The sequence below is a fragment of the Bombina bombina genome, chromosome 6 (genome assembly GCF_027579735.1).
Source record: "Bombina bombina isolate aBomBom1 chromosome 6, aBomBom1.pri, whole genome shotgun sequence".
Classification (NCBI taxonomy): Eukaryota; Metazoa; Chordata; class Amphibia; order Anura; family Bombinatoridae; genus Bombina; species Bombina bombina.
The window spans coordinates 564,921,754-565,210,111 of NC_069504.1; positions in this window are offsets into that span (position 1 = coordinate 564,921,754).

Below are 288,358 nucleotides of genomic sequence, written 5' to 3' on the forward strand. Positions count from 1 at the left end.
ATTGCTATATATATAAATATAACATCATTTTTTTTAAAAAAACATTAAACTGTCACCTAGTTAGTGAAACATCCAAGTTTTAAAAACTATAAATTTGTTATTAAAAAAGTGCAATTTTATTATGCCTGGGACACACCCTAGAAAAACTTCTTGAATGTTATTTATCTTATTTCCGTTGCTATGGCAAATTAGGGACAAATATAAATACATATCAACAAATCACTGCACAGCATTTAGGAGTGTCTGTATGTGGTGTATTCCACAAAATTCACTAAAGTACAAACGCAACAAATATAAAATGTTTAATTACAGGAAAGTTGGCAAAATACATAATAAAATGGTATTAGAAAGTTTTACTGATTATTTGTACACAATTAAACATTTTGAGACGGATTACAAGTGGCACGCTAAATATTTTTTTCGCTCATGCACTAACACTGCTAAAAGTAAAAATTTAACACAGGCGGTTTAGTGTGCATATTACCAGTAGAAAGTAAAAAGTTAGTGCGCAAGCAAAATCCGATGCGCACTAACTTCAGATATCGCAATTGCGTTAACTTCTCCTTTCTATAGACTACGATGGAGCTCGGTTTAAAAAACACATTGCTCAAGGGCTAAGCCGACACCGAATAAATATTTCACATTCCAATGTTCTTTACATACAATAAAATGTTCTTTTTATTTTTAAATATTTATTTTTATCTCTCTCTCTTTATATATATATATATATATATATATATATATATATATATATATATACAAAATAAAGGATTGCACTCACAGGTCTTTCATTAAAATAAGTCAAAGAACTTTATTGTAACATTTTCGGGGATCTAGTCCCCTTCATTAGCATACAACAGTGAATAAACACAAATCATTTATAGTGATATCCAAGCAAACTTAGCTCTTACCAAACAGCGCCAAAATCTTTGTGAATGGAACACATCTTGCGTTCCACTGAACAAACAAAACCGGAAGTGTAGTTTCGTCACTTCCAACCATGTGTATCGTATTAATATTTAAATATCATAAAAAAATTGTTGTTACAACCTTTGTGCAAATTGTGAAACAATAAATGCAAATAAAACACATATGCAAATCAAACACATATACAAGTGAGACCATAATATTACCCATAGTGTAAAAGGAAAATAGCCAATAGCTTAGCAACCCACTATACAAGCGGTTGCTATGGATACGGCTAATACACAATATGTCACTGCCAATCTTCACATAAAAATGCCTGTAGTGATTCTGCGTGAATGTAACCTATATACGAGTGAGTTTCTATACTGACTTAATATAAAAAGAGAATAGCAACACCGGACAGACTCTAAATTACATGTAACGTCTTATTTGACATAAGAAATACATTATATATATTAGAATTTGGCCCTGTTCCAGTTGCCCTATATGTGTCTCTTTACTGAATACAATCACAAAAATAAAAGAACTTAAAAGAAATGAAGGCTATATCGTATTGATGTGGAACACAATTAGTGTCCTTCAATGCAAACATTTAGGTATAAACATAGGAATAGTATTGCCAAAATGAGGTGACCTAACTGGTCTGGCTAGATTACACAGAATATATTTGTAAAGTATCTCAGCTAGACCCTGTGATTTAGTACCCAAAAATAATCACAGTGACGTGTCACCAGTGTTATTGGTCAATACTATTTATCTCACCAGGATCTATTCCCACTATACAAGCATCATCAAACAATACTCTGTAAGTATACTATGAATCTTAATACCCTCAGGCAATGTTCCTAGAGGATATAGCATATAGCCACAAGTCAATGCAACTATATAGTGGATCACCACTAATGCAGTATAGTCCACCAATCTAGAACTACTGGTATCATAGATAGCAAACTCCAAGAACGTGTGTTAAATGGGTGTCCACCAATAAGTTGCAAGACTTCCACCCAGTAAGAGGGATACTGAATTCTCCCGCTACTGTGTGCTGTGGGCATAGAGTGAGCAGTGACACCAACAAGTGGGATCCATACAAACCCAGCACCTAAACAGAGTCACTGCAACCCAGGGATGCACCCCAAGTATGTGTCATGCAAATCGGAAATATAGGAATACCTTAAAGTCTAGTCGTATTCAATCCACCAGGATATATTGTACCCAACCGGTAAATCCATTGTGCCTCCCACATCAACAACATCTTGTTATGATCTCCCCCTCTCTCCAGGATGGGAACATGATCTATAAGGATGTATCTAATAGAGGAGATGGAGTGGCCTTTCCTGGCACAGTGCCTTGCTACAGGTTGATCCGAGTCCCCTCTTGTAGTGCTGTTTGAATGGCATGCCTGTGATTGGCCATACGATCCCTTAAAGTTCCAGATGTTTTTCCCACATAGAAACTGGAACATGGGCAAAACAATAAGTATACTAATACTATGTGAGTAGTAGTTCATGTAATAGAATGTCTGATGACAAAATTTTGGTTGGTAAGTGGGTGGTGGAAAGATTTGGTGTTAATTAGACCATTGCATGTGGTGCAACCTAGGCAGCGATATGATCCTTTAATATTGCTCCTTATACCAGTAATATAACTCCGTTTGGGGTCTGTCTTTACTAGTAAATATTTCAGGTTGGTACCTCTTTTGTAGCCGACCATTGGCTCAAGGTTAGTGGCAAAAGACGATCTTGGGTCTGAGGGCACAATGGGCCAATGAGACTGGAGTATCTGTCCTGTTTTCCTAGTGCCCGGTGTGAATGTAGTGGACATGATCAATTTGTCTGTGGATCCATTCTTGGGTTTACATTGGATTTGTTTTGAAAGCAGTTTTTATTTGCAGGTTGCAGGTACAGCAATGGGATTCTCCATGGCCCCCTCATGCGCCAATATTTTTATGTCACAATTTGAGAAATTATACCTATGGGGTAAGTGTGATGAATCCATCATTTGCTACCATAGATATATTGATGACATTTTCTTGGTGTGGCGGGGGGACCTGGAGGAACTCCATAGCTGGTTTCATCAATTTAACAGTACAGATACACCTGTTAGATTTAAGATGACCTTTCATGAGCACACTATAAACTTTTTAGACTTCAGCATCTATAAGGAGACATAACGGTTAGGCACAACCCTGTATAACAAACCTACTGACCGTAACTCAATCCTTAGGACAGACAGTTGCCATCCCCCCGCCTTACTAAAAGGCATCATAAAATCCCAATTGATTAGGACGATGCGTAATAACTCAGACACAGTGACAGGGGTTTCCCAGCTTTCCGGAGTGGGTGACAAATTCATAGAAAGAGGTTATAAACCAAGTCTGGTCAAAGAAATGATCAATGAAGTATAGTATACTGACACAGTCGGACTTAATCCAAAGTAGACCCAAGATTGTCTTTTGCCACTAACCTCGAGCCAATGGTCGGCTACAAAAGAGGTACCAACCTTAAAGATTTACTAGTAAAGACAGACCCCAAACTGAGTTATACTACTGGTATAAGGAGCAATATTAAAGGATCATATCGCTGCCTAGTTTGCACCACATACAATGGTCTAATTAACACCAAATCTTTCCATCACCCACATATCAACCGAAATGTTGTCATCAGACATTCTATAACATGTACTACTACTCACGTAGTATACTTATTGTTTTGCCCATGTTCCAGTTTCTATGTGGGAAAAACATCTGGAACTTTAAGGGATTGTATGGCCAATCACAGGCACGCCATTAGAACAGCACTACAACGAGGGGACTCAGATCAACCTGTAGCAAGGCACTGTGCCAGGAAAGGCTCCATCTCCTCTATTAGATGCATCCTTATAGATCATGTTCCCATCCTGGAGAGAGGGGGAGATCGAAACAAGATGTTGTCGATGTGGGAGGCACAATGGATTTACCGGTTGGGTACAATATATCCTGGTGGATTGAATACGACTCCAGACTTTAAGGTATTCCTATAGTTCCAATTTGCGTGACACATACTTGGGGTGCATCCCTGGGTTGCATTGACTCTGTTTAGGTGCTGGGTGTGTATGGATCCCACTTGTTGGTGTCACTGCTCACTCTATGCCCACAGCACACAGTAGTGGGAGCATTCAGTATCCCTCTTACTGGGTGGAAGTCTTGCAACTTATTGGTGGACACCCATTTAACACACGTTCTCTGAGTTTGCAATCTATGATACCAGAAGTTCTAGATTGGTGGACTATACCGCATTAGTGGCGATCCACTATATAGTTGCATTGACTTGTGGTTATATGCTATATACTCTAGGAACATTGCCTGGGGTATTAAGATGTGCATAGTATACTTACAGAGTATTGTTTGATGATGTTTGTATAGTGGGAATAGATCCTGGTGAGATAAATAGTTTTGACCAATAACACTGGTGACACGTCACTGTGATTATTTTTGGGTACATGTATTTCTTATGTCAAATAAGATGTTACATGTAATTTAGAGTCTGTCCGTTGTTGCTATTCTCTTTTTATACTAAGTCAGTATAGAAACTCACTCGTACATAGGTTACATTCACGCAGAATCAATACAGGCAATTTTTTGTGAAGATTGGCAGTGACATATTGTGTATTAACCTTATCCATAGCAACCGCTTGTATAGTGGGTAGCTAAGCTATCGACTATTTTCCTTTTACACTATGGTTAATATTATGGTCTCACTTGTATATGTGTTTCATTTGCATATGTGTATTATTTGCATTTATTGCTTCACAATTTGCACAAAGGTTGTAACAACAATTTTTTTCTGATATTTAAATATTAATACGATACACATGGCTGGAAGTGACGAAACTACACTTCCGGTTTTGTTTGTTCAGTGGAATGCAAGATGCATTCCATTCACCAAGTTTTTGGCGCCGTTTGGTAAGAGCTAAGTTTGCTTGGATATCACTATAAATGATTTGTGTTTATTCACTGTTGTATGCTGACGAAGGGGACTAGATCCCCGAAAATGTTACAATAAAGTTCTTTGACTTATTTTCATGAAAGACCTGTAAGTGCAATCCTATGCAGCTCTTCACTTGCTCATGCTGGCGTCCTCCACACTGTGTCTTGTTCAAAACATGTTTTGAACAAGACACAGTGTGGAGGACGCCAGCATGGTGGATTTGCTGTGAATCTGGCGATATCAAGTTCGAATATCTGAGCAAGTGAAGAGCTGCATAGGCGGAATACATGGCTGTAAGTCACACCACGGATGAGATCCTGTCAGGTAATACCGTAGAGTGTGTGAAGAGAGCGAAGGTAAGCCATGCAGTAATAAGTCTTGCACTCTGAAAGTTTGAAAGTTTGAAGTTTGATGTGTCACTTGCACATGGGATTAAGTTTTCAACAGTGAAATTACCACTCTTGGACTCTCATACTATTGTCTCAAATCCGGTACCGGATCAAACATACACCAATGAGATATCAAGGACGGTATTCTGTCTAAACTATAACCAGAGCGTGTTCTTAACACTCAAGTGCCCGGTATTAGGGATGGACTTTCTCATGAGTCGACATTAACCTTGCATATGCTAGCCCACAGATATCAGTAGTGCACTACACTTGTAACTTGTATTTTGTAATTTGATCATTGCCATTATTCTCAGCATGTACCTTTTTGGCTATGTTTTTATTAAAATGTATATGTTCAGCACACCTGTTTAGGATGTCATTTCCAAGTATACTGTAGGGTTGTTTTTGGTGCGGCCAGTAATCCGCTTTAGCTCTTTTAGAATTGTTAGAGCTCTTTTCTAACTGATTTGGTTATATACATTTAGGATTGCCAGCACAATACGCTTTACCCTTACAATATATCTGTGTGCACCCTATCCCCAGTAAAACTATATATATATCAAAAGTCTTAGGCCACCATTAGATTAGTTGATTTAGCAATGGTATAATTGCCTTATCTAATTATTTCTCAGTCTCTTTATAAGAATTCAATCAGAAATTATAGGGTATTTGTATGCAGTATAAAAAAAACAGAAACATCTGTAAAAAACAGCTTCTATAGGCTAAAGTGGCAAGTATTTAATGTGACCTCCCCTTACACTTGAGCAAAGCAGGAACCTATCTCTCGTAAACTTAAATGAAATGGAATCCTACTTTTTCATGTCGAAATGACTGCTGTGAAAAATGTCAATTCTAGTAGGTTTGTTCAAGACAAGCTTGATCATTACATACACATGTGGTATGAGTTTAATTAATTGGACGCTTGCAAATAAGACCAACTTTCAATGACATCATTCCATTCTAAATGCAAATGATTACAGAATTTGACAGACATAAAATCATACTTTTGCATCAGCAAGGCCACTCTCAAAGGGAAATCAGCGAACAAACTGGTTACTAAAGATGTTGTATTCAAGCTGTTATAAAGAAATTTGAAGAATCAGGAGAGGTCAAGGACAAAAAAAAGGACTGGGAGGCCTAGAAAACTTTCAAAATCTGATGAGAGGTTTCTCAGTTTCTTTATTGAGACCGGAGGAAGCCCAGCAAGGACTTGGCTCAACATCTAGCAGCTTCATCGGGATGCAAAGTTGACCCTTCTACAGTCCAAAGAAACTTGATCAGGAATGGTCTTTGTAGAAGGGTAGCAGCCAAGAAACCACTTTTTCGGAAGGGGAAAAGGGTGAAAAGGTTAAGATATACTAAAGCTCACAAAGATTGGAAAGAAGATAAGTGGAAAAGAGTATTATGGAGTGACAAATCCAAGTTTGATATTTTTGGGTCCAATTTTTAACAATATGTGAGAAGAAGAGTTGGAGAGAGATACAAGAATAAGTGCTTGCGGTCTTCAGTGAAACATGGTGGAGGGTCTGTCCTGGTTTGGGGCTAAATTTCTGCCAGTGGTGTTTATGATATTGTCCGAATTGATGGGCTCATAAATGCTGAAGAGTACAGACAGGTTTTAATTCATCATGCAATGCCTCCTAGAAAGTGCCTGATTGGGAATGGTTTTATTTTCAGCATGATAACAATACCAAGCACACTTCTAATGCAGTGAAATCCTATTTGGAGAGAAAAACAGCTGGTAAAACACTGACAGTCATGGACTGGCCTCCACGGAGTACAGACCTGAATATTATAGAGGCAGTATTGGATCACTTGGACGGAGAAATAAATAAAAGACAACTTAAAGAACTACTCTGGGAAGTGCTGATGGAAGCTAGGTATAATATACCAGAAGATTACTTCAGAAAACATCAAGGCAGTCTCTACAAAAGAGTTCAAGATGTGCTTAGTGCCAAGGGAAGTCACACTAAATACTGACTTTTGCCTGAAGATGCCATTTTGTTCTGAAAATTGTGTTTATTTATATTTTGTGTACATATTTCTTGTATTTTCTGTTTGTATCTTAATAAATTGACATAAAAGTAAATATGGATAGCCATTAAAACTTTGCTAAAATTACAAATCTGTATATATATATATATAATATATATATATATATATATATATATATATATGTAGCTCAAACTTTAAAGTCCAAGCTACTAGCCATGCCAAAATGTTAATCACCACATCTGATTACCACCCATCACCTGCCCACACCCACTACCCACTCACACCACACCCTCTACCCAACTCCTTCCTTAAATATGTTTAGCCATTGTTAAACAACTTATTGTACAGTTATTTTATTTTTTCTTTATTTTACACTATAACAAATTAAGTCCTTTTCATTCAATTATTCAAATATATGCATTTGCTGGACATTTGGCACAGTGTATAGACAGCATTGACCCCCCTCTCACATAATGCAAAGTTGTGAAGACCAGGGCAGGTTCAATCCAATATAAAAAAAAATACAGATACAATAAATAGACAATTAAATGGAAAAATGAATGAGGCAAAATAACTGTAAAACTGTAAAACTTCCCTTTCAGGTCACTGCTAGCCATGGTCTTCTCCGATAACCACTTTCTAACGTGTGATATATGGCGGCACATAGAGCTACGCATTGTTTTTAAACAGTTGTTTTAAAATTGTTTTATTAAAGCTGTTTTGCGGAGTCTTCAATATTCCAGTGAGTACATTCCTTTTTGGCTTTCTTCTGAGGTACACAAAGTACGTGATGCCCAGACCTACCTGCCGAGGCCCAGTGCCACCATATAACACTGGTTCAAACTAAGGCAGCAGGGACATGAAACAAAACTGTTTCCAATTTGCTTTTTTTAATTTTGCATGGGTAGTAACCTAGCCAACTAACCATTGGTGACCTTTAACTTACCAGTCATTGGAAATAGCTGATTTTGCCTGGAGAAACTGGCACCAATAATGATCTTGTCAAAGCTGCAGTATTTGTTATAGAAAGGCTATGTAATCAGAGCTAGTAGCAGTGGGAGCAGAAGAAAGAGCTCAGCCCATTAAAAAAGTGTCCCTGCAGTTATTTTGAATACAAAAAACTTATCACCTGCTTGCCTGAGTACCTTATCCCTTTCAGGCAGTTATTTGCTAAAAATATTCTGTTCTATGGGTACAGAGCAATTCTTATTTCCCCACAATATTATCGTATTATGAGTTAAAAGTAAAATGTTTGCGTGAAAAGAAAAACCCTGATGCCCGCAAAAAAGTATCGCAACCACATTAACTTCTTTTCCGATAGACTTCAATGAAGCATGCAAATTGTGAAAAAAAAGTGACACTGATACTTGTACACCAACCCGATTGAGTACCGTATATTCAAGAGCACTAAAACCGACAAGAAATATTAATATTTCATATTCCAATGTTCTTTCATAAATACATATTCCTATATATACCTGTATATACCTATATATATTTATTCCTATAAATATATGGGTATAGATATGTATTTTTCATGAACAGTATCAGATAAATATAGAAATATATATTTAATAATAAAAAGTATATTATTTTCTATGTGAATAACATATGAATGTAAAATGTGCGTGTTGTGTTATGTTTCTCAATTTAGATTTTAATGTGGTCAGGTTAGCACACAGGAAAACGTACGCCTAGATTTAGAGTTTGGCGTTAGCCGTCAAAAGCAGCGTTAAGGGGTCCTAACGCTGCTTTTTACCGCCCGCTGGTATTTAGAGTCAGGCAGGAAAAGGTCTACCGCTCACTTTCTTTCCGCGACTCGAGGCTACCGCAGATCCCCTTACGTCAATTGCGTATCTTTCTTTTCAATGGGATTTGACTAACGCTGGTATAAAGAGTCTTGGAAGAAGTGAGCGGTACAGCCTCTACCGACAAGACTCCAACCGCAAAAAAAAGTCAGTAGTTAAGAGCTTTATGGGCTAACGCGGGAACATAAAGCTCCTAACTACTGTGCTATAAAGTACACTAACACCCATAAACTACCTATGAACCCCTAAACTGAGGCCCCCCGACATTGCAAACCCTATAATAACATTGTTTAACCCCTAATCATCTGCTCCGGACACCGCCGCAACCTACATTATCCCTATGAACCCCTAATCTCCTGCCCCTAACATCGCCGACACTTATATTATATTTATTACCCCCTAATCTGCCCCCCCAACGTCGCCGCCACCTACCTACATGTATTAACCTCTAATCTGCCGACCGGACCTCGCCGCCACTATAATAAATGTATTAACCCCTAAACCGCCATATTCCCGCCTCGCAAACACTATAATAAATTGTATTAACCCCTAATCTGCCCTCCCTAACATCGTCACCACCTACCTACAATTATTAACCCCTAATCTGCTGCCCCAATGTCGCCGCTACGATAATAAAGTTATTAACCCCTAAATCTAAGTCTAACCCTAACCCTAACACCCCCCTAACTTAAATATATATTTAAATTAATCTAAATAAATTTACTATAATTAAATAAATTATTCCTATTTAAAACTAAATACTTACCTATAAAATAAACCCTAATATAGCTACCACATAACTAATAGTTACACTGTAGCTATTTTAGGATTTATATTTATTTTACAGGCAACTTTGTATTTATTTTTACTAGGTACAATAGCTATTAAATAGTTAATAACTATTTAATAGCTACCTAGTTAAAATAATTACAAAATTACCTGTAAAATAAATCCTAACCTAAGTTACAAAAACAGCTAACACTACACTATCAATAAATTAATTAAATAAATTAACTACAATTAGCTAAACTAAAATATAATTAAATAAACTAATCTATAATACAAACCCCCCCCCCCCCACTAAATTACAGAAAATATTTTTTTTTACAAGAAGTTTAAACTAATTACACCTAATCTAAGCCCCCTAATAAAATAAAAAAGCCCCCCCCAAATAATAAAATGCCCTACCCTATTCTAAATTACAAAAGTAATCAGCTCTTTTACCAGCCCTTAAAAGGGCTTTTTGCGGGGTATTGCCCCAAAGTAATCAGCTCTTTTACCTGTAAATAAAAATACAACCCCCCCAACATTAAAACCCACCACCCACATACCCCTACTCTAACCCACCCAAACCCCCCTTAAATAAACCTAACACTAACCCCCTGAAGATCTCCCTACCTTGAGTCGTCTTCACCCAGCCGAGCCGAATTCTTCATCCAAGCGGAGCAAGAAGATGTCCTCCATCCGGTAGAAGTCTTCATCCAAGCGGGGTCTTCTATCTTCATCCATCCGGAGTGGAGCCATCTTCCAGCCAGCCGATGCGGAGCCATCCTCTTCAACCGACAGACTAACGACGAATGACGGTTCCTTTAAGGGACGTCATCCAAGATGGCGTCCCTCGAATTACGATTGGCTGATTAAGGTAAGGTAAGAAAAATCTGATTGGCTGATTCAATCAGCCAATCAGATTGAAGTTCAATCCGATTGGCTGAACTGAGCCTGAAGGCCTCGAATTGTAGTCTTGTGGGAATCAAGAATTTGGTACAGAGCTGAGGGTGGTCATAAAAATCAGTGACTTGTGTAATCTGCAGGCCCTTCCATGATTCTGGGTGTGCATCTGGGAGTGCGTATAAGACTGCAGAGAGAGTAAGGCTAGGAGAGGGGTGGGGAGCAATAGCAATAGCAAAAAAGAAGGGCGTCATTAAAGAGAGGATGTAGATCTCTCAGACTTTGCCCATAATGTGAAGGTATCCATAGTAAGTCTGATAGTTCTAAGGAACGAGGGAGAAGAGAAGCTTCAATGTGATGCCATTGTGTGACTTGGGATTTATTGTTCCAAGCGAGAAGATGGGTAAGTCTGGCTGCATTATAATATGTAAAAATGTTGGGTAGTGCAAGTCCGCCCTGGTCTGTTGGTCTTTCTAGGGTATGTCTAGAGGTTCTGGGGCGTCTATCTCTCCAAACATATGTTGTGAGTAGACTTTGTAGTTTATTCAAAATTGGTCTAGGAATATTGTAGGGGATGCATCTAAATAGATATGTAATTTTTGGCAAGAAGGACATCTTTACCGCCGCTATTCTCCCTGACCAGGAGATCTCCCTAAACTCCCAAGAATTCAAGAGTCTACGGAGGTCTGGAAGCCTATCTGTGTAGTTTTTGGTTATAGTTAGTGTGATATCTAGGGCCAGATGTACCCCCAGGACTTTTATGGAAGAGGTGTTCCATTGGAAGAGATAGAGTCTCTGTAATGTTTCAAGTTCCCGAATGGGGATATTGGACGGAAGGGCTTCTGTTTTTGTTACATTAAGTTTGTAGAAGCTAATGACACCAAATATCTTGATAGTGCTAAATATTTCTTTAAGCGAGGCTGTTGGGGAAGTGAGGAAGAGGGTGATGTCATCCGCGTAAAGGGATACTTTATGTTCTGAACCAGCCGAAGGAATGCCTTTTATGGAGGGATTAGATCTTATGGCCTGGGCGAGGGGCTCGATTGCTAGAGCAAAAAGTAAGGGTGATAGGGGGCATCCTTGGCGGGTGCCATTGGTTATAGCAAAGGGCTCCGAGTGGAAGCCAACTCCCTTGATTCTGGCTGTGGGGGTAGAGTAAAGGGCCTGAGTAGCTTTTATAAAGGGGGCTGGGAAGCGAAAATTGTTCATGATTTCCCAAAGGTAGACCCATCTGACCCTATCAAAGGCCTTTTCTGCGTGCAGGGAGAGAGCCAAAAAGGGGTCTCCACACCTGGAGGCAAGACCAAAAACATCTAGGATGTGCCTAGTTGCATCAGGACCTTCACGGTGGGGAATAAAACCCACTTGATCAGTATGAATTACTTGGGTAATCACTTTTGAGAGTCTGTTGGCTAGAAGTTTAGCGTATAATTTAGTGTCAATGTTGAGGAGGGATATGGGCCTATAACTTCTGCATAATTCTGGGGATTTTCCTGGCTTTAAGATAGTGACTACCGTGATTTCCAGAAATTCAGGGCTAAAAGCTCCCCTCTGCGCAATTTCTTGGAACAATCTACATAAAGGTAGATAGGTGCGAGAATATCTTTATAGTTTTTGTAGAACCTGGGAGTGTAACCGTCTGGACCCGGTGATTTTCCTAGTTTAAGGGAGTTGATAACATTTAAGACCTCAGCTATAGTTATCGGAGCCATTAACGCTGTCATGGAGTCCGGACTAAGAGTAGGGAGTTGGAGTGAGGATAAAAAAGTAGATATCTCTATCTCATTAGGGGGAGTACTTTCTAGGTCCGTCTCTAAGTTATAAAGTTTAAGGTAATAGTCTCTAAAAGTAGACCCTATGTCCTTGGGAGAATGCACTAAGTCGCCTCCCTCCCTTCTGACAGAGAGTACTCTGGCTTGAGCTGTGCGTTGTCTAAGCTTCTGAGCTAATAGAGAGGACGGTTTGTTACTGAAATGGTAGTAGATTTTCTTAAACTTTTCTAGTATGGCCTGAGTTCTAAGAAGTTCTAAATCTTGTATTTTTTGGGATATAGCCAAGAGTTGATCATTAAGTGTGGCAGAATATGAGCTATGGAGTTGTTCTCTAATAATTCTAGACTGGACTGTCAGTGCAGAAAGAGTTGTGTCACTCTCCCTGCGCTTCGAATTGTCAATCTGAATAAGATGACCTCTAAGGAAGGCTTTAAGAGTGGCCCAAAGATTTTCAGTGGAAGTGAGCCTGTCGTCATTTAGGTCTAGGAAGCTGAGGATCGTCTCGTGTAATTTTAGTTTTGTCGAAGTGTCCTTCAGTATCCAGTCTTTGAGTCGCCAAGGAGGAGGGGGGGTATATGGAAGGTGGGTAGAGAGTGAGAGGTATAGAGCGTCATGATCAGACCATGATATAAGGGAGATCTTGACATGTAGGATCTTATCCAGGAACTTAGGTGGAGCAAAAAAGTAGTCAATTCTGGTGTGTGACTTGTGAACAGGAGAGTAAAAGGTATAGTCTCTCTCTTGTGGATGGCATGATCTCCAGACATCGTATAAGTTGTGCTGGCACATGAGTGTCTGAAAGGTCTTAGATAGTAAGTTTAGGGATCTGTTATGTATGGAGACCTTAGGTCCATTCCTATCTAATACAGGATTCCAGACGAGGCTGAAATCACCTGCAATTATAAGCTCACCTTGTGCTATCTCAAATATACGATGGAGGACTTTTCTTAGAAAGTGGATTTGCCTGGAGTTGGGGGCATATAGATTAGCAAGTGTGACTGTGTTTACAGACCAAAATGACGAACCGTGCTTGAGGGTCTATATCTAGGTATATGGCTTCATAAAGTACATTTTTGCTAATGAAGATGGCTACTCCTCTGGATTTCATATCAAATGAGGCCTCAAGTACTACGGGGAATCTCCTAGATGTGTGAGATAAGGTAGAAGTTTGCGTCCAATGGGTCTCCTGTATGCATCCAATATCAATTTTGTGTTTATGTAGGTGATTTAAAAGGAGACTACGCTTAGTTGGAGAGTTAAGCCCTTGTGTATTGAGGGATAGAAACCAAAGGTTCTCCATATCATAGACTAGATTAGGGGGGTGGATAGATGCTGGAGGAGAGGGCTATACGTGCTAAGGGGCCACGCAAGGCAAAAATTGAGTGGTTACGTGAGTCCCACCTCTGGGCACGGCAAGGGGCAAGCTGTTTGTGTTAATTTCGAGAGGCGGTCAAGAACTTGATATTAGTCTGGCGGTGTAAGTATTATGTGAAGGGGAAAGAGAAGATAAAGAGTTACAGCGGACAGGAGCCGCTTAGATTTGAAAAAAAAAGAAGAGGGCATGAGAGTTAGAAAATAAAGAAAGAGAGAGAGAGAGCTGAAGGCAGGCGGCCTTAGCAGAGAAGGGAGAGATTAGTAGAGAGAGGCTGGAAATGGGAGAGAGAAAAAAAAAGAAGGTGGGTGGCGGAGCCAAGGAAGAGAAGGAAGGAAAAGTTTCCTTAAGTTAGTGCTAACGACTTGGGGGTATGGGGAGAGTAATTGGGGGGTGTGCTGGTATGTCCAAGTGAGTTTAATAGGGGGTGAGCAAAGGAGGGTTCGGTTGGTGGGGTGAGAACGCCCCTCTAGATAGAAGTGACTTTTGTGACTGGTGGAAGTGAGTGGTTGAGAATAAGTTCAGAAGGGTAAAGCCTGTATGGGCTATGTAGGGTATCTTCAAAGCTATTGCTACAAAAGTATAGGGTATGCGCGGTTGTAGCGTGAGGTATGTTTAGGGGGGTATTTGAGAAGAATCATTGTCATATGAGGGAAACGTAGACTGATATGGGAATGTGTAGAATGTTGAATGAAGATGTCTACGCTCTGGGAGACAGGGGGGGGATCCTCGGTGTAAATCCCTATGTGAGACATGGGTTCTGTGAAGTAGGTTAGTAACAAGCATGGCATATATGATAATGAACTAAGAATAGTAACAAACTGATAAACAATCTTTAGCCTAAACACAGATATAATTTAGTATAATAGTAACTGCTTGAATGATTGCATCTCGCCAGTTACATAAACTACAACATTTCAAATACTATATAGTAGGGTAGAAAGGAAACATCCCGGACATGACAAAGTTGAGTCTTAAACATATATGAAATGGAGACAATTCAATTCAGTTGCATCACCTAGATGGGTAGGGAATGAAAAGAAATCACTCGTTGGTGGTGCTAGGTGTTGGGCTTTTATGGGGGTAAGAACTGTACCCGTACGTGAGCCCAGTAAAAGTCTAAGTCCAGGTGATCCTCCCATAAAAGAGGATTGGGGGGGGGGCAAACAACAAGTCCCCAGGCAAATGTGGACTATGTGACTATAGTTTCTGTGAATAAATTATAAACTTTAAAGTTACAGGCAATCCCCTATGCAGGTGGGAGTGTGGGTGACTATGAAACAGTAAAAACACAAATTCAGGTTTTACCTAATTGTCCAAGGCTTGTCTGTCTGGAGGAGGGGGTATTCTTGACTGACGAGGACCCCAATCGGGTGCTGAAGGATTCAAGTTGGCAACCTTTGTAGATGTCTTTCGCTGTGTGTCCTGGGTAGAGGACAGGCCTAGGGAGCTCAGGAGTTTCATGCCTTGTTCTGGAGAATTGATGACATGTGAGCATTCTTGATGCTGGAGGAATAATTTTACTGGAAATCCCCACCGGTATTTTATGTTGTTGTGTCGTAGGATTTGAGTGAATTGTTGAAATGTTCTCCTTCTCGCCAAGGTGTGCTGCGAGAGGTCTGGGAATATCTGGAGGATTTGATATGGTTCCTGTAGGGATTTATTGGAGAAAGAAGCTCTGAGGATTTTCTCTTTAGTGGAGTAGTAGTGGAGTCTTACAATAACATCCCTAGGGGTGTCAGCATTTGAATTACGGGGGCGTAGAGCTCTATGAGCTCTGTCGAGTAGAAGGTCTTGTGCCAGAGGTGACCCCAAAAGTTCTTTAAACAATCCATTTAAAAAGTCCGGTAGACTTGCTGTGGTTATGGATTCTGGGATTCCTCTACATCTCAAATTGTTCCTTCGGGATCTGTCCTCTTGGTCCGCTATCTTTCCCTCCAGCTCTGTAGTTATTTCTGCCAGTGTTTGGGCATAGGCAAGAAGGTTTGCATGATCTACTGCCAGATCTTCGTGTTTCTTTTCTAGCGTTTCTGTACGCTCACCTAAGGATGAAAGATCACGCCTCAATTCACCTACTGACTGCTTTAGTTCCTGACGTAGGGAGGTGTAGTGGGTATCCATCTTGTCCGATAAAGACTTAATTGTGTCCAAGAATGTGGATTGCGACAATGCTGATTGATCCCTACATGGGCCATCTGCTTTGTTGATTTTGCTGCTAAACGTAGGGGCATCTCTGGACTCATCTTCTAATGGTTCTTGGTCTGATACGTTTCTGCTATGGAAATGGTCTGTGAGAGTTCTCTTGGGGTTTTCTTGACGTTTCTGTTTCTTACCCATAGCTTGCGACATAGTGATAGAGGTAGATAAACACTTCTGAAAAAAGGCCCCCCCTATGCTGCAATTTGTGTTAGGATTATAAGAGAAGCAACCAATGGTTTCCACCTTAGAGAGGAGGGCTAGAGGGGGTTCCACCTACACCTTCGAAGCGGCCCTCAGCCTTGAATTGTTTCTTGTATGTGCAGGGATGTAACCTGAAGACTGGGTTTAGGGGGGTAGCTGGTGGAGGTCAGTAGAAAGGGAGGATCATGAGATCTTATAATAAGTATTGAAGAGTGATGCAAAATAACCTCTGTCAGGAAACTCTCTCCTGGGGTAGTGCCCCCACTTGGGCGAAGTGGGAGAAAGAAAGGTTGTTGTGACCTGCTGCCACCCTGTAGCCGCTGAAATGGGAGGAGAGGGTTCTAGAACTTGAAGCTGAGTTAACTATTACTGAAACCAAGTCAGAGTGTCCCAGGAAGGTTTTGAGTGTTCTAGGGGTTGTAACAACTTCTGCAGTTTACAGCAACAGGCCTTGTCAGTAGATACAGTTGAAAAGTTATATAAGATGTACAGCGATGCCTTTATAGTGCTTGTGCCTGTAGGAAGTGACAAGGTATCATGTGGTAAAAGCTGTGGGGTTTCTCTGTGGCCTTATAACTGTCAGCTTGCCTAAGTTCAGAATCAGAATAGTGGTCCCTGCGGACCGATGGTAGGAAGTATGTTAGGCAGAGTCCTGAACTTTACTGCAAATAATTAATCCCCTTGCGCAATTTCAACCCCTCAAATAAGAATGAGTGGAGTTATTACTTACACTGAGCCTTTGTGGGTTGTGGTGGGTGAAGACGCTTGCAGAGGGCCTGGTGAGTTGATGACCTGTGCAGTCTGAAGAGGCGTGCAGGGAATACCCGGGGCTGCACTGCTCTGCCCCACTCAAGATGGCCGCCAAGGGCGCGAAAGTAATTTGGCCTTCCCTCCGGCTACAACTGCCGACTGCTGCGAGGGTCAGTAGGTGTCAGGGCTCACCTATTCTGACATCAAGTGATGCGGTCCGAAGTGTGGAGGCTGAGGGGTCTGTGGGAGCCTTAAGAGGTAGCGCTCCTAGTGTGATGGATGGAAGACAGGTGAGGCTGCAAAGTCTCTGCGGGATAGTCCGGGGTTCTGTGTCCGCTTGCGGGTGAGGCAGGGAGCGTTGTAGTAGAGGATCAGGTGAGAACGCTGAATTAGATCACCGAATGCGGACTGACAGGTGTAGCTTATTATGCTCCGGGAGCAGGTATGCAGGCTGGCGGGTTGCGCTCCAGAGAGGCGTGTAGTTGATATGCGCCGTTCTTCGGTTAAAACTCTGGGTTTTTCGGCAAGAAACCTTTCATTTGTGCTTAGGTGTAGGGTGAGTATCAGCTTAGGGGGTATAAAACTTTTGGATAGGGGATACAACCGTTTTTACTCTTTGTTAGATGGGAGAGCTCCTGCTCAATGCGACTGGTAAGCACGGCTGCTGGCTCCGCCCCCCTCCACTTTATTTTTTTTTAACTCAATATTAAAAGTTAAGTTTTAAAACCTGCCATAATTTTTGGGCCTTCCATAACTAGTATATAGTGGCTCTTCCGTTTAGTATTGTAGAGTGCTATTGTTGCCTTTTTCTATTTGTAATTTAGTTTAGGGTAGGGAATTATATTTTTTTGGGGTTTTTTTTTTATTTTATTAGGGGGCTTATTATTTTCTGTAATTTAGATTTTTTTTGTACTTTAGTTAATTTTAGTTATTTTAATTTAATTGTAGGCAATTGTATTTAATTAATTTAATTTATTTGATGGTAGTATAGTGTTAGGTGTAATTGTAATTTGGGTTAGGGTTTATTTTACAGGTAATTTTGTACTTATTTTAGCTAGGTAGTTATTAAATAGTTAATAACTATTTAATAACTATTGTACCTAGTTAAAATAAATACAAAGTTGCCTGTAAAATAAAAATAAATCCTAAAATAGCTACAATGTAATTATTAATTATATTGTAGCTATCTTAGGCCTAGATTTGGAGTTTGGCGGTAGCCGTGAAAACCAACGTTAGAGGCTCCTAACGCTGGTTTTAGGCTACCACCGGTATTTGGAGTCATTCAAAAAAGGGTCTAACGCTCACTTTTCAGCCGCGACTTTTCCATAGCGCAGATCCCCTTACATCATTTGCGTATACTATCTTTTCAATGGGATCTTTCTAACTCCGGTATTTAGAGTCGTGTCTGAAGTGAGCGTTAGAAATCTAACGACAAAACTCCAGCCGCAGAAAAAAGTCAGTAGTTAATAGCTTTCTGGGCTAACGCCGGTTTATTAAGCTCTTAACTACTGTGCTCTAAAGTACACTAACACCCATAAACTACCTATGTACCCCTAAACTGAGGCCCCCCCACATCGCCGACACTCGATTAAAATTTTTTAACCCCTAATCTGCCGACCGCCACCTACGTTATACTTATGTACCCCTAATCTGCTGCCCCTAACACCGCCGACCCCTGTATTATATTTATTAACCCATAACCTGCCCCCCACAACGTCGCCGCCAGCTACCTACAATAATTAACCCCTAATCTGCCAACCGCAAAGAGCCGCCACCTACATTATAGCTATGTACCCCTAATCTGCTGCCCCTAACACCGCCGACCCCTATATTATATTTATTAACCCCTAATCTGCCCCCCTCAACGTCGCCTCCACCTGCCTACACTTATTAACCCCTAATCTGCCGAGCGGACCGCACCGCTACTATAATAAAGTTATTAACCCCTAATCCGCCTCACTAACCCTATAATAAATAGTATTAACCCCTAATCTGCCCTCCCTAACATCGCCGACACCTAACTTCAATTATTAACCCCTAATCTGCTGACTGGAGCTCACCGCTATTCTAATAAATGTATTAACCCCTAAAGCTAAGTCTAACCCTAACACTAACACCCCCCTAAATTAAATATAATTTTAATCTAACGAAATTAATTAACTCTTATTAAATAAATTATTCCTATTTAAAGCTAAATACTTACCTGTAAAATAAATCCTAATATAGCTACAATTTAAATTATAATGATATTATAGCTATTTTAGGATTAATATTTATTTTACAGGTAACTTTGTATTTATTTTAACCAGGTACAATAGCTATTAAATAGTTAAAAACTATTTAATAGCTAAAATAGTTAAAATAAATACAAATTTACCTGTAAAATAAATCCTAACCTAAGTTACAATTAAACCTAACACTACACTATCAATAAATAAATTAAATAAAATACCTATAATTATCTACAATTAAACCTAACACTACACTATCAATAAATAAATTAAATACAATTCCTACAAATAAATACAATGAAATAAACTAACTAAAGTACAAAAAATAAAAAAAAACTAAGTTACAAAAAATAAAAAAATATTTACAAACATTAGAAATATATTACAACAATTTAAAACTAATTACACCTACTCTAAGCCCCCTAATAAAATAACAAAGCCCCCAAAATAAAAAAATGCCCTACCCTACTCTAAATTACTAAAGTTCAAAGCTCTTTTACCTTACCAGCCCTGAACAGGGCCCTTTGCGGGGCATGCCCCAAGAAGTTCAGCTCTTTTGCCTGTAAAAAAAAACATACAATACCCCCCCCAACATTACAACCCACCACCCACATACCCCTAATCTAACCCAAACCCCCCTTAAATAAACCTAACACTAAGCCCCTGAAGATCTCCCTACCTTGAGTCGTCTTCACCCAGCCGAGCCAAATTCTTCATCCAAGCGGAGCAAGAAGAGGTCCTCCATCCGGTAGAAGTCTTCATCCAAGCGGGGCAGAAGAGGTCTTCCATCCGATTGAAGTCTTCATCCAAGCGGAATCTTCTATCGTCATCCATCCGGAGCGGAGCGGCGGCATCCTGAAGACCTCCGACGCGGAACATCCATCCTGGCCGACGACTGAACGACGAATGACGGTTCCTTTAAATGACGTCATCCAAGATGGCGTCCCTCAAATTCCGATTGGCTGATAGGATTCTATCAGCCAATCGGAATTAAGGTAGGAATATTCTGATTGGCTGATGGAATCAGCCAATCAGAATCAAGTTCAATCCGATTGGCTGATCCAATCAGCCAATCAGATTGAGCTCGCATTCTATTAGCTGTTCCGATCAGCCAATAGAATGCGAGCTCAATCTGATTGGGGTTAAAATAAATACAAAGTTACCTGTAAAATAAATATTAATCCTAAAATAGCTATAATATCATTATAATTTATATTGTAGCTATATTAGGATTTATTTTACAGGTAAGTATTTAGCTTTAAATAGGAATAATTTATTTAATAAGAGTTAATTAATTTCGTTAGATTAAAATTATATTTAATTTAGGGGGGTGTTAGTGTTAGGGTTAGACTTAGCTTTAGGGGTTAATACATTTATTAGAATAGCGGTGAGCTCCAGTCAGCAGATTAGGGGTTAATAATTGAAGTTAGGTGTCGGCGATGTTAGGGAGGGCAGATTAGGGGTTAATACTATTTATTATAGGGTTAGTGAGGTGGATTAGGGGTTAATAACTTTATAATAATAGCGGTGCGGTCCGCTCGACAGATTAGGGGTTAATAAGTGTAGGCAGGTGGAGGCGACGTTGAGGGGGGCAGATTAGGGGTTAATAAATATAATATAGGGGTCGGCGGTGTTAGGGGCAGCAGATTAGGGGTACATAGGGATAATGTAAGTAGCGGCGGTTTACGGAGCGGCAGATTAGGGGTTAAAAATAATATACAGGGGTCAGCGATAGCGGGGGCAGCAGAATAGGGGTTAATAAGTGTAAGGTTAGGGGTGTTTAGACTCGGGGTACATGTTAGAGTGTTAGGTGCAGATGTAGGAAGTGTTTCCCCATAGGAAACAATGGGGCTGCGTTAGGAGCTGAACGCGGCTTTTTTGCAGGTGTTAGGTTTTTTTTCAGCTCAAACAGCCCCATTGTTTCCTATGGGGGAATCGTGCACGAGCACGTTTTTGAGGCTGGCCGCGTCCGTAAGCAACTCTGGTATCGAGAGTTGAAGTTGCGTTAAATATGCTCTACGCTCCTTTTTTGGAGCCTAACGCAGCCATTCTGTGGACTCTCAATACCAGAGTTATTTTAAAGGTGCGGCCAGAAAAAAGCCAGCGTTAGATACGCGGATCGTTACCGAAAAAACTCTAAATCTAGCCAGTAGGGTTTATTTTATAGGTAAGTATTTAGTTTTAAATAGGAATAATTTATTTAATAATAGGAATAATTATTTAGATTAATTTAAATAATATTTAAGTTAGGGGGGTGTTAGACTTATGTTTAGGGGTTAATAGATATAATTTAGGTGGCAGCGGTGTAGGGGGGGCAGATTAGGGGTTAATAAATGTAATGTATGTGGCGGTGGGCTCCTGGAGCGACGGTTTAGGGGTTAAACATTTTATTTCGTTGCGGATAGGGGTTAATAGGTATAATGTAGGTGGCAGAAGATTAGGGGTTAATAGGTATAATGTAGGTGGCGGCGGGGTCCGGGAGCAGCGGTTTAGGGGTTCATATATTTATTATAGTGGCGGCGGGGTCCGGAGCGGCGGTTTAGGGGTTAATATATTTATTATAGTTGCGGCGGGGTCCGGGAGCGGCGGTTTAGGGGTTAATATCTTTATTTAGTTGCGAGGGGCTCCGGGAGTGGCGGTTTAGGGTGTAAAACTGTTTAGTATAGTGTGGGTGCTTAGTGACAGGGTAGCAAGAAAGATGTGAATAAGCCGATGAGCAGTGAGATCTATGACTGTCAGTTAACAGCAGTCCGATGCTCATTGCACCGTACTTGGTACACAGCTTTTTGACAGCTTTCTTGATAACTTTGGTGAAGGTATTCAGGTCTGCGGCGACAATGTTAGGCGAGCTTAGGCGACCGTATTGGGGCCGGCGAATGCAGGTAAATAGACACGTTGATAACTAGAGGCCTATATCTCTAGAGCAAAGTTTTTATGTTTATTGTTATTATATATACATCTGTCTGGTGGCATTATGAAGTGGCAGCCAGTGCAAGTTTGAAATATTATAACATTTTCTGTTATTTATAAATATTTCTTAAGCTATCCAAAGCACAAATACATTGCATAATTTAATGTAACCAGTTTAGTGGTCAATAATTATAAGCTGAGTGGTACGTTGAGCAACCAATCAATTCACCTGGCACAAAATAAAAAGTTTCAATTTCTGTATGGAAAAAAGAACCCTTCATACATTTCCTTTGAATTCTTGAAGAATGATGACCTACATCAAAATTATTATTTCAAATAATTGCAGAAAAGTACAAATATTTAGAGAAATGTTCATTTCTGTATATATAATTATAAAGTATCCTGTATATATATATATATATATATATATATATATATATATATATATATATATATATATATATATATATATACTGTATATATATACACACACTGTTATACTGTATGTATATATATATATATATATATACACTGTTATACTGTATGTGTATATATATATATATATATATATATACACTGTTATACTGTATGTATATATATATATATATATATATACACTGTTATACTGTATGTATGTATATATATATATATATATATATATATATATATATATATACACTGTTATACTGTATGTATATATATATATATATATATATATATATATATAATTTATCATTAATTTGTTTTGTACCCACTGGTGTTCTTATTTTGGTTCCTGTTTCAAGGATTTTCTTCATCTTGAAAGAATTGCAAGAATTAAATTCCTGATGCACAGAACATTTTGCCTGCTCTAAAAATGAAAATGAAAACACTATACCTAAGCCATTTAAAGGGACACTGTACTATAAAATGTTTCCCTTAATGTGTTAAAAATAACTTGTTATACCCACTGCAGAGCATAAAATGTATTGCAAATTGTTCCTTTGTGTTTATTTCGGTATAGGAAATAGCATTCTTTTCTCATTCAAATCATAGGACATGGTTATAACAATGGGCTGAGCCTGCAAGTATCTATCAGCTAGATTGCGAGTTTTGCGTTATGAGTGAAAAAGCATCATTATGCTTCATAATGATGCTTTTCCACTTACGCCGCAATTAAAAGTCTTGTCAGAATAGCTGCACCGCACACCTTTTTGGCCATCACGCAACGTCAGTACCGCACTTTAAGAAAAGTTCTTTTTCAATGGAACTTCCATAGCGTCGGTATTACTAGTTTTGCTGTGAGGCCAAAAAGTGAACGTACAGCCTAAAATGACAAGATCCGTATCGTCATCTAAAGTCAGTAGTTATGAGTTTTATGCTACAAAGCTGTAGCATAAAATAATTGTATTTTATTAATTTAATTTAATTTATTTTATTGTAATGTTAGGTTTTAGCGTAAGGCACGTTAGGTTTTATTTCACAGGTAAGTTTGTATTTATTTTACCTAGGTAGCTAGTAAATAGTTAATAACTATTTACTAACTAGTCTACCTAGTTAAAAAAATACAAACTTACTTGTGAAATAAAAATAAAACATATAATAGCTACAATATAACTATTAGTTATATTGTAGCTAGCTTAGGTTTTATTTCACAGGTAAGTATTTAGTTTTAAATAGGAATTAGTTAGGTAATAATTGTAAGGTTTATTTAGATTTATTTTAATTATTCAGAAATTGTGTTCATCCCACCAACCTCATACATCCCATTAAAATAGTAAGTAGCTATTGGTGTTCAACTTTTTTTTTAATTCTTGCACATACATACTGTTACTTGCAAATTTCATTATTATATAATTTATGTATGTGTCCATATCTCTTAAAACAAGTTAGTTTAACCTCCTTTTTGATAGTACAACTGAATTAATTACTGTGTCGCGAAATGATGTAGGTCTAAAAAGTGTGTCACCAACATGAAAAGTTTGGAAAGCTCTGCCTTAGGGTTATGCTTAGGGTTATGTTAGGGTTAGGTTTAGGGGTTAATATATTTATTTAGTGTTAGTGATGTTGTAGGCCAGAGGTTTAGGGTTTAATAACTTTAGTATAGTGGCAGCGACATTGGGGGCGGCAGATTAAGGGTTATTAACTGTAATGTAGGTGGTGGCGATGTTAGGGGCAGCAGATTAGGGGTTAATAACATTTTAGGTGGCGGCGATGTCGGGGGAGGCAGATTAGGGGTTTATAACTGTAATGTAGGTGGCGGCGATGTTAGGGGCATCAGATTAGAGGTGTTTAGACATGGTTTTTATGTTAGGTTTTAGGTTTAAACATAACTTTTTCTTTCCCCATAGACATCAATGGGGCTGCGTTACAAAGATTTTGTTTCCTTGATCGCAGGTGTTAGGCTTTTTTTTGCCGGCTCTCCCCATTGATGTCTATGGGGAAATCGTGCACAAGCACGTCAAAGCAGCAATTGTATTTGGGTGAAGCATGGAGCTCAGCGCCACCATATCGCCCGCGCAAACCTGCTTTTTTGTAAACTTGTAATAGCAGCGCTATAGGAAGGTTAAATACCGCCGCTTTTGTGGCGGTCGTTAATTTCCCTATAGTGCTCAAAACTCATAATCTGTCGGTATATTAGGTATTTAAATGCTAATTATGGCTGAGAGGTTGAATAAGAACAACCAGCTATTTCAGATACAAAATCTCTCTCTCCCTCATACACCCACTGGGAGATTAATCAGTGCTATTGTCTCCTAATTGCATAGCCTTTCTATAGGAAAAAAAGTTTGTTTCAATCAACAAATAAAGGTAAAGGAACTATTGGTGTGTGGGTGTGTGGGTGGGGGGGTCAAATACACTTCAGCATATAAAATGGACCATTATGAACACATTAAAGGAGAGAAAACGTAATAGTACTATGTCCTTTTTATTGGAAATGCAATCTAACGACTAAAACAGTATGCAATTTTAAAAAACTTTCTGACTTACTTCTATGATCAAATGTGCATTTTTCTCTTGGTTAAACAGCATACACTGCAATGCACTAGGAGCTAGCTGGTGATTGGTGGCTGCACATATATGCCTTCTATCATTGGCTCACCCAATGTGTGCAGCTATTTCCCAGCAGTGCATTGCTGCTCCTGAGCATGCTGCATATGAAACATGAAAGTTCAATTTTAATTTTACTGTCCCTGAAAAACCCCAGTATTTTTTCAGTCAAATAACAAAAAAAAGTGAAAGTGTGCTCACTTAAACTAAAATTCGTTTCCGTGTAGGCACGCTTCAAATATTGCCATGGGGATCTAAGTTTTACTACACCGACACTAACAAGCTCAGGCAATGTAGTCTCGACAGTTGATATCTAGTTATACAAACATGGCCACTACCCTCCTTGCAACCTGCACTTCGCTCTTGTGTCGATGGGTCTGAAGCAAAGTGCAGTCTACTCCCACTAGCAAGCCCCGCTAACTCCCTTTGAACGCCTATAACTATGTCACGCCCAACCTACACTATCCCTGATCTGCCTCGCTACCTCCAACCGACCACCTACACCCATTTCACAGCTAATCTACACTCCCCCAGCACCGCCCTGCTAACTCCCTCTGACTACCTACACCTACTTCACACCTGACCTAATCCCTCAGGAACACCCAGCTAAGTTCCTAATACTGCCTAGTGCCTACACTGACATAATGGGGCATATTTAACAATGTGCGAGCAGAAACGATACAAAATAACGTATCATGTCCTCTGCACATCCCTGCACATCGATAAATGCCAACAGCATACACTGTCTGCATTTATCATTCACAAGAACTGCTGGTGCAATGCCGCCCCCTTCAGATTTGCGGCAGGGGCTGTCAATCAACCCGATCATATTCGATTGGGTTGATTTCTGTCCGTCATCTCAGAGCAGGCAGACATGTTATGGAGCAGTGGTTCCGGCAAACTTCAGGCTCGCCAGAAACAAGGGGCCTCAAGCTCCATATGGAGCTTGATAAATATGCCCCAATATCTAAACTACACTCCCCTCAATGCCCCAGCATACTGCCTACTGTCAAAAAAAATAAAAATAAAAAATAGAAAACAAAAAACTATACTATAAATAATAAACATTCCCATTATAACTATGAAGCTATGTTGCTAAAGTTATAATCAATGTTTAAATAATGTGTTGTTCTTGAAACTTTTAGTATGTTGTTGGCAATTTGATGAGGCACCTAGGGATGCCCCTTGTTTGGGATTGCTACCTTCAAGGAATAATGGGGGACTGGATTTGAAGTGTCCCCTATTCCTCCCAGAAGGTAGCACCTCAAAACAAGTGGTATTCCCAAGGTGCCTCATCAAATTGCTGACAACATACTAAAATGGTGACTTGATCCCCTGCACCCTATTCGATGGACACACCTTTTAAGAAGCGGCATACTGGGGTTCAATTCCATTCCAGTGCTGAGTTCCAGGAGCCCGGATAGGCTGGCGAGGTTTTGCCGGCCCTCTGGCGTTAACCTCATCTCCTTGACCAAATATGGGTTGTCATGTTCACTGTAGATTATTTAAATTGTTGTAGATATATTAAAAATGGATTAATTGGTTGTTTGCTATTGTTTCAAACATAAATATATATTTGAAAATATATAAATATATGTTTATGCTTCAAATGATAGAAAGCAATATTAAGTGTCTTTAGTCTATAAATATATACAATGCTTTAAACAATATGCATTGTACATGACTATGCATATCATTTAAACATTGACCCCCTAATCTGCCATAACCTTAAACTAACCTTAGAAGTTAATGCCCTACACATAAATATTCAATATTTAAATTGATGCATTGCTATGTAGAATGCATAATGTTTAAATATTTGCATATCAATTAAAATGTAATTATTGTTGCTTTTTATGTTTATTATTTCTAAAGACAGTATAATTAACATTATAGTTCTACATAACTACATGCCTATAAAGTAAAAATATAATTTAATGCTACTGACTACTATAACATAAATATATATTAACAAATATATCTGTTATCACTAATAAACACAAGAAGTTAACAGAAATACATTTTAATCTGTATGCAATACATAAACGAAAATGCAATATACATGCATGAGTTTAAATATTGAATATCAATGCAAGGCCTGACTACATTATATCTAGAATCTTTGAAATAAAATGAATGGTCATGTATAATGAATATTAGTTTAAGTATTTGATATATAAATTAAAATGTAGATATTCTTGCTTGATGAATTAATTATTGTAAATATAAACATGTTTTTAAAATAGATATTTATGTTATAAAATACAGTTGCATTATAATTATAGTATTACATAACTGCATGCCTGTTATGTAATAAAACAATTGTAATACTAATGTCTTTTGTAACATGAATATACATTTTAATATATATATATATATATATATATACACAGCAGGTATTGGCAGGTGCACTCTCACTAACACTTTAGTTCCAAATGCCAGGGTGCTAGAATATGGGGTAGAATATGGAAATCAGGAGACAGCACTCACTGGTCTTGACAATACTGGATTTATTCAGAATAAATCCAGTATTGTCAAGACCAGTGAGTGCTGTCTCCTGATTTCCATATATATATATATATATATATATATATATATATATATACAACAAGAACAAGAACAAAATAATTACATATTAATTTATATACAATATTTTAAAATAATATGCATCATACATTAGAATGTATAATATTTTTAAAAAATGAAATAAGTGCACTATTAACCCTTAAGCTGTCCTAACCTAATCAACACCCAGAAAGGTATAGGGAGTGTTTAGGTGATTAAGGCATAATAAATGGTAACCATCAATAATCACCTATTCAAACCCATACAGGTATGGGGCTGGTTAGGAGATTAAGGTCTACTAATTAATAACTAACAATAATCACCTAATCAACCCCCATACATGTATGGAGGTAGTTAGGAGATTAAGGCCTTAAGCATCCCCTCCCAACACAAACTAGAACTACACTAACACCTAACTCTACACTAACCCCCCCTAAACTAAACCCCCCTCTAAACTAAACCCCCCTCTAAACTAACCCCACTAAATTCCACAAAATAAAAAAAATCTAAGTAACAAAAAAAAAAATACAGTGTCTTAAAAATAAAAAACCCACACCAAAAAATCCCTAACTAACCCCAAAAGTGTTACTCACTGTTTGGTAATCTGTCTCCTCTTGATCCGAAATTGGGGCCTTTTCATCCTGGTTCCTGGCACCCGGGGCCATCTTTGTGGTGGTGGAGGTTGAGTTCGGCAGCCTCTTCCACCACCTCTGCTCTGCAATCTTCTTCCACGCCCGGGCCCTCTTCATCCCTGCTTCAGGTGTCAGGGGCCCATATTTGCTTCCACTCCACAATCTTCGGTTCTTCAGCTCTCTTCCCTGAGCCTTGGTCTTCATGTGGTTGCCGCCAGGAAGCGTATAACCCAAATATATAGGTATACCACTTAATCCCGATTTAAACAGCCACTTTTTTAATTCTAATCACCCAATAGAAAAGGATAATTAGAATTTAAATTTAAAAATGTTCTTGAGAGACAGACAGAGAGAAGGACAGAGAGCAAGACAGATAGACTCAAGGGATTGATTTATAATAATTAATATAAAAATGAAAGGGGGCGGAGCCAGCTTCTGAAGCGGCAGGACTCGTCTCTGTGAAGCTCCTCTCTTCAGTTCATTCTTTTGGGCTAATTTTCAAATATATATCCCTGACATGATATAATTTATATATTCTGAAGCAAACTAACTTTGCACATACTGAACGAAATACACAGGAGCAGATATATTGACTGCATCCTGACCTATGCTCTTCAGAAGCATCTCATAATCCTGCCAGCATTTTGATCATGGAGGTTAATTCGTAATACACAACTTGGTCTGTTGCACACATCTTCCCTGGATTACTAGGCTACCAAATATTGAGTTGATCTTCTTTGTAATCTCCTAAATTTACAGCACTCTACTTGAAGAGATCAGACAACGCTGATTGAATTCCTAAAATGGCAGTGGTGGTAACTTGAGAGGAGAAAGTGAAACGCACGCTTGAATTGTGTTTCCAGAGATTCTAACTAACTCTAACAACTGAGATTACGTCTTTATTAACAGGGACTAAACAAAATGTGGATACTCCAGTGCTGATGGACTCAGTGCGTCAAATATCTAGCACTACTGTAACGGCCCCTGAGACGATGTCAAACCAGCTAACTTCACAGAGCCCTTATGCAGGGGATTTTCACACACCTTCATTAGCTCTTTATACTGGAGAAGGTGCTTGCTGTGGGAAGCATCCAGCTTGGAGTGATCTACCCAGTTTACAGGAGGATATTAGTGGGAAGCACCCATTGTATGACCATAAGACTGAAGTATTTTTTGATTAGTGGGAGAAAAACAATAACACCGGGAAGCTACTGAATCAATATGCTGCAGCTGGGCTAAAGCAAACCTTATGGGGTGCAAAGGACTCAATAATCCTTTATACTAGCATGCTGGTGCAGAGAAAAGAGGAGCCCATGTTCCTGGGATGAATGGAGACACATTGTGCACTACACATACCCCAAAAGACTCTTTATTGATTGAGATATTATGGACAAAATGTTAAAGGTTCCAGAAATCTGTGCAAAGACGAGCTGGTGTCAGCAATTTATGAAGTATCATAAAGAAGTGGGCTCACCACTTATCCTAGTTGCGGACTGTATCCTGTAGGGATTCTAGTTAAAGGGTACTTTATGTATATATATATTTATATATATATATATATATATATATATATATATATATATATATATACACATATACAGGGAGTGCAGAATTATTAGGCAAATGAGTATTTTGACCACATCATCCTCTTTATGCATGTTGTCTTACTCCAAGCTGTATAGGCTCGAAAGCCTACTACCAATTAAGCATATTAGGTGATGTGCATCTCTGTAATGAGAAGGGGTGTGGTCTAATGACATCAACACCCTATATCAGGTGTGCATAATTATTAGGCAACTTCCTTTCCTTTGGCAAAATGGGTCAAAAGAAGGACTTGACAGGCTCAGAAAAGTCAAAAATAGTGAGACATCTTGCAGAGGGATGCAGCACTCTTAAAATTGCAAAGCTTCTGAAGCGTGATCATCGAACAATCAAGCGTTTCATTCAAAATAGTCAACAGGGTCGCAAGAAGCGCGTGGAAAAAACCAAGGTGCAAAATAACTGCCCATGAACTGAGAAAAGTCAAGCGTGCAGCTGCCAAGATGCCACTTGCCACCAGTTTGGCCATATTTCAGAGCTGCAACATCACTGGAGTGCCCAAAAGCACAAGGTGTGCAATACTCAGAGACATGGCCAAGGTAAAAAAGGCTGAAAGACGACCACCACTGAACAAGACACACAAGCTGAAACGTCAAGACTGGGCCAAGAAATATCTCAAGACTGATTTTTCTAAGGTTTTATGGACTGATGAAATGAGAGTGAGTCTTGATGGGCCAGATGGATGGGCCCGTGGCTGGATTGGTAAAGGACAGAGAGCTCCAGTCCGACTCAGATGCCAGGAAGGTGGAGGTGGAGTACTGGTTTGGGCTGGTATCATCAAAGATGAGCTTGTGGGGCCTTTTCGGGTTGAGGATGGAGTCAAGCTCAACTCCCAGTCCTACTGCCAGTTTCTGGAAGACACCTTCTTCAAGCAGTGGTACAGGAAGAAGTCTGCATCCTTCAAGAAAAACATGATTTTCATGCAGGACAATGCTCCATCACACGCGTCCAAGTACTCCACAGCGTGGCTGGCAAGAAAGGGTATAAAAGAAGAAAATCTAATGACATGGCCTCCTTGTTCACCTGATCTGAACCCCATTGAGAACCTGTGGTCCATCATCAAATGTGAGATTTACAAGGAGGGAAAACAGTACACCTCTCTGAACAGTGTCTGGGAGGCTGTGGTTGCTGCTGCACGCAATGTTGATGGTGAACAGATCAAAACACTGACAGAATCCATGGATGGCAGGCTTTTGAGTGTCCTTGCAAAGAAAGGTGGCTATATTGGTCACTGATTTGTTTTTGTTTTGTTTTTGAATGTCAGAAATGTATATTTGTGAATGTTGAGATGTTATATTGGTTACACTGGTAAAAATACATAATTGAAATGGGTATATATTTGTTTTTTGTTAAGTTGCCTAATAATTATGCACAGTAATAGTCACCTGCACACACAGATATCCCCCTAAAATAGCTATAACTAAAAACAAACTAAAAACTACTTCCAAAACTATTCAACTTTGATATTAATGAGTTTTTGGGGTTCATTGAGAACATGGTTGTTGTTCAATAATAAAATTAATCCTCAAAAATACAACTTGCCTAATAATTCTGCACTCCCTGTATATATATATATATATATATATATATATATATATATCACTATTATATAGCTACAGACTATATCCTATAGTATATCTGGTTAAAGGTTAATTATATATATATATATATATATATATATATATATATATATATATATATATATATATATATATATATATTTCACTGCAATATGTTAGAAATAGTAGTATACAGTTTATGCAGTGTTTCACTCTGTTACCCTGTGACTATGAGACCACTAAGCTTAATGCAACTACAAATTTAAATGTGGAATATAGCCTTACTCATTTTCAAATATAGATGTTAGTTATACATTTTATGACAATGTTACATCTGCTAACTTATATTTGATGCAGAAGACTGTTTAATATGTTTTTTGAATATTTATTTGAACTTTTGCTTAATATTGTCCATTATCAGCAACTTTATTTTTCAGCATATATTTCTATGATACCAGGAGGCTGATATATTATTATTTTTTTCTAAATATTATGCTCCCTTAGTAATTAGCTATTTGTTACCCACCATGACTCCTTGATACTATAATGAATAAGTTAAGCAGATGATATATAACCAAAATGTATATACCGTCTAGGACAGGAAAATATTTACTTTTATAGGCTGGAAGGGTTACGCAGCTAGTGTGTACCGTATTTTGAGCTCCATAGGGCGCCATCTTACTTAAGCATGCCTTTCCATTAGATTGTGCCCCTACATAAAATCGAATGAGTAAATGAATGAGTAATGAATATATAATTTAGGTTAGGAGATTCAAATTTATAGGCTGCTATACTTGATATCACCATAATCACCCTTCACCTCCCTGATGGGAGGAAACACTATATCCTATTATTGACCTGGGAAGCTACTGTGTTGAAGCAGTAGGTTATGCTGCGCCGCTGTCAGCGGCCGAGACAGTGGCGTGGGTAGTTTTAGGTTTCGACACTCAGTTGAAGTATTATATTATTTGATGAGCTACTTTTCCTCTCTCCACGTTAATACTGTAAACTTTGTACAGTCTAACTAAAATATTAAGTTAGGATAAATCCTGCCCTTTACATGTACATATCTATTATAAGATATTTTATAGCTAATAAGAGACCCAGAAATGTCCTGTGCCTATATCTATGTTTCCAGGTTAAGCTCATGCTGTCTTCATATAAGAATTTGTTCATATTTAAACTATACTTAGAACCTTATGAATAATGGGTATACTGTTAGGCAGACCAGGGCCATCATCAGGGGGTGAATAGGGTGACTCCTGTCAGGGGCCCAGTGGGCCCCATGAGGCAGGCACAACTATTATTAAAAACAAATTACAAGGAGTAAAACATTAGAATTTGAGAAGATTTCTGAGTGTGCACTAAACCACTATGCACAGTGTGAGACAGACTTGACACTTCAGTTTGTACAGTGTGCGCAGAGTCAGGCGGCAGATCACATTCATTTGCGGAGTAGGTAGGACTTACTTAGTAAATTTTTATTTATTTGTGCAATTTCAGATTTTAACTTCAGTGTGGTAGTTGAGTGGTGGGGCCAGGGGTCCATAAAAACACATTTTTAGCAATATGCAGCAGTGTATTTATGATTATTTGACAATGCTATAGAAATTCTATATTTAAAACCATGCAGAAATGTTTCCTCCTCAATACACAAATGGTAGGTGCACTTTTGGCAGATATGATTTTCTTTATTTATATATATATTTTGTTATTACATTCCAATTTGCTGCCCCTTTATGCAAGGACTTTCCAGATGCCAGGTAGTGATGTTGCGAATAGTTCACCGGCGAATAGTTCCCGGCGAACATAGCTTGTAAGCGTTCACCACGGCAGGCGAACATATGCGATGTTCGATCCGCCCCCTATTCAGCATCATTGAGTAAACTTTGACCCTGTATCTCACAGTCTGCAGACACATTTAAGCCAATCAGCAGCAGACACTCCCTACCAGACCCTCCCAGCTCCTGGACAGCAGCCATTTTAGATTCATTCGGAAGCTGCATTGTTAGTGAGAGGAGGGACAGTGTAGCTGCTGGTGATTTTATAGGGAAATTGATAGCTAGGCTAGTGTTTTCAGTGTCCACTACAGTCCTGAAGGACTCATCTGATCTCTGCTGTAAGGACAGCACCCCAAAAAGCCCTTTTTAGGGCTAGAACATTATTATTTTTTTATTTATTTTTTCCTGTGTAATCTAATTGCAGTTGCTTGCCTGCCAAGCCACTTGCCCAGTGCCACCACTCATATCTGGTGTAACAGTAGTGTAAATTTAAAAAAAAAAAATAATTTAACTGTGAAACATCAGTCTCCTTGTGTAATCTAATTGCAGTTGCCTGCCTGCCAGCGTGTGTGCCAGGCGTACTTGCCCAGTGCCACCACTCATATCTGTTGTAACAGTAGTGTAAATTAAAAAAAAAAAACATTTTGACTGGGAAACATCAGTCTGCTTGTGTAATCTAATTGCAGTTGCCTGCCTGCCAGTGTGTGTGCCAGGCTCACAGTGTATACTGTGCCCACTTGCCCAGTGCCACCACTCATATCTGTTGTAACAGTAGTGTAAATTTAAAAAAAATACATCTTTTTTTATTGTGAAACATCAGTCTGCTAGTGTAATCTAATTGCAGTTGCCTGTCTGCCAGCGTGTGTGCCAGGCCCACTTTCCCAGTGCCACCACTCATATCTGGTGTAACAGTAGTGTAAATTAAAAAAAAAAATTTTGACTGTGAAACATCAGTCTGCTAGTGTAATCTAATTGCAGTTGCCTGCCTGCCTGCCAGCGTGTGTGACAGGCCCACTTGCCCAGTGCCACCACTCATATCTGTTGTAACAGTAGTGTAAATTTAAAAAAAAAACTTTTTTGACTGTGAAACATCAGTCTGCTTGTGTAATCTAATTGCAGTTGCCTGCCTGCCAGCGTGTGTGCCAGGCTCACAGCGTATACTGTGCCCACTTGCCCAGTGCCACCACTCATATCTGTTGTAACAGTAGTGTAAATTTAAAAAAAAAAAAACTTTTTTGACTGTGAAACATCAGTCTGCTATTGTAATCTAATTGCAGTTGCCTGTCTGCCAGCGTGTGTGCCAGGCCCACTTGCCCAGTGCCATCACTCATATCTGTTGTAACAGTAGTGTAAATTTAAAAAAAAAAACTTTTTTGACTGTGAAACATCAGTCTGCTAGTGTAATCTAATTGCAGTTGCCTGCCTGCCAGCGTATGTGCCAGGCCTACTTGCCCAGTGCCACCACTCATATCTGGTGTAACAGTAGTGTAAATTTAAAAAACAAAAACTTTTTTGACGGTGAAACATCAGTCTGCTAGTGTAATCTAATTGCAGTTGCCTGCCTGCCTGCCAGCGTGTGTGCCAGGCCCACTTGCCCAGTGCCACCACTCATATCTGTTGTAACAGTAGTGTAAATTTAAAAAAAAAACTTTTTTGACTGTAAAACATCAGTCTGCTTGTGTAATCTAATTGCAGTTGCCTGCCTGCCAGCGTGTGTGCCAGGCTCACAGCGTATACTGTGCCCACTTGCCCAGTGCCACCACTCATATCTGTTGTAACAGTAGTGTAAATTTAAAAAAAAAAAAACTTTTTTGACTGTGAAACATCAGTCTGCTAGTGTAATCTAATTGCAGTTGCCTGTCTGCCAGCGTGTGTGCCAGGCCCACTTGCCCAGTGCCATCACTCATATCTGTTGTAACAGTAGTGTAAATTTAAAAAAAAAAAACTTTTTTGACTGTGAAACATCAGTCTACTTGTGTAATCTAATTGCAGTTGCCTGCCTGCCAGCGTGTGTGCCAGGCCCACTTGCCCAGTGCCACCACTCATATCTGTTGTAACAGTAGTGTAAAGTTAAAAAAAAAAAACTTTTTTGACTGTGAAACATCAGTCTGCTAGTGTAATCTAATTGCAGTATCCTGCCTGCTGGCGTGTGTGCCAGGCTCACAGCGTATACTGTGCCGACTTGCCCAGTGCCAACACTCATATCTGTTGTAACAGTAGTGTAAATTTAAAAAAAAAAACTTTTTTGACTGTGAAACATCAGTCTGCTTGTGTAATCTAATTGCAGTTGCCTGCCTGCCTGCCAGCATGTGTGCCAGGACCACTTGCCCAGTGCCACCACTCATATCTGGTGTAACAGTAGCGTAAATTAAAAAAAACTAAACTTTTTTGACTGTGAAACATCAGTCTGCTTGTGTAATCTAATTGCAGTTGCCTGCCTGCCAGCGTGTTTGCCAGGCTCACAGCGTATACTGTGCCCACTTGCTCAGTGCCACCAGTCATATCTGGTGTAACAGTAGTGTAAATTTAAAAAAAAAAAACTTTTTGGACTGTGAAACATCAGTCTGCTTTTTTGTGTCAGGTTCACAGCGTATACTGTGCCCACTTGCCCAGTGCCACCACTCATATCTTGTTTAATAGTAGTGTAAGTGTACATTTAAAAACAAAAAAAACTTTTTGGACTGTGAAACATCAGTCTGCTTTTTTGCTTCAGGCTCACAGCTTATACTGGGCCCACTTGCCCAGTGCCACCACTCATATCTTGTTTAATAGTAGTGTAAGTGTACATTTAAAAACAAAAAAACTTTTTGGACTGTGAAACATCAGTCTGCTTTTTTGTGTCAGGCTCACAGCTTATACTGGGCCCACTTGCCCAGTGCCACCACTCATATCTTGTTTAATAGTAGTGTAAGTGTATATTTAAAAAAATAAAAACTTTTTGGACTGTGAAACATTAGTCTTCTTTTTTGTGTCAGGCTCACAGCGTATACTGTGCCCACTTGCCCAGTGCCACCACTCATATCTTGTTTAATAGTAGTGTAAGTGTACATTTAAACAAATAAAAACTTTTTGGACTGTGAAAAATCAGTCTGCTTTTTTGTGTCAGGCTCACAGCGTATACTGGGCCCACTTGCCCAGTGCCACCACTCATATCTTGTTTAATAGTATTGTAAGTGTACATTTAAAAACAAAAAAAAACTTTTTGGACTGTGAAACATTAGTCTGCTTTTTTGTGTCAGGCTCACAGCTTATACTGTGCCCACTTGCCCAGTGCCACCACTCATATCCTGTTTAATAGTAGTGTAAGTGTACATTGAAAACAAAAAAAACTTTTTGGACTGTGAAACATCAGTCTGCTTTTTTTTGTCAGGCTCACAGCGTATACTGTGCCCACTTGCCCAATGCCACCACTCATATCTTGTTTAATAGTAGTGTAAGTGTACATTTAAAAACAAAAAAAACTTTTTGGACTGTGAAACATCAGTCTGCTAGTGTAATCTAATTGCAGTTGCCTGTCTGCCAGCGTGTGTGCCAGGCCCACTTGCCCAGTGCCATCACTCATATCTGTTGTAACAGTAGTGTAAATTTAAAAAAAAACAACTTTTTTGACTGTGAAACATCAGTCTACTTGTGTAATCTAATTGCAGTTGCCTGCCTGCCAGCGTGTGTGCCAGGCCCACTTGCCCAGTGCCACCACTCATATCTGTTGTAACAGTAGTGTAAAGTTAAAAAAAAAAACTTTTTTGACTGTGAAACATCAGTCTGCTAGTGTAATCTAATTGCAGTGTCCTGCCTGCTGGCGTGTGTGCCAGGCTCACAGCGTATACTGTGCCGACTTGCCCAGTGCCAACACTCATATCTGTTGTAACAGTAGTGTAAATTTAAAAAAAAAAAACTTTTTTGACTGTGAAACATCAGTCTGCTTGTGTAATCTAATTGCAGTTGCCTGCCTGCCTGCCTGCCAGCATATGTGCCAGGACCACTTGCCCAGTGCCACCACTCATATCTGGTGTAACAGTAGCGTAAATTAAAAAAAACTAAACTTTTTTGACTGTGAAACATCAGTCTGCTTGTGTAATCTAATTGCAGTTGCCTGCCTGCCTGCCAGCGTGTTTGCCAGGCTCACAGCGTATACTGTGCCCACTTGCTCAGTGCCACCAGTCATATCTGGTGTAACAGTAGTGTAAATTTAAAAAAAAAAAACTTTTTGGACTGTGAAACATCAGTCTGCTTTTTTGTGTCAGGTTCACAGCGTATACTGTGCCCACTTGCCCAGTGCCACCACTCATATCTTGTTTAATAGTAGTGTAAGTGTACATTTAAAAACAAAAAAAACTTTTTGGACTGTGAAACATCAGTCTGCTTTTTTGCTTCAGGCTCACAGCTTATACTGGGCCCACTTGCCCAGTGCCACCACTCATATCTTGTTTAATAGTAGTGTAAGTGTACATTTAAAAACAAAAAAACTTTTTGGACTGTGAAACATCAGTCTGCTTTTTTGTGTCAGGCTCACAGCTTATACTGGGCCCAGTGCCACCACTCATATCTTGTTTAATAGTAGTGTAAGTGTATATTTAAAAAAATAAAAACTTTTTGGACTGTGAAACATTAGTCTTCTTTTTTGTGTCAGGCTCACAGCGTATACTGTGCCCACTTGCCCAGTGCCACCACTCATATCTTGTTTAATAGTAGTGTAAGTGTACATTTAAACAAATAAAAACTTTTTGGACTGTGAAAAATCAGTCTGCTTTTTTGTGTCAGGCTCACAGCGTATACTGTGCCCACTTGCCCAGTGCCACCACTCATATCTTGTTTAATAGTAGTGTAAGTGTACATTTAAAAAAAAAAAAACTTTTTGGACTGTGAAAAATCAGTCTGCTTTTTTGTGTCAGGCTCACAGCGTATACTGGGCCCACTTGCCCAGTGCCACCACTCATATCTTGTTTAATAGTATTGTAAGTGTACATTTAAAAACAAAAAAAACTTTTTGGACTGTGAAACATTAGTCTGCTTTTTTGTGTCAGGCTCACAGCGTATACTGGGCCCACTTGCCCAGTGCCACCACTCATATCTTGTTTAATAGTAGTGTAAGTGTACATTTAAAAAAAAAAAAACTTTTTGGACTGTGAAACATCAGTCTTCTTTTTTGTGTCAGGCTCACAGCTTATACTGTGCCCACTTGCCCAGTGCCACCACTCATATCCTGTTTAATAGTAGTGTAAGTGTACATTGAAAACAAAAAAAACTTTTTGGACTGTGAAACATCAGTCTGCTTTTTTTTGTCAGGCTCACAGCGTATACTGTGCCCACTTGCCCAATGCCACCACTCATATCTTGTTTAATAGTAGTGTAAGTGTACATTTAAAAAAAAAAAAAAACTTTTGGACTGTGAAACATTAGTCTGCTTTTTTGTGTCAGGCTCACAGCGTATACTGTGCCCACTTGCCCAGTGCCACCACTCATATCTTGTTTAATAGTAGTGTAAGTGTACATTTAAAAACAAATGACAGGCAGAGGCAGGCCACCTCGCAGTTGCCGTCGTGGTCATGGTGCTGTGATTCCCTTTGGCCCTAGAATAATGCCCAGTGTTCAGAGGCCACGTACCATGAACTAGAAAAGTTCTGAGGAGGACATAGTTGACTTTTTAACACAGGACACCCAATCTTCTATAGCTTCCGCTCCGAACCTTGACGCACCATCCTCCTCCAGCTTATCTTCTGGCACTTCTCAAGTTACCACTCGCCCGCTTGCCGCCACCACCAACACTAGCACCACACCCGCTTCACTTGATGTGTCAGAGGAGTTATTTACACATCAGTTGGAAGAAATGAGTGATGCGCAACCATCATTGACAGAGGATGTTGATAATAGTGATATGTCTCAGTCAGGCAGCATTACAGACATGGACATATGGTGTGATGATGATGATGTTGTACCCGCTGCTGCTTCCTTTGTTGATTTGTCAAATACAAGTGAAGCGGTTGATGATGACGATGCATCCGTGGATGTCACGTGGGTGCCCGCTAGAAGGGAAGAAGAACAGGGGGAAAGTTCAGATGGGGAGACAGAGAGGAGGAGACAAGTTGGAAGCAGGGGGAGGTCGTTGCAAGGAGCTAGTGGCACAGTCAGACAGCATGCATCAGCACCCGGGGTCAGCCAGACAGCACGCCAATCAACACATGCTGTTGCCACCAGCAGAATGCCGTCATCGCAGAGCTCAGCAGTGTGGCATTTTTTTGTGTGTCTGCCTCTGACAACAACGATGCCATTTGCAACCTGTGCCAAAAGAAACTGAGTCGTGGGAAGTCCAACACCCACCTAGGTACAACTGCTTTTCAAAGGCACATGATCGCACATCAGAAACGCCTATGGGATCAACACATGAGTAGAAGCAGCACACAAACTCAAAGCCGCCATCCTCCTCCTGGTCCAGCATCTTCAGCCACGTCAACCACTGCTGTCCTCCTTGCCCCCTCTCAACCATCCACCACTCCGTCTCTCTTCCGGAGCAGTTCCTGCTCATCTGCCCACAGTCAGGTGTCTGTCAAGGACATCTTTGAGTGTAAGAAGCCAATGTCACAAAGTCACCCCCTTGCCCGGCGTCTGACAGCTGGCTTGTCTGAACTCTTAGACCGCCAGCTTTTACCATACAAGCTGGTGGAGTCTGAGGCGTTCAAAAAAGCATGGTCAGGGCAGGTATATCACCTACACGGTGCATTGGGTAAACCTGCTGACGGCTGCCAAGCATGGAATGCGTGGCTCTGCAGAGGAGGAGTTGTTGACACTGCCACGACTTGCAGGCAGGCCTGCTGCCACCTCCTCTACTCCTCCTACTCCATCCTCTTCCATAACCTCCTCGGCTGAGTCCTCTTCTGCTGCTGTGTCTTGCTCCACATCAATGGCACCCCCCCAGCTCCCCAGGTACTATTTCACATCCCGGATATGGCAGTGTCACGCCGTCTTGGGGTTGACTTGCCTGAAAGCAGAGAGTCACACCGGACCTGCACTCCTGTCCGCCCTGAATGCACAGGTGGATCAGTGGCTGACTCTTCACCAACTGGAGATCGGCAAAGTGGTTTCTAACAATGGAAGTAATTTGGTGGCGGCATTGAAATTGGGCAAGTTGACACATGTGCCGTGCATGGCACATGTGTGTAATCTGATCGTACAATGCTTTGTGCATAAGTACCCAGGCTTACAGGACATCCTGAAGCAGGCCAGGAAGGTGTGTGGCCATTTCAGGCGTTCCTACACAGCCATGGTGCACTTTTCAGATATCCAGCAACAACACGCCAGTGAGGCGCTTGATTTGCGACAGCCCGACACGTTGGAATTCAACACTCCTAATGGGATATCCCTTTAAGGGTTATCCCCTCCCATTTCATGATCCTCCCTTTATTAGGCAAGCTCTATCAAACAGTCCTTGCCTGAAGATTGAAGCTTTACAGCTCCTTCTTGTTGCTCATACTTTTGTATCCTATCAGGTCATTTGTAACTCTCTTCTGAATTACCTAATACCAGAAACCCTTGGACTACTATCTCCCTGAGTTACCTGTCTTGACTCCAGATCAGATTCCTACGCATCCGGATCTATTTGCCTCCGCGTCCCGGAACTAAGCCACACACACACTCCCCGCTGATCGCTAACAGCGGTCACATCTCCAGGCTCTCCTCTCACAACTGGTTACCGGTATCGTATGCTCTTCTAACGCTCTGTGCTTATGTCTGAGATGTTACTCATGTACTACAAAACTGTAAGCTATCATTTATAACTGTTGCTTTACCGGAATAGCCTGTATCTTTTCTTATCCTAAAGATATTGATTGGGTTCACACTGTCTAAGTGGATTAACACACTTGCCACAAGAAACTTCTATCACAAGTTAACTCTGCATACTCTGCTCTATATTGCAAGATTGTTTGTTTGGTACTTGTATATATTTTAGTGTGATTGTGTGTGTGTGCGTGAAGACTGGAAGTTTACCACTCAGAACTCAAACTTGGAGATTCATTTGTTACTGAGAAAACTAACTGTCTTTGATCTGAATAAGTTACTAACTCCTTGCTAAAACAAGTCATTTTACTATTTACAAAGATTTCATAGTAAAAGTCTCCCTTTGTCTATTCAGGTAATTTAAGCTGTGATTATCTGTTTAGAACAAAAAAGAGCAACAAACCTTTTTTACAAAAGGAATAATTCTTTAACATATATCGATTTCTAACTGAGTCATAACATAATCTTCAGGCCTTATTGAGGGGAAATTTTATATACTGATTATAAGATGGATCCCCAAGAAATAAAAAATCAATTAACCAATGATTTTCAGAAACTGGATTATTTAAGCAAAGGTTTAACTGAGGTACAAGCAGAAATGGTTGCACTAAGATCCTTAGTTAAAGAATGTATTCCTACAAAAACTACTGACTGTCCTGAACCACATATACAATACCCTCAACCCTTCTCTGGCAAACGTAATGAGTTTAGGGATTTTAAAAATGCATGTCATCTAGTTTATTCCTTACGCCCACGTACTTATCATTCAGAAAGAATCAAAGTATGTACCACCATTTCTTTTCTACAAGGAGAACCTAGATCATGGGCCAATAGGTTTTTTGAAAACAATAATCCAATTTTAGACTCATTACAGGAATTTTTTCTCGCCATGGCAAACTTATATGAAGATGCTAACACCCAGATCACTGCAGAAACAAAACTATGCTCCTTAAAGCAGGGGAAACATACTGTCGAGGGATATACTACCGAATTCCAGATGTGGTCAAACGATTCTCAATGGAACGAAATTAGTTTAAAAAAACAATTTCGTTTAGGACTCTCCGAAAATTTAAAGGATGAACTCTCTCGTTTAGAAGTTCTTGAGACCCTCTCAGGACTAATCAAACTAAGCACTACCTTGGATCGCAGACTTCGCGAAAGAAAAGCAGAAAGAGCAGGTTATGATGCTATACCTAAACGTTACACCATGTACACTCCTACTCTGGAAAGATCTTCTGCTCCCAGTACACGTATGGAAATAGGGGTCAGCAAAGGTCCTCTCACCCCGGAGGAGAAAACCAGGAGACGCTTAGAGAAGTTATGTCTCTACTGCGCTCACAAAGAGCATGCTGTTGCTACATGTCCTCTACTCCTCAAACAAAAGAAGGGTAAGCTATCTCACAATACTCAGTTGTACCATATAAACTCTGACACCCAAATGACTTTATTTTTCTCCTTACAGTGGGATCAGAGAAACATCCAATCCAAAGCATTGATTGATTCAGGGGCATAAGGAAATTATATTGATAGTACCTTTGTTAAAAATAAAATTCCAATTGTGTGCAAAGCAAAACCTGTTTTTGTCAAATTGATAGATGGTTCTCTTACACAACAAGGACCCATTACTCACCACACTATACCCCTACTCATAACAACCAAAGACGGACATACTGAGTATCTCACATTTGATCTAATTCCAATCTCTCTGCACAGCTTCATTTTTGGGTATACATGGTTACAGAAACATAACCCTACACTGAATGACTTAAAACTAAATTCCCCATATTGTTTAAAGACTTGTTATCCTCACTGTACTATCGCTATATTAGAGAACGGGATACCCAGACCTTATCAGGATCTGGCAGAGGTCTTTGACATGAAAGAAGCAGAAAATCTGCCTCCTCATAGAGAATTTGATTGTCCCATTGATTTAATACCCGATACTCAAATTCCACACGGAAAGATATATCCGTTATCTCAAAATGAATTATCTTTTGTAAGGTCATACTTTTACTCCGTAAAGGATTTATTTCACACTCAATGTCTCCTGCAGCAGCAGGTTTGTTTCTAGTTAGAAACAAGGACGGAACCATACGTCCAATCATAGATTACAGAGTATTAAATAATATAACAATAAAAAACAGATACCCACTACCACTAATACCTGAGCTTCTTGAACGGTTACATGGCGCCACCATTTATTCCAAACTGGATTTAAAACGAGCCTATAATCTAATACGTATCAAACAGGGTGACGAATGGAAGACCGCTTTCAGGACACGTTATGGCTTGTACCAATATAACGTGATGCCATTTGGGTTAAGTAACGCACCCGCTACTTTCCAACATTTTATTAATTAAATCTTCCGTGACCAAATCGATGTATGTGTTATAATATACTTAGATGACATTCTGATTTATTCTAAAAATATACACAAACATGAAAAACACGTACGTTGGGTACTCACTAGGTTAAAGGAACACAAATTATACGCTAAACTAGAAAAATGTTCCTTTCATGTACAAGAGATTAAATTCTTAGGCTATATCATAACACCTAACAAAATACAAATGGACCCAGAAAAAGTAAATGCGATTTTAAATTGGCCAGTCCCAACAACTGTAAAAGCCTTACAAAGATTCATTGGTTTCGCAAATTTTTACCGTAAATTTATTGAAAATTTTTCAATGATTGTGAAACCGTTAACACATTTAACTAGTAAAAAACAGAAATATAAATGGACTGAAGAAGCACAATTATCCTTTAATACATTAAAAAGGCAGTTTACTACAGCACCTGTACTTGCATTACCAGACTTTAACTCTCAATTTATCCTTGAAGTTGACGCCTCCAATACGGGAATAGGAGCAATCCTTTCACAGAAGAATAAAGAAAAAACTGAGACACATCCTATAGCCTACTTCTCTAGAATGCTGACTTCCGCTGAAAGTAACTACAGCATAGGTGATAAAGAACTACTTGCTATAAAATGTTCCTTGGAACAATGGAGACACTTACTTGGAGGATCTAGTCTTCCATTCTTGATCTATACCGATCATAAAAATCTTGAATATTTGAAGTTGAGCAAAACCCTCACTTCACGACAAGTTCGTTGGTCTATATTCCTAGATCGATTTAACTTCCTTATTAGTTACAAACCGGGAAGTCTAAATATTAAGGCAGATGCCTTATCCAGAGTATACGAAAAGAATCTTTCAGAAAAGTTTGATTTTAGTTTTAACTACTGTAGAAAAAGAAATATTAGAAGTTCAACAGAATTATTCTAATAAACCTCCATCTTGTAAAGAAGATCCAAAAACAGGTCTCTATTACCACAACTCAAAATTATTCATTCCTGAATCCCTCAGAAAAACTATCCTTAAACAAACCCATGATGGTACTCTATCCGGATATCCTGGTATCAAAAAGACAATTGAACTAACTAGGAGACATTTCTGGTGGCCTAATATGAACCACACTATATACGATTACATTTCACATTGTGACGTATGCGCTAGAAATAAATTAGAACACAAAAGACCGATAGGTCTTTTAACACCTCTGCCAATCCCAGATAAGCCCTGGAGTATCATATCTATGGATTTTATTGTCGACCTCCCGATTTCTCAACAATATACAACAATTCTAGTAGTGATAGACCACTTGACTCGGTTAGCCCATTTTATACCACTAAAGGGGTTACCTTCAGCCTTAACAACAGCAACAGCATTTTTAGATTCTATAGTAAAACTACATGGGTTACCCACTACTATTATCACTGACAGAGGGACACAGTTCACCTCCTCTTTCTGGAGATCTTTATGTAAACTTATAAAAGTAGATTCAAGATATTCCACAGCATTTCACCCACAAACCAATTGGTTAATTGAGAGAGTAAACCAAACCTTAGAGCAATACCTAAGATGTTTTATTACTCACTTACAGGATGATTGGATAGTTTATCTTCCAATGGCAGAATTCTCGTACAACAATTCTCTATCAGCATCTATTAAAATGACACCTTTTTATGCCACTTATGGATATAACCCAAATACCATAACACTTTCTAAGACTGATGTTAGTTCACCTTGTGCTCAGGAATTCATGTCCACCCTGCAGGAAAGATTAGAGATCTTAAAGGTTCATCTGTCAAACGCAAAGGCATATCAAAAACAGTACTATGATCAACATCATAGGCCAAGTCCACACTACCAGATTGGTGATAAAGTTTTACTGTCTGTCAAAAACCTCAAGTTACAAGTTCCATGTAAGAAATTGGCCAATCAATTTCTTGGGCCTTTCGAGATTGACAAGATTATTAATCTTAATGCTGTTAGATTGATTCTGCCTGATTCCTGTAAATTACATCCCACGTTTCATACCTCACTACTCAAACTTTATATTGCTGATTCTACTGGTCCTGATCAACTCCGACCACCTCCCATTCTAGTTAACGACCAGGAGGAATTTGAAGTTCAGTCTATTCTTGATTCTAGAATATGACGGTGTAAACTGGAATATCTTGTACAATGGAAGGGTTATGGACCCGAGGAAAATTCCTGGCAACTCTTTTCGGATATTCATGCTCCCCGGTTGCTTAGAAATTTCCATCAACGGTATCCTTTGAAGCCTCATTTGAAATCCCCAGGGGTGATCCCTTGAAAGGGGGGAAATGTGATATCCCTTTAAGGGTTATCCCCTCCCATTTCATGATCCTCCCTTTATTAGGCAAGCTCTATCAAACAGTCCTTGCCTGAAGATTGAAGCTTTACAGCTACTTCTTGTTGCTCATACTTTTGTCTCCTATCAGGTCATTTGTAACTCTCTTCTGAATTACCTAATACCAGAAACCCTGAGTTACCTGTCTTGACTCCGGATCAGATTCCTACGCATCCGAATCTACTTGCCTCCGCGTCCCGGAACTAAGCCGCACACACACTCCCCGCTGATCGCAAACGGCGGTCACATCTCCAGGCTCTCCTCTCACAACTGGTTACCGGTATCGTATGCTCTTCTAACGCTCTGTGCTTATGTCTGAGATGTTACACATGTACTACAAAACTGTAAGCTATCATTTATAACTGTTGCTTTACCGGAACAGCCTGTATCTTTTCTTATCCTAAAGATATTGATTGGGTTCACACTGTCTAAGTGGATTAACACACTTGCCACAAGAAACTTCTATCACAAGTTAACTCTGCATACTCTGTTCTATATTGCAAGATTGGTTGTTTGGTACTTGTATATATTTTAGTGTGATTGTGTGTGTGTGCGTGAAGACTGGAAGTTTACCACCCAGAACTCAAACTTGGAGATTCATTTGTTACTGAGAAAACTAACTGTCTTTGATCTGAATAAGTTACTGACTCCTTGCTAAAACAAGTCATTTTACTTTTTACAAAGACTTCATAGTAAAAGTCTCCCCTTGTCTATTCAGGTAATTTAAGCTGTGATTATCTGCTTAGAACAAAAAAGAGCAACAAACCTTTTTTACAAAAGGAATATTTCTTTAACATATATCGATTTCTAACTGAGTCATAACACCTAATGTTCGACCGCCTGCTCCAACAAGAAAAAGCCGTTTACGAGTATTTGTATGACCGGGGTGCTAGGACAGTCTCTGCAGAGCTGGGAATTTTTTTGCCACGTTACTGGGCGCTCATGCGCAATGCCTCTAGGCTCATGCGTCCTTTTGAGGAGGTGACAAGCCTAGTCAGTCGCACCGAAGGCACCATCAGCGACATCATACCATTTGTTTTCTTCCTGGAGCGTGCCCTGCGAAGAGTGCTGGATCAGGCCGTAGATGAGTGTGAAGCGGAAGATGAGTGTGATGAGGAAGAGTTGTGGTCTCCATCACCACCAGAAACAGCCTTATCAGCATCGCTTGCTGGACCAGCGGCAACGCAGGAAGAGGATTGTGAGGAAGAGGAGTCAAAGGAGGAATGTGGCTTTGAGGAGGAGGAGGAAGACCAAGCACAACAGGCATCCCAGGGTGCTCGTTGTTGTCACCTATCTGATACCCGTGGTGTTGTACGTGGCTGGGGGGAAGAAGATACCTTCAGTGAGATCAGTGAGGACGAGGAACGGGACATGAGTAGCTCGGCATCCAACCTTGTGCAAAAGGGATCTTTCATGCTGTCGTGCCTGTTGAGGGACACTCGGATAAAAAAGCTGAAGGAGAATGACCTGTACTGGGTGTCCATGCTACTAGACCCCCTGGTATAAGCATAAAGTGACTGAAATGTTACCGAATTCCCGCAAGTTGGAAAGGATGGAGCAGTTCAAAAATAAATTAAAAAGTATGCTTTACACAGTGTATAAGGGTGATGTCACAGCACAACGGGAATCTAACAGGGGAAGAGATTAAAGTAATCCTCCTCCTCCCACGACTTCGCTGGCAAGGACAGGACGCTTTCCAGACGTGTTGTTGATGGAGGACATGCGGACCTTTTTAACTCCTATGCATCGCCACAGCCCTTCGGGATCCAGCCTCAGAGAAAGACTAAACCAACAGGTAGCAGACTACCTCACATTAACTGCTGATCTCGACACTCTGAGGAGCGATGGACCCCTTGACTACTGGGTCACACGCTGCTGTATTTTATCTTCGAATGTCGGATGACTTGCGTGACTTACCCGCCAACAACTAGGGTTCAAGCCGCAATGTTTTAGGGAACTTTCTAACTGTCAAACAAACATCAATTTTTCTGGCATTTTTACATGCCTAATTTTTCTGGCCTCTGGTGCTGCACTGTGGCTACAATACAAAACCCAAACCAAAAAAAGGCACATAACAGTGATTAAACTGTTAAGAATAGTACTACTTAACACACCACTCATATCTGGTAGCACAGTAGATTGCAGGCGCAGTGCCCCAAATTTGAAGTAGGAGGACCGACCAAGCATCTTTTTCCATCTCCCGGTTCCTAAAAATTATCTCCGGGTTCCTAAAATGAATGCCATACCTGTACTCAATAGTGCAAAAGGAAGTGATGGCATATGTGGTCTTTCATGCTGTTGTGCCTGTTGAGGGTCGGGGACCCTCATATAAAAAGGCTGAAGGAGAACGACCTGTACTGGGTGTCCAAGCATATTTTTCCATCTCCCTGTTCCTAAAAATTATCTCCAGGTTCCTAAAAAATATCCCTGGGTTCCTAAAATCGATGCCATACCTGTACTCGATTGTGCAAAAGTAAGTCATGGCAGATGGGGTATTTCATGTTGTCGTGCCTGTTTGGGGTCGGGGACCCTCGTATAAAAAGGCTGAAGGAGAACGACCTGTACTGGGTGTCCAAGCATCTTTTTCCATCTCCCGGTTCCTAAAAATGATCTCCGGGTTCCTAAAATCAATGCCATACCTGTACTCGATTGTGCAAAAGTAAGTCATGGCAGATGGGGTATTTCATGTTGTCATGCCTGTTTGGAGTCGGGGACCCTCATATAAAAAGGCTGAAGGAGAACTACCTGTACTGGGTGTCCAAGCATGTTTTTCCATCTCCCGGTTCCTAAAAATTATCTCCCGGTTCCTAAAAATTATCTCCGGGTTCCTAAAATCGATGCCATACCTGTACTCGATTGTGCAAAAGTAAGTCATGGCAGATGGGGTATTTCATGTTGTCATGCTTGTTTGGGGTCAGAGACCCTCGTATAAAAAGGCTGAAGGAGAACGACCTGTACTGGGTGTCCAAGCATCTTTTTCCATCTCCCGGTTCCTAAAAAATATCTCCGGGTTCTTAAAATCGATGCCATACCTGTACTCGATTGTGCAAAAGTAAGTCATGGCAGATGGGGTATTTCATGTTGTCGTGCCTGTTTGGGGTCGGGGACCCTCGTATAAAAAGGCTGAAGGAGAATGACCTGTACTGGGTGTCCAAGCATCTTTTTCCATCTCCCGGTTCCTAAAAATTATCTCCGGGTTCCTAAAATCGATGCCATACCTGTACTCGATTGTGCAAAAGTAAGTCATGGCAGATGGGGTATTTCATGTTGTCATGCCTGTTTGGGGTAGGGGACCCTCGTATAAAAAGGCTGAAGGAGAACGACCTGTACTGGGTGTCCAAGCATCTTTTTCCATCTCCCGGTTCCTAAAAATTATCTCCCGGTTCCTAAAAATTATCTCCGGGTTCCTAAAATCGATGCCATACCTGTACTCGCTTGTGCAAAAGTAAGTCATGGAAGATGGGGTATTTCATGTTGTCATGCCTGTTTGGGGTCGGAGACCCTCGTATAAAAAGGCTGAAGGAGAACGACCTGTACTGTGTGTCCAAGCATCTTTTTCCATCATACGGTTCCTAAAAATTATTTCTGGGTTCCTAAAATCGATGCCATACCTGTACTCGAATGTGCAAATGGAAGTCATGGCATATGGGGTCTTTCATGCTGTCGTGCCTGTTGAGGGTCGGGGACCCTCGTATGAAAAGGCTGAAGGAGAACCACCTGTACTGGGTGTCCAAGCATCTTTTTCCATCTCCCGGTTCCTAAAAATTTTCTCTGGGTTCCTAAAATCGATGCCATACCTGTACTCGATTGTGCAAAAGTAAGTCATGGCAGATGGGGTATTTCATGTTGTCGTGCCTGTTTGGGGTCGGGGACCCTCGTATAAAAAGGCTGAAGGAGAACGACCTGTACTGGGTGTCCAAGCATCTTTTTCCATCTCCTGGTTCCTAAAAATTATCTCCGGGTTCCTAAAATCAATGCCATACCTGTACTCGATTGTGTAAAAGTAAGTAATAGCAGATGGGGTATTTCATGTTGTCGTGCCTGTTTGGGGTCGGGGACCCTCATATAAAAAGGCTGAAGGAGAACGACCTGTACTGGGTGTCCAAGCATCTTTTTCCATCTCCCGGTTCCTAAAAATTATCTCCGGGTTCCTAAAATCGATGCCATGCCTATACTCGATTGTGCAAAAGTAAGTCATGGCAGATGGGGTATTTCATGTTGTCGTGCCTGTTTGGGGTCGGGGACCCTCGTATAAAAAGGCTGAAGGAGAACGACCTGTACTGGGTGTCCAAGCATCTTTTTCCATCTCCCGGTTCCTAAAAATTATCTCTGGGTTCCTAAAATCAATGCCATACCTGTACTCGATTGTGCAAAAGTAAGTAATAGCAGATGGGGTATTTCATGTTGTCGTGCCTGTTTGGGGTCGGGGACCCTCATATAAAAAGGCTGAAGGAGAACGACCTGTACTGGGTGTCCAAGCATCTTTTTCCATCTCCCGGTTCCTAAAAATTATCTCCGGGTTCCTAAAATCGATGCCATGCCTATACTCGATTGTGCAAATGGAAGTCATGGCATATGGGGTCTTTCAGGCTGTCGTGCCTGTTGAGTCGGGGACCCTCGTATAAAAAGGCTGAAGGAGAACCAGCTGTACTGGGTGTCCAAGCATCTTTTTCCATCTCCTGGTTCCTAAAAATTATTTCCGGGTTCCTAAAATTGATGCCATACCTGTAATCAATTGTGCAAATGGAAGTCATGGCATATGGGGTCTTTCATGCTGTCGTGCCTGTTGAGGGTCGGGGACCCTCGTATAAAAAGGCTGAAGGAGAACCACCTGTACTGGGTGTCCAAGCATCTTTTTCCATCTCCCGGTTCCTAAAAATAATCTCCGGGTTTCTAAAATCGATGCCATACCTGTACTCGATTGTGCAAAAGTAAGTCATGGCAGATGGGGTCTTTCATGCTGTCATGCCTGTTTGGGGTCGGGGACCCTCGCATAAAAAGGCTGAAGAAGAAAGACTTGTACTGGGTGTCCAAGCATCTTTTTCCATCTCCCGGTTCCTAAAAATTATCTCCGGGTTCCTAAAATTAATGCCATACCTGTACTCGATTGTGCAAAAGAAAGTGATGGCATATGTGGTCTTTCATGCTGTCATGCCTGTTGAGGGTCAGGGACCCTCGTATAAAAAGGCTGAAGGAGAAAGACCTGTACTGGGTGTCCAAGCATCTTTTTCCATCATACGGTTCCTAAAAATTATCTCCGGGTTCCTAAAATCGATGCCATACCTGTACTCAATTGTGCAAATGGAAGTCATGGCATATGGGGTCTTTCATGCTGTCGTGCCTGTTGAGGGTCGGGGACCCTCGTATAAAAAGGCTGAAGGAGAACCACCTGTACTGGGTGTCCAAGCATCTTTTTCCATCTCCCGGTTCCTAAAAATTATCTCCGGGTTCCTAAAATCGATGCCATACCTGTACTCGATTGTGCAAAAGTAAGTCATGGCAGATGGGGTATTTCATGTTGTCATGCCTGTTTGGGGTCGGGGACCCTCGTATAAAAAGGCTGAAGGAGAACGACCTGTACTGGGTGTCCAAGCATCTTTTTCCATCTCCCGGTTCCTAAAAAATATCTCCGGGTTCCTAAAATCGATGCCATACCTGTACTCGATTGTGCAAAAGTAAGTCATGCCAGATGGGGTATTTCATGTTGTCATGCCTGTTTGGGGTCGGAGACCCTCGTATAAAAAGGCTGAAGGAGAACGACCTGTACTGGGTGTCCAAGCATCTTTTTCCATCTCCCGGTTCCAAAAAAATATCTCCGGGTTCCTAAAATCGATGCCATACCTGTACTCGATTGTGCAAAAGTAAGTCATGGCAGATGGGGTATTTCATGTTGTCGTGCCTGTTTGGGGTCGGGGACCCTCGTATAAAAAGGCTGAAGGAGAACGACCTGTACTGGGTGTCCAAGCATCTTTTTCCATCTCCCGGTTCCTAAAAATTATCTCCGGGTTCCTAAAATCGATGCCATACCTGTACTCAATTGTGCAAAAGTAAGTCATGGCAGATGGGGTATTTCATGTTGTCACTCCTGTTTGGGGTAGGGGACCCTTGTATAAAAAGGCTGAAGGAGAACAACCTGTACTGGGTGTCCAAGCATCTTTTTCCATCTCCCGGTTCCTAAAAATTATCTCCCGGTTCCTAAAAATTATCTCCGGGTTCCTAAAATCGATGCCATACCTGTACTCGATTGTGCAAAAGTAAGTCATGGCAGATGGGGTATTTCATGTTGTCATGCCTGTTTGGGGTCGGAGACCCTCGTATAAAAAGGCTGAAGGAGAACGACCTGTACTGGGTGTCCAAGCATCTTTTTCCATCTCCCGGTTCCAAAAAAATATCTCCGGGTTCCTAAAATCGATGCCATACCTGTACTCGATTGTTCAAAAGTAAGTCATGGCAGATGGGGTATTTCATGTTGTCATGCCTGTTTGGGGTCGGAGACCCTCGTATAAAAAGGCTGAAGGAGAACGACCTGTACTGGGTGTCCAAGCATCTTTTTCCATCTCCCGGTTCCTAAAAATTATCTCCGGGTTCCTAAAATCGATGCCATACCTGTACTCGATAATGCAAAAGTAAGTCATGGCTGATGGGGTATTTCATGTTGTCGTGCCTGTTTGATGTCGGGAACCATCGTATAAAAAGGCTGGGGGGGACCAACTTTTACTGGGTGTCCAAGCATCTTTTTCCATCTCCCGGTTCCTAAAAATTATCTCCAGGTTCCTAAAATTAATGCCATACCTGTACTCGATTGTGCAAAAGGAAGTGATGGCATATGTGGTCTTTCATGCTGTCATGCCTGTTGAGGGTCGGGGACCCTCGTATAAAAAGGCTGAAGGAGAACGACCTGTACTGTGTGTCCAAGCATCTTTTTCCATCATACGGTTCCTAAAAATTATTTCTGGGTTCCTAAAATCGATGCCATACCTGTACTCGAATGTGCAAATGGAAGTCATGGCATATGGGGTCTTTCATGCTGTCGTGCCTGTTGAGGGTCGGGGACCCTCGTATGAAAAGGCTGAAGGAGAACCACCTGTACTGGGTGTCCAAGCATCTTTTTCCATCTCCCGGTTCCTAAAAATTATCTCCGGGTTCCTAAAATCGATGCCATACCTGTACTCGATTGTGCAAAAGTAAGTCATGGCAGATGGGGTATTTCATGTTGTCGTGCCTGTTTGGGGTCGGGGACCCTCGTATAAAAAGGCTGAAGGAGAACGACCTGTACTGGGTGTCCAAGCATCTTTTTCCATCTCCCGGTTCCTAAAAATTATCTCCGGGTTCCTAAAATCAATGCCATACCTGTACTCGATTGTGTAAAAGTAAGTAATAGCAGATGGGGTATTTCATGTTGTCGTGCCTGTTTGGGGTCGGGGACCCTCATATAAAAAGGCTGAAGGAGAACGACCTGTACTGGGTGTCCAAGCATCTTTTTCCATCTCCCGGTTCCTAAAAATTATCTCCGGGTTCCTAAAATCGATGCCATGCCTATACTCGATTGTGCAAAAGTAAGTCATGGCAGATGGGGTATTTCATGTTGTCGTGCCTGTTTGGGGTCGGGGACCCTCGTATAAAAAGGCTGAAGGAGAACGACCTGTACTGGGTGTCCAAGCATCTTTTTCCATCTCCCGGTTCCTAAAAATTATCTCTGGGTTCCTAAAATCAATGCCATACCTGTACTCGATTGTGCAAAAGTAAGTAATAGCAGATGGGGTATTTCATGTTGTCGTGCCTGTTTGGGGTTGGGGACCCTCATATAAAAAGGCTGAAGGAGAACGACCTGTACTGGGTGTCCAAGCATCTTTTTCCATCTCCCGGTTCCTAAAAATTATCTCCGGGTTCCTAAAATCGATGCCATGCCTATACTCGATTGTGCAAATGGAAGTCATGGCATATGGGGTCTTTCAGGCTGTCGTGCCTGTTGAGTCGGGGACCCTCGTATAAAAAGGCTGAAGGAGAACCAGCTGTACTGGGTGTCCAAGCATCTTTTTCCATCTCCTGGTTCCTAAAAATTATTTCCGGGTTCCTAAAATCGATGCCATATCTGTAATCAATTGTGCAAATGGAAGTCATGGCATATGGGGTCTTTCATGCTGTCGTGCCTGTTGAGGGTCGGGGACCCTCGTATAAAAAGGCTGAAGGAGAACCACCTGTACTGGGTGTCCAAGCATCTTTTTCCATCTCCCGGTTCCTAAAAATAATCTCCGGGTTTCTAAAATCGATGCCATACCTGTACTCGATTGTGCAAAAGTAAGTCATGGCAGATGGGGTCTTTCATGCTGTCATGCCTGTTTGGGGTCGGGGACCCTCGCGTAAAAAGGCTGAAGAAGAAAGACTTGTACTGGGTGTCCAAGCATCTTTTTTCATCTCCCAGTTCCTAAAAATTATCTCCGGGTTCCTAAAATCGATGCCATACCTGTACTCGATTGTGCAAAAGTAAGTCACGGCAGATAGGGTCTTTCATGCTGTCGTGCCTGTTTGGGGTCGGGGACCCTCATATAAAAAGGCTAAAGGAGATCGACCTGTACTGGGTGTCCAAGCATCTTTTTCTATCTCCCGGATGTAGCGGTACTCAACTAGGGGGTCTCCCTTCCTCTGTCCAAACCCAGGGGTGGCCACCGGATAGTGGGATATAGTTGTTGAGACCGGGGTCAAGCCAGCGGTTGTATCTCCCCCAGCTGGGCTGGTCTCAGTGGACTCACAGTCAGGTAGCGTCCTCTCTGCCCTGCAGCTCTTTCTTGGCAGATATCGTCCACTCTGCCTGTCTGCTTCTAGGAAGGAATAAATCCCCCTGCCAGGCTGCTACTTGGCAGGAATAGATCCCTCTGCCTCCAAATAATGGGACCAGGGCTATCGTTACTGAGACCGGGGTCAAGCCAGAGGCTGGATCTCACACAACTGGGCTGGTCTCAGTGGGCTCCCAGGCAGGTAGCGTCCCCTCTGCCTGTCTGCTTCTAGGCAGGAATAGATCCCTCTTCCTCACTGCACACCTCCAGCAGGTAGTGTGCCCTCTGGTTTCTTATAGGTAGGAATCGATCCCTCTGCCTTGCTGCTCCTTTCAGGCAGGCCAGCTCTTTGCATACAGGCCCACAGACTCTGTAACAGATCTCTCTTGCAGAGAGAGGTGCAGCCAGAATGCAGGGTCAGAACCTCTGCAACTGGTATACTCGATTGTGCAAAAGGAAGTAACTTTACCATGGGTCCCAGACCGCACGTCTTTGTAATTCTCTGTCTGGGAAATTATATATCTTTCAAATTAGCTATTTATCTATCAAATCTATCTAACTATAAATCGTATCTATCAAATGTATATTGCATCTATTGATCTATGCAATTCGTATCTATCAAATGTATATTGCATCTATTGATCTATGTAATTTGTATCTATCAAATGTATAATGCATCTTTTGATCTATGTAATTCGTATCTATCAAATGTAAATTGCATCTTTTGATCTATGTAATTCGTATCTATCAAATGTATATTGCATCTTTTGATCTATGTAATTCGTATCTATCAAATGTATATTGCATCTATTGATCTATGTAATCTATGGATCAAATCTATCGATCTCGTGGCCGGACTGTTTTGTGACAGCCACTTGTGTTTCGGCCAAATTTGAAGTAGGAGGACAGACCAAGCATCTTCTTCCATCTCCCTGTTCCGAAAATCAAGGCCATATAGACCTCCCCCGATAGGGGGAGTAACAGGTATTAAACTGCTAAGAATAGTACTACTTAGTACTTAACATCCCACGGGTCCCAGAACGCATGTCTTATTGTTTGTTATACTCTGTCAGGGAAATTATGTATCTATCAGATCTATCTATTTATGTATCGAATCTATATAACTATCAATCGTATCAATCAAATATATATTGCATCTATTGATCTCTGTAATTGGTATCTATCGAATGTATATTGCATCTTTTGATCTATGTAATTCGTATCTATCAAATGTATATTGCATCTTTTGATCTATGTAATTGGTATCTATCAAATGTATATTGCATCTATTGATCTATGCAATTCGTATCTATCAAATGTATATTGCATCTATTGATCTATGGAATTCGTATCTATCAAATGTATATTGCATCTATTGATCTATGTAATTCATATCTATCAAATGTATATTGCATCTTTTGATCTATGTAATTGGTATCTATCAAATGTATATTGCATCTATTGATGTAATTCGTATCTATCAAGGGGATATTGCATCTTTTGATCCATGTAATTTGTATCTATCAAATGTATATTGCATCTTTTGATCTATGTAATTCATATCTATCAAATGTAAATTGTATCTTTTGATATATGTAATTGGTATCTATCAAATGTATATTGCATCTTTTGATCAATGTAATTGGTATCTATCAAATGTATATTGCATCTATTGATCTATGTAATCTATGTATCTATCTATCTATCTATCAAATCTATCGATCTCGTGGTTGTGCAAATGGACTGTTTGCGGTTGTTTGCGGTGCGTTAAACAGGGATTTTGGTCTGTCACTGTGAAGCGGGCATAACCTACCTGATCGATACAACATCATACCTGATGTTTTAAAGCACGTTATTCCAAACAATTTAGGAATGTTAGGTGATTTATGTCCTTTATGGCTTAAAACCAGACTCTGCATCAACTATGTAATTTTCCATGGGAGTTTTGCCATGGATCCCCCTCCAGCATGCCACAGTCCAGGTGTTAGTCCCCTTGAAACAACTTTTCCATCACTATTGTGACCAGAAAGAGTCCCTGTGGGTTTTAAAATTCACCTGCCCATTGAAGTTAATGTTGGTTCGCCCGGTTCACCGGTACGCAAACATTTGCAGAAGTTCGCCGTTCGCGAACGCAAAATTTTAGGTTCGCGACATCACTAGTCAACAGCCTGTAGATCCTCTGTCTTCTGAGCTGGGCGACGAATACATTGCCCTCCAGAGGAGGCTCATAGCAAGCTGTTAGAGAAGACAGAGAGACCAACGCAGGTTTTACAGGAGCCAACAGACCTTACTCCAGCGTTCCATTGAGCTGTAATGGGACATGGCAGCATCTTTAAATGTATAGTCCAGAACCAATCTCAGATGATGAGAGTTATTTCGGATATGCAGATGCAGACTGACAACAGATGGCGGGAATAAAACCAACTGTTGGGTGTGTTGGTGGAGCATTTCACACACCAGCAGGACACTGCCTCCAGCCTCTCATCTGTGGCCAGCACTCCTGCAGAATCCTCTGAATCTACACAACCCAGGAGAACCAGGAGAGCCACTCCAGGCACCTCAGCCCCCTCATCTAAGAAGCCTAAAAAAAAAAAATATATATTGTTATATTTCAGCCTAAATCTTGTCCTCTGTTATTTACCATATAATTGTCATCCACATCCATGTGAGGGGTGTTTTAGTACACTAATATTTTTGAAACATATAATAAGGCCTGTGTGGAAATGCCCCAAAAAAGGTAATATCATCATGTTTATGACATATTCATGTTCTATAAACCACATCACATAGTTATTCTGAGAACTAGAAGGGTGCAACCACACTGCACAAATATTTGGGGGATGCCAGTAAAATGCCTACTGTCAGTAGACTTTATTTGTTGGCTGGAGTGCTTATGCGTAAGACAATGGTATTGAACACTATTAGTTAAAAAAAGGAATTTTAACTTGCTGCAGGATGCATTTTGATAGCACTTCCTTCTCCCCGGGGAGAAGAAAATGCTATAAAAATGCATCCTGCAGCAAGTTAAAATTCCTTTTTTTAACTAATAGTGTTCCACATCACATAGTTGTGTATGAAGGGTACATATAGTTATATTCACTTTTAAGATGTAATCAAGGTTTCTCACATCCAATAGAAATTGACACATGTGCAGGGATAGGCACGAGCCAAGGCTGTGGCGGACATTTTCTAAGGTAAAGACCTTTAGTGAAGGACACCTTGCCTATCCCTGCATATGGGTATATATATCTAAATAATAATGTTTTTACAGAAGGTGTGAACATAAGGTATAAACATCCATTTTCATTCCTCAAAATGATAGTCAATAAATCATAGTGGTCAAAACATGAATTAAACTAATGATATATTTTCAGTAATTAGGGTGTTTAAGGGAATGGGGGTGGGATGTAGTAGTTTCACTTACATGCAGTGGAAATCTGCAGTATGTAATTCGATGACCAGCTGCAGCAGGGGCAGCACCATGACCAGGGACCTCAGCAGCAACTATAGAATCAGCATGTGTAGACGGAACAACAGGGGATTGTAGGGCTTCCAGCACCCCTTGTGCCCCATGATGCACCCTTGTGCCCAATGATGCACCCCTTGTGCCCCATGATGCACCCTTGTGCCCAATGATGCACCCTTGTGCCCCATGATGCACCCCTTTGTGATTGGTTTGACACACTTGCAGGGCAGGAATAATAAATGCTTTGAAGAGGTTAACTATTTGTGATCAAGCTGCTGATATGTATGTTGTAAAGCATGCATTTGTTAGGCCTTCAGAGAGTTACGTTGGTTTCTAAATCAGTGCAAGGGTTGCTGCGCCTGCAATTTGTGGTGAGATGAGAATGGAGTAGATTTTCTGAAATCTGCGCACGTAAGTCCTTACGCCGTATATTGGATATCAAACTGCACGTGTTTTGTATGTCAGTCTATGGGCCAAAAAACGACGGGCGAAGGCAGAAATATATGCGCGTAACTTCTAAGTTACGCCGTATATAGGATACCAAACCCGCGCAAAATTTGGCATCGGCAGCTTTTGTGGGCGACGATTTATATTCGATCGCGGCCCAGGAATGCAAGCTTAGGAGCTGGCCTATTTTTGGTTCTAAATAGCCAAACTCCACCCACCACTTGCCTTATCAGGAGATGCCAATATGGCGTTTAGTCTGCAGACAATAAGGCTAGATACAGTCATAATGTTAGTTTAAAATGCATTGTTTTGCAGCTGCTATCAGTTAAAGCCAATTAGGGAAGATATATATTTATATATAAATATATATATATATACAGTAAGTATATATATATATATATATATATATATATATAGCAGGGTTAGCCTTGAGAAATCAGCATTGCATTGTGTGCATTTCAAGTGAAAAATCCTCAATTCTAAAAAGTTAAATGACATGAAAGCTGGCAAAATAAATAATGAAAGTTGTTTAACCCCTTTACCCAATCTGACGTACATATACATCTTGTGGTACATTGCTCATTGTACCGCAAGACATATACTGTATATATACGTCTGAGCTTCAGGAAACTCCGTCTCGGCTCTTAAATTCCTGAAGCTCCAGACATCTGCCGCATATGGAACCGGAGTGCGGTGCTCCGGTTCTATATGAGGGCAGATGCCGGTAACACTGTGTGCTGGGGCCGGCGGGATCATTGCTGGTGCTGGCGGGAGGGCGGCCCAGCAGTGGAGAGTGGGGAGGGAGTGGGAGGCCCCTATGCTACAGAAAAAATTAAAGGCACAGGGAGGGATGGGGCAGCTACACTACAGAAAAAGGGATGTTAGAATATTAATTTATGAATATGAAATTGTCAAATGCACATTATATTTTTAGTTATAGGCACACTAAACTCCTTGTAATTAAAAAAACATTTATGTTGTCTTGCTACAAACACTTTTAAAACAAATTAACATGTTTTTGCTGCAATTGTATTTTTTTTTTTCAATAGCCAAACCCAACACTGGCCTCATTTGGAAGGGCCAATCCAGGCTTGAGACTGCAGGTAACAAAGCAAACCATGGTTCATTATGTTAGAATGAAGTACATTTTGCAGTTATCACCTGCTGAAACCAATTAGGGAACAATAAACAGGAACATATATTCACTTAATACATTCAGAAGACTGCACCCTCCCCAATACTTTTCTAGGATATTACCTCAGGATATTATCAGGACACAAGATCAATGCAAGCAAAGTATAATTTAGTTGCAGATGTGGACTGAAATGAGTGGAGAAGTTAAGAAATGTAGCAGGAATTCAAATAGAAAATAATGATGAAGACTGGTGCTTGGTGAGCAGAATAGAGGTGAGTATCATTGACTAGAACACATATCAACAACCAGGAACACAGGTTGGGCTATGGGATTGGAACACTATTTAGCAAAAGTGGATAAACTTTAGCAATACTGAAACACTGGTTAAAAAAAGTAGATATTTAGATTGGGAGTCTAATTGGAATACAATTCAATATAATTCAGCAAAGCAGGGACACAGCTCAGCAAAACAGGGGCACTGGTGATTATCTGTGACCAGAACAACATGTAGGAACACAGGAAGGTCAATTGAGCTGCAGTTTACCAAATGTCAAGTACTGAAATGACCGCAAACCAGCTTCGACGTTCCTCCACATTGAATGCCGAAAACCGGTCTTCTGCACTTATTTAAAGAGGACATACCTAATTTAAGGAGCTCCCACCTAAATGGCCACAAGTGTGGGACTTCCTATATAAGGCCACTCAGCCCATCACTCTGGGCCGAGTAAAGAGTAGTTCACCTTGTACTAACCTACTCTCTGCTCTCCCTGTATCCTGTAACAAGCTTGCATTTACCTGGTTCCTGATACCATTTACCTCAATCCTACTGTGTCAGTTTCACTTTCCTGGTACCTGCTGGGTTTTATGTGCCTCCTAAGACTCCTATACTTGCTGTATCACTGGCACTTTACCTGAACCCTGCTGTACCAGCTGCCATTACCTAGTATCCCGTGACAGCTTTACCAGCTGTACCTGCTGGGTTTCCTGTGTCTGCTGAGCCTACTGTACCTGCTGTATGAGTGGCAGCCTACCTAATTCTTGCTGTACTAGCTGCCCGTACCTGGTATTCCATACCAGCTGCACCAACATTACCTGCTGGGTTTCCTGTGCCTGCTCAGCCTCATGTACTTACTGTACCAGTGATAGCTTACCTGAATCCTGCTGTACCAGCCTCACCACCTGTACCTGCTGGACTTTGCTCCTGCTTTACCTCTTGGTACCTAGTTGCTGGACTGATCTCACTGTACCTGACCTTTGGCCTGTCTTTGGACTCTGCTCTTATTTAGCCCTTGGTAACTTGTTGCTTGACTGTTATCCCGGTACCTGACTGTTGGCTAATTCTTAGTTTCAGTGTTTCTTGTTTTATTAAAGCCCTTAAATTGACTTTCTTTTTCCTGTATATGTATTCCTGCATTCCACTCACCTAAATCCTTACGCCAGAAAAAGAGCACAGGTTTTAAATGCAAATTGAACTGCAGCACAGGAAAGCTATAAACATAGGTTGGTTACGTGAACTTTAGTTGAGTATGACATGTTCTTTGATTGGAAACAGCAGCAAAGCAAGGTTAGAATACAGGTTTGCAACTTGTAATGTAAAGCAGGAACACATTATCAGAGCAATATAGACGTCCAGCACAGGACAGAGATTAGGAATCCCAATTGGGTTGGACTGAAGGTATATTGCTGGGTTTGAAAATTTGCCTCATGCCTGGTCTGGAGTCTGAGTCCATGTCAACATTCAAGACCAGTCCAAAGGTCAAGTATAGGCAACAACATTAAGAAGGTCAAATACTATACTGTATCAGAGGTTAGAAATTAGGTATTCACAAACATGGTAATCAGATCAGGGTCAACAACAGCTGAATAGCATTAATGCTAGGGCAGAGAAGCTGAGAACTGATAGAAGATTTAAAAAAAATGTAGACATTTGTCTGTCATACATGATAAAAACATATGAATCATGCAACAGGTTCTTCTACCAGGTAGGGTGAAAAGATCAGAAAAAGAATAACTGGGGACAAGAATAGTGTTGCTAGATGTCCTTTACAAAAATGGACAATCTTTGGGTGACTGGACACAATGGTGGGTGGGGTCACAAAATACTCGCTCAAAAGCTCTACCTTAGCCCCTACTCTTGATTCTACAATATATTTTTCACAACCAAGCAGTCGTTTACCCCTTTGCTGCCAATAGCATACAGAATAATAATTTTACCTCTTTGTCTGCATCTCACTTCTTTCTGCTCCATATTTGAAATGTATGGAAGCATATGATGCCATTTACATTTAGCTATCACTCAGAGAGTTAAAAAAAACTGGACATTAAAGTGCCCAGTATTTTTATGAAGATTTTAAAGGACAGTCTGTAAAATACTGGACCCCTGGCACCCCTAGACAAGAAAAGCAGTGGAGCTGCACTGGTACTGGATCAAAATTATAAGTAAACACTAGCAGAACATTGAAAGAGATTATGGATTAGTAAACCGAGCGCTAGTATGAAAAGCCTTAAGATCACTGACAGGAGCCCCCTAGTGGACTGGGAAAAATATAAAATGGTGTGTGAAAGTGAGCGCTAAAAGCTAAAAAAGCGAGGCAATAATCGTATTTAATACAGCATTTCCATAAAACACAATAATTAATTTTTTTAAAACACAATGGTAAAATTCCACTTATAAAATTTAAAACCTACATGGATCTATGATATGTGTATAAAATCACAATATACGTTCTGTACTGAGGTGACAATAAATGTTCAAGGTGAGATTGTAGCATAAAATAAACACAACAAATATCAAAAAATAACACAAAAATATAATAATGATACTCATGATAGAGTGATGAACAGAATTATGTCCTAATGTTGATAGTGTCCAGTGAGAAAAATACAGGTGTATACAAAAATTGACAAAAATAAAAAATGATGATAAATAAAGTATTGAAAATTAGAGTGGCCAAAGTTATGTAGTGTCCAAATAAAATTGGTGTCCAAAATGAAATTCGAAGGTGTCCAGTGCTTGTATGTAAAAATGAATTCATCTTTTAGTGTATCATAGCATTAGTGAAGGTTCAAAAGGTGCAAAAATTGCAAAAACCAAAATCCAATCTAGTGTAAAAACTAGCACATATAATAAATCCAAATTAGTGATCACAAACAAATGGAAAAATGTCCATTTATTGGCAAGATTTCAAGAGTGCTATACTCCAGGCCAGAACATATATCGGTCAATGCATCCTTGATCTTATATAAGGGACGTATTGTTTTTAAACAATACATTCCTTCTAAGAGAGATCACTATGGGATCAAGCTGTATAAGCTGTACGAGAGCTCTAGTGGATACATCTATCGTTTTAGGGTATACACTGGCAAGGATTATGTTCTATCACCCCCTGGCTGTACCTCCTCCCTTGCTGCAAGTGAAAAAATAATGTGGGACTTACTCCACCCAATATTTAATAAAGGTTACCATGTATATGTGGATACCTTTTACACTGGTGTGCCTGCGTGGGGAACAATCCGTGCCAATCGCAAAGGTTTTCTGACTCACATGTTCAGAAAGAAAAAGAGAGGAGAGACCTCAACTTGGCACTCTGATGAGCTGCTAGCGGTGAAATTCACAGACAAGAAGGATGTGCATCTTCTCCCAACTATACATGATGAGAGCACATCACCTGTTTATGTCAGAGGGCAGAGCACTCCAACTATATATCCATATGTATCCTGGATAACAATCAGCACATGGGAGGAGTAGATAAGACTGACCAGATGCTTGAACCATACTCTGCTTCTCGCAAAGCATATACATGGTACAAGAAACTGGCAGTCCACTTGATACATGTGACAGATACCCCGCTACCCTGACTGGGTAGCGACATCGACTGGTTACTTCCTCTGCCTGGAACAAGTGTCTATGTAGCCCAAGAAAGTGATTCTAGCAGGAGCCCACCCAAATAACTAGACAGACTAGCATTCAGGTGAAACAAGAACTGATTTTATTGAAAACACACACTCCTTTTATACAGATAGCTCATCTTGATAAGACCCTGGACAATCCCACTATTTTCCCACCATTCCCTCCCCTCCAGACAGCCCGGCACCTCCATAGGAGCCACAGTCCCACATAATCCCAATACCTAGGGGTGGCGGCTTCGGGGTGATTCCGGTGGAGCGGCAGCACTTCCAGGGTGTTATTTTAAAGATCTCAATCCCCAGATGCCACAGTCCAAAAATCAGCATGATTTATTATTGAGGACCGGAGTTACAGTCCTTTGAAGTTATGGGGTTTGGGGTGTCCAAAACCCCCGGTTCCCAAAGGATGGCCCCTCTGATAATTGCCACAGCTCTTGTCCTCCCTAGGGGCTACCAATCCCAGAGCAGAGCTCTGGGGCAAAGGGCTGCTGGAGCGACCAGGGGTAAATTTAGCGGGTGTCCTGCTGTCCTGTGGCCGACCGGGAGTTCCAGGAGCTCGGCCAGCCTTAGATGAGTTAGGCGGGTGTCGGTTGTGAGGCGGACGACTGGGAGTTCCAGGAGCCTGGGCAGCCTAGGAGGGTTTTCCTGGTCATACACCAGCTTTTCACAAAACAAGCAAACAAAAACTTCCAGAGATTGTGGTTGCTCTGAGGAGCCCAAAACCACTCAGAAACAACAGGGTTGAGGTTGTAGGGGGGTAGCCTTAGCTGTCTGGTATCCATGACATCTCCCCCCCTCCAGTATGGCAGACCCGGCTAGACCCTTAATGGGTCGGCCTGGGGATGTCCGAGGAGGATATGCCACTTCAGTCCGCCGGGAAAGTCCGTCAGCATTCCCATTGCTCTTTCCAGGTCAGTACTGGATGTCAAAGGTAAATGGCTGCAGGGCTAGGCTCCACCTCAACAGTTTCCCATTGTCCCTGGAAACCCAGTTGAACCATACTAGTGGGTTGTGGTCAGTAAGGACGGTGGAGGGTCTCCCATATAGGTAGGGCTGTAACTTCTTCAAAGCCCATACCAGCGCCAGACACTCCTTCTCAACCACTGCGTAGCCTACTTCTTGGGGTAGCAGTTTGAGACTAATGTAGGGAACGGGGTGGTCCTGTCCTTTCTCATCTTCCTGGCTTAGTATGGCCCCCAATCCGAACATGGAGGCATCTGTGTGGACAGAAAAACGTTTGGCTGGGTTAGGAGCGGCCAGTACTGGGGCAAAGATTAAGGCAGACTTAAGACTCTGGAAGGCTTTTTCACACTCAGGGGACCACAGGACCTATCGGGAAGTCGTTTACGGGTCAGGTCAGTCAGGGGTTTGGCGAGGGTGCTGTAATTGGGGACAAACCTCCAGTAGTAGCCTGCAATAACCAGAAAGGCAAGGACTTGGTTTTTTTTTCCTGGGGGTGGGCCAGTTAGCCACTGCCTAGACTTACTGCAGCCGACTCTGTGGCCTAAGTACTGAACTTCCAAACACCCAATGGTACACTTATCTGGCTTCAAGGTTAGGCCGATGGCTCAAAGACGATCTAAGACGACGCCTAGGTGGACCAGATGGTCCTCCCAGGTCTCGCTATAGATGGCGATGTCAACCAGGTATGCACAGGCATAGTCCTGGAGGCCATCCAACAGGCGGTCTACCATTCTTTGGAAAGTGGCTGCGGCGTTCTTCATTCCAAACAGCATGACCTTAAACTGGTATAAGCCGAAGGGAGTGATGAAGGCAGACTTGGGGACAGACTCAGGGTACAGGGGGATTTGCCAATAACCCTTGCATAGGTCGAGGCTGGTCAGGAAGGGGCCCTGGGCGATTCGATCTAACAGGTCATCTACTCGGGGCATGGGATAGGCGTCAGTGGTGGTTCTGTCATTGAGTCTATGGTAGGCAATGCAGAACCGGGTAGTTCCATCCTTCTTTGGTACTAACACTACCGGGGAGGCCCAGAGACTGTTGGACGGTTCAATGACACCAAGGTCCAACATTCCCCGGAGCTCCCGGTGCATACTGTCCCTGATGGCCTCTGGGATCCTGTAGACAGCCTGTCACAGGGGGGTCTGTCCCGGGGTCTCCACCCGGTGGATGGCTGAGGTGGTAAACCCAGGGACAGTAGAGAACATGTCACTTCTTTGTTCCAAGAGTTGCCGGACCTGCCTTTTCTGTCCGGGTTCTAACCTATCATCTAGGGATATGTCATCCACCCCCTGGGGGGTGTCAGTAGGTCCGGGAAGCTCCGGCATTGAAAGACTTTCAGAGTCCTCCACTGCCAGTGCACAGAAAGTGGCCACATCTCTGGATCTCTCTATGTATGCCTTTAACATGTTCACATGAAAGGTCCGACGGATTCTTTCATCTGAAAACTTCGCTACCAGGTATGTGGTGTTGTTCAGTTGTTTCACAACCCGGTAAGGTCCTTGCCATGAGGCCTGTAGCTTGTCGGTTTTGACAGGCTTCAGAGCAAGGACCTTCTGTCCCACGATCAGGGTTAGGGTACGGGCATTGCGATCGTACCATCGCTTCTGCCTGTGCTGAGAGGCTTGAAGGTTCTCGCGCACCTGGGCAGCCAGGTCCTTCAGCCAGTCTCTGAGCTGGAGTACATACTCCACAACAGAGTGCTCTTCCCCCCCGGTGTCTAGTGGACCCCTAACTTTTCGCCCATATAGAAGTTCAAAGGTGGAAAACCCGGTTGATTCCTGAGGCACCTCTCGATATACAAAGAGGAGGTGCGGCAGGAATCTCTCCCAGTCCTTGTGAGTGGCCGAGAACATCCAAAGCAGTTGCTTTAGGGTCCCGTTAAACCTCTCACACAGCCCATTCGTCTGGGGATGGTAATGGACGCTGTGTAGAGGTTTAATCCTGCTCAACTCCCAGAGTTGTTGAGTGATTTCCACAGTGAACTGCGTTCCCTGATCGGAAACCACTTCCCGAGGGAAGCCTACCCTGGTGAATATCTGGAGCATCGCATCCGCTATGGTCTCCGCCTTGATATAGGCCATGGGGATTGCCTCGGGGTATCAGGTGGATGGTAAGGATGTATTTCTTCCCTGAGGGGCTGAGGGGCTGGGCCGAGCTAATGGCACCACAATGTCTAATGCCACTCGGCTAAAGGGTTCTTCAATAATGGGCAGGGGATGGAGGGGAGCTTTCGTATGGTCACTCACCTGTCTTTCCTACCTTCTGGCAAACCTCAGGATTTACAGTATTCCTTAATATCGTCTGTAATGCCTGGCCAGAAGAAGGTTTGAGTCAAGCGTTGGTGAGTCCTTTGCTTTCCTAAGTGGCCAGCTAAGGGGATATCATACCCTATGTTCAGTAGGTTGGACCGAAACTTCTTCGGTACGACCAGCTGGCGTTTGGGCAACGGTCCTTTTCTCCTCTTGGAGATCCGGTACAGAAGCTCTCCCTCTCACTGGAACCTTTCGTCTCAGGGGCCCTGGGTGTCAGCACCTACTCGGTCTCGGTAAGGGGCTAGGTTCAGGTCGCTTTGGCGAAGTCAGAGGGGGCTTGCCCAGGAGGGGGTGTCAGTAAGTTTGGTGTTAGTGGGGACAGGCAGTTGGGGAAAGGTAGGAGTCGGGTGGTAGGTCTTACCTGGGTCCCCAGAGTTGGTGAGGTGGCTTGGCATCTGGCCTGCTGGTGGGTAGTCACTGGGCAGGTATCCGGACACAAGGTGGCCGAGGTTGTTTCCCAACAGGACCTCAGCAGGGATGTGGTGCATAACCCCCACTTCTACATTGCGTTGGTTTTCCAGTCCAAATGGACCCAGGCTGTAGGAATCCTGAAAACCTCACCTCCCACTACCCTCACAGCAAGGGTGCGCCCAGTGCAGCCTGAGGGGGGAACAAGGTGAGGTTGAATCAAAGAAACGGTGGCCCCCGTATCTCTCATTCCTTGAGCCACCTGCCCATTGACCCAGACAACTTGGGCAGCGGCCTGATAGGTGAAGGCTTGAGGAGACCCCCATGAGGTTGAAGCAGGGTTCCTTGGCAGCTGGGCTGAGGGGTTTTGTTGTCTGGCTGGGCAGTTCCATATAACATGTCCGGAGTGTCCACCCCCATAACACCCCCGGGGATTGCTGCTCCCAGCCAGGTAAACAGGGGGCAGCTGGGTTTGTGGATGCTGAAAGAACGTTGGGGTCGAGCTGGGGCTGGAGCGGAGCGAGTTGCTGGCCGGGGGTTGGTGGCTGCCTGGCGCCGGGCATCCACATACTGATCGGCCAGGGCGGTGGCTTGGTCAGCTGTTCTGGGTCCCTTGTCTTTTACTAGTCCCTTAACACAGCTGGGGTGCGGTAGTATAACTGCTCCAGGAGGATGAGTTGAACAGCTTCATCTAGGGTGGTGATGTGGCACTCAGTAACCCAGGAGTTCAAGAATCTAGTTTAGCGCTGGGCAAACTTGGTATACGGCTGCTCCTCTTGTCTTTGTAGTCCCCTGAATTTTAGCCGGTGAGCCTCCGGGGTGAGTCCATACAGAGCAAGGATGTGCACCTTCACCTGGTCATAGTTGCCTTGATCTTCAGAGGGTCAGTGTGGAAAGCCTCCAGGGCCCTACTGGATAGTTTCCCAATTAAGATAGTAACCCTATCGGCATTAGTGACCCCATGCATCCGGCACTGGGTCTCGAACAGCTGTAGGTAGCAGTCGATATCCTCGCTCCCATCATCCTGGAAGGTTCGGAAAGCCCCATGAGGTAGTTTCTTGGACCAGGAAGGGGGGTCCAGGGGATCCGGCATGACCCCCCATAGACTTCTGAAGCTCCAACATGTGTATCTTGTTGACGTCAGTCACTATCTGAGTAGAGATCTCCTCAGGGGTGTTAGGTCCATAGAGAGCCAGTTGCCACTGTACCTGCCGCTGTTTGTCGGATGTCATAGTCAATGGAGTGGAGGCTGTACTGGGCTGTCCTCCGCTTTGGTCGCTGTCTGACCCACCAGCCTGTTCGCTAGCCCGATCGTCCTGTATCAGTTCGGCTACGAGCACTGCCTTTGTCTTGTTGCCGGCGACTTTCCCTTCAGTCTACAGCAACATTCTCAATTCTTCCTTCCAGAGCCCATGATACTGCTCCAGTCACTATCTGAGTAGAGATCTCCTCAGGGGTGTTAGGTCCATAGAGAGCCAGTTGCCACTGTACCTGCCGCTGTTTGTCGGATGTCATAGTCAATGGAGTGGAGGCTGTACTGGGCTGTCCTCCGCTTTGGTCGCTGTCTGACCCACCAGCCTGTTCGCTAGCCCGATCGTCCTCTATCAGTTCGGCTACGAGCACTGCCTTTGTCTTGTTGCCGGCGACTTTCCCTTCAGTCTACAGCAACATTCTCAATTCTTCCTTCCAGAGCCCATGATACTGCTCCATCCGGCAAGATCTTCAGTTGGTGGTTTGGACGTTCCAGGTAGACGGAAGCATCCCACCACTGCCAACCAATGTGACGGATACCCCGCTACCCCGACTGGGTAGCGCCATCAACCGGGTCCTTCCTCTGCCTGGAACAAGTGGATATGTAGCCCAGGAAAGTGATTCTAGCAGGAGCCCACCCAAATAACTAGACAGACTAGCATTCAGGTGAAACAAGAACTGATTTTATTGAAAACACACACTCCTTTTATACAGACAGCTCATCTGGATAAGACCCTGGACAATCCCACTATTTTCCCACCATTCCCGTCCCTCTAGACAGTAGTGATGTCCCGAACTGTTCGCCCGCTAACGGTTCACAGCGAACATAGCTTGTTCGCGTTCGCGGGTGAACACATGGCGATGTTCAATCCGCCCCTATGTGTCATCATTGAGGAAACTTTGACCCTTTATGTCACAACCGCCTGACACATTAGAGCCAATCAACATCAGACACTCCCTCACAGACCCTCCCAGCTACTCGGAATCCGCCATTTTAGACTCATAACGACCTTGCTTTCTTAATGAGAGGACGTGTTGTGTTTTTGCTCCTGACATTAATAGGAAAAACATAGCTAGGCTAGAGTATTTTACAGTCCAGAAGGACTCCACTCATCTCTGCTGCAAGCACAGCACCCCAAAAAGCCCTTTTTAGGGCTATATTTCGTGTTTTTTTTTTTTTTCCTTTTTTTTTATTAGCATTTGCCTGGCTTTCAGGCTGTGTGTTTAAGGCTCACAGCATATCCTGTGATTACTGCCACCACTGATATCTCCCTAACAACATTAGTTAAAATTTAACTAACCAAAAAATTTAATTATTTTGCTAGTGTAATTTTTTTTCATTTTCTATCAGGCACACACAGCATCTACTCTGGTTCATTGCTCTGTGCCAGCCAGCATCCACCAGTGTTAATATCAGTTTATAACATTATTTTAAATTTAAAAAAAAAAAAAATATTTTGCTAGTGTAATCTAATTACATTTACTATCAGGCCTGTGTCTGTTAGGCTCACCCAGCATTAATATACCTCATTTTTTTTCAGTCTTTTGGTTAATTGGTCTGTGCCAGGCAGCCACCCAGCACTCATATCTATTCTTCTTCATCTTAATTTTAATATAAAAAAAAAGTTTAAATTTGTTTGATAGTGTAATCTAATATAATTTTCTATCCGGCCTGTGTGTTTTGCTGACATACAGAGCCTACTTGCTGCCCTCCCTAGTCTATGAGCCACGACTCATATGTGTTTAACCTTTTTTTAATTTCCCCCCCAAAAAAAACAATTTAAATCATTTTTCTAGTGTAATCTAATAGTATTTTCTATCAGGCGTGTGTGTATCTGACTTACAGAGCCTACTGTTTTTAATAGCTGCCCTTCCAAGGCTATCAGCCACGACTCATATGTATGTGCTTAACCTTTTTCTTTAAATTGCCAAAAAAAAGGTCTTTAAATCATTATGCTAGTGTAATCTAATTTTATTTTCTACCAGGCCTGTGTCTAACTGTCTATCTGACTTACACAGCATACTGTTGTTAATTGCTGCCCTACGTAGCAGCCAGCCAGTGCGACCACTCATAGAGTCATATGTGCATTGCACTTCTTAACATAATTTTAATATTAAAATCTAAAATTTTAAAATATTTCGCTAGTGTAATCTAACTTAATTTTCTATCAGGTCTGTGTTTTTGTCACTTACACAGCATACTGTGCCAATTAGTGGCACCAATCATAATTCTTGTAACAGTATATAAAAAAATAAAAATCATAATTTTTTGGACTGCAAATATTCAGTCTCCTAGTGCCATTGAATTGCATTTACCTCCTGCCTGCCACTGCTAGCCTTTTGTGCCAGGCCGTCTAGCCAACTATTTACACCAATCATAATTGTTGTCACAGACAGTATAGTTACTAATTAAAATTAAAAACATTTTGATTGTTGATCTTATTCCTCAGTTTGCTCGTGCCCTAGAATTGCACTTTTCTACTGCCTTCCAAGCCTGTGTGCCAGGCCTACTTGAAAAATATTTACACCAATCATATTTGTTGTCACAGTATTCTTAATAATTAAAAATTAACATTTTTGGTAATAGTTGTTGTGAATCCTCAGTTTGCTGGTGCCATTGAATTGCACTTTCCTCCTGCCTTGCAGCCTGCTGTGTGCTAGGCCCACCTAGCCAATTATTGCCAGCAATCATATTTCTTTTAACAGTATTGCAAAAATTGTCAATCATCACTGTTTTGACTGTCAGTAATCAGTCTCCTAGTGTCCTTGAATTGCATTTACCTCCTGCCTGCCAGCCTTTTGTGCCAGGCCATCTTGCTAACTATTTACACCAATCATAATTGTTGTCACAGTACAGTTACTAATTAAAATTAAAAAATTTTGATTGTTGATCTTAATCCTCAGTTTGCTCGTGCCCTAGAATTATACTTTTCTACTGCCTTCCAAGCCTGTGTGCCAGGCCTACTTGAAAAATATTTACACCAATCATATTTGTTGTCACAGTATTCCTAATAATTAAAAATTAAATTTTTTGGTAATAGTTGTTGTGAATCCTCAGTTTGCTGGTGCCATTGAATTGCACTTTCCTCCTGCCTTGCAGCCTGCTGTGTGCTAGGCCCACCTAACAAATTATTGTCAGCAATCATATTTCTTTTAATAGTATTGCAAAAATTGTCAATCATCACTGTTTTGACTGTCAGTAATCAGTCTCCTAGTGTCCTTGAATTGCATTTACCTCCTGCCTGCCAGCCTTTTGTGCCAGGCCATCTTGCCAACTATTTACACCAATCATAATTGTTGTCACAGTACAGTTACTAATTAAAATTAAAACATTTTTGATTGTTGATCTTAATCCTCAGTTTGCTCGTGCCCTAGAATTGCACTTTTCTACTGCCTTCCAAGCCTGTGTGCCAGGCCTACTTGAAAAATATTTACACCAATCATATTTGTTGTCACAGTATTCTTAATAATTAAAAAATTAAAATTTTGGTAATAGTTGTTGTGAATCCTCAGTTTGCTGGTGCCATTGAATTGCACTTTCCTCCTGCCTTTCAGCCTGCTGTGTGCTAGGCCCACCTAGCCAATTATTGCCAGCAATCATATTTCTTTTAACAGTATTGCAAAAATTGTCAATCATCACTGTTTTTACTGTCAGTAATCAGTCTCCTAGTGTCCTTGAATTGCATTTACCTCCTGCCTGCCAGCCTTTTGTGCCAGGCCATCTTGCCAACTATTTACACCAATCATAATTGTTGTCACAGTACAGTTACTAATTAAAATTAAAAAAATTTTGATTGTTGATCTTAATCCTCAGTTTGCTCATGCCCTAGAATTGCACTTTTCTACTGCCTTCCAAGCCTGTGTGCCAGGCCTACTTTAAAAATATTTACACCAATCATATTTGTTGTCACAGTATTCTTAATAATTAAAAATTAAAATTTTTGGTAATAGTTGTTGTGAATCATCAGTTTGCTGGTGCCATTGAATTGTACTTTCCTCCCGCCTTGCAGTCTGCTGTGTGCTAGGCCCACCTAGCCAATTATTGCCAGCAATCATATTTCTTTTAACAGTATTGCAAAAATTGTCAATCATCACTGTTTTGACTGTCAGTAATCAGTCTCCTAGTGTCCTTGAATTGCATTTACCTCCTGCCTGCCAGCCTTTTGTGCCAGGCCATCTTGCCAACTATTTACACCAATCATAATTGTTGTCACAGTACAGTTACTAATTAAAATTAAAAAAAATTTGATTGTTGATCTTAATCCTCAGTTTGCTCGTGCCCTAGAATTGCACTTTTCTACTGCCTTCCAAGCCTGTGTGCCAGGCCTACTTGAAAAATATTTACACCAATCATATTTGTTGTCACAGTATTCTTAATAATTAAAAATTAAAAATTTTGGTAATAGTTGTTGTGAATCCTCAGTTTGCTGGCGCCATTGAATTGCACTTTCCTCCTGCCTTGCAGCCTGCTGTGTGCTAGGCCCACCTAGCCAATTATTGCCAGCAATCATATTTCTTTTAACAGTATTGCAAAAATTGTCAATCATCACTGTTTGACTGTCAGTAATCAGTCTCCTAGTGTCCTTGAATTGCATTTACCTCCTGCCTGCCAGCCTTTTGTGCCAGGCCATCTTGCCAACTATTTACACCAATCATAATTGTTGTCACAGTACAGTTACTAATTAAAATTAAAACATTTTTGATTGTTGATCTTAATCCTCAGTTTGCTCTTGCCCTAGAATTGTACTTTTCTACTGCCTTCCAAGCCTGTGTGCCAGGATTACTTGAAAAATATTTACACCAATCATATTTGTTGGCACAGTATTCTTAATAATCAAAAATTAAAATTTTTGGTAATAGTTGTTGTGAATCCTCAGTTTGCTGGTGCCATTGAATTGCACTTTCCTCCTGCCTTCCAGCCTGCTGTGTGCTAGGCCCACCTAGCCAATTATTGCCAGCAATCATATTTCTTTTAACAGTACAGGTAGCCCTCAGTTTACGCCGGGGTTAGGTTCCAGAAGGAATGGTTGTAAATCGAAACTGTTGTAAATTGAAACCCAGTTTATAATGTAAGTCAATGGGAAGTGAGGGAGTTAGGTTCCAGGCCCCTCCCAAAATTGGCATAAGTAACACCTAATACATTATTTTTAAAGCTTTGAAATGAAGACTTTAAATGCTAAACAGCATTATAAACCTAATAAAATAATCACACAGCACAGAATATATAATTAAACTAAGTTAAATTAACAAAAACATTTGCTAAACAACATTATAAACCTAATAAAATAATCACACAACACAGACTTTACTTGCATTTTTCTGCAAACAGTTATTTCTATGCATTCCAATCTGGACTGATTTATAGACAGGACGATCTTGTTCTTTTACCAGCTGCTTGATAACTCAGGTCTGGTTAAACTGATTACTTTCAGCTTGCTTGGCTTGCATATCTTTGCTGCAACACAAGCGGACAGCTCCACCTACTGGCTATTTTAATCAATGCACTGCTTTTCAATGCTTTTCAATAGCAGTCACATGACTGAATAAAAAGGTTGTTATTCTGAAATGGTGCAAATTGAACCGTTGTAAACCGAGGGCCACCTGTATTGCAAAAATTGTCAATCATCACTGTTTTGACTGTCAGTAATCAGTCTCCTAGTGTCCTTGAATTGCATTTACCTCTTGCCTGCCAGCCTTTTGTGCCAGGCCATCTTGCCAACTATTTAAACCAATCATAATTGTTGTCACAGTACAGTTACTAATTAAAAAAATTGTGATTGTTGATCTTAATCCTCAGTTTGCTCGTGCCCTAGAATTGCACTTTTCTACTGCCTTCCAAACCTGTGTGCCAGGCCTACTTGAAAAATATTTACACCAATCATATTTGTTGTCACAGTATTCTTAATAATTAAAAATTAAAATTTTTGGTAATAGTTGTTGTGAATCCTCAGTTTGCTGGTGCCATTGAATAGCACTTTCCTCCTGCCTTGCAGCCTGTGTGCCAGGCCCACCTAGCCAATTATTGCCAGCAATCATATTTCTTTTAACAGTATTGCAAAAATTGTCAATCATCACTTTTTTTACTGTCAGTAATCAGTCTCCTAGTGTCCTTGAATTGCATCTACCTCCTGTCTGCCAGCCTTTTGTGCCAGGCCATCTTGCTAACTATTTACACCAATCATAATTGTTGTCACAGTATAGTTACTAATTAAAATTAAAAAAAAATTTGATTGTTGATCTTAATCCTCAGTTTGCTCGTGCCATTGAATTGCACTTTCTACTGCCTGCCAGCCTGTGTGCCAGGCCCAACTATCCAATTAGTGCCAGCAATCATATTTCTTTTAACAGTATTGCAAAATTTGTCAATCATCACTGTTTTGACTGTCAATCTGCAGTCTACTAGTGCCCTCCTTGAATTGCATTTTCCTCCTGCCTGCCTGCCTGTGTGCCAGTCCCAACTAGACAATTAGTGCCACCAATCATATTTATTGTAACAGGATTGGAATTTTTGTTAATCATAACTGTTTTGATTGTGAATCTTCAGTCTCCTAGTGCCATTGAATTGCAGTTTCTTTTCTCCCAGCGTGTGTGCCAGACAGGCCCATTTGCCAACTAGTGCCAAACAATCATATTTGTTGTCACAGTACTTGTAATATTTTAAAAAATTAACAATTTGTGATTTTTAAAACATCTGTCTTTGTTGTTGTTGTCAGTCTCACAGCGTATACTGTGCCCACTTTCACAGTGCCATCACTCAATTGGTGTAATAGTATTGTTAGTGTCCATTTTAAACAAAATGACAGGCAGAGGCAGGCCACCACGCAGGTTCCGTGGTCGTGGTGCTGTGATTCCTTTAGACCCTACAAATATGCACATTGTTCAGATGCCGGGTGCCAGGGGGGGACGCAAAAACTTCTGAGGAGGACCTAGTTGAATGGCTAACACAGGACACCTAATCTTCTTCAGCTTCCACTGCTAGTCCTCCTAACCTTGATGCACCATCTAAGTCCAGCTGTGCTTTGGGCAGGTCTCAAGTGACCAGTGCCACTCCCCCGCCTGTCGCCACCACCAACACTAGCACCACAGCCACTTCACTTGATCTGTCACAGGAGTTATTGACACATCATTTGGAAGAAATGAGTGATGCGCAACCATCATTGACAGAGGATGTAGATAATAGTGATCAGTCTCAGTCAGGCAGCATTACCGACATGGAGGTACGGTGTGATGATGATGATGATGATGATGATGTTGTACCCGCTGCTGCTTCCTTTCTTGATGTTTCAGATACAAGTGAAGCGGTTGATGATGATGTGTCGGTGGATGTCATGGGTGCCTGCTAGAAGAGAATAAGAAGAGGGGAAAAGTTCAGATGGGGAGACAGAGAGGAGGAGGAGACAATTTGGAAGCATGGGGAGGTCGTCTCAAGGAGCTAGTGGCACAGTCAGACAGCATGCATCGTCACCAGGGGTCAGCCAGACAGCACACCGACGCCCATCAACGCATTATGTTGCCACCACCAGAATGCCGTCATCGCAGAGCTCAGCATTGTGGCATTTTTTTTGTGTGTCTGCCTCTGACAACAGCGATGCCATTTGCAACCTGTGCCAAAAGAAACTGAGTCGTGGGAAGTCCAACAGCCACCTAGGTACAACTGCTTTGCGAAGGCACATGGTCTCCCATCACAAAGGCCGATGGGAAGAACACATGAGTAGAAGCAGCACACAAAGTGAAAGCTGCCCTCCTCCTCCTGCTCCAGCATCTTCAGCCACATCAACCAGTGCTGTCCTCCTTGCCCCCTCTCAACCATCCTCCACTCAGTCTCTCTTACGTAGCAGTTCCTGGTCATCTGCCCACAGTCAGGTGTCTGTCAAGGACATGTTTGAGCATAAGAAGCCAATTTCTCAAAGTCACCCCCTTGCCCGGCATCTGACAGCTGGCTTGTCTGAACTCTTAGCCCGCCAGCTTTTACCATACAAGCTGGTGGAGTCTGATGCTTTCAAAAAATTTGTATCTATTGAGACACCGCAGTGGAAGGCAATCCCAAACCTGTACTCTGTTGTGAGAAAGGAAGTTATGGCATGTCTGGCACACAGCGTTGGGGCAAGGGTCCATATGACCATGGATAGCTGGTCTGCAAAGCATGGTCAGGGCAGGTATATCACCTACACTGCGCATTGGGTAAACCTGCTGACTTCTTACAAGCATGGAATGCGTGGCTCTGCAGAAGAGTTGGTGACACCGCCACGACTTGCAGGAAGGCCTGCTGCTACCTCCTCTACTCCTCCTACTCCATCCTCTTCCATAACCTCTTCCTCGGCTGAGTCCTCTTCAACTTCTGCGTCTTGCTTCACATCTATGGCACCCCCCAGCTCCCCAGGTACTATGCTACATCCCGGGTACGGCAGTGTCACGCCGTCTTGGGGTTGACTTGCCTGAAAGCGAAGAGTCACACCGCACCAGCACTCCTGACCGCTCTGAACGCACAGGTGGATCAGTGGCTGACTCCGCACCAACTGGAGATTGGCAAGGTTGTTTCTGACAATGGAAGTAATTTGGTGGCGGCATTGAAATTGGGCAAGTTGACACATGTGCCGTGCATGGCACATGTGTGTAATCTAATTGTACAACGATTTGTCCATAAGTACCCAGGCTTATAGGACGTCCTGAAGCAGGCCAGGAAGGTGTGTGGCCATTTCAGGCGTTCCTACACGGCCATGGCGCACCTGCCAGTGAGGCGCTTGATTTGCGACAGCCCGACACGGTGGAATTCAACACTCCTAATGTTTGAGCGCCTGCTCCAACAAGAAAAAGCTGTTAATGAGTATTTGTATGACCGGGGTGCTAGGTCAGCCTCTGGGAAGCTGGGAATATTTTTTCCAAATTACTGGACGCTCATGCGCAATGCCTGTAGGCTCATGCGTCCTTTTGAGGAGGTGACAAACCTTGTCAGTCGCACCGAAGGCACCATCAGTGACATCATACCATTTGTTTTCTTCCTGGAGCGTGCCCTGCGAAGAGTGCTGGTTCAGGCATTCGATGAGCGTGAAGAGGAAGCGGGAGAGTTGTGGTGTCCATCACCCCCACAAACAGCCGAATCAGCATTGCTTGCTGGACCTGTGGCAACGCAGGAAGAGGATTGTGAGGAAGAGGAGTAGAGGAGGAATGTGGCTTTGAGGAGGAGGAGGAGGAAGACCGAGCACAACAGGCATCCCAGGGTGCTCGTTGTTGTCACCTCTCTGGTACCCGTGGTGTTGTACGTGGCTGGGGGGAAGAAGATACCATCAGTGAGATCAGTGAGGAGGAGGAACGGGACATGATTAGCTCGGCATCCAACCTTGTTCAAATGGGTTCTTTCATGCTGTCGTGCCTGTTGAGGGACCCTCGTATAAAAAAGCTGAAGGAGAGCGATCTGTACTGGGTGTCCACGCTCCTCGACCCCTAGTATAAGCATAAAGTGCCTGAAATGTTACCAAATTCCCACAAGTCAGAAAGGATGGAGCATTTTCATAATAAATTAAAAACTATGCTTTACACAGCGTATAAGGGTGATGTCACAGCACCACGGGAATGTAACAGGGGAAGAGATGAAATTAATCCTGCTCCTCCCACGACCACGGCGGCAAGGACCGGACACTTTCCTGACGTCTTGTTGATGGAGGACATGCGTACCTTTTTAACTCCCATGCACCATCAGAGCCTTTCGGGATCCAGCCTTAGAGAAAGACTCAACCGACAGGTAGCAGACACTCTCAGGAGCGATGGACCCCTTGACTACTGGGTGTGCAGGCTGGACTTGTGGCCTAAGCTATCCCAATTTGCAATGGAACTTCTGGCCTGCCCCGCTTCAAGTGTCCTGTCCGAAAGGACTTTCAGTGCAGCAGGAGGTTTTGTCACTGAGAAGAGAAGTCGCCTAGGTCTAAAAAGCCTTGACTATCTCACTTTTATAAAAATGAATGAGGGCTGGATCCCGAAGGGACTGACATTGGGCGATACATTTGAATAAAAAAGGCCTGATGATGAGATGAGCTGGCTTGGGCTACAACTGGTACACAGGCTGGTCTTTTTTTTTTTGTTATAAAGCCGGAGGACTTGCTTGACTTATCCGCCAACAACTAGTGTTCAAGCCACAAGCTTTTAGGGCACTTTATAAATGTTTTACAAACATCAATTTTTCTGGCCGCTGCTACAGCAGTTGCTACAATAATACCCAAATTTTTCATTAATTTGTACATTCCTAATTTTTTTGGCCTCTGCTGCAGCTCTGTGGGTACAAAACTCAAATAAAAAAAAATAAGGCACATAACACTAGTGATTAAGCTGTTACGAATTGTACAACTTAGCAAACCACTCATATCTGGTGGACCATTAAATTGAACGCAAAATGCCACAAATTTGAAGGAGGAGGACCGACCAAGCATCTTTATCCATCTCCGGTTATCTCCATGTTCCATCTATCTCATACCTGTACTCTATTGTGCAAAAGGGTGGTATATGTGGTGTTTCATGCTGTTGTGCCTGTTGCGGGTCGTGGCCCATGGTATAAAAAGGCTGAAGGAGAACGACCTGTAATGGGTGCCCCATCAAATTTTTAGAAAAATGTTCCTGGTTCCTCTCAATTATCTCTGGGTTTCTAAAATGGATGCCATACCTGTATTCGCTTGTGCAAAAGGATGGCATATGTGGTGGTGTTTCCTGCAGTTGTTTCTGTTGAGGGTGCTGGACCCTCTTATAAAAAGCTGAAGGAGAACTACCTGGAGTGGGAGTCCAAGCATGGTTTTTTGGCCTATTTCACTTTTCCAAACAATTATCTGTGGGTTTCTAAAATCAATGCCGTACCAGTACTCTATTGTTCAAAAGGATGCCATATGTTCTCTTTCCTGCTGGTATTTTGTTTGAGGGTCCTGGACCCTCTTATAAAAAGGCCTAAGGAGAAAGAGGTGTACTGGGTGTCCACTCAATTTTTTTTTCTATTTCACATTTGACCAAAATTATCTCTGGGTTTGTAAAATCAATGCTGTACCTGTACTCTATTGTTCAAAAGGATGCCATACGTCCTCTTTCCTGCTGGTGTTTTTTTTTTGAGGGTCCTGGACCCTCTTATATAAAGGCAGAAGGAGAAAGAAGTGTAATGGGTGTCCATCGAATCATTTGTTTGATTCAAATTCCCGGTTGAAACAAATTATCTCTGGGTTTCTAAAATCAATGCCTTTCCTGTAATCTAATTTTCAAAAGGATGCCATATGTCCTCTTTCCTGCTGCTGGTTTTGTTGAGGGTCCTGGAGCCTCTGCTAAAAAAAGGCCTAAGGATAAATAAGTGTACTGGGTGTCTAATCAATGTTTTGTTATATTTCACGGTTGCAACAAATTATCCCCGGGTTTCTAAAATCAATGCCTTTCCTGTAATTGATTATTCACAAGGATGCCATATGTTCTCTTTCATGCTGTTTTTTCTGTTAAGGCTCCGACCGGGAGCCTCTGATAAAAAGGCCTAAGGATAAAGAAGTGTACTGGGTGTCCAATCAATGTATTTTTAGATTTCACAGTTGCAACAAATTATCCCCGGGTTTCTAAAATCAATGCCTTTCCTGTAATCTATTATTCACAAGGATACCATATGTCCTCTTTCATGCTGTTGTTTCTGTTGAGGGTCCTGGAGCCTCTGCTAAAAAGGCCTAAGGATAAATATGTGTACGGGGTGTCTAATCAATGTTTTTTTAGATTTCCCCGTTGAAACAAATTATCCCTTTCCAGAAATCTATTTTTCAAAAGGATGCCATATGTCCTCTTTCCTGATGCTGGTTTTGTTGAGGGTTCTGGAGCCTCTGCTAATAAGGCCTAAGGATAAATAAGTGTACTGGGTGTCTAATCAAGGTGTTTTTAGATTTCCCGGTTGCAACAAATTATCTCTGGGTTTCTCAAATCAATGCCTTAAATGTAATCTATTGTTCAAAAAGATGCCATATGTCCTCTTTCCTTTTTTTTTTTTTTCTCGGTATTTTTGTTTATTTTAGAAAATGTAATGCACTTATAGGTTCACTAAGATTATGACTTTGCACACTGCCATTTTCCATGCAGCATTTTGACATGTCGTGTGATATGACTAGAAGAATGGTATGTTTTGAATCTGCTGAGCATAATAAAAAAAATTTTTTAACTTGAGTTAATAACTGAAGCATGACTTCAGGAGTCAGGTGTGGTCATAGGTAGTGGTTGTTAGCAGATTCTTTTTAATGCAAATTGCAATTGCCACAGCGTGCATAAAATGTGCGTCACTAGTCTCCAAATCTTACCTTTTTTTTCATTCAGGATTAGTTTGGTGTCCGTCGCCATATTGGAAAGGCAAAATACAGGTCTCCGTACCCGTTGATATAAGGGGTGACTAGTGCTTTTCCTTCTCTTTGTCAATAGTTGTGATTAACGAGTTGTCCAGTTACTATAGAACTGGTTTGATAACCCAGGGTCCTGGGGGGGTATATTGGCGGCAGCTTTGACAGCACTATCAGGCTAGAGAGGCCTCTCAGTGTCACGGCTAGCTGTAACGCAGTCAGCTGAGGAACATAGGTAAGCTGATATGAGTAAGGTATCTCCAGGCTCCTCTTGGATAGCCCCAGAAAGTGTGACTATGAATCCCAAAAAGAAAATTAAATTAAGGTTGAAAACTAACTCCAAAGTAAATTGTAAGACCTGGAGCTCCTCAAACACACATCCTACCGCAACAGCTATAGGCTCCACCCCCCCCAAATCTTACCTTTTTAACCCCTTAATGAACACAGCACTTTTCCATTTTCTGTTCGTTTGGGACCAAGGCTATTTTTACATTTCTTTGGTGTTTGTGTTTAGCTGTAATTTTCCTCTTACTCATTTACTGTACCCACACATATTATATACCGTTTTTCTCGCCATTAAATGGACTTTATAAATATACCCTTATTTTCATCATATCTTATAATTTACTATAAAAAAATTATAAAATATGAGGAAAAAATGGAAAAAAACACACTTTTTCTAACTTTGACCCCCAAAATCTGTTACACATCTACAACCACCAAAAAACACCCATGCTAAATAGTTTCTAAATTTTGTCCTGAGTTTATAAATACCCAATGTTTACATGTTCTTTGCTTTTTTTGCAAGTTATAGGGCCATAAATACAAGTAGCACTTTGCTATTTCCAAGCCACTTTTTTTTTTAAATTAGCGCTAGTTACATTGGGACACTGATATCTTTCAGGAATCCCTGAATATCCCATGACATGTATATATATATATATATATATATATATATTTTTAGAAGACATCACAAAGTATTGATCTAGGTCAATTTTGGTAAATTTCATGCCACCATTTCACCGCCAAATGCGATCAAATAAAAAAAAAAGTTCACTTTTTCACTTTTTTTTTTTTACAAACTTTAGGTTTCTCACTGAAATTATTTACAAACAGCATGTGCAATTATGGCATAAATGTTTGTAATTTTTTCTCTGGGATCCCCTTTGTTCAGAAATAGCAGACATATATGGCTTTGGAGCTGCTTTTTAGTAATTAGAAGGCCGCAAAATGCCATTGCGCACCACACGTGTTTTATGCCCAGCAGTGAAGGGGTTAATTAGGGAGCATGTAGGGAGCTTTTTGGGGTAATTTTAGCTTTAGTGTAATATAGTAGACAACCCAAAGTATTGATCTAGGCCCATTTTGGTATATTTCATACCACCATTTCACCGCCATAGGCGATAAAATTAAAAAAAAAGTTAAATTTTTCCAAATTTTAGGTTTCTCACTGAAATCATTTACAAACAGCTTGTGTAATTATGGCATAAATGGTTGTAAATGCTTCTCTGGGATCCCCTTTGTTCAGAAATAGCAGACATATATGGCTTTGGCGTTGCTTTTTTGTATTTAGAAGGCCGCTAAATGCCGCTGCGCATCACACGTGTATTATGGCTAGCAGTGAAGGGGTTAATTAGGTAGCTTGCAGGGTTAATTTTAGCTTTAGTGTAGAGATCAGCCTCCCACCTGACACATCACCCCCTCCAGATCCCTCCCAAACAGCTCTCTTACCTCCCCCACCCCACAATTGTCCCCGCCATCTTAAGTACTGGCAGAAAGTCTACCAGTACTAAAATAAAAGGCATCCTTTTTTCTTTTTTCCCCCCTTTGCATATTTACATATGCTGCTGTGTAGGATCCCCCTTAGCCCCCAAACCTCCCTGCCCCCCCCCAAACAGCTCTCTAACCTCCCCCTCTACCCTCTTGGCAGCCATCTTGGGTACTGGCAGCTGTCTGCCAGTACCCAGTTTACACTATATAGTCTCTTTTTTTACTTGTTATTTTATTTTTTTCTGTAGTGTAGCTGTAGTGTAGCCCAAGACCAACCCTCACCCCCTCCCAGATCCCTTAGATTACTTTTTGGGGCATTTCTTCCCCCCCTTCCTCCCACTTATACTTGATAATTTTCTGTAGTGTAGCAGTTCCCACCTGCTCCCTCCCCGTGCATGCGCCCGCCCGCTGCCCCACCCCCGTGCACGCGCGCGCGCATTGTGCGCGCGCCCGACTGTCCCGCCCCCGATCCCGCCCCCCTCTGTGTCTTATAACCCATCGATGGCCGCCCACCCGCCTCCCACTGCAGCTCCCACCCACCAACGAATGCGGCCATTGATGTCCGGTGTAGAGAGGGCCACGGAGTGGCTCTCTTTGCACCGGAGGGGTACAAATTGTTATTGCAGGATGCCTCAATATCGAGGCTTCCTGCAATAACCGGAAAGCAGCTGGAAGCGATCAGGATTGCTTCCAGCTGCTTTCCAAACCGAGGACGTACGCCATACGTCCTCAGGCGTTAACTGTATTTTTTCTGAGGATGTATGGTGTACGTCCTCGGTCATTAAGGGGTTAATGCCAATTGATATTGCCACAGCTGGAACAACAGTAAATAACATGTGCGTCACCACAGTCTCCGAAGCTGTTGTCGGATGTATACAAAAACACTGATAAAGTATTCCTTTCGGGGCGCAAAGAGATGGCTACCAGAACACTCCAGGAACTTCCGAAGAGTCTCTGTCTTGTGTTTCTGGTGATGTTGGAGACATCTGGGTAGTGTACAGGGAGGCCCAAAATCCTCTCCATCTCTGTGCACCACAGGACAGGACGTCCTTGTCATCCATAAGCACATAAAATTGCTTGCATTTTCCTTGGTTCAAGAAGTTCAGCTTTTGTGGTGATAGTACAGAATTAAATAAACTTTGGTTTCCTACCATACTCAAGACAATCTTGTAGTTCAAGCTTCGGACTTGCTGTGGGAAACAGTGGCCTGTCCATACCAGGAAGATGATTTAGACAGAAGTAACGGGCTCTGATTGCAGGTGACACATGTTTATCGTCAATCATCAAAGGGGTTGCGTGCAGAATATGGCTGATGGCCCCTTATTCACATGTTTGTCCAGAGCCACAAAATTTGCAAACAGCCAGAAGAAAGGTCGGTTCTCACCAGCCTTAAGTTGAGCTTCAATTACCAAATGCTGATATTCCAAAAATAGACAAACAGTGCCTTAAAAAACACATTTGCAATATGGATTCACCAGAGCAAGGTCATTGCAAGTACTTCCCACGACAACAAAATTAAAATGCCACAACTCCGCAATCTTCCTCTTCACATTATTATTGTCACACTCCATTGTACTCCTATGCCCACCTCCCTGCTCTTGTTTTTGTTGAGGGTCCTGGAGCCTCTGCTAAAAAGGCCTATGGATAAAGAAGTGTACTGGGTGTCTATTCAATGTTTTTTTAGATTTCCCGGTTGCAACTAATTATCTTTGTGTTTCTAAAATCAATGCCTTTCCTGTAATCTATTATTCAAAAGGATGACATATGTCCTCTTTCATGCTGTTGTTTCAGTTGAGGCTCTGGGGACCCTCTTATTAAAAAGGCCTAAGAATAAATAAGTGTACTGGGTGTCTAATCAATGTTTTTTTCTATTAACCGGTTGCAAATAATGATCTGTAGGTTTCTAAAATCAATGCCTTTCCTGTAATCTATTATTCAAAAGGATGACATATGTCCTCTTTCATGCTGTTGTTTCAGTTGAGGCTCCGGGACCCTCTTATTAAAAAGGCCTGAGGATAAATAAGTGTACTGGGTGTTTAATCAATGTTTTTTTCTATTTCCCGGTTGAAACTAATGATCTCTGGGTTTCTAAAATCAATGCCTTTCCTGTAATCTATTATTCAAAAGGATGACATATGTCCTCTTTCATGCTGTTGTTTCGGTTGAGGCTCCGAGACCCTCTTATTAGAAAGGCCTGAGGATAAATAAGTGTACTGGGTGTCTAATCAATGTTTTTTTATATTTCCCGGGTCATATAAATGATCTCTGGGATTCTAAAATCAATGCCTTTCCTGTAATCTATTATTCAAAAGGATGACATATGTCCTCTTTCATGCTGTTATTTCGGTTGAGGCTCCGGGACCCTCTTATTAAAAAGGCCTGAGGATAAATAAGTGTACTGGGTGTCTAATCAATGTTTTTTTCTATTTCCCGGGTCATATAAATGATCTCTGGGATTCTAAAAGCAATGCCTTTCCTGTAATCTATTATTCAAAAGGAAGACATATGTCCTCTTTCATGCTGTTGTTTCGGTTGAGGCTCCGGTACCCTCTTATTAAAAAGGCCTGAGGATAAATAAGTGTACTTGGTGTCTAATCAATGTTTTTTTCTATTTCCCGGGTCATATAAATGATCTCTGGGATTCTAAAATCAATGCCTTTCCTGTAATCTAATATTCAAAAGGATGACATATGTCCTCTTTCATGCTGTTGTTTCGGTTGAGGCTCCGGGACCCTCTTATTAAAAAGGCCTAAGAATAAATAAGTGTACTGGGTGTCTAATCAATGTTTTTTTCTATTTCCCAGTTGCAACTAATGATCTCTGGGATTCAAAAATGAATGCCTTTCCTGTAATCTATTATTCAAAAGGATGACATATGTCCTCTTTCATAATGTTTTTTCTGTTGAGGCTCCGGGATCCTCTTATAAAAAGTCCTAAGGATAAAGAAGTGTACTGTGTGTCCAATCAATGTTTTTTTCTATTTCCCGGGTCATATAAATGATCTCTGGGATTCTAAAATCAATGCCTTAACTGTAATCAATTGTTCACAAGGATGCCATATATCCTCTTTCATGCTGTTGTTTCAGTTGAGGCTCCGGGAGCCTCTTATAAAAAGGCCTAAGGATAAAGAAGTGTGCTGGGTGTCCAATCAATGTTTTTTTTTATTTCACAGTTGCAAAAAAATTATCTATGGCTTTGTAAAATCTATGCCTTACCTGTCATCTATTGTTCAAAAGGATGCCAAATGTCCTCTTTCCTGCTGTTGTTTTTGTTGGGGGTCCAGAACACTATTCTAAAACGGCCGAAGGAGAACGACCGGTACTGTACTTGGTGTCCAATCATGTTTTTGTTTTCAATTTCACGGTTCATAATAAATATCGCCATGTAACTAAAATCAAAGCCATACCTGTACTCTGTTGTTCAAAAGGATGGCATATGTGGTGTTTCATTCTGTTGTGGTTGTTGAGGGTCGTGGCCGTGGGACAGCGTATAAAATGGCTGAAGGAGAACAACCTGTACAGCCTTGCTCCTCTTTTTAGGCAGGCCAGCTCTTTGCATACATGCCCACCGACTCTGTAACGCATGTCTCTTTTAGGGAGAGGTGCAGCCATAATGCAGGGTCAGAACCTCTGCCTGCAACTGTTAACTCGATTTTGCGAAAGGAAGTAAGCTTACCATGGTTCCCTGCACGCACGTATTGTTGTTATATTTTGGTGAGGGTAATCATGATGGCCATGTAGACCACCACCACTGAGAGTCCTGGAAGTAACAGGGATGAGATGATAGAGCTAAGAATAGTAGAACTTGAAACAACAGAGTTAGCCATGGGTGTTAGTGCAAGACCGCTTGGCTTTTTTTTGGCTTTGGGTGCGGCTATTCATGCAGGCCATATAGAGCTGCCACCATATCAGGTATTAAACTAATAGGAACAGTACTACTAAAATACAGCCAATGAAGGGCCTTATGAAGACTGAGCCAAGGTTGGATTGTAGTATTTGGTTAGACTAATCATGATGGCCATTTAGACCACCACCGAGAGTCCTGGAAGCAACAGGGAAGATGAGATGAAAGTGCTAAGAATAGTACTACTTGAAACAATAGAGTTAGCCATGGGTGTTAATCCAAGACCGCTTGGATTTATTTTTGTATTGGGTGCGGCTAATCATGCAGGCCATATAGAGCTGCCACCATTCGGTGTTGTATCAGCTATAAAAATAAGAAGAACTGTACTATCAAAATACAGCCAATGAAGGGCCTATGAAGACTGAGCAAAGGTTGGATTGTAGTATTTTGTTCGGCTAATCATGATGGCCATGTAGACCACCCGTAACAGGGATGAAAGTGCTAAGAATAGTATTAATTGAAACAACTGAGTTAGCCATGGGTGTTAGTCTAAGACCTCTCTGCTTTTTTTTGGGTTTGGGTGCAGCTAATCATGAAGGCCAGCTAGACCTGCCACCATTTGGTGTTGTAACAGGTATTAAACTGCAAAGAACAGTACTATTTAACACAACCTACTTACCATGGGTCCCAGAGCATATGTTTGGTTATTATATTTTGTAAGGGTAATCATGCAGGCCATATAAACCTCCACCGATAGGATGAGTATGAGCAACAACTATTAAAATGCGAAGGACATTACTAATTAACACAACATAGTTACCATGGGTCGCAGACCAAGAGCAGATGTCTTATTATTATATTTTGTATGGGTAATCATCCAGGCCGTATAGACCTCACCAAATAGGGGGAGTTACAGAGATTAAAGTGCTAAGAATGGTAGTACTTAAAACACAACCTAGTTAAAATGGGTACCAGACCGCATGTCTTATTATTATATTTTTTCAGGGTAATCAGGCAGGCCATATAGAACACCCCCGATAGGGGGGGGGGGGGGGGGGACAGGGATTAAAGTGCTAAGAAAAGTACTAATTAACACAAGCTAGTTATCATGGGTCCAACACCATGTGTCTTGATGTTATACTTTGTCAGGGTAATCATGCAGGCCATATAGACCTCCCTTGATAGGGGGAGAAACAGGGATTACAGTTATAAGAATAGTACTACTTAAACACAGCTAATTACCATGGTCCAAGACCAGATGTTTTATTATTATACTTTGTCAGGCTAATCATGCAGGCCATATAGAGCTCCAACAAAAGGGGGGGGGGGGTAAGAGGGATTCAAGTGATAAGAAAAGTTTTACTTAACACAACAAAATTACCATGGGTCTGTTATAACTACACTATTTAAATGTTGTGTAGCTGTAATAGCGGAACAACCACAGGAAAGGCTTAGCCTGCAGTGTCAGTATTAGTACAGCACTTTAATAGTAATGGATGATTCCCAGCAGTGGTGTAAGAGTGAAACTGAGTGTTTGCAAAGTAATACAGCAGGTAGAGGTTAGGATAACTGCTGATATAAGTATAAATGACACTATGCAAAAATATACGGCTGATATGTTCTTAGTACTTTGATTGTTGCAAAGCATAAGATATGGTTAGAATGCAGACTGGAGATTTAAGCAGCAAATGATAGAAAACAGGTTATCCAATAGATAAGCAAAGTATTGCAAGCAAGGAATGGCAGACAAATAACAATTAGCAGTTCAATACAGATTGAGATATACTTGCAAGTACTAGCAGCTGTAGCAGAATGAATCCGGTGGTTGGAGTATGTTAACACGATGAGAAGGGAGCAGTAGCAGTGTCCGTGAAAGCTACTGGAAGGTGTGAGCGTGAAACAGCGTGTAGATCCGGCTGTACAATGTCAATCGGCTGAGAACAGGAAGTGTTCTGTAGCTGAGAATGGAGAGGAACTGAACAGCAAAATGTGTAACAAAAAGAGTCAGGTACTTTGTTCAGGATAGCGATGAAGGCAACAAGTAGCCTAATAGGTAAAAAAGGCTTGAGGCTCAATATCTGTCAGCTGGAGTGGAGGAGTGTATCCTTTAACCTGTGCCAAACAAAATAATCAAGCAAAGAGGATAGCAGGAAGTGCACTTATAAAGCAAAAGAAGGTGGGGCTGAATTAAAGGGGACATTACAGACCCCCCCCCCCCCTTCAGGGCATCATCACCGAGGATGCATTGGGTTTCTGAGGGTAACGTCTATGAAAAAGAGTAACAAGATGTGGAGCATGGACCAGAGAGTGCAACAACCAAGAGTCCTCCTCCTGCCCATACCCCTTCTATCGAACCAAATACTGCAGTCTCCCACGATGTATACGTGAGTCGAGGACGCTATCAACTTCATATTCCTCACGGTCCTCGACAGTAACAGGCGGTGGAGGAACACTTAAGCGCGGAAATTCTTCACTGGTTCTGTAAGGTTTGAGCAACGATATATGAAAAGAAGGATGCATCTTGTATTTCTCTGGCAGGTCCAACACAACAGTTGTTGGGTTGAGAATACGTAGAATACGGAATGGTCCGATGAATTGACAACCCAATTTCTTAGAAGGTATAACAAGTTTAAGAAATTTGGTGGAAAGCCACACTTGGTCGCCTACTTTATAATCAGGACCTGGATGATGTCTTGTGTTATAATAGTGTTGTTGATCAGTCTTGGCTTTGTGTAGGTGAACTTTCAGTAGTTGTAGGGCATCCTGTAGATTGGCTAAGTAAGAAGTGACAGATGGTGATGCAGAATCTATTTTAGGCAGTCGGATGGTTTGAGGGTGATAACCATAAGTGGCATAGAAAGGGGTCATCTTAGTTGAGGTCGATACAGAATTGTTATAAGAGAATTCGGCTAAGGCCAAATGATGGAGCCAGTCATCCTGCTGGTGTGTAATGTACCATCTAAGATATTGTTCAAGGATACCATTCACTCGCTCAGTGAGGCCATTAGTCTGGGGGTGATATGCCGTTGAAAGTCTAGGATGTATGTTTAACAGTTTGCAAATTTCCTTCCAGAAATGGGAGGTAACCTGAGAGCCACAATCTGTTATAATGACATTTTCAAAGATCTAATTGATGTGTGTGTTATCATCTATCTCAATGACATTTTGGTTTATTCTAGAGATACACAGGAACACATGAAACATATCAGGTGGGTCTTAACAAGACTTCGTGAACATAAATTATTTGCAAAGGCAGAAAAAGTTGAATATCTGGCAAGAGCACTTACAGATTTGCAAACCGAGAACAAAGCCTTAAAGAATTTGGTTAAAGACATAGTTGCACCAAAAAACCCTGAGCCTCCAGAGCCACAGGTAAATCCACCAGCTTTATTTTCAGGGAAAAGAAATGAATTCGGAGACTTTAAAAATGCCTGTTATCTTCTATTCACCATGAAACCCAGGACCTATTGTTCTGATAAAATAAAAGTCTGCACAGCCATATCTTATTTAACTGCCGAACCCAGGTCATGGGCAAACAGACTATTTGAGTCAAATAATCCTATTTTGGAGTCCATTGATCAATTCTTCCTTTCCATGGCAGCTTTATATGAGGATAGTAATACCCAGATTCAAGCAGAAACTAAACTCAGAGCACTTAAACAGGGTAAACGTCCTGTTGAGGAGTTTATAACTGATTTTCAAATGTGGGCAACTGACTCCCAATGGAATAACATTTCCCTAAAAAATCAGTTTAGATTGGGACTTAATGACACACTTAAAGATGAACTTTCAAGGCTTGATTATTATGTTATAACTACACTATTTAAATGTTGTGTAGCTGTAATAGCGGAACAACCACAGGAAAGGCTTAGCCTGCAGTGTCAGTATTAGTACAGCACTTTAATAGTAATGGATGATTCCCAGCAGTGGTGTAAGAGTGAAACTGAGTGTTTGCAAAGTAATACAGCAGGTAGAGGTTAGGATAACTGCTGATATAAGTATAAATGACACTATGCAAAAATATACGGCTGATATGTTCTTAGTACTTTGATTGTTGCAAAGCATAAGATATGGTTAGAATGCAGACTGGAGATTTAAGCAGCAAATGATAGAAAACAGGTTATCCAATAGATAAGCAAAGTATTGCAAGCAAGGAATAGCAGACAAATAACAATTAGCAGTTCAATACAGATTGAGATATACTTGCAAGTACTAGCAGCTGTAGCAGAATGAATCCGGTGGTTGGAGTATGTTAACACGATGAGAAGGGAGCAGTAGCAGTGTTCGTGAAAGCTACTGGAAGGTGTGAGCGTGAAACAGCGTGTAGATCCAGCTGTACAAAGTCAATCCGCTGGGAACAGGAAGTGTTCTGTAGCTGAGAACGGAGAGGAACTGAACAGCAAAATGTGTAACAAAAAGAGTCAGGTACTTTGTTCAGGATAGCGATGAAGGCAACAAGTAGCCTAATAGGTAAAAAAGGCTTGAGGCTCAATATCTGTCAGCTGGAGTGGAGGAGTGTATCCTTTAACCTGTGCCAAACAAAATAATCAAGCAAAGAGGATAGCAGGAAGTGCACTTATAAAGCAAAAGAAGGTGGGGCTGAATTAAAGGGGACATTACAGGGTCCCAGACCACGTGTCTTGTTGTTATACTTTGTCAGGGTAATCATAACCGCCATATAAACCTCCACCAATAGGGGGAGTTACAGGGCTGAAAGGGCGAAAAACAGTACTACTTAACACAACCTAGTTGGGTCCAAGAACGCATGTTTAATTATTAGACTTTATTAGGGTAATTATATATCTAACAAATCTATCTATTTCTCTTCTATCGATTCTATCTAACTATCAATCTATGTATATCTATCTATCCTATCTATCAATCTATCTTCTGTCCGGGATGTTTTGAGACAGCCACTTTGGGAATGTTAGTTGATTTAGGCCCATTATGGCTTAAAAGCAGACTCTGCATAAACTATGTAATTTTCCATGGGAGTTTTGCCAGGGATCCCCCTCCAGCATACGACAGTCCAGGTGTTAGTACCCTTGAAACAACTTTTCCATCACTATTGTGGCCAGAAAGAGTCCTTGTAGGTTTTAAAGTTCGCCTGCCTATTGAATTCAATGGCAGTTCGCGGGTTCGCGAACAATCTTGGAAGATCGAGTCCGCCGTTCGCAAACCGAAAATTTTAGGTTCGTGACATCACTACTAGACAGCCCGGCACCTCCATAGGAGCCACAGTCCCACATAATCCCAATACCTAGGGGTGGCGGTTTTCGGTGGGGGGGGGGGGCAGCGGCTGCTGGAGCGACCAGGGGTAAAGTTAGTGGGTGTCCTGCTGTCCTGTGGCCGACTTGGTTTCCCAGGATCTCAGCCAGCCTTAGAGGAGTTAGGCGGGTGTCCGTTGCGAGGGAATTCCAGGACCCCGGCCAACCTAGGAGGGTTTCCCTGGTCATACACCAGCTGTTCACAAAACAAGCAAACAAAAGCTTCCAGAGATGGTGGTTGCTCTGAGGAGCCCAAAACCACTGAGAAACAACAGGGTTGAGGTTGTAGGGGGTCGGGGGTAGCCTTAGCTGTCTGGTATCTGTGACAATACAATTGTTAATGCTTAATGCATTTGTCCTGTATCAGGCTACAATAACCAAGGTGAGGGGAGCTAAAGGTATAATTGGTGGTGATTGTATGTTACTGTGTAACCTAAATAAAAGTTTATGCTTAAGCGTTATGGTTGAAAAAATAATATATTTATTTTAAAACACTTTAAAACATGTGCATAATAAAAGTATAGAGCTCTATTACTTTAAGACATATAAAACAATATACAATATACAATTTGTAATAACAATAATTGGAGATTGAAAATAGTTGCTAAAATATTGTACACTTATTTGCTTGCTTAAATATTGTACACTTTTTGCTTGCTTCTGTGGTCTATACGGTCTCTTTTGAGGCTTTAAAAGTTTAGTATTAATGTTCTTCTAGTACTCACGATTTTGTCTTGAGTGTAAAAGGCTTTTTAGCTTTATGGGGTTATAAAAAACCCGTTGTGGAGGCAATATACGTTTGGAGTAAATACAGCCTTAAAGTTGACAATCTTGCTTTTTGTAGCTTTGGAGATTAATATGAACAAGCTGTTGATTTGTTTCTATTTCCTTTGTTAGGCTGATACAATGTATATCTCCAATTTGTTGTGCTAGAGAAAAATCTTAGCCGTTTTAACGCTGTTAAGGTGCTTGAAAGTTCCTCAATTTTTCGTGGGGGTTTTAAATTGAATTATCCGTTGGTCTCTGAGACTGTATACCCTATTTTGTGGTAGTATGCTATTCAGGGTTTGCAGGAGTCTCTAAGAGGCTTGTAGCGTTTGAAAATTCCTCAATCTTTAGCAGGAGTTTGTTTGCGAATTACCGTTGGTCTCTGAGACTGTTTACCCTTAAGATTTTGCTTGAGGTTGTTCAGGGTTTGCAGGAGTCTCTAAGAGGCAGTTCTGTCTGTTGTCCGGTGTTTTTCTTCTTTTGCGCTTATTATTTCAAGCGCTAGATAGAGCTGAATCCGTTGAAGGGAAGATAGTTCTTGTCCCACAGTGTGGGCATAGACTGTCAAAGAGGGTGCACACTCAGGTGGGCAGATCTACGCGTTTCGGCGGGTGCCTTTATCAAGATGCCTCTGAGAGTGTTCGCGGTCCTTTTTAAAAAGGGGTAGGTAGCTCCTGATTGGTTAATTACAAATTCTTAGTTGACCAATCTTTATGCAGATATTTGAGCAAAGTGTTTGGTTCCAATTTTAAGCTGTAGTACAGATTTGTGGAATGTTATAATAATAACGTCTGCTAGAAGGAAACTTTTAACATATAAAGCTATTCATAATTTCCAAAACATAGTTGATCTGAATATGTGTTTAGTTTGTGTGTGCGCCCTCTAAATGATAGAAATATACAGTATAATTTTGTGAATAAGAGAAGATAAACTCAATATAATAGTGAGTTGGAAAGAAGGGGGTGTTTTTGTTTTGGGACATATGTGATAACTTAGAATTTTTGTGTCCGCATGAAAATGCTTTAATTATTTTGCTGTTTTGTTGCTGAATGTTGTGTAAAATTTGCGACAAATTTGGTATATTCCTCTGTGAGTATATGTGGATATAGAAATGTTTAAATCCATAAGTTTTAGATCAGAAAGTTTAAATCAAACTCCATATTTAATCCATGTGGATATAAAGTTTTAAAGGAGTAAATATATTCCGCTTCTTTTCTAAGTAGGAGGTTTTCTAGATTTCCCCCTCTGGGATTAAGGAAAACTTTTTTGACTCCCCAATATTTCAGGTGGTGGATATTGCCATTATGATATTCAGTAAAATGTTTATATAGGTTGGTGCTAGTTGATTTATGTTCGATATGGTGAAGGTGTTCTCTTATGCGGTCTCTGAGCATGCGGCTAGTTTGGCCAAAGTATTGGTAACCACATAAACATTGTAAACAATAAATTACATTCTTATCTGAACATCGTATGATTTCCTTGATGTTGATATATTGGTTGTTATTATTAGATTTCAGGGTTTTAATTTTGCTGCTATGTTTGCATGATTTACATGATATACATGGAAAGAAGCCTTCAACTTTTTCTTTGTTAAGATCGAATGTATTGGGGATGTGAATTTCCTTATTTTTGAATTCACTTGGTGATAGTATGTTTTTTAGATTTTTTGCTTTTTTAAAAATGATGTCGGGATTATTTTTCAATCTATGTCCCAAAATTTGGTCATGTTTTATATAATGCCAGTGTTTGTTTAAAATCTTTTTGATTTCATGATGTTGTGAGTTGTATTGCGTTATAAAAGGAATAAATAAGGGATCGTTTTTGTTTTGGTTAGGTGCTGATTTTTGTTTTGGTGCGAGTATCAAGTTCCTATCCATTTCTTTTACCTCTAATTGTGTTTTCTCCAAAATGTGGATGTTATATCTTTTTTCAATGAATCTTTGTTTTAGAGTTTCTGATTGGGTGGAGTATTGATTAATATCTGAACAATTTTTCCTGATTCTGGTGAATTGATTTTTGGGGATATTTGTTTTCCATTTATTTAGGTGGCAGCTTTTATTGTGTATGTAGTTATTGGCGTCTGTTTTTTTAAAAAAGGTTTTGGTTGTAATCATCATATTTTTAATTTCTATTTCTAAGTCCAAATAGTGAATTGAGTTTGTGCTAAATTCATGAGTGAAATTGAGGCCTAGTGTGTTGTTATTTAAGTCTTCTAGAAATAATTCTAGAAGTTCAGGTTCGCCTTTCCAAATTATAAATAGGTCATCTATATAGCGGTAATATAGCACAAGGTTCGCCCCCCATGGGCTAGAATTTATGTAATTATGTTCAAAATAACCCATGAATAGATTAGCATAACTAGGGGCGAACCTTGTGCCCATAGCAGTCCCCTTGTGTTGTAGAAAAATCTCTTCATTAAATAGAAAAGAGTTGTTATATAATATAAAATGGATACAATCAATTAGGAATTTATTTTGTTCTTTATTTAAATTTGGATCCTTGTCTAAGAAGAATTTTATAGCTTTAAGCCCTTTTTGGTGATCTATGTTTGTGTATAGGGAATTTACATCACATGTTACTAAAAGGAAGTTTTCTTCCCAAGATATATCTTTTAGGATGTTGAGTAATTGAGTCGAGTCTTTTAGATAGGAGGGTAACTGGGAAACGTATGACTGTAAGAAGAAATCGACATATTGCGAAAGATTTGATGTGAGGGATCCTATGCCTGAAATGATAGGTCGTCCAGGGGGTTTAGTTAAGTTTTTATGGATTTTGGGAAGTATGTAAAAAGTAGGTGAAATGGGGTTTACAGTGTTTAGAAAATCAAATTCATTTTTTGTAAGTACTCCTGAGTTAAATGCTTTTATGAGAAGATCTTGTAGTTTTTTTGTTTGGTTTTTTAAGGGATTAGATCTTAATTTTTTATATGTTGTCTGGTCATTTAAAAGTCTGTACGATTCCTCTAAATAAAAAGATGTGTCCATAAGGACTATTCCTCCGCCCTTGTCTGCTTGCTTGATGGTGATTTCGTTATTATTTTTTAGATCTTTTATTATTTTTAGTTCCTTTTGAGTCATATTCCACTCTATGAATTTGTTTTGATCTAGTTTGTCTATATCTTGTTTGACCATTTTCTCAAAGAGTTTAATGTCTTCGCTCTTTTCATTTGTGGGATAGAACGTTGAGGGGGCTTTTAGATTAGTGTGTTTAAATTTTTGTTCATTTTCTTTGAGGGTTTTGTTCTCAAGAGGGTTCTTTATGAAATATCTTTTTAAGGTGAGTTTACGTATGTATTGGTTTATGTTTATGAGGGTTTCGAATTTATTTAATTTGCATGATGGGGCAAATGATAGGCCTTTACTTAGAACTGTTTTTTGAAGAGGATTCAATTGGTATTTACTTATGTTGAATATTCCTGTATGTTTTATTTCTGTCTTTTCGGGATTTTGTCTAGATTTTCTTCCGTTTCTCCTACCTCTAATCCTCGTTTGTTTCTTACGATTCTTTTTGGGAGGATGCGGTGTGTGTTGGTTTTTGATGTTCCTTCCCCTAAAGGGGCCTGTTCTAAAAAAACTTTCTGTTGTTCTGCATTAAAAATTTATGAAAACAATACTGAGTTCCTAAATAATCAAAAAGAAATTTTTAACACCATTTCAAGTTTTAAAGAAAATATTCTAGCAACAAAATCATCTAAATATAACAGAGATCTGGAAGACTACTCTGAAACTCTAGATACTGATATTCCAATAGAAATAGATTCCACATACGAGAATACAGTTGAAATAGTCGCCTCTCCAATTCCAAAAACTTTAGACAAATCATATTTATTTGGGAAATCTAACCATACAAATAAACCCCCACAATCGAATCACACGACATTTAGGAATCAAATTCCATCAGACACACAAAATATAGAAGGATCTATTAAACAACATAACTATCATAGAAGACAATACACTAACTACCCCGATGACCAATACCATACAAAAACACAAACAGAAGAAAAATTTATAAGTCAAAATAGATATGACACAAGAAAACCCAAAAATTATTTTTCAAACCAATATTCACATAACAATTATGATCTGCCGAACAACGATTCAAACACAGATTGGGGTTATACCCCTAGGAGAAATTACTCATATAGAGAATACCAACACAATCCAAACCACAACAGAAATAACTATAATCAAAGAAATAACTATGAACATAGATGGGATAACAGAGAATGGAATTACAAACCAGATAACCAATATCCTTATAGACACAATTATGACCAATCTGATCACTACACATACAAGAATAAGAATAAAAACTCTTATTACACTAACTACAAAAGAAATCACTTTGACTCCAACTCAGATTGGAGAATCCAAACAAGAAATAGATATCAACCATTAGAACAAGACATAAGGTCCCCCGCACCTCATAATGCAGAACAACAGAAAGTTTTTTTAGAACAGGCCCCTTTAGGGGAAGGAACATCAAAAACCAACACACACCGCATGCTCCCAAAAAGAATCGTAAGAAACAAACGAGGATTAGAGGTAGGAGAAACGGAAGAAAATCTAGACAAAATCCCGAAAAGACAGAAATAAAACATACAGGAATATTCAACATAAGTAAATACCAATTGAATCCTCTTCAAAAAACAGTTCTAAGTAAAGGCCTATCATTTGCCCCATCATGCAAATTAAATAAATTCGAAACCCTCATAAACATAAACCAATACATACGTAAACTCACCTTAAAAAGATATTTCATAAAGAACCCTCTTGAGAACAAAACCCTCAAAGAAAATGAACAAAAATTTAAACACACTAATCTAAAAGCCCCCTCAACGTTCTATCCCACAAATGAAAAGAGCGAAGACATTAAACTCTTTGAGAAAATGGTCAAACAAGATATAGACAAACTAGATCAAAACAAATTCATAGAGTGGAATATGACTCAAAAGGAACTAAAAATAATAAAAGATCTAAAAAATAATAACGAAATCACCATCAAGCAAGCAGACAAGGGCGGAGGAATAGTCCTTATGGACACATCTTTTTATTTAGAGGAATCGTACAGACTTCTAAATGACCAGACAACATATAAAAAATTAAGATCTAATCCCTTAAAAAACCAAACAAAAAAACTACAAGATCTTCTCATAAAAGCATTTAACTCAGGAGTACTTACAAAAAATGAATTTGATTTTCTAAACACTGTAAACCCCATTTCACCTACTTTTTACATACTTCCCAAAATCCATAAAAACTTAACTAAACCCCCTGGACGACCTATCATTTCAGGCATAGGATCCCTCACATCAAATCTTTCGCAATATGTCGATTTCTTCTTACAGTCATACGTTTCCCAGTTACCCTCCTATCTAAAAGACTCGACTCAATTACTCAACATCCTAAAAGATATATCTTGGGAAGAAAACTTCCTTTTAGTAACATGTGATGTAAATTCCCTATACACAAACATAGATCACCAAAAAGGGCTTAAAGCTATAAAATTCTTCTTAGACAAGGATCCAAATTTAAATAAAGAACAAAATAAATTCCTAATTGATTGTATCCATTTTATATTATATAACAACTCTTTTCTATTTAATGAAGAGATTTTTCTACAACACAAGGGGACTGCTATGGGCACAAGGTTCGCCCCTAGTTATGCTAATCTATTCATGGGTTATTTTGAACATAATTACATAAATTCTAGCCCATGGGGGGCGAACCTTGTGCTATATTACCGCTATATAGATGACCTATTTATAATTTGGAAAGGCGAACCTGAACTTCTAGAATTATTTCTAGAAGACTTAAATAACAACACACTAGGCCTCAATTTCACTCATGAATTTAGCACAAACTCAATTCACTATTTGGACTTAGAAATAGAAATTAAAAATATGATGATTACAACCAAAACCTTTTTTAAAAAAACAGACGCCAATAACTACATACACAATAAAAGCTGCCACCTAAATAAATGGAAAACAAATATCCCCAAAAATCAATTCACCAGAATCAGGAAAAATTGTTCAGATATTAATCAATACTCCACCCAATCAGAAACTCTAAAACAAGATAAAAAAAAAAAAAAAGATATAACATCCACATTTTGGAGAAAACACAATTAGAGGTAAAAGAAATGGATAGGAACTTGATACTCGCACCAAAACAAAAATCAGCACCTAACCAAAACAAAAACGATCCCTTATTTATTCCTTTTATAAAGCAATACAACTCACAACATCATGAAATCAAAAAGATTTTAAACAAACACTGGCATTATATAAAACATGACCAAATTTTGGGATATAGATTGAAAAATAATCCCGACATCATTTTTAAAAAAGCAAAAAATCTAAAAAACATACTATCACCAAGTGAATTCAAAAATAAGGAAATTCACATCCCCAATACATTCGATCTTAACAAAGAAAAAGTTGAAGGCTTCTTTCCATGTATATCATGTAAATCATGCAAACATAGCAGCAAAATTAAAACCCTGAAATCTAATAATAACAACCAATATATCAACATCAAGGAAATCATACGATGTTCAGATAAGAATGTAATTTATTGTTTACAATGTTTATGTGGTTACCAATACTTTGGCCAAACTAGCCGCATGCTCAGAGACCGCATAAGAGAACACCTTCACCATATCGAACATAAATCAACTAGCACCAACCTATATAAACATTTTACTGAATATCATAATGGCAATATCCACCACCTGAAATATTGGGGAGTCAAAAAAGTTTTCCTTAATCCCAGAGGGGGAAATCTAGAAAACCTCCTACTTAGAAAAGAAGCGGAATATATTTACTCCTTTAAAACTTTATATCCACATGGATTAAATATGGAGTTTGATTTAAACTTTCTGATCTAAAACTTATGGATTTAAACATTTCTATATCCACATATACTCACAGAGGAATATACCAAATTTGTCGCAAATTTTACACAACATTCAGCAACAAAACAGCAAAATAATTAAAGCATTTTCATGCGGACACAAAAATTCTAAGTTATCACATATGTCCCAAAACAAAAACACCCCCTTCTTTCCAACTCACTATTATATTGAGTTTATCTTCTCTTATTCACAAAATTATACTGTATATTTCTATCATTTAGAGGGCGCACACACAAACTAAACACATATTCAGATCAACTATGTTTTGGAAATTATGAATAGCTTTATATGTTAAAAGTTTCCTTCTAGCAGACGTTATTATTATAACATTCCACAAATCTGTACTACAGCTTAAAATTGGAACCAAACACTTTGCTCAAATATCTGCATAAAGATTGGTCAACTAAGAATTTGTAATTAACCAATCAGGAGCTACCTACCCCTTTTTAAAAAGGACCGCGAACACTCTCAGAGGCATCTTGATAAAGGCACCCGCCGAAACGCGTAGATCTGCCCACCTGAGTGTGCACCCTCTTTGACAGTCTATGCCCACACTGTGGGACAAGAACTATCTTCCCTTCAACGGATTCAGCTCTATCTAGCGCTTGAAATAATAAGCGCAAAAGAAGAAAAACACCGGACAACAGACAGAACTGCCTCTTAGAGACTCCTGCAAACCCTGAACAACCTCAAGCAAAATCTTAAGGGTAAACAGTCTCAGAGACCAACGGTAATTCGCAAACAAACTCCTGCTAAAGATTGAGGAATTTTCAAACGCTACAAGCCTCTTAGAGACTCCTGCAAACCCTGAATAGCATACTACCACAAAATAGGGTATACAGTCTCAGAGACCAACGGATAATTCAATTTAAAACCCCCACGAAAAATTGAGGAACTTTCAAGCACCTTAACAGCGTTAAAACGGCTAAGATTTTTCTCTAGCACAACAAATTGGAGATATACATTGTATCAGCCTAACAAAGGAAATAGAAACAAATCAACAGCTTGTTCATATTAATCTCCAAAGCTACAAAAAGCAAGATTGTCAACTTTAAGGCTGTATTTACTCCAAACGTATATTGCCTCCACAACGGGTTTTTTATAACCCCATAAAGCTAAAAAGCCTTTTACACTCAAGACAAAATCGTGAGTACTAGAAGAACATTAATACTAAACTTTTAAAGCCTCAAAAGAGACCGTATAGACCACAGAAGCAAGCAAAAAGTGTACAATATTTAAGCAAGCAAATAAGTGTACAATATTTTAGCAACTATTTTCAATCTCCAATTATTGTTATTACAAATTGTATATTGTATATTGTTTTATATGTCTTAAAGTAATAGAGCTCTATACTTTTATTATGCACATGTTTTAAAGTGTTTTAAAATAAATATATTATTTTTTCAACCATAACGCTTAAGCATAAACTTTTATTTAGGTTACACAGTAACATACAATCACCACCAATTATACCTTTAGCTCCCCTCACCTTGGTTATTGCGCTTCATTCTTCGACAGTTGTTTGAAGGAACAACTGTCACACTTGTAGGGTTTAGAGCGTGGTTATATTAACCAATTTTTTCCCAACATTAACACTCACCAGGTGCACTCACTCTAAACTTGTTTTTCACTAATCCTGTATCAGGCTACCCAAGGAAGAGGGCTACATTTCCTGAAATTTCAGGAATCTATTATTAAAAGCCCTCTCTCCTCAGGGGATATCCTAGTAACTGGGCCAAGTGAGGAGAATGCAAGGTTGCATGGCCGTCACTTTGCTGAGTATATACCAGCTGCTGACAAAAAAAACCTTACCATAGTAGAAGGTGTAGAGTGTGCAGTCAGCATGGACATCATAAAGACACCCATTACTACTGTCCAGACTGCCCCTCTAATCCTGGGCTATGCATGCCAGAATGCTTCCTTATTTATCATACTATGGAAACATACTAACTGCATACCCTCACAACCCCAGGAGTCTCTGAAATGCAGATACATGTCCCTGGTTGAGGCTTACGCCTGACCAGTCCAGTGCCCTGGTTAAGGCTTACAACTGACCAGCCCAGTTCCCTGGTTAAGGCTTACGCCTGACCAACCCAGTGCCCTGGTTGAGGCTTACGCCTGACCAGTCCAGTACCCTGGTTGAGGCTTATGCCTGACCAGCACAGTGCCGTAGTTGAGGCTTATGCCTGACCAGCACAGTGCCCTGATTGAGGATATGAAAGGTGTGTGACTGGCCAGTGGTAGAGGTTGTGTTTCTGTGAGTGAATAAAGATACAAAAAGTGTGTTTATAGTCAGTAGTAGGGATGAAAGTCTTGATGTATGTAGGGGTGGGTGCTTCTGGAGGTGAGTCAGACATGAAAGGTGTTTGAATCGTCAGTAACAAGGGTTGAAGCCTTGACACTTTGCTTAGAAAAAAATATTTTCTAACCAAAGCACCATATTCCATGACTATTTGCACACTCCACGTTTGTGCTAGAAGTACATATAGCCCCTCATTTGATGTGTCAGAGGGTGTACTTTCTACAAATGTGATTACCTTGCTCAAGTTTTTGCATTATAATAATAATGCAAATGCTCTGCCACAGGGTAGATAAGACTGACCAGATGCTTGAACCATACTCTGCTTCTCGCAAAGCATATACATGGTACAAGAAACTGGCAGTCCACTTGATACATGTGACGGATACCCCGCTACCCCGACTGGGTAGCGCCATCGACTGGTTCCTTCCTCTGCCTGGAACAAGTGGCTATGTAGCCCAGGAAAGTGATTCTAGCAGGAGCCCACCCAAATAACTAGACAGACTAGCATTCAGGTGAAACGAAACAAGAACTTATTTTATTGAAAACACACTTCTTTTATACAGATAGCTCATCTTGATAAGACCCTGGACAATCCCACTATTTTCCCACCATTCGCACACCTCCAGACAACCCGGCACCTCCATAGGAGCCACAGTCCCACATAATCCCAATACCTAGAGGTGGTGGCTTGAGGGTGGTTCTGGTGGAGTGGCAGCACTTCCAGGGTGTCATTTTAAAGATCTCAGTCCCCAGATGCCACAGTCCAAAAATCAGCATTATTCGTAACTGAGGACCGGAGTTACAGTCCGTTGAAGTTATGGGGTTAGGAGTGTCCAAAACCCCCGGTTCCCAAAGGAGCTCCCCTCTGATAATTGCCACAGCTCTTTTCCTCCCTAGGGGCTACCAATCCCTAAAAGAGCAGAGCTCTGGGGCAAAGGGCTGCGGGAGCAACCAGGGGTAAATTTAGCGGGTGTCCTGCTGTCCTGTGGCCGACCGGGAGTTCCAGGAGATTGGCCAGCCTTAGAGGAGTTAGGCGGGGGCCGTTGTGAGGCGGCCGACTGGGAGTTCCAGGAGCCCGGGCAGCCTAGGAGGGTTTTCCTGGTCACACACCAGCTCTTCACAAAACAAGCAAACAAAAGCTTCCAGAGATTGTAGTTGCTCTGAGGAGCCCAAAACCACTGAGAAACAACAGGGTTGAAGTTGTAGGGGGGTAGGGGGGTAGCCTTAGCTGTCTGGTATCCATGACATCTCCCCCCCTCCAGTTCGGCAGACCCGGCTAGACCCTTAACGGGTTGGCCTGGGGATGTCCGAGGAGTTTATGCCACTTCAGTCCGCCGGGAAAGTTCCCATTGCTCTTTCCAGGTTGGTACTGGATGTCAAAGTTAAATGGCTGCAGGGATAGGCTCCACCTCAACAGTCTCCCGTTGTCCCCGGAAACCCAGTTGAGCCATACTAGTGGGTTGTGGTCAGTAAGAACGGTGGAGGGTCTCCCATATAGGTAGGGCTGCAACTTCTTCAAAGACCATACCAGCGCCAGACACTCCTTCTCAACCTCCGCGTTGCCTACTTCTTGGGGTAGCAGTTTGAGACTGATGTAGGGAAAGGGGCTGGTCCTGTCCTTTCTTGTCCGCCTGGCTTAGTATGGCCCCCAATCCGAACATGGAGGCATCTGTGTGGACAGAAAAACGTTTGGCTGGGTTAGGAGCGGCCAGTACTGGGGCAGAGATTAAGGCAGACTTAAGAATCTGGAAGGCTTTTTCACACTCAGGGGACCACAGGACCTGTCGGGGAAGTCGTTTATGGGTCAGGTCAGTCAGGGGTTTGGCGAGGGTGCTGTAATTAGGGACAAACCTCTGGTAGTAGCCTACAGTAACCAGAAAGGCAAGGACTTGGGTTTTGGTCCTTGGGGTGGGCCAGCTAGCCACTGCCTCGACTTTGGCCGGCTCGGGTCACTGCTTACTGCAGCTGACTCTGTGGCCTAAGTACTGAACTTCCGAGCACCCAATGGTACACTTATCTGGCTTCAAGGTTAGGCCGGCGGCTCAAAGACGATCTAAGACAACACCCTCCCAGGTCTCGCTATAGATGGTGATGTCATCCAGGTATGCACAGGCATAGTCCTGGAGGCCATCCAAGAGGTGGTCTACAATTCTTTGGAAAGTGGCTGGGGCGTTCTTCATTCCAAACTACATGACCTTAAACTGGTATAAGCCGAAGGGAGTGATGAAGGCAGACTTGGAGACAGACTCAGGGTCGAGGGGGATTTGCCAATAACCCTTGCATAGGTTGAGGTTGGTCAGGAAGAGGCCCTGGGCAATTCGATCTAACAAGTCATCTACTCGGGGCATGGGATAGGCATCAGTGGTGGTTCTGTCATTGAGTCTACGGTAGTCAACGCAGAACCCGGTAGTTCTGTCCTTCTTGGGTACTAACACTACCGGGGAGGCCCAGTTACTGTTGGATGGTTCAATGACACCGAGGTCCAACATTCCCCGGAGCTCCCGGTGCATACTGTCCCTGACGGCCTCTGGGGTCCTGTAGGCAGCCTGTCACAGGGGGTTTCGCTGGACCTGCCTTTTCTGTCTGGGCTCTAACCTATCGTCTAGGGATATGTCATCCACCCCCTGGGGGGTGTCAGTAGGTCCGGGAAGCTCCGGCATTGGAAGACTTTCAGAGCCCTCCACTGCCAGCGCACAGAAAATGGCCACATCTCTGGGACTCTCTATGTATGCCTTTAACATGTTCACATAAAAGGTCCGACGGATTCTTTCATCTGAACACTTCGCTACCAGGTATGTGGTGTTGTTCAGTTGTTCCACAACCCGGTAAGGTCCTTGCCAAGAGGCCTGTAGCTTGTTGGTTTTGACAGGCTTCAGAGCGAGGACCTTCTGTCCCACAATCAGGGTTTGGGTACGGGCATTGCGATCGTACCATTGCTTCTGCTTGTGCTGAGAGGCTTGAAGGTTCTTGCGCACCTGGGCAGCCAGGTCATTCAGCCGGTCTCTGAGCTGGAGTACATACTCCACAACAGAGTGCTCTTCCCCCCCCGGTGTCTAGTGGGCCCCTAACCTTTCGCCCATATAGAGGTTCAAAGGGGGAAAACCCGGTGGATTCCTGAGGCACCTCTCGATATGCAAAGAGGAGGTGCGGCAGGAATCTCTCCCAGTCCTTGTGAGTGGCCGAGAACATCCAAAGCAGTTGCTTTAGGGTCCTGTTAAACCTCTCACACAGCCCATTCATCTGGGGATGGTAAGAGGCGCTGTGCATGGATTTAATCCTGCACAACTCCCAGCCGCCTGCCCATTGACCCAGACAACTTGCCGGTGTTGTTGTCGGTTGTCTTGGTCCATTGAGCTGACATGGTGCAAGACACCCACTTCTTCTCCTGTCCACTCAGCATAGGGGTCGTAGCTCGCTGTATGGGCACAATGGTCAGTGGCCTGAAAGGTGCAGGCTTGAGGAGACCCCCACGAGGTTGAGGCAGGGTTCCTTGGCGACTGGGCTGGGGGGTTTCGTTGTCTGGCTGGGCAGTTCCATATAACATGTCTGGGGTGTCCACCCCCATAACACCCCCGGGGATTGCTGCTCCCAGCCAGGTAAATAGGGGGCGGCTGGGTTTGTGGATGCTGAAAGACCATTGGGGTCAAGCAGGGGCTGGAGCGGAGCAGAGCGAGTTGCTGGCCGGGGATCGGTGGCCGCCTGGCGCCGGGCATCCACATACTGATCGGCCAGGGTGGCGGCTTGGTCAACTGTTCTGGGTCCCTTGTCTTTTACCCAGTCCCTTAACACTGCTGGGTTGCGGTTGTAGAACTGCTCCAGGAGGATGAGTTGAACAGCTTCGTCTAGGGTGGTGATGTGGCACTCAGTAACCCAGGAGTTCAAGAATCAAGCTAAGAGGTGGGCAAACTCGGTATACGGCTGCTCCTCTTGTCTTTGTAGTCCCCTGAATTTTAGCCGGTGAGCATCCAGGGTGACTCCATACAGAGCAAGGATGCGCACCTTCACCTGGTCATAGTTGCCTTGATCTTCGGAGGGGACAGTGTGGAAAGCCTCCAGGGCCCTACTGGATAGTTTCCCAATTAAGATAGTAACCCTATCAGCATTAGTGACCCCATGCATCCGCACTGGGTCTCGAACAGCTGTAGGTAGCAGTCGATATCCTCGCTCCCATCATCCTGGAAGGTTCGGAAAGCCCTGTGAGGTAGTTTCTTGGGCTGGGAAGGGGGGTCCAGGGTATCCGGCATGACCCCACATAGACTTCTGAAGCTCCAACATGTGTATCTTGTTGGCGTCAGTCACTATCCGAGTAGAGATCTCCTCAGGTGTGTTAGGTCCATAGTTAGCCAGTTGCCACTGTACCTGCCGCTGTTTGTCGGATGTCATAGTCCCTGGAGTGGAGGCTGTACTGGGCTGTCCTCCGCTTTGGTTGCTGTCTGACCCACCAGCCTGTTCGCTAGCCCGATCGTCCTCTATCAGTTCGGCTACGAGCACTGCCTTTGTCTTGTTGCTGGCAACTTTCCCTCTAGTTTGCAGCAACATTCTTAATTCTTCCTTCCGGAGCCCATGATACTGCTCCATCCGGCAAGATCTTCAGTTGGTGGTTTGGACGTTCCAGGTAGACGGAAGCATCCCACCATTGCCAACCAATGTGACGGATACCCCGCTACCCTGACTGGGTAGCGCCATCAACCGGGTCCTTCCTCTGCCTGGAACAAGTGGCTATGTAGCCTAGGAAAGTGATTCTAGCAGGAGCCCACCCAAATAACTAGACAGACTAGCATTCAGGTGAAGCAAGAACTGATTTTATTGAAAACACATACTCCTTTTATACAGACAGCTCATCTTGATAAGACCCTGGACATTCCCACTATTTTCCCGCCATTCCCGTCCCTCCAGACAGCCCGGCACCTCCATAGGAGCCACAGTCCCACATAATCCCAATACCTAGGGGTGGCGGTTTGGTCAGCTGTTCTGGGTCCCTTGTCTTTTACCCAGTCCCTTAACACTGCTGGGTTGCGGTTGTAGAACTGCTCCAGGAGAATGAGTTGAACAGCTTCGTCTAGGGTGGTGATGTGGCACTCAGTAACCCAGGAGTTCAAGAATCAAGCTAAGAGGTGGGCAAACTCGGTATACGGCTGCTCCTCTTGTCTTTGTAGTCCCCTGAATTTTAGCCGGTGAGCATCCAGGGTGACTCCATACAGAGCAAGGATGCGCACCTTCACCTGGTCATAGTTGCCTTGATCTTCGGAGGGGACAGTGTGGAAAGCCTCCAGGGCCCTACTGGATAGTTTCCCAATTAAGATAGTAACCCTATCAGCATTAGTGACCCCATGCATCCGCACTGGGTCTCGAACAGCTGTAGGTAGCAGTCGATATCCTCGCTCCCATCATCCTGGAAGGTTCGGAAAGCCCTGTGAGGTAGTTTCTTGGGCTGGGAAGGGGGGTCCAGGGTATCCGGCATGACCCCACATAGACTTCTGAAGCTCCAACATGTGTATCTTGTTGGCGTCAGTCACTATCCGAGTAGAGATCTCCTCAGGTGTGTTAGGTCCATAGTTAGCCAGTTGCCACTGTACCTGCCGCTGTTTGTCGGATGTCATAGTCCCTGGAGTGGAGGCTGTACTGGGCTGTCCTCCGCTTTGGTTGCTGTCTGACCCACCAGCCTGTTCGCTAGCCCGATCGTCCTCTATCAGTTCGGCTACGAGCACTGCCTTTGTCTTGTTGCTGGCAACTTTCCCTCTAGTTTGCAGCAACATTCTTAATTCTTCCTTCCGGAGCCCATGATACTGCTCCATCCGGCAAGATCTTCAGTTGGTGGTTTGGACGTTCCAGGTAGACGGAAGCATCCCACCATTGCCAACCAATGTGACGGATACCCCGCTACCCTGACTGGGTAGCGCCATCAACCGGGTCCTTCCTCTGCCTGGAACAAGTGGCTATGTAGCCTAGGAAAGTGATTCTAGCAGGAGCCCACCCAAATAACTAGACAGACTAGCATTCAGGTGAAGCAAGAACTGATTTTATTGAAAACACATACTCCTTTTATACAGACAGCTCATCTTGATAAGACCCTGGACATTCCCACTATTTTCCCGCCATTCCCGTCCCTCCAGACAGCCCGGCACCTCCATAGGAGCCACAGTCCCACATAATCCCAATACCTAGGGGTGGCGGTTTTGGGGGGGAACAGCGGCTGCTGGAGCGACCAAGGGTAAAGTTAGCGGGTGTCCGGCTGTCCTGTGGCCGACCGGGTTTCCCAGGAGCTCGGCCAGCCTTAGAGGAGTTAGGCGGGTGTCTGTTGTGAGGCGGCCAACCGGGAGTTCCAGGAGCCCGGCCAGCCTAGGAGGGTTTTCCTGGTCATACACCAGCTCTTCACAAAACAAGCAAACAAAAGCTTCCAGAGATGGTGGTTGCTCTGAGGAGCCCAAAACCACTGAAAAACAACAGGTTTGAGAATGTAGAGGGGTAGGGGGGAAGCCTTAGGTGTCTGGTATCTGTGACAATACAATTGTCAATGCTTAATGCATTTGTCCTGTATCAGGCTACCCAAGGAGGAGGGCTACATTTCCTGAAATTTCAGGAATCTATTATTAAAAGCCCTCTCTCCTCAGGGGATATTCTAGTAACTGGGCCAAGTGAGGAGAATGCAAGGTTGCATAGTCGTCACTTTGCTGAGTATATACCAGCTACTGACAAAAAAAACCTTACCATAGTAGAAGGTGTAGAGTGTGCAATCAGCATGGACGTCATAAAGACACCCATTACTACTGTCCAGACTGCCCCTCTAAACCTGGGCTATGCATGCCAGAATGCTTCCTTATTTATCATACTATGGAAACATACTAACTGCATACCCTCACAACCCCAGGAGTCTCTGAAATGCAGATACATGTCCCTGGTTGATGCTTTCGCCTGACCAGCCCAGTGCCCTGGTTAAGGCTTACACCTGACCAGCCCAGTTCCCTGGTTAAGGCTTACGCCTGACCAACCCAGTGCCCTGGTTGAGGCTTACGCCTGACCAGTCCAGTACCCTGGTTGAGGCTTACACCTGACCAGCATAGTGCCCTAGTTGAGGCTTATGCCTGACCAGCACAGTGCCCTGATTGAGGCTTATGCATGACTAGCCCAGTGATTGAGTTGCCCCTAGCAAAAGGTACGTATGAAGGGAGATATAAAAGGTGTGTGACTGGCCAGTGGTAGAGGTTGTGTTTCTGTGAGTGAATAAAGATACAAAAGGTGTGTGTATAGTCAATAGTAGGGATGATCTTGATGTAAAAAGTGTAAGCAAGGATAGAGGCACCAATGGTGCAGATAAATGGTGGTACAGATAGCAATAATAGCCCAATATACACAGAGTACTCACATTTGTTGAAGGCACTCACTTGTACCTATAGAGACGGGCTGGATTTTAACAGCAATCCAGCTGGCTGATCCAGGGTGTAATGGCTGGTTCGTGGGTGTCAGAGTGCAGATACTCTAAAGTAGCATAGCAAAAAAGTACCATACATAACACTGAGAGTGGATTTATATAAAAATGGATTTATTTAAAACATATAAAAAGATTTACCACTCATCACAGTGTTAAAAAAGTAATTGATACATAAGGAATACATGCGACGCGTTTCTCAGTTAAAACTGTTTCCTCAGGCATGTTTCTAAACAAATCTTTACTCCTTATATAGGGCTATGCTACTAAAGAACCACCCACAACCCACCCCCAACAATTGGCACAACACAGACCAATCAGTATCCCTCATTCGCAATGGATCCACCCCTGTGGTGATATAATCATATAAATACTTAGAAGGGGATGTAGTTACTTATAATATATATAGATGACCTTACTACTTCTTAGATTGTGTGTATGTGTATATAAATATTTCGCAGTGGCATAGTGCTTTTGTGGTCAACATTTGATGATTACGAATGTTCGTCAATTCTGTGTCCTAATTGGATGTCCTAGCTGTCAATCATAGTGTGTTAATGTAACCTATGCTGATTGCTTAGGATTCGACCATATGGCCGTCAATCAAAAGTTTTTACGCGAACACAAACGGAATATAATCAAACATTCATCTAAACATAGTGTATCCAGGCACTATTGCATTAAAAGTAGGATAGGCAGATGCCAATTCAGTATTACACCTTTGGAGAGTGTTCCCAATAGTCATCATTACAATAGATTCACGCGCCTGAGACAAAGGGAAACATATTGGATCTTTAAATTCCAAACGCTCTTCCCCACGGGGCTAAATTAAGTTATAGATTCTATAGCTTTTGTTTAGCTTGTTTTTATGGTAGATGTTTAGCTTACATTGATCCCAATAGAGACTGGAATAGTGTGGTCCCTACAGTTAGTACTGAAACCCCTTTAGGGAGGGTCGCCCTACATAGGGGTATATCTTAGTAGACTTATGGGCCTTATGACCCACAGACTGGACACCTGAGATATATGGTTTATCTCGTGTTCAGATCGGATAAATGTATCATACTAATACACTTTGTGATCACATGCATAATGTTCTCCAATTATCTGTTTAAATACTTTCCAGTATATTACGGTAACCAGTCACATATCTACACATTAACTGACAAGTTTAACTAGATACTTCTTTTCAGGAGAAAACACTTACTAGTGCTTTTTTCATTTATTATGCTATTAATATCATATTTTACACTCACTAGTGTTTATGTATATGCCAGATAGACCATGAAATAGGTTCCTAATGGTTCACTTCATATATACATTATTTATTTTCTTTATTCACATTTTTTAAGATAGAACATAAGTACCTTCATAGGTATGATTTAATTATATTAGCACAACCCATTTTGGGTTTATATATCACATAGATTCTATCCTTATTCTACGCTTTTTATTAATTATGCGGCGGTTACACTTATACGAGTATGAGGTTTACCTATCACATATACTTTATTCTCACCTTACTTTTTATCTATCCATGTTTTGGATGTACTTAAATGAGCAAATTTATTGCGCTATTTATTCACACTTACATCACTTTATATTTATTCATGTAGTGGATGTATTCAAATGAGCAAATTTATTGCGCTATTCATTCACACTAACATCATTTTATATGAAATGACATTACGTTCCAAATAACACATTTGAAATTCACCATCTAAATAATTTTGATCATCAGATTGTTTATTTTTATTTTTACCTATTCACATCCATTCACAGATTTAGTAATATCACTTTGTAGAGCGATCGCTCCTTCTGATACCAATATTATCCGGGGTTCTGACCAATGGGGCACTTTGTTTACATTTACCGCTGACCAATAGTGATCCCCGCTCCAATATAACATCCGGAAGTAGGACCAATGGGATACACTGTTTACAATCACCACGGAGTAACTAATATACTTCCTTGATGGGCGTCCATTGTAGTGCACTGCCGATGACAGCAAAAGTAGAGGCACGCCCGATATTAGCTTTTCTATTGGAAGCTCCACTTACTAGTAACAGCTGATAAGTAGTTAGGATTATTTGGCGCGTAAAAACTTTTGATTGATGGCCATATGGACGAATCCTAAGCAATCAGCATAGGTTACATTAACACACTATGATTGACGGCTAGGACATCCAATTAGAACACAGAATTGACGAACATTCGTAATCATCAAATGTTGACCACAAAAGCACTATGCCACTGCGAAATATTTATATACACATACACACAATCTAAGAAGTAGTAAGGTCATCTATATATATTATAAGTAACTACATCCCCTTCTAAGTATTTATATGATTATATCACCACAGGGGTGGATCCATTGTGAATGAGGGATACTGATTGGTCTGTGTTGTGCCAATTGTTGGGGGTGAGTTGTGGGTGGTTCTTTAGTAGCATAGCCCTATATAAGGAGTAAAGATTTGTTTAGAAACATGCCTGAGGAAACAGTTTTAACTGAGAAACGCGTCGCATGTATTCCTTATGTATCAATTACTTTTTTAACACTGTGATGAGTGGTAAATCTTTTTATATGTTTTAAATAAATCCATTTTTATATAAATCCACTCTCAGTGTTATGTATGGTACTTTTTTGCTATGCTACTTTAGAGTATCTGCACTCTGACACCCACGAACCAGCCATTACACCCTGGATCAGCCAGCTGGATTGCTGTTAAAATCCAGCCCGTCTCTATAGGTACAAGTGAGTGCCTTCAACAAATGTGAGTACTCTGTGTATATTGGGCTATTATTGCTATCTGTACCACCATTTATCTGCACCATTGGCGCCTCTATCCTTGCTTACACTTTTTAGATTTCCTCCAATTGGATGCTGATAGAGAGCTGCTTCCTTGTTCAGCCAGCTGGATTGCTGTTAAAACCCAGCCTGTGTCTACTGGCACAACTGAGTGCCTCCATTTATTGTGAGTACCTAGTGTTCACATACGATTGGTATACTAAAATCTCCATTGATCTGCACCATTGGCGCCTCTTTCTTGTTGCTTTTTCTTAACATGATCTTGATGTATGTAGGGGTGGGTGCTTCTTGAGGTGACAGACATGACATGAAAGGTGTTTGAATGGTCAGTAGCAAGGGTTGAAGCCTTGACACTTTGCTTAGAAAAAAATATTTTCTAAGCAAAGCACCATATTCCATGAATATTTGTGCACTCCACTTTTGTGCTAGAAGTACATATAGCCCCTCATTTGATGTGTCAGAGGGTGTACTTTCTATAAATGTGTGCTTTATGTACCCTAATTTAACTTCCCAGGTGGCTAGAGCTGTTTATGTGCAGATATGGCAACCTTGAAAATCTTATTTAAAATTTTCTTTAAACATTTAGGGGTGATGTCTGCAGTTTAACAGCTGTAGCCACCTGGGAATTTAAGATACAGTATACAAGGTACACAGTTTTGGAAAGTAGACCCCTTGTTGCATCAAATGAGGGGCCGCATGTATTGCTAGCACACATTTGGAGTGCGTAAGACATAAATGAACATGCCACTTTGCTTAGAAAAAAATATTTTCTAAGCATAGCACCATATTCCATGAATATTTGCACACTCTACTTTTGTGCTAGAAGTACATATAGCCCCTCATTAGTAGGGATGATCTTGATGTATGTAGGGGTGGGTGCTTCTTGAGGTGACAGACATGACATGAAAGGTGTTTGAATGGTCAGTAGCAAGGGTTGAAGCCTTGACACTTTGCTTAGAAAAAAATATTTTCTAAGCAAAGCACCATATTCCATGAATATTTGTGCACTCTACTTTTGTGCTAGAAGTACATATAGCCCCTCATTTGATGCGTCAGGGGTGTACTTTCTACAAATGTGTACTTTATGTACCCTAATTTAACTTCCCAGGTGGCTAGAGCTGTTTATGTGCAGATATGGCAACCTTGAAAATCATTTAAAATTGTCTTTAAATATTTAGGGGTGATGTCTGCAGTTTAACAGCTGTAGCCACCTGGGAATTTAAGAATTTGGAAAGTACACCCCTTTGGCGCATCAAATGAGGGGCTGCATGTATTGCTAGCAGAAATTTGGAGCTCATAAGATATAAATGAACATATCGCTTTGTTCAGTGTGATATTTGCTTATTTGTTGCACACTTCAGATATATGAAACAAATACAAATAAGACCTCATTTGATGCAGCTGGGGGTGTAATTTCTAAAAATATATAGTTTTGTTGTCATATCTTAACTTCCCAGGCAGCTAAAGCTGTTTAATTGCTGGCAACAATATATTAAATTAAAAGATGCTTTTTGTTAAAGTCTATCAAATTGACACGTCGGCAATAAAACAGTTGGAAAAAAACAGTGACATTTTCTCAATTTCTGCTTATTTTAGACAGGTTACCTACTGCAAATATTTAACAATGCAGGTTTTGATGATAGAGTTTAGAAAAATAAAATGACAAACTAATTTTTATTGATTGTGGAGTACAAAAATACACTTTTTTTAATATTGTATGCTTTATTTTTTAAGCCTGTTGAGACATACACATATAATAATGGTATATCTGGAATCTGCTAGGTCTGCTGGAAAAAACAATATATAGTTTGTATAGTTTATTCACACAAACGTTACTTCTAAAAGTGTTTAAAGGTGAACTGCAACAAAAAGCTCAAAACTAGCTTAGCACCCAGGTGGGAAATGGCTTAGCAGCCAAAGGGGCCTATCTATCAAGCTCCGAAAGGAGCTTGACGGCCCGTGTTTCTGGCGAGTCTTCAGACTCGCCAGAAAAACCAGTTATGAAGCAGCGGTCTTAAGCAGCGGCTCTGAGCAGGCGGACAGACATCGCCGCAATTCAATCCGATAGAGTATGATCGGGTTGATTGACACCTCCCTGCTGGCGGCCGATTTGCCGCAATTCTGCAGGGGGCGGCGTTGCACCCACAGCTCTTTTGAGTTGCTGGTGCAATGCTGAATATGGAGAGCGTATTGCTCTCTGTATTCAGCGAGGTCTGGCGGACCTGATCCGCACTGTCGGATCAGGTCCGCCAGACTTTGATTAATGGGGGCCAAAGGGTCAAACAATACAATGTTATACTAGCTTTTTTTTTTTAATATCTCACTTATTAGTTTTAATACAATATTATGTGAGCCTTATTGTAATTTATAGAAGTCAAAGAAGTCCACAGCACCAAACAAACTAAAAAGTTTATACCTTTATTTTCAAAGATGCATCTTTGAAAATAAAGGTATAAACTTTTTAGTTTGTTTGGTGCTGTTTACTTCTTTGACTTCTATATAATCAGTCAATAAAATGCGAGCTCAATCTGATTGGCTGATCGGATCAGCCAATCGGATTGAACTTGATTCTGATTGGCTGATTCCATCAGCCAATCAGAATTTTCCTACCTTAATTCCGATTGGCTGATAGAATCCTATCAGCCAATCGGAATTCGAGGGACGCCATCTTTGATGACGTCTCTTAAAGGAACCGTCATTCGTCTGGAAGTCGTCTGTGAACATGGATGTTCCGCGTCGGCGGGATGAACATGGATCCGGAAGAAAGAAGATTGAAGATGCCGTTGATAGAAGACTTCAGCCAGATCATGGACCTCTTCAGCTCCCGCTTGGATGAAGACTTCAGCCGGATCATGGACCTCTTCAGCTCCCGCTTGGATGAAGACTTCAGCCGGATCATGGACCTCTTCAGCTCCCGCTTGGATGAAGACTTCAGCCGGATCATGGACATCTTCAGCCCCCCGCTTGGGCTTGGATCAAGACATCGGAGGAGCTCTTCTGGATCGATCAGTGAACCTGGTATGGTGAAGATAAGGTAGGAAGATCTTCAGGGGCTTAGTGTTAGGTTTATTTAAGGGGGGGTTTGGGTTAGATTAGGGGTATGTGGGTGGTGGGTTGTAATGTTGGGGGGGGATATTGTATGTGTTTTTACAGGCAAAAGAGCTGAATTCTTTGGGGCATGCCCCGCAAAGGGCCCTGTTCAGGGCTGGTAAGGTAAAAGAGCTTTGAACTTTTGTAATTTAGAATAGGGTAGGGCATTTTTTTATTTTGGGGGTCTTTGTTATTTTATTAGGGGGCTTAGAGTAGGTGTAATTAGTTTAAAATTGTTGTAATATTTTTCTGATGTTTGTAAATATTTTTTTATTTTTTGTAATTTAGTTCTTTTTTATTTTTTGTACTTTAGTTAGTTTATTTCATTGTATTTACAGGGAGTGCAGAATTATTAGGCAAGTTGTATTTTTGAGGATTAATTTTATTATTGAACAACAACCATGTTCTCAATGAACACAAAAAACTCATTAATATCAAAGCTGAATATTTTTGGAAGTAGTTTTTAGTTTGTTTTTAGTTATAGCTATTTTAGGGGGATATCTGTGTGTGCAGGTGACTATTACTGTGCATAATTATTAGGCAACGTAACAAAAAACAAATATATACCCATTTCAATTATTTATTTTTACCAGTGAAACCAATATAACATCTCAACATTCACAAATATACATTTCTGACATTCAAAAACAAAACAAAAACAAATCAGTGACCAATATAGCCACCTTTCTTTGCAAGGACACTCAAAAGCCTGCCATCCATGGATTCTGTCAGTGTTTTGATCTGTTCACCATCAACATTGCGTGCAGCAGCAACCACAGCCTCTCAGACACTGTTCAGTGAGGTGTACTGTTTTCCCTCCTTGTAAATCTCACATTTGATGATGGACCACAGGTTCTTAATGGGGTTCAGATCAGGTGAACAAGGAGGCCATGTCATTAGATTTTCTTCTTTTATACCCTTTCTTGCCAGCCACGCTGTGGAGTACTTGGACGCGTGTGATGGAGCATTGTCCTGCATGAAAATCATGTTTTTCTTGAAGGATGCAGACTTCTTCCTGTACCACTTGAAGAAGGTGTCTTCCAGAAACTGGCAGTAGGACTGGGAGTTGAGCTTGACTCCATCCTCAACCCGAAAAGGCCCTCAAGCTCATCTTTGATGATACCAGCCCAAACCAGTACTCCACCTCCACCTTGCTGGCATCTGAGTCGGACTGGAGCTCTCTGCCCTTTACCAATCCAGCCACGGGCCCATCCATCTGGCCCATCAAGACTCACTCTCATTTCATCAGTCCATAAAACCTTAGAAAAATCAGTCTTGAGATATTTCTTGGCCCAGTCTTGATGTTTCAGCTTGTGTGTCTTGTTCAGTGGTGGTCGTCTTTCAGCCTTTCTTACCTTGGCCATGTATTGCACACCTTGTGCTTTTGGGCACTCCAGTGATGTTGCAGCTCTGAAATATGGCCAAACTGGTGGCAAGTGGCATCTTGGCAGCTGCACGCTTGACTTTTCTCAGTTCATGGGCAGTTATTTTGCGCCTTGGTTTTTCCACACGCTTCTTGCGACCCTGTTGACTATTTTGAATGAACCGCTTGATTGTTCGATGATCACGCTTCAGAAGCTTTGCAATTTTAAGAGTGCTGCATCCCTCTGCAAGATATCTCACTATTTTTGACTTTTCTGAGCCTGTCAAGTCCTTCTTTTGACCCATTTTGCCAAAGGAAAGGAAGTTGCCTAATAATTATGCACACCTGATATAGGGTTTTGATGTCATTAGACCACACCCCTTCTCATTACAGAGATGCACATCACCTAATATGCTTAATTGGTAGTAGGCTTTCGAGCCTATACAGCTTGGAGTAAGACAACATGCATAAAGAGGACGATGTGGTCAAAATACTCATTTGCCTAATAATTCTGCACTCCCTGTATTTGTAGATATTGTATTTAATTAATGTATTGATAGTGTAGTGTTAGACTTAGCTTTAGGGGTTAATACATTTATTAGAATAGCGGTGAGCTCCAGTCGGCAGATTAGGGGTTAATGTTTGAAGTTTGGTGTCGGCGATGTTAGGGAGGGCAGATTAGGGGTTAATACTATTTATTATAGGGTTATTGAGGCGGGAGTGAGGCGGATTAGGGGTTAATAACTTTATTATAAAAGCGGTGCGGTCCGCTCGGCAGATTAGGGGTTAATAAGTGTAGGCAGGTAGAGGCGACGTTGTGGGGGGCAGATTAGGGGTTAATAAATATAATATAGGGGTCAGCGGTGTTAGGGGCAGCAGATTGGGGGTACATAGGGATAATGTAAGTAGCGGCGGTTTGCGGAGCGGCAGATTAGGGGTTAAAAAAATATGCAGGTGTCAGCGATAGCGGGGGCGGCAGAATAGGGGTTAATAAGTGTAAGGTTAGGGGTGTTTAGACTCGGGGTACATGTTAGAGTGTTAGGTGCAGACGTAGGAAGTATTTCCCCATAGAAAACAATGGGGCTGCGTTAGGAGCTGAACGCGGCTTTTTTGCAGGTGTTAGGTTTTTTTCAGCTCAAACAGCCCCATTGTTTTCTATGGGGGAATCGTGCACGAGCACGTTTTTGAAGCTGGTCGCGTTCGTAAGCACCGCTGGTATCGAGAGTTGAAGTTGCGGTAAATATGCTCTACGCTCCTTTTTTGGAGCCTAACGCAGCCATTCTGTGAACTCTCAATACCAGCGGTATTTAAAAGGTGCGGCCAGAAAAAAGCATGCGTAGCTAACGCACCCCTTTGGCCGCAGAACTCTAAATCTAGGCATTAGAAAGGTCAAAATTGACTGAAATGTGCATTGTTTTAAAATTAAGCACTTTTGCCCTTCCTTACAGTTATTATTATTTTTCAGCTGCATACGCACATGCACCGGTTTTTTAAACACATCTTCTCAGAATTGTTATTGTTTAAAAAGATGGATAATCCTTTTATTACCCATTCCCCAGTTTTGCATAACCAACACTTTTTGCCTTTGTGATTACCTTGTATCTAAGACTCTGCAGACTGTCTCCTTATATCAGTTATTTCGACAGACTTGCATTTTAGCCAATCAGTGCTGATGCCTAGGTAACTCCACGGGCGTGAGCACAATGTTATCTATATGGCACACATGAACTAACACCCTTTAGTTGTGAAAAACTTTAAAATGCATTCAGATAAGGAGGTAGCCTTCAAGGGTTTAGGAATTATCATATGTGCCTACCTAACTATGAATTCAAGAGTACAAAGCTAATTTGATAAAGTAAATTGGAAAGTTGTTTAAAATGACATGCCCTATCTGAATCATGAAAGTTTAATTTTGACTACACTGTCCCTTTAAGTGTTCACACACGCAATATACACCACTGCCAGCTCTATGAGCTTGTATACTGATGCACAGGCCGTATGCCTAAGCTGCTGATAAACAGTAATAACTTTTACTAGAAGAAGTTTTCTAAAGGGTATAAATTGCAAAAAAATGCTTCTATTTAAAATTGAAATGCACATTTCAAAGCTACAGCAGCATAGGAAGGAATCAGCATACCTTTTTTTTACATATTGAAATATTGTACAATAAATATCACATTTGAATTCTGAATTTGAAATTTGTTAGAAAAGCTATTCTGATGAGCCCCTGTTTCAATATGGTCATATATAAGAGCTGCAGAATCTGTTAGTGCACACTATGGTAAGTTTGGAACCCTCTTGCTCGAGCTCTGCCAATCATGGCCTCCATTACATATAGAGCGTCGCCCGCAAAAGCCGGGAACGCCAGATTTTATGCGATTTTGGTATTACAAATATGGCGTAGCATACAAGTTACGCGCGTATATTTCAGCCTTCGCCCGTATTTTTTTTAACCATAGACTAACATAGAACAGACGCGCAATTTGGTATCCAATATACAGCGTAAGGACTTACAGAATTCAGAAAATCTACTCCATTCTCATCTCGCCACAAATTGCAGGCGCAGCAACCCTTGCACTGACTAAAAAAGCACCGTAACTCCTGAAAATGCCTGCAAAAATAAACTAACACCTAACGCATGCGCAATGTCTATCTACCTGTCAACCGCAATCCCCCACCACAATAACTAATAAAGTCTATTAACCCCTAAACCATCATAGCTCACAAAGCAATAAACCTAACCCCTAACCTAACCCCCCCTCACCTAACACCCCCTAAATGAACTAAAATTACCTAATTTACAAAATACTAACGTTACTATTAAATGTAAATAAAACTAACACTACTTAAAAAATAAAATTCAACTAAGTATAAATAGGGGTTTTACGTGTCAGGCTTATTTTTGGGAGGCATGTTAGACTTTTACGGGAGATTTGTTATTTTCTTTACTTTTCTTAGGCACCGGCAGTTTCTAAAGTCCCTGGCAACTCCAGAAATGTGTATTTATTTCTGGACATCGCTAGTTTATCAGACTTACGCCATTTAGGAAATGCCGGCGCCGTATATGTAGTACCCCAATACCCCAATGTGCAAGGTGAAATTACGGGCGGCACGGGTTCCCACGCTTGCGCCAAAACCTACGCCGTATATTTGATCGCGCCCCACATGTGAGCCAGGGCTGTCAATCTCCCCAGTCGGAAATGTGTCTGATGACTGCTTGCTCGTGCAAACCTGCAGCCAAAAGGGCTCCAAATCTCAAATCGGAGCTTCATAAATGGAGCCCAGAGCTGAATCGTGAATTTAGATTTTCATGTCCCTTTAAGAATGATAGTATTAACATCTGTGTGTAGTCTATAGCATCATTCTTGTACATACATTTTCTGCACAGTAATAGTTACAATGTGTGTTGACAGAATATTTTTTATTCTTGAACTGCTTTTTGTGTCTTTGTAATATGAAATATTCATTAGATTTTGTCGTATTTTAATTTTTTACCTATTACAGACTTAGTACCTTACATTTATGGTAAATATAAATCAGGAGTCAGTTGTGTTGAAAAGCAAAAAAAAAAGGATCACTGCACTATGTAAAATATGAGAAAAATATGCTGTAATATTAATATGTTAGTATTCAGTGCAGCTAGCAGCTAAAATATTTCTTTCGATCATCAGAATAAAAACATCAGCTCATGATTTGGCGATTAAATTATTGTTTAGTGTCAGCAGGTAGTAACAAAACATAGCTTTTGGCTCTTGATTTGTATTACTTTGTGCAGATCTCAAAGCACAAGATAACATCTGCGTAGTTCGTTTGGATACCGCTGCAATCAGAAAAAGCCTAGGGTGCAAATTAATTGCTAGTTTGGTGTTTGGATTTGTTATCTCGCAAAGGTAAGCAGCTATAAATACAAATACTCAGAATGAAATGTAAAACTATGCAGAGATGTCAAACCAATATGCTTGGAAACTACTTATGTGATTACATTTTACTTTCAAATGCTCTTCAAGTGGAGATTTTAATTTTATTTAGTTTTCACACAGGGTAATTGCGACATCTGATTCAATAAAAAAATAAAATAAAGTCAAATAAAATCTGTGGATGGTTCTTCTTGTAATTGCTCCATTCAAGCAGTTGCCCACCTGCAGCCATGTCCAAAGTTTGTAGACATGAGTTTAAGAAAATGTAATAATCACTTAAGATAGATTATATGTATTATTCAAAGGTTTATTGAATTAATTACACTTGTACATGACAGCCAAAGGAGGTAGTGTTGGCAACAGAGAACAAGGACGCCCATACATTTGTGTATGGCAGGAAGCTCTCTAATGGCAGAATACTATTTATTAAAGGGCCATTAAAGGGACATAGCATACAATTTTAAACAACTTTCTAATTTACTTTTATTATATGGCATTTTGCAAGAATGTTATCCATTTGTAAGGTGGCACTAGATGGCAGCACTATTTCCTGCCAAGTAATTCTCCAAATGCCCACCTATGTTTTTTCCCTCTTTTTTTGCTCCATTGACTTCTATGGGGGAATAGGTTATTGCGCTCGCAATTATATAAATTCGTCTTTTTACCCACGTCGGGTTGGCGGGAGCGAAAACAGTTTACTTTGAACTCATAATACCTGACGCATGCAAAAAGCTTGTACTTCTAGCGCAGTTAACACTCGAGCGGGAACGTTAAATAAAGCTCCACTTGTAATCTAGCCCATTATAATTTAAGATGTTTTGATTAGTGCAAATTATTATTAATAATAATCCTAATCCTGTTGTCTATTTGCATCCATTCCAAAAATACAACAAAGCAATAAAAATGTTTACTTTGTGTGCAAACGGTTATTTCAAACATTTATCAGAATCCTTAAAAAAATGATCAGCTTGCTCATAGCCTGACCAAATGTTCTTTTTCCATGGCCAATTTCCAAGCAAGACTTTCAGCAGTTTGATTTGTAGAACTGGCTAATCATATCTATTGGTAGCCTGTAAAACATTTAAAAATACTTTCTCCTAAAATATCTCAAAAACAACTAAACACTTTGCTTAAATTGTTCAGTTTTTGCTGTGATTTGCATTCACTCCAATTTTCAGGCAAAATAAAATAAAGTCAAATACAAAAAGGACAACATAAAACAAAGTGGCTGTTTTAGACCTTCCTGGAATACAATAGTACAATTAGCAATAAATATGTATCACTATGTAATAAAATGTATTTATTTATTCAGGTCCAAAACCACTTCTTTTTAAAATATCCAAATGTTAATAAAATGAGTTCAAATAGTTCATGATGCTATTTATATAATCAGGTTTATTATTTCCAAACCCCAGAAAAAAATAACTGGAAATAAAAAAAATAAAAAAAATGCTATTTAATACAGTTTCAGTTTAAATAGAAAAATATTAATAAATACATGATTTTTTACAAACAAGTGATTTCACATCATGATGTAAATGTCACCTGACAAGTATTTATATCTTTAATAAGATAAAGTGCCCTTAAACACAGATGTATGTGACTGGACATTGTTCTGGCAGTAATTACATGTTAAGAACTATATCTATTCTACATATACATTCTCTATATACATTCTTACATAGTCTTATAGCATTACTGCATGAAGCATTGAAGATCAGTGGTGTTTCTCTGTCCACGCCTTAAACAAGCATGCTTAGTTACTGTTTTGGCTTAAAAGCATAATGAGCTACTTATCAGTTGCTAAGCAAGCAGTCTTAAACATTTCATTGATAACTCAAAAGAAGAGCTGAAGTAAGTTTACAGGCAGAAGGTTAACATTCTATACAATAAATTAAATATTCGGATTAATGAAAAGAGATTTTCATGGTAAGTAAAACTAGAGTTAAACTATATATCATCTATTTATCATTCAAATACTAATCTTTGTATTTATTATTAATTAGATATTGATAAACAAGTTATATGAATAATCAGTGGCAATTTTTCTTTAATAAATTGATTGCCTGTGTATCTATGGTGAATTATTTGTATGAATAGTTATGGTATAATAGATTAAAAGCTCTTTTTAAGAGGATGTGAGAGTTCTGGGGGTTATGGAAGTTTCAAAATCTGTACTGTACTGTGTGCACTTGATTGCTTATTATAACAATTATGATCAATGTATGGAATTGTCTGAATTGGATCTAGAAGAAAAGGAAATAAGGTTCAGCTGGATATGGTGGTATGAGACACAGTTTACGTGGATATTGAAGCAATGGATAAATGGGTCCAGGTGTGGTTAGTCTGTGAATCATGGCTATGATTGGGTGAATATCCTGATAAATGTTTTTAAAAGTGAAATTATGAGCTGTATATAGAATTGCAAGACAGTATATGAGCTCAGCAAACTTTTAAGAAAACATCATAACTCTAGGTTAGCTTTACTTAGCATGCAACAGACAATACAAAATATAAGAATTAGGCATATTTAAAATTATTTTTAATTACCATAAATAGCAATTTTATAATGTATTTTAAACAAAAATGGCAAAACATCTAAATGATTGTAAATTGATCTAGTTTTATTATTTATTTGCCTTTTTTTAATTTATATGAAAATTATGTTTTTTTCCCTCCCCCCAGAGTTGCTTTGTTTTGTACTGTATACAGATCTTTATCCATGCTTTTGTCAATATAATGTATATATCTAAACAAAATGACTTTCAGGTCTTTTGCTAAAATATCTATGTAACTAACAATGGGGTTGATCATAATCATTAAAAAAAAACAAGACTATCAGGAATTTTGTAGATAAATAATAAAAGAATGTGATTGAATCCCTTGTTTCAATGCATACAAATCCTTCCTATTCAATTGAGTTATAAACCTTCTTTGCATGATCCTTATTATCATTATTATTATTACAACTGTTATACCCTGTCATTAATCTCTCACTGTCCCTAGGCCTCATAACTAATTATCTTTTATGTCATTAACCTCACTGTTATTGCCAGTAACATTCATTAGTCTTGAATTCCACTTCAAACAATAAAAGCTAATATTCTTATTCTGCCGTTACTCATAACCATACTTCTAATGCAATTATCTGCAACTTTATCTTAGAATACTTGAGGACTGTTTATCTATAATGAAGCAATGCCATCTTAAATATTTATAACTGAATAATTATTATTATTATTATTATTATTATTATTATAGATTATTTGGATAGTGCCGCAAAATTCTGTAGCGCTGGTTGACCACCATAAGGTATTGGCGATCCAAACATTACAAAGGGATGGTTTTGTTTTTTAAATTCACTATGTATTTCATGTTTACTGGTGTGTTTTAAATTAATGAACATTTTTACATGGACAATTGAAATGGAATTACTTCATATTATTGCTAATAATTTTCCTACGTTTTATTATTCACTAGATAGCCATATTAAAACACTGAAAAATGAATGTTCGGTGCAACAACTTTTTCATCTTTGAATTCAAATTTACAAATCATATTTATGCTTTAGAAGTTTAAAATAACCATAGCAGCATAATATATTTATGAGATTTTATTGTATTTTCTGCTTTTAATCTAGTTGTCAATGTATTTATATAGATTATCCCTGCCAACCTTTAATCTGTCTATGAGTAAGGCTCGGGGGCCGAAACGCGTTAGACACAACTATTTTTACTGCTTTTTTAAAAATTTCTATCCATGTTAAAATAAAAGCCTTTTTTTTTCCAAAAAGCACTTTGTATGACTCGCTGGCTTACCTACTTACGCCAACCTTTAATCTGGATATACAATTGCATGTTTATAGAGCATTTTATGTGGTTATCATTTCTTCACACCTGATTTGTATACAAACCCCAATTATCTGAAACATTTTTAAAACGGTATTGCTAGGAAAATACCAAAATACGTAGTAGTTTCGGTTGTAAATAGCACTATCCAGAGAGCTATTTATGAACTCATCAAAATGCTAAAAATCTTTATATATCTTATTCCTAGTAGTTAGTTAACCTGAGCCAAACTGAGCTAACAGCAAAAGTATACTTTTGGGATATCCCATAATGCTGAAGGAAGCATTGAAAGGCAAATAGAGCCACAATAAGCTATTCTAAATGCATCACAGTGTTGCAGTGCTTTGTTTTATGTTAATGCAAAATGAAATTTAGTCATGTGGGAGCCATGTAATGTTTTTGTCGCGTTTATATTTATTTTTCTTATCAATTACAGTATGTTAATTATGCAGCTCTTTGTATAGTCCTCCTCATGAAGTTAAAACTTCACTCAGTGGCAAATTGTTATGTCTTCATTTTACAGTTAGTGTTGTAAAATTGGTACATTTATATCAAACATTTAATGAGAAACTAATGAGCTCCCCCGGTAGTTGAAACCAATATCACAACAGAATCAGCAGGCTATGCTTTTTTATTACAGCACAGTGTTTGCATACCTTCTGCAGTCAAGCAAATGTGAAATGTCCTTTTATATGTTCATCGTCATGATGTCTGTCTTTTTTTTTTTTTTTTTTTACGTTGCCTCAGTCAATTTATGATGCTATTTTCTCATTGCAAAAATAAATCAACTCTATAGTGAGCGTGCCATTTACAAAAGATTTTCCAGTAAATTAATAACTCTGGGGCTTTTTTTGTCTCTATTATCCTCTTTCTGTTTTTATTTGATGAGGAAAATTGAAAATGTCTGAAAGCTCAGTATGCCATCTATAAACAAACAAAAATACAAATAATAACACTGTAAGCTTAATAAAACTTTGAGCATCTAAAAAAATATATGAAAATGAATATAAACAAACATTAATCTAAGCAGCTCTGAATTCTAAAATATGCACACTTTAATTATGGTTGTATGGATATTTGAAATGCAATTTGCATGTTATTCTGAAAGAAAATGTAAAACAAGGCATAAGGAAACTTTTAAGTCTAGATTAGCTTTTTTTAGAAAACAGCAGGCAAGACAAAATATGAAAATTAGGCATATTTAAAATTATTTTTAAGACCTTCAATAGCATTTTATCATTTATTTTAAACAAAAATATTGTAAATTGATAAACTAAAATTTGTTTAAAGTAAAACTTAAATATCTTTTTTCATATGTTTTTACATTGAGTGTTATAAAACACTACATTTTAGATTTCCCTAGTCCAAAATGTGTCTCTAACCCAGATGTATAAAAAAAAAAAAAAACTAATATCACATGTAAAAAACAAACAAACAAACAAAAAAAACCAACTGTCTGCAACATTACTAATAAAAAATTGCACAATTCAAAGTACCCATCCCGCCTCAAATCCGCAAGCTGTGAGTTAATCTCGATTATAATAATCAATGAGATTCTATCTTGTATAAGAACCAATGGATAAAAATGGTTAAAAAACCTTGCCCCTCCCCCAATAAAGCAGACCACTGTAAAGCAGAAACGTGAAAAGAGTAAAGGAAAATTAAAAGATAGAAATCAAGACAACTTGATCAGCTTTCCAATATTGAGACACAAGAGTGAGATAAAATATAGGGGTATATAAGACTTTAAGAATACAATATGATTAGCATTAGATTAAGCAAAACATCCCCCGGAGCACCCATGGTCAACTTCACATTTGTGTCTGCAAGGCCTCTACCTTCCTTTTTATCCATGAAGATTGCTTTTCTCTAATATTTTACACACACAAACATTTACGTTAACCATTTTCAAGAAGGTTTTTTAAATTTGGTGCATTTGTAATAATTGTGTAATTTTTGTGCTTTGCAAGAATTTCTCATTTCATAAGTGATATATTATGTATTTGGCACCTCACACAATTATAGATGTCAATAGCAGTAATGGCCACTAATTATTTTTTGTATAGGTAAAGCAATGCTCAATGAATTTAGAAGATGAAGCCCCTGTGTAACCTCACAAGTTTCTGTGAATCTTGGGCTATGTGCTGCTGGCTAAGAGTGTGAAAAAAAAGCAGTGTACCCTTCTCTGTAAAATGCTGGACAGCCTTGTTGTAGATGTTTAGTAGATTTTATGGGCCCATTTATTAAATGTTGGACGGACAAGGTTTGCTCTGGAACCTTGTCTGACTAGCATTGTGGTGAGCATTTAACATTGCACAAGCAATGAATTGTGCAGCCACTCCCCCTGCTGCAGCACAAGCAGTTGCACTAGTGCAGGTATTGTCACTCATCCACATTGGATTGTATCGGGATGATTTAACTTTGCAAGACTTGAGGTGGTGGAGAAGCTAAGTAGCTGCAGTCTTAAAACTGCAGCAACTGAACTAGCATTTCAGTCCCACTCGCACAAGCCTGAAAAGCTTGGGCACTGAAAAAGTTTGATATTTTAATTTCCATCCATCATTGGTTTTCTAGAACTTGTATTATAAGTATCCTATGGGCAGACTTGTTTTTACATGTTGTTTAAGTGTCCTCAGAATCAATGATAACTGTATAAATATTACAATTTTTTTTTTTTTTTACTTTCAGCTCTTTTTAATTAATGATGGAGACAATCAAAGTCATGGACACACAGAGAGAAGATAATACAACCACTCACAAAGTAAATATTCAGAAAGAAATCTATTCCTTATGCCAAAGTGGGGCAGTGTCTTTGAATAATGATGATGTTACTACTGCACTGGGGAAATTCAAAAAAGCCTATATTCTTTCTTGTAAATTGCCAGAAAAAAGAATCAAAAAGACATGTCTGTTCAACCTGGGTGCTGTCTACATTTCTGCTGAGAAACCAAAAAAAGCACTTAAGTGTCTCATTAAGTCTAGAACCAATGTGAGTGAAGAGAAAGATGGTGATTTGTATTTCAACATAGCAGCTGCTTATGATGACATGAAGCAGCACGGGAAAGCAGTTAAGTTCTATGAGAAAGCAATTAATGAATATGGATTTGATGAAATTAAAAGTATTGCTGATGCCCTTATCAAGCTTGGGTACTGTTTTGTGACTGTTGGAGACCTTCAATCCTCTGCGCATTCATTTAGACTTGCCGGTCACTCATACCAGAAGATTGATAAGTATGATGATGCTGTAATGGCCCTGAGAGAGGCAGCTAATTTTATGATAAAAAGCCAAACATTTTCCAAGACTGAGGTTTTACAGACTTTGAATTCTTGCTTTCAGTTATGTAGGAAAATAACAGATAAAAAGCTTTTGGGTAAGTCTTAAAACCTGACCATGTTGATTCATTTTAAAAGAAAATGAGTCAATAGTATTGTATAAAGACAGTTATATTAATTATACTGTATATATATATATGTGATTGCCAAGAAAGAAAGATGGTGGAGAGAAAGAAAATGAAAGAATGGAGATAGAGGGAGTATAGTGAGGGAATAATGCGAGAGACCCCAACATGTTCCCTACACTTCCTTTTAAGGCATTTATAATCTTCTAACTAGAGATGAGATGCGCCTTTGTCCAAATTTTGCTGATTCAGTGAGTTGTTTGATATGCAAACATCTGAAACGGACAAAAAAATAATGATTGCTTTACAAAATCGATTTGTTCATTCATTCATGTTATTTAATGCAAAAAGGTGCAGGAATGGGTGGAAGAAGATATATTTTTTGGTTAATAAGCTCCTTTGTTTATTAAGATGTTCAGAAGGTCTTACCATTCATGTGTCCATTGTCCCCTGTCTAATCCTGCCATAGTATTACTAATGTCAGATGTTAGGGACAGCTGGTCTGACACTAAATGCTGCATTTTAGTCATACTTGAGTTGTATGTTCTTTTAACATTGAAAGATTATTATTTTAGTTGTGTAAATCCTATAATGTAAAATTGTTGTTAATATTAATTTTCTTTATAAACTGTTCCCATTGGAAATAATGATAACTAATCTAAATGCAACATTCATTCAAACTGAATGCCTGCATTGATGAAATTCAGACAAATCAAATGTTTGAAAAAATCTGAAACAAATCTTTCGGACGAAAAAAATTTCCACCTGTCCACATGTCTTCTTCCAAACCTAGACACGCACCCCTCTTTTGTGAGTTAAAAGCATACAGCAGACACCAGACCCATGTACCCTGCACCCCATGTATGCCAAGACAGTACTTTCTTTAAAAAATGTAAAACAGCAGCAATCTTACACAGGGTGTGGGCAGGGGTAGCCATCATCTGCAGGATAGAGAACCTTCCATCTAACTAGGTAGATGCCTGATAAGATACAATATTCTTTGTAATTCTGTGTTGGATATTTTAATTTTCTTATAGGTAAATAAAGTTGTTTTCCAATAACTGTTTCTCCCATGTAATAGTAAGATAGGGAGGGGATACACCAGAGAGTGGTAGATAGTATAATTTCATTATTATAGTAAAAGCGGTTGTTTGATAAAATGACTAACACTTAAAGGGTCAGTTAAGTCCAGAATTGTTATTGTTTACAAAGATAGGTAATCTTTTTATCACCCATACCCCAGCTTTGCACAGCCAACACTGTTATATTAACCCCTTGAGGGCTAACGATGACTCTGAGCCGTCGCAAATTGTCCCAGTCAGGTGCTGACGATGGCTCAGAGTCGTCGCTAGCACTCACCCACCTTGAGGGTAATCTGTGGGCTCCCATCTACTCCTACCCCGGCGATCTGGTCTGTATAGTGACAGGGCTTGATATTTCGCGTGGTGATGTCACGCACAATGACATGATGATGTCACCGCGCAACTTTATTTAAAATTAACGACAGGTATAGGGAGATGGGTCATGCTGCTTAGAAGCCTGTATCTCAGGCATCTAAGCAGCTACAGACCTCCAAGACCCACCGTTGGAAAGGTAACATTTCCAATGGTATAAGTCTTGGGGATCTGTACAAAAAAGTAAAGGTGGGAAATGGCTTAGCAGCCAAAAGGTTAATATACTTTTAACCTCTGTGATTACCTTGTATCTAAGCCTCTTTTGACAGCCCTCTGATCACATAGCTATTTATTATCTATTGAATTGCATTTTAGCCAATTAGTGCAGTCTCATCTATATGGCCCACATGGATTATCAGTCTCTTGTTGTGAAAAGCTAATAAAAAAAGCATGTGATAAGAGGCTGTCTGTAGTGGCTTAGAAAAAGGCAGAACTTTAGAGGTTTAAATGTTATAAAGTATATTAATATAACAATGTTAGTTGTGCAAAACTGGGGAATGGGTAGTATATGCGTTATCTATCTTTTTATTTAACAATAACAATTTTGGTGTTGACTGTCCCTTTAAGGAAGAATGCCGTAAGTAGCATGTGTGTATAAAAATATAATTTTTTAGGCTTTTTATAGGATTTCCCACTGTGCAGTGGTCATTAATATATATATATATATATATATATATATATATATATATATATATATATATATATATATATATTTATTTAAAAGTGAAAAAAATACCCTTTTACAAAATTAATTTTATTTTGTGAACTTTGTAAAAGACTGATTTGCTTTGAACATTGTATGCTGTTATACAATTAAAATTGTATTGTACAAAATGTCCATGATTAGCTATACAAATTATGCTGATATATATATAGCTTGGCATATTCAATAAAAATGGAGTGTTTTTATTCCAGACTTTAACTGGAAGCTTTTCTGAAAAACATAGAACAAACTATACAGTTACACACTATTATAAGTCAAATTTCAGTGAGTGACCTACACAAATTTTACATATACTATGTTTCAGTATATATCGTATATACTGTGTATATATATATATATATATATATATATATATATATATATATATATGCCATTATTATATTTTTATTTGATAGCATGTGAGATAGCTGTGATTACCTTACTAAATTGCCATCAAGAGAAGCCACATAGGAAATAGAGGTCCATACTGGGTTTGGGGTTATAATATAAACAAGAGAGGCCCCTTTAAGCAGTACAGAAATAAGCACCTTTTTTCTTGCAAGGTGATCCCTGTTACCACTATGTTCCTCTGGCTACACAGACAAAATTCATATATTTTTGAAGAGAATGACTATAGAGAAGAGAAGGTCACTATAAAATAAACTTTATCAGGGCTGTGTAGACATATTTTGTCTTTTTTTATTGAGCCTAAAAAGTATCCAGCAAATCCCCATGTGTTTTGTTTTGACTTTTCAAACATTATCTGGGTGCTTGTGGTTTTCCAAGACCAAAATTTGAAAGAGTAGGTGATTCTCTTTCAAATAAGGGGTTCTTGGAGGACTGCTGCTAGTAAGGAAGCTGACATCAAGTGGGTTGAGCAGCCTCCCTCTTTCAGCTCCCTTTTCATTCTTTTACATCGTGGGCCTGCCCCCTCTGTGATGTCACCACCCACAGATGTGGTGACATCACCAGGACTCCCCTGTAGCTCTGGTAATGCTGTTGACTATTACCGCCACTGATTGGGTTTGCAGTGCAAGGAAATCACTCATCAGATGACCCTTTATTGTCATGAACACAGAAGCAGTTAATAACAAATCGATCCAGTAATGCCTTTGTCAGTTGATTGATTCCTGTGTCAGCCAAGAAGTATGTAAGCTTCACTTTTGTTCTTGACAATCCTGACCACATTGAAAAAAATATATATATTTTTGTGCTGCTTGCTTGTAGCAACAGCACTAGTACTACTTTAGTTTTATTTAGTTTTAAAGAAGTGATATGATAGCAACTTTCAAGTATGTTAAGGGGCTTAGCAAAACTGTGGCTGTGGGTAGTTTACATAAAATGGAAAATTCAAGAACAAGGGGTCATGATCTCAAGCTGAAGGGTAGTAGATTCAGGAGTAATTTGAGGAAGCACTTCTTTACAGAAAGAGTGATTGATTTATAGAATAAAACTTTCTCAAGAGGTAGTAATGACAAACACTGTGGGGGACTTTAAAAATGCCTGGGACAAGCATAAGGCTATCCTACGACCTAGATACGTTTATACTGTTAGATAATATCGGGCAGACTTGCTGGGCCTATGGCTCTTATCTGCCGTCAATATCTTTGTTTCTATGTTATTTAAGTTTAAAGGAACAGTAAACAACCTGTGATTAACATATCAGCTAAGTATAAATGTTTTTTTAAATACATTTAACACCTTGTGTACTGCATTTGTTTTTCAATAGCCAAGCTCCACCCACCACTCGCCTTATTTAGAGGAGCCAATCTGAGCTTCAGTTTTGAGATAAAAAGTCTAGCCACAGTCATTAAAGGAAAAAAAAAAGTTCATGATTCAGATAGACCAAGCAATTTTAATCAACTTTCCAATGTACTACTATTATCTTATTTGCTTCATTCTCATGGTATCTTTTGTTGAAAAACATACCTAGGTAGGCTTAGGAGCAGCAATGCACTACTGAGAGCTAGCTGCTTAATTGGTAGCTGCATGTATATGCCTCTTGTCATTGGGTCACCATATGTGTTAAACTAGCTGCTGGTCTTTCAGCAAAGGATACCAAGAGTATGAAGCAAATGTGATAATAGAAGTAAAGTGGAAAGATGTTTAAAATTGTATGTTCTACCTAAATCATGAAAGAAACATTTTGAGTTTCATGTCCCTTTAAGTTAGTGTAAAGTGATTGTTTTGCAAATCTTACTTGTTAAAACCAATAAGGAAAAGATATGCAGCAGGGTGAGACTTGAGAAGTCAGCAGTGTGCATTTACAGCTATGAGAATTAGAAAATTCACAACTTTTTTTTTTATTACGCATGATGCATCTGTAACAAACTTTCTGTGCATGTCTGGTGTTTTCTGGTTGTGTTCCTGGCAGTCTGCTCCTTGACTGCCTTTCCCTAGCTGCTCAATGATATCTTCCTCTGACTGCTGTGGTAATATTACCCTAGATAACCTTGTCTGTTCTGGCCAATACCAACAGATCCTATATGCCCTGTGATTACCTTCTTTGTATTTACAAAATAAATCCTGATTGGTTAATCCAGATAATCAAACAAGAGTGCTAATGGACAGGCTAACTATAAAAATGGAGTTCACAAGCTCTCTAAGGCCTAGATTTGGAGTTTGGCGGTAGCCGTGAAAACCAGCATTAGAGGCTCCTAACGCTGGTTTTAGGCTACCGCCGGTATTTGGAGTCAGTCAAAAAAGGGTCTAACGCTCACTTTTCAGCCGCGACTTTTCCATACCGCAGATCGCCTTACGTCATTTGCGTATCCTATCTTTTCAATGGGATCTTTCTAACTCCGGTATTTAGATTCGTGGCTGAAGTGAGCGTTAGAAATCTAACGACAAAACTCCAGCCGCAGAAAAAAGTCAGTAGTTAAGAGCTTTCTGGGCTAACGCCGGTTCATAAAGCTCTTAACTACTGTGCTCTAAAGTACACTAACACCCATAAACTACCTATGTACCCCTAAACCGAGGCCCCCCCACATCGCCGCCACTCGATTAAATTTTTTTAACCCCTAATCTGCCGACCGCCACCTACGTTATACTTATGTACCCCTAATCTGCTGCCCCTAACACCGCCGACCCCTATATTATATTTATTAACCCCTAACCTGCCCCCCACAACGTCGCCGCCAGCTACCTACAATAATTAACCCCTAATCTGCTGTCCGCACGCCGCCGCCACCTACATTATAGCTATGTACCCCTAATCTGCTGCCCCTAACACCGCCGACCCCTATATTTATTAACCCCTAATCTGCCCCCCTCAACGTCCCCTCCACCTGCCTACACTTATTAACCCCTAATCTGCCAAGCGGACCGCACCGCTACTATAATAAAGTTATTAACCCCTAATCCGCCTCACTAACCCTATAATAAATAGTATTAACCCCTAATCTGCCCTCCCTAACATCGCCGACACCTAACTTCAAACATTAACCCCTAATCTGCCGACTGGAGCTCACCACTATTCTAATAAATGTATTAACCCCTAAAGCTAAGTCTAACCCTAACACTAACACCCCCCTAAATTAAATATAATTTAAATCTAACGAAATTAATTAACTCTTATTAAATAAATTATTCCTATTTAAAGCTAAATACTTACCTGTAAAATAAATCCTAATATAGCTACAATATAAATTATAATTATATTATAGCTATTTTAGGATTTATATTTATTTTACAGGTAACTTTGTATTTATTTTAACCAGGTACAATAGCTATTAAATAGTTAAGAACTATTTAATAGCTAAAATAGTTAAAATATTTACAAAATTACCTGTAAAATAAATCCTAACCTAAGTTACAATTAAACCTAACACTACACTATCAATAAATTAATTAAATAAAATACCTACAATTACCTACAATTAAACCTAACACTACACTATCAATACATTAATTAAATACAATATCTACAAATAAATACAATGAAATAAACTAACTAAAGTACAAAAAATAAAAAAGAACTAAGTTACAAAAAAATAAAAAAATATTTACAAACATCAGAAAAATATTACAACAATTTTAAAATAATTACACCTACTCTAAGCCCCCTAATAAAATAACAAAGCCCCCAAAATAAAAAAATGCCCTACCCTATTCTAAATTACTAAAGTTCAAAGCTCTTTTACCTTACCAGCCCTAAACAGGGCCCTTTGCGGGGCATGCCCCAAGAAATTTTGCCTGTAAAATAACACATACAATACCCCCCCCCCCAAAATTACAACCCACCACCCACATACCCCTAATCTAACCCAAACCCCCCTTAAATAAACCTAACACTAAGCCCCTGAAGATCTTCCTACCTTGTCTTCACCTCACCGGGTATCACACTGATCCGTCCTGGCTCCGATATCTTCATCCAACCCAAGAGGGGGCTAGACATCCATCATCCGACGGCTGAAGAAGTCCAGAAGAGGGTCCAAAGTCTTCATCCTATCCGGGAAGAAGAGTAGATCTGGACCGGCAACCATCTTCTTCCAAGCGGCATCTTCTATCTTCATCCGATGAGGACCGGATTCTATCAGCCAATCGGAATTAAGGTAGGAATATTCTGATTGGCTGATGGAATCAGCCAATCAGAACCAAGTTCAATCCGATTGGCTGATTGGATCAGCCAATCGGATTGAACTTGATTCTGATTGGCTGATTCCATCAGCCAATCAGAATATTCCTACCTTAATTCCGATTGGCTGATAGAATCCTATCAGCCAATCGGAATTCGAGGGACGCCATCTTGGATGACGTCATTTAAAGGAACCGTCATTCGTCGTCTAGTCGTCGGTTGAAGAGGATGTTCCGCATCGGCTTGGAAGAAGATGGTTCCGCTCCGCTCCAGAAGAAAGAAGATTGAAGATGCGGCTTGATAGAAGACTTTATCCAGATGATGGACTTCCGACTTCAGCCCGAGGATGGATTTCTTCAGTCGCCGCCTGGATCCAGACTTCAGCCCGAGGATGGACGTCGCTCTTCAGCCCCCCGCTTGGGCTTGGATCAACACTTCCGAGGCTTGGATCAAGACTTCCGAGGACGGATCGGTGAACCTGGCAGGGTGAAGATAAGGTAGGAAGATCTTCAGGGGCTTAGTGTTAGGTTTATTTAAGGGGGGTTTGGGTTAGATTAGGGGTATGTGGGTGGTGGGTTGTAATGTTGGGGGGGGGTATTGTATGGTTTTTTTTTACAGGCAAAAGAGCTGAATTCTTTGGGGCATGCCCCGCAAAGGGCCCTGTTCAGGGCTGGTAAGGTAAAAGAGCTTTGAACTTTTGTAATTTAGAAAAGGGTAGGGCATTTTTTTATTTTTGGGGGCTTTGTTATTTTATTAGGGGGCTTAGAGTAGGTGTAATTAGTTTAAAATTGTTGTAATATTTTTCTAATGTTTGTAAATATTTTTTTATTTTTTGTAACTTAGTTCTTTTTTATTTTTTTGTACTTTTGTTAGTTTATTTCATTGTATTTATTTGTAGATATTGTATTTAAATAATTTATTGATAGTGTAGTGTTAGGTTTAATTGTAGGTAATTGTAGGTATTTTATTTAATTAATTTATTGATAGTCTAGTGTTAGGTTTAATTGTAACTTAGGTTAGGATTTATTTTACAGGTAATTTTGTAAATATTTTAACTATTTTAGCTATTAAATAGTTCTTAACTATTTAATAGCTATTGTACCTGGTTAAAATAAATACAAAGTTACCTGTAAAATAAATATAAATCCTAAAATAGCTATAATATAATTATAATTTATATTGTAGCTATATTAGGATTTATTTTACAGGTAAGTATTTAGCTTTAAATAGGAATAATTTATTTAATAAGAGTTAATTAATTTCGTTAGATTTAAATTATATTTAATTTAGGGGGGTGTTAGTGTTAGGGTTAGACTTAGCTTTAGGGGTTAATACATTTATTAGAATAGCGGTGAGCTCCAGTCATCAGATTAGGGGTTAATGTTTGAAGTTAGGTGTCGGCGATGTTAGGGAGGGCAGATTAGGGGTTAATACTATTTATTATAGGGTTAGTGAGGCGGATTAGGGGTAAATAACTTTATTATAATAGCGGTGCGGTCCGGTCGGCAGATTAGGGGTTAATAAGTGTAGGCAGGTGGAGGCGACGTTGTGGGGGGCAGATTAGGGGTTAATAAATATAATATAGGGGTCGGCGGTGTTAGGGGCAGCAGATTAGGGGTACATAGGGATAATGTAAGTAGCGGCGGTTTACGGAGCGGCAGATTAGGGGTTAATAAGGGCCCTGTTCAGGGCTGGTAAGGTAAAAGAGCTTTGAACTTTTGTAATTTAGAAAAGGGTAGGGCATTTTTTTTATTTTTGGGGGCTTTGTTATTTTATTAGGGGGCTTAGAGTAGGTGTAATTAGTTTAAAATTGTTGTAATATTTTTCTAATGTTTGTAAATATTTTTTTATTTTTTGTAACTTAGTTCTTTTTTATTTTTTTGTACTTTTGTTAGTTTATTTCATTGTATTTATTTGTAGATATTGTATTTAAATAATTTATTGATAGTGTAGTGTTAGGTTTAATTGTAGGTAATTGTAGGTATTTTATTTAATTAATTTATTGATAGTCTAGTGTTAGGTTTAATTGTAACTTAGGTTAGGATTTATTTTACAGGTAATTTTGTAAATATTTTAACTATTTTAGCTATTAAATAGTTCTTAACTATTTAATAGCTATTGTACCTGGTTAAAATAAATACAAAGTTACCTGTAAAATAAATATAAATCCTAAAATAGCTATAATATAATTATAATTTATATTGTAGCTATATTAGGATTTATTTTACAGGTAAGTATTTAGCTTTAAATAGGAATAATTTATTTAATAAGAGTTAATTAATTTCGTTAGATTTAAATTATATTTAATTTAGGGGGGTGTTAGTGTTAGGGTTAGACTTAGCTTTAGGGGTTAATACATTTATTAGAATAGCGGTGAGCTCCAGTCGTCAGATTAGGGGTTAATGTTTGAAGTTAGGTGTCGGCGATGTTAGGGAGGGCAGATTAGGGGTTAATACTATTTATTATAGGGTTAGTGAGGCGGATTAGGGGTAAATAACTTTATTATAATAGCGGTGCGGTCCGGTCGGCAGATTAGGGGTTAATAAGTGTAGGCAGGTGGAGGCGACGTTGTGGGGGGCAGATTAGGGGTTAATAAATATAATATAGGGGTCGGCGGTGTTAGGGGCAGCAGATTAGGGGTACATAGGGATAATGTAAGTAGCGGCGGTTTACGGAGCGGCAGATTAGGGGTTAATAATAATATGCAGGGGTCAGCGATAGCGGTGGCGGCAGATTAGGGGTTAATAAGGTTAGGGGTGTTTAGACTCGGGGTACATGTTAGAGTGTTAGGTGCAGACGTAGGAAGTGTTTCCCCATAGCAAACAATGGGGCTGCGTTAGGAGCTGAACGCGGCTTTTTTGCAGGTGTTAGGTTTTTTTTCAGCTCAAACAGCCCCATTGTTTCCTATGGGGGAATCGTGCACGAGCACGTTTTTGAGGCTGGCCGCGTCCGTAAGCAACTCTGGTATCGAGAGTTGCAGTTGCGTTAAATATGCTCTACGCTCCTTTTTTGGAGCCTAACGCAGCCATTCTGTGGACTCTCAATACCAGAGTTATTTTAAAAAAAAGAAAAAAGCCAGCGTTAGCTACGCGGGTCGTTACAGACAAAACTCTAAATCTAGCCGTAAGCTAGTTAATTTTAAAAATATAGAGAAGATGAGGAGGAGGAGAGAATCAAATAGAAGAGGATCTATCTTGCTGGCCAGAAGAGAATAAAGACTGAAAATGTATCAATCAGATATCAAGAAAGCTAATATTTACATTTTTCACAATGGTGGTTAATACCATTAAGACAGCAGCTGTGGGGGTAATTGGTTAAGCCATTAGTGTTATTTTCAGTGTTTGGGGGGTGCTTTTACAGTTAATAGCAGGGGATCAAGTCTGCCATGAGATTAACAGAACTGGGGATTTTATGGGGTATAGCAAAAGATATACTGCAGTAGGTGGATGCTACACTTGATTTATTTCTCTGCATTGAGTTTCGTCAACCTAAAAGCAGTTTTTACAATATATATAGAAGCAGTTGTACAACTGCTTTTAGGAGTCTTTAGAAGAAGTGGGTCAACTGAGCATTATGGACTACTGTACATCATAACAAAAGACACTGGGTGCAGTCATTTAAGCATTCTAGTGGCTAATAAAGAAAACAATAGTTGCTGCTTTACTTGGGAATTGTCCACTGCTTGTGTCAACTTTTGAGCTGATTGAGAGTGATAACTGGCTCATTACTGTTGATAGCAACAGGCCTATTGTTATGCTGAAGCTTTGTTGCTGTTAACAGTGGGTTACGATTTAAATCTCAGTAAGCACCAGCACCAAATGTAAATATTATCTATACTCAAATATATATGCACTCATAAACTCAAACCAACATTCAAACTCAAGCTTGATCATTTTATTTTTTTTAAACTGTAATTTAATCTCTTATGAACTAAGAAAACAAAGTGAAACTTCCCTGAAAATAGTTTTAGGACTAGATTACAAATAGAGCGCTAAATATTGCTTGTAATATTGCGCTAATCTATATTAGCACTCCACTTTGTAATACCAGCACCCGCTAATGTGAGCTGGTATTACAAGTTAAGCGTAATGCGAATGCAACCTCGCGTTCACATTGCTAGGAAGCATTGCACTCACAAGAGTGCGCTTTCATTGGCTCCAATGGGAGCCTCGTTCTGATGTTCTCTCTAGAGATGCAGAACAATGTTACAATACAAACTTGAAAAATACATTGAAATAATGTTTGTTTGTTTTTAAATCTTTTTAAATGCAACATTTTGGGCCAGATTACGAGTGGCACACAGTTACGTGTTTTAGAAGTTGAAACTAAACACGATCGCTTGAGTACAATTGAATTTAACGTGCGTCAGATATCATGACCTCAGAGCTCTGGTTAACTGTTTCGCAAAACAAAAAAGTGTCACAAAACACATACAAAAATAATTTAAATATAAAGTTACACTAATAACACTATCTAATAAAATTATTAAAAAAAATGATTGCACAAGAAAGTAATAAGGGCTCAAAGATATGTGGTTTCAGGTGTTAGAAAAAAAATAGGCAGGCAAAGGGCTTTAACATTGAGATACATACACATACATGTCTAAATATGTATATATATTTACATGTACACATGCATTTATGTTTATATATGTATTTAGACATATAAACACATGCAAACATATAAATACGTATGTTTACATATATAGACATATCTAAGTACATTGGAGACTTTTGCAGTAATGTAAATGAAAACATGTTAAAGCATATTTATGCAATATTAATTTTTAATAAAGTGTTATATTGTGTATTTACTGTAAATATAAAACATTCCAATGTTATTCATATAAGGAATTATGTTCTAAGTATTTATAAATAGATATTCCAAAATATATCTGTATATATCTATACCTATATATAATTATTTATGTATATATATGTGTATATATATATATATATATATATATATATATATATATATATATATATATATATATATATATACACAATACTTAGCTGGTGGCCCAGCACTCCTTCCACACTGGTGTAATCACCGCCTGGGTGCTATCCTCATTGAGATTAAATAGAACTGCGGAATCCGTTAGAGCTGCGGAATCTGTTAGGGCTCTACAAATAAACGATAATATTAATAATAATAGCTGTATTGATGAAGGAGGGCACTCACAGGACTTTTTATGAATCAAAAAGTAGTGTAAATTTATTTTCAAATGCGTAACAACATATTAGATATATACAAAAGTTCCAGGGTGTGTGCACTCTCACCAAAAGAACAGCTGCCAGGGTGCTTGTAGCATAACAGGTCCAGAAAGAAAATATAGCACTCACTGGTCTTCAGTCAACAAACAAGCAATTTTATTCTAGTGTGACGTTTCGGGGGAAACAAGCCCCTTCCTCTGACAAACAAACAGTGAAACAGTAAGACTTATAAAGCCCTGATAGGGCCTCCTACAGCAATCTGCCAATTAGGGAGCAGCTTGTGCAAAAGCAATACATGTGTTACTAAGCAGCTAGTTAGCTGTGTGAAATGTGTAAATAAATTGTGTTAATAAATCAGACTCTATGGTGTTCAGAAACCAGTCAAAGGGGCACCCACACTGAAAACTAATATATAAACAACAAGATCTTACTAGTAAAGATTAATTTATAAAACCAAAAATGTAGCCGAGAATGACAACACATCATTGGTGGATTGACTCACACCCCTTCCCATGACGTATTGGGCCAAAATAAATAAGCAATACTTAACAATCTGCAATGTAACAATCTCAACCAAGTGAACATGAGTTAATGTGTCAACTGGCTAAATTAGCCTTAATAACCACCAACTCGCTGTAGGATAGATATACAAGAAAAACAAACTCGTACATTCAAACTCGTAAAATCAAAACATCAGGAGGGCATGTGGGGTAGTCATAGAAACCTCCTCACAACAATAGAAGCAGATGAATCAGAAAAGGTGGGCATGGTCCCGCTCTAAGCACATCATAGCACACTTGTGAAAACCTCCTAACAAGTAAGGCATTGGTTAGCCACAAAGGAGGAGGTCTTGCCACATACGTGTCAAAGATTAGCTGGCAAAAGGCATCATAGTACACTCGAAAACACCTCTTAACAAATAAGGCATTGGTTAGCCACATAAAGGAGGCATGGTCCCGCTCCATACGTGTCAGTGATCAGCTGGCAAATGTAAACAAAAGCCGTCCTTGAGGTAATTATAATCATCAAAGAGACACCTAATAGTCGATCATCCCCAAGTTATAGTAACAAAAAATTGCACATGCTAGTAGGCTGCCAGTAGGTCACAGCTATCAAAGCTATGTGTCAAAACAAATAATTGCAGTAGGCAGATGGCCATTGGTCAAAAGGGAAACACCCATCTCCTTATTCAGACAGTATTATCAGCAAAAGGGGAAGCACATAGGTAAACACATAGATGATCGCACCAACAGGTATTCATTTCATGCTAGAGAAAAAAGAAAATCAGAAAAAACAGGTAAGCATTACATATACCTACAAAGAGCCAATTTGTTTTACCAAATATCAGAAACATCACTAAGTGATGACACAGACAGATGGGACAATAAGCAAAAAGCAAAGCAAGAAGTACAGTAGGGTGTCACTGATGACATGCTCAAACAGCCACAGAGTCTCAAAAAAAGGAATATATTGTGCAAATATGAAACAGAAAGGGAAAAAATAAAGGTTAAAAATGTGTTAAAAGCAGACTAATACACGACATAAGCCTGAAAGAAAGAATGGCAAATCATCAAGAAAGACAAATAAAAAATAAGACATATATCACACCCATATGCGTAAGTCAAGGGTCCATAGAACATAATGCAAAAACAATTTTATATGAATATGGATTCTCATTATCTGGATGCTGACTCTCATAGTGATAGAGGCTCTCATATGTATTATACTCATACAGAGAGCGTAAATAGAGTTATGGACTCTCATTGTGGACAGTATTTAGAGATAGCAATGCCATCCCGTGGTAATATTGAGTCCCTTGGGTATAAGAGTTATGGACTCTCATTGTGGACAGTATTTAGAGATAGCAATGCCATCCCGTGGTAATATTGAGTCCCTTGGGTATAAGAGTTGCAAGCTCAAGAATACACCTGGTTTCCCTCGTGAGTAAAATCATCTCTCTGTTTCCTCCCCTCCGGAGTGGAGGGACATGATCAATTATATGAAACCTCAAATGTTTCACGGAATGCTTTGCTTCCAAGAAGTGCCGAGCCACTGGTTGTTCATCCTAGTGCGAGCATCATCAAACGTTTTGCCAGTATAGAACTTGCCACACGGGCAGTGTAACAGGTAAATAATGTGGGTGGTAGTGCTGGTCAGGAAATAGGATGACTTTTGTTTACATTTGCCAGCTGATCACTTACACGTATGGAGCAGGACCACACCTCCTTTTCTATGCAAACCAATGCATTATTTGTTAAGAAGTGTTTTCGAGTGTACTATGACACCTTTTGCCAGCTAATCTTTGACACGTATGTGGCGGGACCACACCTCCTGCTTTGTGGCTAACTAATGCCTTACTTGTTAGGAGGTTTTCACAAGTGTGTTATAATGTACTTGGGGCGGAACCACGCCCACCTTTTGTGATTTGTCTGCTTCTATTGTTGTTAGGAGGTTTATATGACTACCCCACATGCCCTCCTGATGTTTCGATTTTAAGAGTTCGATTGTACAAGTTTTTTTTTTTTGTACATCTATCCTACAGCGAGTTGGTGGTTATTAAGGCTAATTTAGCCAGTTGACACATTAACTCATGTTCACTTGGTTGAGATTGTTACATAGCAGATTAAGTATCGCTTCTTTATTTTGGCCCAATACGTCATGGGAAGGGGTGTGAGTCAATCCACCAATGATGTGTTGTGATTCTCGGCTACATTGTTTACTTTTATAAATTAATCTTTACTAGTAAGATCTTGTTGTTTATTTATTAGTTTTCAGTGTGGGTGCCTCTTTGACTGGTTTCTGAACACCATAGAGTCTGATTTATTAATATAATTTATTCACACATATTTCACACAGCTTACACATGTATTGCTTTTGCACATGCTGCTCCCTAATTGTCAGATTGTTGTAGGAGGGTATATCAGGGCTTTATAAGTCTCACTGTTTCACTGTTTGTTTGTCAGACGAAGGGGCTTGTTTACCCCGAAAACATCACACCAGAATAAAATTGCTTGTTTGTTGACTGAAGACCAGCGAGTGCTTTATTTTCTTTCTGGACCTGTTATGCTAAGAGCACCCTGGCAGCTGTTGTTCTTTTGGTGAGAGTGCACACACTCTGCAACTTTTGTTACTATACTGTACAGTGCACCCACAAGTAGGCTGATTTGCCTGATTTGGCTTCCCTCTCTGCTTTTCCTATAAACAACTAAGCCTATCAATATGGCAGGACAAGAGGGATAGGCCAGAGGGGCTGCCTTCATTGCAACAACAGCACTTATTGAAGAGCTGTTTGATGACTTATTCACCTTTACTGAGGAGGGAGCTGATACTATATGTTTTGGATCAATAGATGAATTAAAAATTGAAGAAACAACTCAATCTTTGTATAATGCCTTAGCCAAACTTAAACAGAGGGAGATTGATCTAAAACTTCATGGAACCTACCTATCCGATTATCATAGGAAACGGATGATCCACAAATTATTTAGACTTTGTAACATACCTACTATTTGGAGATCCAACCCTGAATTCTGTTTAAATTGGTGCAGGATCTTAAATAAATGTTTGATTTTATTCTCCTGGGTATCCGTTTAGTTGGACACCTACTGAAAGGTGTGAGAGTGGAAATTCAATCCTTTGAAGAAGAACACATGAGCCAATTAAAAGTGGATACTGCAAATGAGTGGCTGGATAAACTAACATCACAGATCAGAAGATACAAGCATGAGCTTATAGCTTTCAAGAACTGTAAACTACAGACAGTCTCACAGGACTACTCTACCAAAAGTGTGGATGCTCGCTCCCGATGAAAGAAGGAACTTTCATCCAAGAAAGGACAGATGCTACAGTAAACGTGCTCTAAACACAGTCGATTGAAGCTTATGTGAGAGCTCTGATCCTGAAGGAAACACAGCATCTGACACAACTGGCTCTACATTCCAGGGCATCACTACCCATTCAAGGGGCAACAGAGGAAATTCATTGTGGAATTACCAATCGGCCAATACATCAGCTTTACCTCCTACTCTAGTACATCCAGCTCTTTCTTTTTTAGGCATAGGCATGTCACAGACACGGAGGGGGGGCATTGCCCGCCGCCCTCCATTTCAAAGAAGATAGAAGAAGACAACATTATCTTCAATATCAGCTATCAAGACCTTTCACTACCTGAAATATCTCTGCTGAATAAGGGTCTTTCATTTGTACCATCTTCCAGTATGAATACCTTTGACACCTACATCGATGTACAAAAATTTGGAAGGAACATTAGATTAAAAGAATATTTTCAAGATGACAACTCTGATCAATTTCCGTTCAAAGTGAAAAGTTCCTTTGATCCCAAGACCAAAAATCCATCCATCTCCACACACACGATCTTCCTCACTCAACAGATTTTTGAGAGTAAAAATAAACAATGGCACGAAAGACTTGCCATTGACACCCTTAGCAATGACACCTATAGTAATCAGATAATTAAATGACGCAAAAACTTACAGAATACTACCAAGGGATCCTATACCTCTGTTCAAACAAGATATCAATCAAAAACGTATATCTTGGTGTGAACTTAGACTCATTATGAATCATGAATTGAAGTGTCTACAACAAGACTTTCCCATCACCCTGGTGTTGTACACACTTCCAAAAGTGCATAAGGATGCCCAAAGACCTCCAGGGAGACCCATTGTCTCAGCAAGAGGGTCCCTGCTTAAGCCATTAGCTCAATTTGTCGATTTTCACTTACAACCTTGGGTCAAGCAGATGGAGTTGTACATTCAGGACTCTACATCTTTCATCAGGTTGATCACACTGTATTCTGATCTTCAACCCTCGGAACTGTTGGTGACTCTAGATGTGTCGAGTCTGTATTCCGCAATCTCAGAAGATCTGGGCATCATGACAGTCCAAAGACGACTCAGACGGATTCCCTACATTGGGCCCGATGAAGATGTTCTAATCAAACTACTTACCGATTGCCTTACCAAAAATTATTTCCTGCTTGAGAAAACGTAATATTTACAAATTGCTGGAACAGTGATGGGGTCCAATGTGGCCCCATCTCTAGCAAACCTATTCATGGCTGAATATAAGACACACAGAATGCAAATATTCTCTAATAAATTGATCAAGCTATATTGATGGTACATAGACGATCTCTTATAGGGGATGGTGACAAACCTTCACTCAATGAATGGGTCAATGATCTCAACAATATGGATAGCATGATCAGATTCCAGCCCAATGCAAACCGTGAGATGATTGATTTTCTGGATGTCAAAGTGTTCAAGGAGGGTAACAAATTGGGTACCATGCTTTACCGCAAAAAAACAGGCAGGAACTTGATACTTCATGCTGATAGCTGTCATCCTCCCTATCTGATCCACAACATTCCCATATCACAATTTCAGAGAGTGATCAGGAACAACACTGATCAACAAAGGTGTTGTCAACAACTTAAGGAGATGACTGATAGGTTCAGACAAAGATGATATAAGCCCTCTCAACTCAACAAATGCAAACAAAATGCACTAACAACCAATGAACCTACCAACATTGATGAACTACAACGCCTCACCTTTGTTACATCCTACACGCTGGACAAAAACGTAGTCACAAGAGCTATCCGTGATGAATGGAAATTTATTCAAACAAATTTATTCAAACAAACAGATCCCACTCTACCATTTTCTCACTGGGATAAACCCAGGGTCGCTTACAAAAGAGGAAGAAACTTAAGAGACTTGCTTGTGAAAACAGACCTACTTCCTGAAGACACGTCTCGGATGTGCTTAAAAACAAAAAAGTCTGTTTTCGCTGTACAAGCTGTGTGACATGCAATAGTATGCTCATTGGTCCCTCTTTTCAACACCCTGACAACAGAAAAAAGTATCAGATAACAACATATTTCCTTACCTGCACTACCACCCACATCATTTACCTGTTACACTGCCCATGTGGCAAGTTCTATACTGGCAAAATGTGTGATGATGGTATATCATCACTCTTCTATCGGCCAAGCCCTTGACACCAGGAAAACCGGACAACCAGTGGCTCTGCACTTCTTGGAAACAAAGTATTCCGTGAAGGATTTGAGGTTTCCTATAATTGATCATATCCCTCCACTCCAGAGGAGAAGAAACAGGGAGAAGATTTTACTCAAGAGGGAAACGAGGTGGATTCTCAAGCTTGGAACTCTTATACCCAAGGGACTCAATTTTAACACGGGATGGCATTGCTATCTCTAAATACTGTCCACAATGAGAGTCAATAACTCTATTTACACTCTCTGTATGAGTATAATACATATGAGAGCCTCTATCACTATGAGAGTCCGCATCCAGATAATGAGCGTCCAAATTCATTTAAAATTGTTTTTGCACCTTTGGACCCTTGACTTATGCATATGGGTGTGATATATGTCTTATTTTCTTATCTGTCTTTCTTGATGATATGCCATTCTTTCTTTCAGACTTATGTCATGTATTAGTCTGCTTTTAACATATTTTTAACCTTTATTTTTTCGCTTTTTGTTTCACATTTGCGCATTATATTCCTTTTTATGAGACTCTGTGGCTGTTTGAGCATGTCATCGGTGGCACCCTATTGTACTTCTTGTTTCGCTTTTTGCTTATTGTCCCAGCTGTCTGTGTCATCACTTAGTGATGTTTCTGATATTTGGTAAGAAATGTATGGCTCTTTTTATGTAAGGCTTACATGTTTCCTGTTATTTCTGATTTTATTTTTTCTCTAGCATGATGTGAATACCCGTTGGCATGATCATCCATGTGTTTACTTATGTGCTTCCCCTTTTGCTGATAATACTGTCTGAGTAAGGAGATGGGTGTTTCCCTTTTGACCAATGGCCATCTGCCTACTGCGATTATTTGTTTTGACACATAGCTTTGGTAGCCTACTAGCATGTATAATTTTTTCTTACTATAACTTGGGGACGATTGACTATTAGGTGTCTCTTTGATGATCATCATTACTGCAAGGAAGGCTTTTGTTTACATTTGCCAGCTGATAACTAACACGTATGGAGCGGGACCATGCCTCCTTTTTGTGGCTAACCAATGCCTTATTTGTTAAGAGATGTTTTTGAGTGTACTATGATGCCTTTTGTGAGCTAATCTTTGACACGTATTTGGCGGGACCTCCTGCTTTATGGCTAACCAATACCTTACTTGTTAGGAGGTTTTCACGAGTGTGCTATGACGTGCTTGGGGCGGGACCATGACCACCTTTTTTGATTCGTCTGCTTCTATTGTTGTTAGGAGGTTTCTATGACTACCCCATATGCCTGCCCTCCTGATGTTTTGATTTTACGAGTTTTATTGTACGAGTTTGTTTTTCTTGTATATCTATCCTACAGCGAGTTGGTGGTTATTAAGGCTAATCTAGCCAGTTGACACATTAACTCATGTTCACTTGGTTGAGATTGTTACATAGCAGATTGTTAAGTATTGCTTCTTTATTTTGGCCCAATACGTCATGGGAAGGGGTGTGAGTCAATCCACCAATGATGTGTTGTCATTCTCGGCTACATTTTTGCTTTTATAAATTAATCTTTACTAGTAAGATCTTGTTGTTTATTTATTAGTTTTCAGTGTGGGTGTCCCTTTGACTGGTTTCTGAACACCATAGAGGCTGATTTATTAACACAATTTATTCACATATTTCACACAGCTAACTAGCTATTTGGTAACACATGTATTGCTTTTGCACACGCTGCTCCCTGATTGGCAGATTGCTGTAGGGGGGCCTATCATGGCTTTATAAGTCTCACTGTTTCACTGTTTGTTTGTCAGAGGAAGGGGCTTGTTTACCCCGAAACATCACACCAGAATAAAATTGCTTGTTTGTTAACTGAAGACCAGACCAGTGAGTGCTTTATTTTCTTTCTGGACCTATATACATATATATATATATATATATATATATATGTTATGAGCTGCTTATTCTATTTTCTTTATTTTATATGTTTAACCAAACTTTTCCTTTTCTTTTACTGAACTCTTCTCTGAAACTGCAGATATATTACTTCAGTATTTTCCAGCAATTCACTTATAACCTAATAAGCTATGTATCTGCATTTTTCCAACAACTTGCTTCTAACCTAATAAATTACACAAACATATAACTTTGTTTTGGCTTTTTCTCATAGATTGTTTTCTAAATATCTTAAGCTCAAGGCCTCTGTCAAGCATTATTTTTCCAACCCAATTAGCCTCTGGCCAAATTCCAAGAAAGCATATCTTACTAATTCTAACATAGAGTACCTGTTTTTTTTTTTTTGCAACCCTTATCACTAGTCTTGCGTTGCTGTGTTTTGTGCTGGGACACTGTCGCAACAGTGTAATATAGATTACCTCTCCTGAGGTGAGCCCTTGTTTGATAAATATCTGGTCTGGATCTCTTATTACTTCACCTGAGACAAGCTCACTCACAATATATATATATATATATATATATATATATATATATATATATATATATATATATAACATTAAGGAGTGGATTGTTTTATATATCTGGTATCAACTTTGGGATTCACATGCATTACAATATTATATGACACAACATTAGTTGTGCAATATTATAGAGTGGCACTATGTAGTCTTTTATCTCTCTCTAACATTGTTAATATATACATAGATAGATAGATAGATAGATAGATAGATAGATAGATAGATGATAGATAGATATATATATAGATACAGTAGATAGATAGATAGATAGATAGATAGATAGATAGATAGATATTGTACCAAAATTCCATCATATATATAGAACATATTATTGTATGTGAAGAACATAGGAATGGGAAATATTCATATTTTCATGTAATTTTACCGCTCTTGAAAAAATGTGATTGGGTTTGTACGTGATTAGGGTTTTTTTCCACTTTTCTTGCTTTATTGACTTCTATGGGGGAATCTGTTAATGCAATCGCAATATTCGAAAGTTGGCTTTTTGCATGCATCAGGTTAGCACGCGAACAAAAACTTTACTTTCAACTTGTAATACGTACGCTACCCAACACATAAAAAGATTACTTCTAGCGGAGTTAGTGTGCGAGCAGGAGCGATAAATACCGCTCCACTCATAATCTGGCCCTTTATATTTCTCCTTATAATATTAATGTGTATCCCCTATTTTTACCCCTTTTATAATATTGGAGTGAGTTAAATATGAGTATTGACAGGGTGTTTCTTTTTATAGTGTGTAGCCCAACATATTTTTCTGATTGTACCAACTTTGTTCTATATATGTTCATTATAAAAATAGTATTTTCAGCAGTTTTTTTTCTGTATTTCTAGGTACACTTTTCAATCACATTGGGCTACATTATGCTGAAATTAAGTGCTTTAGTCAAGCTGAAAAATGTTTTGAAGAAAGTATGAATCTATGCACTGGAAAGCAATTTTCAATAAGAAAAATGGCTGTATTACTACAAAACCTTGGAGCAGTTGATAATGCTCTCTGCCAATATGAAAAATCCCTCAGAAGCCATGCCGAAGCGGCAGATATGTACGGTAAGATATAAGAATGAGATTCACTATACATATTAATTAAAGCAGGCCTCGGGATTGATCAATATTTCCATTAAATAGCTCTTTACTCTTTCTTGAGTCATTGCCCAGTAAACATTGTTTAAGACTCTAGTTTAAATGAGATTTACAGCCTGTAAAGATGAAATTACACTATTGAAACAAACAGAGAAATCTGTAGCATTTACGTTATATTTTTCAAGTAATTGAAGTATAAAGTTTAAAGTCCAAATAAGCAAGCAAATGCATTTTAGGACAGTATTGTACCATTTGTTTCAATAATAAATTAAGCTTTTATTTAAATCTTTAACTTAAAATTATTCATCATCAAATAAAACAATATTTCTTTCCTACAGGTGGTGAAAGTCCATGATCCATTACTCCTGGGAATTACCCTTCCCTACCACTAGGAGGAGGCAAAGATACCACAAGAACAGGGGCCTTCCATAATTGGTTGCATGGACTTGTCTTTTGCCTCCTTCTATGGATCTACAATATACTCCTATTCCATAACCTCTTCTGATATGTTTCAGTACTGGTTTGGCATTCTACTGGTTTACTGGTAGATATGTATCTGTTAGTAAGTATCATATATTTATTTTTATGACACTTTATAGCCTTAAGTCGGTACTTATTTTTATATATTGATTTGTATATACAGCCCTTGGGACAGAATCTATATGATATTCCCCTTCTGTTATATGTTTAGTGCGTCGGATTTTAAGAGCGATTAGTTTGATTTTTTACTGCGCACAGATTTTTTTGCCCTCTGGAGTATTAGTTTTTTCCTGCGCTTTGGATTTTGGGTTAACACATGTTGGGTTAGTACACATTTACCCTCTGGTACGCACATGTTTGATGCGCTTATCTCTCTTATAAAAGTTGAGTTTCGCATGCATCCTCCCATCAGCTGAGCAGTATCCATGCTTTGAATGGAGATATTCTTATCCCCTGCATCCAGACCTTCTTTCTCAAGTTCCATTTTTCCATCTGGATCTCAAATCTCTAAGCTTGATGGCATGGAGATGGAACAGTTAGTTCTTAAGCATAGCGGTTTCTCAGATTCTGTGATTGAAACTTTAATCCAGGCCAGTAAACCTGTGACTGAAAGGATATATCATAAGGTCTGGAAGACTTGTATTGCTTGATCATGGCTTTTTCTGTCATTCTATTAGAATTCCTAGAATTTTTCAGTTCTTACAGAATGGTTTGGATAAGGGCCTATCTGCCAGCTCTTTGAAAGATCAGATTTCTGGTCTTTCTTTTTTGTTTTATAGGAAGATTGCTAATCTTCCTGACATTCATGGTTTTGTTCAGAATTTGTGATTAAGTCAATTTCTCCTCCTGTAACATTTCAGCATATAACACACTGTTCCTTTAGGTAGAAAACTACCATAATGCCTTGAGCTATATAAACCCTCCTTCCTTTTACTTCATTGCTTGAGTATTTTGTTGCTAGCAAGTGAATCTTGCTTCCTTACTGAAGCCCTTTGTGATTATAGACTTTGTTCTTTTATAAATCATTTGTTTTTCTACAGCATTTGCTTCCTGATCCTCTCCCTGCTTCAAGCACTGGACTGGTGGACTTCTCTTGCAGTTTGTGTATTGCATTTACTTTGGCTGACTGTTTCTCTGTAACCACTTACCTAAGCTGTATCCTAATTCAGACACCTGTTGTAAGGATCCAACACCTGCTGCAAACTCCTAATTGCACCTGCATTATTTCTCCCTGTACCAGAACCTGGCTTCTACCTCGCAGCACCTTTCTCTCTCAGCTGCTACTGGAGATTTTCCTTGCAAGGAGCTCTGTGTTAGTGGGGAATCTGAATCATTCAGGACTGCCTGTTCAAATCCTGCTATTGTAGCAGCATACCGGTATTTCTTTATTTTTCTTTTTGCACATATATATATATATATACTAAGTCACAAAATATAAATGTAAAACCTGTAGTGTTGGTTTCTACCTTTATATAAGTGATATATTAATACTGTGATTTTGATTAAGTATTAAGTGGAGTTGTTTATCTTTCTCATCACAGTCACAATACATTTTAATACATGTTTTTGCATATGTCAGGCTACAGCAATTTGAGATCCACACAAGCCTAATATGTCAATTGTTTATACTTTAACCAAAGGTTATTACACCTCCCTGGAGCCTTAACATGGTGTTAAAGATTTTGCAGGCTCCTCCTTTTGAGTATATGCATAAAGGGTTTATTAAGCTTCTTTCTTGGAAGGTTTTGTTCCTTTTGGCTATCTCTTCTGCTAGAAGAGTTTACGAATTATCTGCTCTTTCTTGTGATCCTCCTTATCTTATCTTTCATCAGGATAAGGCTGTCTTAAGGAGTCCATTTGATTTCTTGTCTAAAGTTGTGTCTTCAGACAATATCAGTCAGGAAACTGTTGTCCCTTCTTTGTGTCCTAATCCGATTCCCAAGAATGCTTCAGAGAAATCTTTGCCTCATTTAGATGTTGTTAGAGCATTGAAGTATTGCATTGATGCTACTAAGGATTTCAGCCAATTTTTTTGGTTCTAGGAAAGGACAGAAGGTTTTTTTTCTGTTTTTTTGGCCTCTTGGTTGAAACTTTTGATTCATAAAGCTTACTTGGAGGCAGATCAGCCTCCACTGAAACGAAGACATGCTTTTTCTACTAGGTCAGTTGCCACTTTTTGGACTTTTAAGAATATGGCTTTTGTTGACCAAATTTACAAGGCAGCTACTTGGTCTTCTTGATGTTTTTGCTTCTTTTGATGCAGCCTTTGGTAGGAAGGTCATTCAGGCAGTTGTCCCAGTTTGATTTATTTTTTTCTGTATGTTTAAATTTTAAACACAATTAAAAAAACAGCCCTTTTTAAATTTTTGTGGGATTGTGAATTTAGATTTCAGTGAAAAAAAGATGTTTCGAAATCTCTCCTTTTATGTCTCATTGTTCGTGGATTCCACAGCTTGGGTATTAGTTCTCAGGTGTAATGGATCGTGGACTTTTACCTGTATGAAAGAAAACATAAAATATGCTTATCTGATAAATTAATTTCTTTTTATGGTTGTGAGTCCTTGAGACCCCACCCTATGTTTTTGGTGTTCTGTTTTTTTCTTAAGCATAACTTTTTTTCCTGCTCCTTTTATTGCTTTTTCCTACCTCATTTTGATTGGCTGTTATATTGGGTATGTTTCTGAATATAAATAATTTAATAACACTAATAAAATGATTATCAATAATATTTCATCTGAATTAATAATATCTATGTTCTGACAGGTGTAATATTATGAGCACAGTGATTAAATTTATGCAGTAACGAGGACTATTATGATGAAATATATAATCAATTTATTACAAATATTAAAATATAAAACAGAGGACTTCTGGGCGGCGGCCATCTTACTGGTCACACTGAGTTTCAGCTCCTTAAAGGGCCATGATACCCACATTTTTTCTTTCATGATTTAGAAAGAGAATGCATTTTTAAACATCTTTCTAATTTACTTCTGTTATCTAATTTGTTTTATTCTCTTGATATTCTTTGCTGAAAAGCATATCTAGATATGCTCAGTAGCTGCTGATTGGTTGCTGCACATAGAGGTCTCATGTGATTGGCTCACCCATGTGCATTGCTTTTTCTTCAAATACGGATTTCTCAAAAATGAAGCAAAATAAATAATAGAAGTAAATTGTAATGTTGTGTAAATTTGTATGTTCTATCTGAATCGTGAAAGAAAGATTTTGGGTCTAGTGGCCCTTTAAGCTCTCTCCAAAACTAATCATTTTTGTGAAGCTGAACTGGATATATCCTATTCAAAATAGCGGAGAAGCTTAGCTGTTGGAGACCTGATCTGAGGCATAGGGTTTTGGATTGAGATGTGGCTTAATTGCCCTCAGTACCGGACTATTTCATTTGAGGCCTTCCCCTATACCAAAAGCCTCAACACCGTCCCCACAACTAGCTGTGCCTTGAGTGTGCAGTTCCTTCTCTGAAGCCAGCACTGCCCCTATTACTAAGAGGGCTGAATAGATGCAACAAATTGGTATTACTCATAAAATACACCCACGCTATCTCCTACATGCAAAAACATCCACTGAAAATGGAAGAAACCTACTTCATCACACAATTGCAGGCACTGTTGCAGAAGCATGCCCAGAGAATGGAGGAGAGAATGACCAAGATTTTCTATCCTGCCCTGCATACCTCCGAGGGGTTGCTGCCAACCAGCTCGCGAGAGATTGAATCGTTAAACTCTGACCGGAGAGGACCCGAGATTGATAGAGGGCATTGCCCAAAAGCGGAAAAAGCAGTTTCCTCTCTAGAGATTGCCGAAGGGGAGATCCAGTACGTGGATACAGATGATACTCCAGAGCAGCTTAACCCCTACCACCTGATCAGTAAAGCAAGTGAGGGATCCGAGCCTAGTACTACTGCAACTCAGCTCCATATGATCTCTCCCCCTGGAGTTGGAACTGCGGAGCTGGACAATGGGATGCGGCAAACCAACAGCAATAACTGCTCGCATGAGAGGTGGAAGAACCGGACCAGCGAACCAGCAGATGGAGGATCCGGACTTACCTCTAGGAAAGTGCAGCTACCAACGACCCTCCCTATCCAGTCTGATTTTATGACATCTGTATCTATTCATCTAGATCCTATGGAAAACATAGGTTTTCTGCAACCTTACCTCCCACGATCATTCCGTACAGGAGCAGACTTAAAGCTCCCCCTGCTCCGCAGTGCAACGCAGGGCTCGATCATGATCTATGCGCGGAGGGGCCTTCCTGCTCAAAACTCAACCCGAACCCACGAAGCAATACAGTCGCATCAAGAATTCACTTCATCGTTACTGCTGCTTCCCAAAGTCTCCTTTTGGGCAGAATGGCTGCTACTCCCTTGGAAATCAGGTGATCAGCCCGACATATTAGGGGACTACTGTCACCCCAATAAGAACTGGTGTGGGGTAAGTGCAAGCAACAAAGATAACATCCAAGTTCCATGGACTGTTAAGATCCCATAGGGATTTTTTTTACCCCTCTCTGCCACTAAAATAAGTATTGGAAGAACTCCATCAGCTCATACAACCATCCGGAGAACTGCCCCCACCTAAGGATTTGCAGCCCTGGATATTCTAAGGTCAGAGTTATACCAAACATGACTGTTCATTATTGCAACCCCTAATGAAAGCTTATTAGTTTGAAGTACGGGAGAACACTGAATGACTTTGGTTTACTCTAGTTTCTCACAGCGTTTGACCCTTCCGCCCTGCTCACAGTCTGTTCTTCAGGCCTGTGCTCATTACATTAGGTAAAAATATAGGCTACGCAGGCTCCCCACTATCAAGAGCTGAATCAGTGGTCACTAACAGAGCTCTTTGTATTTTGATTCACTGCTACCAACCCTGCACTATAGGCCATATGTATTCTATTAACTATTTACTTATTTAAATTTAACGTGTTGCTTATGTTGTTATTTTCACTGACCTTGAAGTATGTAGGGCATGTTTTATCTTCTGTCCATCTACCTATGCAGAGCATCATCTAATACTACTCATAGTAGACTACCAGAATATATTTATATAGAGCACCCTACTCCTGATGAAACTACATTGATGCCTCTAAAATTGTTAGGCTGTGCGGTCAGTACCTTTATACCCATGAACACACAGACCCCTTTTCTTAATATGGGACATATTTACACTAAAGAATATAATCTGCTCCTTTGTCAGAGCCTTCTTACCCACTACTATCAACTTAAGGTTAAGGGTCAAATACACTACATTACCTCATATACTCGAATTGGTGGTTTATGGTAATACTTCCACCAGCTTACATGTTGTATCTTGTACAAAAAGTTTAGTCAGCAGCTGAGACCTGCTCTCCACTCAATCTCCAAACCAGGTAATTATGTTGTGTGACACCTCCTGCTGCAAATAGTAGACTAATTAAATAAATTCAATAAGCACAAATATCCTGGCAGGTTCTCACCATCTTACTCCTGTTGGTATTGCACAGTTGACTCTGAAATTATCTAGATATACTGTCTGTATCTACATAGTCGTGAACATGTGGACCCTTTATGTTAATATGTGAAAGTTACAATACAATTAGTGTAATATATTGTCTGTGGCGGGTCTTATTCCCTATATGTCTCAGTACACTAAATGTAACTTGACAAGCTGTATATATGTAATTCTGGGGTCCAAAAGTGGCCCAGTTTGCTATTTTACTTTTCCCCATAAAATTTCCCATTTTGACTTAAGCTCTTTTTTAGGGGGTCCAAAAGAGACCTCTATTTATCATGGGGGGAAATCACCTTGGTTGATTGTACATCATGGGGGACTTTCCTTAAATGAAAATACGAGGTTTACTTGTATCTATATAACTGGGCAATTATTTGTATTTCTGCCTTTGACATTGAGGCCTCTAGTTATCAAGCTGTCAACCTCAAATACGCTGGAATTCCGCAGCGTATTTGTGGCGAGGCTGATTTGCCTAAGTTATCATGCCCTACAGACCGGCAAAAGTAGAATTTTGTGACGTAAGCTATGATCTGCCAGACTCAGTCCGACACAGATCGATTCTTATGTCACTCCAGATGTGCCGAACGCAAGTTCGGCACAATCTGACTACTTTTGGAAGTTATCAAATGACTACCAGGTATGCTTGGCACTTTTCCGGCCCAGCGTACCTGGTTTTCAATCCGCCGCCCTGGAGGCGGCGGATCCCATAGGAATCAATGGGAGTCTGACCATAGCGAAAGTTCATGTCCGCTGCTGCCCGACATCCCATTGATTCCTATGGGAAGTGTCTGCACCTAACACCCTAACATGTACCCCGAATCTAAACACCCCTAATCTGTCCCCCTACACCGCCGCCACCTATATTAAACATGTTAACCCCTAAACCGCCACTCCTGGAGCCCACTGCCACTCTAATAAACTGATTAACCCCTAAACCGCAGCTCTCGGACCAAGCCGAAACTATAATAAATATGTTAACCCCTAAACCGCCACTCCCGGACCCCGCCGCCACCTACATAATACCTATTAACCCCTATCCTGCCCCCCTATACCGCAGCCACCTATAATTATTTTATTAACCCCTATCCTGCCCCCCCCTTTACTGCCGCCACCTATAATAAATTTATTAACCCCTATCCTGCCAATCCCGTACCCCGCCACAACTAAATAAATTGTTTAACCCCTAAACCGCCACTCCCGGAACCGCCGCCACCTACATTACATTTATTAACCCCTAATCTGCCCCCTACACCGTCGCCACCTATAATACATTTATTAACCCCTATCCTGCCCCCCCTATACCGCCGCCATCTATATTAAACAAATTAACCCCTATCCTGCCCCCCCTATACCGTCGCCACCTATAATAAATGTATTAACCCCTATCCTGCCCCCCCTATACTGCCGCCATCTATATTAAACTAATTAACCCCTATCCTGCCCCCCCTATACCGCCGCAACCTATAATAAAGTTATTAAACCCTAAACCTAAGTCTAACACCCTAACACCCCCTAACTTAAATATTAATTAAATAAATATTACTCTTATTAAATTAATTATTCCTATTTAAAACTAAATACTTACCTATAAAATAAACCCTAATATAGCTACAATATTACAAATAATTATATTGTAGTTATTTTAGGATTTATTTTTATTTTACAGGCAAATTTAAATTTATTTTAACTAGGTACAATAGCTATTAAATAGTTATTAACTATTTAATAGCTACCTAGATAAAATAAAGACAAATTTACCTGTAAAATAAAAACTAACCTAAGTTACAAATACACCTAACACTACACTATCATTAAATAAATTATTCCTATTTAAAACTAAATACTTACCTGTAAAATAAACCCTAAGATAGCTACAATGTAATTAATAATTACATTGCAGCTATCTTAGGATTTATATTTATTTTACAGGCAACTTTGTATTTATTTTAACAAGGTACAATAGTTATTAAATAGTTATTAACTATTTAATAACCACCTAGATAAAATAATTACAAAATTACCTGTAAAATATATCCTAACCTAAGTTACAATTAAACCTAACACTACACTATCATTAAATAAATTAAATGAATTAACTACAAGTAGCTACAATTATATACAATTAAATAAACTAACAAAAGTACAAAAAAACAAACACTAAATTACAGAAAAAAAAAAAAATTACAAAATTTTTAAACTAATTACACCCAATCTAAGCCCCCTAATAAAATAAAAAAATTATAATAATAAAAGTCCCTACCCTATACTACATTACAAAGTAACCAGCTCTTTTACCTGCCCTTAAAAGGGCTTTTTGCGGGGCATGCCCCAAAGTAATCAGCTCATTTGCCTTTAAAAAAAATACAACCCCCCAACAATAAAACCCACCACCCACATACTCCTACTCTAACCCACCCAAACCCACCTTAAATAAACATAACACTACCCCCTGAAGATCTCCCTACCTTGAGTCGTGTTCACCCAGCCGGGCCAAAGTCATCATCCTAGGGGCGCTGAAGATGTCTTCCATCCGATAGAAGTCTTCATCCAAGGGGCACTGAAGAGGTCTTCCATCCGATAGAAGTCTTCATCCAGGCGGCGTTTTCAATCTTCATCCATCCGGAGTGGAGCCATCTTCAATGCAGCCGACGTGGATCCATCCTCTTCAACCGACGCCTACTCGCGGAATGAGTATTCCTTTAAGTGACGTCATCCAAGATGGCGTCCCTCGAATTCCGATTGGCTGATAGGATTCTATCAGCCAATCGGAATTAAGGTAGGAAAAATCTGATTGGCTGATTCAATCAGCCAATCAGATTGAAGTTCAATCCGATTGGCTGATCCAATCAGCCAATCAGATTGAGCTCGCATTCTATTGGCTGTTCCGATCAGCCAATAGAAGGTGAGCTCAATCTGATTGGCTGATTGAATCAGCCAATCAGATTTTACCTACCTTTATTCCGATTGGCTGATAGAATCCTATCAGCCAATCAGAATTCGAGGGACGCCATCTTGGATGACGTCACTTAAAGGAATATTCATTCCGTGAGTAGGCGTCGGTTGAAGAGGATGGATCCACGTCGGCTGCTTTGAAGATGGCTCCGCTCCGGATGGATGAAGATTGAAGACGCCGCCTGGATGAAGACTTCTATCGGATGGAAGACCTCTTCAGCGCCCCATGGATGAAGACTTCTATCGGATGGAAGACATCTTCAGCGCCCCTTGGATGATGACTTCGGCCTGGCTGGGTGAACACGACTCAAGGTAGGGAGATCTTCAGGGGGTAGTGTTAGGTTTATTTAAGGGGGGTTTGGGTGGGTTAGAGTAGGGGTATGTGGGTGGTGGGTTTTAATGTTGGGGGGGTTGTATTTTTTTTACAGGCAAAAGAGCTGATTACTTTGGGGCGTGCCCCACAAAAAGCCCTTTTAAGGGCTGGTAAAAGAGCTGGTTACTTTGTAATGTAGTATAGGATAGGGACTTTTATTATTTTTTTTTATTTTTTTTATTAGGGGGCTTAGATTAGGTGTAATTAGTTTAAAATTCTTGTAATCTTTTTTTATTTTCTGTAATTTAGTGTTTGGTTTTTTTTTGTACTTTAGTTAGTTTATTTAATTGTATTTAATTGTAGCTACTTGTAGTTAATTAATTTAATTTATTTAATGATAGTGTAGTGTTAGGTTTAATTGTAACTTAGGTTAGGATATATTTTAGAGGGGGCAGGATAGGGGTTAATAGGTATTATGTAGGTGGTGGCAGGGTCCGGGAGTGGCGGTTAAGGGGTTAATAAGTTTATTAGAGTGGCAGTGGGCTCTGGGAGCGGCGGTTTAGGGGTTAATAAGTTTATTAGAGTGGCGGTGGGCTCCGGGAGCAGCGATTTAGGGGTTAACATGTTTAATATAGTTGCGGCGGGGTCCGGGAATGGCGGTTTAGGGGGTAATTACTTTATTTAGTTGCGGGGGGCTCTGGGGGCGCCGGTATAGGGGGTAGAACAGTATAGTATAGTGTGAGTGCTTAGTGACAGGGGTATCAATAAAGCTGTAGAAAAGCCAAAGAGCAGCGAGATCGGATGAGTGATAACTATCACAGTCCGCTGCTCATCGCCCAGTACTTGGTACGCGGCTTTTTTACAGCTTTTTTGATAACTTTGGCGAGCGTATTCAGGTCCGCGGCGGCGATGTGAGGCGAGCTTAGGCGAGAGCGTATTGGGGCCAGCGAAGGCAGGTACGTACGGAGCTTGATAACTAGAGGCCTGAATATGCATATTATCTATGTGACTTTACTTTGTCTCTGGAACTGTGATGTTATTTGCCTGTTTTGTTTCTTTACAACCTCAATAAAAAATATTTTTTTAAAAAAATATATAAAACAAGTTATAGAAATATTTAAATTTATTTAAAATTATCCAAATTGTCTGCAACACTCAGAGATAGGGACACAATATTATTGGGAAACTAAACTTTGACCAGAGTGAATTAAATGTTAAATATCACAGTTAATATTTCCTAGAAGAATTCAGAATAAAACAGCAGTACTAATTAATAAAATGACTGGCTAATTAGCAGAATTTAGCTATTTAGTATGAACCAAAATTTACTATCAACAGGGCTTTTGTTATGACAATTCAATAAGATGATACCATTAAATCCAATACCTGATTATCAGACCTAGCACAATTGTCAATAACTAAAATATAGCAATTAAAAGCTTTATAGTGATTTAACAACTATCCCGTATTTATCAGAGCATACAGTATAACTTAAATTGAATATAATCCTCGAACAGTTTATAATAATTTAAAAATATTTTAGAAATACTTATTAACAGACCTTTAGGGGCCGAAATATTAAGCACCGTATGGTGCCTAATACATCTGTTTCCGCACAAGCCTTCAGGCTCGCCGGAAACAGCAGTTAATAAGCTGCGGTCTTAAAAGATACGATCGGGTTGCTTGACACCAGCTGCTAGCAGCCGCGAATCTGCAGGGGGCGGAATTGTACAAGTAGTTCACCAGAACTACTTGTGCAATATTGAATGCCGTCAGCGTATGATGTCGGTATTCACCTATGTCTGTCGGACATGATTCGCTGAGCGGATCATGTTGGACAGACATATGATAAATCGGCTCCTCTGTGGATAAATCACGTGACCATTCTAGGCATTGTTGATTTATCCACAGAGGAGCCGATTTATCATATGTCTGTCCGACATGATCTGCTCAGCGAATCATGTCGGACAGACATATGATAAATCGGCTCCTCTGTGGATAAATCAACAATGCCTAGAATGGTCACGTGTAAAATATCAAGCTGAGATATAAAATACACTTATGAGATGGAAGTTAAAATCACTTTTAGTTGCAATGATAATTTACACCAGAGCACAAGTCTGGAAGCTCTATGAGAATGTTAAAAAATCAATGCAACAGCAATGGCTAAACGTTAAATATAATTTCTAAAATACCTTATAAAAATGTAAAATAAATCTATAAGTAATTATTAAACAACTCTTTTTTTCTTCAATAATGACATTTCTTTATTATTTAGAAGATAACCAACTATCAGATATTAAATTAAAAGTATAACACACACGTCTAATCACAATAACTTTTGATATCAGTACTGCTTTAAAGACATTTTAACTATAGCGACTATTACAATATTACATTTGCTATTTTACGTTACCGGGTACTAAGTTTATATTCAGGAAAAACAGGTCTCTGTGCGTCTTAACTCCTGTTTCCGGCGAGCCTGAAGGCTAGCATGGAAACAACTGCATACAGCTCCATACAGAGCTTGAAAAATCATCCCCATAGGGTTCACAGATGTCATGATTGTATTTCCAGACATAATTGTGTATTCAAGAACAGGCAGACTCACATAGGGGGATATGTATCAAAGCGTCAACTATATTACATTCACGGGTGTCAATACGCTCGCCTAACATCGCCAAATATCGCGGCCGCGGATCTCAATACAATCTCCATACTTATAAATAAAGCCATCAAAAACACACGCACCAAGTACGGGGTGATGAGCATCAGACTGTGGTTAAATAACAGTCATCGATGACGCTGCTATTCATGTTTTTCCCAACTTAAATATACCATTTCACTAAACGCCGCCACTATATTAAAATGTTTAACCCCTATCCCGCCACCGCCACAACCTAAAGTTATTAACTCCTATCCCGCCACTCCCCGACACCGCTGCAACCTAAATAAACTTCTTAACCCCTAAACCTCTGGCCTCCCACATCAGCACCACTAACTAAACCTATTAACCCCAAACCGTCAGCCCCCCACATCGCCAAAAACTAAATTAAGCTATTAACCCCTAAACCTAACAACCGCTTAACTTTAAATTAAAATTACAAGATCCCTATCTTAATATAAATTAAAACTTACCTGTAGAATTAAAATAAACTAACTATTATACAAAAAATTAAATTAAACTACCAATTAAATAAACTAAATTACATATTAAAAAACCTAACCCTACTAAAATTATTTATATATACAATTAAACCTTATTAAAAGTACTAAATTACAAAAAACCACTAAGTTACAAAAAAACACTAAATTACAAAAAATTACAAACCAAATTATCAAAAATATTTTTTTTTTACACCTAATCTAATAGCCCTATCAAAATAAAAAAGTCGCCCAAATAAAAACCCTAACTCTAAAAATAAAACCTCAGCTACCCATTGCCCTGAAAAGGGCATTTGTATGGGCATTGGCCTTAAAAGGGCATTTAGCTCTTTTACATTGCCCAGACCCTAATCTAAAAATAAAACCCACCCAAAAAACCCTTAAAAAAAATAATTTATGTAAGAACTTACCTGATAAATTCATTTCTTTCATATTAGCAAGAGTCCATGAGCTAGTGACGTATGGGATATACATTCCTACCAGGAGGGGCAAAGTTTCCCAAACCTCAAAATGCCTATAAATACACCCCTCACCACACCCACAAATCAGTTTAACGCATAGCCAAGAAGTGGGGTGATAAGACAAAAGTGCGAAAGCATAAAAAAATAAGGAATTGGAATAATTGTGCTTTATACAAAAAAATCATAACCACCACAAAAAGGGTGGGCCTCATGGACTCTTGCTAATATGAAAGAAATGAATTTATCAGGTAAGTTCTTACATAAATTATGTTTTCTTTCATGTAATTAGCAAGAGTCCATGAGCTAGTGACATATGGGATAATGACTACCCAAGATGTGGATCTTCCACGCAAGAGTCACTAGAGAGGGAGGGATAAAATAAAGACAGCCAATTCCGCTGAAAATAATCCACACCCAAAATAAAGTTTAAATCTTATAATGAAAAAAAAAAACTGAAATTATAAGCAGAAGAATCAAACTGAAACAGCTGCCTGAAGTACTTTTCTACCAAAAACTGCTTCAGAAGAAGAAAACACATCAAAATGGTAGAATTTAGTAAAAGTATGCAAAGAAGACCAAGTTGCTGCTTTGCAAATCTGATCAACCGAAGCTTCATTCCTAAACGCCCAGGAAGTAGAAACTGACCTAGTAGAATGAGCTGTAATCCTTTGAGGCGGAGTTTTACCCAACTCGACATAAGCATGATGAATTAAAGATTTCAACCAAGATGCCAAAGAAATGGCAGAGGCCTTCTGACCTTTCCTAGAACCGGAAAAGATAACAAATAGACTAGAAGTCTTTCGGAAATTCTTAGTAGCTTCAACATAATATTTCAAAGCTCTAACTACATCCAAAGAATGCAATGATCTCTCCTTAGAATTCTTAGGATTAGGACACAATGAAGGAACCACAATTTCTCTACTAATGTTGTTAGAATTCACAACCTTAGGTAAAAATTTAAAACAAGTTCGCAACACCGCCTTATCCTGATGAAATATCAGAAAAGGAGACTCACAAGAAAGAGCAGATAATTCAGAAACTCTTCTAGCAGAAGAGATGGCCAAAAGAAACAAAACTTTCCATGAAAGTAATTTAATGTCCAGTGAATGCATAGGTTCAAACGGAGGAGCTTGAAGAGCCCCCAGAACCAAATTCAAACTCCAAGGAGGAGAAATTGACTTAATAACAGGTTTTATACGAACCAAAGCTTGTACAAAACAATGAATATCAAGAAGATTAGCAATCTTTCTGTGAAAAAGAACACAAAGAGCAGAGATTTGTCCTTTCAAGGAACTTGCAGACAAACCTTTATCCAAACCATCCTGAAGAAACTGTAAAATTCTCGGAATTCTAAAAGAATGCCAGGAAAAATGATGAGAAAGACACCAAGAAATGTAAGTCTTCCAGACTCGATAATATATCTTCCTAGATACAGATTTACGAGCCTGTAACATAGTATTAATCACAGAGTCAGAGAAACCTCTTTGACTAAGAATCAAGCGTTCAATCTCCATACCTTCAAATTTAAGGATTTGAGATCCTGATGGAAAAAAGGACCTTGAGACAGAAGGTCTGGTCTTAACGGAAGAGTCCACGGTTGGCAAGAGGCCATCCGGACAAGATCCGCATTCCAAAACCTGTGAGGCCATGCTGGAGCCACCAGCAGAACAAACGAGCATTCCTTCAGAATCTTGGAGATTACTCTTGGAAGAAGAACTAGAGGCGGAAAGATATAGGCAGGATGATACTTCCAAGGAAGTGACAATGCATCCACTGCTTCCGCCTGAGGATCCCTGGATCTGGACAGATACCTGGGAAGTTTCTTGTTTAGATGAGAAGCCATCAGATCTATTTCTGGAAGTCCCCACATTTGAACAATCTGAAGAAATACCTCTGGGTGAAGAGACCATTCGCCCGGATGTAACGTTTGGCGACTGAGATAATCCGCTTCCCAATTGTCTATACCTGGGATATGAACCGCAGAAATTAGACAGGAGCTGGATTCCGCCCATACCAGTATTCGAGATACTTCTTTCATAGCCAGAGGACTGTGAGTCCCTCCTTGATGATTGATATATGCCACAGTTGTGACATTGTCTGTCTGAAAACAAATGAACGATTCTCTCTTTAGAAGAGGCCATGACTGAAGAGCTCTGAAAATTGCACGGAGTTCCAAAATATTGATTGGTAATCTCACCTCCTGAGATTCCCAAACCCCTTGTGCTGTCAGAGACCCCCAAACAGCTCCCCAACCTGTCAGACTTGCATCTGTTGAAATCACAGTCCAGGTCGGAAGAACAAAAGAAGCCCCCTGAACTAAACGATGGTGATCTGTCCACCACGTCAGAGAGTGTCGTACAATCGGTTTTAAAGATATCAATTGAGATATCTGTGTGTAATCCCTGCACCACTGGTTCAGCATACAGAGCTGAAGAGGTCGCATGTGAAAACGAGCAAAGGGGATCGCGTCCGATGCAGCAGTCATAAGACCTAGAATTTCCATGCATAAGGCTACCGAAGGGAATGATTGAGACTGAAGGTTTCGACAAGCTGAAATCAATTTTAGACGTCTCTTGTCCGTTAGTGACAGAGTCATGGACACTGAATCTATCTGAAACCTAAAAAGGTTACCCTTGTCTGAGGAATCAATGAACTTTTCGGTAAATTGATCCTCCAACCATGATCTTGAAGAAACAATACAAGTCGATTCGTATGAGATTCTGCTAAATGTGAAGACTGAGCAAGTACCAAGATATCGTCCAAATAAGGAAATACCACAATACCCTGTTCTCTGATTACAGACAGAAGGGCACCGAGAACCATTGTAAAAATCCTTGGAGCTGTTGCTAGGCCAAACGGCAGAGCCACAAACTGGTAATGCTTGTCTAGGAAAGAGAATCTCAGAAACTGAAAGTGATCTGGATGAATCGGAATATGCAGATATGCATCCTGTAAATCTATTGTGGACATATAATGCCCTTGCTGAACAAAAGGCAGGATAGTCCTTATAGTTACCATTTTGAATGTTGGTATCCTTACATATTGATTAAATATTTTTAAATCCAGAACTGGTCTGAAGGAATTCTCCTTCTTTGGTACAATGAAGAGATTTGAATAAAACCCCAGTCCCTGTTCCAGAACTGGAACTGGCATAATTACTCCAGCCAACTCTAGATCTGAAACACATTTCAGAAATGCTTGAGCCTTCGCTGGATTTACTGGGACACGGGAAAGAAAAAATCTTTTTGCAGGAGGCCTTATCTTGAAGCCAATTCTGTACCCTTCTGAAACAATGTTCTGAATCCAAAGATTGTGAATTGAATTGATCCAAATTTCTTTGAAAAAACTTAATCTGCCCCCTACCAGCTGGGCTGGAATGAGGGCCGCACCTTCATGTGGACTTTGGAGCTGGCTTTGGTTTTCTAAAAGGCTTGGATTTATTCCAGACTGGCGATGGTTTCCAAACTGATACCACTCCTGTGGGTGAAGGATCAGGCTTTTGTTCCTTATTGTGACGAAAGGAACGAAAACGATTATTAGACCTAAATTTACCTTTAGATTTTTTATCCTGTGGTAAAAAAGTTCCTTTCCCTCCAGTAACAGTTGAGATAATAGAATCCAACTGTGAACCAAATAATTTATTACCCTGGAAAGAAAGGGAAAGCAAAGTTGACTTAGAAGACATATCAGCATTCCAAGTTTTAAGCCATAAAGCTCTTCTAACTAAAATGGCTAGAGACATATACCTGACATCAACCCTAATGATATCAAAGATGGCATCACAAATAAAGTTATTAGCATGTTGAAGAAGATTAACAATGCTATGAGAATTATGATCTGTTACTTGTTGCGCTAAAGCTTCTACCCAAAAAGTTGAAGCTGCAGCAACATCCGCTAAAGATATAGCATGTCTAAGAAGATTACCTGAACATAAGTAAGCTTTTCTTAGAAAGGATTCAATTTTCCTATCTAAAGGATCCTTAAAGGAAGTACTATCTGCCGTAGGAATAGTAGTACGCTTAGCAAGAGTAGAGATAGCCCCATCAACCTTAGGGATTTTGTCCCAAAACTCTAATCTGTCAGATGGCACAGGATATAATTGCTTAAAACGTTTAGAAGGAGTAAATGAATTACCCAAATTATTCCATTCCCTGGAGATTACTTCAGAAATAGCATCAGGGACAGGAAAAACTTCTGGAATAACTACAGGAGATTTAAAAACCTTATTTAAACGTTTAGATTTAGTATCAAGAGGACCAGAATCCTCTATTTCTAATGCAATTAAGACTTCTTTAAGTAAAGAATGAATAAATTCCATTTTGAATAAATATGAAGATTTATCAGCATCAACCTCTGAAACAGAATCCTCTGAACCAGAGGAATCATTATCAGAATCAGAATGATGATGTTCATTTAAAAATTCATCTGAAAAATTAGAAGTTTTAAAAGACCATTTACGTTTACTAGAAGGAGGAATAACAGACTTTGGCCTAGATTTGGAGTTTGGCGGTAGATGGGCTGTTAACGCTACGCGGGCTTTTTTCTGGCCGCACCATAAAATTAACTCTGGTATCGAGAGTTCAAAAAAATGCTGCGTTAGGCTCCAAAAAAGGAGCGTAGAGCATTTTTACCGCAAATGCAACTCTCGATACCAGAGTTGCTTACGGACGCGGCCAGCCTCAAAAACGTGCTCGTGCACGATTCCCCCATAGGACACAATGGGGCTGTTTGAGCTGAAAAAAACCCTGCAAAAAAGCAGCGTTCAGCTCCTAGCGCAGCCCCATTGTTTCCTATGGGGAAACACTTCCTACGTCTGCATCTAACACTCTAACATGTACCCCGAGTCTAAACACCCCTACCCTTACACTTATTAACCCCTAATCTGCCGCCCCCGCTATCGCTGACCCCTGCATTATATTATTAACCCCTAATCTTCCGCTCCGTAAATCGCCGCAACTTACATTATCCCTATGTACCCCTAATCTGCTGCCCCTAACACCGCCGACCCCTATATTATATTTATTAACCCCTAACCTGCCCCCCACAACGTCGCCGACACCTGCCTACACTTATTAACCCCTAATCTGCCGAGCGGACCTGAGCGCTACTATAATAAAGTTATTAACCCCTAATCTGCCTCACTAACCCTATCATAAATAGTATTAACCCCTAATCTGCCCTCCCTAACATCGCTGACACCTAACTTCAATTATTAACCCCTAATCTGACGACCGGAGCTCATCGCTACTATAATAAATGGATTAACCCCTAAAGCTAAGTCTAACCCTAACACTAACACCCCCCTAACTTAAATATAATTTAAATCTAACGAAATTAATTAACTCTTATTAAATAAATTATTCCTATTTAAAGCTAAATACTTACCTGTAAAATACATCCTAATATAGCTACAATATAAATTATAATTATATTGTAGCTATTTTAGGATTAATATTTATTTTACAGGCAACTTGGTAATTATTTTAACCAGGTACAATAGCTATTAAATAGTTAAGAACTAATTAATAGTTACCTAGTTAAAATAATAACAAAATTACCTGTAAAATAAATCCTAACCTAAGTTATAATTAAACCTAACACTACCCTATCAATAAATTAATTAAATAAAATACCTACAATTACCTACAATTAACCTAACACTACACTATCAATAAATAAATTAAATACAATTGCTACAAATAACTACAATTACATAAACTAACTAAAGTACAAAAAATAAAAAAGAACTAAGTTACAAAAAATAAAAAAATATTTACAAACATAAGAAAAATATTACAACAATTTTAAACTAATTACACCTACTCTAAGCCCCCTAATAAAATAACAAAGACCCTCAAAATAAAAAAATGCCCTACCCTATTCTAAATTAATAGAGTTAAAAGCTCTTTTACCTTACCAGCCCTGAACAGGGCCCTTTGCGGGGCATGCCCCAAGAAAATCAGCTCTTTTGCCTGTAAAAAAAAACATACAATACCCCCCCCCAACATTACAACCGACCACCCACATACCCCTAATCTAACCCAAACCCCCCTTAAATAAACCTAACACTAAGCCCCTGAAGATCTTCCTACCTTGTCTTCACCATCCAGGTATCACCGATCCGTGCTGGCATCCGGTGCTGAAGAGGTCCAGAAGAGGCTCCAAAGTTTTCCTCCTATCCGGCAAGAAGAGGACATCCGGACCGGCAAACATCTTCTCCAAGCGGCATCTTCGATCTTCTTCCATCCGGTGCGGAGCGGGTCCATCTTGAATCAGCCGACGCGGATCCATCCTCTTCTTCCGGCGTCTCCCGACGAATGACGGTTCCTTTAAGGGACGTCATCCAAGATGGCGTCCCTCGAATTCCGATTGGCTGATAGGATTCCGATTGGCTGATCGGAACAGCCAATAGAATGCGAGCTCAATCTGATTGGCTGATTGGATCAGCCAATAGGATTGAACTTGATTCTGATTGGCTGATTCCATCAGCCAATCAGAATATTCCTACCTTAATTCCGATTGGCTGATAGAATCCTATCAGCCAATCGGAATTCGAGGGACGCCATCTTGGATGACGTCCCTTAAAGGAACCGTCATTCGTCGGGAGACGCCGGCTGATTCAAGATGGACCCGCTCCGCACCGGATGGAAGAAGATCGAAGATGCCGCTTGGAGAAGATGTTTGCCGGTCCGGATGTCCTCTTCTTGCCGGATAGGAGGAAGACTTTGGAGCCTCTTCTGGACCTCTTCAGCACCGGATGCCAGGACGGATCGGTGATACCTGGATGGTGAAGACAAGGTAGGAAGATCTTCAGGGGCTTAGTGTTAGGTTTATTTAAGGGGGGTTTGGGTTAGATTAGGGGTATGTGGGTGGTGGGTTGTAATGTTGGGGGGGGGTATTGTATGTTTTTTTTTTACAGGCAAAAGAGCTGATTTTCTTGGGGCATGCCCCGCAAAGGGCCCTGTTCAGGGCTGGTAAGGTAAAAGAGCTTTTAACTCTATTAATTTAGAATAGGGTAGGGCATTTTTTTATTTTGGGGGTCTTTGTTATTTTATTAGGGGGCTTAGAGTAGGTGTAATTAGTTTAAAATTGTTGTAATATTTTTCTTATGTTTGTAAATATTTTTTTATTTTTTGTAACTTAGTTCTTTTTTATTTTTTGTACTTTAGTTAGTTTATGTAATTGTAGTTATTTGTAGCAATTGTATTTAATTTATTTATTGATAGTGTAGTGTTAGGTTAATTGTAGGTAATTGTAGGTATTTTATTTAATTAATTTATTGATAGGGTAGTGTTAGGTTTAATTATAACTTAGGTTATGATTTATTTTACAGGTAATTTTGTTATTATTTTAACTAGGTAACTATTAAATAGTTCTTAACTATTTAATAGCTATTGTACCTGGTTAAAATAATTACCAAGTTGCCTGTAAAATAAATATTAATCCTAAAATAGCTACAATATAATTATAATTTATGTTGTAGCTATATTAGGATGTATTTTACAGGTAAGTATTTAGCTTTAAATAGGAATAATTTATTTAATAAGAGTTAATTAATTTCGTTAGATTTAAATTATATTTAAGTTAGGGGGGTGTTAGTGTTAGGGTTAGACTTAGCTTTAGGGGTTAATCCATTTATTATAGTAGCGATGAGCTCCGGTCGTCAGATTAGGGGTTAATAATTGAAGTTAGGTGTCGGCGATGTTAGGGAGGGCAGATTAGGGGTTAATACTATTTATGATAGGGTTAGTGAGGCGGATTAGGGGTTAATAACTTTATTATAGTAGCGCTCAGGTCCGCTCGGCAGATTAGGGGTTAATAAGTGTAGGCAGGTGTCGGCGACGTTGAGGGGGGCAGATTAGGGGTTAATAAATATAATATAGGGGTCGGCGGTGTTAGGGGCAGCAGATTAGGGGTACATAGGGATAACGTAGGTGGCGGCGCTTTGCGGTCGGCAGATTAGGGGTTAATTATTGTAGGTAGCTGGCGGCGACGTTGTGGGGGGCAGGTTAGGGGTTAATAAATATAATACAGGGGTCGGCGGGGTTAGGGGCAGCAGATTAGGGGTACAGAAGTATAACGTAGGTGGCGGTCGGCAGATTAGGGGTTAAAAAAAATTCTTCGAGTTGCGGCGATGTGGGGGGGACCTCAGTTTAGGGGTACATAGGTAGTTTATGGGTGTTAGTGTACTTTAGGGTACAGTAGTTAAGAGCTTTATGAACCGGCGTTAGCCCAGAAAGCTCTTAACTCCTGCTTTTTTCCGGCAGCTGGAGTTTTGTCGTTAGAGCTCTAACGCTCACTTCAGAAACGACTCTAAATACCGGCGTTAGGAAGATCCCATTGAAAAGATAGGATATTCACGTAAGGGGATCTGCGGTATGGAAAAGTCGCGGCTGAAAAGTGAGCGTTAGACCCTTTTTTGAGTGACTCCAAATACCGGCGGTAGCCTAAAACCAGCGTTAGGAGCCTCTAACGCTGGTTTTCACGGCTACCGCCGAACTCTAAATCTAGGCCATAGCCTTCTTAATGGATTTAGAAACAAAATCTCTTATGTTAACAGGAACACTCTGAGTATTAGATGTTGATGGAACAACAACAGGTAATGTAACATTACTAAAGGAAATATTATCTGCATTAACAAGTTTGTCATGACATTTATTACAAACAACAGCTGGAGGAACAGATACCACAAGTTTACAGCAAATACACTTAACTTTGGTAGATCCAGCACAAGGCAGCGATTTTCCAGAAGTATCTTCTGACTCAGGGTCAATCTGGGACATCTTGCAATATGTAATAGAAAAAACAACATATAAAGCAAAATTGATCAAATTCCTTAAATGACAGTTTCAGGAATGGGAAAAAAATGCCAGTGAACAAGCTTCTAGCAACCAGAAGCAATAAACAAAGAGACTTAAATAATGTGGAGACAATAGTGACGCCCATATTTTTTAGCGCCAAAAAAGACGCCCACATTATTTGGCGCCTAAATGCTTTTGGCACCAAAAATGACGCCACATCCGGAACGCCGACACTTTTGGCGCAAAAAAACGTCAAAAATGACGCAACTTCCGGTGACACGTATGACACCAGAAACCAAGAAAAAAATTTTGCGCCAAAAAAAGTCAGTGCCAAGAATGACGCAATAAAATGAAGCATTTTCAGCCCCCGCGAGCCTAACAGCCCACAGGGAAAAAGTCAAATTTTAAGGTAAGAAAAAAATTGATTTATTCATATGCATTATCCCAAATATGAAACTGACTGTCTGAAATAAGGACCGTTGAACATCCTGAATCAAGGCAAATAAATGTTTGAACACATATATTTAGAACTTTATATAAAAGTGCCTAACCATAGCTTAGAGTGTCACAGAAAATAAGACTTACTTACCCCAGGACACTCATCTACATGTAGTAGAAAGCCAAACCAGTACTGAAACGAGAATCAGTAGAGGTAATGGTATATATAAGAGTATATCGTCGATCTGAAAAGGGAGGTAAGAGATGAATCTCTACGACCGATAACAGAGAACCTATGAAATAGACCCCGTAGAAGGAGATCATTGAATTCAAATAGGCAATACTCTCTTCACATCCCTCTGACATTCACTGCACGCTGAGAGGAAAACCGGGCTCCAACCTGCTGCGGAGCGCATATCAACGTAGAATCTAGCACAAACTTACTTCACCACCTCCATAGGAGGCAAAGTTTGTAAAACTGATTTGTGAGTGTGGTGAGGGGTGTATTTATAGGCATTTTGAGGTTTGGGAAACTTTGCCCCTCCTGGTAGGAATGTATATCCCATACGTCACTAGCTCATGGACTCTTGCTAATTACATGAAAGAAAACCTAACACTAACCCCTGACGGTCCACTTACAGTTCTTGAAGTCCTGCTTGAAGAATCCATCCAGCTGGCAAAGTCATCATCCATGCGGCAAGTAGATTTCAACCAGGCGGCCTCTTCTATCTTCATCCAGCCGACAAAGTCTTCATGCAAGCGGCCTCTTCTATCTTCATCCTGCCGTTCCGGAGCGGGTCAACCCTGAAGACATCCAACGCGGAGCTCCTATTCTTACGGTCGCCGCCATAAACTGAAGCTTCAATGCAATGGGCTCGATTCAAGATGGCATCCCTTGCATTCCTATTGGCTGATTTGAGTGTTAAATTCAAATCAGCCAATAGGATGCAAGCTTCTGAAATCCTATTGGCTGTTCAAATCAGCCAATAGGATTAGAGCTACTGAAATTCTATTGGCTGATTTATACATGCCGGTGGGGTTTTGATCCATTAGGCCTTCAAAATTGAAAACAAGCATTTTAGTATTTGTCAATGCATTTCTCACTGGGCTGCTGATTCTTGTTTACACAGCTTTTCTTTAGTGAATACAAATGAATTAATATTTTCAGTATAGGTGGTGGTTTTAACAAGCAAAGGGCCAGATTACAAGGGACGTGCTAATTTTATTTTTTTGCTTATTACAAGGTGAAAAGTAAAAAGTTAGCATGTGAGTCAGTAACTTACTGATATGCAGTGCAACACTCTATATGAATACAGCCTTTAGTCTGCAGCAATTTAATGCCTGTCATGGTATCATTCATTACGCTGAAGATTCACACAATTGCCTTATGAATACAAACATGGAGAACGTTATGTGCTATACTTAGTGCTTTAACTTGCACGCTTCATACAAGAAACTGGCTACTAATGTCAACTGGACTTTTTGCGTTTATAACAGATCTTACTGTAGAATATGCAGATGGTTATATGTATGTCTACATCTTTGGCTGTTACTTTTTTGTGCTATTTAGTTGCACTTTTTGCATAGAGTTTCAAATCCTACAACTTAGATCCCCACGTATCACCTGCCCAGACAACACCCTGTATGCTTTCCTGTGGGGGTCTGTGTGCAGCAGGGTGTAGTTGTATGGTGAACTATATCACTCTATCCAAACTTATCTTGTTGGTTTGCTTTCAACATAGAGCAATATATATGCTGTTATTAAGTTGTTACTGCTGTCACTAATGCATGTTATACATTACCGTTTAGGATATGCTGATGTTGATTTTACAACCCTTTATGGTATCTCATTTTTACTGCAGTAACATGCACACTTAGGTGCATTGAGCTCCCTCAGGTTTAATTTAGTTGTATTTTCAACACAACTGCATGTTTGGTCTACAGCATCCACATCATTACTCACTGTATTTGATTTATGACCACCCTGAGTGTGGGTGCAGTGTGCCTGTTGAAGAGGGAATTGCTGTATCAATAAATTGTAACATATTTACCTAATTACTAGTTGTGTTATTCCCAGTGACAAAAAGAGTGCTGTATTCCCTGTCTTTTTGGAAAAAAATATATTTTTTTGTTTCTCTCTCCTTTGTTAACTTTCAATTAAATTATTTTAAAGGGTCTGCACCAACAGCCCCTAAGGGCACACTGGTAGGCTTAGTCTAGATTTTTTACTTTCCCTACTAGTCACTGATTACTGCTAGCATTTGCTTCCCACTTTGTTCTTTGCTTGACTCTCTCTCTCTCTCTCTCTCTCTCTCTCTATATATATATATATATATATATATATTAAAAAAACATAACACCCTACTCGAGTGCAAACCTGATCGCATATTCTCATGTGCTAAAACCAACATGAAAATATGAATAATTTCACATTTCAATGTTCTTCACATTGCAACAATATGTTCTATTTAGTCATAAATACATATTTATATATATATATATATATATATATATATATATATATATATATATGTGATGGTATTTTGGTACAATATATTTATTTATATATATATGTATATATACATGATTACATATATATATATATATATATATATATAAGTATAGGAATATCTTTTTATAAACACTTGTAGAACATTGGAATGTGAAATATTTACAGTAAATACACAGTATAGCACTTTATTAAATATGAATATTGCATAAATATGCTTTTACATGTTTTTATCTACTAAGCTGCAATTGCATCAGCCAATAGGATATTTTCTACCTTACTTCCGATTGGCTGATAGAATTCTATCAGCTAATCGGAATTGAAGGGACGCCATCTTGGATGACGTCATTTAAAGGAACCTTCATTCTTCAGTTGGACGTCGATGAAAGAGGATGCTCCGCTTTGGATGTCTTGAAGATGGAGCCGCTCTGCGCCGGATGGATAAAGATAGAAGATGCCGCCTGGATGAAGACTTCTGCCCGTCTGGAGGACCTCTTCTTCCCGACTTGGATGAAGACTTCTGCCCGTCTGGAGGACCACTTCGCCCGGCTTCGTTGAGAACTTTGGCCCGGCTGAGTTAAGACTTCTCAAGGTAGGGTGATCTTCAAGGGGTTAGTGTTAGGTTTTATTAAGGGGGGATTGGGTGGGTTTTAGAGTAGGGTTGGATGTGTGGGTGGTGGATTTTAATGTTGGGGGGGTATTGTACTTTATTTTACAGGTAAAAGAGCTGATTACTTTGGGGCAATGCCCCGCAAAACGCCCTTTTAAGGGCTATTTGTAATTTAGTATAGGGTAGGGCTTTTTATTATTTTGGGGGGCTTTTTTATTTTATTAGGGGGATTAGATTAGGTGTAATTAGTTTAAAAAACTTGTAATTATTTTATTATTTTCTGTAATTTAGTGGTGTTTTTTTTTGTACTTTAGATAATTTTATTTAATTGTATTTAGTTTAGGTAATTAATTTAATTATAGTGTAGTGTTAGGTGTAATTGTAACATAGGTTAGGTTTTATTTTATAGGTAAATTTGTCTTTATTTTAGCTAGGTAGTTATTAAATAGTTAATAACTATTTAATAACTATTGTACCTAGTTAAAATAAATACAAAGTTGCCTGTAAAATAAAAATAAACCCTAAGCTAGATACAATGTAACTATTAGTTATATTGTAGCTATCTTAGGGTTTGTTTTATCGGTAAGTATTTAGTTTTAAATAGGAATAATTTAGTTAATTGTAGTTATTTTATTTAGATTTATTAAAATTATATTTAAGTTAGGGGGTTAGGGTTAGGGTTAGACTTACTTAAATATAATATAACAAATATAATTTAAATAAATATATTATAGTGGCGGCGACATTGGGGGCAGCAGATTAGGGGTTAATAAGTGTAGGTAGGTGGCGGCGACATTGGGGGCAGCAGATTAGGGGTTAATAAATATAATGTAGGTGTCGACGATGTTGGGGGCAGCAGATTAGGGGTTCATAAGTATAATGTAGGTGGCGGCGGTGTCCGGAGCGGCATATTAGGGGTTAATAATATAATGTAGGTGTCAGCGATGTTGAGGGCGGCGGATTAGGGGTTAATAAGTTTAATATTAGGGGTGTTTAGACTCTGGGTTCATGTTAGGGTGTTAGGTGTGTTTTTTTTCAGCCGGCTCTCCCCCATTGATTCCTATGGGGAAATCGTGCACAAGCATGTTTTGCCAGCTCACCACTACCGTAAGCAGCGCTGGTATTGAGGTGAGATGTGGAGCAAAATTTTGCTCTCCGCTCACTTTTCTGCGGCTAATGCCGGGTTTCTAAAAACCCATAATACCAGCGTTGTCTGTAGGTGAGCGGTGAGGGGAAACTGCTCGTTAGCACCGCACCCCTGTAATCAAGGTGACTGTCTTTTCGGGAATTGAGGAGTTAGTTTTCCACTACTTTCTTTTGAACAATACCATTACAGTATATGTTTCATATTAAAATGGAGGATTACCTTTCTATTGTATTTCTATGGGGAAAATATTCTAAATGTTTCAAATGGTTGAGCGCCGACAATGTTGGTATCATTTATTAGCTATATTTTAGCTATTATTGGATAACTGTTGGTCTAAAAATCTATTAGTCATGTTTGTTACTTATATGTTATATAATGATCCAATCATGTGATGATCCATATGCTTTATATGGCTAATTCTATCGGCCAGGATTTCTTTTCCTTTACATTTTTTGCTTCTATTTATATTATTGGCACTTTTTGTACCATGGTGTATGTTTGTAAAGAGTGCATATTCTGTTATTTTTTGTAATCTCTATAAAACCTTTAATAAAAATGACAAAAAAGGAGTTATTTGTAAAAGAAAATTAAAACACCCCATCAGGTAAAATTGATACTGGTGGTATCACATTAAATATGAAAACATTTGCCCGTACAATGTCCCATTAATGTTCCTTAAAACTGAAAACTTTACCAAACAACCTTTTCACAGAATTTTTGAGTATTAAAGGGACAGTAAACTTAAAAAGTAACGTTATATAATTCTCCACATAGTGCAGAATTATATAACATTATTTTAGCGGCAGGTTTCAAAATCAAAAGCTTGGAGAGATTTTTGCTATCAAAGTCGCAATTACCTGGTCTCCTCTCCAGGCTCCTCTGATCGGGTCTTGGTTTCCAAAAGTGCTTCATGGGCCCGATCGCGCCATTGAATTGAATGTAGCTCACTCCCGCTACCAGACCAGAACATTCAGTTCAATAGCGCGATCGGGCGCAATGTGATTAGACAGCATGCCCAAGAATCGCTTTTAAAAACCAAGAACCAATCAGAAAAGCCTGGAGAGGAGACCAGGTTAGTGCGACTATGATAGCAAAAATCTCTCCAAGCTTTTGATTTTGAAAGCTGCTGCTAAGCTAATGTTATATAATTCTGCACTATGCGCAGAATTATATAACATTATTTTTTAAGTTTACTGTCCCTTTAATATTGACTGTGCACAATATTAATGTTTCTTACCATTAGTTATAGTAAAGTAAAAATGAAACTTTCATGATTTAGATGGGAGCTAGTTGTTAATTGGTGACTACACATATATGCCTCTTGCCATTGGTGCACTAGATATGCTCAGCTAGTTCCCAGTAGTGCATTGCTGCTTCTGAGCCTATGTTGCCAGTGACACATCTTCAGTTACTATGCTGTTCATATGTGATACAGAGTAAGTCACTGTTCAACCAGAAAGGTTACAAAGCATGTATATTCCATCAAAGCTACATATATTAAATGGTATAATTGCTTCTAAATGTTACCTGTTTTATTTCTCATGTACACTTCTTTCTTTTTTTCTCTCTTTTTTCAGAAAGTTTGGGAGAAAGAAATGCTCAAGGGCAATGTCTCTGCAACTTGGCATTTGCCTATAGTCAGCTGGAAAACTATGAGATGGCAGAGTTTTACTATGTTCAGGCACTGAATGCATTTATGGATACAGGTAAAATGCATATTAAACACTTACTCAAAACACTTACTCACTCAAAAACACATGTATAGTGTATATATTAGTGTAACTGTTAATTGTAATGTATTTATGTTGAGTTTAAAGGGACAGTCTAGTATAAATTAAACTTTCATTATTCAGATAGGACTTTTAATTTTAATCAACTTTCCAATTTACTTTTATCATCAAATTTGTTTTTTTCTCTTGGTATTCTTAGTTTAAACTAAACATAGGTAGGCTCATTTGCTAATTTCTAAGGCTTTGAGGGCTGCCTCTTATCACATGCTTTTTAAATCTCTTTTCAACACAAAGAGACAAAAAGTACACGTGGGCCATATAGATAACACTGTGTTCAGTCACAGGGAGTTATTTAAGATCTAGCACAATGCAATGCTAAATGCAAGACAATAGATAATAAACAGTCACAGTCATGTGATCAGGGGGCTGGAAGAAGGTTCCTAGATACAAGGTAATCACAGAGGTAAAAAGTATATTAATATAACTGTGTTGGTTATGCAAAACTGGGGAATAGGTAATAAAGGGATTATCTATCTTTTAAAACAATAACAATTCTATGGTAGACTGTCCCTTTAATGCAACTTTTTTTTTTTTTAGCCCTAACCCTTTACGTAAGGTCATCACTTGCGCTAACCCCACACGTGCAATTTTTGTTTGCACTTGTGTGGTTGTGTTTACTTTCAACATAATGTGTGCACAAGTTAATGCGATGTATATTAAAGGAAATAAAATAGTGGTGTGTAGAAATGAATTAAAATAATATTTTTTAATTTATTGTATTAAGTGTTTCATTTATAATGAAAACAATCTTTGAAACAATGTTTTGGAAAAAGGTTTTTATACCAATATATCAAACTTTCAAAAAGTCCAAAGTGTCAATGATCACCTGGTCGCTCCACTTCAAATCCACATATAAGGAACAGGATCCTTGGAGTTAAATAAACAAAAAGGGGCATCACATGGCATAATCATGTTGTACAAAGGACGTGAAAATAGGAAATGCAGAAAAGCACTCACAATTCTGTTGCCACTGAAATGAACAGCGCAGGACGAGCTGGCTGACTCTTACAGTGGTCAGCTTCATTAATCCCCCGGCTAGCTGCCTCAAGTCCCTGGCTTCCTTTAGAGTGCTTCTGGTAAAAGTTTGCTTCCAATCAGCTGCTATAAACTCAAGCTTTTGGTGTCGGGAAACTAAGCAGGCTTAGCAATAGAGTCTCATATCTTAGAGGTATCAGAGATAAATCAACCCAAACTTGTTTGGTGTGATTGATGAACCCTGCTCCCATGCAAGAGCATCTCTGCACAAGAATTTTATTGTTCAACTATAACTGCAGGCAGGTGATAAAAGGTGTCTTCTTCCTGCTTGCCACGAAGACAGGCAGACATGGTATAATATTATATACACCCAGCTGTAAAATACCATTAAAATCTTTTGAATTCATACTTATTATTATGGTGGAGGGGAACTCAATGCAAATGAAAAATTAAAACAAGCACTCACTTTAAAATTAACTATATAATTGTGTGCCATATTGATATGGCACTATCAATATATCTATATCACTATATTAAACTTAAAGGGATATGTTGCGCTAAATTTCTCTCCACTTTATTTTGTTTCCAATGATCCATTTTACCTGCTGGAGTGTATTAAATTGTTTACAAATAGCTTTTACTTTATTTTTGGCATTCACAGCTGATTTTTCCTGTGGTATCCCTACCTATTGTGCAAGTGTGCATACTTAAAGGAACCATCTTATTGCAAATACATATTTTTACTATAGATAAAATTACATATGTGGGATATTTTTTAGGGGGTCACTGTTTTCAAAATGCCCCTTTTTGTATTTTTTATTTAAACACATGAGGTAATACAATTGATTGCCACCATTTTGACTTCATAGTGTGGTCAGGCAGGCACAAAATTGGCTGATATCTACCTTAATTATTAGGGGTAGATTTATTAAGAGGTGAGTGATTTATTAAGAGGCTACAGCAAATCATTTCCTTTCAACCTCGCTAAATGCTGACAGCACACGCTGTTGGCATTTAACATTGCACAAGCAATTCTGATGAAATGCTTGTGCAATGCCGCCCTCTGCTCACTGGTGGTCAATCGGCCGCTATCAGTGGCAGTCAATCATCCAGATTGGATTGGATCGGGATGGAGTTAAGGAGCAACTGTCTTATAACCATTGCTTCTTAACTTCCATTTCAGGTGAACCTGAAATTATGGGGCTCCGAAGCAGCATCCACTGCTTAATAAATTGACCCCTTAGTATTGAGACACATGTGTTATTTAGGTTGACCAGTAGGTGGTGCTGTTGTGTTTATTTCACATTCAGTATTTGCCACAAAATCGTTTCATCTCCATTTTTATTTTGCATAACTTAGTCATAAAACAAGTGCATTTTACCACTGCAGCATATATTAACCCCTGCATCACCTATTCACTGACATCTCCTGTCTTCTGCCATCCACATTTACCCTCTACACACACCTCACTCCTCCACCACATAACTCTGCAGTCTCTTTCTTGGCTGTTTCCAGTTATGCTGTGCAACAAACAAACAGTGGATTTCAGTTAGTTATTAGTATGGCTCCATTCTATGGCTCTGCACACACTGATTATAGACTTTCCTCTTCACTCCTCCATTTACCATTTCTTCCTGGCAATCAAGTAAATCACCTAAGTATAATTTACATGACCCAGTCACACACAGCATTTCCTTAAGTAATCCTATAACTGCCAAACAGCTCAAATTATTCATCGCATTTTCAATTTTTATACTTTTCAATGGTGATATTCTGTAACTGAAACTGTATGATTTCTCAAATTACCATGCAGGTTTTATTTTTTTGTCAGCCCTATAGTCACAAAAAATCATGATATTCTTTTGCCCTGAAGCCTTTCTTAGATTCATATTTCCACATAATGCCCCCCTGTCTTTATGGCCCCACTGACAGCCACAAACCACATGAGACTAATGTTTAGACTCCTTAACCTGTATTTCCTGTTAGTCATATGCACACAAGAGACCTCAGATCAGACCCTATAGCCCTGCTATGTATGTGACGAAATTAGGAAAAAACGTAGGGCTTTTAAATTATTCAAAGAAAATAGTACATACCAAATATATAAGAAATGTAATAAAGCATACAAAAAAAGCAATTAAATTAGCCACAATTGAAAAGGAAAATGAAACCCTAAAAGGTTTTTTAAGTACATAAATGGCAAAAAAATCTAAGAAGGACAATATAGGTACATTCAAATGTGTGAAGAGTAGCATGATTAACAGTGACAGGAAGAAGGCTGAGGTATGAAACCAGTTCTTTTCTTTAGAATACACAAGAGATGAACCAATGGAAGATACTTTGAAACAAACTAGAACATACAAGCCCAAACCATTTACTGAATTATCTCTAAAGGATATCAGGAAAAAACTGGATAATATTAAGGTAAATAAAACTCCAGGCCCAGAAGCAATACACCCAAGGGTTTTAGCACTGTTATACATAAACCGCTACTCTTCATTTTTTAAGACTCATTATTCTCAGGCATAGCACCCCAGGACTGGTATAAAGCTGATGTGGTGCTACTATTTAAAAAGGGAAGCAGGGCTGATCCAGAAAGCTATAGACCAGTTAGTTTGATATCAATAGTAGGAAAGATACTTGAAGAAACTATAGGGAATTATATTGATGAGTATATTTGTGCAAACAAGATTATGAGTTCAAATCAGCATGGTTTTATGAGAAATAGATTGTGTCAAACTAATCTATTTAGATTCTACGAGGAAGTAAGTAAAAATTATAGATAAAGGGGAATCAGTTGATGTGATATACTTGGATTTTGCAAAAGTGTTTGATACAGTGCCACATGAGAGATTAATGTACAAAATTAAGGGACTGAAAATGTTAACTCATGGATAAATAACTGTATAAAAGACAGGGAGCAATGAATAGTAGTAAACGGATCATACTCAGATTGGACATAGGTAATCAGTGGAGTCCCCCGTTGATCAGTACTGGTCCATGTTCTTTTTAATATTTTTATTAATGACTTGGAGCAAGGATTAAATAGCAACATCTCTATTTTTGCAGATGATAAAAAGTTGTGTAAGGTCAATAGGTTAGGGCAGGATGAACTTGCTTTACAAGGGGATCTGCAAAAATTACAAGAATGGGCAGGTAAATGGAAAATGAGATTTAATATTGGAAAATGCAAGGTTTTACATTTTGGAAGTAAAAGTAGCAGGCAATCTGTTATTTAAATGGGACTAGACATAGCTAAACAGAAGAGGAAAGGGCTTTGGGTTGTAGTAATAGATAACAAACTAAAGCTGGGAGCACAATGCAGGGCAGCAGCTTCTAAGGCTAATAAGAGACTAGCATGTATTAAAAGAGACATTGATACAATGGAGGCAAGCATAATTATGTCACTATATAATTTGCTGGTAAGACCTCACCTTGAGTATGAAGTGTAGTTCTGGGGAAAGATCTGAAAAAAGACACTGCCAACTTCAGAGAAGAGCCACAAAGCAAATAAGGGGAATTGAGAATTTAAAGTATGAGGAGAGGTTTATTTTCTCTAGAAAAAAGGGGCTTGAGAGGTGACATGATTATTTTATATACAGGGAGTGCAGAATTATTAGGCAAGTTGTATTTTTGAGGATTAATTTTATTATTGAACAACAACCATGTTCTCAATGAACCCAAAAAACTCATTAATATCAAAGCTGAATAGTTTTGGAAGTAGTTTTTAGTTTGTTTTTAGTTATAGTTATTTTAGGGGGATATCTGTGTGTGCAGGTGACTATTACTGTGCATAATTATTAGGCAACTTAACAAAAAACAAATATATACCCATTTCAATTATTTATTTTTACCAGTGAAACCAATATAACATCTCAACATTCACAAATAAACATTTCTGACATTCAAAAACAAAACAAAAACAAATCAGTGACCAATATAGCCACCTTTCTTTGCAAGGACACTCAAAAGCCTGCCATCCATGGATTCTGTCAGTGTTTGATCTGTTCACCATCAACATTGTGTGCAGCAGCAACCACAGCCTCCCAGACACTGTTCAGAGAGGTATACTGTTTTCCCTCCTTGTAAATCTCACATTTGATGATTGACCACAGGTTCTCAATGGGGTTCAGATCAGGTGAACAAGGAGGCCATGTCATTAGATTTTCTTCTTTTATACCCTTTCTTGCCGGCCACGCTGTGGAGTACTTGGACACGTGTGATGGAGCATTGTCCTGCATGAAAATCATGTTTTTCTTGAAGGATGCAGACTTCTTCCTGTACCACTGCTTGAAGAAGGTGTCTTCCAGAAACTGGCAGTAGGACTGGGAGTTGAGCTTGACTCCATCCTCAACCCGAAAAGGCCCCACAAGCTCATCTTTGATGATACCAGCCCAAACCAGTACTCCACCTCCACCTTGCTGGCATCTGAGTCGGACTGGAGCTCTCTGCCCTTTACCAATCCAGCCACGGGCCCATCCATCTGGCCCATCAAGACTCACTCTCATTTCATCAGTCCATAAAACCTTAGAAAAATCAGTCTTGAGATATTTCTTGGCCCAGTCTTGACGTTTCAGCTTGTGTGTCTTGTTCAGTGGTGGTCGTCTTTCAGCCTTTCTTACCTTGGCCATGTCTCTGAGTATTGCACGCCTTGTGCTTTTGGGCACTCCAGTGATGTTGCAGCTCTGAAATATGGCCAAACTGGTGGCAAGTGGCATCTTGGCAGCTGCACGCTTGACTTTTCTCAGTTCATGGGCAGTTATTTTGCGCCTTGGTTTTTCCACACGCTTCTTGCGACCCTGTTGACTATTTTGAATGAAACGCTTGATTGTTTGATGATCACGCTTCAGAAGCTTTGCAATTTTAAGAGTGCTGCATCCCTCTGCAAGATATCTCACTATTTTTGACTTTTCTGAGCCTGTCAAGTCCTTCTTTTGACCCATTTTGCCAAAGGAAAGGAAGTTGCCTAATAATTATGCACACCTGATATAGGGTGTTGATGTCATTAGACCACACCCCTTCTCATTACAGAGATGCACATCACCTAATATGCTTAATTGGTAGTAGGCTTTCGAGCATATACAGCTTGGAGTAAGACAACATGCATAAAGAGGATGATGTGGTCAAAATACTAATTTGCCTAATAATTCTGCACTCCCTGTACATTTATTCAAGGCCCATATACAGAGATGCCAGAAGCTCTGGTTATTCCAAGAAAATTTTTGTGAAAAGAGGTCACACTTTAAGGCTGGAGGAAAGGAGATTTAATCTCTGGCAATGTAAACATTTTTTTCACTGCAAGATCAATCAAATTGTGTAATTCATTAACTGAGGAGGTAGTAAATGCCATTACCTTAGATACATTTAAAAATGGTTTAGATACATTTTTCACTAGAAAAGGAATTCAGGGATATGATTGTTTATGTCAAATGGGTCACCTTTTTTAAAGGGATTAAAGGGACAGTATACACCAATTTTTGTATAACTGCATGCAAAACACACTACTACTGTATAAAGAATAATATGCACAGATACTGATATAAAAATCCAGCGTAAAACTGTTTAAAAACTTACTTAGCAGCTTCCAGTTTTGCTCTGTTTAAAAGGTTACTGGAACACCCACTGCAAGTGGGAAATATCAGACACTCCCCCCTCCTACTTCCTCTGCATATGAAAAGACCCTTTACACAAACAGAAGCAAGCTGAAGTAGGTATACCTCAGTATTTTCCTAAAATTTTGGGGCTTGGTTAGTCTGAAAATCTGAGCAATGTTATTTAAAATTAAAGGGACACTGAACACAATTTTTTTCTTTTGTGATTCAGATAGAGCATGCATTTTTCAGCATATTTCTAATTTACTCCTGTTATCAATTTCTTCGTTCTCTTCCTATCTTTATTGGAAAAAGAAGGTATCTAAGTTTTTTTGGGGTTTCAGAACTCTGGACAGCACTTTTTTATTGGTGGATGAATGTATCCACCAATCAGCAAGGACAACCTAGGTTGTTCACCAAAAATGGGCCGGCATCTAAACTTACATTCTTGCATTTCAAATAAAGATACCAAGAGAATGAAGAAAGTTTGATAATAGGAGTAAATTAGAAAGTTGCTTAAAATTTCATGCTCTATCTGAATCTTGAAAGAAAAAATGTGGGTTCAGTGTCCCTTTAAGCAAAACTATCAATTAAAAAAAACAAAAAACTTTATGGGCTATATTAGTAGATCATCTACAAAACATTTATGCAAAGAACAAAACGAGTGAATAATGTCCCTTTAATTTAAGCTTAGCTGGAGATTTTTTGTTTTTTAGCATCAGCTGCCCTTTTATTACATGTACTAAGGTAATATGTACTGCCAACAGTATGAATCTGACAAACCAAAAGGCCCTTATAAAATGGATGCCCCCAAAACAACACTTTGACATGTAATTACTCAAAATACCTTCATGGAAATTTAATTTTAAGCGACTAATAAAGTTTTCAATCAATGTATATAACTGAATTACAAAATAATATTTTTTGATGATGGATTCCCTTTAAGTATAGGTTAAAGAAAACTTGTGTAAAAAGCAGGATAAATTACACTCGCTGTAGGAGGTAGAAGAGATAAGCAATAAAATGTTAATTTTCAATTGTCCTAAGTACTTGGATTTTGTTTTCAGAGATATGAAGAACCAGAAAGTGATAGACTAAGGCTATCTGATTTCCCTGCAAGCTCAACCCATTTTGGGCTAGATTACAAGTGGAGAGATAATGTATAGCACACTCGTAAACGGGCAAATTTGCCCGTTTATCAGCGTGCAATATATAACCAGCCATTACAAGCTAGCACTCTGAAAAATAACCAGAGATCAAATCTCTGGTTAATTTTTAAGAAACACCCCAATTTGCCCCAAAGTGTATTGAAAAAAAATATCTGCACAAAGCAGTTTTTAGGGTTTAAATTTGATGGGTGTGGGGTGTTAGAAAAAAAACAGCACTGAAAATTTACCACGCTAATCACAGCCGTGTGAATAATTTTCTAGTGGAACATATTTACTGTCTATATTATCAATCCATTAATAGTATTATACTCGGATCATTTCAGAGTCTCTTAATATAATATGGTTTCTATTGCAGCATTAGTTAAAAATGTAGGACTCCCACTAGTCATCTCCCCTTTCCCTTAACATGTTTCACTGGACTCCCGGCTTTCTCAAAAGGCGCCACGTCTCTAGCGGCTATTTATGATGTAGACCACGCTTTTATTTTTCATTTTGGTGAATCAGATCTTTCAAATATCTTATGCATCCTTATTGTATAGGACATACTTTAACATTCTTTGGTATTTAATGAGACTAAAATCTTTGTATGTCTGGAATATGTGCACTGATGTTTGAAAGAGATTATATTATTTGTGTTTGTTTATATTTGCAAAATCTGGATTATTTGTATTGAATTATTTGAAAAGAGACATTATTAAATCTATTTGATTTTATTTTCTTTGGTCATACTAGTTGAAATTTATGTGATCTCTGATGAAGCACATGTGCGCATGCGCGAAACATTGGGAATGCCCTGTAACCTGTATCTCAACCACAGAATAAATAGTTGATTTGCAAAAAGGACCTGGATTTTCTCTTCTTTACGGGGAAATATAATATTGCCCTTATTTTAATAGTGCATGTGTGAAGCTGTGAACAAAATATAAATTCAAAATATTAGGAATGATAGTGATAGGGTGTATGAGTCAACTTATGGTGTGTCAATTTATAATACTAGTATAGTTACTAGCAGTGGAAAATATTGTAATATAGTTTTGACTTTTCAAACATATTTTATTTTGTTCCATTAGTATCAAATCTAAGTTGCATTCCAATGATTAAAACTTCCATTAAATGCCATAAAGATTGTGTTGTACATAATACTAGCCTACTGTAAATTACAAGTTGTGCAGTACGGCTATACCGCTGAAAAATTTACCTTTTCGAGCGGAATATGCAGGTCTCCCGTATTACAAGTCGCTGCGGTACAGCTATATCGCAAGCGTTTTAGCCTTTACGCAACTCTCCATTTCGCTCTCAAAAAATGGCTTTTGAGTGCAGGATTTTCATAGCGCCTGTATTACAATCGCATGAAGAGGATCCTCCACGCTGGATGGCTCCGCGGTCGCCGGTCCTGTTCAGTGGTCACCTCAGCTCCGCACCATCTCTGCCATGAATAAAGATAGAAGAGGTCCCCACGCTGGATGAAGATGTCGCTGCCTGGAAGAGGACCTTCACCGTCTGGTAGAAGACCTTCTCTCCGGAGTTCTGGAACATTGAGTACCTATTTGGTTGAGTACCTATTTGGATTTACATTTTTTTTGGGGGGGTTGGGTGTTTTTTTTTTAGATTAGGGCTTTTTTATTTTAATGGACAGTAAAGGAGCTGAATGCCCTTTTAATGGCAATGCCATACAAAATGCCCCTTTAGGGGCAATGGGTAGCTTAAGTTTTTTTTAACTTAGTTTTTTTTAATTTGGGGGGTGGGGTGGTTGGGTAGTGGGTTTTACTGTTAGGGGGGACTTACATTTTTTAATGTAAAAGAGCTGTTTAACTTAGGGCAATGCCCTACAAAAGGCCCTTTTAAGAGCTATTGGTAGTTTATTGTTAGGTTAGAGGGTGTTTTTATTTTGGGGTGGATTTTTTGTTTTTATAGGGCTATTAGATTAGGTTTTCTTTTTATTATTTTAGATAATTTTGTGTATTATTTTTTGTAATCTTAGTGTTTTTTTTATTTTTTGTAATATTAGTGTTTGTTATTTTTGGTAATGTTAGGTTTTCTGTTATTTTTGGTAATTTTAGTGTATTTTTTTTTTAAATGTTAGTTTTTTTTAATTTTTTTGTAGTGTTAGGATTTTTCAATTTTGTATATATATATATATATATATATATATAAAAATTTAATTTTGTATAAATTTATATATATAGTAATGTTAGGTTAATTTATAATTTAATCTTAGTTTTTTTTTTATTTCACAGGTAAGTTTTTATTTATTTTAAGATAGTTATATTGTAAAGTTATATATAGGGGATAGTTAGGTTTAGGGGTTAATAGTTTAATTTAGTGTGTTGCGATGTTGGGGGCCGGTGGTTTAGGAGTTAACAACTTTATTATAGTAGAAGTGATGTGGGGCCGGCAGTTTAGGGGCTAATAGGTTTATTATAGTAGTAGCTATGTGGGGGGCTGGTGGTTTAGGGGTTAATAGGTTTATTGTAGTATTAGCAATGTGGGGGCCAGCGGCTTAGGGGTTAATAGGTTTATATAGGTGCTAGTGATGCGGGGGCGGTGGTTTAGGGGTAATAACTTTAATTAGTGTCGGCGATGTCGGGGGGCGGCAGATTAGGGGTGTTTAAACTAGGGGTTTATGTTAGGTTGTTAGGTTTTAACGTAACTTTATTTTCCCCATAGACATCAATGGGGATTGCGTTATAGTGATCGCCATTCCGAAATCACAGGTGTTAGATTTTTTCTAACACTTTCTCTCCATTGATGTCTATGGGGGAAAATGTGCACAAGCACGGAAAGTCAGGTATTGGTTACTGAAAAACCTTCTTGTACTGTGCGTTATGGTGTGATAAGCTCTATACTGCACCGCACAAGAAGGTTTTTCAGTAACTTGTAATGGCAGCGCTATGGAGAGTGCAATACCGCTATTTTTTTGCGTTATTTACGCACCTGGTTTAGCGCATAATTTGATTTGTAATCTGGGTGCTAGTTAGCTAAAAAACAGCAGTGTAACAATTAGTGTGATAGATGCATTGATGAGTGAGAATGACTTAAGAATAGTCAATTGTGATGTGATATTCAATTTTTATGTGCATTGTAATAGAGTGATGACATAATATGAAATCTTATAAATAAAGTTCTTTCGAGGGCAATGCCAGTTCCCTTCATATGAACAGACATAAGGATTAATCATGTTTAGATTTGTTTGGTTCTTATACATTTAAGTTGATTTATTACCATTAAAGATCTTAGAGATATGTAAAGACATTTAGACCATATGGTTGTACTGTATTGATTAGGTAAATCCAGCGGCTTTCCTCCCTTAATAGGGCTCATTCAAAATCTTCACCTCTGATTCCTAATGTTACTTTTTCTATGCCAAAACATTGGAATTCTGATATTTTAGCCTGATGGTAAGTTAAAACGTGGGATGCCACACTTGTTAGATTTTTATTTTCTCTTTGATCTTTGTTAGCATTTCTTATATTGCTCAAATGCTCGAACATTCTCACACATAATTTTTGTGAAGTCATTTCGATATACATTTAGATTACATTTGCATCTTAATCCGTATATGACCCCCTCTGTGTTACAGTTAATGTGGGACTTGATCTTGTGTACCTTTCCAAATCTGTTGGTTATTGATTTAATGGTTTGCATATGTTTACATACTTGTCATGGCACGGCCAGACACTTACCCGCTCCTGGGCTCTGGCGGCATCCTAGAGGTGGTACGGCAGTGGTCTCTGCTTCCTAGGTCTCCTCTCCCGATCCGCGCCTGTCTCCCCTTCTCACAACTGAGGACCGAAGAGGAGAGAAGAGTTTGAAGTCCAGGAGATCCTTGACTTTAGACGTCGTAGGTGATGTCTGGAATACCTTATCCACTGGAAGGGGTATGGCCCTAAGGAATGATCCTGGGAGCTGGCCAGGAATGTCCATGCTCCTGCCAAGGTCAAAGATTTTCATCAGAGACATCCTGGTCAGCCAACCCCATTTCACGCCCTGAGGTCGCGTCTGAGGAGGGGGCTCTGTCACGGCACGGCCAGACACTTACCTGCTCCCGGGCTCCAGTGGCATCCTAGAGGTGGTGCAGCTGCGGTCTCTGCTTCCAAGGTCTCCTCTCCCTGATCCATGACTGTCTTCCCCTCTCCTGCTCGCTGCCAAGGACCATGGCTGTCACCATGCAGACTCTGCATTTGAGCACAGAAAGGGAGGAGGGGTGTGGGCCTGGTGGAGGAAGGAAGGCCAGGGACTCTGAGGTAAATCAAGATGGCGCTGAGTCCCTGACCTCCTCTTATTGACCCTGCTTGCTTCAACTACTAGAGGCAGGTGACTGGTCACGTGACTTAGTTTCCCTATTTATTCTCAGCATGTCCCCCAGTCAGTGATTGGTTATTTTTCCTTGATTCTGGAGTCCCTTTCCAATGTATTAACCTGTGTCCTGTTATTACCTCCTGATTTCTTCATATAGATTTCCAGGTTCCTGATTTCGGATTGTCTCTAAACTATTCTTGCCTGCTGCCTGTCCTAACGGATTGTCTGACTTTGTCTCTGCCTCTGCCCTTACTGCATCCTTCTTCTGGCTCCTACCCTATTTTAGGCCTCCATGCTACCACAGACCCTTTAGGAACCTGTATCCATTTCCAGGTACTCCTGAGAGTCATGATTGTAAGGGAGTGCTGTTCCACTGCATTTGGGTTCCAACATCACCACAAGACCTCCGGTTTGGTTGTAACAATACTGAACAGTTTTTTATTGGATTAACTGATGTTCTCTTTTTGACAAAGTGACTAGGATTTAACTTTTTCATTCGTCTATACCCTACCTGCATTTTTTTACCTTTGATCTTATAAAAAATTAGGTCTACCTTCAAAATATCAAGATGTTTATGTAGGATATCTATGACTTATTGAGTTTGTAGGATGTAAGTTACTATTAGTCTTGTTGTATTATCTTTTGTTTTATTCCTCATTTTAATAGATCATGTCTGTTGGTAACTTCTGCCCTTTGTCTAGCTTTCTTGATACAGTGATTGCTGTAGCCTTTTTGTCTCAATCTTTGTTGCAGTTCATCTTCCCAAGTTTTATACATTTGGGCATCAGAGCAGTTTCTTTTTACTCTCAGGAATTCTCCTATTCACATGAATTTTGCTGTATGTGGTGAATGAGCACTGGTTGAGTGTAAAATATTATTAGTTGTTGTCTTTTTTTCTGAATATATTAGTCTTTAATGTACCTGTTTCATCTTTTAAGATGTTCAGATCCAAAAAGGTTAATTCATTATAATTAATCTCCCGAGTGAGTTTTATGTTCAGATTATGTATAGTGAGCTGATTGAGAAATTGCTTTAATAATTCAAGTGGACCTTCCCACAGGAAGAAAACATCATTGATGTACCTTATCCACAGAGGGATGTGATCAGTGAATTTTGCATTCTCATCTGAGAAGACTGTGTCTTGTTCCCACCATCCTAAGAATAGGTTGGCATATGTGGTGGCACATGCCATCCCATCGCTGTTCTATCTGTAAATAGTGATGTTGCGAACCTAAAATTTTGCGTTCGCGAACGGCGAATGCGAACTTCCGCAAATGTTCGCGAACCCGGGCGAACCGCCATAGACTTCAATGGGCAGGCGAATTTTAAAACCCACAGGGACTCTTTCTGGCCACAATAGTGATGGAAAAGTTGTTTCAAGGGGACTAACACCTGGACTGTGGCATGCTGGAAGGGGATCCCTGGCAAAACTCCCATGGTAAATTAAATAGTTGATGCAGAGTCTGGTTTTAATCCATAAAGGGCATAAATCACCTAACATTCCTAAATTGTTTGGAATAACGTGCTTTAAAACATCAGGTATGATGTTGTATCGATCAGGTAGTGTAAGGGTTACGCCCGCTTCACAGTCACAGACCAAGCTCCCCGTTTAACGCACCGCAAACAACCGCAAACAGTCCATTTGCACAACCGCAAGCTCCGCATGGGAGTGCCCCTGTTTTTGGTCAGATTTTTAAAATGACCGGGCACTTTGGCATGAAGATTTACATTCACTTTAACCTTCCAAAGATACATCCAGGTATGGTATCATCATCTTATTATACTCATTGGTAAAACTTAAGGGGACAGTCAAGTCGAGATTGAACTTTCGTGGTTCGGATGGGACACGCAATTTTGAGCAACTTTTTAGTTTGCTCCTGTTGTAGATTTTTCTTCGTTCTTTTGGTATCTTTGTTTGAAAAAGCAGGAATGTGCGTATGGGAGCTGGACCGTTTTTGGTTCGGCACCTGGGTGGTGCTGATTGGTGTCTAAATGTAGCCACCGGTAGGCAGGCGCTGCCCAGGTTCTGAACCAGGGATGAGCCGTCTCCTAGGCTTACATTCAAGTGGAGATGCCAAGAGAACGAAGAAGGTTTGATAAGGGAAGTAGATTGGAGGGTTGCTTGGAGTTGCGTGCTCTATGTGAACCGTACAGGTTTGGTTTTGACTAGACTATCCCTTTAAGACCCTTATAATTAGAATTAAGATATGTTAAAAATTCCCTGGCCTCCAGTTTGGGTATAAAAAATAAATATACACATATCTGTGTGTATGTGTATATATATATACAGGGAGTGCAGAATTATTAGGCAAGTTGTATTTTTGAGGATTAATTTTATTATTGAACAACAACCATGTTCTCAATGAACCCAAAAAACTTATTAATATCAAAGCTGAATAGTTTTGGAAGTAGTTTTTAGTTTGTTTTTAGTTATAGCTATTTTAGGGGGATATCTGTGTGTGCAGGTGACTATCACTGTGCATAATTATTAGGCAACTTAACAAAAAACAAAAATATACCCATTTCAATTATTTATTTTTACCAGTGAAACCAGTATAACATCTCAACATTCACAAATATACATTTCTGACATTCAAAAACAAAACAAAAACAAATCAGTGACCAATATAGCCACCTTTCTTTGCAAGGACACTCAAAAGCCTGCCATCCATGGATTCTGTCAGTGTTTTGATCTGTTCACCATCAACATTGCGGGCAGCAGCAACCACAGCCTCCCAGACACTGTTCAGAGAGGTGTACTGTTTTCCCTCCTTGTAAATCTCACATTTGATGATGGACCACAGGTTCTCAATGGGGTTCAGATCAGGTGAACAAGGAGGCCATGTCATTAGATTTTCTTCTTTTATACCTTTTCTTGCCAGCCACGCTGTGGAGTACTTGGACGCGTGTGATGGAGCATTGTCCTGCATGAAAATCATGTTTTTCTTGAAGGATGCAGACTTCTTCCTGTACCACTGCTTGAAGAAGGTGTCTTCCAGAAACTGGCAGTAGGACTGGGAGTTGAGCTTGACTCCATCCTCAACCCGAAAAGGCCCCACAAGCTCATCTTTGATGATACCAGCCCAAACCAGTACTCCACCTCCACCTTGCTGGCATCTGAGTCGGACTGGAGCTCTCTGCCCTTTACCAATCCAGCCACGGGCCCATCCATCTGGCCCATCAAGACTCACTCTCATTTCATCAGTCCATAAAACCTTAGAAAAATCAGTCTTGAGATATTTCTTGGCCCAGTCTTGACGTTTCAGCTTGTGTGTCTTGTTCAGTGGTGGTCGTCTTTCAGCCTTTCTTACCTTGGCCATGTCTCTGAGTATTGCACACCTTGTGCTTTTGGGCACTCCAGTGATGTTGCAGCTCTGAAATATGGCCAAACTGGTGGCAAGTGGCATCTTGGCAGCTGCACGCTTGACTTTTCTCAGTTCATGGGCAGTTATTTTGCGCCTTGGTTTTTCCACACGCTTCTTGCGACCCTGTTGACTATTTTGAATGAAACGCTTGATTGTTCGATGATCATGCTTCAGAAGCTTTGCCGTTTTAAGAGTGCTGCATCCCTCTGCAAGATATCTCACTATTTTTGACTTTTCTGAGCCTGTCAAGTCCTTCTTTTGACCCATTTTGCCAAAGGAAAGGAAGTTGCCTAATAATTATGCACACTTGATATAGGGTGTTGATGTCATTAGACCACACCCCTTCTCATTACAGAGATGCACATCACCTAATATGCTTAATTGGTAGTAGGCTTTCGAGCCTATACAGCTTGGAGTAAGACAACATGCATAAAGAGGATGATGTGGTCAAAATACTAATTTGCCTAATAATTCTGCACACAGTGTATATATATATATATATATATATATATATATATAGTTTGTATGCGTTAATTTTATTCTGAAGGAGTTTATTGTTGAAAAAACTTGATAGCTCCCACCAACTTATATAGAGATTGGGGGGAAACTAAGGCAAAATTAGCCCACATAGCTTAAAGTTAAGTCCATAATCAATCTATTGACGGCAATAAGAGTTTCAAATAGATTGACTTTTGCTGTTAGAACAAAACCTATATGCGCCAACACCAATCACCAGCTAGCTTCCCAGTAATGCATTGCTGCTCATGAGCCTAGGTTTACTCTTCAACAAAGGATACCAAGAAAATAAGGCACATTATAGATTATTATTAAAGGTAAATTGAAAGGTTGTTTAATATTGCATGCTCTGTCAGAATTATAGATGTGTAATTTTGACATTACTGGTCATTTTAAACAGTTGTTAAACTTTCAGTGTTAGCTGGAAAACTTTTTATTTGTTATTTTTTATGTTTATCAATGTCTTTACTTTGTACTTGCATCTCCCCTACCTTGGCCTAGCAGACACCTCTTTCTGCAGTATAAATGTATAGTGACAGTTGCATCTAAGAAAAATAACCTAATTTTGTGAAAAGAACCTTTCTTTTTAACAAAAATAAAATTTTCAGATGTACTACCAATGATAATCACTGTGGGAGAAACAATGAACCAGCCCATATTTTTAAATGTCTTTGTAGTGACCCTTGAATTTTATTACCTGATATTATTGATCTCTCACGATAGGGTTAAATGCATAGGTAAAGTCCCACTTCTATATGCAGCTCCTGTGCAGGGCACAGCCGGTCCACAATCAGTAGGTTTCACGACCTAGCCAATCATCTGTTGCCATTTCTGAACAAGACAGACTTCGTGCTTCTGAATGGGGCTTTAACTACATATTTAACCACTTTGCTGGGATTAAAATTGTATTTATATAGAAGAGCCAGTTCAATCCTATGTTCTGTTGAAATATAACATGCCCTTTTAATGTCTTTTTAAATGTTGTATCATTTAAATATTGGTTTACAGGTTTCTACTGAAGACTAAATTGGAGAAGCAATTGTATTTACATACTATTTGCTTTTATATATTATTTGTATGCCCTTCTAAAATATGGATTGCAGACAAGGTTCTATTTTTATTTTATTGATCATTTTTTAATTGCGTCTTCCATTACCGCTTCTAATTGTTTAGTGAAGCACACTTATCTGTGTATAGTGAGCTGCCATTTTGTATGGAACTCTTCTTTCGGACACAAAAAAATGTTCATGTACAGTTTACAGCATAAATGGTTTACTGGGATATTTAAAAGTAATAAGACAATAGCAAGTTTGTGTTTTTATATTTTAGCAGTTTTTGACATAAAATGTTTGTGTGTTTTTATGCTCGATTTTGTTAATATTTTTCTTGTGTGTTTTCTGTTGTGTTGTAACATGTCAAATAAAAAAACACTTTGTTTATAAAAAAAAAAAGGTTGTTTTTTTTAAATGTACACTACTGTTACACCAGATATGAGTTGCACTTGTGTGACAATGTGCCCTTGCAGGCCCTGAAATGCACACGTGTGAAGGAAACTGACTGCTATTATTTCACAGTCAAAAAAGTTGTTTTTTTAAAATGTACACTACTGTTCAGATATGAGTTGCACTGGTGTGACAATGTGCCCTGGCAGGCCCTGAAATGCACACGTGTGAAGGAAACTGACTGCTATTATTTCACAGTCAAAAAAGGTTTTTTTTTTTTAAATGTACACTACTGTTCAGATATGAGTTGCACTAGTGTGACAATGTGCCCTGGCAGGCCATGAAACGCACACATGCTGGCAGGCAATTAGATTACACTAGCAGACTGATGTTTCACAGTCAAATTTTTATTTTTTTTAAATTTACACTAGATATGAGTGGTGGTGGCACTAGTTGGCAAGTGGGCCTAGCACACACGCTGGCAGGCAGGCAACTGCAAATTTACACTACTGTTACAACAGATATGAGTGGTGGCACTGGTTGGCAAGTGGGCCTGGCACACACGCTGGCAGACAGGCAACTGCAATTAGATTACACTAGCAGACTGATGTTTCACAGTCAAAAAAGTTTTTTATTTTTAAATTTACACTACTGTTACAACAGATATGAGTGGTGGTGGCACTAGTTGGCAAGTGGGCCTGGCACACACGCTGGCAGGCAGGCAACTGCAAATTTACACTACTGTTACACTACTGTTACAACAGATATGAGTGGTGGCACTAGTTGGCAAGTGGGCCTGGCACACACGCTGGCAGGCAGGCAGGCAACTGCCATTAGATTACACTAGCAGACTGATGTTTCACAGTCAAAAAAGTTTACACCAGATATGAGTTGCACTTGTGTGACAATGTGCCCTTGCAGGCCCTGAAATGCACACGTGTGAAGGAAACTGACTGCTATTATTTCACAGTCAAAAAAGTTTTTTTTTAAATGTACACTACTGTTCAGATATGAGTTGCACTAGTGTGACAATGTGCCCTGGCAGGCCCTGAAACGCACACACGCTGGCAGGCAGGCAACTGCAATTAGATTACACTAGCAGACTGATGTTTCACAGTCAAATTTTTTTTTTTTTTAATTTACACTACTGTTACAACAGATATGAGTGTTGGTAGCACTAGTTGGCAAGTGGGCCTAGCACACACGCTGGCAGGCAGGCAGGCAACTGCAATTAGATTACACTAGCAGACTGATGTTTCACAGTCAAAAAAGTTTTTTTTTTTTAAATTTACACTACTGCCTGCCAGCGTGTGTGCCAGGCCCACTTGCCAACTAGTGCCACCACCACTCATATCTGTTGTAACAGTAGTGTAAATTTAAAAATAAAAAACTTTTTTGACTGTGAAACATCAGTCTGCAAGTGTAATCTAATTGCAGTTGCCTGCCTGCCAACGTGTGTGCCAGGCCCACTTGCCAACCAGTGCCACCACTCATATCTGTTGTAACAGTAGTGTAAATTTGCAGTTGCCTGCCTGCCAGCATGTGTGCTAGTCCCACTTGCCAACTAGTGCCACCACCACTCATATCTGTTGTAACAGTAGTGTAAATTTAAAAAAAATCATTTTTTTTTCATTTAAACTACTGTTACAACAGATATGAGTGGTGGCACTAGTTGGCAAGTGGGCCTGCCACACACGCTGGCAGGCAGGCAGGCAACTGCAATTAGATTACACTAGCAGACTGATGTTTCACAGTCAAGTTTTTTTTTTTTAAATTTACACTACTGTTACAACAGATATGAGTGGTGGTGGCACTAGTTAGCAAGTGGGCCTGGCACACACGCTGGCAGGCAGGCAACTGCAATTAGATTACACTAGCAGACTGATGTTTCACAGTCAAAAAAGTTTTTTATTTTTAAATTTACACTACTGTTACAACAGATATGAGTGGTGGCACTGCAGGCAGGCAACTACAATTAGATTACACTAGCAGACTGATGTTTCACAGTCAAAATTACACAGGCAAAAAAAAAAAACGACTGATGTTCAGGGCTTTTTGGGGTGCTGCCCTTACAGCAGAGATCAGATGAGTCCTTCAGGACTGTAGTGGACACTGAATACACTAGCCTAGCTATCAATTTCCCTATGAAATCAGCAGCAGTTACACTGTCCCTCCTCTCACTAACAATGCACCTTCCGAATGAATCTAAAATGGCTGCTGTCCAGGAGCTGGGAGGGTCTGGGAGGGAGTGTCTGCTGCTGATTGGCTGAAATGTGTCTGCAGACTGTGAGATACAGGGTCAAAGTTTACTCAATGATGACGAATAGGGGGCGGATCGAACATCGCATATGTTCGCCCGCCGCTGCAAACGCGAACAAGCTATGTTCGCCGGGACCTATTCGCCGGCGAACAATTTGCGACATCACTATCTGTAAATAAAATTGTTGATCAAAAACAAAATAGTTGTGACTAAGTATGAAATCTAATAGTTTGATTATAAAACAGTCATGTAATTTCTATTATTTGGATGATGATGTGAGGAAAAATCTATCTGCTTCCATACCTAGCTTAATTGAGTTACAAATTGCTTTCTCTGTCAAGCTATTAATGCCTGCAATTATAGGCTGACTAGGAGAGATGGTTGGATTTTTATGAATTTTTGGTATAATGTAAAATGTGGCTGTTTTTGTCTGTTCTAAATGTTAGAAATTAGCTTTTTTTGTTGTTATAATTTCATCCTTACTAGCTTCTGATATTATTTTGTTATAATGTTCTCGAAATTTTTCTGTAGGATCAAACATTAGTTTGGTATAGCATTCTTTATTTCTAAGTTGATTATGTGCCTCTATAAAGTACATATTTTGGCCATATAACATTACCACCCTTGTCTGAATTTGTTATCAATACATCATCTCATCCTTTGATTTCTTGTAGAAGCTTGTATTTTTTAGACAGATTTTTTTATGTTGGTCTCAGTGGTAGTTCTGATTTTTCTTTACTTACTACTTTGTTAAAAATGTCAATGTGTCCAGATGCATTCATTTTTGGCACATATTTGGATTTATTTGTAGTTTACTCTCTCTAATTTTTGTTTGGTATTCTCTAGATGTATTTTAAGAGTTCCTCCATCACTTGTACAGTGTTTTTTTTTTCTTTCTTCAGTCCATTCACTATCACTTTCTTGTACTCCACTAGTTGGATCATCTTATATTATTTTCTCAGCAGTTATTTTCTCAGATATAACTGAATGTCTTTAGTTATTTGGAACTAATCCAATGAACCATTAGGGCAGAATGAGAGACCTTTTGATAATACATTTTTATGGTCAATAGATAGAAATTTATCAGATAAATTGATTATTTACATTATGTCAGTCTCATTCATGATAATGGGCTGGCTGACCTCTTGTAAGGTTTCCACCTTTTGTGTTCTTGTCTTTGTTTGTCCCTGTTTCTGGTCAGTTTTTGATTTCTCCTACGTCCTCTTCGGTCTCCTTGGGTGGTGTTGCCCTCCTCTAAAAAATCTTTCCATTTCCATCTTTCCTGTCTTGTCTCCATGTGTGAAGATGTAATTGGGGTATTTGACTCATGGGGGGATATTTATCAAAGGTCAGGCGGACCTGATCCGACAGTGCGTATCAGGTCCGCCAGACCTCGCTGAATGCGGAGAGCAATGCGCTCTCCGTATTCAGCATTGCACCAGCAGCTCTTGTGAGCTGCTGGTGCAACGCCGCCCCCTGCAGATTCATGGCCAATCGGCCACCAGCAGGGGGTGTCAATCAACCCGATCGTACTCGATCCGGGTTGAATTGCAGTGATGTCTGTCCGCCTGCTCAGAGCAGGAGGACAGGTTATGGAGCAGCGGTCTTTAGACCGCTGCTTCATAACTGCTGTTTCTGGCGAGCCTGCAGGCTCACCAGAAACACGGGCCCTCAAGCTCCATCCCGAGCTTGATAAATGGGTCCCATTATCTGTTGTATCTGAAGTATCACTATTAATGACATGAACTCTAAATGGCCTCTGTGTATTAAGGTTGCATTTTTCCCCCATTTATAGATTTTGTTGTTCTTAAAATCCCTGTTTAGTTTAATTTGCTTTGTTTGTTTAATTTCTGCTTCATATTTATCCAATTCTATTTGGTATTTGTTATACCTTTTTTCAAATTAGCCAAAGTCTTGAAAGTTTTTATGCTATTCAATTAATTGATTTGTGTTTCAAGTCTGTCATATTTTGCTGTATTATGTTTGATCAGTATTTTCATACATTTTTGGGAGTATTCAGATAATGCTTCTTCCCATTCTTTGCTATGATTAGGATCTCTGAATTCAAATCCCTGGGAAAAGCTTAATCCTAAAACCTCTGGGAATTAAATTCCTTTCAATACACTTTTTAAAGAAATGCTTATTCCACCAGTTTTTATCTTGTTTATTAAAAAAAAATGATGTGCGTCTCTTAGTGTATATTCCATTTGGTCGTTGTGGTGTGTTTCCATATTCACCAGAATTGGAGATGTTAAATACCTCATTAAGATCTGTTAAACATTTTTAAATGTCTTCACAGATATTCCCCATATTTATTGTTAAGTGTGCTCTATCAGAAAGAAACATTTTGCTAGGGAAATAACTTAGAAAACTATGGGTACTGATGGCACTAATGTATATATTTTTTTTTTTAGAAATAATGCCACTTTAATAATTATAGGTCCTTATAGTTTTTTCCTGTGGCTGTAAGGTGCTATATATCAAACTCAGACATTTACTGATTTAGTTTAAAGAACTGAAAAAAATATACTATACAAGCATTCATTTAATCCCTAGTACATGTAATGATGGTGGATCACAAAAAGCTATAAAAAAAATAAATTTTATTAGAAAAAAAACTTTAAAGGTTGGTTCAGTTAAAAAACAATATGCATGCAGTAGTTGGACCATATGGTAATTTATGTATCTATATATTAAAGGACCATTAAAATTGACATTTCAACAATGTATAAAATCTTTCATTATTGCAAGTAAAACATTATTGCAATATACATTCATTATTTATTTTGCTGTACAATACATCTAAAAATTGTGCTTGTTTAAATTTCTCCCAGGAAAGTTTGGGTTAATACTTTAAAGGCAATTTATTTAAGCTTTTGTTTACTTCACCCTCCCCCCTAAGATTCTCAGCAGTCACATGTTTGTAAAAGGTGGCTTATCAGTTTTGCATCAACAATCATGATGGGAGAAGTATTCTTTGTAATAGTAACTAAGTTGAATCCGTGCTAAACTACCTTAAAGGGACAGTCTACTCCAGAATTGTTATTGTTTAAAAAGATAGATTACGCTTTTACTACCCATTCCCCAGCTTTGAGCAACCAACATTGTTAACCTTTTAAACCTCTACATTTTGGCCTGTTTTTAAGCCACTAAAGACAGCCTGCTCTTTTATTTGCTTTTCACAACAGGGGAGTGCTAGTTCATGTGAGCCATATAGATAACATTGTGCTAATGCCAGTGGTTTGTGGCAGATACTGCACTGATTGGATAAAATGCAAGTCAATAGATAATTAATAAAAAATCATGTGATCAGGGGGCTGTCAGAAAAGGCTTAGATACCAGCTAATCACAGAGGTAAATAGTATATTAAAATAACGTGTTGGTTATGCAAAACTGGGGAATGGGTAATAAAGGCATTATCTAGACTGTCTCTTTAAGGGAAAAGATAAGGGCAGGCTTCCCCAGTCTCTCTCAACTGCACATGTGCAAACAGATTGTGTGCTATATCTGAATATTAGTTTGTTATTGGTTAGCAAGGATTCTTTTTTTTTCTGGGGGGGGGGCAGGGAAATCAGTGAAATGATTAAACCTAAAACAATATACTAATTTGACAAAATAAAGCTGCAGTTTTTATTGCAAAATTATTCTCAGATATGAAGTTTCAAAATCATGTAGTTTACAATTTGTGTTTAGTGGTCCTTTAATGACCCACTGTGCGGGTCACTTACTATAATGTTTGGAACTAGTCAGAGCATCAACTCAGTATAGTTGTATATTATCAACATAGACAGTAGAATGATTATATGTAGTGTCATGATACACTCACATGAAGTAGTTGATACCTGGATCAGCTACCCAGCAGAGGTGGTATTGTGGTCTCAGCATTACCAGGTTTAATCTGAACTGTTCTTTCTTTGTGTGGAATCTGTGTTTGTTCAGGAATTCTGTGATCTCAAGAACCCCTCTCCCCCCTTTCTCTTGTACCATGGTCTGCCTTGGAATTTGACTAGTCATAAATTATCACAAGGGCGGTGGTCTTTACAAGACAAAGGAAAAACTGGGTTATAACTGAATGTTACAGAGAAAGTAAGCAGAACTAGCCTGGATAAGAAGCAGTTAACATCTAAAGGAGTTCTCCACAAAACCTATTGGAATCTGGATAATAAATATATAGGTATTGTGTTTTATTTTATGTCCTATTTTATTTTAAAGAACTATATCTTTGCATATATCTTATTTTGTAACAGCTAGATTACGAGTTTTGAGCGCTATAGAGAAATTAACGAACGCAACAACAGTTTTCTAATTTTATTTCCTATAGCGCTGCTATCACAAGTTTGCAAACATATGCCTTTTGCATGCAATATGGTTGGGTTGAGCTCCATACCACACACAATCAGAGAGCTGCTGAGACGTGCTCGTGCACGATGTCCCCATAGACATAAATGGGGAGAAAAAAACAAACTAACACCTGCAAAAAAAAACTAGCACCCTAATCTGCTGCCCCCAACATCGCTGATGCCTGCCTACAGTTATTAAACCATAATCTACCTAAATTTTTTTATTTACCCCTAATAGGCTGCTCCCGATATCGCCGCAACTATACTACATTTATTAACCCCTAAACCACCAGTCCCCCACATCTCAACAAGCTAAATTAAACTATATTAACCCCTAACCCTAACGTAACCCTAACCCTAACGTAACCCTAACCCTAACGTAACCCTAACCCTAACATAGCCCTAACCCTAATGTAACCCTAACCCTAACACTCCCTAACTTTAACATAATAAAAATTTAGCTAAATTAAAGTTGCAATTAGTAACTAAATAAACCTATTAACCCTTAAACCGCCAGCCCCCCACATTGCAATAAGCTAAATGAAACTATATTAACCCCTAAACCTAACCCTAAACCTAACCCTAACCCCACCTAACTTTAACATAATTAAAATAGATCTAAATTAAATTTACAATTATTAAGTAAATAATTCCTATTTAAAACTAAATACTTTCCTGTGAAATAAAACCTAAGCTAGCTACAATATAACTAATAGTTATATTGTAACTAGCTTACGGCTAGATTTAGAGTTTTGTCGGTAACGACCCGCGTATCTAACGCTGGCTTTTTTCTGTCGTCACCTTTAAAATAACTCTGGTATTGAGAGTCCACAGAATGACTGCGTTAGGCTCCAAAAAAGGAGTGTATAGCATATTTAACGCAACTTCAACTCTCAATACCAGAGTTGCTTACGGACGCGGCCAGCCTAAAAAACGTGCTCGTGCACGATTCCCCCATAGGAAACAATGGGGCTGTTTGAGCTGAAAAAAAACCTAACACCTGCAAAAAAGCCGCGTTCAGCTCCTAACGCAGCCCCATTGTTTGCTAGAGGGAAACACTTCCTACGTCTGCACCTAACACTCTAACATGTACCCCGAGTCCAAACACCCCTAACCTTACAATTATTAACCCCTAATCTGCCGCCCCCGCTATCGCTGACCCCTGTATATTATTTTTAACCCCTAATCTGCCGCTCCGTAAACCGCCGCTACTTACATTATCCCTATGTACCCCTAATCTGCTGCCCCTAACACCGCCGACCCCTATATTATATTTATTAACCCCTAATCTGCCCCCCACAACGTCGCCTCCACCTGCCTACACTTATTAACCCCTAATCTGCAGAGCGGACCGCACCGCTATTATAATAAAGTTATTAACCCCTAATCCGCCTCACTAACCCTATAATAAATAGTATTAACCCCTAATCTGCCCTCCCTAACATCGCCGACACCTAACTTCAATTATTAACCCCTAATCTGCCGACTGGAGCTCACCGCTATTCTAATAAATGTATTAACCCCTAAAGCTAAATCTAACCCTAACACTAACACCCCCCTAAATTAAATATAATTTTAATCTAACGAAATTAATTAACTCTTCTTAAATAAATTATTCCTATTTAAAGCTAAATACTTACCTGTAAAATAAATCCTAATATAGCTACAATATAAATTATATTTATATTATAGCTATTTTAGGATTAATATTTATTTTACAGGTAACTTTGTATTTATTTTAACCAGGTACAATAGCTATTAAATAGTTAAGAACTATTTAATAGCTAAAATAGTTAAAATAATTACAAATTTACCTGTAAAATAAATCCTAACCTAAGTTACAATTAAACCTAACACTACACTATCAATAAATTAATTAAATAAAATACCTATAATTATCTACAATTAAACCTAACACTACACTATCAAAAAATAAATTAAATACAATTCCTACAAATAAATACAATGAAATAAAATAACTAAAGTACAAAAAATAAAAAAGAACTAAGTTCCAAAAAATAAAAAAATATTTACAAACATTAGAAAAATATTACAACAATTTTAAACTAATTACACCTACTCTAAGCCCCCTAATAAAATAACAAAGCCCCCCAAAATAAAAAAATGCCCTACCCAATTCTAAATTACTAAAGTTCAAAGCTCTTTTACCTTACCAGCCCTGAACAGGGCCCTTTGCGGGGCATGCCCCAAGAAGTTCAGCTCTTTTGCCTGTAAAGAAAAACATACAATACCCCCCCCCAACATTACAACCCACCACCCACATACCCCTAATCTAACCCAAACCCCCCTTAAATAAACCTAACACTAAGCCCCTGAAGATCTCCCTACCTTGAGTCGTCTTCACCCAGCCGAGCCAAATTCTTCATCCAAGCGGAGCAAGAAGAGGCCCTCCATCCGGTAGAAGTCTTCATCCAAGCGGGGCAAGAAGAGGTCCTCCATCCGGTAGAAGTCTTCATCCAAGCGGGGCAGAAGAGGTCTTCCATCCGATTGAAGTCTTCATCCAAGCGGCATCTTCTATCGTTATCCATCCGGAGCGGAGCGGCAGCATCCTGAAGACCTCCGACGCGGAACATCCATCCTGGCCGACGACTGAACGATGAATGACGGTTCCTTTAAATGACGTCATCCAAGATGGCGTCCCTCGAATTCCGATTGGCTGAGAGGATTCTATCAGCCAATCGGAATTAAGGTAGGAAAATTCTGATTGGCTGATGGAGTCAGCCAATCAGAATCAAGTTCAATCCGATTGGCTGATCCAATCAGCCAATCAGATTGAGCTTGCATTCTATTGGCTGATCGGAACAGCCAATAGAATGCAAGCTCAATCTGCACAAAAATAACAAATTACACAAAAATAACAAACAAATTATCAAAAATAAAAAAGAATTACACCTAATCTAATAGCCCAATCAAAATAAAAAGACCACTCAAAATAAAAAAAAACTAGCCTACAATAAACTACCAATGGCCCTTAAAAGGGCCTTTTGTGGGGCATTGCCCCAAAGATATCAGCTCTTTTAATTGTAAAAAAAATACAAACACCCCCCCAACAGTAAAACCCACCACCCAAACAACCCCCCCCCAAAAATAAAAAAGCTATCTAAAATAACCTAAGCTACCCATTGCCCTGAAAAGGGCATTTGTATGGGCATTGCCCTTAAGAGGGCATTTAGCTCTTTTACTGCCCAAACCCTAAACTAAAAAAACCCCACCCAAGAAACCATTAACAAAACATAACACTAACCCCCCGACGATCCACTTACAGTTGTTGAAGTCTGGCTTGAAGGATCCATCCAGCCAGCGAAGTCCTCATCCATGCGGCAAGAAGTCTTCATCCAGGCGGCCTCTTCTATCTTCATCCAGCCTGCGAGGAGCAGGTCCATCCTGAAGACATCTGGCACGGAGCATCCTCTTCATATGGTCTCTGCCGTACACTGAATCTTCAATGCAAGGGACATGATTCAAGATGGCGTCCCTTGCATTCCTATTGGCTGAAAAATTTGAATCAGCCAATAGGAGTTATGGCTGCTAAAATCCTATTGGCTATTCAAATCAGCCAATAGGATTTAAGCAGCTCTCATTCTATTGGCTTATTCGAATTAGCCAATAGAATGAGAGCTGCTTAAATCCTATTGACTGATTTGAAGAGCCAATAGGATTTTAGCAGCCCTAATTCCTATTGACTGATTCAAATTTTGTAGCCAATAGGAATGCAAGGGACGCCATCTTGAATCGCGTCCTTTGCATTGAAGATTCAGTGTACGGCGGAGACCGTATGAAGAGGATGCTCCGCGCCGGATGTCTTCAGGATGGAACTACTCCGCGCCGGCTGGATGAAGATTTAAGGGGCCGCCTGGATGAAGACTTCTTGCCGTATGGATGAGGACTTTGCCAGCTGGGTGAAGACAGAAGAGGCCGTCTGGATGAAGACTTCTTGCCATATGGATGAGCCGACTGGATGGATCCTTCAAGCGGGTCTTCAACAATTGTAAGTGGATCTTTGGGGGTTAGTGTTAGGTTTTGTTAAGGGTTTTTTGGGTGTTTTTATTTTTAGTTTAGGGTCTTGGCAGTAAAAGAGCTAAATGCCCTTTTAAGGGCAATGCCCATACAAATGCCATTTTTCAAGGCAATGGGTAGCTTAGGTTATTTTAGATTTTTATTTGGGGGGGATGATTGGGTGTGGGTTTTACTGTTGGGGGGTGTTTGTATTTATTTTACAGGTAAAAGAGCTGATATCTTTGGGGCAATGCCCCACAAAAGGCCCTTTTATGGGCCATTGGTAGTTTATTGTAGGCTTGTTTTTTTTTATTTTGGGTGGGCTTTTTTATTTTGAAAGGGCTAATAGATTAGGTGTAATTCTTTTTTATTGTTGATACTTTGTTATTTTTCGTTATTTAGTGTTTGTTTTTGTAATTTAGTTAGTTTTTATTTCTTGTAATTAGATACTTTTTGTAATTTTTAGAGTAGTGTTAGTATTTTTTATTGGTAGTTAGTTTAATTTTAGTTTAATAATTATAATAGTTTTATTGTTAGTTTTAATTTAATTTAAGCTAGGGAAATTGTAATTTTAATATAAAGTTGGGGGATCGTTAATTTTAGGGGTTACTAGTTTAGATTAGTTTATTTCATTGTGGGGGGCTTTCAGTTTAGGGGTTAATAGTTTATTTTAGTATATTCATTGTGGGGGGCTTGCGGTTTAGGGGTTAATAGGTTTATTATAGCGGTGCTGTGGGTGGACAGCAGATTAGGGGTTAATAATATTTAAATAGTGTTTTTAATGCTAGAGGGTAGCGGTTTAGGGGTTAATAACTTTAGTATAGTGGTGACGATGTCGGGGAGCGGTGGAATAGGGATTAATACATTTTTTAGTGGCGTCGATGTCGGAAACGGCAGATTAGGAGTTAATCAATTTATTATAGTGTTTGCAATGCGGGAGGGCCTCGGTTTTGGGATTAATAGGTAGTTTATGGGTGTTAGTGTACTTTGTTACACTTTAGTTATGAGTTTTATGCTACAGCTTTGTAGTGTAAAACTCATAACTACTGACTTTAGATGGTGGTACAGATCTTATCGTTTTAGGCTGTAACACACTTTTTAGCCAGAACACAAAACTCGTAATACCGGCCCTATGGGAATCCCATGAAAAAAAACAAATTTTTACGTGTGCGGGACTGACGTTGCGGTACAGGCTAAAAGGTGTGCGGTACACTTATACAGACAACACTTGTAATAGCTGCGGTGCTGTTTTTAACGCTGAAAATGCCATATTTTGAGCGTTACAAGCCGCAATGCAAAACTTTTAATCTAGCTGTATGTTTTTATAATTTGGCACTGTGTAACCTGTATTGGTATTTTTGCTATTAAACATATAGAACATCTAATTCTGTCTTTGGGCTCTAATATCTAAATTCATACTCTGAAGAGACAAGGTTAAAGGCACATTACCTAATTCTTAATTGTGTGAGTTATTGGGTTTCCAAGATACCCTCATTTAGGTCCTTTGTAGAGTTTAAGGTAAGGGAACCAGAGGCTTAGTGCTATCAACCCCTCCATGCCCACATCCTAACCATTGTGACGGTTGGGTGGAAAGGCGTAATCGTCACAAACTGGTTGGCAGCGGTGGAGATATCTAGAGTTTTTCAGTGCTATTTGTGTAGTACTAAAATAAATTACATGTTTTTGTGCAATTTCCAAGGACAGAACTCAGTGCCTAATTACAGAGACATACAGTGCAAAGAAAGCAGTCTTTATTTCTGCATACACAGAGTTCTGAGGCCAGATAATAGATTCTGAACAGAAAGCCCAAAAGAGTGGCAGAGGCTGCAGACCTGGCTATTGATTATGCCAACAACAGAGATGCAGCAAGGCAGACAACTATGCACGCTGGGTCCCCTAAGTGGAAAAGGGCAAACAAGACAGCAGAGCGACCATCTTCTCTACATTTTACAGCCCGAGGGGCAGGGGCCACATCGGGCCAGGGGGATACCCCCCGGGGTTTTAATTGTATCCAGACAGGGCATCTGAGTTTCACCTGCCCAGAGAAGAAGAAGCCTACTACCCATGCAGCTGCAGGTGGGAAAACAGCAGGGGCACCTGCTACAATTTTGTTTGTGGATGGACCAGGGGAGAGCAAGGATAATCTGCAAAGTGTCATGGGACTTCGGGATACTGGGACTGCCTGTACTTTGGTGCGCCCTGAGCTGGTGCAGGCAAAGGAATTGGTGGGGTATGCCCCACAGTGCCAATGGCACGTGTGTATCTAGATTGGGGTGCGGGCAAAGGTTTGTGGGATGTGGGTGTCTCTGAGGACATTCCTGTGACAGTTGGGTGGAAAGCCTTAATCGTCACAAACTGGTTGGCAGCGGTAAAGATATCTAGAATTTTTCAGTGCTATTTGTGTAGTATTAAAAAATTACATGTTTTTGTGCAATTTCCAAGGACAGAACTCAGTGCCTAATTACAGAGACATACAGTGCAAAGAAAGCAGTTCTTTCCCCTACCTCTTGTTGTCTGTCTCTACTAACAGTATGGAAGGATACAGAAAGATATCCAAGGAGTTACTTGAGTTGCTTTGTCAAGAAGGAGCCATAGCAACCAACAACAGAGAAGCCCCACCTGGAGTATTTTTAAATGTTAGAAAAAGATACTAACTTGGATGTTTTTCTGGGGGGGGGGGCTTTAAGAAAGTATGCAAGCAATATCAGCTACCCCCAGAGCAATGGGTTCACCTGCTACAATTTTGTTTGTGGTTGGACCAGGGGAGAGCAAGGATAATCTGCAAAGTGTCACCGTGGGTGAACACTTGACCATGGGACTTCGGGATACTGGGACTGCCTGTACCTTGGTGTGCCCTGAGCTGGTGCTGGCAGAGGATATTATCCCTGGGAAAACCATGGCAATCAAAGTAATTGGTGGGGTATGCCCCGCAGTGCAAATGGCACATGTGTATTTAGATTGGGGTGCGGGCAAAGGTTTGTGGGATGTGGGTGTCTCTGAGGAAATTCCTGTTAATATTTTGCTAGGGGAATTATTTGGGCCAGATACTGTGTCATTATGCCACAAAAGAGAACACCTGTGAACCAGGAGGGATTGAGAGCTCACTCCACCCTTAGGTACTGTTTAAAGTTCGTGGGGATAATGGGGGGGCATGAGAACTGAGAAGGAATGACAGGACTAGACAAGCTCCTCATGGTGAACAAACCAGAAATGTCTTCCCAAAATGTCACTATGTGTAATGCTAAACATGATTTTGATGTATGTGTAAAAGCAATGTTAAGTACAAGCAGGCTGGGAAAAGGACACGGGGTTCCACTTGTTCGGGCAGCGACTGGGGGAGAGGACCTTAGGTCTCCTGTGTCCAACTCCTGTTAAGCTAGTGAACCCAGGAGTGGGGTGGAAGGGGAGGGGGTCCATCTTCTGTTGCTGCTGGTGTCTTCTGTATCCTGGGTGGGTAGAGAAAAGAAAGAGCCACTATAGCAGTGATTACCCATCTGCAGGCTGCCAGGGTGGCAGCAAGTGAACATACAGATATAGGAAGTCATAACAGGGAAAATAAGATAGCCCCTTACCCAGCAGGGCATGAGTTAACTAATCTGCATGGCTCCCCTCCAACCCCTGTTCTCCCCACAGCTCTGGCCCAGGAATCCTTGGTTTCCCATGTGACAGGGCAGGAGGGGGAAGTAAGATTTACCTGACTGCTCTGCACTCTGACCCCTCCCTGGAAGGGATGAGACAGCTTGCAGAACAACCAGCCACAGGCACTGATGTACAAAGGGTGTACTGGGATAAGGGGATTTTGTATAGGGAAGTACATGCAAAAGACCCCCAGAGGCCCTGGGAGACAGACATACAGCTAGTAGTTTCTCAGCAACTCAGAAAGGAGCTGCTTCAGCTGGCCCATGAGACCCCCTTGGCAGGACACCTGGGGGTGAGTAAAATAAAAGCTAGGTTGGCCTACAATTTCTACTGGCCTGGGTACAGCTGTGGCAAACTATTGTCAGTCCTGTCTAGTCTGTCAAAGGATTAGTAAATCTGGGGATGTTACATGCGTACCCCTAAGGCCCCTGCCCATTATATCAGAACCATTTGATCAAGTGGCAGTGGATTTAGTAGGTCCCTTGGCGGTACCAAGTACTACAGGTAAACAATTTATACAATTTATACTTACCATTGTGGATTATGCCACTAGGTAACCAGAGGCAGTTGCATTATCCTTCATCTGGGCAGACAAAGTAGCTGATGCCCTGCTAAGTATTTTCTGCAGAGTAGGTTTTCCTAAAGAGATTCTTACAGATCATGGTACCCAGTTGTTACGGTACCAACAGTGTACCAAGGGTTAATACCAGATGAACAATGTCCTGCATAGGGAATCAGCAATTCACAACCCAGCCAGTTTCAGGTTTAAAACAGAATGTCTCTTTATTTGAAGGCAGCACACAGATTTATACACCCTGGCTTCAGGTTACAAAGGGCATTGGTTTAACAGTAAAGCAAACATATGAACAATGCATCAAACCTCTAACAATTGTCTATTCACAGGTAAAACAGATTAACATATTAAGTTAATTAACTGGGGAAGAACGTTTACTCAGACAATCTGATGTTGGGCAGTCTAGTTAACATAATCACACAAGGACACAATCAGTTTACCCAGAAAGACTCCTGAGACACAATCAGATCTGAAACATACATAGAATACATCTTATTACTGAATATAGGAACAGTTCTTATTAGCTATAAAGTCTTTTATGCCCACTTGGCTTATAGAGTCACAATTGCTCCCACAAGGGGCACTCACACCCTGTACCCATCCTGTATTTATGGATACAGGGTGACATAGACATAAGACAGAGTTATGAAAGTACATGGGGTGTCCAGCATATAAAATTCCATATTTCCATGCAGTCTCTGGGTATCCTTAAGCCCATGTACCTCCAGCCCAAAGAATGTTCCATAACAGGCCCTCCAATGTACAGTGGCGAGATTGGTTTTGTCACATCTCTCCCCTTTTCCAAACAGACTAACAGGGTATCTGACCTCCTGCCGGTCAGTGCCCTGGTTAGTCCAGCAACCCACCCATAAAACACAATTAGTAGTACAGCCCACCCACAATAAATGGTTACTACACCTGAGTACGGGGAAAACTTGTCCATGTCCAGGTACCTCACCACAGCTGTGTGGGGGACTGGTACGCTGAATTGGTGGGTTGCGAGGTGGGCAGAGACCAGCTGTACTCTGCCCGGGTGCCAGCACTACCATGGAAGTAGCCTGGTGGGAGCCTGGTTGCTGGAGGGGGAGACCGACTGTCTCCCCTTTGGATACATAGCTGTGCTGCTGGAGGGGGAGACCATTCGTCTCCCCTTTGGCTAAACAGCTGTTGCTGGGGGACAGGACCAACTGTCCCTACCCCTTGTAACGCAGCCTGCCGCTGGGGAATGGAGTCTGGGCTCCCAAAGTCAGGCTCTGCAAAGGACTCCCATAACAAGCCAGGACCATCAAACTCCTCTCCCTCTGGTTTGTCATGCTCGGCTGTCCAGGGTATATAATGTGCCATATACCACCAGAGCGCCTGGTAGGCATGTCAGTTTGCTGGGACAATCCATCTGGATTCCCGTTATGAGAGAGAATTCCTGTCCATACAAACAAGGGTTCAAATTCCTCAGTGCCCAGACCAGGGCCAAACAGTCCTTCAAAATCCCATCAGCTTCTTTACGAGTTTTCTGTACCTGCTCTTTATAGGTATCCACAATCCCTTCATACTGACATAGGGTGCCCTTGAGTTGCTGCACCTCACTATGAGCCAGCGTCAGCTTCTCCTCAAGTGTCGCTAAGTTTGTCTTTAAGGTTTCATGTCCCACTCTCAAGCTGGTGTTTTCTGCAGTCTGTCGGTGCAGCTTGTCTAGCAGAGATTCACGTTCTAAACGTGCTTTTTCCTCTGCGCTCCTCTTCTCCTTCATCAGCGCATTGTAACGGGACCTCCACATATCAATAGCGGATAGAGATTTACTGAGCTCATCGTCCTGGGGCTTAGCAGCAGGTGGGTCAGTCTCTGCTGCATGGATCTGGGCACGGGTAGTCACAGAGTTAACATCAGCGGGACCCATAGGAGCGTAGGCAGAAACAAGGGGGGCCAAGTCATTTCCAAGAAGAACATCAGCAGGTAAGTCCTTCTTGACCCCCACATTCACAGGTCTAGCGCCCACTCCCCAATCCAAATGTACCCTGGCAACAGGTAGGCTGAACACATCGCCCCCTGCTAACCTCACAGCCACAGTGTCTCCCGTGTACTGTTTCTCAGACACCAAGTTCTTTTGAAGCAAGGTCATGGTAGCACCAGTATCCCGTAGACCACTGACCTTCTTCCCATTCACTTTAACCAGTTGCCGGTTATTCCGATGGGCAGCTTGCACAAGGTCTGCCTCATGTAGGATGCTCCAGCATTCTTGCGCCTCTACGTAGCGGGCCGTAGGCTGAGGATTACGTGGGATTCCGCCGGCGGGTCTTCTCCAGGACTGCGCTTGGTTCGCTGCGTTTAGGGGACACTCTGGTCTTTTGTGCCCTAGTTGCTTACATCTAAAGCACCGAATAGGTTGTGAGTAGCACCGCAAATTGAACAGGGCTCTCTGAGGGTAGTTCGTGGCCGGAGGCCGTGTGGTATAGCGGTGCGCCGGGGTGACTGGGGATCTGTACTCCACTCTAGCAGGGGGCTTAGTGGTAGCAGTGTCCAGTTTGCGGGCATCCGTATACTCATCTGCCAAGCGAGCCGCTTCCTGCAGGGTGGAGGGTTTACGGTCCCGAACCCACTCTCGAACTCCTGCGGGTAACTTGTCGAAGCAATGTTCCAACAGGAATAGCTGCAGCACCTCTTCCCCAGATATGGCTTGGCACCCCGCTATCCAGTGAGCTGCTGTGCGGTGCACCTTACATGCCCACTCAAGGTAGGAATCTCCAGCTAATTTAACAGTGTCTCTGAACCGCCTCCGGTATGCCTCCGGTGTAACCGCATACCTGGAGAGCAGAGCCTCTTTTACAGTATTATAATCCCTGACTTCCTCATCTGGAATGGCCCGAAAAGCCTCTCTGGCCCGGCCGGATAATTTTCCAGATAATATCGTGACCCAGTCCTCTGCGGGTACCTTGTGTAGTGCACATTGCCTCTCAAAATCCGCAAGGTACCCATCAATCTCTCCTTCTGTTTCCAGGAAGTTTTTAAAAGCTGCAAAATTTACTTTTCTCTTTTCCATCTTAGTCAGTATTGTAATAATCCCCCTCTTCCTGAGGTTACTGGCTTGTGTAGTTGCTCTTCTGGGCGATAAGGTTCATTCCGTCGCTGCCACCAATGTTACGGTACCAACAGTGTACCAAGGGTTAATACCAGATGAACAATGTCCTGCATAGGGAATCAGCAATTCACAACCCAGCCAGTTTCAGGTTTAAAACAGAATGTCTCTTTATTTGAAGGCAGCACACAGATTTATACACCCTGGCTTCAGGTTACAAAGGGCATTGGTTTAACAGTAAAGCAAACATATGAACAATGCATCAAACCTCTAACAATTGTCTATTCACAGGTAAAACAGATTAACATATTAAGTTAATTAACTGGGGAAGAACGTTTACTCAGACAATCTGATGTTGGGCAGTCTAGTTAACATAATCACACAAGGACACAATCAGTTTACCCAGACAGACTCCTGAGACACAATCAGATCTGAAACATACATAGAATACATCTTATTACTGAATATAGGAACAGTTCTTATTAGCTATAAAGTCTTTTATGCCCACTTGGCTTATAGAGTCACAATTGCTCCCACAAGGGGCACTCACACCCTGTACCCATCCTGTATTTATGGATACAGGGTGACATAGACATAAGACAGAGTTATGAAAGTACATGGGGTGTCCAGCATATAAAATTCCATATTTCCATGCAGTCTCTGGGTATCCTTAAGCCCATGTACCTCCAGCCCAAAGAATGTTCCATAACAGGCCCTCCAATGTACAGTGGCGAGATTGGTTTTGTCACACCAGTTTATGTCCAATTTGATGCAAAGCCTCTGTAAAAAGGTTAATGTGCAACATCTGGTAGCCAGCCCCTATCACCCCCAAACCAATGGGCCGTGTGAGAGATTTAATGGGACCCTCAAGCAAATGCGTAAGGCCTTTATAGAATCCCAGGGCAGGGATTGGGAAAAGTACCTACCCCATCTACTATTTGCTTATAGAGAGGTACCCCAGGAGTCCACAGGCTTCTCGTCATTTGAATTACGGTACATACACAGAGAAAGGGGGCCCTTAGATTTAGTCAGGGAGGACTGGAAAGAAAAACTGTGCATACCAGAGACTTCAGTATGTCTTGAAGTTCAGAGACAGAATGCAGACCCTGACTGGACTGGTGCATGATAATCTAAAGGCTGCACAAACTAAGCATAAATACTGATATGACCACAATGCCAGGGACCGGATTTACGAGGTAGGCCAGAGAGTGATGGTTCTGACCCCCACTAAGCAAAATAAATAGCACGCTGACTGGGAGGGTCCATTCTCTATTTTACAAAGACTGGACCCTACTACCTATGTAGTGGCCTTAGATGAGACAGGGAAATGACAGAGACGGTATCACATTAATATGTTAAAAATATACCATGACCCAGAGACACAGGTACCAAGTGTGTGTAGCTTACCAGAGAAAGGGCTTGTGAGTGACTCCCTAGTATATTTGGTCAGTGAAGCAAAGGGGCAGGGGTTTTTTTTTGCAGACTGCAGCAGTCAATCCACAGCTCTCTGCTAAGCAGAGGAAGCAATTAGTGCAGGCCTTTACTCACTATGGACATATTTTCACAGGTAGGCCAGGGCAAACAACCTTAGCTATACACCATGTGGACACAGGGAACCAGGTCCCACTAAGACAGGTTGCATACCGGATGCCCCTGAGGTCCGTGAACATATTCAGATGGAGATAGAAGACATGCTAAAGCTGAGCGTGATTACTAATTCTAAGAGCCCTTGGGCTTCCCCTGCTGTGCCAGTACCCAAGAAAGATATATCCACTCCTTTCTGTGTAGATTATAGGAGACTAAATGCAGTAACCATATTTGATGCCTACTGCCACTTTCCAATGGCTAGTTAACCAACTATTGAAAGGCCAGGGGAAGTTTGCTTTGGCCTACTTAGATGACATCGCAGTGTTCAGCAAGACCTGGGATGAACAGAGCAGGGCTCACCATTAAACCAGAGAAATATCAGATGGGCATGACTGAAGTGCAGTATTTGGGGCATAGGGTAGGAGGGGGAACCATATGCCCTGAGCCAGACCAGGTAGAGGCTATCACTGCCTGGCCCACACCTAAGATCAAATGCAAGTTATGTCATTTTTGTGGACTGCAGGGTACTACCGTATATTCATACCAGAGTATAGTGAATTTGCCAAACCCCTCACAGATTTAACCAGCTACCCAGCAGAGGTGTTATTGTGGTCTCAGCATTGCCAGGTTTAATCTGAACTGTTCTTTCTTTGTGTGGAATCTGTGTTTGTTCAGGAATGCTGTGGTCTCAATATCCCCCCCCCTTTCTCTTGTACCATGGTCTGCCTTGGAATTTGATTAGTCGTAAATTAACACAAGGGCAGTGGTCTTGACAAGACAAAGGAAAAACTGGGTTATAACTGAATGTTACAGAGAAAGTAGGCAGAACTAGCCTGGGACAAGAAACAGTAAACATCTAAAAGAGTTCTCCACAAAACCTATTGGAATCTGGATAATAATTATATAGGTATTGGGTTTTATTTTATGTCCTATTTTATTTTAAAGAACTATATCTTTGCATATATCTTATTTTGTATGTTTTTTTTTAATTTGGCACTGTGTAACCTGTATTGGTATTTCTGTTATTAAACATATAGAAAATCTATCTCTGTCTTTGGGTTCTAATATCTGAATTTACACACTGAAAAGACAAGGTTAAAGGCAGTGAGTTATTGGGTTTCCAAGACACCCTTTTAAAATTCTCAGTGGTGGCAAGAATTTGTTAAACTGGGTTGGTGTAGGCAGGATTTGGGCCTTAATTTGTTGTCCCTTTTTAGGTTCTTTGTAGAGCTAAAGGTAAGGGAACCAGAGGCTTAGTGCTAATACTATTAACCCCTTTATGCCCACACCCTCCCCATTGTGATGGTTGGGTGGAAAGGCTTAATCATCACATGTAGATTAACACTAGACTGGCCATCTAAAGTGTGAATTATTATTTCAACATAGTAAGAATCACATTGATCCTGATTCTTTACAAGGAAAATGGCACCCAGTGAATACAACTGGCACCCAGTGAATACAAGGGAAACAATAAAACCATGAAAGAACAGGGACTCAATGTGTAAAGCATGCCAAAATGGCATGGAATTAAAATAATTTACAGTGGAACAAACTAGAGAGAGTGTTGTTATCAAGGATGTCATAAGATTTACAGATAAAGGGATAGTGTACATGATTCACTGTTCTTGTAAAATACAGTATTTGGGGGAGACCACAAGGACCCTCAAAGAGAGAATCAGGGAACATTTATACTGTATTCGTAAAGGGGATTAAGATAATTATATTTATAAACACTTTCGGGAGGTACATAATGATAGTTATTTTATAGATATAAAACGTTGCAACCAGGGGGGCTAAATTCAGAAATAGATGTTAGCCCCTTTTTGTGAATTAAGAATATAAGTGAAATCTCATAAGATTATTGTATCATATGGTGAAAAAAAATTTTCCTCTAAAGTAAACTAAATATTAAGAGGATAAAAGTTTTATGGTATCCGCTTTTGCTGAAAAATGTGATACCATTTTAGTGGTTCTAATTTTTGGTTAGATCAAATGGGATAGTTTATCTCTAATAATGATACATTTCATTTTGAATAAAACTGAGTTACTAAAACAAAAGTGGTACAATGACTCTAGAGCAAATGATATAGGTGTCAGGGTACCAGGAGTCAGACAGATGTGAAATGCTAGCCTATATTAAATAATAACAAAAAATAATAGAGTCCAAAAGCCAAACGGCAAGCCAGGAGTCAAAGTCAGAGCTGGTAGTCAGACGAGCCAGGTCAGGAGCCAAATCGAGTAGTCAAACGAGTCTGGGTCAGGAACACAAGATCATCAGAGTCAGGAACAAGCCAGGGATCAGGAACCAGAAGGGATGTCAAACAAGCCAGGTTATACACAGGAACAGGAACTCACAAAGAAATCTAAGACAATGCAAAGGCTAAGGCAGACTGAACTGAGGCACTTTAAATAGTAAGTGATTACATCATAATTCTGGGATCTGGCACTGCAGCCTTTTTCTCACTGATGATGTTCTCCAGTTTGGCCATAAGAGGGTGCCTTGGTGTAGTGAGCAGTGTTACACACTCTGCAGCAGGAGAGGAGAGAGACAGGTGAGTAAAAAAGGGCAGCCAAGCAGCAAATAACAAACAGAAGCAGGGTAAAACAACTTACACAAAATATTTTGAGATTAATTACTGACTATTTAAAATCTGTTGGTGAGGAGTTGTGTATTAGAACATGTATAGACTGTTTGTTTAAAATGATATATGGCAGTCTTGAAAGATTTTTAATTTACCTGTATTAGTAGTTTTTTATAGCAGTGATAATACCATTTATACAATTAGACCATTAGATAAGTAATTGAGAGTGTAACAGTAGTGTGAATAATACACACAGAAGAAGAAGAGAATTGGGTAAGAAATACCACCTTAAGGATGACATAATCCTGAGAGACCCAATCAGAAGTGATTAAACTGAAGAACAAACTCACAACTTTAGATCTTGATAAAGTCCATATACTCGGGTAAAACGCGTCAATTTAAGCTGTGATTTATTTGCTGACAATAAATAAATCACAGGATCATCTATTGTATTTATTTGGAAATCCAGCAGGCGTGTAGGAAGACATCCAATTAGACCGTAGGGTGAAAGTCACATGGCCGTCTCCGTAGATGCTCGGAATAAGCGCTGCAAGAAGTACACACTGGGACCTTGAACTAGCAAGCTGTCATCAGCGGTTAACTGTGTTCTTGACAAGAGGTTAAGAAATCAGGCACATTGGTACTAATAAAGGAATCAGCAGGAGATAGAGTATCCTTTAAAAATGACCAGGGAATTAGGTAGCAAGCTTAAATAAAAGACCTCCAAGGTAATATTTTTGGATATATTACTAGTGCCATGTGGTAACTCAGTAAGGCAGAAGAAGCTAAGGTCAGTTAATTCATGGTTATAAACAGGGTGTAAAAAGGAGGGGTTTGACTTTTTAGAGTACTGGGCTGACTTTCCACATGGGTGCAGGTCTGTTGGGGAGAGGATGGTAGCACATTAGAGAATCTTTTAAACTAGGCAAAGAAGGGGAGGCTCAATCCAAGCATAATAGAACAGAAAGATCAGTCTGTAAATATGTCACACCTAGAATATCTCCAGGTAGGAATGACTTAGGAAATATCACATTAGAAAGTTTGGAGGAAACCGCACCAAGTAGCAGCAGAAAGCACATAAAATTAAATGTATGCAAGAAGCATGATGGGTAAAATTGGGGAGCTAGGGAGAAGAGGACTATGATATTATCAGTATCACTGAAACTTGGTGGGATGATTAACATGACTGGGCAGTTAACTTAGGGTTATAGTTTATTTAGGAGGGATATCCTATATTATAAAAGAAAAGTGTTTGTCTGAAGCCGTCATGCGCAGTACAGACAAACACTTGGCCTTAGATTCTATTCTCGTGCACCTCGGCATAGCTGACAGCTGACAGATTGGGAGCGCGAGGTACACAGCATACAAGCAGCTGTGAGATAGGGAGTGCGAGCTACTCAACAGCTGTGAGGTCTTCTGCGTGAGAAGCGGCAACGCGCTCCCCAGACCTCACAGCTGTTTGTGGCCGACGGGAGCATCGCGAGGGGCGTGGCCGGCGTCGCGAGGGGCGTGGTCGGGCGTCGTGAGGGGCGTGACCGGGTGGGTGTTGCCACGATGGGGCGTGGCCGGGCGGGGTCCCGCGAAGACAGGGCCAGAGAGGGAGCAGGAGGGGGGGGGGGCAGAGAGCCAAAGAGAAGGGGGGGGGCAGAGAGCCAAAGAGAAGGGGGGGCAGAGAGCCAAAGAGAAGGGGGGGCAGAGAGCCAAAGAGAAGGGGGGGCAGAGAGCCAAAGAGAAGGGGGGGGCAGAGAGCCAAAGAGAAGGGGGGGGGCAGAGAGCCAAAGAGAAGGGGGGGCAGAGAGCCAAAGAGAAGGGGGGGGCAGAGAGCCAAAGAGAAGGGGGGGGGGCAGAGAGCCAAAGAGAAGGGGGGGCAGAGAGCCAAAGAGAAGGGGGGGCAGAGAGCCAAAGAGAAGGGGGGGCAGAGAGCCAAAGAGAAGGGGGGGGGGGCAGAGAGCCAAAGAGAAGGGGGGGGGGGCAGAGAGCCAAAGAGAAGGGGGGGGCAGAGAGCCAAAGAGAAGGGGGGGCAGAGAGCCAAAGAGAAGGGGGGGGGCAGAGAACCAAAGAGAAGGGGGGGCAGAGAGCCAAAGAGAAGGGGGGGGCAGAGAGCCAAAGAGAAGGGGGGGGGGCAGAGAGCCAAAGAGAAGGGGGGGGGGGCAGAGAGCCAAAGAGAAGGGGGGGGCAGAGAGCCAAAGAGAAGGGGGGGGCAGAGAGCCAAAGAGAAGGGGGGGCAGAGAGCCAAAGAGAAGGGGGGGGCAGAGAGCCAAAGAGAAGGGGTGGGGCAGAGAGCCAAAGAGAAGGGGGGGGGCAGAGAGCCAAAGAGAAGGGGGGGGCAGAGAGCCAAAGAGAAGGGGGGGGCAGAGAGCCAAAGAGAAGATGGGGGCAGAGAGCCAAAGAGAAGGCGGGGGGGCAGAGAGCCAAAGAGAAGGCAGGGGGGGCAGAGAGCCAAAGAGAAGGGGGGGGGCAGAGAGCCAAAGAGAAGGGGGGGGCAGAGAGCCAAAGAGAAGGGGGGGGCAGAGAGCCAAAGAGAAGGGGGGCAGAGAGCCAAAGAGAAGGGGGGGGCAGAGAGCCAAAGAGAAGGGGGGGGCAGAGAGCCAAAGAGAAGGGGGGGGCAGAGAGCCAAAGAGAAGGGGGGGGGCAGAGAGCCAAAGAGAAGGGGGGGCAGAGAGCCAAAGAGAAGGGGGGGCAGAGAGCCAAAGAGAAGGGGGGGCAGAGAGCCAAAGAGAAGGGGGGGGGCAGAGAGCCAAAGAGAAGGGGGGGGGGGAGAGAGCCAAAGAGAAGGGGGGGGGAGAGAGAGCCAAAGAGAAGAGGGGGGGAGAGAGAGCCAAAGAGAAGGGGGGGAAGAGAGCCAAAGAGAAGGGGGGGAGAGCCAAAGAGAAGGGGGGGAGAGCCAAAGTGGGGGAGAGAGAGCCAAAGAGGAAAAAGAGCCAAAAAGGAGAGAGAGCCAAAGAGGGGGGAGAGAGAGCCAAAGAGGGGGGAGAGATCCAAAGGGGGGGGGAGAGCTAAAGGGGGGGAGAGCCAAAGAGGGGGGAGAGAGAGAGCCAAAGAGGAAAGAGAGCCAAAGAGAGAGACAAAGAGGGGGGAGAGAGAGCCAAAGAGGGGGGGGGGGCAGAGCCAAAGAGGGGGGGGAGAGCCAAAGAGGGGGGGGAGAGAGCCAAAGAGGGGGGGAGAGCGCCAAAGAGGGGGGGAGAGAACAAAAGAGGGGGGAGAGAGCCAAAGAGGGGAGGGGAGAGCAAAAGAGGGGGGGGAGAGCCAAAGAGGGGGGGAGCCAAAGGGCAGGGGGGAGCCAAAGGGGAGGGGAGAGCCAAAGAGGGGGGAGAGAGAGAGCCAAAGAGGAGAGAGAGCCAAAGAGGGGGGAGAGAGAGCCAAAGAGGGGGGAGAGAGAGCCAAAGAGGGGGGAGAGAGAGCCAAAGGGGGGGGGAGCCAAAGAGGGGAGAGAGAGAGCCAAAGAGGAGAGAGAGCAAAAGAGGGGAGAGAGCCAAAGAGGGGGGGGAGAGCCAAAGAGGGGGGGGAGCCAAAGAGGGGGGGGAGAGCCAAAGGGGGGGGAGAGCCAAAGAGGGGGGAGAGAGAGCAAAAGAAAGGATGGAGAGAGCCAAAGAGGGGAGAGAGAGAGCAAAAGAGGGGAGAGAGAGAGCAAAAGAGGGGAGAGAGAGAACAAAGGAGAGGGGGAGAGAAAGCAAAAGAGAGGGGGGAAAGAAAGCAAAAGAGAGGGGGGAAGAGAGAGCAAAAGAAAGGGGGGAGAGAGCAAGGGGTGGGACCCCTGTTCTGAAAAAAATGGCCCGTGTACACGGGCTTTAGTACTTGTTAGTAATAAAAGGGTTGGAGGAATCTGAATGTACATTTAACCTAACCTTAAACCTACAATAAGGTAAGATATTTATGATGATACAGGTGATAATGTAGAGACACTGTGGGTTGAAATAAGGAGTGGGGAAAAAAATCCTAAAAAAATATTACTAGGAACATGCTATAAGCCCCCCAACATTAATGACATGAGGGAAACTCAACTACTAATGCAAATAGGAAAGACTGCTAATAATAACAGTGCTTTAATTATGAGAGATTTTAACTACCTAGACATAAACTGGTCCATTGAAACCAGTAATTCAGCTAAGGGAGATTGATTTTTAAATATTCTCAGGGATAACTTCTTGTCACAATTAATAGAGGAGCCAACTAGGAATAAAGCTATATTGGATTTAGTGATATCAAACAAATACAGATATAATATCAAACACAGAAATCAAAGAACATTTGGGTAACAGTGATCATAACATGGTCACATTTAAAATCACTTTCCATAAGCAGTGTCTTAAAGGTTTAACTAAGACTTTTAATTTTAAGAAAGCAAAATTCAATGATTTAAGAAAACCATTAAATAGCATAAATTGGGACAATGTATTCTGTAATAAAAATACAGAGGATAAATGCATAACATTTAAAACTTTGTTAAATAAATATACATATCAACAAATACCATATGGTTATAAAAGTAAAATAAATAATTTAAAGCCAATGTGGATAAATTAAAATGTGTTAAGAAAAAATTAGGAAACAACGCAGGGATTTAAATTATAAAAGAAAATAGTATATACTCAACATTCCAAATTTATAAGGAATATAACAAAGCATGTAAAAAAGCAATCAAATTAGCCAAAATTTAACATGAAAAATTAATTGCAAAGGATTCTAAGTCAAACCCTAAAGGGTTTTTTAAGTGCATAAATGGCAAAAAAAAATCTAAAAAGGACAATATAAGTACTTTAAAATATGTGGAGGAGAGCATGATTAACAGTGACAGGGACAAGGCTTAGGTACTAAACCAATTATTTTCTTCAGTATACACAAAAGAAGAACCAATGGAGGATACTTTGAAACAAACTAGAACATACAAGCCCATACCATTAACTGGGTTATGTCTAGAGGATATCATTAAAACGCTGGATAATATTAAGTTTAATAAAACTCCAGGCCCAGATTGAATACACCCAAGGGTTTTACGGGAATTTAGCACTGTTGTAGACAAACCTCTACTCTTAATTTTTGAAGACTCATTAATCTAAGGCATAGTACCCCAGGACTGGCGTAAAGCTGATGTGGTGCCACTCTTCAAAAAGGGAAGGAGGGCTGATCCAGAAAGCTATAGACCAGTTAGTCTGGCATCAATAGTGGGGAAGATACTTAAAGAGATTATAGGGGATTATATTGATGATTATATTTGTATAAACAAGATTATGAGTTCAAATCAGCATGGTTTTATGAGAAATAGATTGTTTCAAACTAATCTATTAAGATTCTTTGAAGACGTAAGTAAAAATATAGACAAAGGGGAATGAGTTGATGTGATATACTTAGATTTTGCAAAGGCGTTTGATACAGTGCCACATGAGAGATTAATGTACAAAATTAAGGGACTGTGAATAGCTGAAAATATTAGCTCATGGATAAATGACAGGGAGCAACGAGTAGTATGAAATGGATCATACTCAGATTGGACAAAAGTTATCAGTGGAGTCCCTCGGGATCATTACTGGGCCCTGTTCTTTTAAATATTTTTATTAATGACTTTAAGAAAGGGATAAATAGCAACATCTCTATTTTTGCAGATGATACAAAGTTGTGTAAGGTAATTAGGTCAGAGCAGGATGAACTTGAGTTACAAGGGGATCTGCAAAAACTAGAAGTATGGGCAGCTAAATGGAAAATGAGATTTAATACAGGAAAATGCAAGGTTCTACCCTTTGGAAATAAAAATAAGCAGGCAATGTATTATTTAAATTGGTCTAGACTTAGCCAAACAGAGGAGGAAATGTATTTGGGAGTAGTAGTAGATAACAAGCTAAAGATGGGTGCACAATGCAGGGCAGCAGCTTCTAAGGCTAATAAGATACTAGCCTGTATTGAAAGAGTCATTGATGCAAGGGAGGAAATAATACTTGTGTCACTATATAAATCCCTGGTAAGACCTCACCTTGAGTATGGAGTACAGTTCTGGAGACCAATCTCAAAAAAAGACATTGCAGACCTAGAAAAAGTTCAGAGAAGGGCCACAAAGCTGCAAAAGGGCCAAATTGGGTCTGTTTTCTCTAGAAAAAAGATGCTTGAGAGGTGACATGATTACTTTATATAAATACAGTATATTCAAGGCCCCTATACAGAGATGGCAGAAGCTCTATTTATTCCAAGAAAAATGTTTGTGACAAGAGGTCACAATTTAAGGCTGGACAAAAGAAAATGTAATCTCCTGCAACAAATGTTTTTTCACTCCAAGAGCAATAAAATTGTGGAACTCATTGCCAAAGGAGGTAGTGAATGTCAATACCTTAGATACTTTTTTAAAATGGTTTGGATACATTTCTGGCTAGAAACAGAATTCAGGGATATGATTGCTTGTGTTAAATAAGTTACTTTTTAATGGGATTCATTTAAGATCAACTGGAGCTTTTTTCTAAGTATATTAAATTTTTGTATAAGTTGAACTTGATAGACTTCTGTCTTTTTTTCAACCTCATCGTCTATGTTACTATGAGCTCAGGAGCGGTGAGGTAACCTGACGGTCTGGTACGATTCAGGAATATAGTATTTTTATATAAACTATTACACATAACTTTGTTGTTTAATAGTTCTTAAAGTGGTAAGAATCAATCTGGGATTTCCTTACCCTCATATTGTCTATTGGACAGTGTTACACTCTCATAGGACTTTATTCCATTCTAAGAACTATCTTCCTTATTGTAGGATTTACATATGTCATTATTGTGCTATTGAGCATTTGTGTTCCTTAGTTTTGCATTATAATTTTGCATTTTAGAGTGTTTTTATGCAATTATTATAAGTGTAAGCTGCCGTGTGATTTTGGGAGACGTCACATGTATAATAAGAATATTTAAACTATAATAAATGGTATGCTTTTGGAAATACAGTTGTTGTACAGTGTGTGGTACTAGATTGGTTATTAGTTTTATTCAGGGTGTTTGAATCCGTGAGCACCCTCCTTTAACTCTATTTTTCTCTTTGTATATACTCTGTTAAATACTCTTAAATCCATTAAGGAGTGGCACACACTCTTCTTTAGCACATCCTTATTTATTTTTATATTATGTAGAAGTGGTCATAGGTTTGATTATAGTGGGATTATTAGAATAGTGGGGTTAGGTTCATTTGAGGTTATAAGTTTGGCTAATGTCAGTGGGATAATTTGGGTGTATAAAGGTTAATGTTAAACAGTATTAAGGGCATCAAAACTGAGGGGATTAGTATCATTGTGCTGGAGCTTATAAAATGTGCCTTTATTGTAATTTATTACATTGGGGTCTATTTATGAAGCAGCGGAAGCTTCTTCCGACCCTCTCCACTTCAGTTCCGAATGAAGCGGAAGTTAAGAAGCAGCGGTCCTAAGACTGCCGTTCCTTAACTCGTCCACCACCTCTGAGGTGGCGGACAGCAATCAGCCCAATCGAATACGATCGGGCTGATTAGACACCCCCTGCTAGCGGCCAATTGGCCGCGAACCTGCAGGGGGCGGTATTGCACCAGCAGTTAACAAGAGCTGCTGGTGCAATGGTAAATGCCAACAGCGTATGCTGTTGGCAATAATCGATGTGCAGCGAATATAATTCACTATAGCGGATCATATCTGTCCACACCTACTTAAACAGACCCCAATGACTTGAATACAATCAAGCTCCTAGTTTATTTATACATTTGGCAAACAATCTGTCCTTCCCTGGAGCTTGCAAGATGTGCACATAATGCATTTGTTTCTATGTCAAGGCTGGATCATTTCAGGGTCAAACTTTAGCAATGTGGTGTTTCCCAAGAAACAATACATTAGGTTCAGATCTTCTCACTGCTACACTGTTTGCCTGCTTCTTTTTTTTATTTAACATTTTAGGCATCTTTATGCATTTGTGAATGTTTGCGCAGATTTTTTTTTACATATTATTAGCATAACAAACTTGTGGACCAAGTATATTAGAAACACTGAAAAAGCTTTCCTTTTCCTTTTTTTTTTTTCTTAAACCTAAACATAATCAAATGTGTTAAATACAAATCTAATGTCTGCTGTTGTGTTCCTTGTTAAACTGAGCAAAGCTGTTGTGATTGATGAACTAACCCAGCCTATTTGGCAGCAAGATTGTCACATACCATCGCCTCAACACAGCTAGAATGTTCCAGGAAAAAGAAAGAAAACCCAATCAAACACGACGTTCCAAGTCTAATGCAATTTTTATTCAAGGCCATCCATAGTCAAAGCTCTGCAAATCCTCACAAGATACATCTTCATACTGCTTCTGATCAATAGTAAATAATTGTGAATCTCCCTTTGGAATGGCTTAAATAAGATATCTACAGCACAAGCTAAAAAAGCAAAACATGAGACATCAGTCTCCTCCAGTTTATAAATATTTCTTGCATCAATCTGCTCCATATGTAATGCAAAAAAATGTTTGGATTGTAGCACAAACAAATTATCTGTTTTCAGTCATTTGTTATTTCATGTGTAGCAGATAACATTTGTGTGAATCCAAACTGTAAAAATGGTTCTTTAACAAGACATTTACTTCTGCCAATTTGCAAACTAAACAACAAGCCCTGTTAAATTGGCAGATATCCAGACAGCATCAAATATCTCAAGACAGCAAAATGACCACATTGTTTTGTCTGAAAATAATATCTAATTTCTGTAAAATACAGATGAATGTACTAGATCTTTCTAAAACTAGATCAAAGAGCATGTGGGAACATATTAAATGTAATGACTGAGAATGTACAATATGGAATAAAAACTATAATGAGGAGTTTGTAAGGGTAATTATTTACAATAGGATAGGCTTTAAATGCATTATATGTAGACAATTTATCAGAACATGTACACCAGGTAATATAAAAATATCAACACGTCTGGTAATATTTATTTTTGTATTAGACATATACTTATGATTGCAGTGTACATGCTTATTATTTCTTACTAGAAATGCTTGAGTTATGGTGGCTTTTAAAAAGACAGTAGTGCACATTTCAATCAAGAAAATATGCCACCATTTAATAAATCTTGATTTTAAGGACAGTCCATAGTCACACCTCTTTTAAGTCCAAAAAAACGTATGATCACATTTTTGAGCCGTAATCAGTATGCTCTATAAAGACATGCTTGTTTTGTAGTTAATAAGAATAATTAAGATCACTTTTAAATGGAAAAGCAAACTTTTGTAATGTTTAACCTGGTATTTGAAATTACAGTAATTACATAAAATTGAGTGGTAGTTATAAAATAAGATAGATGATAGATAGATAGATAGATAGATAGATAGATAGATAGATAGATAGATAGAAATACATATAAATAGATAAGATAGATACATACAATTGTAATGCAAATGTAATTTATTTATTTATTAATTTATTTTTTAATTAGCACTTTTCATTAGTGGTATGTGAATTCACACAGTCTACCACTTTGTTTGACAGGTTGTGTACCTTCACAAAGTTATTACAAAACCTGTGATTTGGTACCATATCTGACTGTTACTTACTGTATATGAACACAGTGAACACCCATTAACTGCTGTTTGAAAATTAGCACATCTCAATAAATGTTTGTTAATTACTTCAGGTCCAATAAATTGTGAGTCTCTTGGTCCTAGCTTTCATTGGAAAAAGGGAGTTCTTCAAAAGCAAAGAGAATGTTAATAATTATAAATTAATTAATGTGCATATATCATGAGCTGAAGAGCACATTATTTGCAAAGGAATGGAAAGTACCTAAGTAAGACAGTTTTAAATCTCACTTATATTTTATTGTACCTACCTGTATGGAATTTTATCCGTGCAGTATGTACTGGTCCACTTGAATCTTTGCTACACTGAGCAGTTGGCTGAGGTAAAGTAGATTATTTTGAAAAAAAATACTAGTCCCTCTCTAGGGCTTAGTCGAGTCAAAATAACTATATTTCTGAATGTGTTATCTCCCCATCCCAAACTAAATAGAAATGCACAGAATATATAATTATTTTTATTTTTTCAAGAAAATGTTCTCACATGTTTATTGTGTTTTAACACCAATTATATTTTATTATTGAACATATGTTAATAAATGATATCTGAATACTACGTTATTAGAATGGAGACAATGTTAAAATGTTTTTAATTTTGATAACATAGTTGCTACTAACAAAGTTTTTATTTTGTTTGTTTATTTTTTAATATTCATAATCTTACAATAAACATTTACCCAGCCAGCTGTATTTTATTGATTATATTGGTTTCTTTCCTGAATAAACACCTAACTCGTACACACAAAAATGTGCATTGTACAGTTAGCAGTGTCAGTAGTTATGTTTAGTGTTTAGCAAGATAATGGTTCTTTAACAAGCACTCTGTATATTGACAGGGGACATGCTCAGGCAATGGCAAGTCAGCGAAGGGCTGGGTGCAACATATTTCTGCCTAGGTAACCAGGATCAGGCCATATTCTACTACAAACAAGCATTGACACAGTTTGGAAAGTCAAAGGTAATTAGTATTTAGACAGTTTATTATAAAACATATTAATTATATTGTAGCACAGTGTTTGTTGAAAACATTAGGAAATTAAATATTTGATTCCTATTTACAAATATGTATAAATATGTATATGTATGTATATATTTATGTATATATGTGCGCACATATGTATTTATATGCATATGTGTATTTACAGACATATATACACATATAAACACAAAATAACATATGTATACAAATATAGACACATGTGTATTGGAGCTCTTTGTGGTCAAGTAGATGCAATATTCATATTTATTAAAGTGTTTAACGATATATTTACTGTAAATATTTTACATTCCATTGTTCATCACATAGGGGAATATTTTCTTTGTATTTTTAAATAGATATTCCTATATATATATATATATATATATATATATATATATATATATATATATATATATATGTATATATCTATGCCTATATATAATCACACACACAATATATATATATATATATATATATATATATATATATATATATATATATATGTATATGTATTTACACACAACACACAGAGGAAGTCTAGCACTCACTTGCAAGTACCCAGCTAAGGTTAAAAGCAAAACTGGAAAAGTTAGTTATCACAGCTGGCCAAATGGGACAAGCCCAGGTACCACGTCAAGGTCTCTCCCAAAACCCGGGTCCCTATTACAGTCATGCATTGCAAGCTCTCAATCAAACAAACTGGGAACAAGTATATATATATATATATATATATATATAGGTATAGATATATATATATAGATATATATTTGACCAAAAAAACAACATATATATATATAAATATGTATTCATAAATAAATAGAACATATTCTGCTATGTGAAAGAACATTGGAACGGGAAATATTCATATTTTCATGTCAGGTTAGCGCACTCGAGAAAATGTGATCAGGTTTGCTTGCGAGAGAGGGTGTTAGGTTTTTTTCTACTTTTCAAGCTCCATTGAAGTGTATGGGGGAATACGTTAATGTGGTCACGATATTTGAAGTTCAGCTTCTTGCACACATCAGGTTAGCGCAAAAGCGAACTACCACTGCATTTGTAATCTAGCCCTGTATCTTTGCAAATATTCTCCCACCCACCTCTTTCAGAATTTCAGAATATGAGCTCATTTCCATTAAATAAGCTTTTGGAAGCAATATCGTTTATCGACTGATTCCAACGGCCAGCTATAACTCAATTAAAATAATCCTAAATTACAATTAAAATAAAAAACCTAACATTACTTTTAAAAAAAAAAATGTAAATGAATCTAAAATTACAAAAAATAAAAAATATCTAACATTACATAAAATAATAAACCACATTATCAAAAATAAAAAAATTGTACCTAATCCTTATGAAAATTAAAAGCCCCCCAAAATAAAAAAACATAATCTAATACTAAACTAACAAGAGCCCTTAAAAGGGCCTTTTGTAGGGTATTGCCCTAAGTTAAACAGCTCTTTTACCTTTTAAAAAAAAAGTTCCCCCTAACAGTAAAAACCCCCACCCACCAAACCCCCAAAATAAAAAATAACTAACACTAAAAAATCCTAAACTACCCATTGCCCCTAAAGGTGCATTTGTATGGGCATTGCCCTTAAAAGGGCATTCAGATCTTTTATAATTGCCCAAAATCCCTAATCTAAAAAAAACAAACAAAAAAAAAAACCCTAAGTCTAACCCCCCGGATAGGTACTCACGGTTCCTGAAGTCTGGTGGTGAAGTATTCTTCCAAGCAGCGACCTCTTCTATCTTCATCCAGGACCGCGGAATTTAAGACCGGCGACCGTGGAGCCAAAGAGCGTGGAGGATCTTCTTCATCAGATCACCGGCGTACGCTGAATATTGAATGCAAGTTACGCGTTTAAATATGGCATACCTTGCATTCCTTTTGGCTGATTTGATTCTTCAAATTCAAATCAGCCAATAGGATGAGAGCTACTGAAATCCTATTGGCTGATTTGAACAGCCAATATAATTTCAGTAGCTTTCATCCTATTGGCTGGTTTGAAGAATCAAATCAGCCAATAGGAATGCAAGGTACGCCATATTTAAACGCGTAACTTGCATTTAATATTCAGTGTACGGAGGTAAGGGCTATTGGTAGTTTAGTATTAGATTAGGGGGTGTTTTTATTTTGGGCAGGCTTTTTATTTTCATAGGGATTAGGTATAATTTTTTTTAGTTTTGATCATTTGGTTTATTATTTTATGTAATGTTGGACTTTTTTATTTTTTGTAATTTTAGATTAATTTTATTTAGGTTTTTTATTTTTAAAGTATTGTTAGGTGTTTTATTTTATTTGTAATTTAGGATTATTTTAATTTATGTAATGGGGTTAATTTAGGGGGTGTTAGGTTATGGGGCTTAGTGATTGGTTATTTGTGATATGGGGGCATGGCGGTTTAGGGGTTGTTTAGATAGCTAGATTGTGTTGTGGGGCATGGAAGATTAGGGGTTAATAGTTGAAATGGCTACATTGCATTGTGGGGCATGGTGGATTAGGGGTTAATAGCTTAATTAGGTTAATTGCATTGTGGGGGTTGGCGATTTAGGGGTTAATAGATTTATTACGCTAATTGCGATATGGGGGCATGGCGGATTAGGGGTTAATAGTTTAAATAGATACTTTGTGATATGGGGGTTGGTGGATTAGGGGTTAATACATTAGTTATTGCGGTGGGGGGTTTGCGGTTGAGAGGTAGATATTGCGCATGCGTTAGGTGTTTGATTTTATTTTAACAGCGAGCAACAGGAAAAATATACGCGCCACACTTTTATGCGGCACCGTATATGTGATTGAGTGTAAGGTTGGGTTACCATAGTAAACTATTCATGTTTTAGAAATCCGGCAACAGGTGGAAGCGCTAACACAACGCTAACTTACACCTACACAAAAAATTACACTAAATTATTTTTAGCTATTGGCCGCTTCGGTTGCTTACGGCTCCATTTTTAATGGCTCAATGGAAGCAAGCCCTATATTGGCAAATTAATGATGTATAAAAATAATAATAAATATAAACTGTACATTGTGATGAATATGCAGTTTTGCAAATAGTGTACAAATGAAACTGTCTAACAGGTGCTGCATTTATTTATTTAATTGGTTTGACCAATCTGAATCACATCAGCACATACACAAATATTAAAAGCAGATAATAAATATACAACATGGCATGTTTTTAATAGATGCTGCAAGCTCACAAATCACATATGCTATGTATATTCTTGTTAAACACTTACATCAACTTCTATTAAACAGAAAAGATACAAGACATTGGGGCCTATTGATCAAGTTCCGTATGGAGCTTGATTCCCCGTGTTTCTGGCGAACCTTCAGGCTTGCCAGAAACACAAGTTATGAAGCAGCAGTCTAAAAACCGCTGCTCCATAACCTGTCCGCCTGCTCAGACATTGCCAGAAATCAACCCGATCGAATACAATCGGGTTGATTGACACCCCCTGCTAGCGGCCGATAGCAGGGGGCAGCATTGCACCAGCAGTTCACCAGAACTGCTGGTGCAATGATAAATGCCAAGAGCGTATGCTGTCGGCATTTATCGATGTGCGGCAGACATGATCCGCAATATCGGATCATGTCCGCTCGCACCTTCTTAAATATGCCCCATTGTCTGAAGTCAATGTGTTAAAAAAACAAACAATTTCTACATTTTAAAAGTTCTAGGATTTGGCAAAGCGAAGTAGTAGCAGTAATGATAATTTATATCTTGTACACTGTAAAATTCTTTTTATAATAATGTATTTTCAAAGACTTGTTATACCAGCTGCAGAGTATAAAATGTATGAGAAATTGCATTTCAGGTTTATTTGTGTATATGAAGTAGCTGGTTTTGTGCTTTTAAACCACAGCCTATTACAATGGGTTGAGCTTCAGGTAATATCAGATCTAATTATGTTATCACTTTATGTACATAGACTTGTTTTCTTATCTTATATTTGTCTGCAAAACTAAAGCTCAATACATAGGCCCATATTTATCAAGCTCCGTACGGAGCTTGAAGGGCCGTGTTTGTGGCGAGTCTTCAGACTCGCCAGAAACACAAGTTACGAAGCAGCGGTCTAAAGACTGCTGCTCCATAACCCTGTCCGCCTGCTCTGAGCAGGCGGACAGGAATCGCCGGAAATCAACCCGATCGAGTACGATCAGGTTGATTGACACCTCCCTGCTGGCGGCTGATTGGCCGCGAGTCAGCAGGGGGAGGCGTTGCACCAGCAGCTCTTGTGAGCTGCTGGTGCAATGTTAAATGCGGAGAGCGTATTGCTCTCCGCATTTAGCGAGGTCTTGCGGACCTGATCCGCACTGTCGGATCAGGTCCGCAAAGCCTTTGATAAATAGGGGCCATAGAGAGAACAATGGAAAATGATCATGTTATTACTTAACTATCCTGCACCCCACTGAGAGTGTAATTTATTCTGCTGGCTGTGTTTACTTAGTCTATTCAATAGCTGAGATTTCAGTATCAAAACTTTCAGTATAGGTTGGGAAACCACAAGCTAAATCAGCTATTTCAAAGGCCAAAGTAGAGGAAAAGGAGCTACTTGTTAACAATGTAATACACTCCAGCAAGTAAAATTGATTATTGGGAACAATTTAAATGGGAGAATTATTTTGGGTCAGCTGTCCCTTTAATACTAACAGCATTAGTTGTTCACTATATCCCTAACCTTGCATTTTCTCATATGTATGCTATGTATTATTACATAACTTAGCTCTAATAACTCTAACTATAATAATTTAAGAGCATCTACTATAAGTGCCCTGCCTTTAGCTCAAAATATATTGCTGTCGTCCAATACTTAGAGTGTTACTGTCCTATACTGCAGATTCCTATCTCTACACGCATGTTAGATTTTTAGTTTTTCGCATTAATGTGGTGAATGTTATTGCTGGTTTGTTTGAGACATATGGATGTATTGTAATGTATAGCAATAGGGTTACCTATAGGAGAGCACCTACTTTATAATAAATGTTAGACTGAATTATGTTAACTTTTTCTTATAATTTTAGTCCACTATAAGAAAGAAATATTGTGCTAAAAAAGATTGTGAAAAATTAAAAAAATTAAAAAACAAAATTTATGAGAAACTCTAAAGCTAGTAGCTAGGTATATCTCATAGAGTAGCAGCAATCGTACAAAAAATACAAATGAAATCAAACCCTTTAAAGCAAAAAAAGGTTAAGACAGCTCTAAAATAATATAAATAAAATAAATTAACTCAAATATGGTTTAGTAAAAAATATAATTAATATAAAATGTTATGTATATAACATTACAATGAAAAAATGATCATATAAAACAAAATACAAGTGATACTTGCACTGGTAAGGCTTTGAACAATAAAGTCCCTCCGCTGCAATCAGCAAGCTGCAATAAGAAAACACAGAGTCACTGGCCGATGTTTCCTCCACAAACCACTACGGGTTTCAAAGAAACAACCTCTTCATCAGGTGTAGTGAATTGTTGTGCTGACAGCTCTCCTTTTTATAGTAGGCCATATAATTGGCACTCCCACTTAAAATGCACAGTAGATAAAATAAGCACAGCAAATCAATGCACAGTAAATTGAAGAAACACACCGTCAAACATCCCCGGAAGTCACATGTTTGGCTAATCACGTCACTTCCGGTGACGTTTAACGGTGTGTTTCTTCAGTTGCTGCGCATCAATTTGTCACGCTTATTTTATCTACTGTGCATTTCATGTGGGAGGGCCAATTATATGGCCTACTATAAAAAGTAGAACAGTCAGCCCTGAAATTCCCACCACCTGATGAAGAGGTTGTTTCCTTGAAACGCGTAGTAGTTTGTAGAGAACACACCAGCTGGTGACTCTGTGTTTTGGATTGCTGATTGCAGCGAAGAGACTTTCTTGTTCAAAGCTTTACCAGTGCAAGTATCACTTGTATTTTGTTTTATATGACCATTTCTTTTTAATGTTATGTTATATACATAACATTTTATATACATTATATATTTTACTTTACCACATTTGAGTTATTTACATTATTTTAGCACTGTCTTAACCTTTTTTGCAATAAAGGGTTTGATTTAAGAAGTATCTTTTAGCGATGGTCCACACTGTAGTATTTTTAAAAGTCCCCATTTGAACTATACATTTTTTTTAACAAACTTTAACATGGTAAATGTTATTTTCACTGTAAGTGCATCTTACTGGACCTTTAATCATTTAGGCACTATCAACACAATTACATACAATGTATTATCCTTCTTCCTAGTCTTAAGTTTACATGATTCCTCCTAGTCTTAAGATTTACATGTTTACAGCTACTTGACTTGCAAAGAGCTCAATGCACTTATATATTATATATATATATATAAGAACAAGAAGATGTTCCCTGCTCTATAACACTAAATACAGAATACAGTGGGGCAAAAAAGTATTTAGTCAGCCACCAATTGTACAAGTTCTCCCACTTAAGAAGATGAGAGAGGCCTGTAATTTTCATCATAGGTATACGCCAACTATGAGAGACAAAATGTGGAAACAAATCCAGACAATCACATTGTTGTCTGATTTGGAAAGAATTTATTTGCATATTATGGTGGAAAATAAGTATTTGGTCACCTATAAACAAGCAAGATTTCTGGCTCTCACAGACCTGTATCTTCTTCTTTAAGAGGCTCCTCTGTCCTCCACCCATTACCTGTATAATGGCACCTGTTTGAAGTTGTTATTAGTATAAAAGACACCTGTCCACAACCTCAAACAGTCACACTCCAAACTCCACTATGGTGAAGACCAAAGAGCTGTCGAAGGACACCAGAAACAAAATTGTAGACCTGCACCAGGCTGGGAAGACTGAATATGCAATAGGCAAGCAGCAATAATTAGAAAATGGAAGACATACAAGACCACTGATAATCTGCCTCAATCTGGGGCTCCACACAAGTTCTCACCCGTGGGGTCAAAATGATCACAAGAACGGTGAGCAAACATCCCAGAACCACACAGGGGGAGCTAGTGAATGACCTGCAGAGAGCTGGGACCAACTTAACAAAGGCTACCATCAGTAACACACTACGCTGCCAGGGACTCACATCCTGCAGTGCCAGACGTGTCCCTGCTTAAGCCAGTACATGTCCGGGCCCGTCTGAAGTATGCTAGAGAGCAATTGGATGATTCAGAAGTGGATTGGGAGAATGTCATATGGTCAGATGAAACCAAAGTAGAACTGTTTGGTAGAAACACAACTCGTCGTGTTTGGAGGAGAGAGAATGCTGAGTTGCAACCAAAGAACACCATACCTACTGTGAAGCATGGGGTGGCAACATCATGCTTTGGGGCTGTTTCTCTGCAAAGGGAACAGGACGACTGATCCGTGTACATGAAAGAATGAATGTGGCCATGTATCGTGAGATTTTGAGTGAAAACCTCCTTCCATCAGCAAGGGCATTGAAGATGAAACGTGGCTGGGTCTTTCAGCATGACAATGTTCCCAAACACAACGCCCGGGCAACGAAGGAGTGGCTTCGTAAGAAGCATTTCAAGGTCCTGGAGTGGCCTAGCCAGTCTCCAGATCTCAACCCCATAGAAAACCTTTAGAGGGAGTTGAAAGTCCATGTTGCCAAGCGACAGCCCCAAAACATCACTGCTCTAGAGGACATCTGCATGCAGGAATGGGCCAACATACCAGCAACAGTGTGTGACAACCTTGTGAAGACTTACAGAAAACGTTTGACCTCTGTCATTGCCAACGAAGGATATAACAAAGTATTGAGATGAACTTTTGATATTGAACAAATACTTATTTTCCACCATAATTTGCAAATAAATTCTTTCCAAATCAGACAATGTGATTGTCTGGATTTGTTTCCACATTTTGTCTCTCATAGTTGAGGTATACCTATGATGAAAATTACAGGCCTCTCTCATCTTCTTAAGTGGGAGAACTTGCACAATTGGTGGCTGACTAAATACTTTTTTGCCTCACTGTATATCAAATAAAAATAAAATTATTAAAGTACATATATAGCAAAAATCCTAAAAGATCATATGTGAAGCTTTAGAGTTCGTTCCCAATACTGGGCAGCAAATACAAATAAAGTGTAAAGGTTCCCAAAATCTTCACCAAAAAGAAAAAAATGCAAAAAAAGACAGTGTTTCTGTGCCTCAAAGCAGTGGTGGAATATTCAAACAATAAAACAATATGGGATAGGAACCCCAATAGCTAAACACGATATGAGGTAAGTAGCCGCTGTATAATGATAGAGCAATGCTCCTGCAGGTCTCCAAGCTGTCGTACTAGAATAAAGCTTGACAACCTTTTCCTCTCTCTGCTTCAGACAATTTAATATGGTGGATTCTAAGGCATTTTAGTGCTTTATCCTGGCAAGTTTAACCCCATTGTATGCCCTGGAGGTTCTCCCAGTAAGTGCTTCAAGTGGGTGAAGACTGGCGAGCTGAACATAAATTGATATATTGTTTTCACATAAACGATTTGCACTCTGAGAGACGAGGGGAGGATTTTTATTGGAGAAGTGAACTACCATACTTCAGGAGCAGCACTGCAGACTGGACTCTACGGATCCCCTGGTTTATTCTAGTATGACAGCTTGGAGACCTGAGGGAGCATTACTCTATCATTAAACAGCGGCTACTTACCTTATAATGATTGAGGTAACTGGAAGTAAGTGTTTGGCTAATGGGGTTCCTACCCCATATTATTTTATCGTTTGAATATTCTACCACTGCTTTGAGACAGAGAAACACAGTCTTTTTTGCATATATATATATATATATATATATATATATATATATATATATATATATATATATATATATATATATATATATATGTATTAATGTGTTTATATGTCTGTAAATACATATATACACATATAAATACATATGTGCACACAAAAACACTCACACATATATATTTAAACATGTATATGTATGTATCACTATGTTAAAACCCTTTACCCTCCTTTTTGGCCCTTGCCTGAAACCTCATATCTTTGAGCCCTTGTAACTTTTTATTGCATTTTTTTTAATATTATTTTTTTTTGTGCAACTTTTTAGTTTAGCGTAACAGTTAAAGGGGGACTGAACCCAAATTTTTTCTTTTGTTATTCAGATAGAGCATGCAATTTTAAGCAACTTTCTAATTTACTCCTATTATTAATTTTTATTCATTCACTTGCTATCTTTATTTTAAAGAGAAGGCATCTAAGCTTCTTTTTTTGTTCAGTACTCTGGACAGCACTTTTTATTGGTGGATTAATTTATCCACCAATCAGCAAGAATAACTCAGGTTATTCACCAAAAATGGGCCGACATCTAAACTTACATTCTTGCATTTCAAATAAAGATACCAAGAGAATGAAGAACATTTGATAATAGGAATAAATTAGAAAGTTGCTTAAAATTGCATGTTCTATCTGAATCACAAAAGAAAAAATGTGGGTTTAGTGTCCCTTTAACTAGAGTTCTGAAGTCACACTAGAAAATATGCAATCTACTTCTGACAAGTGCAAAGAGCAGTGATAAACCGTTTATCGTTTGTGCGCTTCAGTCAGCGCCCCACTTGCAGTCTAGCCCTGTTTTGGGTTATGGTTTCAGTTGGCAGAAACAAATATTTCACATACAAAAACATATCTAAAGGAACATTTTCCCATATATTTTAAACTCTGCCGGCTAGATTTAGAGTTCGGCGGTAGATGGGCTGTTAACGCCACGCGTGTTTTATGTCTAACGCACGGCATTGTTTGACTCCGGTATTTAGAGTTAATATAAGACCATCTAACGATGCTCCTAACGCGTGTATGTCACACGCGTAATCCTGCCCGCGTTAGACAGTCTCCCATAGAGAACAATGGGAAAGGCAAAAAATAGCTTTTTTCACCTAACACTCGATCTCGCGAGAAATACGCACAGCTCGGTCATATGACGCATACCACATCATGCACAACAATAACACGCCGCAAATGTCACAACATCAATCAATCAACAAAGCACACAAGCATTACACATTCACAAGCGGGGGAAGTTTTAATACTATTTATACGGGGAATACGCATATACTTTAAGATGCGGAAAATCGCACAATAACAACAAGGATTAAAAAATATATACATACACTAAAAAAAAAATCGCATTCAATATCATTATATATTATGAAAAACATACATATACAACACTTCACGAAGAACACACCATCGCAAATTCACATTTAAAAAGAATACTATTGGACAATGTTAGAGAAAACGACCACTATGACATCATCGCATTCTACACATTCCACAAATACCAACTCAAAATGAGCATGCGCAAATTAACACACCTAATACACATTGCAATAATATTAATTGCTAATAAAGCACACCTGAACACTAATTACAATGGAAATTGGGACATCATTAAACATTTACACAGGGTATATAAGCACCACACAAGCAGGGCTTCTTTGACTGTGTTGCTGGTGGGTCTTTGGAGAGTTAAGAATAGAGATTTTGCGATTTTTTGAGAGTGAGTTAGTGTTAGTGTGAGAGAGTCAGTTGGTAGTGTTAGCGTGAGAGAGTCAGTTGGTAGTGTTAGCGTGAGATAGTCAGTTGGTAGTGTTAGCGTGAGAGAGTGAGTGAGTTAGTGGGAGGTAGCGGGAGTGGGAGAGAGTCTGTTAGTGGGAGCGTGAGTGAGTTAGTGGGAGTTATTAGTGATAGTTGTTAGTGTGAGCGTCAGTTAGTGGTAGTTAGTGAGCGTTAGTGGGAGTGTTTGTTATTGAGAATTAGAAGTAGTGTTAGTTAGCGAGCGAGTGATTTATCTGTACACTTAACACATTTACACGCAAACACATTCAATACATACATACACTTATCAATAACACTACATACACTCCATACCCCCTACCCCCTCATACTACACTCCATACCCCATTCCTTGTAGTCCCATTCCCTTTCATCCCATTTACTCTTATCCCATACCCCATACCCATCCCATACCCATCCCCTAGTTACATTTAGTTTACATATCCTCCTTTTAGTCTTATTCTTTTCGTTTATTTAAATACTCCTTACCCTCTTTGTTTTTTTTTACATCCCTCACACTTTAAGCACCTTTTTTGTCTTTTTAGTTCTTTATTTTGACCCCCTTTCATTTCATCACACTCACTTTTTTTTGATTATTTGGGGTTTAGTTTAGGGAGGAGATGGAGGCCAGGCAGGGGACAGGTAGAGGGGGGAGTAGAGGGAGGGGGAGAGGAACAGGGCAGGAAGGGGGGCAGGAAGGGGGGCAGGAAGCGGGGGTGGAAGCGGTGGGTGGACCCAGCCACTTGGTTCAAGATGACCAAGTGGCTGGGCCCAGTGGCGGTCAGAGTAGGGCTTCACAGTCCGGGAAACAGAGGGCATCGTCACAGGGGAAGGCCAAGGCGACTAGGGAGGCGAGGTTTACGATGGAGGAGAAGGAGGCCCTCGTAGAGGCCTATATGGCCAGGTATAGGATGCTGCAGCACCAGAAGACTACCCCGACTGACAGGAGGAGGCTCTGGAACGAGATTCGGAATGCAGTCAATGCAGTGGGTTGCCGGAACAGGGATATGGATTCCATCAAACATCGGTACCGGGACTGTAAACTTGAACTTAAAAAAAAGTTAAGCCTGGAGGCCCGACATGCCGCAGGGACCGGTGGCGGCCCTGCCCTTGAAATGGAGTACTGCAGATGGGAGGAAATGTTGCGGCCCAGCATCTCCGAGGTGGAAGTAGTCGGTATCGGAGGAATCGATACCGGGAACCTGCCACTCTCATCTGACGGTAAGCTCATTTAACAATAATTTCACATACGAATGTATTTCAATGGACACTATACGCAAACATTTACTTTCATGATTGAGGTAGCGAATACAATTTGACAAAACATTCAAATGTACTTATATTACATAATTTGATTCATTCTTGAGATATATTTTAATGAAGAAATAGCCATGCACACGGTGAAACAATCACAGGAGGCAGCTATATTCAGCTAACAATCAGAATCTTATAAACATATTTAGATATGCTTTTCAGCAAAGAATATCCAGAGAATGAAGCTAATTAGATAACAAAAGTACATTCGAAAGTTGATACTAAATGTATGCTTATAAATCATGAAAGATAAAACATTGGGTTTCATGTGTTAAGGATCCGATTAATGCTATTACGCTGTTTACACGCATTCTATTACTTAGCGGTTACATCAGTATCTAGGCTATAGGTTAGGTGTGCATTTAAACAGACTGAAAACAAACGCAAAAACATTCACATTGACCAGATATCACAAACACTGTTTAGAAAAAGCGGAAATCGTATTGATTGTTTGTTAGATTTCAAAGTGGATTAATGATTCTGCATTTGTAATTGTATCGTAAGCTAAGTCATTTAAACCTTTATTTGCAAATATGCTAATATATACATTTCTTTTTTTATTTTTTTTTTAATATACAGAGTCTGGGGACGAGGCAGCACAGCCTCCTGCATCTCCCCGGGATGAGAGTGGTGGTGAGGAATTCCCACTTCGGAGGGAAGAGGCCCCCCGTGACGAACAGCGCACGGGAGATGATCAAGAGGCCCCGGAAGCACAGGAGGATGCCGCTGAAGCCGCGGAACCCGAGGTCCCTCAAAGACCCGCACTCCGCCGTGCACGGGCACCCCGCCGTGCACGGGTTCAACAGGCACAACAAGAAGAAATAGCGGAGGTGCGGGTTCTACTGGAGTACATAGACCAGATGCGTACCTCCCGGATAGAAAACATAGAAGGACGACGCAGAATACTTGATGGGCAGAATCAAATAATTCAAGGCCAAAACGAAATAATCAGTATACTGAATACAATACAAGAAGGACAAACAAGAATGTTCAATCTTCATCAGGAAATGTTCACATTTTTCCGGGAGGCGCATGCTGGTCTACCTCCTGTTGCTGGGCCTCTTGTTGCTGGGCCTCTTGCTGCTGGGCCATCTCCTCCTGCCGGCCCATCTCCTCCTCCTCCTCAGCCATCTACTCCTCCTCCTCCTCAGCCATCTTCTCCTCCTCCTCCTCAGCCATCTTCTCCTCCTCCTCCTCAGCCATCTACTCCTCACCTTGGTCGTCCCAGTACTCTTCCTTCCACTCCTCCCACAACAGCTCCAAGGAGGACTCTTCGGAGTCGGCAGTTGCCTCTCCCAGAGCCTCAGCCCCGTGGGAAGAGGGGAAGGAAGAGGAAGTAATTTTTTTTTTCCATCTTAAATTTTGTTTTTTGTGTAATGGATAGGTATGTGATGATGTGGTTTTCATACACTTGTGGACCACACTCTGTATATAATCGACTTCTATGGGACCGGGTCCATGGAGGAAGATTCTTTGCAGAGTGTGGGTTATAAGTGTGTGAAAACCACATCATCACATACCTATCCTTGTTCATGATATTGATTGGTTTCTGTGATGTGATGTCCAAACTGTTTCCCGAATCGCTAACTAAATTACCATAACAATTATCCATGATGGCATATTACTGTTTGAATGCCAATAACACAGCTTAAAGGGACAGTCAGAAAATTATTGATTACAAAGAAAACACTGTATTACGCATTATAAAGTTTGAAACAACAAAACATGGAGAAATACATGTGTGACTTATGTGCTTACCCTTGTATCTATGACTATGAAAAATGACCACTTATTTGTTGTTCTGACATAACAACATTTTAGATATCAATGATCAATACATGGTCAATAATATGCTGTATGAGCACAAGATTTTACATATACAAATGCTATCCAAATGCCCTCTAGTGCTCAAATTGTATAATGATTACAAGCACTCTTCAAGATTTAAGAAATGAGCACACCAACCTCATAGGTTTAGATAGCAAATTTAGATAGCAAATGTTCAATTGTTGAGAAACATTTGATATCCTTGTTATTACAGAATTGACTTTTCGAATAATGTAAAAATATTTTTTTTCGAAACTGTCCCTTTAACAACATTACATATGCTAACACATTTTAAGCTTGTTGCTATATCTACATGTACTTTGTAAAAAAAAATATTTGAAAATCACATTTATATTGACGTGTTAAATAAAGTCTATTTTCTTTAAGAGACATTATTGTGTTAATATTTTATTGTAACTATTTTTATTTTAACAATGAATATGGTTTAAAGTCCTTTTAGGAGTGGGGGGGTGAAATATGCTAACAAAAATATATTTGAAGATTAAACTATGTGGATCTCATACATGATACAAAAAAACAACATTTGCATTCAAGGGACAGTATCCTATATTTTTTACATAACTGTATGTAATAGACACTACTACAAACAACAAGATTACCATATACTGATAGCAATATTAAAAATCTTCAAACACTTGCAAATAAAATAGGGTTAGCTATATTTTAAATATAGATGAACCACCATTACAACCGTAAAACACAATACCCCATCATTAACATATGAAAAGAACCTTTACACAAACTGGACAAAGCTGGAGATGGTACTCACATGAAACTCATTGGCTTTGCGAGGAGTAAGAAAATTACTTACATTTTCTTACAACACAAGACAAAATAAACCTATTGGTTAAACAATGGACTATCTAACTAGAGACAAAATCAAATATTTTTATTTATAATGTGAGTGTCTAATGAACCTTTCATAAAATATACAACGAAATTACATTTAGAAGAAGTCGGCATCATATATTTAGCATATGATAAATGCATATTGATTACTTTATTCAAACACAATAGCGCATATTTATTAATTAGATATGTTCAACATTAAACACAACATTAATTTTTAAGAAAAAGGAACATTGTTGACAAACATATTAAACATGGACTGTAGAGATTTGCACTTGCCTAGAAATATCCTATGCATGAAAACATTTTGCTTTCGTTCGTTGATTCAACCAGACATCCAGCAAAAGAGAATGTGTTGGTCTTTATCAGCTACGGGTCAACAATGTAACATGATGCAAATAATACATATTCGCAAGCTTTTTAAAATTGCATGCAGTCACAAACGTTTTTAACGTGCACAAATATTGCGGGACTACGCAATCCAATCACACGTTTTTTTAACTTTACATGTGCCGTCTTAACATGGCGCTTCCTTGATCACGTAAGAACGCCATCCAATGAAAGGCACATTATTGATCACGTAAGAACGCCCAAAAAAAAAAGGCGCATCCTTGATCGCGTCAAAACGCAATCCAATAAAAGGCATATTCCTGATCACGTAAGAACGTCAGTCAATACAAGGAATCATTGGACAGCCTGGCAGGTGACGTCTTAAGCAACATGGCGCATCCGAGATCGCTGAAAAAACCGCAGACAATACAAGGACTCAGTGACATCTTGGCATATCATTAAGAAACGTATTTATATTTTAGGAACTAGTATGTGTGTAGATTGCTATCTAGGAATGTCACCAAATCATGAATCATCTTTTCGGACTTGACTGTCCCTTGAACTATAGCTATGGTGTATATCTTTAACATTTAAAAGATACACATGAGAAATACATATGCCATTGATGTTTTAAGATATCTTTGGATTGTTGTTGAATAACAATAGTTATACATGTATTGATTAAACGTGTCATTTATTCAAGTTTAATTATGGTCAGCCTACCTATAGCCATATATGGGAGGAGATGTATTTTGTTAACATATTAGTTAACTAATATTCATCATCTACATTATTTGTATTACACACAGAGATTGATTTGGTTACACTTTGACAATAATATAGATTAGAAAATGAAATACAGGTGCTGTCAACATTACAATAAGATTGTTTATTAATAAAACTATATGTCCTTGTTCTTGTAAAAAGGACAAAAACGCTTTACAAATGGAAATACATTCATTTACAATAGTGATCAACATCACTTAAAGGGACATTATTTTGTTTTTAAAAAGAGCATACACATAGTCAATACTATTTAAATAAAATGAACACTTTACAGGGATTATATCATTGTATCAATACTCAGATCATTTGGTAAAGGTGCATCAATTCATGCAGAGTTTATAAATACACACATGGATATGAACATTTAAATATACATATATACACAAATACAAAAATATATATACATATATAAAGAAATTACTCTGCTAATCATAATCAGGCAATGATAGAGCTAAGAGAAAATAATATAAACACAAATAATAAGATTACATTGGAGATGTTAATCTTAAAGTCATTTACTATTGTCTTACATATATGATTTCATTATAACAAATAGATTTGTTAGGTCCCTTTAAGGATAAACAACATAAACTAGAGCTTGCAAAAAATAACAGGAAGAATGAGGACAAATATTTGTGAAATAAAATTTATTTTATTAGTATGTAAGAAAACATACACAACGTTTATAAATAATCTTGTAAAAATAAGGAATATATGAGCCATATGACAAGGTAACACAGTGCATCACAGTCCATGAAGAGAGTTGCCAAGGGCCAGCATAGCCCCATTGGAGACACATGACAAGGTAACACAGTGCATCACAGTCCATGAAGAGAGTTGCCAAGGGCCAGCATAGCCCCATTGGAGACACATGACAAGGTAACACAGTGCATCACAGTCCATGAAGAGAGTTGCCAAGGGCCAGCATAGCCCCATTGGAGACACATGACAAGGTAACACAGTGCATCACAGTCCATGAAGAGAGTTGCCAAGGGCCAGCATAGCCCCATTGGAGACACATGACAAGGTAACACAGTGCATCACAGTCCATGAAGAGAGTTGCCAAGGGCCAGCATAGCCTCATTGGAGACACATGACAAGGTAACACAGTGCATCACAGTCCATGAAGAGAGTTGCCAAGGGCCAGCATAGCCCCATTGGAGACACATGACAAGGTAACACAGTGCATCACAGTCCATGAAGAGAGTTGCCAAGGGCCAGCATAGCCTCATTGGAGACACATGACAAGGTAACACAGTGCATCACAGTCCATGAAGAGAGTTGCCAAGGGCCAGCATAGCCTCATTGGAGACACATGACAAGGTAACACAGTGCATCACAGTCCATGAAGAGAGTTGCCAAGGGCCAGCATAGCCCCATTGGAGACACATGACAAGGTAACACAGTGCATCACAGTCCATGAAGAGAGTTGCCAAGGGCCAGCATAGCCTCATTGGAGACACATGACAAGGTAACACAGTGCATCACAGTCCATGAAGAGAGTTGCCAAGGGCCAGCATAGCCCCATTGGAGACACATGACAAGGTAACACAGTGCATCACAGTCCATGAAGAGAGTTGCCAAGGGCCAGCATAGCCTCATTGGAGACACATGACAAGGTAACACAGTGCATCACAGTCCATGAAGAGAGTTGCCAAGGGCCAGCATAGCCTCATTGGAGACACATGACAAGGTAACACAGTGCATCACAGTCCATGAAGAGAGTTGCCAAGGGCCAGCATAGCCCCATTGGAGACACATGACAAGGTAACACAGTGCATCACAGTCCATGAAGAGAGTTGCCAAGGGCCAGCATAGCCTCATTGGAGACACATGACAAGGTAACACAGTGCATCACAGTCCATGAAGAGAGTTGCCAAGGGCCAGCATAGCCTCATTGGAGACACATGACAAGGTAACACAGTGCATCACAGTCCATGAAGAGAGTTGCCAAGGGCCAGCATAGCCTCATTGGAGACACATGACAAGGTAAAAGAGTGCAACAGGCACAACAAAAAACTCATAAAAAGGCCAAATGGCAACAATATAAATACAAATTCAACATGTGGACAGAGGATTATTATCTGCCACCATGGAGCATATCCAGATCCTCCACTTACTGGTCATCCTCTTCATTGTCCTGTGCATGTCCAGCTCCAGATTCAGGCCTTGAACGTAATTGCATAATTTCACGCAGAGTCAAGTCCTGAACCCGGAGCTGGGCCTGCATGGTGTCGTTCATCCCTCTCAGGACAGCTGCGTTCCTCAACACGGCCTGCTCTACTCTTGCTATCCCTTCTAGCATGAGCCATGCTGAGTCACAGCCTAAAATAAAATAAAAATTAATATTAAGGATAATTACACAACAGAATAAAAGATTTTAATACATACATTGTCATCATAAAGACAAATAATTATTTACATCAATTATTTTTCATATATTCTTTACACATGAATTAGGTTATTCAGACAGACAGAAATCATTAAAGGCTCATGTTACTCAAACATGTTGAACCCTTTAATTGGTTTTAGATGATCCACTTATACAGCTTGAGTGTATCAAATCTTGTTAAAGGATTTACATTGTACTTACATTAGCAATTTAAAAATTCAATTTAGACTGTGGTAGGCACACATATCCTTAAACATTTTGGCATTGAGGACAAGCTGTGTAAACATAGCAACCAGAAGAAATTACATTCCCACTGGGTTAGACAAGAGATAATGTATCCACATTTGGACATAAAATTTTGTATCCAAGTAGTGGTGTTTGGTATATGTAGTGATATCCAATTAAAGGGACACTGAACCTAAATATTTAATGGACTGATTCAGATAGAGCATGACATGACAAATCTTTAGAAATTACACATATTCATTATATGTTTTAATTGTCAAGCTATATTTTGAATGCAAGAATGTTGGTTTTTATGGAAGCCAATATTTGTTGATGAACCTTGTTTGTGCATGCTGGTTGATGGATACATTCATCCAACAATAAAGAAATGATGGCCACATTTATTTTATTGTTTAAACTAATTATAGGAATAAGTTGTTTTCAATTAATATATCAAGAGAATGACGAATAATTCATAAGAGTATTCTATTATACATTGGCTTAACATTGCATGCTGGATTTGAATCACAATTTAACCAATTTAACTTCACTGTACCTTTAAGTATCTTATAAAGTGTATTTAGAATGATACTTACAGCTGTGCCTGGGAAGGACAATCTGACACCCAGGACAATGAAGGTTTAAACAGGGGGGAGGGATGGGATTGGCTCGGGGAGGGATGGGAATGGCTTGGGGAGTGGTGAGCTGCTGCTCCAGGGTAGGCCGTACAGCTGGGGAGTGGGGAGTTTGGGTCTGGGCAGCTGTACGGGCCAGAATACGGGGGAGAGCGGCGAAGGGGGGTGTATGGGCGTTTTTTGGGAGGGACAGGATATGAAATATGGGAAGGGCTGGCAGTGGTCGGGGCATGGTCATGGGTTTGGTGATGGGAAGGGCTCTGGGTGTGTGCAGAGGTGTGGCCATGGTCAGGGGTGTGTGCACGGGGAGGGGTCTGTGACTGGGCAGGGGCGGAATCCAGATGACCAGAAGTGGTGGATCCATCTGAAAATGTAAAATAAATATATTAACATCTCATACATCCTGACATCAAATCAACGCATTTAAAATTGATTATGTTTTCAATATACCTCGAAGTGTGTTTGAATCTGTAAACTATTCTGAAATGAGGATATGGTATCTATATAGGCACTCAGATGAATCTCAATGACTGTCTGTACAATGTGAAACTTATTATTGTGTTTTGGCATGGAATATGCATGTGACATAATGATGTCATGAATTATATATTCTTAAAAAAATATATACAAGCAGATTTTCATGCTGCCTGATATAGAAAGGGGGCAGTAGTGTATTTGAACAGACAAATAATATTCCTTTTTAAAGGGAAAAAGCTGTAGACTTTGAATGTCTTCAATAAAATGATTTCAAAAAAAGAAACATGTTGGAAACATGATAGATATATTTCACATACCATCAGACTCCAAGGCAGCCTCTTCCTCCTCCATCCCACATGTGACATCAATCTCTGTAAAACATAACATGTTGTGTACACCTTAAGATCAGATATTATAACATATGTTACTGTTGCTCAAATACGCACATCAATGTTGCATTAAAGATATACACACACAAAGTTATGATTTACATCATTTTGATGGAGCATACAAATGACAATAGATTTGTTATTGTCAATAAATCAGAATATTAATGTATTGTTTGTCTTAATGTTAAATTCATAAAAGCATAGTACATAGAACATTTAAGATTTCTCATGTGTGTATCACTTGATGACTGTTGTTAAAAAAAAAAATTTAAAAAAACATATGTTAGACATCTTATGAATAACAAATGTGTAGAATAATAAAGTAGAAATTATTAATCGCTCAATATAAAAAATAAATATATAATCAGAAGATAAATTCTATGATTTTTTATAATGTTATGCTTCATCGGAATCATGATCATAATATTGATTAGCAATACACCTTCAATTACATATAAATGAGTCAATGGACTTACCAGGAGACCGCAAAGGCGGCTCTATGTCACTGCTGGATTCCTGTGGGCTCCCCACACCAACTCTCTCTATGAATGATATAGATATATATTATTAAACACATTTTGGATATCACTAAATCACATCTGTCTAGAATTTTAACATTAATCAACTTTAAAATGTGAAGAATAGAGCAGTCATTACACCAGAAAATGCTTGATTGAATCAAGGGGATTCTGTAAACATATCTGTATTCAACATATGTTTAATGTCAGACTACATTAGACATCAAATTCATCTCAGATGCTGCTATTGCATATCTAAATATACCCAATGATCAATGTTCTTAACCCTTTAAGGACACAGCTTTCACTTAGCTCAATTGTTTTATGACGGAATAATTCCGTCATATGTCCTTAAGAAGTTACAAGAATACACACAAACCACATATTGAGGAGCATCTGTTGACAAATCTAAACAAACATGTGTCACATCGAGCCATTTTTTCAATGTACAGTAATCTTGTTTAGGACACAACACATATTTATCACAATACATAACAAACTTTATTATTACAAATATGTAATCATGGTGCTGTTAGAGTATGCAGATATATATAAAGTAACTCCAACAGATAATTAGATTTATATATCAATAGTTTTTAATAAAAATAATGTAATGATGAATGAATCTATTTTGTCTTAAAGGGACACTGACATGATTAATTTAAATAATTGATTTCTATGTTCAAACTGTAAAAAATGATTTAACATTGACTCCTATTATAATTCGAATGTTGTTCGATATTAATCTTAAAGGCAGATAAGGAATATTGGATTCAATAAATATTGTTTGTTGAAGGTATCCACCAATCATCAATATAAACCCAGGTTGGTCAACAAATATTTAGATGCACATAAACGTACTTTATTTATTTTAAAATACATTTAGCAATAGAATATGTCACATATGATGATAGTATTATATTTTATGTTTATTAATATTGCATACTGTATGTGAAAGACAATATTAATAATTGTAGTTCAGTATCCCTTTAATCTAAAATTAAATAGATTCCACAATGTTGTTGTTTGTTAATGAATTATCTACTCCATATGTTGATGTAATGAATGGTATTGAGCATGCAATTAAAATCAAATATGTTATTTAAGTATATCCGAATAATTATATAATTTTCATCTATTAAATAGACATTACATATAAATATAGAACAATGTGTATTTAGTATGTAATGTTCATTCCATGTTTCTAAGACAAATGTCAATTAAAATGAGACATACCATACTGTGACAAGCCCTGGCTTGAGGATCCAGCAGCCACATCCATATCTGTAATATATTAAATGAGGATTGCATATCATTAATACTAATCATGCCATGTTTAAAATATTTACATTAATAACAAATCAATAGAAAAATATTAATCCTTTGGTAGTCCCATGAGTTAATAGTTTCCGCAATTAAATGAATGATAAATATATCCTGGACTCTTATTTTCAATCAGTTGTGTTGTTTACTGTATCTTTAAGAATATATGCTTGTTATTACATAATCATCAATTGATGGCCATATGTTATAATTTATTAGTATTATTCGTTTTTTATTAGATATAATATTTAAAATAAGAATACTGTATTCTTCACTAATCTAAGATTTTCCATTTAATTTTTAACAACATGTATAAAGCAATGCCACTTTCCGCAAACCCATGTTAACGTGGATGAGAAATGCCATTTTCGCGATCATTGCGCAATGATTCCAAGCGGAATTACGCATCCGTCATTTGACCAACATGTATAAAGCAATGCCACTTTCCGCAAACCCATGTTAACGTGGATGCGAAATTACATTTCCGCTCTGTGACGCATATTCTGTAGAGCGCAATAAACATCATTCCAATTTCATGTATCACTAATGTAAAATCAGATATCTAAACATCATATGTAGTGTATGTTGTGAGATCTGTATAGGTTTAGTATCTGACTAAATACACATTTTGGATTTTTAACATTATAAATATTATATGAAGTTGGATAATTACCTGGTTCAGATTCTCTATCGGGTCCTCCCAGGCCACCGGACGGAGAAGCATCTGCCCTGTCCCCCGCGTCAGGACTTTCAGATCCCGCAGCTGGGAGGGAAGAAGAGGAGGCCGAGGATGGCGAGGATCTAAATCTTTTGGGGACCCGGAGATTGAGGAGCTCGCATAAAGTCACCTCATAAGGGAGTAGGTACAGTTTCCGCGGGGCCTTTCTTTGGCCCCCTCTTTTACGGGCTTGTACCCAGTCCCTTATGAGGTTGACTTTTTTCGATAAACGCAACCTCATATCTCCGAATCTCCTCATGATCTGATCCTGGGTCCTCTGGACGTCACACACCAATCTAACCGCATTGGTGATAGACTCCCAGAGGGCCTTCTTAACAGGCGCATCTGTCGAGCTCCTCTTGTTCCCAAACAGCTGGGGATAAAAGTCCTTGACGGCGTGGACCAGTGCAGCGCTCTCCTCCTTGGTGAACCTGGGAACTGACATGCCTGCTCGGTTGGCTACTAAATATATTATAATAATATTAATATATAAGACTGCCTGCATGCATTAGAGAACTGACAAAGATGGCAACGTGTAATGGACTTTTATATGGTGAAGTAAACATGAGATGCACCATGGGACAATTTATCTGTACATCTGATTGGATAAAAGTTTGAAATATTGTTATAATGTCTGTGAGACCATCCTGACTCAAGTTGTGTTTGTGTGATGAACTCTGATTGGCCGTTCCTTAATGTTTCATATCTTAGTAACTTCCTTACACATACCGCTTGGTGGTGCTGTAACTTCATTTTTCATGTAGACTTATTTGTAACTCATGGGCCTGTCATGCGGATATGTGTGACGCAGATTTAATATCCGTGATCCGTGAAATATTAATGATTAAATACTCTTTAAAATCTCATCCTGTCACATTATTAATGTTGTAGACATTTCTCGGTTTAATAACGGTCTGTTTCTTTAATACAAATACACATTTAATATTGTATGTCTTTATTGTTCTTTAAATAAATTGATTGTGAAGTATTGACATTGCTCTATTAAATGTATTTATAATGCACATTGATTGTGTGCTATTGCGTGACATTACACTAATGTTTAAATATGCTAATCTGGTGTTTGAAGATGCGTTTCCAACGCAATATTTATTAATGTTAAAATTCCGGGAAGAATGTCAGTAACTTTGATAATCTGTTTATAAATGTTAAACTACAGCTTTGTTATTCGCAAATAAACCTCGAGCTTGTATTTCTCTGAAGTGCTCATATATGTTATTGTGCAATGGCGTCTTTAGTTTTAAAGAGACATTACAAACAATTGTATCAAATGATCTGTAGAGATAGAAGATTGTTTAGACTTTAAAATGTAAATCATTTTCTCTTAGTATTTATATATCCTCAACATAAGAAATTTAAATGCACATGGTTGAGCCAATCACATAAGGCATCTCTGTGCATCCACCAATCTTCATCTACTGAGCCTATCTCGATATGCTTTTCAAGCAAAGTATGTCAAGATAGGAAGAGAAGTAAATACACTATTTCAAGCTCTTAAAGGGACACTGTCCAAACAAATTTACCATTGGTGATTGAGCATTAAATTTTAATCAACTTTATTATTTAATACGATTATCAAATGTTAAGTTATCTTGTTATGTTTCTTTGAAAATCAATAATGATATTTTATATTACGGACAATTGTTTAATAAAAACCTGGGTTGTCCTTGACGATTGTTGCATCAATTATTCCAAACAATCAAGTTCTGTCCAGAGTACTGAAGCAAATAAATTAGCTATTTACTGCCTTATTTCTAAAGTAATGATAGCAACATCACAATGAGCATTCATAATATGAGACAAGTTTTAAAGTTGATTAAAATAGAATACTCATTCAGAATGTATAAATCATTGTTTTTTTAAATGGCTACCTTTAAGTATATTTTGAGTTCATGTCCCTTTAAATAAACATTTCACAATAATGCTTAATATATCATAAACCTAGGCACCTTCCTTTTGCTAAATGAGTCTAACATATGAGTAAAGCAAATTTAGATTAACTTCTAGATTGTTTTACACACTGACTGAAATATATTTATTAAATGAGGTATTTTTTAGCCTTCAGCGTAGAGGGACATTAAGCTATATGTTATGTATGCATTTTGTATCATAATCTTATATTTGACCAACTTAATATGTTTTGTTATTCAATCATTATATTGTAATTATATATATTCGTGGATTAAATACATCTCTACATAGGCTATTTTGATGCTGATTGTTGTTTGCATATAGATGCCTTATATCATTCACTAAGATATGTGCATTTATTTTTATTTTAACAAGTATATTTAAAGACTGAATGTAATTCTATAGTACATTCTAAATATGTTTAAATTCTTGTATGATATTTGTAACAATGTATACAAAATATACATTTTGAATGACCCCTTTAAGGACCCAAACATATTGTATTTTTATTTAACATTGACAAAATAAACTAAAGGGGAAATTACATTCTATATAGATATTTGATGTCTAACCCAAGAGGTAAGATTGTAATAAATACATAATATTACTAAGTATAGTTAAATGACTCCACTAGAAAATTACATAGATTAACCTGGCATCCAATAACTAATTATTAAAAATTATAAAGTTAAATGACCTACCATTTATAAATGTAATAATTGTAAAATATTTTCTAATAATGTTTTGAGATACCTAAGGAAGATACATGATCTTATACAATTCTTTTTACATTCAACAACACTGTCACTTTCATGTAATTGAACCACTTCACCTTATTAAATGTTAAAACAATCATAATATTAATACATATCCTAAATATTTTTAATATATACTTTTTCAATATAAAAGCATTGAAGAATATGACTCCCCAATTAATGTTAAAATATATCTTTTAATATTCTCTGAAGAATTTTATTTTCTACTATTAATGCATTATTTTCTCTTATGCATGTGCTTGTCAAATAGCCAACTACCAGTCATGGGAGTCCAAGTTTTATTTATTTACAGATTATATTGATATATATTAGAATCTGCTAAAAAAAAAATATATATTTAATAGAAAATAAATAAATATTCCATGAAGTCATCAGATGCCAATCTGAAATGACAAATAATAAAAATGGAACAAAGTTAATACACACGTTGTAAAATATTCATAAAATACATTTAAAATCATATGGTGTCTATGCTCTAACTTTGATCAACATTTTTTAAAGATAATCATTACATTCATTTTAAATTAATGAAATACATACACCATTATATTGTTGATTAAAAATAATATTTAAATTTCAAAAATTAAATTTATACATAATAATGTATATCACATGTAAACAATATATGTATGCTGAACATAAATGTAATATTTCATGTCCATTCAAATACCTCTATATCAACTATAATATGTATTCCTTTTTCTGATTGTGATCCCTAAATATCTAATTAAGAACTAAATATGACTAATGTATGTAAGCTACTAATATTCTACAGTCTTCACTAGCATGCATTGGTACACCAACCTGGACAATGCATGGTCTTTGAAAGTCAATTCAGGGGTAAACAGTTGATCTTCAATAGGTGTCTTATTCATCAGTTCATTAAATAGAGGACTGGGAAATACCATCTAAAAAAGTAAAATCATCTAAGTGTCTGATTGTGATCCCTAAATATCTAATTAAGAACTAAATATGACTAATGTATGTAAGCTACTAATATTCTACAGTCTTCACTAGCATGCATTGGTACACCAACCTGGACAATGCATGGTCTTTGAATGTCAATTCAGGGGTAAACAGTTGATCTTCAATAGGTGTCTTATTCATCAGTTCATTAAATAGAGGACTGGGAAATACCATCTACAAAATAGAAAATCATCTAAGTGTCTCCAATAGGATGTCTCCACAGCCTTATTCTATCAAATAGTTTGCACTTACCATGTGAACATGTCTTTGTATGGTTTTCAAGGTCAGCAGAATTTAAATATGCCAGACATGATCCCATTGGTATACTTCAATTTCAATCTTGGCTTTTTCCCCACTGTCAGTCTTGGAAATCTTCACTGTCAGGCTTCAAATTGTTCCCTTTCAGTCTTTATATTAAGTCATCTCCCTAATGTAAGAAATTATATATAAAGATTTCATACAAGTGTGTGAATCAGTTCTGTACCCCTCTCCCACCCCCCATTTCATAATAAATATCTATCACTAGCTTACTAAGCCTGTGTATGAACCTGTGTTATTTTCTATCAAGTGTGAAGATGAGTCATATTGAGCAGAACAAACCTCTGTGTGACATTGAACCATAGTCATTCTAGAGTATCCCTTTCTGATTATGTACATAAGTAATGTGTAAACAAAGTTATATTTTTAAAAATTTATGCCATATTATGTATTTGTGTACAAATCATGCCAGCAACAGTCCATACATTTCTACTTACCATCTGATGTCCTCTATAAAAACCAGGTGGCAAAGACTCGCTATAGGACCCAATGCCCAGAGCATCACCTATATTATGAGAAATAAATATTATTATAACATTTTATCAATACTAACATGTTTGCACAATTCTCTACTTGTCATTTCCCTAGAGTTCACATCTATTGAAAATACTCCAGTGTAACTTCTATTATTTACCGTCTAAAGTGGCGGTTGATGACGTCTGCTCTGACATCAAGTCCCTCGTCCTGGAATTCCCCCTCTAGAACAGGATCATCCTCCTCATCTCTGAGGAGGTCTCTGTCCACCGGGACGGCCTGCAGCATCCCAGCCCGCTGTGCAATATTATGCAGGACGCTACAGGCTACAACGATCTTAGCCACCTTCTTTGGGTTGTACTGGAGTGCTCCTCCAGAACGGTCCAGGCACCTGAATCTCATCTTCAGGAGCCCGAACATCCTTTCAACCACCGCCCTGGTTCTCTTATGAGCCCTATTGTAGCGCTCCTCAGACACATCAGTTGGGCTACGCAAGGGGGTAATGAGCCAAGGCCGGCTCATGTACCCAGAATCACCTATAAATTTAGAACAGAACATAATTCAAACAGAATACTTAAACTAGTATATTGTTGTATAAATATATTTTTTAAAAACCATAATCCATATTAAAAGTTGTCAGAAACATAAAAAAAAAATAAAAAATTATATCTAAATCTGTATCTAGCCATTTCATCGAAGACATGCTACATATGCGTATTTCTCCTAAACCAAACCTTGTGTAAAATGCTAACTACATGTTTACATTGCATTCTCTATATGAACACTTAAGGTAAGACATGCTACATATCTGCATTTCAATAAAACTAGACATTAGCAGAAAAATAAAATGACAGGGTTAAATTGCATGAGATAATATATTGCCATTTCATCTAAGACATGCTACATATGCGTATTTCTCCTAAACCAAACCTTGTGTAAAATGCTAACTACATGTTTACATTGCATTCTCTATATGAACACTTAAGGTAAGACATGCTACATATCTGCTTTTCAATAAAAATAGACATTAGCAGAAAAATACAATGACAGGGTTAAATTGCATGAGATAATATCTTGCCATTTCATCTAAGACATGCTACATATGCGTATTTCTCCTAAACCAAACCTTGTGTAAAATGCTAACTACATGTTTACATTGCATTCTCTATATGAACACTTAAGGTAAGACATGCTACATATCTGCATTTCAATAAAAATAGACATTAGCAGAAAAAGACAATGACAGGGTTAAATTGCATGAGATAATATCTTGCCATTTCATCTAAGACATGCTACATATGCGTATTTCTCCTAAACCAAACCTTGTGTAAAATGCTAACTACATGTTTACATTGCATTCTCTATATGAACACTTAAGGTAAGACATGCTACATATCTGCATTTCAATAAAAATAGACATTAGCAGAAAAAGACAATGACAGGGTTAAATTGCATGAGATAATATCTTGCCATTTCATCTAAGACATGCTACATATGCGTATTTCTCCTAAACCAAACCTTGTGTAAAATGCTAACTACATGTTTACATTGCATTCTCTATATGAACACTTAAGGTAAGACATGCTACATATCTGCATTTCAATAAAAATAGACATTAGCAGAAAAAGACAATGACAGGGTTAAATTGCATGAGATAATATCTTGCCATTTCATCTAAGACATGCTACATATGCGTATTTATCCTAAACCAAACCTTGTGTAAAATGCTAACTACATGTTTACATTGCATTCTCTATATGAACACTTAAGGTAAGACATGCTACATATCTGCATTTCAATAAAAATAGACATTAGCGTCGGTAAATAACAAATGGTTAAATTTAATCCTATAGCTGAACATGACGCTAACAGTTAAAAAATACAGGGGCAATTGTCAAAATAATTAACCATGTTGTGCACAAATACTCACCAACGAGATAACCAGGGGGCATTTGTCTTTCCTCAAACTGTCTCCACAGGGACGACAGAGAGAGGATGCGGGCATCATGACAAGCACCTCCAAAATTCGCATACACATGCATAATCCTCATCCGTGCGTCACAAACATACTGCACGTTGAGGCTATGAAAATGTTTGCGATTTCTGAAGGGCAAGTCATCAATTGGAGCACGCAGCGCAATGTGGGTACAATCAATGGCTCCCAAGACATTGGGCAATTGAGCAATATCAAAGAATTCCCGCTTCAGGCGCCTCCAATCACCATCATTCTGTGGGAATCCTATGTATTGCTTACTGATACGTACCATGGCGTTCAGAAAGTTATCAAACACCCCAGAGAATGTACCTTGAGCCAGGCCATGCATGTACAGTTCTCCGGATTGAAAACTCCCGGAGGCCAGGACGTATAGACAGCTTAGCATCTTACTCATGGGGGGAACAGCAGTCCTTATTTGTATACGTGGCTCCAAATGAGGTTTAAGAAGCTCGTAAAGGCCAATGAGCTGTTCGCGATCGAGCCGATACTTATCAAAAACCTCAAAGTCACTCATGTTTTCCAAGGTGGGTCTCACCCTGTAGACACGAGGACCTCGAACCAGACGACCCCTTCGTCTCGGTCTGAGCCGCCGAGGCTGCCTGATTCGACCAACAGCTAGTTCGCCAATAGCACCACCAGCAGCGTCTACCATGTCATCGTCATCCATCTTTCAAAACAGCGTAACAAGGTAAGCACTTGATCTGATGTGGATCACAAGTGATGCATTGGCCATGTTGTTTGGGGGATTTATAGTACAATTAGTCCAATGGTAGTGAGTTTGTAATGATTGCTGATTGTATTCACCTGTTTGTATGTGAGCGGCGCGAATGCTTTCACAGTGGGCGTTTATTTGTTGTTTGCTGAAATGTTATTTTCAAACAATGATTCTCAATGTGAAAGTGTCAAATATCACACATACAGTGCATGTTTGTAATGTTTGTTCATATGCGTAATCAATATTTCCTAAACGCGATGTTATAGTAACAAGCACACGTCCAGGCTAACATGAATGAAAGTGCATAGTTGTGTATAATGTGCATCAAATGTGATCGATCAATGTTGCTGCAATATTGTTTGTAAATGATAAAGGAACATCTGCCATCTGTAGGATTGTATATATAAGTTATTGCCGAGCTGTCAATATTGTATGCGTCCCTTTAAAATCGCAATAATAATTCAGAACTTCCCGTCTGCCATCTGTAGTATTATATATATAAGTGATTGCCGAGCTGTCAATATTGTACGCGTCCCTTTAAAATCGCAATAATAATTCCGAACTTCCCGTCTGCCATCTGTAGTATTGTATATATAAGTGATTGCCGAGCTGTAAAATATTGTACGCGTCCCTTTAAAATCGCAATAATAATTCCGAACTTCCCGTCTGCCATCTGTAGTATTGTATATATAAGTGATTGCCGAGCTGTAAAATATTGTACGCGTCCCTTTCAAATCGCAATAATAATTCCGAAATTCCCGTCTGCCATCTGTAGTATTGTATATATAAGTGATTGCCGAGCTGTAAAATATTGTACGCGTCCCTTTCAAATCGCAATAATAATTCCGAAATTCCCGTCTGCCATCTGTAGTATTGTATATATAAGTGATTGCCGAGCTGTCAATATTGTATGCGTCCCTTTCAAATGGCACTAATACTGAATAACTTCCGGCTGTCATCTGTAGTATTGTATATATAAGTGATTGCCGAGATGTGAATATTGTACGCGTCCCTTTCAAATCGCACTAATACTGAATAACTTCCGGCTGTCATCTGTAGTATTGTATATATAAGTGATTGCCGAGATGTGAATATTGTACGCGTCCCTTTAAAATCGCAATAATAATTCCGAACTTCCCGTCTGTCATCTGTAGTATTATATATATAAGTGATTTTCGATCTGACGATATTGTATGCGTCCCATAAAAATTGCACGAATACTGAATAACTTCCGGCTGCCATCTGTAGTATTATATATATATAATTGATGTGCGATCTGACAATATTTCTGAATTGTCCCATTGAAATCTCCATAATAATGCTGTTCAAAAGTGTGTTTTACGTATATGTTGTATTGTAGTATTGAGTGTTAAAGTTCCTAAAGGGGCGGTACAGTGGTGAATCTGTGATGTGTATGGTTGAATCTTGTAATGACGTCATGATATTATTAACCTGCCTATGTAGTTGTGAAATCCTCATTGTGTTGTTGTATTGTGCTACATTGTTATTGTGTGCTGAATAAAATCTAAATGTGTGCTTTGTGGTTGCGTGATGGGTGATGCGTGTTATGTACATGTACGTATATATTGTGATTGTGTCCCACATATGCTGACTTCTATATAGCGGTCTGGCATTGTTGTTCCTTCCCATAAAGTGACATCTGTAATCTGGTGTAATGATGTTATTGTTGTAGGTAATTCCTAATGGTTTCTGGTGATGGAATCATGATGTTAAAAGTACAGTAAAATCCATATGTTGTGTTTTGTGATTCCTCGAGAGAATGTAATGTGTTTTTCCCCCATCATTTGAATGCACATGTATGAGTGAATGTTAAAAGTAATGTATGTGCATCCATGAGTGATCATGTGTTAAGCCTATGTAGATATGCAGTTGCTGCAAGCATATGAGTTGAATAACAGAAATGCAATAATAAAGGTAAATGAGAGATGTTTCCCATTGTGTAGTGTTTGTGAATCCAGAAATGTGTATTGAATTTTATTTTAATTGTAAATGTAATTTTATTGAAATAATAATGTGTTACTAGTGATGGGGATTTGTAGTTGATGTAATCTAAAAGTGTTAAAAATATTTATGGTGTGGTGAATATTTAATATTAAAAAACATAAATCCACCATAGGGAAATAGTCATTTCTTGATCTATTTATCATAGCTGGGTCTAACGCATAAAAGCATGTATTTTCTAGCGCTGGTATTTGGAGTTTTTCCGTCTACGCTATTTGCGTGCGTTAGGGAAATGAGGGTTTCGCGTGCACGAGCACGTCTTCCCAATAGAAGTCAATGGAGGCTCCAAAGATTTCTATATTTTTTTTTCTAAGACTGGTTTTCCTCGTAAAGTGAGTGACGTCATGAGCTTGTGTGAAAAAGTAACTAAATCGTGTTCTTTTTGTAATAAATAAATATTTTGTGTATGTAATGTGGTGTATATTGTTTGTATGCATCGATGAGTGTATGTTTGTGATAATGTTATTCGTTAGATGTAGGTATATGAGGGTCTTTTCCCGTATGTCCATGTAAGTCAATGGGAAAATGGATTTGTGTGGATTTTTTTCAAACACCCGAGATCTCGCAACTTTAATCCTTTGTATTTTAAAGAAAAAATAACAATTCCGAAAAATAAAGATAGTGTTGTGTTTGTATGAGTGTAAGTGTACTTTGTGTAATATTTGTTTTGTGATTCGTGGATGTTTTTTTGTGCGGTATATGTTTACTACTGGGTCTGAGGTGGCGGTAGAAAGTTGAGCGTTAGGTGTATTTTGAGTCGCGGTAAATAAACTCTAAATACCGGAGTGCGTAAAAAACCCGCGTTAGGAGCCTCTAACGCTGGTTTTGACGGCTACCGCCGAACTCTAAATCTAGGCCTGCAGTTGGTATAACAAGAAATCTTAAAACTTATTTTAACACAGAGAGGATTATTTTAAAAACACAATTAAGCAGTTCTGAAACTCAGAATCCCTTTCTAACCAGACCCCTTACTAACCAGACGTGGCTGACAATAGACATATTTTTAGCTTCTTATCTGGATGATAACAGGCCTGCTGTGGTGGGAATTATTTTACACAGCAAACAATCCTCATTGTCATTTCAGATAAACCATACTTAATAGGATTGTTATGAATTAACAGCATCATCAGACTTGCAATGTTTGATACACAATTGCAAGATATGCAAATTGAGCAGTTATGTATCAATGAAAAGAAGAAAATCTCAACAGTTCCACTTTCTTGGCCTCTCAAAAATGATTGACTAAGTAAGGAGTAATTATGAGGTTTTAGTCACTCATATCTTGAGGATTTACTCGGATTATATGGACAATCATTTTCCCACTGGACATGTATTACATAGGCTCTTCTTGACAAACACTTATCATAAATATATAGATTGGCTATAAAAAAGGACAACTTGCCTTTTACAAATATTCAAATGCAAACAGTAACAGGAATAAGGTGTTCAAAAACCCAAAATTATGGCAGAGATCCCACATTTTATTATTTCTCTATTTATTTATTAAAACATGTTAATATGTTTGGACAGTTATAGGTTTTTGGGTGATTCTCTCAATCTGTAATAGTTTTGAAGCACTTTATGGTGAATACCTCCCCTACAACATTCTAGATTATTGCATGCTCTGCTATTTACAAATACAGGGTGACAGCCAAGCATGGTTGGTATTATACTCATTATTTATTGGTACCAAGTTTTGCCAACATCTTATGCAGAGCTACAAAAGGTACATTATTCATACAGTATATTCATGAGGGTACAAAACCATATACAAGTTACCTTCTTTTATGATAGTTATTTGAATAAACTACACTATACGAGTACAGTGTAAGCTTCTGAAGGCTATGGGCGATATTACATATGCAGCATAAGTTTCAGTGCAACTCTTGAAACCCACGTCGCCCATAAGTTCACCACGCACATCGGGTGAATCACATAAACAGTGCTGGCAGATGCTATACTGCCGTAAGTCGAACAAACTGGCGAGGTTCAGAAATGTGCGCAACTACACATTTCTGGCGTCGCCAATAACTTTCGCCAGTATGGCATCTTGCAGTGCGTAAGTTAAAACATTTTTTTAAATCCCACATAAAAAATCTAAACCAGCTAAAAAAAATAAACTGACACATCCAAACCCCTCCTATCTGCCATCCCCCCAGATTGCAACTACTAATAAAATATATTAACCCTTAATCCACCATCCCCCACATCGCAACTACTAATAAAAGTTATTAACCCCTAATAACCACCCCCCCACAACGCAAACTACCTAATTAACCTATTAACACTAAACCGCCAACTCCCCACAACGCAAAGTATTTAATTACACTATTAACCCCTAATCTGCCAAGCCCCCACAATGAAAAGTATTAACCTAATAACTAACCCCAATTAAAATACACTTATCTAAAATTACAAAATACTAACTACATAAAAAATGTATTAAAAATTACAAAAAAAACAAAAAAAATAAATTACTAGAAAAAAACTAGCATTACCCAAAATAAAAAAAATAACATTACATAAAATAAAAAAATCAGCCAATAGGATGTAAGCAGCTCTCATCCTATTGGCTGATTTGAAATTTTCAACCAATAGGAATGCAAGGGTACCCCAATACAAAAGGGGTACCTTGCATTCAATCTTCAATGTGCAGCGGACAATCGCATTAAGAGGACCTCTGTGTCGGATGACTGCACTGCCTCCACACCACCGGGATAAAGATGGAATATGGAGCCGACTGGATGAAGACCTTTCGCCACCGAGAAGAAGATGGATGTCCGTACTTCAACAATGGTGGTTATGTAAATGTGTAAATAGTGGCTGGAGAGTGCTTGTAGAATTTGCAAGGAAGGCTATTAGCATATGATTACAAGTAAAGGCTAACCCTAACATATTGCTTTTCTTCATACACTAGTTTCTCTATCCCACTTCTTAAATCTTTATTCAAATCAAGTGAGCCTGCTGATTACCATCAAATATCACCTTAACATCAAGCAAACCTGCCAATTGAAATCAAATCTCAATTTAACATCAAGGGAGTCTGCCAATTCACATCAAATCTCAATTTAACATCAAGTGAGCCTGCTGATTCCCATCAAATCTCACTTTAACATCAAGCGAGCCTGCCGATTCCCATTATTTTGTAATGTAGGTGTTTCTCCTTCATGTGCAGAACCAGGCAAAGAAAGAAAAACAGCCCTCAAGCTAAAATTTGCCTTTCTAAATTTCTTTGAGTCCCTGTAGTACTAATGAGACTTCTTAGATAATCTTGTCAGACCAGACAGCTTTAGATCATCGAGCGCTATGAGAGGGAGGAGAAACACACTTCCTGCTTCACAAGAAAGCAACATTTCCTACTGTACTAATGTCTTAAAGGGACATGAAACCCACATTTTTTTTCTTTCGTGATTCAGAAGGAGCATGCAATTTTAAACAACTTTCCAATTTACTTCTATTGTTTAGTTTGCTTTGTTCTCTTGTTATCATTTGCTGAAAGGTTTATCTAGGTAAGCTCAGGAGCAGCAAATAAACTAGGTTCTAGCTGCTGATTGGTGGCTGCATATATATATAGATTGCCATTGGTTAACCCATGTGTTTAGTTAGAAACCAGTAGTGCATTGCTGCTCCTTCAACAAATGATACCAAGAGAATTAAACACATTTGATAATAGAAGTAAACTGAAAAGCTGTTTAAAATTGTATGTTCTACCTAAATGTTGAAAGATAATTTTGGGGTTTCATGTCCCTTTAATATTAAGACAAATTAAAGATATGACATAGCACCATTCAGTTAGACCTGGTAAAGCACGTTTGATTTAAGGAAAACCTGCTTGCTTTACCTTGAAGGAAAGTGAGACAGTGCAGTAATATCTGTCATAATATGCATATTATCTAGCTTACCAACACTGTACTGTCCTCACTACTGATAGCTAGACAGCTAGTTAACAAACCAGACAGAAATAGCTTTGTGTTTATTCCAAACTGATTTTACTTCTGAATAGTTATTTTGTAAAACTGCAATACAATAAGAAAAGTTGAAATTACAATATGTAGTTACACGTGGTGCTTGCAATACATACAATAATACATGTTTCTAACACAGAGAGCTTACATTTAATCCTTACAGCAAATAGCAATGCAATTCAAATGTACAATGAACTCTTAGCAAACAACAAATAACTTACAGGTATATGTATATTTAGAGGCAAATGTTAAGAGCTGATTTCCATGCTTCTTGAAGCTAAGATGGCTGCTGAGAAACTGAAAGTAAGACTTTTTATTAACAAACTTTATTAACACTTCCTGTTTTATTCTTTAGAGGAACCAAGCTGTAATTGCAACATGAAACCACCAGATGTCATCAACATGAACATAATAAGCATATAATAGACAGAACACTCCCCGCCTGGTATAAACATATACCACTATTACATGATCTATAAATTATTATTAAATTCAACCAGATAACTTTTTACTTTGAAAAAGAACAATCAAATCTGACACAGGTCTGAGGTATACTTTAGCAGTCCCTTGTTTAATGATTTTGACCTCTACTTTGCGAATTTTACCATCACCACTAGGAATGCTTTTTACAATAAGACCCATTGGCCATTCATTGCGCTTTACTTGAGAGTCTTTCAACAATATGAGATCTCCTTCTTGAACATTTGGTTTCTCCTTCCATTTTCTATATTTCCATGTTTGGATACATTTGATAGTCACTGTTTCAGCTTGCAAGAAATCTAAGGAATGGCATAACCCTTTGCAGCAATGCCAGCCTGTACACGACTCCTTTTGAGTGCTGCTGGAAAATGACTTAGCAATGTGAATAAGTGTTGCTACACCACTCACAAGGGATTTCCACTTTGAGAATCTGAGAAATCTATGCGAGTCTAACTGGCATTTATACACTTCAGTTATTAAAGCTGTCACTTCAGGTCTGATCTCACTGTCAGAATCTGGTTCAATGAGGTCAAATACTTTAGTTTCAGATTGATCACCTGTATCTGCCTGATGTAAGAAATCTGGGCCTGAGAACCAGTTGGTATGTTTTAGGTGAGCTGCCTGAATTGGTCTAGTACCATGATCTGCTGGATTCTGACTGGTGTTAATATAATGCCTCTGATCTGGATTAGTAGATTTTCTAATACGAATTATTCTGTTTGAGACATATACATGAAATCTCCTACAAGTATTGTGAATATAACCTAACACAATTTTGCTATCAGTGTAATGTTTAACTGCATAACGTTCAATGTCCATTTCTTCAGTAATAAGTTCAGCTAGCTCAACTGACAAAACAGCTGCACATAATTCTAGATGTGGCACTGTATGGGCTGGTCTTGGAGCTAGTTTAGATTTGCCCATAATAAAGCCTACATGACATTGACCACTACTGTCTATGACTGAGATATGCCACAGCTGCTATCGCTACAGTAGAAGCATCAGAAAAAACACATACCTCCTTTCTTACTGTGGACGATAGTGACACTGGCACATAGGGTCTGGGAATACTGAGATCTTCAAGATGGATCAGGTCTTCTGTCCATGCTCTCCATTGAGCTTCTCTATCTGGTAAGAGTGGGGAATCCCAGTCACATTGGTCTGTTGAGAGTTCTCTGACTAAAGATTTACCTTGCATAGTTATTGGAGATGCAAACCCAAGTGGGTCATAAAGACTGTTTACTGTAGCCAGGATACCTCTCCATGTGAAAGGTTTTACCTCTTTAGACACTTGAAAGGTGAAACTGTCGGTCTGTAAGTTCCAACTTACTCCTAAGCTCCTTTGAAGGGGTAAAGGATCGACACCTAGAACAAGGTCCTTTAGATCTTTAGCTCTGTCATCTGCGGGAAATGCTTCCATTACTGGACTTCTGTTGGATGCCACTTTGTGTAGCTTGAGATTCGATCCTGTGATCATGTCCTTAGCCCTATGCAGAAGACTGATTGCTTCAGCTTCAGTAGGCACAGATGCGAGTCCATCATCTACATAGAAATTCCTCAAGATAAACTGTTCTACATCTTCGCCATACTCACTTTTTCCTTGCCTATTTGTCTTAGACCATAAATGGCTATGGCTGGAGAAGGGCTGTTTCCAAAGACATGTACCTTCATCCTGAACTCTGTAATTTCTTTGTTAAGGTCATTGTCACGAAACCAAAGAAATCTCAAATAGTTACGGTGATCTTCTCTAACCATGAAACAGCAAAACATTTGTTGTACATCAGTGGTAATTGCAACTTGCTCTTTGCGGAAACGTAAAAGGACACCTAGTAGTGTATTATTTAAATCAGGCCCACTGAGGAGTGTGTCATTCAGTGAGATGCCTTCAAACTGAGCACTTGAGTAAAAAACTACTCTGATCTGTCCTGGCTTCTGAGGGTGATAGACACCAAAGATTGGTAGGTACCAACACTCCTCACCTGGTTCCAATGGTGGGGCAGGTTCTGCTTGGTCATGGTCAAAGATCTTTGCATAAAGTTAACAAAATGTTCCTTCATTTCAGGTTTTTTCACAAAGGAATGATGTAGAGCAAGGAGTCTTTTCTGGGCTTGCTCTATGTTGTTTGGTAGTCTAAGACAAGGTGAGCAAAATGGTAGGGGTGCTACCCAGTAATTTGCTTCATCAATAAACATCTCTTTTTCAACTACATCAAGGAACATACCATCTTGAATAGACATAGCAGGTTTGTCATCGTTTGGAGTAGTAATAAAGACATTATCATCTAAACTGCCCACATTGTGAGTTGCAGTTCCTAAATAACACAATGAGGGGGTGTATGACTGTTGTTTACAAGCATTAAAAGTCTCTTTTACCTGTATATAGCTAGTGCATGGGCTGAACAGAGAAGTGCGCCCACTAGGCAGCACATTTGTCTTGAAAGAGTTCACATCTGCTGGTCTATGAGCTCCTCCTAAGCATACTTCCCCAACTATGACCCAACCTAAGTCTAAATGTTATGCATAAGGACTGTTGTGAGGCCCATTAATCTGCTCACATACTTTGTGCACCTTCAGAATGTCTCTTCCTAACAAGAGAAGTATTTGTGTGTTAGGGTCAAGTGCTGGGATCTTGTCTGCTAAGGATTTCAGATGAGGGAAATGCTGTGTAATCTCAGGTGTTGGAATTTCTGACCTGCCATCAGGTATCATGTCACATTCAATGAGTGTGGGGAGTTTTATGTGTGTTTTCCCACCAATAGACTGAACAGTGAAGTTGGATACCCTACGCCCTGTTTTCTCTGTAATGCCTGAGCATGTTCTTAGAGTGTAGGAAAATGTTTCACCACTAATGTTAAACACATCAAAAAACTCTGATTTGGCTAAAGAACGGTTACTTTGATCATCTTACACTGCATACATCTTTACAGAACAGTCAGGTTTATTAGAGGGATATACAGTCACTATACAAATCTTGGAACATGATCTGGGCCTTGTCCCTTTCTCGCATACCTCTGTACACTTGGATACAATAGTGGGTGGAGTAGCTTCCTCTTGCTCCCCGCCTTGCTCTCCCTTTGGTAAAGGAGTCTCTACTGCCCAGGGAGCTGGACCTGGATGCAAAGCTGAAGTATGCTGGTCACTGTTGCATTCTCTGCATCTTATGTTATTTTTGCAGTCTTTGGCAATGTGTCTGGTGGATGCACAACATCTAAAGCAGATAGAATTCTCCTTCAGGTAAGCTTTACGTTCATCAATGTGCTTGCTTCTGAACCCACAACACTTTGACAGTGGGTGTGGTTTATTATAAATCGGACATGGACTTCCACGAAGGGCTTTTCACTTGTGGAGTTGCATTAGTAGCTGACACTTCTGTCTTTCTTACTGACACCATTGGTCTGTTGCTGTACCTTGTTCCTGACTTCTCTGTATTTACTGGAAATTGGTTGCTGCATGTTGAGAATATGAAGCTTGGATCATTTCTGGTCTTTGCTTGGTTGACAATAAATCTGGTGAAGAAACTGAATGGTGGAAAGGAGACATGATGGTCTTCTTTGTACTTGGAACCTTGAAAAATCCACTTTTCTTGCAGGCTATATGGCAGTTTTTCAATAATTGGTTTGATGCCACGAGCTGTGTCTAGGTATGCCAGTCCTGGCAAAAAGCCTCCTGCCTTAGCTGCATTCACCTCCAACAACATGTCACCAAGTTCTCTTAACTTTATGTTGTCTTTGTTTGAGATTTTGGGGAAGTTTTCTAGCTTCTTTAACAGTGCATTCTCAATAGCTTCAGGGCTGCCATAACATTCTTCTAGTCTCTGCCATACCATTTTAACTCCATCAATTGGGTTATGAACATGAACTGACCTGAGTCTCTTAGCCTGTTGATATGACTCTGGTCCAAGCCACTTAGGCAAAAGATCTAGCTCTTCTCTGGCTGTAAGATTAAGATCTCTGGTGACACCTTGGAATGATGTCTTCCATGCCCAGTAGTTCTCTGGTCGATCATCAAATGTTAGTTGCCCTGTACTCACTAACTCTCGACGAATCAGGTGCTTTGCTAGGTCAGTAGTCTCTGAAGTTCCTAATGTGCTATCTCTGAGAGGGGATATGTGAGAGTCCATATAATGTGATGGATGTTGTGGATCAGCGTAGCCTCTGCTTTCTTGAAAGCGCACCCTTTGTGTTGAGACATTTGCAGTGTCAGTCTGGGAAGGAGGGTGCAAGTCAGTAACACTTGGAGTGGACTGTAAATATGTTGGATAGGAGCATGCTCTGTTTTATCTTGGTCTAGAGCATGGTTCTGTACATACTCACAAGTCCTTTGTACTGAATCATGGGTAGTTATTTCTGCAAAATCTTGAAGTGGTTCCTCTTCTAGTTCAGCTGCTGCTTCATAGACTGCTGCTTCTGCAGATGCTGCAACTGCTGCCCTTTGAATCTTTAGCACATGCATATTAGCTTCTAACTCTGCCTTGTGTTGTGCTGTTTCAGCTTCACACCTAGCTGCCTCTGCTTCTATTGCTGCTTTCTGCTTTATCATGTCTGCTTCTTTTTCAGCATAAGAAATTTGTGCCTGGGCTGCTTGTGCTTTTGCACGGGCTCTGAGTCCTGCAGAACTGACTGATGATCTGCTGGAGCGCATGGAATACTTAGAGCCAGAGGCATAGGATCTGGTCTCTAAAGTTTGCTGTGTCATATCAACACTCTTATCTTGGTTCATAGTGATCAGGTTAAAGTAGTGCAATATTTTAAATGCAGTTCTTGTGCAAATTATTATTACTGCCTTTCACTTTAAATTGCAGGTCTTGTATGTTTGCTTGTTATTTACTGCTTTTTACTTTAAACTGCAGCCTTTGTATCTTGCTTGTTATTGCTTCTCACTTTTCAATGCAGCTCCTATATCTTCCCTTGATATAGCATGCTTTTTACTTTACAATGCAGCTCTGTATCTTGCCTTGATATAGCATGCTTTTTACTTTACAATGCAGCTCTGTATCTTCCCCTGATATAGCCTGCCTTTTTACTTTAAAATGCAGCTCTGTATCTTGCCTTGATATAGCATGCCTTTTTACTGTACTGTCCTCACTACTGATAGCTAGACAGCTAGTTAACAAACCAGACAGAAATAGCTTTGTGTTTATTCCAAACTGATTTTACTTCTGAATAGTTATTTTGTAAAACTGCAATACAATAAGAAAAGTTGAAATTACAATATGTAGTTACACGTGGTGCTTGCAATACATACAATAATACAAGTTTCTAACACAGAGAGCTTACATTTAATCTTTACAGCAAATAGCAATGCAATTCAAATGTACAATGAACTCTTAGCAAACAACAAATGACTTACAGGCATATGTATATTTAGAGGCAAATGTTAAGAGCTGATTTCCATGCTTCTTGAAGCTAAGATGGCTGCTGAGAAACTGAAAGTAAGACTTTTTATTAACAAACTTTATTAACACTTCCTGTTTTATTCTTTAGAGGAATCAAGCTGTAATTGCAACATGAAACCACCAAATGTCATCAACATGAACATAATAAGCATATAATAGACAGAACAAACACAAAACACGTTATATTAGAAAGCAATACTTTTACTCATATAGACAGAGGCTATGTACAGTTTTAAAATTAAGCTTTTGAGTCTTTTCAATGGGATCATCTCTTTACCTCTTTTGGACTACAATGGAATTTTGCACAGTATATTCACTCACTATATAATAAGCCAGTGATCAAGTATAATTAATAATGTATTACCTCAGGTAATCAAACTTTATAGAGGTGCCCTCTATCCTTACTGCTTTTTTAACCCTGTGATAGAATACCTCATGATTAAATTAAGAAACAATATAGGAAGGGTTGCTCTTGTATAGAATTAAATGAAATTTATTTTCCTCTTAAGGACATGACGAGTCCACGGATCATCTTCATTACTTATGGGATATTCTCCTCCTGCCTGCAGGAGGCGGCAAAGAGCACCTACAGCAAAGCTGTTAAATAGTCCCTCCCTTCCCCTCTAACCCATTCATTCTCTTTGCCTGCGTTAGTAATAGGAGATGACAAAGTGAGGTGTTAGAGAAAGATTCTTCAATCAAGAGTTTGTTATTTGGTGGCTTTAAAGCATTAGGAACTGGTGGGACATAATTCTCACTGCGCCTCCTAAGATGTTGCTGCCCCATTATAGATATCCTAAGCGCATGGTAACTCAGGCTGATATACTTCCACAGGACTATGAGAGGGAGAAATAGGATCCTCTTACACTTGATGGACGACCCTGTTATCAGGCAGCATGGAGGTAAGTGCTATTTGGTTTCTCATTCTGGAACTACAGGCAGAGTGATTATGGCACTTTACTTATCCTAATTTTTACACTTGTATTATGCTGCTAGTGCAGCTCTGGGACAAAACTCCTCTTATTAAGATATAGGGGTTATCTTGTGGCAAAATCAGTATGTACAGGCACTTGGGAAGACTGCTTTTATTATTTTTACTACATGTGTTTTTTAGTATGGATACCAGGATAGATAGACTTATTGGATGTACGCCCACAATGGTCGGGGCCTATTTCCATGCGCTTCCTCATACTGGCTGCTATCCGGGCTGAGAAGTCGCATGGAGTTTATGCTGCCCCATGGCCTCTGTTTATAAAATATTTGGTCAGGCAGTGGTAGTGCTCCCTGCAAGCGGTGTGTTTGGTTTTTTTTTTATGTGAGAGGTGGATACTGAAGCTGATCAATCTGCACTTTGCTCTATGGGCTTGAATGCTCAGGTTGAACCCCTATTCCTTTTTGTCCCTCATGTGTTGAGAGGGCCTTGAGTTACAAAGAAAGGATTTTTCATGAGCAAGCCTCTTCTAAGGCGGATGCTTCTCAGGGGTCTCAAGATGAGATTCAAAGTATTTTGCAGCAGTCTCCCCAAATGTCCCAAGAGATTTCGCCCGCTCAAGCAGTGCCATGTACTAATACTATAGCTTCAAATATTTCCTTAATGGATATAGCTAAGGTAGTGTCTTCTTCTATTTCTGATACGTTATCTGCCTTTCCCATGTTTCAAGACAGACGTAAGAGAAGGAGTGACCATGGAGTCAGTAAGGATACTGATGCATTGGTGTCATTTTCAAATTTACACTCTCAAGAGCATGAGTTGGAGGGTTCAGAGTCTTTATCTGAGGGTGAACTTTCTGATTCTGGAAGTTCTGTTCCCTTTTCAGATTTGGAGGTGGTTTCTTTCAGGTTTAAGTTGGAACACCTCCGCCTGTTACTCAGGGAGGTATTATCAACTTTAGATGATTGTGACTCTACAGTAGTAGTGGCTCCTGAAAGTTGTGTAAGATGGATAAATATTTTGACTCTCCCTCGTATTCAGATGTTTTTCCAATTTCTAAGAAGGCTTTGGAGACTATTTCTAAGGAATGGGACAGACCAGGTATTCCTTTTTCTCCAACTTCGGTTTTTAAGAAAATGTTTCCTATAGCGGACGATATAAAGGAAAATTGGCAGACAGTACCTAAGGTGGAAGGAGCTGTTTCCACCCTGGCTAAACGTACGACTATTCCTATTGAGAATAGCTGTGCCTTTAAGGATCCTATGGACAAGAAGTTGGAAGGATTACTTAAAAAGATTTATACTCATCAGGGGTTTTTGTTGCAGCCTACTGCATGCATTGCCATGGTTACTAGTGCAGCAGCTTATTGGTTTGACACTCTGTCTGAGTCTCTCAGACATGAGACCCCTTTGGAGGAAATCCAGGATAGGATTAAGGTGCTGAAATTAGCTAATGCCTTTATTACTGATTCTTTCATTGCAAGTTACTAAATTAGCTGCAAAGACTTCGGGGTTTTCTATCTTGGCCCACAGAGCCTTGTGGTTAAAACCCTGAGCTGCGGATGTGTCTTCCAAGTCTAAGCTTCTAACAATTCCTTACAAGGGAAAGACCTTGTTTGGACCTAACCTAAAGGAAATTATTTCTGATATCACTGGAGGTAAGGGTCATCTGCTTCCTCAGGTTTAGAGAAACAAGCAAAAGGGACGTCAAAGTAATTTTTGTTCCTTTTGAAATTTCAAGAGTAATTCCTTCATTTCCTCTGCCAGACAGGACGGAAATTTTACCCAGCCTAAGACTACTTGGAGACCCAACCAGTCATGGATCAAGGGAAAGAAACCCAAGAAGCCTGCTGCTGAATCCAAGGCAGCATGAAGGGTTTGCCCCCGATCCAGGGCTGGATCTGGTTGGGGGCAGACTGTCCTTTTTCATTCAGGCATGGGTGCTAGTGTGTCTAATGATAGTAACAACACATTTGGTCTTGCCCAGAGTAATCAACATATAATGGGAGCGGTGGGTGGTATATTGAGATCTATGGATCTCCCCACGGCTCAAACAGCAAAAGCCAATGTTAATAAATATCAGTTAGCTCCCTCCCACACTTCAAATACTAATAATGCCCTGAGAGAGATGCAGGTTTTTCAAAGGGGCCAACAAAATCCAAGAGGGGGAGGCGGCCACACAAGAGGGGGGGCAGACGCAGGAGTAAGCAGATATGCGCTGAGACCACTGATACAACAGAAAAACAAATACAAGATTTAACTATTTTGAACCTCTCTGATACTAGGCTGGATACAGATGAGGAAAGAGTGTTAAAATACGGTCTTGGGTTTGTTCCATCCACAGATTTCAACCTTTTTGATACAATCTTGGATTTAAATAAGTTCATAAGAAATTTAACTTTGAAAAAATGTTTTAAACAAGATGATAGAAGTTTGGAAGATGTGGATCAGGAACAACAGGAATTACAAACTGAAAGAGTTGATGTTTATTTCAATGAAGCTACAGATTACTTGTCACTCTTGAGCTTAGAAATGGAGTCCTGTAAGGAGGAACAGGTTAATATTAAATTTAAACCTAAATCTGAATTTTATCCCACTAGGAAAAGAGGTATCTATTTAGAATCTTTCCATAGAAGGGTTGAGTCAGAACTTGTTAAATTACAGGACTCACTTTCCACTAGAGAGAATAAACATTACAATCTCACAAGAGTGGAGCAGGAAGCTATTCAGAGGTTAAAATCTAAACAGGACATAGTCATCCGCAAAAGCGACAAGGGTGGAAACATCGTCATCCTTAACAAATTAGATTATGTTCAGGAAGCTGTTAGACAATTAGATGATCCAGATGTGTATACCAAATTGAGCTTTGATCCTACTTCATCTTTCAGACAGAGCCTTGAACAAATACTTGACGATGGATGTGATTTGGGCATCATTGATGAGGACACTAGGGCATATCTTAGTGTTAAGTATCCTAGGATTCCTATTTTCCACCACCTCCCCAAGACACATAAATCCCTAGAAAATGTACAGGGACGCCCAATAGTGTCCGGCATTTGGTCACTGTTGGAACCCTTGGGGAGGTGGATGGAAAATATATTACAGCCCCTTGTGAGAATGTTGCCCTCCTTCTTACAAGACACTAAACATCTTTTAGTCATGCTTGAAAAAATTGATTGGGACCCAGGTTATTCCTGGATAACGATCAATGTTACAAGCCTCTATTCCAGTATTCCCTTACATAAAGGAATGATGGCTATTTCCTTTTTTCTGGACAATTACACTGGATATGTTGATACACATAAGAGTTTTATCCTCAGAGTCTTGTATTTCTTACTTACACACAATTACTTCTCCTTTGGCGGCAATTTTTATCTCCAAAAGAGAGGAACAGCGATGGGGGCAACCTTTGCCCCGGCGTTTGCCAATTTATACATGGGGTGGTGGGAACTATACCATGTATATGGAGAGAATTGCCGACATGGGGGAAGGATTGTGATGTATAAGAGATACATAGAAGATCTTCTCATCATTTGGGAAGGGACAGAACAGGAAGGTCAGAACTTTGTAGAGGATATAAATGCTAATGATATAGGTCTAAAATTTACGAGTACTTATGAGAAGCACAGTATTGTATTCTTGGATTTAATCTTACTTAATATAGATAATAAAGTAATAACCAAACTACATCGCAAATCTATATCAGGAAATAGCATTTTGCATGCAAAAAGCATGCATCCTAGACATACTAGATTCGGTATTTTGAAGGGTGAATTTATTCGCCTAAGACGGAACTGTTCCACATTAGAAGAGTATCAAAAGTCAGCGGTAGAATTTATACATAGATTCTTGAAGAGAGGCTTTCCATATTATCTGATAAACAAAGCTTACAATATAGTGGCTAGTATGGATAGGCAATCTATGCTATATACTGATAAGAGTAGGAAGAAGAAACAAGGTTTAAACAAACATCCTGTTTTTGTGACTAATTATAGCAATCAATTTGAACAAATTGCCAAAATTATAAATGATTGCTTGCCGATTTTAAAAGGAGATGAGGATCTTTATGAGATAGTCAAGACAGGATGCAAATGTGTATCTAGGAAGAACATGACCATAGGCAATATGCTGGCCCCAAGTGAGGTTAAAACATCTATGGATAGAAGTCAGAGTTGGCTTGAATGCAAAGGGCATTATAAATGTGGTGCCACTAGATGTAAGGCATGTACATTTACATTACCTGGAAAAACTTTTCAGTCTGTTAATACACAGAAAGTTTTCATGATGGATGCATGTACAAATTGTCGAAGCACCAATGTTGTGTATCTGGTGACATGCCAACCTTGTGAGAAACAATATGTGGGCCTAACGTCCAGGGAAGTGAGAGAAAGGATTAAGGAACACATTAATGATGTTAAATCAGAGGAACCAGACTCACAAGTTGCTAGGCACTATAAATTTTGTCATAATGGAAATGTCGATTCACTCAAATGGCAGGTTATAGAGAGGGTAAGAACCCCAAAAAGAGGGGGTGATAAGGACATGATGCTTCGCATACGCGAAGCATTTTGGATCTTTAAGCTTAAGACCCGCATGCCACAAGGACTTAACATTCAAAATGATTTAATCGATTGTTGGCGTTGAGATCTAGTTGATTCATATACCTGTTCGGTATTTAAAAATAGCTTTGATTCGAGACTAGACATATTAAGGCTACACATAAGTATATAATACAGCTTATCTGACATTAGGGGTATTACTGTATAAGGTAGTATTTTTGATTATATAAAATCATGACACATTGGGGCTATTACTATAGCCTATGTTTTGTCTCCCCTAAGTTAGACAGTATTTAACTTAGCACTGTGCCAATTTAATAGACAGTTTATTTCATGCCTCTCTTGTTTACCCATGTATATCTAGTTGATATATCAGAGTTGTAGTAACAACTTAGGATCAGTATTATTTACTTTGTATCCACACCATGGGCATTTTCATATTATATATTATGATTGGTTAATTATACTGTTACATAGTATTACAAGATGCATAAAGGCATTAATGAATTTTCTTATTAATTCAAAATAATTGTGTCTACAATATATGTCTTGTTATCAATGCATCCTTCTGTTTTTTACACTTTCTTTCTTTTCTTTTCTTTTTTGGTGTGGTAGGGGTTAACTAATTGATTGCTGCATATGATGTCAGAGTGAATTTGTAATTTAAGGGGCCTGTGAGCTTTGAGCAGCACAGTCTATGAGTAAGGCAGGAGCCGAAACATGTAAGATTGCTGCTGCTCAAGCTCATTCTGACCCATACTGCTTGCTATTTCTGCATTTTATTTACCTTCTTTTTGGCAATAAATGTTAAGTTTTAATTTTTTCTGCTTGCCCAGCCTCGCCTTCTTTTGTTTTTCTACTGATTCCTCAATACAGACCAGCAAGTCTGTTGGCGGTTTGCGGGCTAACGCTATAGCTATTCACTACTTAGACACAGCCACAGTACCTTATTGTGACGTATCAGAGTGCGGACCCATGTGGGAGGAGACAGACCGTAACCGGAAGTTTGCTTGAGCTCCACACGCCGGAGAGCACCGGGACCGGAGCACGAGCCAAACGAGCTGAAGAGCCACTTTCGAGTTTCAAGGTACTGTCCAAATGTTCATTATATGAGTCGAGAACTACAACTAGTAACGAAGTGCTGTTTGAGCGCTGTTTGGGGTTTTTCTTTTGTTTGGATGGGTAAGAGATGTTCAGGACCCCTGGAATATAGAGATTGTGTCCAGGGGATACAGACTGGAGTTCAAAGCCTTTCCTCCTCAGGGAAGGTTTCTCCTTTCAAGGTTATCTGCAAACAAGATAAAAAGAGAGGTGTTCTTATGTTGTGTAAGAGACCTCTCCTCCATAGGAGTGATTGTTCCAGTTCCTACTCAGGAACAAGGAGATGGTTTTTATTCCAATCTGTTCATAGTTCCCAAAAAGGAGGGAAATTTCAGGCCGATCTTAGACCTCAAGAGTCTAAACAAATTTCTCAGAATCCCATTATTCAAGATGGAGACTATTTGCACTATTCTGCCATTGATCCAGGAGGGTCAATTCATGACGACGGTGGACTTAAAGGATGCATACCTTCATGTTCCTATCCACAAGGAACATCACAAGTTCCAAAGATTTGCATTTCTGGACAAACATTTCTAGTTTGTGGCTCTTCGTTTTGGGTTGGCCACAGCACCCAGAATTTTTACAAAAGTTCTGGGGTCTCTTTTGGCAGTCCTAAGACCACAGGGCATTGCGGTAGCGCCTTACCTGGATGATACTCTAATCCAGGCGCCATCTTGCCATCAAGTAAAGTCTCATACCGACATTGTCTTAGCCTTCATGAGATCTCACGGGTGTAATGTGAATTTAGAAAAGAGTTCTCTAGTCCCAAAGACAAGGGTTACCTTTTTGGGAACTTTAATAGATTCTGTTCAAATGAGGATTTTTCTGACAGAAGTCAGGAAATTAAAGATTATAGATACCTGTCAAGTACTCCAAACCACTCCGAATGCATCTGTGGCCCAGTGTATGGAGGTAATTGGATTGATGGTAGCGGCGATGGACATCATCCCATTTGTTCGGTTCCATCTCAGACCTCTGCAGCTGAACATGCTCAGACAGTGGAATGGAGATTATGAAGACTTGTCTCCTCAAATAGTCATGGAGAAGGAGACAAGAGACTCTCTTCAATGGTGGTTGTCTCTGGATCATCTTTCTCAGGGAACCTGCTTTCGCAGACCTTCCTGGGTAATTGTGGCAACAGACGCCAGTCTTTTAGGATGGGGAGCCGTCTGGGGTTCTCTGAAGACTCAGGAGGTGTGGACCCAGGCGGAGTCTCTTCTTCCTATCAACATTCTGGAACTGAGAGCAATTTTCAATGTGCTTCTGGCCTGGCCTCAGTTGGCCTCGGCCTGGTTCATCAGATTTCAGTCGGACAACATAACGACTGTCGCTTACATCAGTCATCAGGGAGGAACGAGGAGTTCCTTGGCAATGTCAGAAGTATCCAAGATCATTCAGTGGGCGGAGAGCCGCTCTTGTCATCTATCAGCGCTCCACATCCCAGGGGTGGACAACTGGGAGGCGGATTTTCTAAGCAGACAGACTTTCCATCCGGGTGAGTGGGAACTTCATCCGGAAGTGTTCTCAAGTCTGATCCTCAAATGGAGTTAACCGGAGTTGGATTTCATGGCATCTCGACAGAATGCCAAGCTTCCGAGGTACGGGTCGAGGTCCAGGGATCCGCAGGCGGAACTGATAGATAATCTGGCAGTTCCTTGGTCCTTTAAGCTAGCATACCTGTTTCCCCCGTTTGCACTTCTTCCTCGGGTCATTGCTCGAATCAAACAGGAGAGGGCTCCGGTGATCCTCATTGCTTCTGCCTGGCCTCGCAGGACTTGGTATGCGGACCTGGTAGACATGTCGTCTCTATCACCCTGGAGACTTCCGTTGAGGAAGGATCTTCTCATTCAAGGTCCCTTCCTTCACCCAAATCTAGTTTCTCTGAAGCTGACTGCTTGGAGATTGAACATTTGAATTTGTCAAAACGAGGGTTTTCTGACGCGGTCATTGAGACCTTGATTCAGGCTCGTAAGCCGGTAACTAGAAAGATTTACCACAAGATATGGCGTAAATATCTTTTTTGGTGCAAATCTAATGGCTACTCGTGGAGTAAGATTAAGATTCCAAGAATTTTAGCTTTTCTCCAAGAGGGAATGGAGAAGGGTTTGTCGACTAGTTCCTTAAAGGGTCAGATTTCGGCTTTGTCTGTGTTACTACATAAACGTCTGGCAGAGGTTCCAGATGTTCAATCTTTCTGTCCTGTTTTTAAGCCTATTGCTCCTCCATGAAGTCTTAATTTGGTTCTTAATGTTCTTCAAGGGGTTCCATTTGAACCTATGCATTCCTTGGACATTAAACTTCTGTCTTGGAAAGTTTTAATTCTGGTTGCTATTTCTTCTACTCGTAGAGTGTCCGAGCTCTCGGCGTTGCAATGCGCTTCCCCTTATCTCATTTTTCATGCAGATAAGGTTGTCTTGCATACCAAGTTGGGTTTTCTTCCTAAGGTAGTTTCGGACCGAAACATTAACCAGGAGATTGTTGTACCTTTGTTGTGTCCAAATCCTTCTTCTCAGAAGGAGCGTCTTTTGCACAATCTTGATGTTGTTCGTGCTTTGAAGTTTTATTTACAGGCGACAAAGGATTTTCGTCAGTCTTCCTCTTTATTTTTTGTTTTCTCTGGGAAACGAAGGGGTCAAAAGGCGACAGCTACTTCGCTTTCTTTCTGGGTGAGGAGTATCATTCGCTTTGCTTATGAGACCGCTGGGAAGCAGCCTCCTGAGAGGATTACAGCTCATTCTACTAGAGCTGTGGCTTCTTCATGGGCATTCAAGAATGAAGCGACTGTTGAACAGATTTGTAAAGCTGCTACTTGGTCCTCTCTTTACACTATTTCTAAATTCTACAAATTTGATACTTTTGCCTCAGCTGAGGCAGCTTTTGGGAGAAAGGTTCTTAAAGCAGTGGTGCCTTCTATTTAGGTATCCTGTCCCTCCCGTATCATCTGTGTCCTCTAAGCTTGGGTATTGTATACCATAAGTAATGAAGATGATCCGTGGACTCGTCATGTCCTTAAGAGGAAAAGAAAATGTATTCTTACCTGATAAATTTGTTTCCACTTGGACATGACGAGTCCACCGCCCGCCCTGTCTGTTTAGACAGGATGTTATTTTTCTAAACTACAGACACTTTGGTTTTTCCTTTCTCTTCCTAACTTCGGTCCATTGACTGGGTTGGAGGGGAAGGGAGGGACTATTTAACATCTTTGCTGTAGGTGCTCTTTGCCGCCTCCTGCAGGCAGGAGGAGAATATGCCATAAGTAATGAAGATGATCCGTGGACTCATCATGTCCAAGAGGAAACAAATTTATCAGGTAAGAATACATTTTCTTTTTATGTGGATGATCTACTTTTATATGTCAGAGATACAAAAATCAAATCTAGTTGTTTTTTTTTTAATTTGCGCATAATTTTGGTTATTTTTCTGGATAAAAATGAAATGTTGAAATATCTGAGATTTTATGGATTCAATAAACATGCAGGAGTTTAGGGAAGCTAATAACTCTCGGCCAGATTACGTGTTTTGCATTATGAGCGTCTCGGTAATAACTTGCAAGTTATTTCCACCGCTCACCTTTAATAGCGCTGCTATTACAGGTTTGCAAAGACCCAGTGTTAACAGGCAATATGGCAGTATTGAGCTCCATACCGCACACAAATACCAGCGCTGCTTTGAGCTGGTTTTACGTGCTCGTTCACTATTTCCCCATAGACATCAATGGGGAGAGTCAGCTAAAAAAAAGCCTAACACCTGCAATAAAGGAGCGTAAAGCTCCATAATGCAGCCCCATTGACTCGTATGGGGAAAGAAAATTTATGTTTACACCAAACACCCTAACATAAACCCGAGTCTAAACACCCCTAATCTGCCGCACCCGACATCGCCGACACCTACATTATGCTTGTTAACCCCTAATCTGCCGCCCCCGACATCGCCGCCACCTACCTACACTTATTAACCCCTAATCTGCCGCCCCAACATCGCCGCCACCTCCATAAATTTATTAACCCTTAATCTGTCGCCCCCAACGTCGCTGCCGCCACTATACTAAAGTTATTAACCCCTAAACCTCTGGCCTCCCACATCACTAACACTAAATAAATAGATAAGGCCTGGGTCTTGACGTCCTGGCAGGAATCTCATTTAAAATTGATTTACATGGCCTATTTAACACCAAATGCTTTAACCAGATGATACAAATCAAATATTTTCTGTTCAAGATGTAGAGCTAGCCTGGCAGATATTTATCATTGTTTTTGGAAGTGCCCTAAGATTTCCCAATTTTGGGGAAAAATTAATCACTGGATCAATTCAGCTCTGGCTTTAGATTTCACTATCCAAGCGCAGGATGTCTTCCTATTAACTAAATTCTAGGGTATATACAAAAAATTTCCATTAATCAATACAGTAATCTTCCTGGCTCGTAACCTTATCCTTCGAACCTGAAAAAATCAGTCGACTCCAACATTTTCAGCATTTAAACAGGCAGTGATTACACAATGCTTGACAGAGCAATACTGGCTACAGAATTTGACTGATACGCAATTGGCTATTTATTTTTAAAAATGGACTGGATTTATTTGTACTCTCCCTGACCCAATGCAAATACAATTAGTGAAACCACTAATAAATTCTGTGTATGTCCAAATGAATATCTTCACTGGACATTTACCCAATAGCTGGTTAAGTGGAAGGGAGTAAGACCCCATCTTCCGGTGTTGCTCCTTTATTCTACTCCTAGCCCACGGGGGGGGAGGGGGGTTATTTTTTTATTACCTGTAAAAAAAAAATACAAACAACCCCCCCAACAGTAAAACCCACCATCCACACAACCAGACCCCCCAAATAAAATCCTATCTAAAAAACCTAAGCTCCCCATTGCCCTGAAAAGGGCATTTGGATGGGCATTGCCCTTAAAAGGGCATTTAGCCCTTTTTCCTTGCCCAAACCCCTAATCTTAAAATAAAACCCACCCAATAAACACTTAAAGAAACTTAACACTAACCCCCGAAGATCCACTTACAGTTTTTGAAGACCGGACATCCATCCTCATAAAGCCGGGAGAAGTCTTCATCCAAGCGGCAAGAAGTCCTCAACGAAGCCAGGAGAAGTCTTCATCTAAGCAGCAAGAAGTCGTCCTCCAGGCGGGCAGAAGTGTTCATCCAGACGGCATCTTCTATCTTCATCCTTTCCGATGCGGAGTGGCTTCATCTTCAAGACATCCGGCGCGGAGCATCCTCTTCATATGGTCCCAGCCGTACACTGAAGGTTCCTTTAAATGATGTCATCCAAGATGGCATCCCTTTAATTCCGATTGGCTGATAGAATTCTATCAGCCAATCGGAATTAAAGGTGAAAAAATCCTATTGGCTGATCCAATCAGCCAGTAGGATTGAGCTCGCATTCTATTGGCTGTTCCAATCAGCCAATAGAATGTGAGCTCAATCCTATTGGCTGGAGGATGACTTCTTTTCGTTTGGATGAAGACTTCTCCCGGCTTCATTGAGGACTTCTGCCCGCTTGGATTAAGACTTCTCCTGGCTTGATGAGGATGGATGTCCGGTCTTCAAAAACTGTAAGGGGATTTTCGGGCGTTAGTGCTAGGTTTTTTAAGGGTTTATTGGGTGGGTTTTATTTTTAGATTAGGGGTTTGGGCAAAGAAAAAGAGCTAAATGCCCTTTTAAGGGCAATGCCCATCCAAATGCCCTTTTAAGGGCAATGGGCTTAGGTTTATTTAGATAGGATTTTATTTGGGGGGTTTGGTTGTGTGGGTGGTGGGTTTTACTATTGGGGGTTGTTTGTATTTTTTTTTTACAGGTAAAAGAGCTGATTTCTTTGGGGCAATGCCCTGCAAAAGGCCATTGGCAGTTTAGTTTAGGCTTGGTTTTTTTTTTATTTTGGGGGGGCTTTTTTACTTTGATAGGGTAATTAGTTTAAATATTTGATAATTTCTTATTTATTTTGTGTAATTTAGTGTTTGTTTTTTTGTAATTTAGTTAATTGTATTTAATTAATGTAATTCATTTAATTGTAGTGTAATGTTAGGTGTTAGTGTAAGACAGGTTAGGTTTTATTTTACAGGTAAGTTTGTATTTATTTTAACTAGGTAGTTAGTAAATAGTTAATAACTATTTACTAACTAATCTACCTAGTTAAAATAAATACAAACTTAGCTGTGAAATAAAAATAAAACCTAAGACAGCTAAAATGTAAATATTAGTTATATTGTAGCTAGCTTAGGGTTTATTTTACAGGTAAGTATGTATTTAGTTTTAAGTAGGAATTATTTAGTTAATGATTGTAATTTTTATTTAGATTTATTTTAATTAAATTAAAGTTAGGGGTGTTAGGGTTAGACTTAGAGTTAGGGTTAGGTTTAGGGGTTAATAACTTTAGTATAGTGGCGGCGGTGATGTTGGGGGCATCAGATTAGGGGTTAATAATATATAATATATAATATATAATATTTAACTAGTGTTTGCGATGCGGGAGGGCGGCGGTTTAGGGGTTAATATGTTTATTATAGTAGCGGCGATGTCCGGAGTGGCAGATTAGGGGTTAATAATTTTATTTTAGTGTTTGCAATGCGGGAGGGCCTCGGTTTAGGGGTTAATATGTAGTTTATGGGTGTTAGTGTACTTTGTAATACTTTAGTTAGGAGTTTTATGGTACAGCTTTGTAACGTAAAACCCATAACTACTGACTTTCAGTTTACGGTACGGATCTTGTAGTTATAGGCTGTACTGCTCACTTTTTGGCCGGACAGGCAAACTCGTAATACCGGCACTATGGAAGTCCCATTGAAAAAAGACTTTTTAAAAAGTGCGGTAGTTATGTTGTGTGACGGCCAAAAAAGTGAGCGGTACAGCTGTACCTACAAGACTCGTAATAGTAGCGGTAGTGAAATAGCAGCGTTATGAGGCTTTTTCACTCATAACGCAAAACTCATAATCTAGTCATATATTAATAGGCATCCAAACAGTCTTGAATCCAGAAAACAGTTTTTAGTTAATTTATAAAAAAATGTTCATCAAAATACCTGATCTTCTAAAAATGTAGAATAATCGTCCTCTATCACTTACCGGTAAAATAAATCTGATTAAAATGATAACTAGAAATAAAATATAAAATACAAATTCCTTGGTTAAAAGTGATGGTTTATTCTCAATTAAAGGAATTTCTCTTGGGGTAAAATAGACAAGAATTTCCATGAAAAGACAAAACTTCAAAATAACAATGGTGGGCATTAGCTCAATATAACAGGGTCTGTGACAGAAAATAATATACCTAGTATTATTTTATAACACTAATAACACTAATAATACAGCAACACACACACACACACACATATATATATATATATATATATATATAAAATATGTGTGTATATATATATATATATATTCTAACTATATTCTAACTACATAGTTCAGCCTTGCATGTTGTGCAGTAGAGCCTATGCAGTAAAGCTTAGTTAAGCTTAGAGGAAAATGGCTACACCTCACTGATGAGGCCCAATGAAGGCCAAAACGATCATCTGGGGTTGCTGTGTTCCTTGGTCAGAGAGGAATTGCCTGGTATTTTAGCGCTGGACTGACCGTAATAGGCGGGATCAGACTGATATACTATAGGAAAGTTCTTCTCTGTGAAAAGCATCACTGGTCTAAAAGAAGCTGCACCCATACGTATATATATATTCTAACTACACAGTTCAGGTTTGCATGTTGTGCAGTAAAGCCTATGAAGAGAAGTAAATAACTCTCTTGAAAACAAACCTGGTTATTTCTTTCCATATCTTAGAAGCTTAAAAAAAAAAAAAAAGATATCACTCAATTGAAAGCAATTTAATCAACAACACAGTTCCCTCTTAGTTAATACCTAAACTACATATTTTTTATAGCTGTTTCTATTTAATATGCATTTAATAACCATTGCTCCCATGAGATGCACAAATGCTAAATCATTGTTCATATTGAGAAGTATAACAAACCAACATATTTTTATAATCAGTCAGTGGTCATTTCTTTTGCATTATGAAACAATCTGAAAAACTGCAGATATCCATGTGAATATATATCACCGCTAGTGAGATTAGAAATCATTTCTAGATCATTTTCATTTTAATGCATTTTCAGCATGTGACTAAATATATTTAGATTCAACATAGGATTTAGGGGAAACTTGCATGAAAGAGTAAGGCACATATTGCTTAATCTAACAATCTTTGTTGGTTAACATTCTAGGATTATTTTTTATATTAGATATTGCTGATGTTGTTTTTCATAGGAAATGTACAGCAAATATAAACAATGGTTTAAGTTTGATATTGTGACATATTTGATTAAATTCTATTCTATTCTACAGGAAACATCTGATGTCCCAAGAGAGAGGATTTTAGGAAAACTTGCAGATGCAATTGAGTATAAAGTTAACCAGCAATATTTGGAGACAACCGAGGGGAACACTGCAAGGACAAAGCCAGATGTGAGTTTAAAAATATAGTTGTAAGGGACATTGGTGCCGATTTAATATGATGCAAATGCAGCAGTGTCTGGCTCGCCTGAAACATAAGTTAAGAAGCAGTGGTCATAAGACCTCTGGTCCTTAACTTATCCGCCACCTCTGAGGTGGCGGACAGCAATCATCACGATCAGATATGATCGAGATGATTGACACCCCCTACTAGCGGCGGATTGGCCGCAACTCTGCAGGGGGCGGCATTGCACAAGCATTTTACTTGTTCAATGTTAAATTCCGAGAGCGTATGCCCGCATCATAATAAATCGGCACCATTCTCTCTTTAAAAAGGTATTCATATATCATTGTAGCCATTTTATGCTATATATTTAATATGCTAGATCAGGAGTTTTCAAACCTGTCCTTTGGCCTCCCTAACAGGCCAGAATTTATGGATATCTGAACTGGAGCACAGGGCAAACCTGCTCTCACCCACAGTAATCCAGAAAATCTGGCCTGTTAGGAAGGCCTGACAACAGCTTTGAAAACCACTGTGCTAGATGGATCAGTCTCCTGAAAGTCACACTTAAAGGGATGTGAACCAGTCTGTTTCATTGTGGTAATAAAAAACACTAAGCAGTGTCTGATGCTTAATGGAAAGCATTGCAATATGTATTATTCATCATTTTAAATGGATTTGACCTTTTATTTATTTTTTACACTACATGTGTGCAGTTTCTATTACTTCCTGTCACAGCCCTACAAGTAGGAGGGACCTCTGCAGGAAGGTTTGTCTAGCCTGATGTCATAAAACTTTTGAAATGACATGAGCTGGTTTACTATAAAGTGAATAAACTAGATTACAGGGAGTCAGACTTGTTCATGCCCATATCAGTCAGAATGTAGCCTAAGTTCCAAACATGTCAGCTCCCGTATCACACTGAGGGCAAGGGCTGTGCTGATAATTTCTAAATGTTCATTATGCAAGTAAACATGTACGTTGTCAAAATCAGTTTTTATGTTTACTTTGATTCAACTTATTTGCTTTTATCAAAGGAGCACTGTTTATATCCCTTTAGTGCTGATAAATCCTGTCTGCTGCTCTTGCATAGAAATTATTCCTTACATTTTCTAAGTACCAATCTCCCTCCAGACATTACATTTATTACAGTTTTTTAGAAATGTTATAGATTCTTGGAAAAAAATATGTAAATAGCTGCATATCAATTATCTTCGTTCCAGATTTCTAACAATCACAAGCAATCCAAATTTTCCAGAAGCCAGAATAACTGAGACAAGATGATTGGTTGACAAACAAATCATTTGAATCCCTTAAGCATGCATTTGGATGATCTAATAAAGATTGTTTGGCTTATCTCTACATTTGTCACTTCTATACAGACTTATTTATGATCAGTTCAGTAGATTGAAAATGTTCTAAATTAGAATTTTCAGCAGGAAACTATTCTGTTTCCAATTGGAATACTCTCTTAAAATCAGTTCAAGGGCAACAAAGTATGCAAGAGATCACTTTGAAATGGCAGCAGACTTTTAATGATATGAATGAAGAAGATCTTAAAAAAAGTATAGCAAAAGTTGAAAAGACAACAATTTCTTTGGCTTGGAGAGAGTCACATAAATGAGAGTAATGAACAGGTCATACATTATACCTAAAAGAATATCTAAATTGAGTCCTCAGACACTCTTTTCATGTCATTAATGTAACTATCCAAGAGCAGTCTTTCTGTGTTGTTTTTAAAATCATCCTAAAATAAAAAAAAAAAATTGGAATAGGGCTAATTTACTGGCTAAATAAAATACTTGAAGGGAAAAAAAAACTGCAAGGTAAATATATTTTTCTGTTTTTTTCAAAATTGAAATAGATTTGAAAATGAAGAAAGGCTCTGCCATTATGCAAATTACCAAGACAATTCACAATTAATTAATATTGAAACAATTTGATGTATGAAATGTTTTTTGCAAAAATAGACAAAATGTATTTTATCATATACCATAGATATACAGATGCAAATGATTTGTCCTTTTTTGGATATAGATATTTAACATAGGCTGTAAACAGAGGAGAATTCCCCAAAACTCAGAATGAAATCAATAAGTAAGAGATAATACAAGGGGAGAAGCCCTTTTTTCCCCAACAAGAGTGTTTGTTAGACAATAATTATAGTTATTTAAATGTTCATTTTCTTTGTTTTGGTTTGTTTAGATAAGCTGAAAAAAGCTTAATCAGAGTTATTTTACTATGTTATCTATCTGGATTTAAGTTGTCATTAAAGGGATACTGAACCCAATTTTTTTTCTTTCGTGATTCAGATAGAGCATGCAATTTTAAGCAACTTCTAATTTACTCCGATTATCAATTTTTCTTCGTTCTCTTGCTTATCTTTATTTGAAAAAGAAGACATCTAAACTGAGGAGCCAGACAATTTTTGGCTCAGTGCCCTGGACAGCACTTGTTTATTTTTGGGTGAATTTATCCACCAATCAGCAAGAACAACCCAGGTTATTCACCAAAAATGGGCTAGCATCTAAACTTACATTCTTGCTTTTCAAATAAAGATACCAAGAAAATAAAGACAATTTTATAATAGGAGTAAATTAGAAAGTTGCTTAAAATTGCATGCTCTATCTGAATCACACAATAAAAAAAAATTGGGTTCAGTGTCCCTTTAAGAAATTTAAGACTTTGATGATTATAATTGCAATTGTTTGTTTCTGTATATTTTTTTTGTTACAGTAAAATTAATTTAAAAAAAAAACATTACATGGTCATAAAATGTATTTATATATAATTGCAAATATTTAGATTCAATATGCAGTCAAAGAGTGCATAGATTTGTCAAAGTCTTACAAAAAGAATCAAATAATTCACTGAAATGGGGTTTTGAATCATATACAAGCCTGTATGAGAAGAGTGATGGGTAGTGAGAGAGTTGCCCAGAGTAAAGAAAAATTCAATATAAAAATAAGCAGAGAAGAGTGTGCCCAATTGTGCAGTATTTCAATAGAGCAAAATCCCTTCTTCCACAATAAGGCCTAGATTACGAGTGGAGCACAAAATTGCGCTTTCATAAGCATGATATTTGCGATCCACTCAGTTATACCAGCGCAAGCAAAAGTTAAGCACAATGCGACCTTGTGTTCGCATTGCCTTGAAGCCTTCCGCTCACAAGAGCTCACTTCCATAGGCTCATTCTCATGCTGTGAGACACGGCAAAGCAACTAGCACAGCGCAGGGGGTAAGTTGTTTAGCGTTGGGCAGCAAATTATAAAAATATATGTATTGTATATGAATAGAAAAATAAATGCTATAGTAAGTATACTAGTATATGGTGATACAAATGTATCAATATCTAATTATTTAAACAATATATATATGAAGGTATTTTATGAGATCGAGCGGCTAATGTTAAAAGAAAGCTGTTTCTCACTAACACGCTTTCAATAAAATACAAATGTGGTCATGTACAAGAAAAAACACATGTAAGCGCACAGGAAACAAACAAATAAATGTTTTTTAAAAAGTTTTTTCAAAAAGAAAATAAACAGTCTCACAAAAGGAGTTTTTTAGATGTATAGTTGAGTGAAGTTCAAACCGGCTATCGTATTCCTAGTTCGTCACCGGAGTGAGTAAAATGTGGACTCACCAAACTTGACCTCAATCCTATGAGGTAAGAAGAGTGTTCTTTCCTGGGGGGGAGAGAGAGAGAAAAGTGCTGATTCTCACTGCACGTCTATGTCCGGCAGGATCCCCACGTTCTGCATCGCATACGTCTCATCTCATATGAAACAGAATAATGAAGATATGCCCCAATAGTGAAAAAACGTTTAATGAGGTAAAATTTACAAACAAGTATATATATATACATATATATTTATGTGCTTATATGTGTATATAGCAAATGTTCCGAAAGGAGAGTTAGTATTTGAGACCAATAACGTCTATGTCAAACTGTCCAAAGTGTCACCTGTCTATCCATAGACTCCCTCCCATACGAGTACAAATTGGTACCTGCCTACCGATGTCGAGCTCAAGCCGTCTGTACTCCAGGCTCTGTTATTCTTACAGTGTGTTTCCAAGCCGGCTATCTGAACTTGTGTGGCTTTCCGAACTTGCTCACGGGAGCTTAGTGTGACCTCATCACAGGGGGAGGAGTTAAGTGTGGGGAAAAGAACGGTCCACAGTATAGAGAAGCAGGATCAACTGGATATAGGTAGATGCAAAGAAAAAAATATCCACTTCTTCTGTAATCCTTTAAAAAGTAACATTTAAGCTTAAAACAACATGTTGAAAGCTTCCAAGTATAAGTACAAGGTGGGCGCAGCACTTGGGCTTATGCGTTTTGGCTGGTAGCCGTAATCATAGCGATCCGTAATCATAGCCTAAGCCAAGTGCTGCACCCACCTTGTACTTCTACTTGGAAGCTTTCAAAATGTTGTTTTAATTTGCTTCTGTCAACCAACAAAAGCTAGTAATGTAGCAAGTATAAGAAAAAATAGTAATTTAATAACAATCATATATGTAGGGCTATACATTAGGGCTAAAATGAGGTTTCTCCAAATTCCAACCCCCACAAGGGTTCATTATCTGTATGCTAAGCCATATTCCTTAAGTAGAGGCGGTGATCATAGATCCCTGTACCACATCAAAATACCATGGCTCTATAGAGAATAT